This window comes from Rhinolophus ferrumequinum, chromosome 21 (assembly GCF_004115265.2).
Source record: "Rhinolophus ferrumequinum isolate MPI-CBG mRhiFer1 chromosome 21, mRhiFer1_v1.p, whole genome shotgun sequence".
NCBI classification, from domain to species: Eukaryota; Metazoa; Chordata; class Mammalia; order Chiroptera; family Rhinolophidae; genus Rhinolophus; species Rhinolophus ferrumequinum.
This window is the reverse complement of record NC_046304.1, coordinates 38,265,505-38,536,700: the sequence shown is the minus strand read 5'-3', so window position 1 is coordinate 38,536,700 and position 271,196 is coordinate 38,265,505. Positions and strand designations below refer to the sequence as shown.

Below are 271,196 nucleotides of genomic sequence, written 5' to 3'. Positions count from 1 at the left end.
AATGGGGCATAGTTCTGGCAGCCACTGTAACTACTGAGCCTGCTGACAAAGCTGGGAGAGCCAGCTCGGAGACTGGGGCTGCTGTATCAGCTTTTCCTGAATCAACTCTGATACCTGTCAGGATCCAAGGTCTCACCTAAGGCTCCTGAAGCAAAGGAACTTTTTGGAGGCTTTGGTACAGCATGTCTTCACTGCAGTCTGTAGGGAGAGATGATGCCATTGTCATTCCATTGCAGCCATTGTCTGGGGGGGAATGGGATTGCTCAGGAGAATATTTGCAGCCTAAACACGTGACCAAAATAAAGCAATTGATGTATGCCACCTGGGCTATCAAATCAATTAAGTCAAATTACAGCTCTCAAAAGGCTCACTTGCGTTCATCACTAGGGTGGGTCAAGTAGGGATCAGTGGCTTTTACTAATGGGCTGATGTTGAAGAAGGAGATTAGAATGACAGATGGAGATGGAAAGAAGAAATTGTGATGGCGTGCCTCAGCCGAGGAGTCTAAAACCATTCACCGAGGAGGAGAGGGAATTCGTTTTTTGTTCTTTTTGTCTCTGGATAAAAACTAATGAAGCTAATAAAGGATTGGATTGCCAATTCTGTGATAGAGCAGCCTTCCAACATTGCAGTTGAATTGAGCTCATCAAAAGGCAATGACTGTGGAATGTGAAGAGCAGAAGAAGAAAGAGAGAAGACAGCATAAAGCAAAGCATTGAAAATTTACTGGCTGGAAAAGTACTCTCATGCTAAAAAAAAACAAAAAAAACAAACAAAAAAAGAGAAAAAGAAAAACCCCATAAAAACATCAAGTTGTTTCCCTGGAAAGACTTACGAAAGCAAAAGAAGAGAGGAGTGTATAACATAATTAGGAACAGGCCACCTTGAACACAGTTATTCTAGCTGTGGTTTTAATTTGGTTAACAAAGCCTGGTTCTGGTTCACATAAGCGGGTTCTATGGTTTACTTATATCTTTTGCTTCTGTATCAGCAGCTTCCTGTTGACATGGCAGCCCAGGTAAATGCTGGAGACAGACAAAAGGGAGACAGCTCTCTGCTAAGAATCATGAGACCCAGGAACCAGTTACTTATGTCACTTAGAATAGCTGTTTCATCTCTCTAGGCCTTAATTTCTGAATCTGTGAAATGAAAAAAAATTTTTGAATAGAATTAACAGTGAGTAACTTTAAAAAAAAAAAAGAGCCAATTCAGGAAAAATAAAAATATTTACTGACTTTTTTTTTTTTATTAAGTAGAAATACTGTGGCAGCTTTTTATTCTTTCACTCTGAAATTAGACTTTGGGCTTCGGGTCGCCCATTACAGGACTAGACAATTGCTAGTTTCCCTTCCAGATTCATTAGGTTCTTGGTTCTTTAATGGAAGTGGCTTTTGACTACTTCATATATTTCTAGTCGATTCTTTCCTTAACAACTTCATCAGAAGGCTGTTTAATCAGAGTGTTTTCCATTCTCAGGAGGCTCTTGAAAAACTTGGATGCAAATGATGTTGTCCTATTTTATTTACACATACAGGTCTTAAAGGAATCTGTCCTAGTTCGGTAATTACTACAGACTGTACAAATCAATAAATGTTAATAATTCAGCAGCTAAAGTAATGGTTTTCAGAAAACAAGTCAGCAAATTTTGACAGGTTACAAACAACTAGTCAATTGATTAGGGCTGGAACTTTAAGTATCCAGACATGTCTTCAAATGAAAAGCTCTTGAAACACATATTGGAACAATAAAGCCATTGCCAACAAAAGTAGGAGGAGCCCACTGACATTTCATCATGTAAAATCTGATCACCTGATCAATCTTGCTTTAAAACTCTTAAGGCAAAGAATTAGACAAAGTTATAGTACAGGGTATGATCCTAGGAAATCAAGAGATGGCAAAACCAAAAACACTGTAAAACTTCCTTACTAAGCCTTTGGGAAAACAATCGGGCAGTTCCTTAAAAGGTTAAACAGAGTAACCAGATGACCCAGCAATTCAACCTCTAGGTACATACCCAAGAGAAATAAAATCATCGTTCCACACAGAAACTTGTACACAAATAGTCATAGCAGTATTACTCATAATAGCTGAAAACTGGAAACAACCTAAATATCCATCAACTAATGAATAGTTAAACAAAACTTAGTATATCCATACAATGGAATATTGTTTGGCCATAAAAAGAAATGAAATACTAATACATGTTACAATACTGACTATCCTTGAAAATATCATGCTAAATGAAAGAAGCCAGACACAAAAGGTCACATATTGTATGATTCCATTCATATAAAATGTTTAGAATAGGCAAATCTATGAGACAGAAAGTAGGTTAGTGGTTGTCTAGGGCTGGGTGGGTTGGGGTGAAATGGAGGTCACTTCTAATGGGTATGAGGTTTCTTTATGGAGTGAAAAAAATGTTCTAAAATTGATTTGTGGTGATGGTTGTACAATTCTCTGAATATTCTAAAAACCATTGAATTGCACAATTTAAATGGATGGATTGTATGGTGTGTGAATTATATCTCAATAAATTTGTTTAAAAAAATTTGTTATAAAAATTTTAAAGCTATATAAATTCGTTAAAGCACAAAAACAACAACAAAAAAAAACACCTTAAGCCTTTGGTCTATATGTGGTACAGCAGCATTGGCTTAGACAGAGGAAGTTACATTTTCTTAACGGGTTCCCCTAAGGTAATAATACAATTGTATAGTGTGTGTGTGTGTGTGTGTGTGTGTGTGTGTGTGTGTGTGTGATCCCCAAGCCTACCTCCTCAAAACTGATAGACTGCTAGCACAATCTGATTACGCTGTAACATGCCATGGACACTGGTTTAAAACAGTCATTGGTCACTCAAACTTACTTCCATCCTGAGGATTCACAAGTTGTTTCCAAAGCAAACCTACTTTTGTAACTTGGGGAGATCAATGATCAAAAATGCTAATACGTTGTCTATATTACAGATTGATCATGGGCTGACACTCTTTGTGCTCCGCTTTACCCATCACAAATTCTAAGCCTGTAGGGCTGTCCATTTCTAGACTTTGCCCGTTCCAAGAAAAGGTAGCAGTCCTGTATTTGTGGAGTCTGTGATCTAAACAATCTTCCACAGTGTCTCTTTATAGAACCTCTGTAGGTGGATCTATACCAAAAGTTCTTTGTGGTAATTCTATCTTCTCACTTTATCTCGATTGTAGAAACAGTAACTTACCTTAATGTCTGACCCAGATAGTCTGGCCTGACTCTTTTTTTTTTTTTAACTAACAGCTTTGTTTATTATTTAGTTGATTATTCCATTTTTTATAATTGTACAATAATTCTCTTTTAAACAATACTGCTATACCTGACGTTGGTCACATTATATTCTTCCTTCTATAGTAGTCAAGTGTTGTTGTTTTTTCACTCAGTTTTTTAATAGATCATGTGAATATCAAGAAGTGTGTTTAACTAAAAAAAATAAAGAGACCAAACTCCATGGAACATGATTGCACGTTCAGGGAAAGCTTTAATGCTATTACAGTGCTTCATATCCATTCAGGAGGGAACAGCTGTGGTCTCCTGGGAGCCCCAGCGCTGGGATGGTGGTGGTGGATGTAAGCAACTCCCTTAAGACCTGTTTGGCAGCTTGGAAACTTGAAGTTTAATACTGGCCCAGAACCATCACCCTTTCTAGTGAGGTGACAGTTTCTTCTTAGGGTACAAACCCTCCAGTTAAATCCTCAGGGAATCATAAGACTTCTCCTGCCCCATTCATATTGGCCTTACTTTTAACTTGAAAGTAGATGGGACCCTGATCATGACTCTTACTCTCTTTCTTGAAAGAAAGAAAACAAAGAGCAAAGTTGTTTTAGACACTGCTGTTAAACTAACATGGTTATGCTGTACTAATAGTTACTTTATGAAATTACCCTTGAAATAAGGTATCTTCATACTTAAAAATGAATACTAGCTCACTGGGAGGATTACTCTACATTTTATAATGTCCTTTGGCCACAAGAAATCAAATTTTCCATGGTCTGAATTAAGAGTCATATCTGGTAGCTGAAGGATGATTTGACATAGCTGCCAGTCTTGGTGGTATCCGTGGGGTATGGGAGTGAGGGGGTAGAGGGTGGAGCATGGAGTCTGGAGTCAGACTGCCTGGTTCTTGAAGTGGCTCCACCATTCTAGGCAAGATACTTAACTCTTCTGTTCCTATTCGTTTGTAATATGAGGGTAAGTTACAGCACCCACCTCACAGAGATGTTGGGAGAATTGAGTTAAGTGTATAAATAAATAAAATTCATAGAACAGAGCCTGGCATGTAGCACTCACTTTTATCTGTTATTATGAGTCCTTATCAACCTTACCAGCTACTATGGGCAGGGGCACTATTCACCAGAATCTCATTTCCAGGAACTTGGACTTGGTCCCTGAAAGCAACGAAATCATCAAGAATGGAGGCCACGCCTAAACAGTGGGGTTCAATTCAGAGAGAACAAGACCATTTCCCTTCTCTCTTGGTGAGACCATTAGAGGCTCTTAGGGGCCTCGTTCTCCTCTTGAAGAAACTAAATCCAATAGGGGCACTCAACTTTCCCTAAAAAAAAATACATTCCAAAGTTCTGAAGGGTGAGCAGATCTCACCCTCAGTAGTTCCAGGGTTATGCTAATAACTCAAGGCCTTTGGAGGTGGGACCCTACACCCAGAATGAAATAAATCATTTAGTAGAGAAACTTGCAATAACTCCCTTGAGCATTCATTGGTGCTATGACTTGTCCTATTCAGACTTTCTTTAACTATAACCCAAAACCTTGTTGACACTGGGTTATGGATTTGAGAGTGCCCAGTCTTGTTCTGCTGTTATGACTTATTATTCCCAGATTGCTTAGTTTGGTAATGACCCTGCCTGTCTGTCCTCAAGTTGTGGTTTGATCCCACAGAGCAACTCTCGCTCACCTGCGGTCTGGTAACTAATGTTCAATCTTGGCTAATGATATTGTGCCTATGTTGATGTGCTCAATTCTACCTGGGTCCCATGGACACTTTATGAGTCTCCCCAACTCTACTGGACTCCTGACCAACCCAAGATAAAGTGCCTTCCTTCTACAAAGGGAAAACATAGGTACACAGAAACTAAATGATTTGTTTAGGGAAATAGCGAAAGAGCTAGAAATTTAGTTGAACCAGAATTAGAACCTTCAGATCCCATTGCATCTAAAATACAGTAATCAACATGACTTCATTCTTAAATAAAATGTTTTAATAAAATACTGCACACATATATTTTTCTCTTCAAAGATGTTATGACCAGGATGGTTGGTGTGAATGATAATATATGGTGAACTGTATAATTAGTAGCAAAAACAAAGACTCTCAAATAAATAGGCTTCAGCATATTTTTTTAAGGACATATTCTGCAAATCCACTGAGACTAGAGAACAGGCAAGGAGGCTTTCCCTCCAAGAATGCGCTCCTGGTTGACTTGGGCTAGAGAGAGAAGTCATGGTTACTCTCCAGGCATCAAAAGTAACATTGGAGTGACCTTCTGGAGAGTGGTATCCTTGCTTCCTCTCCTTTCTTTCCCCTTGCCTTTTTGCCCAAGATTTCAGATCTTAACTAAAACATACAAAAGCACCACCACAGCATTGCCTTCAGGCATCTCAGTACCCAACAGGGTGGGCATGGAGCCAGTGGAAAATTCTGGGGAAAGCAGAGCTGGGCTAATAAGGAGGAAGATCTAGTGCGATAGAGGAGAAGCTGCCTATGCCTGAATATTCTGACTTTAGCACAAATCTAGGTCACTGCAGCCCTTCTGAAATCCTAGTAAATAAAATGACTACAGGTATATAGTAGAAAAATACAAGAAGCAGAATTATCCCCACTTATTACCTATCAATTATACTTTAAGTTGGTCCACCACTATTGAGAGTCCCTTACCTAAAGATTTTAATAAAAGCCATTTAGGTATTATTTAACATAATTTTCATGATATACAAGATACTGAAAAATCCTCCTTAATCCATCCTTCTTTCCCTATCAAATCCACTTTTCCTTTCTCCTTTGCTGGGTAAGTAAAAGCATAGGTAGAAAATTCTCAGGTCAATCCCCAGCCTGGGATTGTGCACTGACCCTACTTGGGAGTCTGGCTTTTGTATCTGACAGAAGAACAAATAAGTCTTCAGGGAAAAAAATCCAGAACTACCCAACTTCTAACAGGCAAGGCTTTTTCAAATAGCCTTATTAGCTTTTTGCAAAAACATCACGCAGTACAATTAGAATTGCAAAGGAGGAAGGAGGGTCACCTGAGCTGACTCTGGCACTTCTGGCCTCAAAGTGGGCTGGCAGACATCGCTAGTTGCCCTCGCTAGTTGCCCTCACTCGTCATCACAGTTATTGACTTTAAATACTGAAGACTCCACATGCCTTACAAAGACTTCTTGTCTGGCTGGCCCAGGACCCGGGCAAGGCAGTAGGGGATGAGACTGACAGATGCCAGGGGCACTGCTGCACTCTTGCAGAAGGACAGAACATAGAAGATCAGCTCGATTTGGGATGGGGGTTTCAAAGAGTCAAAGAGATGCAGGAAGATGAGGGAGGCCACGATGCAGCTGAGGCGGAAAGGGAACCACTTGCTAAGCTTGCCCTTGCAGCTCTCCTTGTACATGTTGGAGTTGAGAGCCAGTCCCAGGCCAAAGAGGGTCCCCAGGTTCTTCAGGAGGCTGGCAAAGGGCGTGGTGTCAATGTGGACCCATTCTGGCCGCTCACACCATCTCTTGGCTTTCTCTAGAGTCCACAGGAGGTCTACACCAAGCCCCTTCAGCAGCAGGTAAAATCCAATGGCAAAACTGAACAGGAAGAAGGTAATGAGAAAATATTTCTTGAGACTGGCATTGTAGATACTCTGGATGTGGCCGAAAGTTTCAGCAACAGCAATGCCTGAGTGGAAAAACAAATGACTGTGAGAAACAGGGAAGACTTTGGACCTTCAACTAGAAGCCAGTTTGGAGCCAGCGGGTCATCTATCTTGCCATTGTGGAATTAAATCACAAATGCTAGTTTAGAGGGTCACCTGGTTTATTCCCATCTGGGACTCCAGCCTGTCCTCAGCCACAGACTCTTTCAGATGGAAATCATGTCACATACATCCTCCTATTGCTTGCATGTTTCCTGTCAGGGGGTCCTCATGTCTCCACTTCAATACCCTTTGGGATGGAGAGCTCACTCCCACTTGGGCAGCCCATTTAATCTTTGAATGGATTTGAATACTTGAAAGTTCTTCATTGTGCTGAGCTGAAATCTGTCCTCCTCTAATGCCATCTGTTGATCTCAATTCTTTCTACAGGAGTCAAGTTGTAAATCTAGAGTCTCTTTAACACATTTGAAAATAGTTATTCTCCTCTCTAACCTACACAGTCCCAGGTCTTTCGTGTAACATGGGTTCCAGACTCTTTCTCAAACATGGAACCCAGTACCGAATGCTGTGTTACTTTCGTGGTTGCCATGAAAGTATTATCTCTCTTGTTCTCAGCACTGTGTTCTCTTCTGACAGATTTCCAGGGGGAAAATTCCACAATTTCCCTAAAGTTTTATACTCTGGTGCCTCCAACAAAGTAAAAAAATTCTTTCTTATACTTTACCTAAATCTTTTTAACCTAAACCTTATTAACTGGATCTAAGAAAACACAAATATTCAAAATTCTGAACCTATGAAAAGACCAACTGTGGGTATCTATTAGGTTTGCAAAAGAATTCATTTAAATTAAGAGTTTTCCTAGGACACTGTGTTAATTTGTTAAATTTGGTAGAGCCCCTTAAAACAAAACTAGGGGCCACTTCGATTGAAGAGCAGTAAGACATAAAGAATGTAAAAAGCTCAGAGATTTCAAGCTAATTCAATTGGGCAAGTTAATTTGATGTCTTGCCAACATTTCTGGAACATACTTAATTGTGTAGATCTGGGCACACCTGTAGAAAGTAATCATTTCAAATCGTCCACCCTTGACTTTCAACCCACTAAAATGCAACAGCATTGATAACCACAGAACGTGGTGGGAATGCTGGGATTTTGTCCCGATTAAGGAGAAATGGGATAGAAAGGGAAGAGGGGGAGAGAGCCAGAGCAGCTGATACCTGACAAGACTCCAGCAACAACCTGATGGGGAAAATGAGCAGCAAGGTAGATGCGTGACAGACAGACGTTCAGCTGCACGGCCCAGAATCCCAACCACAAAATGACGTTCAAGCACCTGCAATGGGAGAGGCAGCCATGACAGAACCCAGATACAGATCCTTCAGCAAAGAGAACAGTCCTGGCAAGAGTGTTGGAGCCTGAATTCCCGCCGTCAGTGAAAGTTTTGTAAATTGAAGCCCATACTCAAAAGCTCAGAGATGCCTGTGGCTCCTGATGAAGCCCTGCATATGTGAATTTTAACCTCCCTGTTTTATATGTTTGATACTTAAGGATTTGCACAGTGGCTGCATACCCAGAATTCCCTGTAGTAGGAATGTCCTATGTTTGTCTCTCTCTCTCTTTTTTAAAACCTGGATGGGACAACTCTATGGTCAATATAGAAATGGGTCTTTATTTACACCCTGCCACTACCTCACTACCAGATCTCAAGAAGCCCCTTTCCTGTGTTAGGGCTTGTTTCCTTATCTGTAAAATTAAGGGTTGCACTAGTGAGTCTCTTCCAGCCCTAACATTCTGTGTTCACCCTCAGCAGAAATGCCACAACTCTTATCAGTATCAACCAAAGTGTGGGATGGGCGAGGGGAATATGAGCAAGAGCAAGTGGTGTGTCAGCTACAGAGAGAGCCACCTCCTGCCCTCTACGACCCACACCCCATCTCTGAGTTCTTACCGATATCTGTAGGTCGGCTTTTTCTTTCCCCGAAGGATAGAGAGGATGGAAGTGACCATCACGTAGTATACACCTGCTGTACCCATGGCATGGCCGGAGGGACTCCCTAAAGGGCAGGAAAGAGATTAATAAATGGATTAAAGGTGAAAAGTCTCCATCTGGGAGACTGCTAGGGGGTGTCATCTTCCCATCCATCCATCCATCCATGCATTCATCCATACATCCATCCATTTGTTTATCCATTTAGTCTTCTATTTAACAAATATCTTCTGAGCTCCTATTACACGCCTGGCACTGGGCTCTGGGAGTAAGTGGTAAGCAAAACCAGAGAAGGCCCAGCTCTTGCCTAGAGATTACACAAAGAACCAGTGTACTGGATGCATAATTACAAACCAATCTGCCCCCCAACACTTCTCTTCCACTCTCTCCTTGCTCCCTGTGCTCCAGCCATGCTGGCTTCTTTGCTCTCCTTTAAACATGCTCCCACCTCAGCGTCTTGGCATTGTTAGTCTTTCTGGTCAGACAGCTCTTCCTCCAGAAATGTACTGGCTAATTCCCTTGCCTCCTTCAAGTTTTTGCTCAAATCTCACCTTCTCTCCCTGACCACCCGATTTGATTCTTCAACCAGTTCCCATTCCTGATCCCTCTACCCTGAGAGATAGAAGGTCTTGAGCTGCTCACCTAGATCCCTTTCTGGACTGAAGGACTTATTTTCCCAGCTCTTGAGAGTGTGGTCACAGAAACCCTCAACTCTCAGCATTCTCTGGGCATTGCCCTGGAATGAAGACAGCTATCTTGATCAGGTTACCTTCTCTCTGGGGGCAGCCCACAACCAATCACTGGTCTACATAGGGGTATAAGGACCTGGTCCTTTTGATCCAATTCAGGGCAACTCTGAAGGGCCATCTCCAGCTTCAGAGCTCCCTGTGGGGTTGGCCGAGACTGAATGGCAACTGGACTTCTCCGTCTGCCCAGTGGCTTCTGTTCCTTCCCTCATGAGTGTTGCTCCTACGAGTAACTAAACTCCTGCATGCTAATTTTCATCTGAGTCTGCTTTCCAGGGAGTCCCATAGGTAAAGCCTTGCCTTTTCTTTTTCTTCTTCCCTTTCCTCCTCCTCTCTCCTCCTCTTCCTCCCCCTCCATTTCCTCTTCCTCTTCCTTCTTTTTCTGAATTGTCATCTTCTAATATCCTACACGTTTTACTTGTCTGTTATGATTTGGTACATTGTACACACGTACACGTACACACACACACACACACACACACACACACACACACCATTCAAATTTCAGCTCCACGCGGGCAGGGATCTTGGTCCGTTTTATTCACTGAGGTATTCCTAGTTACTAGAACAGTGTCTGGCACATAGTAGACACTCTGTGATTCGATAAATCACATCTGAATTAATGAATATCGTCCTAAGTGAACAAAGGGTTTGTGAGAGCAAATAATTACGGGCTACGCCCTAGCTTGGGGGTCAGGGACAGGGTTCCTGACGAAGGGATGCCAGCACTGAGACCCAGGGGAGAGCGAAAGGGTTGGATATTCTGATTATTTACTGAAAAACAAAATCGGTCACTTGATTAAGCAATACCTGACTGGCTGTAACTAATAAAATACAGGTAGGATGTGGGCTTGGATGGTCTGCTCAGGAGGACACATCTGCTGGGCCAGGCCTCTGGGAAGGACAGTCAGGGGCTCAGGCCTCTAGCCCTTTCCCTTTCCTGGACCAAGAGCCACATAGCACAATCACTCTCATGAGCCCTAAGAGTATGCCCTTGCCTCTGTGGACTAGCAATTTAGGATCCAGAAACATTAGGCAGATTTCCAAAGTAACATGCTATTCAAGAAGGCCTTCCTGAAGTGAATTAGAATGGAATTGGACCAAATCGAAGACCAAAAAACTTGACAAAAAACTCAAAGGAGTAGCTCTCATGTAACCTCAAAGACAGCTTCATCTGTAACACATGTTAATAGGTGTCCATAGCGAGCAAAGTCCACCCAGCTTCTGTCTCTACAGGGGTTGGGACTCTCACCTGGTCCAGTCTCACAGGTGACAGGGAACTGCTTTATCAGCGGCACAGCAGTGGTGTTGTAGTAGTCAGTGTCCAGGACCCACCAGTAGGGGCGCTGTCCAAAGAGAATCCTGTGGAAAAGCAGAATCCATGTCTGGAGTTATTGAATGAACCCATGTGCCTGAAGTCCACACCTTTGAGAAGAGAGAATAGTGTGAAAAGAAGATCCATGTGACCCTAAACAGAAAACCGGTAGCACTGGCGCCTCCCAGAAGAGGGACTGGGTGGCTGGGGAAAGGCAGGGGAAGGAGACTTTTTCTGATACATCCTTTATATGAGTTTTGCATTTTTAACTTTTTGAATATATTATTTATGCAAATATAAATAAGTAAATCCCAAATCCTAAAATTCATATTCATGGCAGCTATGTGACCTTTTTTAAATTCCAAGAAAAATTTATCCTGGAAGGATGAATATGGGACTATAGTTTGCAACTGGGACTTGCATATTCTATCAGGTTCCTTTTCTCTTTCTTCAGGCCTCAGGGATCAGAGAATGAGCCCTGGCCCCAAGGACAAGCCCCCCTAGGAGACGTGGCCTCTGTTGCCATCAGAATCACTTTCTGTAAGGACATACATAGCTTCAGGTGCTTGCTCTGTAACCTCTCTGCTTTGTAACAAAATATCTAAGAGCAACCACTTCCCCTTTAAAAGGGCTAGATATGTTTTTATTGTGGAAACAGGTGTCAAAGGTCTGTCTGGATGCCTCCTTTTCCCTACAGTGGTAGAATCATGATTTCTCATCAGAATCAGGGACAGCTACTCACTCTGACCTCTACCAACTCAGAGAAAATCCATCATTCTTAAACTGAGGTCAGATGTTTGGAATAACCCTTTATCTTTTTATATTTTAGGGTCATGCTGTTGAATAGGAACGTTACAGACAAAACTTAGTCGATTTTTCAATAGAAGTTTCGGAATCCCATCAATATGCCTTGGGCTTCTGAGCCCAATATTTTTTTTCTTCTCTAAAGGATTTTTATTGTTTATGGCCAAAGAATATTAGAGTTGGAAGAGATCTTAAGAATCACCTGACAGTAGACATAGATAGCTTTAGGGATGGTAAAGGTCGTAGAGGGTAGCTGGTCCAATTCATTTTCTAGATGAGAAAATACAGGCCAAACCAGCAATGTGCTAGCATCAGCTGGTACTGGCTGACAATTGTAAAATATTCAGGATTTTTGCAAGCTAGACCCATTGGTTGCTTGAAAGTGGCCATAATGGGAATATATGAACAATAGAAATTGGCAAATGCTAAAATCGGGGTTTCCCCCCCAAGAGTCTGATTATCAGCGCTGAATATAACATAGTTCTTAAGGAGCCTTGCCTCCAAAGCCAGCCTGCGTGACCTTAAATCCTGCCTCTGACATTTACTGCCCACGCTGGCCTAATCACAGTATCTTCATCTGTAATACAGTAAGTCCCACAGAAAAGCACTTAGCACATACTAGATGTCCAATAAATACTAACTATAATTATCATTAAGGTCCCAGAGATAACCTAAGTTTACAGATTATAAACAGCAACTCAGAGAGTTGCTATGACTTGCTTAGGACATACAGCTGGTAGGTGGCTGAACAAGGGCTGGACCCCAGTTCTCTGGATTACTTCTCATTTACCCCACAGAAAAGGTTTTAAAATTATCTATGTGTTTCCTTTTTCATACATCATTTTTCTTCCTTCATACATCTATCTTTATGTTACCTATTCTGCTTTAAAGTAATAAAACTGTTTCTTTGCTTATATTCAGAGTTTTCATTAAGTCCACCTGGACTTCCATCCACATGAAATAGCCTTTCCTATATCTTCAACTCACTGACAGGGTTTTCTCTGTCTTCTCTTTATGTAGCTGACCCAAAGTCAGAAGGGGAGTAACCTGTTGCTTCCTGAATAGCATGAAGAAGGCAATTTCCGATGGACAGACATTCCAGAGAGAATGCCAGCCTCTTTCTTTTCTTGCCGATCTCCTCTCGGTCTGGCTCTTACTCACCACTTAAAGATGAGGTTAAGCCAGTCTCCAATCACAGCTACCCAAAGGAGTTTGATGCCCACAGCTTCTCGGAGATGGAACCAGATGGGGAAGAGGACATAGAAGGCATTCCTGAGGTCTGCAATCACGGACACCAAGATGAACCAATCCTGGGAGTCCTGGTAATTCACCTGGAGGTAGCGTGTTGACTGGATCCCAAAGTCATGGAGAATGTTCATTCCTTCCTCCATCCTCACTGCCTGGCCCCTCGGGAAGCCGTCAGCTGAGTTCTTGTAGTTATTTCAGACTTAGTGGTGATTGCTCTGCTATCAGCCTGCGCCTTGCCCATTTTATATACCCTGTAACCAATCTGCAGGTCAACCCAGCCCTGATCTTTGGACTAAAAAAACACTTTTGTCTAAAATCTATTGATCAAAGGTGCATCATCAGTAGGTTGATGTAAACATGTTCAGGGTGATTTACGTAAAATAGAAAAACAGGCACACAAAAACCGCCTGATCGGCCATGTACTCGGCAGGGCCAATTATTAACTTTGGCATGCTGTTTGACAGTGCCAGGGGCTGCCCTCCCGGCTCTGAAACCCAGCCAGACACACGGGACAGAGTCTAAATCGTTCACCATGAGTCTTGCACAGATGCCTGATATCTTAAGTCTGCAAGTGCACTTATTTGGGGACACAGAAAAGTCTTGGTGCTCTAGCTATTCAAGTTTTAAGTTATTAATTTAGAAGATAATAAGTTCTATTGGACTGGATACTGTCACCTTGCTGGGTCTTTCTTAACTGTGTTAGCTAGGAAATGCCTCTGGTTTGGGAGATCAAACCTTCCCAGATGGCTCCATAGCTCAGGTGAGGAAAATAATCACCTTCAAATGCACTAATTAATTCATTCATTTCTTGAAAGTTAGGACCTTTGGGATTTTAACACGTAAGTTTAAGCAATGGAATGAATGTGTGTTTATGCAAAAAACAGTATGAGGACTATGTGGGTCTAAATAAAAACACCAGCAAATTGGTGATTAGGGGACTCTGAAAAGGGCTTTTGTAGTTTGAGTTTTCGTTCATTTATACTGGGAGAATATATATATATGGAATATATATATGGAGAGAGAGAGAGAGCCAAAACATGTATACACATTTTAAGAAAGGAAAAAAACTGTATTAAAATTATAATACTCAATTGTGGGGACAGAGCCCCAAAAAGCAGTTTCCAGGCTCTCGGCCTCACATAGAAAGGTGCTGGCTCAGGTAGTAAATGGCCATCGACTGTGATCAAATGGCCAGCAGCTGTGGCTAGTTGGCCGTCAGCTGTAACCAGTGAGCCATTAGCCATGAATATAACTGCCGTGGCTAGGCTAGCAGAAAAAGGGGGGAGCTAGCAAGAAGATGGTGGCTGAGTCTGCAAGCGGCACAGTGAGGGTTGAGAATTGTGTTGCTCCTGGTTCCTGTGTCTCCAACCCAGCCGCCAGTGAGAGTACAGTGGTATGACTCCCCTACTTATGACTCCGTGGGTGTTCCTTTTTGGCCTAGCCATATCCTGCGTTCTTGTGTGGGGGGCAGGACCGGAGACCCCGCCAGACGCCCCGCACGACACTTGGCGAAGTTGGCAGGATCCCCTGCACTACACATGGCGCAGCGAGCAGGGTATGGTGCCGGCCAAAGCTCTCCGAAGGGCAGTGGAGCAGTTTGTGCGTGAGTCTGAGGAAGACCAGGAGGAGCAGCTGCCTGAGAGCTGGAACCCCGTGGAGGGGTGGGAAGACATCCACGGTTCCCCAACCAGCAGAGGCCGGAGAAAGCGAAGGTTGTTGCGGCCCTGTGAGCTGGGAAGTGCTTGCTGAGGCAGCCCGGATGCAGGACTTGTAGTCCCAGGAGAAAAGGCTTGCTGAGTCCTTTGGGAGTTGAGGGTGAGGTCAAGGTCGTCCCTCACCCCCAGGACAGCCTTGGTGAATGACTATGGACTATGGGGAATTGCCTTCCATCCCTAATTTAATGGACCGCTTGACTGTTTGGGAACATACCACCATGTAGTGGAACTGGGGGATGTTTGCTTTTGTGTCTTGACCGGCCACCATTGAGAATCACCTTGACTGTGAGTCGCTATTGTTCCAGCACGATACCCTGAGAGGCCCAGAGAGAGTGGCCAGAGAGCGTGGCGGTGCCCTGAGAGGCCCAGGCTGTGTCCAGGAAGCCGGGCTGTGCCCAGAGAGAATGGTGGTACCCTAAGAAGCCCAGGAAGTCTGGCTGTGCCCAGGAGTACTGGTGGTGCCCTGAGAAACCCTGGCTGTGCCCGGGGAGACTAGTGGTACCCTAAGAAGTCCAGGAAGTCTGGCTGTGCCCAGGAGTACTGGTGGTGCCCTGAGAAACCCTGGCTGTGCCCGGGGAGACTAGTGGTACCCTAAGAAGTCCAGGAAGTCTGGCTGTGCCCAGGAGTACTGGTGGTGCCCTGAGAAACCCTGGTTGTGACCAGAGAGCTTGGCTGTGTCCAGGAAATAGCATTCACCTCAAGGTTCCTCGCACAGGGCCCCTCGCGGAAGACGCTTGTCGCGTAGATTGTGAGGCGAGAGCCTGTAGGGGTGGAGTGTGGGGACAGAGCCCCAAAAAGCAGTTTCCAGGCTCTCGGCCTCACATAGAAAGGTGCTGGCTCAGGTAGTAAATGGCCATCGACTGTGATCAAATGGCCAGCAGCTGTGGCTAGTTGGCCGTCAGCTGTAACCAGTGAGCCATTAGCCATGAATATAACTGCCATGGCTAGGCTAGCAGAAAAAGGGGGGAGCTAGCAAGAAGATGGTGGCTGAGTCTGCAAGCGGCACAGTGAGGGTTGAGAATTGTGTTGCTCCTGGTTCCTGTGTCTCCAACCCAGCCTCCAGTGAGAGTACAGTGGTATGACTCCCCTACTTATGACTCCGTGGGTGTTCCTTTTTGGCCTCACCATGTCCTGCGTTCTTGTGTGGGGGGCGGGACCGGAGACCCCGCCGGACACCCCGCGTGACACATGGCGAAGTCGGCAGGATCCCCTGCACTACATCAATATATACCAATAACAACAGATGAATACAAGTCATGTTTGACTTCTGCAATTAAAAGAAGTACTCAAAGTGTAATTTTAATACACGGCATAATTTTAATACATTTTTTCCTTTCTTAAAAGGCATATACATTTTTTTTGGCACCCTATCTCTCTCTCTCTCCATATAAATATATATATTCATACTCACCAGAAAGTCAATACAATTTGATTATAGTCATGGATGTAGAAAAAGAATAAAAGTAACAAATGCTCAGTCATGAGAAGCAGTGCTCACTTGCACTAGACCAAACCCTCACACTTGGATCACGTAGGACTCTGAAGGAAGCAGGGGGCTGAATTGGGTAATACATTGATGCATTTTCAAGGATAAAAGCCAGTGGCAATAAAACTTTTTAAAACCCACTTGAATTTCCCATCAGTAAGTCCATATTGCCTTGTAAGGGGTAGGTTGGGGACAGGGAAAAGAAACTCAGAGCTAATGAGTCTGTAGCAAAGGTTGACAACATTCCATGCTGGAAACGATTAAAACATCATCTAGGAGGTATGATGTGGAGTCTTATCCCAAACCCCCCAAGCTCCCACCCACCTCAAGCAGATGCCAACTGCCTTTGACCACATAGTCTCTGCTGGTCCAAGCAATCCTGTCCTACTGTGACTAGCCTGGAGGCAGGTAATGGTGGTGTTGGCTGTGGGTGGTCTGTAAAGGAAGCATGTACCCGGCAGTGCCGTGGGGAAGCATGTTCTGTATTGTCAGGACTGCTAGGCCACAGGTAGTAGGCTCCACCAGAAGAGACAGTCCCTTCCCTCCATTCAGATGAGCCTTCCTTGAAAGTATTGAGTAACTATCGTGGTGATCCCTTGGGACTGGATTTTCTATGGTCTGAGGTGAGTCAAGGGCAAATAGGGCAAATCCTTTGACAAAATATTCAAAGGACACTGTCTGGTTTTCCACAGGGCTGCTAGGAGCCAGCCAGAGTCTCTGAGTCCGCTGGGGTTCCATCATGTTCTCAGCGTATGGGGGTGGGGGGTGCGAGTGGGGAGGTGGTGGCAATAGAGATCCCTGTCTTCTGGAGGAACCTCAGGGAGAATGCTTATATTGATAGAAAGGTGTGATGTAGCTGATATCTGCATACAGGGCAAAGGAAGAATCCCTCTCTGGAAGGCTGCCTCCCTGGCAGGGGGACCTCTCGGTTAGATCAATTGTGTATCATCATGAGACTGTTTGCTAGTTTTTACCTTCCTACCTTCCAGACCCTTCTGCTGCCTCCAGCAACTTTTTATCATGTGCAGGAAGAGGTGAGGCCCCGAAGGACCTGAGCCCGCTAGAAAGTTGACTGAAGAGAGGAATTGTGGGGTACTCAAAAGCTCAAAGGACTTGTGGCTATTTGAGGTGAATAATGTGAGCGAAATATTTGAGTTGCTAGAGGTTTTGATGAGAATTCACTCATTTAAAGAACTCTCCAGAGAGGGGATTCCATCATCCTCTAACTCCCATTGTCTTCCCTTTCAAGAAGTTCTTCAGTTGAATTCAATGAACATTTCCTGAGCAAAGCGCCACGCCTGGTTCTATGAAGAATTCAAAGTTAAATCTTGGTTGTCCTCTGGGACCTTGACATTCTAGTGGGGCAGGGAGGTTAGACATTTGCACGACTAACTTTGTCAACTGGGGGATCCTTAAATCAAAACTGAATCCATCTGTACAAATATCAGTGAGCTCCTTGCTATTTTGTCCCTCGTGAAGATGACTCAAGACTTAATGACGGCCTCTGGGTAAAGGATCAGCCGAGTCTGTGTAGCAATGAGGATGGAAAGTTAGATGGGCCGCTCTTCCAGCTAGGAACACTAGCTGGGCACTCCTGAGGCACTTTCTCCACAAACAAATTCAGAGGCTTGGGAAATCTTGGTTTGGGAAGAACATGAAGGAAAGAGGCCAGAAAGTACAGTCTGGTTTGCCGTTAATAAGTTCAGCTGGTTCCAGAGTACTGGCACCTTCTAATCCCAAAGTAAGATTGACTCAAACAAGTTTACATGCTGACAGGAAAGCAAAGAGGGGAAGGAGTCATGATTTATCCTACATCTCATCCCAAAATGACATTTATTACCAAAATGAAATGCTGACTTTTCCTGTAGCCAAATCCTTTATTCTGGCTGGGGCTCTGGGTTCCACTGAGAGAGGAGCTGTTTTTTGGCTCAGTTATGATCACTAGAATGGGTCTTGTCTGCACATTGTATCGGGGATGCAAAACCCAGCTTCAAGCCAAGGCTTGTCTGAACAGCAGGGGAGATTCTTTCTAAGGGTTAAAGCCCAAACTGCAAGATGTACAGTTTTTTTTTTCTTTATTTCTTTTTAGGTACCTTTTTTTTTTCCCCACCAAAAGTGATCAGTGGGGGAGGTGTTTCGGGGGTAGTCAGTAAAAACTGGCTAAATCAACTGCTGTCACCTTTAAGCGAGTGACCTCGTTTATTTTTTGCAAAAATATGTTGGGAAAAGCAAGTGAAGGGAGAGGTGGATTAATTATTGTTAGCCAGTGAAAATGGCTAACTAATCTCCAGTATGGTGAGAAAGTTCAGCTTTAGGACCTTGAACTGTGCACTTCTTGTCCAGGTGAGGGGAGCATGCTGCCTGTCTCAGAATGGGCTGGACACTTTGTTCACAGAAAAATACCAGAGTGCATTTGCTTGATTGTAAACAGTCAAAAACTCCCCGCTCACTCCCTTTTCCCTGCCACTCCAGGATCTGCCTTCTACCAAAATCAAATGAATCATCGGACCCTTTACAGGAAGCACAGACTGACCAACCTCTCGGCTTTCTCCATCTTCTTTAACTCCCCTCCCCCCAAAAGCTTTTGTTCCCTCCAGAGAATATCCTGTTTTCCACAAATGGTCAACCAGTTCCCTCACAACCAGATGGTGACACTTCTCCAACTTTTGGCAGTGCCAAACCACCCTAGCAGCTAGGAAACATTCTTGCTGTTAAGTTCGATCCTTCCTGCTAGGAGTTAAATTTTGTTGATGGTGCACAGCAGAGGCAGGGGCAAGGGAAGTAAGCCTACAAAATAGTGGCTGGGACTGTTTGGAAAAAGCTCATTGCCCCTTCTTCCTGGTCTGTACCCCAGGGGCAAAGAGGGGTTATCTGAGGAGAGACCGGAAGTGTGAGCTAAGGACCCAGCCCCAACATGCTTTCCCTTCTTGCTTCAACTCACGGATTCTTTGGAAGAATTGGGGCCAACTAAAGAAAAAGGGGAGGGAATATGTCATCAATCTCTCAGTCGTAGCTCAGCCTGGTTGGGTGTGGAATCGAGGTAGGGATTGTGGGTGGGGGAAGGTAGTAGCTTGGTGTGTTTTTCCTTAGAAGACCCTCAAAAAACATCCTCAAGCTTCCTGCAGGCAGCCCATGAGACTTCTCTTCCCCCGCTGCCATCACTAGAATTTATAAGGTAAAAAGAAAAAGAATAGGAAGATTAAAGAGCTGTGTGACCTTAGCCAAGTCCCTAGAGTTCTGTGGGTTTTACTTTTGTCAACTGTAAAATGAGACTTGGTGACTTTCACCCTCCTTTCAGTTCTAACATTGTCTAACTCTGGGGTACCCCTTTGAAAGTAGCTCCAACGAGGTGGTGCCTGAGTTTTAATGACGAAATAAAAATACTTCATTACTACCAGAAGGAAAATACGGTTTTTTTAACTAAAATATTTTCCAAAGGAATAAGAGTTCGAAAGAGTATTCATTGAAGTCAGTTTTTCCTACCTCTGGACACCTTCCAAACACTGGTGCTGCCAGAAACCAACTAAGATCTGAGGTGTATCCAGAGTCAGAGAAGCCCCCTACAATTCTCAATCAGAAGTCAGCTCCCTGGGTAGAATCTGGCATCCAGCTGAGATCTAGATTGGAGGTGGGGGTCATGCCTTCCACTCTCTTCTCTCCCTATCCATTTTTTCTCCCCCAGCTCTGCCCTCTAGTCCTTTAATCAACTCTTTCTTTAATAGCTGTGGAATTTTCATCCCAACCAAAATTCCCATGTTGTACAGTCAGTTATTGTCCTTCCCTCTTCTGGAGTCCAGTTGGGGGGACATAATTAGGAAATTAGTAGTCTTGGACCCTCTTAACCCACAACTTACTCCTTCTGAGAGTTCTCAAATGAGGACCATGATGCAGAGAAAGAGGAAGAGGTGAGGCCCTGAATTGTCCTGAAAACACACAGTGAGGTTTTCCCTACCCCCCAGGCCTGGAGAGGGCCAAAGAACTATTCTGAGCTATGAAAACACAGCAGAGTTCTGCCTGGAAGTAAACAGCCGTCTATCCGCCAACGCCTGTCTCCCTGGACACGAGTCTTCACAGTGCCTGATCTCCAGCCAGTGGGTGGGAGAGAAAGGGAGAAAGGCAAGGAGAGTCTAGTATGCCTTCGTCCTTTAGGATAGAAAGAAAAGCCAGTGTTTGTTTTCAGATTTTAAATATTTTCTTCACTTTAGTAGGTTTGGAGTGGAAGGAGGGCAGCCCTGGGATCATGTAAGTCCAGGGGATCTCTCCAACCTTGAATTCCAGAGATCAGGATGCCCATTGCTGTCTTCAACTCTGTGCAACTTCTGCCTCCTCTGCTCTTCTGGGAAGTTGTCATGACCTTCTCACTGTCAAATCTGCGGGTTGGCCTTTTCTCATCCTTCTTTTTCCTTAATTCTTTTGGCTACATCTGTAACTTTTGACAGATAACTGCTTTGAAATGCTTGCCCTCACTGTGCTCAGCAAGCTCTATTCTCCTTTCTTCTCTTCCTCCTCCCATAGTCACCGTGATGTTAGACCCCACTTGGGTACCACCTGAATGTCCCATGCATTCCCCAAATGTACAAGTTCCTTCCAGACCTGTTCTTTCTCCAGACTTCTGCTTTGTAAATACATCTCCTCCTCCACTGCCATCCCATAATCAATGAGCCTGGCAACCCTTGAATCATCCTTGATCAGGTTCTGACTTTTGCTTGATTTTCTACTCTTGCTGCCCTTTGTCAATCCCTCTGCCCTCCTACTACTCTTCTCATGCCCCAACCCAAGCCGTACTACGGACTGCTGGCAAAGGAGCCTCATAATACTGTTCTTTTCACTTAACACATAAAACATATCCAGTGGCTCCCCATTGCACACAGAGTGAAGTTCAAACTCACCTACAGTCGAACCCCAGGTTATCTTTTCAGCCTTATCTCTTCCAACTCCCCTTCGTGGACCCCTCACTCCAGATATACTAATGGATTTGGATTTCCCAAGCATGACCTTGGTTTGCCTAACTTGTTCTTCCTTCCACCTGGAATATCATTTTCTCCATCTCCACATGTCCAGGTTTTAAACATATGTCAAGGCCAAGCTAATGAAGCCTTCCCAACCCACTGATGCTTACCCAGCATCAGCTGTAAAGGATCACTCTGACCTGAACTCCCCTGGCACTTAACCGTTCTTAGGGCACTTAGCATGTTCAAAACAATTGTTTTACATGTGCCTTAACCCTTTTTCTGCTATCCTGAATCCTGAGGGCCAAGAAAGCATCCCTTCCAGCCTCCAGAACTGAGCTCTGCTTGCATACTTGGTGCCAGTGTGGTAAATTGTTTAGGTGGCTGTGATGGTTCCTCTCAGTGCTGCCACATGCCCCTTTGCTTTGTGATTTTGCCTCTCTTCCCATCAAGACAGGAAGTTTATGTCCCCATCCTTTGAATGTGGGCTTGATCTTGTGCCTTGGCCAATGAGACATTAGCAGATGTGATATAAGCAGAGGCTTGAAGAGCATTCACTCACTAAGGGCTTGCCCTCTTTGGGCTACCATTGGAACCCTGGAGCACAAAGGGGAGAAGTCCAGGCTGGCCTGCTGGAGACAGTTTGCTGTAACATGTGGCCTGTCTGACAGCCAGCCCCACCCGTCAGACATGCGAGTGTGGCCATCTTAGACCATTCAGCCCCAGTCTCTCTGCCAGATATCTGCCATGAGTGATCCCAGACAACTCCAGCAGAGGAACTGCCCAACTAAGCCGAGCTCAGAGAGCCAACCTACAGAATAATGAGCAAATAAAATGGTTTATTGCTTTAAGCCACTATTTTTTATGGCGGTTTGTTAGGCAGTAACACCCAGTAGATGTTGGTTAATAAAATACTAAATAATAGCTAGCATTCATTGACCATTTACTATATGCCAACAATTAGTCTTGGAAAATTACACAGATTAGCTCACTTAATCCTCATAAAAATCCTGGTATAGATTTTACTACTGTCCCCATTTTCAGGGGATGAAAGTGAGGCCCAGAAAAGTTAAATATGTTGCCAGGTCCGAACCTCAGCAATCTGGCTCCAGAAGCCACACTATAAATCATTATACCATGGTGCAGAATGAGGAAAACATTAACTCATTGATTTGCTACCTCAGATACATACAGGCCAAATTCTATAGCATTTGGGGGTCCAATGCCCAGCCGACGCTTCTAACCCTCCCACACGATGTCATCTTAGGTCTGCTCCAGATACTGGGCGCCTCCTGCCTGTTTCAGGGAAAGCCCAGCATGGGAAACTGATTTACAGACATGCCATCGGTCTGTCTGTCACATCTCCTTACAACCTTTGTTGGGTTGCTGGGTCCAGCGGTACAGGTTTCATCTGGAGAGGAAATGCTCGGGCTCAACATGTCAGTGTCGCCCTTTTGCCCTGTGTCCTAGCTTAACCTGTGCAACCAGGGATATTTTTCACTCGGAATCTTTGTACTTCCTTAGATCTCCTTTTTTAGAGGTAATCAAAGGAGAAACTGGATATGAAATGACTTTTTACAAGACAAAGAATTACTTGACTATAACAACTGTTATTGTTTGTTTAGATTTTAACAAGATGTATTTAAGCACCCATAATGGGCATGACACCATGGGCACCATGCCACCAAGGCCAACAGGATATGGTTCTTGCCCCAGGAAGCTCCGGTTCTATGATGAGGAATGAGGGGAGGACACATGTAGAGAATGAACTAGAATTCAGCGTGTGAACATCCATTGGAGAGTTTTGCTTAAAATACTACGGTAGCAAGGAGAACAAAGCAACGAGCAGGAAAAGATGGAGGGGGTGATATTTGAGTTGGGTTTTAGAGGATGAATAAGGTATCACTAGATGAAGACGGGAGGAAAGGGAAAGAGGAAGGAACCAGAAGAAGAGGGGAGGGGAGTGCATGGACGGAGGCATGAGTGGGTGGGGACAGCCTATGTGGGGAAGGGCATGGAGTTGGGACAGTCTGGAGTGCAGGGCATCAAGATGGTAGGAGGTGTGAACCCAGTTTATAGACAATCTAACGTGCCCAGGAGAGTGGGACGCTCTGAAGATTTATAAGGGGCAACTGGCCAAGCAAAAACTATAGGAGGGGGAGGGAAGGAAGGTGGGAATTCGCTTACAGTGAGTCTCTGCTCAGGTAGTTAGACATGAAGTCCACGGCGAGGCTGGTGTGGATTGTGTTAGGAGAGTCTGGCTGTCTCTAGGGCACCTCACGATGGTTTCTTGGTGAATTCACCACAGTCCAAGGGCAGTGGTGGTGGGTGGGGGGCGGGGGGGGGCTGCCTAAATCAGAAACCAGGTTTATCAGCTCACCAAGGGGGATTGTCTTTCCGGGAAGATCTAAATTTACCAAAGTAACACCTGAAGGTTAATCTTCATTTACAGTAACTGTCAAGAAAAACAATTACGATCAGAAAACCAATTAGTTGATTTACACAAGAGATTTAACTGATTTGCCCATTTCTTCCCATGAGCAAGGTGTGGTGGAAAGCTGGCCCATCAAGCTGTGAATCAGAATCAGCAGCTGGTCATGAGATAGGTTTGATAGGGCCTGGGGCCTCCATCTGTGTGGCTAATGTGCCTCCAGGGCTGAACTGGCCTTGGGCGGGTCCTCTGCTCCAGACACGGTTGGATTGTCACTGCCAGGGCAGCCTCTGTAATGCTCCTTTTCTGTGCCTTAAACCCCTGGCCAGCTTGGAACTGCACTGCTCTCCCAGGGTTTTCTCAACCTTGGCTACAAGTTAGAATCATCTGGGGGAAATTTACGTTGCTAATGCCTGAGCCACACCCCCAGAGATTCTGATTTCATTGGTATGAGGTGCAGCCTGGGAATGTGGAGTTTTTACAAGCTCCCCCGTGATTTCAGGTACAATACAGGTTGAGCTGTTGCTTTAAGGCAGTTGTGCATGTTTTTGCTCGGGTCCACTGAGTGTTGATTTTTCTCTTACAGGATCACTTACCATGGATCAGGTGCCAAGTGCTTCTCAAGCATTACCTTGTTTAATTCTTTAACCAGGCCTGCCAGTCAGTGATGAAGAGCAGTGGTACAGGGGACGGCAATCGGGTATAATTCCACAAAGACCTGGTTTCCATCCCAGCCCCACCACTTAATAGCCAGCTGACTTGGGGCAAGTTACTTAATCCCTCTGAAACGTAGTTTCTCTTCTGTAAAAAGGGAATAATAATATTCTCAAGGTTGTCGTGAGGAATAAATGAGGTAACAGAGGGAAACCCACTAGCTCATCATAGTCTCCCCCATACTGGCTCTATTTCAATGGGAGAAGTGGGAGAGACTGAGACATCACATCCTTTAAGGGTCCTCAAGAAAGGGAGAGCCGCTATGTTATTCTGGTCAAGGAGTTTGAGAAGCATGCAGTGGGAAGGTGTCTGAAACCAAGCCCCAGGGAGAATGCTATAATCTATTTCCCTTCACAGGATCCAGATGTGGGAAGGAGGAATGTTATAGAAGATACAGAACCCACCTGAGCCTGAGCAGAGCCCACGTGGCCAACCATTGGCCACAGGCCAAGTGTTGGAGTGGGGATAGGAGGGAGGCGCCCCTAAGAGGCCAGGCCAGGGAGCTCGCACTAATGCTGTGTGTGTGTGTGTGTGTGTGTTTGTGTGTTCGAGGCCCCTTCAGTGGGATCTGTAGGTCCTAGGGTCTCCGGAGGGCCTGCATTCCCCGGGGTTCCCTCTCACTTGTCAGGTTCCCGCTAGATCTTTGCTATTCTGACCCTTTGGATCTGTCTGGGTTGCATTCCTCAGGGTCTGCTTGCTTCTTTCTTGTGGCTGGAAGGATATGTTCCCAGGAGAGCCTTCCAGTGGGACTGCCTCGGGGTCTTCTCTTGGGAGTTGTCTGTGCACACACCCCTTTGGCGGGCCTCAAGCCTCAGTGGGGAGCCCCACTGCACACACATTGGTCAGCAAGAGAGCCACAGCAGCAGAGTCCCCCACGCAGCCACGGGCCACAGGTCCCCTCTCTCCATCCCTGCCCCTGGAGAAGCAGAGGTGAAACAGCCAAGAGAAGGCTTCTTGGCTCCCCCACAGCATTTGTTTTGAGGACAAGATGAGAGCATTTACACCCATCTTGGTCCAAATTTCTTTAAACAAGAAAACACAAGTCAAAACATGATATTTATTTGGGTTGAGAGAGTAAAGAGAAGTTAAATCACTGCTCTGAGAAGCAAAATAGAAAGAAGAGCAGCAACAGCAAAGCAGCTCTGCCTCTACCCTTTCCCATCCGAGCACTTGTCACCATATCCTGCTGGTATTCTTGAATCGAAAATGTGGCTTCCCTGGTATTTATTCTTTGTATGACGGGCCCTTTGCCAGAACTTAGTTCCTTTCCAGCTCGTTTGGTTGAGCCTGGGGTAGTTCTTGAGGGAACCAGAGGACCCCCGTGGTATCTGAGTTCCCAATTTGCCATTTCCCTCTGGTCACAAGCTGAGCTGGACCCGGATCTCTGTGCCCTGAACTGCCCTCTTGCCAGGGCCTATTCTGGTCAAGCAGTGTGAGAAACACGCAGTGGGAAGGGCCTATCCAGGCAGTGCCCTCCCCTGTGGCTGGGTCAGTGCCCTGGGCTTCCTGCTGAGGAAGAAGCCCCCTCTTTTCCTGACCTCATGCCCCACTTTCTAGAAAAGACACTGACAGAAGTGGGCAAGCTATTGGAGGAGAGGTGTGGACACTGCCTACCCCATGGATTTCTCTGGCCTGGAGGCACTTAAGAAAGCTTGCTCTTTGAGCCCTACCTCCTCCCCACTTTACTCCTGCCCCACTCTCCTTTCTGGAAAATATCCCAGTTCTTATTTATGCCCATCCAAAGTCCACACCCCAGGAGGAGCAGCAAGGCTGTGAGGCCCTGGGGCCTGTGGCCTGACCAGGCGGGACTGATCCCCTGGGATGCCCCTGGCTCATATGCATGCCAAGCCCTGATTGGGCAGCTCCTGGCCTGGTTGCCTGAGCTCCTGAGGGTTTTTGGTTCCTACCTTCAGTGACATTCTGGGCATCTATGCTGACTGCTGCCCCTTAATGCAAGCCACAGTCACCGATGGCCCGAGGAACAGATGACCCTTAACATTCACCCACAAAACTCCCTGAACTGCTGCTGTCACGTGACCATCCTACCCCCTTTCATCCTACCCCACATGGTCTATATAAATGGCAGGAACTTGGAAGAAGGTTATTTGGCAGCGTAGATAGATGACAAAGTGACAGGAGGAATCTTTTTGTTCAGATCATGAGAGGCAGAGAGATAAGATGAGGAAAGCTATCCAGGGACAAATGTCGCCCACAAGGAAACAACCAGGGATTGTCCTTCTCTCACATAGGACAGCCGCCTGCATGTCCAAGGCTTTTCCAATCCAGGGATGGAGGCGGACACTGGAATTGAGGGATGGGGGGAATTACAGGACCCGAGGCAGCAGAGACATTCCCCCCAGGACCTCAGAGGGAATATCAGGGAGTAGAAGCTGAAGTAGTAAGAGGAAGAGGAGTGAGAAGAAAGGGCAGAGAAAGAATGTGCTAAGACGACAGGGAATGAAGACAGAGAAGCATATTCCCAAGATCTGGGACACAGACCCGATGAGGACCCTGCCGTGGGCCTTGAGAGAACAGCTGGTCTCCAGAGGCCTCACCTCCATATTCAAGACCCAGGGCAAAAAAGGAGCTGGGCAGGCCCAAGAAAGCTTCTGAATGTACTTAATGCCACTGACCTGTACATTTAAAAATGATCCAATGGTAAATTGACCACAATAAAAAAGAAAGAAAGAAAGAAAGAATGGTGCAGTCACTTTACAAAACAGTCAGGCAGTTCCTCAAAAGGTTACACATAGAATTACCATATGACCCAGCAATTCCACTCCCAGGTATACACTCAAGAGAAATGGAAACACAAGTCCACATGAAAACTTGTACATGAATGTTCAAAGCAGCAGTATCTAGAATAACCCAAAAGTGGAAGCAACCCAAAGGTCCATCAACCGATGGATAAACAAAGGTCCATCGACCGATGGATAAACAAAATGTGCTGTATCCATACAACAGAATAGTATTCAGCTATAAAGGAATGAAGTACTGATTTATGACACAACATGGATGTACATCAAAAACATTATGCTGAGTGAAAGAAGCCAATCACAAAAGACCACATGTTGTGTAGATTTACTTTATACAAAATGTCCAGAATATAGGCAAATCTATAGTGACAGAAAGCTTAGCGGTTGCCCAGAGCTGGGAAGGGGCTGAAGGGAAGTAGGAAGTGACTGCCAATTGCTACGGGGTTTCCTGCTGGGGTGAGGAAAATGTTCTGGAATTAGACAGTGGCAATAGTAGCACAAAATTATGAATATACTAAACTCACTAAATTATACACACACGTTAAAAGGGTGAATTCTATGGTATATGAATTATATCTCATTATAAAAAATAAGATTAAAAAATTGTTAGAAAAACAGGAGTCTTCTGGGGAAAAGCTTGGCCATCACTCCAAGCTCCCAGCTAGCCATTCCTCTCCTCTCTGGGATGGGAACACAGCAGGTTTGGTGGCAACAAAGCTGAGTCCCTGTGTATCAGGCACCACAGGCTCAGGATGCTCTCAGTAGAGAGGGGGATGAAAAGGAGGGAGATGGGAGAGAGAGGAACTGGGGGTCAGGGAGGAGGGGACCTCAGGGTGTGAGAAAGGAGAAGAGGGCACCAGGCTTCCTGGCCCAGTGCCCACTGCTCCCCCTACCCAACACCTTGATCTTGGGGCCCCGGACACATTCCCCATCCCAGGCACTGCCTACTCGTGAGAGAAGCCCCCGTGAGAGAAGGCAGGGAGGTCAGGGACACAGGCAGCAGCCTGGGGGAGGCAAGCCAGGGGGTTGACCTCACAGGTCGTAGCATCCTGGTCCCCCCGGAAGTAGATGGAGTCAGCAGAATCAGAGGAGGGGTCCTGGTCAAAGAAGTTGTAGGGTCGGAGGAAGAAGCCCACACCATTCCCCACAGTCACCGTGTTGGGGATGTCCTCTGCATGTGGGATGTGCAGGAAACCGGCTGTCACCCAGGCCACCAAGTCCTAGCAGGGGAGAAGGGAGAGGATCATGAGGCCTGGCTTTGCTCAGGACACGCTGCCTCCCACAGTAGCCTTGTATGTAAGGATTCAGCTCCCTAACCCAGGAAAAATGTGAAATCATAAAGCTTCGTTTCTTAGTGGGTTCTGAAGACCCCCAAGGCACCTGGCTTGGGAGAGAGCGAAGTGGCTCATCTTTGCTCCCTAACTGACCTGCCCTGCAACAGTCTCATTATTGATGAAGTCAGTGAAGTCCACGGTCGGTGTCCAAGGGTCGTTCAAATTGTAGATGCTGGTGCTGCTGGGCTCCTCCTCCTTCCGCTGGGTCACAGCCAGCTGGTACCTATAGGACATTTGGAATAGACCCACAGGTCATCAACCGGTCCTACTGTCTGAAGCTGCACTGAAAACACACAGGAAAAATTGAGCACAAAGGTCTCAGGGTAGCAAGCCTCTTCATTATTCTCTGTTCAGTTCCCATTCTCTCTCTCTCTCTCTCTCTCTCTCTCTCTCTCTCTCTCTCTCATAGAGTTTTCACATTTGTTCAATATCCTGTATCTCAAATATCAACTGACCCATTGTTCAGACTTCAGGTCCAAATGTCACTTGTGCATCCATCCAGATCAGAGCCTGGGCCCTGGATGCTTGTGCACGGACGGGGCCTGATTCTCATTTTAGTCAATGTTAGTATCTCAAATGCCTGGATTTTAGGGAACACTCCCTCAGATCTGTGTTTCTCTCTTACTCTTTGTTTTTCCCTCCAACTTTTATTGTGAACATTTTATACCTACAGAAAAGTTGAAAGAATAGTATAGTGAACACCTATAACCCGGATTCTACCTCTAACACTTTATTGTATTTGATTCCTCATGTACCTCTCCATTCATCCATCCATCCAGTAGGCTTTATTTTAAATGGCTAAGGATTGTGACCACAGGACTGTGTGTGTATGAGTGTGTGTGCGTGTGCATGCTCACCCATAGGAGGTGGCGAAACCTGGTTTCCCAGCAACACGTGGCCCTTCTTACAGTCCATCTTCCCCAGCCTGACACCTCCCCTCCCCCCACTCACCTTCCCCAGCTGAAGGCTCTCTCCATGGAGCTGTTCTGGGGCAGAGGCTCCCCAGCAAAACTGAACATCTGGATGCGGTAGCCCCGCGGGTGACCCCACTTGTTGCTGTGGTTGCTGGCCAGGTATAGGTAGCGAGGGTGGGTGCTTCCCAGAGGGAAGGCGGCCTGCTCCTCTGTCTCTAGCCGCTTCCGGGTCACCTGCAGCCTCTGCAGCTGGTGCTCAGGGCTCCAGGGTACCACCGTGGGGACAAAGGCCATGTCCTCAGCCCAGACCCAGTTCTCCAGTCCTGTGGGTGGGAGGGAGAGAGAGGAGGGGGGGTGGAGGGAGGAAGAGTGGAGTGAGGGCTGGTCATGCAGCTGCCCTGCCCCCACCTGGCTTCAGAGGCGGAGTCAAAGAGAAGCCCTGAACTCAGTGTGCCCCTTACTTCCCTTGCCTCTCCCCAATATATTCCTGATGCAGAGATTTGGAGAAGGTCTCTCTCCCTGATGTCGTCTCTGGTACCAATCCTAGGTGCCTTGTGACTGGGCCTTCTCTGACCTCCCTCTGAGGGGCTCCAAGGGGAAGGGGCTTCACCTGAGTTTGGAGCAGTCTAGCAGCAACGTGCAGAGTCAGGATCTTTCTGACCTCAGGAAGGGGTCTGCAACTCATATCTGAAGCCCTTTGGCATCACCAGAATCACCTTATCATGAAAATAATAACAGCCATAGCTCACATTTGTTGTACCTGAAGGCGCTCTGCACAGGCAGCGTGCTTTACATGTATTGATGATTTACTTGTATAACAATCTTAAAGAGGGGCTACAGTTGTCCCCATTTTACAGATGGGACAACTGAGGCCTAGAGAATTTAAATAACATGCTGTGTAACCAAGGGTACATGGTTGGTATTGTGGCAGTGCTTGAGGACCCAGGTCTTAGTCTGGCTCTACACTGCCTGCATGTTAGCACATGGAGGAAACACTCAGTAGCCCCACCGCACATGGACAGTAGACACGTGGGCCAGAGGGAAGGTAAGTGAGACCCTGGGCCCAATGCTGCTGGAGCTTGGAGGTGTTTCCCATAGTTTGGAGTTTAGCAAGGAACTAAGAGTAGGGCCAAAGACAGTCTGTTCAACTGAAATTTTGGAGTTTTGAATGATTCGTTAGAGTCTAACTAGGTCCCATATTAGAAATTAAGTTAAATGATCTGTGATCAAAAAGCAGTAAACCAAAACATGCTGGATGCTCCCTCCATACCTTCCAAGACCAGAAGAAAATAGAGACTGTTTAACCAACCCCTCAGTTCCCTTTTGTGGATTCACTGCCCCCAGTTCACACCCCAGGGTTTCCACATGTAGGTGACAATGAAAGGCCAAGAGTTCTTTCTGGTACAGCCACACAAATGGACTTCTGTAGATAATACAACAATAGCTAGTACTTCTCACTATGTGTCAGACACTATTCCAGGAGCTTTAAGAGTCATCATGGCTTAGATGCAGAGTAAAAAGAGATGTGTGTGTCAGTCAGAATATACACATACAGATTTCAGCTAAGTCCAATGACAGGGCCAAAGAGCAACAAGATGCCAGACATAATCAGCACACCTGGGACCCACATCTTGGTTTCTAACCACTGTTCTCCAATGGAACGAACCAGAGCTCCTTGGAGAAGTGGTTGATTGACTCCAGGCCTGGAGCAGGAAAAAAACAAGATGGAATCGGAACATCTGGTGGGGTCAGAAAATAAAGAAGTGCTTCAAAAAGGGTGGAGTCATATCAAAAGCACACAGAAACTAAACCGAAAGATCTCCCAATGGCCAAAACTGAAACAATTTAAGAAACAAATAAATGATAGTTCTGGGAGGACTGGATTACAACACTTAGAACAAAATAAATATCTATGAATCCTTACAATTATGAATAAATCATTACATGTATAAATAAGTGAAAAGAGAGGGATAACTCTTTCTTATGGAGAATTCCAATTAATAAATGTATAGAGAATAGGGAAGAAAATTTAAATTACCAGTAGGGGAACACTACAGTAATAATTGTTGCAGGAAAAATCCACCAATTGAGGCTAAAATTAGTGGGCAAGAGTTTGAGAAGAAAAGAAATAGAGTATTTGCATAACATCAAAGTAATTTCCCCCAAGATATTTATTAATTGAAAATGGAAAAATATTAACTTTTACAATGGAGACTGTCAGAAGACATCACCGTAACCAAGGGATTGAGGTCAATATCACTGATAATAAGATATATCGACAGCATGTACCCCTTGATATGATGCAATGAGAATGACGTAATGACATAATATCATTTTTCTCCTCCATTAGAATGTAGGCCTCCCGAGAGCAGGAATGTCATTTCTTTTGTTAAATTGTGTTAGTGAAGTGCTTGGCACAAATATGCATTCAATATATATTTGTTGTTTGCATGAATGATATGTTATTATGTAAAAAACCAGAAGTGGCAAAACAATTGTACATCATGATCCAAATTTGGTAATAAAAAAAAAATCTTAATATGTGTATCAGTATATCATATTTATACATAGTATACAATATAGTAAATTCTATAATTGCAGATGCAATATTTTAAAATATGGAAGAATTTTTTTTTCCTACCCCGCCACTTGACTGGAAGCTTTGAAAGAATTTCTTTTAAGTGTGGAAGAATAACTGATCGGCTAAGGGTGAAAATCTCTTAGGAATCCAATGACTTTCACATTTATGTCATACACTTTTACCTTTTTATTGTTTCAGTGATCATTTTTAAAGCTTGGCATGGAGACTTCGGCCCCCTCTTCTGGAATCCTTGCCCACGGGCATATCTTACCTCCGATATCCAGGTCCACTTTGAAGTGAGCGCTGTGGGTGTGGGCGGTGCCCAGCGTGTGCTGCCCAACCTGGTTCCCGTACCTTCGGGCAGCACCAAAGAGGAACGCTGAGCTGATGTAGCCTGTGGCGTGGAATTTGACTTCTATGGCCCCAGTGGGGTAGAAGACCATATCCCACACATAGTCGTAATTGAGCATGGTAGACACAGATCTGACGACCAGCACTGTCTCTGTAAGACCCCCAAAATAGTGGGGATGAATATCTGAGTGGTGTCGCCTCAAGGGCAAGCCCTGGTTCTGTTCAAACACACAAAAGGCATCTCGTATGGTCTTGGGGGTTTGGGACTCCAACAGGAAGTGCCAGTCCACGTAGGTTGCGAGGTAGGGGCAGTCCACCCCACGGGTCAGGGGTGAAGAGAAGTGGCCCAAACCAAAGCCACCATCTGTGTACCGGCTTCTCAGAGCACAAGGAGAATTGCCACCATAGACCGTCAAGGCCTCCTGGACGCTGACTTCATAGGCCAGTCTCTCCCCTTGGAAGCGGATGTCAAAGACCCTTGGGCCACTGAAAGCGCCGAGGCCAAAGGAGAAAGTCCACAATGGCGAGGCCACTTGACTCCCCTGGACACTGAAGCGGGGGCCCTGAGGATAGAACTGCAGAGGGGGAGCCGGGCCTGGGGGCACCGGGGACTTCAGGGACCAGGACGCACCTGTGCCATTGTCTGGGATCCGCACCACATTCACCAGGCCGGCTTCAAACTGGTCCTCCAGCTGGGCCAGACTCTCATAGTAGCGGCCTTGGAAGAACACCTTTCGGATGGTCCAGCGGGCAGGGTCCAGAGCCTTGTGGTCTAGCAGCAGCTCCAACCCCACGGGGTGCAGGTAAAACCCAGCCCCTGAGATGTTGTAGTAGAGGCCAAACCACGTGGCCCGGTCCCCTGATTGCAGACCTCGGGGGGCTGTATTCATCGTCACGAGGTTCCTTCCTTGGCGTTCGTAGAAGCAGCAGTGGTGGAGAAGACCAGTAGCTTGGGGCAGCTCTCTGTCGAAGATCATCTGGTCTATGTCTAGGTACTCTCGCATCAGCACGGGGCGTCGGTGATAGGGCAGGGGGCCCCCGTGACGCTCCACGGTCACATCCCGAATGTAGGAGGGGTGCGGAAGTGGCCCCACCACCAGCTCACTCACGTTGGGCTGGGCCTGTCCTCCAAAGAAGACGATGGCCAGTGCCTCCCGGGGAGGCGGAGGGCGCCCCCGGTCCAGGTGGGCCAGGGCTGCAGCCTTGGGGGGCAGCTGTAGCTCCACCGAAAAGATGCAGTTGTCGGAGGGGCGGGCCTGGGCTGCATCCACCAAGCCTGGCCCCAGCTGCTGGGTCAGAAAGCTCATCACGGCCGTCAGCTCCTCTTGGCTCAGGTCTGCAAACAGCTGGCTCTGGCCAGGGTGTGTCCAGGGCTGGGCACTGGGAGTTACGGAGGGGCAGCGGGGAGGCTGGACAGGTGTACATTCCCTCTCAACTCCTTCGTCACTCCCAGTCCCACCTTCACCCACGCCTATCACCAGAACACTACACAAGGACAAAATAATGAAGATAGCCATAGCTAAAGCTTCTGGGCTGTCTTCAGGTTCTTGATTTGGAATGCAGAATGGGAGACCGAAAGATAAATAGACAGGACCTAGATGCGGGATGCCTCTTATAGTCTCTGGAGGTTCCTGGTCTCTGGGTGGTGCTGCTGGGCCAGAGGCATGTTGGGTACATTGAAGACAATCAGCCAAGGCCAGAGGGTTGGGTGGGGGTAGAGCTGAAGCTGGAGGGGGCCAGGGTCAGGCCAGGCTTGGGAGGTGGGGCCGAGGTAGAACCCTGGACTTTAAGTGGCCCACGTAATCCTCTGTCTGCCTGTTCCAAATCAAATACTCAGGGTCAGGGTTGGGGAACTAAGTGGGGGAGGGGTTGGCTTTGGAGATTACACAGTTGGAGGGAGGCAAGAGGGAGAAGTCACAGGGGCAGAAAGGGCCTACTCTTGGGCTCTTCCTCCACCCTTCATGTTGAACCTTTCTCCTGACTACAAGGCTGCAAGTGAAACTCACCTGCCCACAGCTCTCCATCAAGATTCCCTCCTTCCTTCCTCTAGTTTGTGGTACAATCCAGGCTCTGTTCCTCGGCAATCTCTCCCCTATCGACCAGAACTCTACCAGCAGCCCAGGGATGCTTGAGAGTAATGCTGAGAACACAAAACACCTGGGAGGAGCTGGGGGCCCGACGGGCTGAGCCAGGTCAAAAATGTGCAGGCCTTGAGCACCCTAAGTCACTGGAGTGTGCAGGGTGTGGGGCCGGTTAGAAGTTGGAGGAGTTGTAAGGGTTGCAGAGTGTAAGAGATACCCACCACCACTACCGCCACCACCACCTTGAGCTGGACTAATGGGCCAGGCCAGAGGACAGGGGGCCTGGGAAATTGGCTGGAATTATCCTAGCCGCCCACAACCCTCAGCTCCAGGAAACCCTCCTCCAAAATGTTGCAGAGGCAGAGAGCAAAGCAGCCTCCATTCTCTACCAGGTGATGTGCAGGAGACCACATGATTGGGCAGCCAGGTCCTGAAGGGGACTGAAAGAGACTAAAGGCGCCAGACAGGGGACATGCTTCTCTCGTGAGCCTGAGGGAGAATCCTTTCCAAGCTGGATATGTCCAGGAAGACTTTCCTACAAACAGAAATTATTCCAACCTTGCAGACAGAATGCATTCCCATTCTGGCAGAGAAGGGGATGACATTCCAGCTGAAGAGAACAGAAGGTACAGAAACTTGAGACAGCCTCAGCATGGGCAGAGAATGGCCAAAAGGTCAGAGTATTCAGTGTGATGTGGGGACAGGAAGGAGGGCAGGCAGAAGAGCTAAGGAAGCCTTGTGTGGTTTGTGTTTTAAGCAAGATAGGTAGTAGTAATTCAAGGAACACAGTGAGACATCGCAGAACCTGGACAAATGAAACCAGGTCAGCCAATCCCAGAAAGGTCTGATTAGCCAGAAATATTTATGCAATCAACTCTATTTGGATACGGAAACTCGACAGGTTTTCTTCTCTCGTGTTCTTTAAAGCTGTTGAAGGAGTAATGGGGCTTGTTCCAAGGTGGTGAGAAAGGCAGGGACCCTTTTTCCCAGGATGGAATTTAAACAAAATAACCCCTTCTCCAGGGAGGTCAGCCCTCCCTGTCCTTGGAGAAAACAGGAACTAGCTTTGCTTTTGCTGATCTGGTTAACATGTTCTGCAGATGCGCTTCATGGAGAACAGTATTTTAAATCTTTTTAATTAAAAAAACGTTTTTGAAACATTTGGTGAACAGATAGGAGAAAATGGGGCTTATGCACGGGGAGAAAGTGGGTGTGGATCAAACCCTCCTCCCATCCCTGCCTTGGCAAGTTTGGCCTCAGGGCAGCAGAAAGTGAGCCTAATAGCAGTGGCTGCTGTCAACTGAAGACTAGCCAAACATCCCCCCAAATCCCAGACTACAGAGTTTACCTAATCCTTAAGATGAGCGCCCTCCCCACACACAAGCATGCCCATAATTGAATTTACTGCCAACCAGGAGAGTGAGGGCACAGAGCTGGTTATCTCTTACCGAAAAATAAAGAAACATGACATTTAATATCTACTCCGAGTGATGGGCGTAAAATTCACACCCAATATTCCCACTGACTGAGCAGTAAGATGGAAATGAGGGACTGGGGAGCTTCTTGCAGTCAAGACGAACAATAGATTTGCTATAAGTAAGACGGAAGGGGTCATTGGGAATGGGTCATGTGACCCTGAGAATAAGGGGGAACTTATGTCAAGAATCTTAACGTCAAGGCCTACCCCACGCCTCAAGGCAACTATGAGTCTGGACCTTTGGGAAGTTACATTCTCACCTCCCAGCTAGGATCACACCATCAGGATGGCTAATGTTTTTTGTCTGAGCGGTGTTACCAAGCAGAAGTCAAGAATATTCACTCTGGTAGGGTATCACCAGGCTCTTATGTCGGGGAGGTGGGTGATGATCCAGGTAGGGGAGAACCCTTTGCCTTGACTCGTGGGGAAACTGGTAAATAAAAAGACGCCACCCTGACCACCTTCCCTCAGTGTCTTGCTGTCACATCATTTGCTCTGATATTGTTTCATCCTAGCCTTCACAATCATCCCATTAAATACCTTAAAATCTTGATAAAAAGTTGTCCCTTTCGGAGAATTACCCAGGAGACAGGACCACACATTCTGCTCCCCCACTAGGTCTTATTTCCTTTTGAGTAAACTTGGCCCCTGCCTCTGGGAATGTCTGAAGATGAGTTTATCCCTGGGAGCGAAGTCCATGCCTCCCCCTCAGCCTGAGGACTGGGCCCAGAACACACGCCTCAGTAGAGCTGCTGCCCTAGAGGTCCTGGGCAGTCAGCTCAACCGTCTCGCACACCGGGTCACATTTTGCTCTGGTCTGCATTCTAGGGAGATGGCTCTGGCTTGAGTGGGGGACAGACTAGAGGTGAGGAGACCAGGCAGGAGGCAAAGGGTCAGGATGAGGCCAGTGTCCTGGAAGACAGAGAGGAAGGCATGATTCTGAGAAGTGTTTAAGGGTAGACTTGACAGGACTGCGTGCCCAATTGGGTGTGGGTGGATAGAGAGGCCATCGTGTCTCACACGACACCAAATTTTCCTTTTGGGTGACTGGATGGGTGGCGGGTCCTTTCACCAGAAGAAGGACAGGCCTGAAGAGCAGGAAGTGTAAGGGGGAAACTAACAAGTTTGAGTTTGAGGTGCTCACGGGAAGCCCCCATACGGATGCCTAGGAAAAGGGCAGTTGGCTCTGTGGGTCCAGAGTGTCGGAGAGATGTTGGAGGCTAGAAATACAGATTTGGGTTCAACAACAAATATTAGCCATTTAAGTATGAGAGTATGAGGTCACGCAGAGGGGAACCTCAGGAGAGAGAAGAGAAGAGGGTCAAGGACAGAGTCCTGGAAAACGCCAAGGTTTGGGGCTAAGTGGGCTGGTGGGCGGAGCACAAGGAAAGGAGTCAGCACAGAGGACTGAGGAGCAGCAAATATGGATGAGGAGTGGTTCAAATACAGAGAAGTCGAGACAGGAGAGTTTCAAGAAGGGAGTCGCCCGTGTTGTTGAATGCCATTGAGGGGTCCAGAAAGTCAGGAAAGGTCCATTGATTTCGCATATAGAAGTCGCTGGTAACCTCTGTCAGGGCAGTGTCTGTGGCTCCAGGGTCAGCAGAGGGAGGGCACCAGGTTGAAGAGTGACTGAGGGAGGGCAGGAAGTGGACCCAGGACCTGTGGAACACTCCTTGGAGGAAGGCTGAGAGAAGACCACTGCTCAGGAGATACAGCGTCCCGGAACGGCTTCAAAAGATGAGAATTGAGAGGAAGAGCCAGTCAGGAAGGAGAGATTATAAATACAGGGAGAGGAGTGGATAACTGAAAGAGAATCTTCTGGGAAAAGCTGGAAAGGCTGAGGTTCCCCTTAAAAAGATAAAGAGGCTGTAGAATTAATGAGTCAATTCTCACCCCCAAACTCAGTCAAAGAAGCTGTCAGGAGGCCATCAGACACCCCCACCCCCTTTATTTTTTTAAAGGGATATAACTTTTTTCCAAACCCACTATGCACTGTACGACCATTACAAGAATAATCTAAGCAATTATCACGTAACCGCACTAACTACAAAGGTGACCGATTGTTGGGTAAGATTGACTTTAATTGGCAACTGACTTTCAAAGTGATCTCTTAAGTGTTCAGTGAATATAACGCTCTTCCGTTCATGAGGTCATGGGCTGCACTGAAGCCAAACAGACCTTCCTGGGCCAGATCTTCCACAGTCTTCCACAGTGAGGTCTTCCTCCTCAAGACCTCACTATGCATTCAGGCCACAATCGTTTCCTACCTCTGACCACCTCCCTGTGACGAGGCCTTCTGTAAACTCTATTCTTCATGTCTGGGCCACAATGTCCTAAAAGAATGTCTTAAAATCTGACTCTGTCACTTTCTTGTTTAAAATCCTTCTATGGCTCCCCATTTTTCTTAGGGTAACCAATCATGCTTGCAAGGACCTGTCTCCTCTGTCCTCTCCTTGGTCCACGAGGCTCTCCTCACAGCCCACCCTTCTGTCCACGAACTTGTGTTCTTGGATGGTGCCATCTTGTGAACTTCCTGGCCTTGGAACATGCTCTTCTCTTTGTCTGGAACATTCTTTCCACTCTTCTTTCTCCCTCAGCCTACTTCTACTCCTCTGCCAGGACCAGTTGCAACATCAGATCCCTCAGGCAGCCTTCCCCAACTCCTAAGTCTGAGGGAGGAAGCCCTGCTGTAGTCTTCTTCCCACCTCCCCTCTACAGCCCTTGTCTGTAATTGCCCCTTTACTTGCCTCTCTGGCCCCTGAGGGCAGAAATTGTATCTCTTATTCACTAATATATCCTAGTGCCTCGAATGCTGCCTGGCACTTAGGTAGTACTCCATAACTTTGTTGAATGCATGGAGGAATCCTTCTCTTGCACTCTGAGCTGGAACACTTCCCAGGGGCTGCAGGAGGACAGCAGAGGCAGGGGAGCACCTCTTGTGCTCCTCACGGGGGGTTCTGGAGTCTACATTCCTGGGGAAGTCCCAGTTATACCCTCTGACCTAAGCCCGGGGGATCCCTTGTCCAGCTCCTCTTAGGGCAATGGCCTCTGACCTGAGTGCCTTGTGGACACTAGTTCTTTCAGGAGCTGACATCCTCGGTCATTACTCCTCACTCTTATCACTTGACCACAAGTCTGAGGCCAACACTCTAGCCATCCTCAGTTTTTCTGGGCTCCGGAGTACTGCTGTGGAGACAAAAGCCATGTCCTCGGCCCACACCCAATTCTCCAGTTCTGCCAAGATGGAGGCTGGTGTGGGAGAGGGCGGGAGAGAGGACTGGTCATGTAGCCCTTCTGACCCAAGCTGGGCTGACACTCCCACGATCTAACATGTCCACTGAGGCCTGTGGCAGGTGTCATTCCTATGGTAAGATGCAGAGAGACACAACCACAGTTACATTTACACACACACGCACACACACATACAAACACTCATACTCTGGGTGGAGTATGAGTTTCAAGGTAACGGGCCTGATGTTAGTAAGATGGGGTATGAGGAGGGATAGACACCAGCGTTTCTTTATTCCTTTCCTCCATCACTGAACATCGAGTAACTGATCATAAGAAGGAACCACAGGAGGTAGAAACAAAAGGATGTGCATTTAAAGGAGAAGTTGAGTTACTCAGGTCAGAAGAAGAGGAAGCATGAAGTCAGTATCAGAGCCTCGTCTGGCCAGGACATCCCTTTTTCTCTCCCGTCACAGTTTTCAGTCTCCCTGTCCTCAGTCTCTTTCTGTCCTCTGTCACCCTGGCTTCCATCCCAGAGGGTGCCCAGGCTGTTCTAAATGAATCCAGCCATCACTGTCCCTCTGCTCTTTACTAACGTCTTCCTCTCTCCCTGTTCTTTGGAACCTAGTTTCTCTCCAGTTCACTGACTCAACTCCTCTCCATTCACTGTTCCATCGACCCGGAGGTGAACTTGAGCTTTGGACCTCACACCTGGATAGTAACAGAAGCTGATGTCTAAGCTCCCTGGAGAGATTTCCCTCTGGTCATAAGATAAGCAGCATCTAAAATCCATTTCCCGCACTTCATCTCCTGGCCTGGGCTGAGCTTCCAGCAGGCAGAAGTTATCCCTCCCCATTGCTTCTCATTGCTCCAACTTCAAAGAGAGACAGAGAGTGAAAGTGAGCGAGAGAATAAGAGAGATTGATTGAGGTTTAACCTTTTCTTCAAAGATAACCAAGTAAGAGAAGGCAAAGGAGTTACTGGAGGCCATGCCTATTTCTCTCTGTCTCAAAACTTGAGAAATTTGAGTCCCTGGGCCCACACCTTAAGTCACTTTACCCTTTTTACTCCTCATCCAGTCCTAAAAGATGTCAGTTAAAAAAAAAAGTTGGGGACAGCCGGATGGCTCAGTTGGTTAGAGTGCGAGCTCTGAACAACAGGGTTGCTGGATCGATTCCCACATGGGCCAGTGAGCTGCACCCTCCACAACTAGATTGAAGGACAATGATTGGAACTGATGGGCCCTGGAGAAACACGCTGTCCCCCAATATTCCCCGATAAAATTTATATATATGAAAAAAAAAGTCAAGTCCTGTTCGGGCCCATTTATTATTTAATTTGAATAAGTAACACAGTCACATTGTTCAAAATTCAACAAGTACAAAAGAGTATACAGTGCTAAGTCCCCTCCCTCCCCTGTCCCCAACTTCCTGGTTCCCTCCCCAGAGGCACCAGAGTTACCCGGTTCTCCTGAATATGCATATATAAGCAAACACAGAGGGTGCCAAAAAAATGGATACACATTTTAAGAAAGGAAAAAACTATTAAAATTGTAATCCTCAATATATACCGATAACAAAAGATGAATACAAGTCACATTTGACTTCTGCAATTACAAGAGGTGCTTAGAGTGGTTACCATCAGTGTCCAGACACTTCTGATTATGGCGAACTACTGCTTGAGCAAAGTTGACCAAAGTGTCTACTAGTATACATTTTTTGGGCACCCCGGTATGTGTTTATATTCTCCTCCCTTCTAAACCACAAATGGGAAGTGCACCATACACACTTCTGCACCTTGCGTTTTTCATTGGAAGATTATTCCCTATTAGTATAAAAAGAGATATATAATTATAGTTGCATAGAATTGCATTGTAAGGTGGTACCAGAATTTATTTAACCAGTACTCTAGGGAAGGACCATGCAGTCATTTCCAAACTTCTGCTGTTTGTATTAACATATCCACTCCCAATCCAAGACATGCAGAGGGATCACTTGGTGGGAGGCTCCTCCCCCAGAGGGCCAGGCTCATTTGCATGCCTGCATGTGATTGGACAGCCCCTGGCCCAGTCGTTTGCGTTTGGGGGAGTCCCTGGCTCTTCCTGCTTCTCACCCTTGGTGCTCACCCAGCCTCCTCTGTTGGCTGCTGCCTACAGAGGTCACTGGTCACACACAGCCCTAGCACAAAAGGACCATTCCTCATTACCACTGCATCCACAAAACCACCTAAAATGCTAACTTGAGCTGCTTCTCTCCCTATGACCATCCTCTGCTGAGAATGGAAGGCAGTGGTAAACAAATGGGGAGAGCGCACACACCTGACCCAGGACTAGAGTAGGGGCAACTCCTACTCCCCATATATGACAGACACACGGGGCAGACTCTAAAATTAGATGTCCCTTGCACTTTGAGTCTTCCACAGGCCTAGGCCTAGGAGAGGAGGCTAAAGCTGAGAAACGAGGGCTAGGGGAGCATTAGGGCAGAGGAACATCTGCTCAGGGCTGGGAGGGAAATCCCAGGATACAAGAATTGGTAGGAGCAGGAGGAGGCAGTAGGCAAGAGGGAGAGGAAAAGAAGGAGGAGGGCTTGGATAAGAGGGAATAAGGGTCAAAAAGCCCCTTCCAGCTCATCCATGGAACCATAACCTTGGCAGGAACACAGCCCTGGGGCCTCTAGGGCACTATCCCCATTGCAGACACCCAAGGCAGGGACTAAGAAGGTCAGGAGGGACCAGGAGAAGGCCTAAAAAGATTTGGGAAAGCCGGAAAGAAAAAAAGTAGCAGGGGGGGGAGTCTTCTGTGGAAAGCTTGGCCATCACTCCAAGCTCCTGGTTGGCCATTCCTCTCCTCTCTGGGAGAGGAACCCAGCAAGTCTGGTGGCGACAAAGCTGAGACACCCCTGTGCTCCCCCCCACCAGCATCCCAGTCTCAGGATGCTCTCAGTAGAGAGGGGGATGCAAGGGAGGGTCATGGGTGGAGGGGATCTTGGGGGAGGAGGTAGAGGAGACCTCAGGGTGTGAGAAAGGAGAAGAGGGCACCAGGCTTCCTTGATCTTGGGGCCCCGGACACATTCCCCATCCCAGGCACCGCCTACTCGTGAGAGAAGCCCCCGTGAGAGAAGGCAGGGAGGTCAGGGACACAGGCAGCAGCCTGGGGGAGGCAAGCCAGTGGGTTGACCTCACAGGTCGTAGCATCCTGGTCCCCCCGGAAGTAGATGGAGTCAGCAGAATCGGAGGAGGGGTCCTGGTCAAAGAAGTTGTAGGGTTGGAGGAAGAAGCCCACACCATTCCCCACAGTCACCGTGTTGGGGGTGTCCTCTGCATGTGGGATGTGCAGGAAACCGGCTGTCACCCAGGCCACCAAGTCCTAGCAGGGGAGAAGGGAGAGGATCATGAGGCCTGGCTTTGCTCAGGACACGCTGCCTCCCACAGTAGCCTTGTATGTAAGGATTTGTCATGCCAGCACACCTTCCCTCAGAAGGATCATAAGTCTTTAAATGTTTTTCCTACTGGTCCGGAAGTCAAAGCATAGTTAATTTCATATTCATATTGGGATCAACATGTGGCTCCTTGTACCAGCCTGTGCTTCCGTCTCTGACATTTCCCATCACATCTCTATCGGCCTCCCCACCCCAAGAGGAATGATAACGCCACAGGCTACTTCAGCTCCTCTGCTCCCCACTTCCCAAGAGCCCCAAACTATAACTGAGGGAAGGAGGATGGAGGAGGGAAGATCAAAGCGTGGGAGGCAGAAGAGGCCACCATTCAGAAGTTAATGCTGTAGTGGTCATGCCAGGAATGAGCTTTAGATACAATAGATGCCGTCTTCCCTGGTGACTTCCAGCCCTCCTTGAGTCCTAGGGCCTGAAAAGGACTCAGTCCACAAAGCTGAGATTTATAGGGCTGCAGGGTCTCGAGGATAGCCCCGGGGCCTCAGCCAGCATCTGCAAATGAACTCCCAGCTTGGGAAGATTCCCTCGAGAGGTAATGATCAGGTCCGTGAAATAACAGAAGGCAGGAGTCAGCTCCTGAGAAGACCAGGCATATTTTAGGGATCCCCAAGAGAAGGTGGGGCTCATCTTCGTGCCCCCACCCCCTCCCTCGGCCCTGGCATAGTCAGCTGACCTCTCCAGCAATGGTCTCATTATTGATGAAGTCACTGAAGTCCACAGTGGGGGCCCAAGGGTCGTTCTGATTGTAGATGCTGGTGCTGCTGGGCTCCTCTTCCTTCCGCTGAGTCACAGCCAGCTGGTACCTAGGGAGGCACTGGTCAGGCCTCTACGGTCACCAACCCCATTCTGCTGCCTGATTATGATGGAAGGGAGCTGAGCACATAGACCTCAGCTTTCCTATCTCATTCACACAGTGACTCTGATGCCACCCTGCTGAGTCCTCCATCACTCTTCCAGGTCCTCCTGTTCACCCCCGCCCCCCCCACTGCCATCTCACAGCACAGCCCCTCCCCCCATAGCAAAGAGGAGTTCTCAGCCTTGAGCTTCAGCCCTCTACCAGGACGACTTACCTGCCCACTGCGTGTATCTTTTGATAACCAGGAAATCCTCTGTACCTCTTCCCTCACTTCACAGAGTTTGAACTGAGTTTCCAATTGCCCCTCCCAGTGCTCCCTTCTCAACTCTCATCTCCCTGACACCCCGGATTCTCTCTGACACCCCGCCACTCACCTGCCCCAGCTGAAGGCTTTCTCCATGGAGCTGTTCTGGGGCAGAGGCTCCCCAGCAAAACTGAACATCTGGATGCGGTAGCCCCGCGGGTGACCCCACTTGTTGCTGTGGTTGCTGGCCAGGTATAGGTAGCGAGGGTGGGTGCTTCCCAGAGGGAAGGCGGCCTGCTCCTCTGTCTCTAGCCGCTTCCGGGTCACCTGCAGCCTCTGCAGCTGGTGCTCAGGGCTCCAGGGTACCACCGTGGGGACAAAGGCCATGTCCTCAGCCCAGACCCAGTTCTCCAGTCCTGTGGGTGGGAGGGAGGGAGAGGAGGGTGGGTGGAGGGAGGAAGAGTGGAGTGAGGGCTGGTCATGCAGCTGCCCTGTCCCCACCTGGTTTCAGAGGCAGAGTCAAAGAGAAGCCCTGAACTCAGTGTGCCCCTTACTTCCCTTCCCTGCCTCTAAAGATATCCCCAAATCTTTCAGCCAAAGTTGTTGAGCTATAAAATATTTCATCAAGGATTTCATTCATTTATTCACTCCCCATTCATTCATTCATTCATTCGTTCACTCATACTCATTACTGGCGAGAGAGGGCACATTTAAGATTCAAGGTTATAAGAAGAGAGGTGTAGGCCGGAAAAGGGGGCCTCCCTGGGCAACTTTTCTTCCTGGCCTTAGAGGATATTACCAGCAGAAATGACATAGTAGGGCATTCTGGGCAGGGCAAAATATGAGCCAAAGCAAAGAAGCCTGACTGTAACATGGTGTGTGTGTGTGTGTGTATGTGTGTGTGTGTGTTCAGGGACAGGGTGGGTTTTGGTGTGGCTAAAGCAGGACACAGAGAAGAATCTGAGAGGTCGGATGGAAAAAGCATTGTAGGCTCTTCTGCAGCTGGGATCCCATAGGTGACGGGGAAAGTGGGAGCCGTATGAGGGAGCAGGCTGGCATGGGCTAGTAGGTACCTCTGGGCACAGAGTGGATTCTGGACCTGAGAGGAAGAAGAGAGGGAATAGCAGAGAGAGATGGCACCTACAGGAGGAGGACAGAGGGGCCAAGTGAGATGTTTGAGACACTTCAGGGGGAGAACAGAAAAAAATCTGACCAGCTCAACGTGGGAAGGAAAGTAAAAAGACAGACTCCAAAACAGCTATGCCCCCGCCAATGAGCTGAATACATTCAGATTCCAACTCCCTCCCATCAAGCGAAAGAAGAAGCGTGAAACTCCAAAAACACATACTCAATTCTCAAATCCTCCTTTCCTGCATACCCACCATAGACCCAACCAAGACAAATAGACACAACTCTTCAGTCCCTCTTCTGGAATCCTTGCCCACGGGCATGTCTTACCTCCGATATCCAGGTCCACTTTGAAGTGAGCGCTGTGGGTGTGGGCGGTGCCCAGCGTGTGCTGCCCAACCTGGTTCCCGTACCTTCGGGCAGCACCAAAGAGGAACGCTGAGCTGATGTAGCCTGTGGCGTGGAATTTGACTTCTATGGCCCCAGTGGGGTAGAAGACCATATCCCATACATAGTCGTAATTGAGCAAGGTGGACACAGATCTGACGACCAGCACTGTCTCTGTAAGGCCCCCAAAATAGTGGGGATGAATATCTGAGTGGTGTCGCCTCAAGGGCAAGCCCTGGTTCTGTTCAAACACACAAAAGGCATCACGTACGGTCTTGGGGGTTTGGGACTCCAACAGGAAGTGCCAGTCCACGTAGGTTGCGAGGTAGGGGCAGTCCACCCCACGGGTCAAGGGCGTGGAATACTTGCCCATGCCAAAGCTGCTATCGATATAGCGGGTCAGCATTGCTGCAGGGGAGTTTCCACCATAGATGGCTATGGCCTCTTGGAGGCTGATCTCATAAGCTAGCCGTTCTCCCTGGAAGTGGATGTCAAATACCCTCGGGCCACTGAAAGCACCGAGGCCAAAGGAGAAAGTCCACAATGTCGAGGCCACTTGACTCCCCTGGACACTGAAGCGGAGGCCCTGAGGATAGAGCTGCAGAGGGGGAGCCGGGCCTGGGGGCACCGGGGACTTCAGGGACCAGGACGCACCTGTGCCATTGTCGGGGATCAGCACCACATTCACCAGGCCGGCTTCAAACTGGTCCTCCAGCTGGGCCAGACTCTCATAGTAGCGGCCTTGGAAGAACACCTTTCGGATGGTCCAGCGGGCAGGGTCCAGAGCCTTGTGGTCTAGGAGCAGCTCCAACCCCACGGGGTGCAGGTAAAACCCAGCCCCTGAGATGTTGTAGTAGAGGCCAAACCACGTGGCCCGGTCCCCTGATTGCAAACCTCGGGGCGCCGAAGTCATCGTCACGAGGTTCCTTCCTTGGCGTTCGTAGAAGCAGCAGTGGTGGAGAAGACCAGTAGCTTGGGGCAGCTCTCTGTCGAAGATCATCTGGTCTATGTCCAGGTACTCTCGCATCAGCACGGGGCGTCGGTGATAGGGCAGGGGGCCCCCGTGACGCTCCACGGTCACATCCCGAATGTAGGAGGGGTGCGGAAGTGGCCCCACCACCAGCTCACTCACGTTGGGCTGGGCCTGTCCACCAAAGAAGACGATGGCCAGTGCCTCCCGGGGAGGCGGAGGGCGCCCCCGGTCCAGGTGGGCCAGGGCTGCAGCCTTGGGGGGCAGCTGTAGCTCCACCGAGAAGATGCAGTTGTCGGAGGGGCGGGCCTGGGCTGCATCCACCAAGCCTGGCCCCAGCTGCTGGGTCAGAAAGCTCATCACGGCCGTCAGCTCCTCTAGACTCAGGTCTGCAAACAGCTGGCTCTGGCCAGGGTGTGTCCAGGGCTGGGCACTGGGAGATACGGAGGGGCAGTAGGGAGGCAAGCTGGGTTCACCCCCAGTTACTCCCCTTCCAGCTAGCAAGACACACACCAAGATAAATATAGTGATGACCGCCAGGGCGAGGAGCACCAGGGTGGTCTTCTGGTTCATTGTCCCTTGAGCAGAGGGACATAGGATTGAACCAGAGTGGAGGCGTGTATTCTCAGGCCAGCAAAAGAGGGTCTCTCTTGGCTCCTATGTGAGGGGCTCCTGGACTCTGGTTTATGTTCCTTGTATTCAGAGGCATAGGAAACTGAGCGTGGGAAGGACCGGGAAGGCTGGGGAGGAGGCGGGGCAGGCCAGGGCTTGGGGGTGGGCCTGAAGCCAGGGCAGCAGAGATTTCCACAGACCTTACATGGCTTTGTCTTCCAGGTTCCAAATCAGACTCTGCTGTCTGGGTCAGGGTTGGAAGTAGGGAGAGCTGGGGTAGGGGAAGGGGGAGAAATTTCAAAATAATGCATCTGACCAGCCTGAGCTTGGAAATGCACCACCATCAGGGAACCGGGTCTGCAGCTTCTCAGCCCCCTCAGCCTTGCTTCTTCCCCCCAGGCCCACCTTCCCAGGGCCAAATGTTCCCTTTCCTGTAACTTGGAACTGTTGTTCTCCTTCCAAGGAAACCCCCAGCCCAGCCCTTCAGCTTCCCAAGCAGCATTCCTTGGTCAGGTCTTTCCCTGTCCTCCTTTCCATTGCTAATTTCCTTGGCCAGAATCCCTAATATTCTCTGGGGTATTCTAAATGCTTCAAAAGTCACACAGAAGAAATTCAAGTAAAAATCTCATAATATTTATTATAAATTGCACATAACATCTATTTTTACAAAATTCGATTTATTCTTCCATTTCAATACACATCGATAAAGAAATGTCTGCTATAGCACTCACCAAATGTGAACACTAGCTATTTCTGAGTGGTAGGATTTGTGGTGTTTTTGCTTGAATATTTCAATAATAATACCATTTGTATAAATTCATCATTAATAAAATAGGAAACTGGAGATATGAATTAATTGAAAGAATATATGGGGGTTTAGTGTAGGAGGAAACATTAGGAGGATGGAAGCCAGGGGAGCAGGAAGTGGGAACAGAGAGGAAGAAGGCTCATATGTCTTATCACCCACCCATATCCACTCTGTGCCCCACCACACCCTTGGGGTTAAAAGTCTTGGTAAGAGAAAGGGGGCAGGTCCGGGATACAGGCCGCTAGGTGGGGGATACAGGCCACAGGGTTGACACTGCAGAGCCCAGCATCCTGGCCCTTCTCAAAGTAGACGCTGCCAGGGGAGAAGATGGAGGGGTCCTCATCAAAGAAGTTATAGGGTCGGAGCAAGAAGCCAACTCTGTTCCCCAAAGTAACTGTGTTGGGGATGTCCTCAGCATGGGGGATGTGCAGGAAGCTGGCTGTAACCCAAGCCACCAGGTCCTGCAGGAAGAGGGAGGAGCTGGAGGACTTTGGAGGAGGGACCCTGAGAACCACCCCTCAGCCACAATCCCCAACCTCCAGCCTCAGCCCCACTTCTACCTCCTCCCAGACCCAGGCCCACATAATAGGTATGGTGATCCACGTGAGAAGTTGTAGGGTGGTCAGTGTCCCAGGGCTAATCTCACCCCAAGAGGGTTTGACCCATGTTGGTCGTCAGAGAACTCCATGACCCCTGAATCTGAGAAGTGGAAATGTACAATTCCCTCCACCCTATGGCCAGGGGATGGGCAGCCAAGATACCAGACACAGAGGAGCCGCCCTCCTCTGCCCCTAGGGCTACCAACCTCTCCTAAGAGAGTCTCATTATTGATGAAGTCAGCAAAGGCAATAGTGGGTGTCCAGATGTCATTCTGGTAATAGATGCTGCTGCTCTGTGACTCCTCCTCCTTCCTCCGGGTCACCACGAGCTGGTATCTGACCAGGAATGTTGTAAGACAGTGGAGTCAGAAAATTCAAAGGCCTTTACTGCCCCAGAAGTCCTTTGGATCGGATCCTGTGTGAGACCATCTCCCATCCCATATCTACTTGGATCTGAGAGGAGGCACAGGGGTGAATGTAAGCCAAGGATAGTGAGTTGGGGTCTCCAAGAGCCGGAATGGGGAAGGGGACCAGTCATTCCCTACCACCCAGGGCCCAGGGCTCTCCTCACCTCCCCCAGCTGAGGGCCCTCTCCATGTCACTCTCCAAGGGCAGGTGTATGCCGAGGGGGCTGTGGACTTGGATTCGGTACCCACGCTGGTGACCCCACGCATTAGTCTGGTTACCGGCCAGGTAAAGGTAGCGAGGAAGGGGGCTCCCCAAGGAAAACGCAGTCAGGTCCTCCCTTCCCAGGACCTGGCGAGTCAGCTGGGGACGCTGCACTTGGTGCTCCGGACTCCAAGGCGCTGCCACAGGTTTGAACACCACGTCTTCAGCTACCACCCAGTTTTTCTGCCCTGCCAGGATGAGGGGAGGGAAAGGAGTTCCACACCAGGTGAGAAGTCTCCTCATCTCTCCCGATGTCTCTGCACTGGCCTGACAGAGCAGCAGAACTCATCAGAGAGCACTCCAAGCTGGGAGCGAGGAGGTCTGCATCTGAGTGCTAGCCCATCTTCTTCGCACCTGCCCTGTCCCATGAGGTTACCGCCAGTCACAGGTGGCTATTTGCATTGACATGAAAACTTCAGGTCCTCAGCCACACTAGCCACATTTCAAGTTCTCACGAGCCACATGGACTAGCATATTGGACAGTACAGATATAGAACATTTCCATTGCTGCAGAAAGTTCTACTAGCACTGGTCTACCCAAGAGACTTTGGACCAATTGTTTGCTTCTCTGATTCTCATTTTCCAAATCTCTACACTGGGCATCATAAAAGCTGTTCTATGGTTGAGCTTTGTAAACGGAAAAGCACATGCAGGTGGCTGGTAACATTCTTGCTACTATGAAAGGGATATTTGTCTTGGAGAAGCTGGCTGGAAAAACAATCCCCTTCCAAGGTGCCCTGCATACCCCTCCCAACTCTGAGAATTTGCTTTTTTTTTCCTTTAACAAAGCGAGGACCATTTTCAGTCTTTTTCAGAAGCGAGATTTACATCTTTAAATTGTCTGGAAACCCCCCAGAACTGTACTGCATTTGTAACCTGCACTCATCCCAGCACTCGGTACTTGATCATATACTTTCTTTCTGCAGGTCTGGACTATCAGTTCCTTTAATCGTGACCTATGTGAAGGCACCCGGCACACAGCAGCCAGTGCCTCTGCTGGTTGTCCTGTGCACAGCGGGCCTGACACAGACTCAGGCCCACAGCACCCGCCTGTGCTGCACACGCTAGGGATCCAATAAAAATTATTTGATTTAACTTGCCAAGACAAGGTTCTTTAATACCAAAAATGCTGAAGAGAAACTCCAAATCATAAAATAGTCATATTCGAAACATGTCAAAGAATATGCCATTTCAATCATGCTATTTTCTTAGTTCTTCTCCCATCTGCCCCCATACCACACACACACAGTGTCTTTGTACTCAAGAGAATAAGAAAATGTTTCACAAGAAATAGCCTCCGTTATACTTGGGCAGTCAGTCACTTCCTGTCTCATCTCTCCCCACCCTCCTTAATTTCCCTAACTATAAAATGTAGAGGTCCTGGTGGATCTCTAATTTTCTTTCTGGGTTATCGTCTGGGATTTGATAAGGTGGTTATTTTCTGTCCTCAACAAAAACGTTAGAAGCAGCAAGTTCTCTGTGCTCTGAGCCCTACTCGATCACTCCTTTTTACACTTGCAGCAAGCCTACTGCACGCCGCCATGTCACTGGAGAGCCCACTGTGATGACATGTGCTGGTAGGAATGGGATGGCCCTGCCCAGGAGGGTGGGGCCATTGTCCCTTATCACCAGTTGTCTGAAATTCTGCGGAGCAACTCCCAGCTAGAACCCACCCTTCTCATGCCCCTGGACCACCCCTACTCTGAAAAGCTCTTTAGACAGACTGCTGCCTGCCTCTGCTCAGGCCTCTGTTTCCCCACTTCCACTGACCCTCAGTATTAGTTAGGAAGAACTCGAGAAGTCCAACTCCAGTCCCATTCTCCCTCGGGGCAAATTCACCACCCAATGTCACTCAAGGCTAAGGCAGCCAGGCACAGCCATGACATTTAAACTAATTTCACAATCTCAGCAAGTCAGAGGGGCTGGGTGATCGGGGCTGAGCAGGGGAACCGTTCCTTTCTACGTTTTGCCAGATACCCAGTAAACCCAGTATTTCAGGCTTACTGACTACACGCAGATGAATACACTCAAATCAGTCCCCATTCTGTTGCCACAATGAATTGTGGTGCTGGAAGGCCACCCTCTTGCCCTGTCTGGTTTGATTTGGGGTCTCCCTTCCCTCTGACCCATCTCAACCCTCAGTTCTCATCCCGAGCACTCACCTGCCACATCCAGATCCAGCTTGAAGTGGAAGGCATGCGTGTGCACGGTCCCCAGCACTCGTTCCCCCACACGGTTCCCAAACAGGAGGCTTTCCTCTCCCCCACTCAGGAAAGCAGTGTTGACAAAGCCTGTGGCATGGACCCGCCCTTCAAGTGCCCCATTTGGGTGCAACACAAAGTCCCAAATGTAGTCATAGTTGCCTACAGACGACACAGACCTGACTACAAGGGCTGAGCCGGCCAAACCACCATAGAAATGACTCTGAAGGTGATTGTGGTGCCTTCGAAGGGGTAGTCCTTGGGCCTCCTCAAATACACACACAGCCCCTGGAAGCAGCTGAACTGTCCCTTTGCCCACTAATATGTGGATGTCCACCATTGTTGACTGATAGGGGCAGTCCACTCCCCGCACCAAACCCCGGCTGTGCCGGCCAAGTCCATAGCTGCTATCCAAGTATCGGGTCATCATGGTCTTGGGTGAGTCGGCACCATAGATAGACACACACTCTTGGACACTGACTTCATAGGCCACTCGCTCGCCCTTAAACCGAATATCAAAAATCCTCATACCACTGAACACCCCGTGGCCAAAGGTAAATGTCCAGAGGGAGGACACCACCAGGTTCCCCTGGACACTGTACTGGGAGCCCTGGGGTGAGAACTGAAGAGGGGGAAGAGGACCTGGAGAGCTCCGGGAGCGCAGGGATGAAGCCCCATTCGGCAGGGGCAGAGGCACTCTAACCACTTCCAGCCGGCCAGCCTTAAACTCCCATTCCAACTGGCCCAAGTCTGCATAGTAGCGCCCAAGGTAGAAGACCTGCTGGACAGCCCAGCGGGCAGGGTCCAGGGCCCTGTGGTCCAGCAGTAGCTCCAGCCCCACTGGGTGAAGGAAAATCCCAACACCTGAGATGTTATGGTGCAGGGCTATCCAGGTAGTACGGTCCCCCGAGCGTAAGCCACTAGGGGTGGCCTGCAGAGGTGCCAAGGTGGAACCATTGTAGTTGAAGACTGAAGCAAGGAAGACTGGTGCCTTAGGTAGCTCCACCTCTTTCAAATGCTTCCACATCTGGGCAAACTCAGTTCCCATCATGGGGCGTCGGTGATAGGGCAGGGGGCCCCCGTGACGCTCCACGGTCACATCCCGAATGTAGGAGGGGTGCGGAAGTGGCCCCACCACCAGCTCACTCACGTTGGGCTGGGCCTGTCCACCAAAGAAGACGATGGCCAGTGCCTCCCGGGGAGGCGGAGGGCGCCCCCGGTCCAGGTGGGCCAGGGCTGCAGCCTTGGGGGGCAGCTGCAGCTCCACCGAATAGATGCAGTTGTCGGAGGGGCGGGCCTGGGCTGCATCCACCAAGCCTGGCCCCAGCTGCTGGGTCAGAAAGCTCATCACGGCCGTCAGCTCCTCTTGGCTCAGGTCTGCAAACAGCTGGCTCTGGCCAGGGTGTGTCCAGGGCTGGGCACTGTGGGATACGGAGGGGCAGCGGGGAGGCTGGCTGGAGCCCCCTTGGCTGGTCAGCAAGACATAGGCCAGGGCAAAGATGGTGATGAGGGACAGTGCCAGGAGCACGAGGACTACCTTGAGATTCATGGTGAGAGCTGAGAGCTGAGTCCTACCAGATGCTCCTTCAAGTCCCAGACATCAAATCAGGGCTTATATTCAGTAGGATGGATAGGAATGGAGAAAACTCCACCCTGTGGGTTGAACAGGAAATTTCTGACCTTGATTTATATAATTCTGTTCCAATTTTCTGTTCTGTGGTTTGGCCTAAGGTACAACTTCCACGTGCACAGCATCTCCCCTGCCCCTGAGCTCCTACTGGCAGTACGGTCAGTACTCAATACTGGTTTCCATCATTTAGACCAGATTAGAAGGCACGTGGAGTGACATTAAACTACCTTCCACCCAAACTGGATCTGGGGAAGCATGCAAATCTCAGATGACCAACCAAGACCTGTGTGCTGCATGCAGGCACTACAACTGTCCATTTTCCTACCCCCTGGTAGACACTACCCCCCAGTATTTCCAGGATCCACTGCCCAGTTCAGCAGTAAGCACTGCGTTCTGCCAGTTGTCTAAGGCCAAGCGCTTGATCTATAGTCTCAGGCCTCTTCTATCTGGTCAGTGAGAGAGGAGTGGTGAGCCCCTGGGCTTAGCAGTCAGGTATGTACACCAATCTCAGGTCCCTAAGCTGTGTGACCTCAGAGAAGGTACTTATACGAGTCTGTGTCCTCATCTATGAAGAAGGGTTAAGACTACCCTATAGATTCATGAAGGTTAAATGAAACGTCGTCATGCATAGAAAGTGTTTAACAGAGCCTGACACAGGGCAGACATTCAAAAATTGTTAGCTACTGGTACTGATCTCTGAAACAGAACAGGGCCGATGTTCCTCCACTGTTCAAGGCCTTAAGTCTCTTTTGGCAGAGACGATGGGAGGATCGTTGGATAGCAGAAGGTGACTTTACAAGGTGGGAGTTGAGGAAACTTTATTTCAGAGGGAGCTGGGGTCCTACATATCTCTCCAAGTCATTTGAAAACCAAAACCAGGAGTCCCCGGGCATCTCAAGAAATTTAAGACATTATTCAGGGGGAGAATTAGTATAAGGTAAAGCAAACGACAGGGTAGAGTGCTCCTTGAACCCGGTGATTCCTCACACGGAACTAGAGCAGCCTCTACTGGCAGTTCATGGGTATCACTGGGAGGGAGGGAGGGAAAGAAGAAGGGATGGAAGGAAGGAGAAAAGGAAAGTAGGAAGGAAGGAAAGAAAGAAGGAAGGACCTGGGATCTTGGTGAGGGTAGGAGCAGAAGGCAGTTTAGGTTTGGGAAGAGCTAACGTTTACGTAATTCAGACTAAACACAAATGAAGGACCCACTCTTCCCTCTTGGCAGCAGCCTCAGTCTTTCCATTGCACCAGAGAAAAGAGGATGCCCAATTGGTACAGAGACCCAATAGTGTGGCTGGACGTGCATGTGGAGGTGGGTATCCCAATGTGCACACATTGAGTGTGGGTATGTCCCTAGCCACCAGAGCATTGCACCAGGGTCTGCGGCTTTAGAAAGAGATCCAAGTATCAGCGTCTTTAATAATTTCTTGACATGGTAAAAGAATTTTACATTACAACCATGGATGGTAGGCAGAGGAGGAGGCGCCATGGAAAGTAACAACTCAAAAAACAAAAAGGGAAATTGAGAAACGCCTGGTGGGAGAAGGGAATAAAGAATCTTTTATCCAGAAGTGAACTGAAAGGTAGGTACGGGCATTGCCCAACTAAAATGCAATTGGTTTGTTACTGAGGACTATTCATGGGAAGACAGCATCCTGACTCCTTCTCTATAGCACATGGGGAGTAAAAATGATGCATCCAGGTAGAAATATGACTGGGGTTGGAAGACCGAGACAGGGGAACAGTAAGTCAGAAACAGACATGAAGAGTCACTGGCAGTCTGACTGCAGATATCGACTCCCCAGTAGTGGTAGAATAAAAAAGTGGGGGATATCTCTGGCAGATTTGAGAGAAAGGAGGCAACTCTTCTATGCTTTTGACTTGCCCAGCAGATCTCCACATACACACGCTGTGTACGTGCATATACACATGTGTGTATCTGTACGTATACACACGTGTGTATGTGCACGTACACAGCGTGTGTATGTGGATCTGCTGGGGAAGTGACTGCTTTCCCTGGAAGCACAATACTATAAATAAGAGAAATAGTTTTCCCAAAGGGAAAGCCCAGCAAGAGCAGCAGCATCTGGCCCTCACGGCTGTAGACACCCCCACCCCAATCTACAATTGGCCTGAGAAGAGGCAACCAGGAGTCGACGACTGGCCTTTGCGATAACGCCGAAAAGGACCCGAGTCACAGAGAAAGGAGCCTTCCCCAATCCCTCTGCTTCTCACCTCTTGGTTCTCCTCCAACTCAGCAGCCTCTGGGCACCAAAAGGCTGTATTATCAGGAGACAATGGGCCCCGGTGGGTGACAACTAAGACAACTATCACCTTCTCAACGGTGCGTGTGTGGAAGGGTGGGAGGATGGTAGGTAACAGAGTAGGAAGGCAGATGTGTGCGTGGCTGTATGTGTGTGTCTATCACGCACATATGTGTACGTGAAAGTTCTAGTTATGAAACATGTGAAGGAACTAGGGCCTTAGCTGAGGTCTAAGGTGTTTCTTGTCATGATCAGGTTCAAGGTGGGAAACTCGAAGTCACCATCCCAGCAACTGTAGCAGGAAGGATCCAAAGTCCCACAGTGGCAAGAGATACTAATGTAAGGAAGAGAGGAGCTGGTTCCCCCGACCCTAAAAAAACATCTAGCACTTTCCCTCAGCTTCTAACCAACTAAAAATCAAAAAAAAAAGAAAACACAAAGCCTAAGACATGGCGGGGGCAGGGGGAAGGTGGGAGGAAACATTTAAGGATTCTTGTGCCAACATCCTGCGCACACAAACCTGGAGTGCTCCAGAAATTAGGTCAGGTGGGGCATGGGGTATTAGGGAAGGAAATAGAAGAGTTCCTGAGGCCTGAAAAAAGAGGTAAACACGTCACAGAACTACATGAGAGTTTCATTAGACTCGAACTAAAAACAGACAGGTGTGATTACTATTTCCAGCCAGTTTCCCCATCACGACAGTCATGTAACAAACCAAGGCAATGTCGGTCTTGAGCCAGACTCACAGAGTCCCCTGGCTCTGGCCCTGGCCTCAGTACAGTGTCTCTGCATTGCTGCTCCGGGGCCGTTTGATCTTCTCGATATTTTTCAGGATCATGTCATGTAGAGTGACCTGGAAGAAGGAAGATCAGAGAATCACACATCTGTTCTACACTTACCTTCAAAAAATAAAAGCAAGACCCCTCCCCACCAAATCCCCAAGCAATCCTTCACATAATTCCAATCTCACTCATTTGAACCTGAATTCAGGGTGATCGCCCTACCTCTCTTATACCCCAAAACTGGGTATACCTGGGCCTAATAATAACTAACATTTATTAAGCACTTAACATACCAAGAGTTGCACTGGGTCCTTTAATGTGTTATCTCACTCATTTTTATAAACCATGTTTGTGCAGTAGATACTCTAATGTAAGTTCCATTTCAGAGATGAAGAAACTGAAGTCTGAGGTTTAACAACTTGCCCAAGGTCACACATTACAGGTAGAGTTGATTCTAAACCTAAGTCTGTCTAACTCTAACAACCGCATTTTCATCCCTATACTATATTGCACTCCTTCCCATCCAAGTAGAAAGAAGGGCGATACCCAGCCTCATGACTTCACAGTTCTCAACACTCGACCGATGAACAGAATTTGTTCTACTTATTTTACCTCCGTCCCCAGACAGTGGCAAGAAATTTATCACCCAAACTAAGAGAGGCCAGGGCAACTGAGGCAGGGGCCAAAGTTACTTACATATTGATTCCTTAGTTCTGATATGATGAGGCGAAGGCTGATATATTCCTTCTCATCAATCTCTGTCACTGTGCGGCGATAGTCCTCCTGAAAGAAGGGGCAGAGAAAGGCCAGGTCCCAAGGCCTGACTGTCCACAGACAGCTCTTCCCCAGTAATGGTCACTCCTCCCTATCCTACCACTTCCACCCTCAGGCCACAAAACCCTTACTTACCACATGGGGATATTTAGCTATTTTAGAAACCAATTTGGCTCTTGTAATATAATATCTGGAAGGAGAGAGAAGAGGAAGCTGGAGACCCTGGACAGTGCTTACCACCTCACCAGCCCCAAATCCTGGGCCAACCCCAAGCAGCCCTACCTAGAAATCTGGTCCAGGTACGATGCAGCTTCACTCTCAACAGTCCTTAATTCTGCAACTGTCTCCTCCTGGAAGAAAACACACACAAAAAAACAAAACACAAAGTTAGTCAAAAGTCACTTCCACATCACTCCACAGCAGACTAAAGAGAATGGGAAAACAGATTAAGCAGGGGAGATGAAAGCATCTCCTAAAGCTTCCTCTCCAGTGCATAATACAAGCACATTACCTGAATGGACACCCCAAAGTTGTTCCCATCTTCTATCCTAGGAATCAGGAGCTGTACCCACATTTTGACCTGCAGGGTGAGGAGACCACAATACATGAGGACATGGCTTTTTCTACTAACGCCATTCAGTATACAATTCATGCTGCTGGGGTCAGATGCCAGGAGCTCAGGAGCCAAGATACTTAGTCTGCCAACACCCATATCACCAACATGCCTCCAAACCCACCATCCATCATTTTTCATAGTTCAAGCCAGGCTGTTTGAAGTCAGCCCATAGGTCACTAGCCTCTGCCTCACCGTGTTGCATTTCTCAATCAGCAGCCGGATCTCAGGTTTCACTTTCTCAATAATGTCGACCAGCTGCTGGTTGCTTTTTAGCATCCCATTGGGCATCACAAACACCTTGGTTCCTGGCAGGGACATGAAGAAGGCCAAATGATTGGGGTGGGGGGCAGGACATAGCACCCCCCGACCTTTCTTTCTCCCCAGGCCCATGAGATGCCATGACCTCTGCCTTTTATCTGTCACAACCCTATCTACAAACCATGACACCACCAACAGAATCAAAAAGAGAAAACGTATGGATTAACAAATGAATGTCTCAAGTATGCTCAAAGTCTGAAGAATAAGGAAATTAAAATATGCTCTAAAGACTTAATGTGCCAACTATTAAATTGAAAAGGAAAAAAATAACACAAACTGGGACTTCTGTGAAAAATCTGCAACGTGTAGCCACCCTCAACCTCTCTTCTTTGGCAGTTCAAGGTCAAACCCTCCGTTTACCGGAAAATTAGATTGAGAGTGCTAAATCATGACCATGTTTGGAAGACTCGGGAATGGGATCTCTGGGAAATAAAATCAGATCCTGCTTCCAGGCCAGGAGAACACCAGCTCCATCCTGCTTCTCAAAGCTGCAAGCCAGGGAGTGGGTGGGGTGAGGCAGGATGGCTCTTACCTTGCAAGGCCTCTTCACACTCATCCAACCTTCGCTTCTTGTAAGTGGGCTAAGGATGTAAAGAGACAGGAATTAGGCTGCTCGCAACACTTACATGCCTATCACAAGTTACTCTTCAAGCAAGTTTAATCCTTTCTGTGACGCCACAGTTATTAATTTAGGTACAACTTACTAAGCATATACAAGGCTTTAAGAAAAGGTTCTTGCCGCAAAGCAACTTACGTTCTCACTGGTAAAACCAACCTTTCAAGAAATATTACCATATTAAGAAATTAGAGGAGATGGGTGGATACTATAAACAATAGGAAAAAATAACTAGTCAATGTAGGGTAAATAAAATTAAGGGAATATGTACAAATCTGCTGGTTCCACAAGGAAACATAATAATCAACGAACACGTATTTAGCCCCTGCTATGTACTAGGAACAATGCTAAGTGCTGGGGATACAAAGATGATTAAGTCAGTTTCTGCTTTCCAGAATTGCAAGTCCTACCAGTGAGACAAAAATGCAGACAAAGAACAATACAGTGTCATCGGTGTTACAGAATGTGGACATATAACTAACTGATAAAGACTAGGCACTAAAGATGTACAGTAAAGATAGTGACTACAGTTATACACCAAAAAAAACTACTGATCCCATAACAAGACTCAAGACATTGAAACAGATACAAAGTCTTGCTTAGAGCCATGAGGACAGACCAGATAACCTGAGGGAACCGGTAGCTATCAGTCCTACTTGAAACTCACGCTAACACAGAGTAGCATTAGCAAATTCACCCCATGCTATAAATGAAAATCAGGGTCTAAAGGGGGTGTATTGGAGTCATCATGTCTGTGAAAGTCCTCATTCCCAGATCCAAATCCCACTGTCTCCTTTGTACATGTTCAAACTGACCAAGAAATAGAGGACAGAAAATCTATTGCTTCAGAACACAAAGATAAATATAGGACACTTACACCGTCCAGTCCATCATGGCTATTGGTGAGAAGAATGGGGTCAGGGACGGGGAGATTCATATCTGAGTGGATCTGAGTTAGGTCATGGATGTTTAGGATTTGTTCCTAAAAGAGAGAAGCCCACCCCCCAAAAAAAACATTAGTCTTTTCAAGATGAACAAAGAACGTGAAGGGCAAGAAATGAGAGAGCTTTACAGTACAAAGCAAACAGAATCAATACATGATTTGTCCCATTTGACAGAAGGACCAGGGCCAAAATAATTGGGGAATCTGCAGAAAAGAAAAAGGTCTCTCACCTTCAAAAAACTATCAAGTTCTAACAACTTCTTTGGGAAAAAATTTGCCACCAAGTCTTCTGCCTAAAGATGAGGGAAAATACATTAATAATTGTGGGATGGTCTCTCTCTAGTCATCTCTCCTTTGGGAAACTCCCAATTATTCTATTTATTTCACTCACCTCACTTGTGATCCGCTCCCTGAAAGAATCAACCTAAAATTAACAAAGAGCAATTCAGTAACAGAAAGTCGGTACCTGGCAAGAGGTATGGGCTGGGTAGGGAAACCCAAATCTAGCTGTCTTTCCCTCACCTTGTTATTGTAATGAGAAGCTGCGAGGCCCCCAGATTGCAAATACTTTATTTTTTTGAGGACCCATTTCTCCATCTCAGGAGAGGGAAGCAGGGCTTGAGGTCAACACCTGCCGGTCTTCCCTCCCTCCCTCCCTGTGTCTGAGGCTGTCTGAGTTTGAGAGCAGACAAAAGACAAGTAGATAGGGGAGGTGTGAACTCATAAACGTGCCAACCCCCATCCAGCCCCAGCCTATGACATGATGTAGGACTGACGCCAATGGCAGGGGCAGCGGCGGCCTCCGGAGGCGGGGATGTTGCGGGCTGGGAACATCCAGCTGTCACTAGCATAAAGCACTGAGTCGACCACGTGTCTGCGGAAGTCTCCCCGGGGCTCTCCATCACCAAACGAGGTACTGAGGGCCACCCTATATTATCCTCTCCCCCGAAGCCATCTCGGGAGTGGGGGGCTGGGCTGAGCCTAGCGGAAGCTCAGAGCTGGTGTCCCCAGAGAGACAAAGACGCCACGGGGTGTGGGGAGCCGGTCAGATTGCTCGGGGATCGAAGCAAGGGGTACGGAGGCCCAGACCGGTGCCGCTACCTTGAGCTTTACTTCCTGATCCACCTTCAGCAGCGAGGCCATGGCCGGGCCGGGCCGTGTCCGCTCCGCTGGAGACCGGAGGCGCTGTGGGCTCCGGGGAGGGGGTCAGAGAGACGGGAGGAATCTCGGCTGCTCTTGGGACGCGTCCGCCCTCGCTGGCTCACTCACTGTTCGCTCGCTCCCCCCCTCTGCCGTCTGCCCGCCTGCCTGGGGCCAGCTGCCTGCTGCCTGCTCCCTCTTGCTCGCCCTCCCGGCTTTCGCTGCTCACGACGGAAGTTACGTCACAGCCAATAGCCGGGACTCCGGGGAGGATGCGCACGTGCTCTGCGCAGCCGCGCTGAAGGTAGGTGCTGGACTCTCCCGCCCGGCTTACATCTCCCGGGATCTTGTGCCTGGTAAGGGGGCAGTAAGAGGAAGGGTGGTGGAGACTGATTTACTGAGAATTGAGTCTCAGAGAGACTCGGGAACTGTTTGACTCTCCGTTAGCCCGGCACTCGTCTTCATCGAAGAGACCTTAGCCGCTGCCTCTTCGAGGGCAGGACCGACGACGCCGTCGCGCCCCAGTGACGTCAGACCCAGGAAGCCGGCGGTCCCGGCGCTGGCTTCGCGGGGTCTCGCCTGTGATTCCTGCTGCCGCCTCTCGTTAGCCTTAGCTCTAGTGTTAGGCTAGGCTAGAGCCAAGCAGAAGACGAGCTGTGTTGTACCAGGCTTCCCCACCTTCCTCCGCCACTTATTCTCATACACTTTCAGACCTCTGAAATCAACTGCCTCGTGAGCAAATTGACACCCGGAGTCGTGTAGGCTACACAGTGATTCCAGTAAATCCTGGACCAGATACCCTGGTCTCCTGACTTCTAGGACAATCCTGTATCCATTTTCCTAGAGGAAGGCAGAAACTCTGTCTCTTCACTCACCCATTCATTCGGTCTGTCTCTTAACATTGATTACTCCGCTCAATAAAATGGGCCAGGACACTGCTAGGCTCTGGGACAATACTGCCTTAGAGTCTAGAAATTTAACGTGAGTCACTTATGTAAGTTAAAATTTTCTAGGAACCACACTAAAAAGTAAACAAGTGAAATTAATTGTAATCATGTTTAATCCAATTTATCCAAATATCATTTCAAGGTGTAATCAACATAAAACTATTAATGAGATAATGTACATTCTTTTTTGATACTGAGTCTTTTGAAATCTGGTATGAATTTTATACTTCATTGCGCATCTCAATTCAGAAGTGCCACATTTGCAGTACTGAATAGCCATATGTGACTAGTGCCTTGTGTATTGAACAGCACAGCTCTGGGAAATCAAAGGTAAACAAAACTCAAGTTCTCCGGTCTCATGGGGCTTAATCCTGGGGAAGGACACCAGAAAGTAAACTGACGACATAATTACAAAATTTGGTAAGCGTTAGGAAACAAATGACTGATGTAGAAAATATACCAGGGGTCTATTTTAGATAGAATGGCCAAGGAAGGCCTCTCAGATGAAGTGACAATGATGCTGAGGTCTAAAGGATATAAAGGGGTTAGCGTGGGAAGAGTGAGCGGATGAGCCTTCAAGGGTATATGTGCAGCACAGGCAAATACTTGAAAAGGGTCCTATTGAAGAAATGGAAAAACTAGTGAACTTGGGATAGTAGGGAGAAGGGGGTGGGGAGGGTTATTAGGAAACAATTGGGATTAAGTGCAAAGGCAGGTCAGGTCATCTGATTTACATTTTGGGGTCACCGTTGCTGCCGAACATTTATCCTGGGCAGGCCTCTGTGCTAAGTGCCAGGGAAATGGTGGGAATACATAGTTAAATGAAGTGCAACTGACTATGTCCTTTGGGATCCGAGAGACATGGCTTCAAATCCCACCTCAGCTCTTTACTAATTGTGATGGCTTGGTAAAATTACTGAAATGCTGAGTGTCAGTTCCCTCATCTGTCAAGTGGAATTTCAATCATTAATAAATAATGTGTAATTCTTTAAGGTTGTCGTGTTGGAAATCATACATATGTAAAAGAACTAGTGCAGTACCAGGACACAAGGCAGGTACTAGATACATAGTAGCCATTATCAGATAAGTTACCTGTTAATGCTTAGCATGAAGAGGTTACCCCTTAAACTATATAATTATCATCCCTGCTTTCAGACTCAAAAGTGCTTTTCCAGTTGTTCAAGGCTACATACAACATAGCCATTATTACCTATGTGGCTTATTAACATCTAACGTTTTCCCCTTTTTCCTCTTTTTTCTATAACACTTGTCCCTAGTAATTTTTAAATTCTGATCTGGAACCTCAGGAATGCTTTCCCAAATTAACTTCACCCTATTTTAAGTATGCCATTATCCTGCATTTCTTTCAGCATTAATAACTTCAACTTGAAAACTTACTGTTTGTGCTTGTTGAAATATGGCTTTGTTCTCAGATAATTGTGTTTTGTCTTCTTCAAGTAGGTTGTAATAAGACACACATTCCTTCTCTCTTTCCCTACCTCCTCCCTTATCCAAATGTTTTATATAATACTCTACTCGTTTGTTTATTTATTCAGTTGAATAAACAATTGCTGAAGGCACCGCTATATGTAACAAATTCTGTTCATTTCTGGGTACTTATGAATCAAACGTGATCACTGAGAACTGGTCTCACTTTAAATTCATGTCCACAAATCTCAAATGGGTGCACAACACTACCCGAGATCCTACTACATGCCTCTGACAAGTTTACTCTTCCGCACTCTGAATGTCTATCATAACTTCTCATCGCCCTAAACCTCCAATAGCCCTCCTCTCCCACCTCCAATTTATGGTCTTGACTTATTCTTCACTGAGAAAACAGAAGCAAATGAGCACTGCATTTCACCACCAAATCTGCCAGCCTGCAAATGCTTTCTGCCTTTCCTCCTCTCGTTGAAGGAAACATCCCATTCCCATCAAAAAAACCAACTCTTCATTTTGTGCGTTGGAACACATCCCCTTTCACTTTCTCAAGATCTGTGCTTCAGTGATTACCCATTTTTCCTGTATTACATTTATCTCTGTCAACTGGACCTCATCCAAACATGATAAATATCTCCCATCTTGAGAAAAACCCTCCCTTGAACACAGATTCCTCTCGCTATCACTCTGTTTCTGTGCTCTGCTTTATGGCAAGACTTCTTGAATGATACTATTGTCTCATGCTACTTCCTCATCTCCCATTTACTCCACTCCAATCAGGCGTTCCCATTCCATGTTATCACTGAGATAGTTCTGGTTAGGTTACCAATGACTTCCATATTGACAGCACCAGGGGTCACTTCTCCATCTTTCTTGAATCTTTCAGTACTCAACACCTGTAGGCTGGTGGTCCTAAATTTATTTCTCCATTCCTTACATCTAACAGCTCCAGTTGTCTACTTGACATCTCTACTTGGATAGCTAATGGGCATCTCAAACTTAATATGGCCAAAACAGAATTCTCAGTTCTCCCACATACCTCTTTCTTTCCTGCTCTTTCCCATCTCAGTAACTGACATGACTGTCCACCTAGTTACTCAGACATCTAATTATCAACCTTGATTCCTCTCTTTTCCTCATCTCCCCACATTCAACCATTAGCAGTTCCTGTGAGCTTTACCTGTATAATGAATCCTGTATGAGTATGCTTTTCTCCATCTCCTCACTTGTTATCCTACTCAAAGCCATTGTCATCCTTTGCTAACACTATTACAATGGACAATCGAGTCTCCATTTTCACTCTTGCCACCACCCCCACTGATACATTCTATTCTCTGCTCACACCCAAATTATCTTTTAATATGTCAACCATAGTTATGGTAGTATCTACTAAAACAATAAATATATAGATACATATTTCTATATATATATGTGACTCAGAAATCCGAACTCTAGAAACATACCCAACAGAAATGCATAAATATATTCACCAAGAACACAAACAAGAATGTTAATAACACCACTATTCACAATAGCCTCAACTGACAACTGTCGACGAGGGTTGTGGGGAGCGAGGAGGGTGGCGCAGGGTTAAGAAAAGACTAGCCATGAATAGAGTGTAAGTGTGGCCAAGGAACTCCAGCCTCAAGGACTGGGCCCCGAATGGGGCAAACGCCTAGTTTTTATTACTTAGGTGGGGAAGTAAAGGAGATAAAGCTTGTCAATCTCAAGATCTGTGAATCCCACACATCACAGCAGGAAACTGATTCAAGCCAATCACCCCTGCCTGCAGGCAGCTGAACTTTAAGTCTCAGGAAGTATGTACTTCCCCAAGGGACAAAATCTTTATGCATATGAATAGATGGAGAGCACACCATTGAATCTCTTCCCTTGCAGGTTGTGGGAAGGAATGCAGCCACAGAGGCAGAGGCTCTCCGTGGGGGGGGGGGGGGGGTAGGGGATGTGCCCTCCTCTATGAACCCCGTGGGTTCTCCTGTTGGTCCCCACTCGACTGCGCCTGGCTTCAGTTGTCCGCCCCCCGCACCCCCCCCATGGGGAATCTTACTCATCATTGGCTGACGAGCCATCTTTTTGGGGCCAAACAGGGAGACATAAGGTGCAAGCACAAAGGTGAAGCAAAGTCCCTGAAAGGATCTGGCTCACAGACTCTCCTTTCTTTAGGGGCAGGTACATGGGGACAGACGGGTAGGCTGCTGTGTGGCAACAGGCAACTACTCAAATGTCTCTCAAGAGTAGGATAGATAACTAAATTTTAATGTATTCACACAACGGAATACTGCATAGTATTGAGAATAGATGAACTAAAACTATACACAAGATGGAGGAATCACAATACTGAATAAAAGGAGGAGGTTGGGGAGCTGGGTGAAAAAGGTGAAGGGATTAAGAAGAACAAATTGGTAGTTACTAACTAGTCACGGGGATGTAAAGTACAACATAGGGAATACAGCCAATAATATTGTAGTAACTATGTATAGTGCCAGGTGGGTACTAGACTTAGCAAGGGGATCACTTCATAAATTATATAAAGGTTTAACCACTGTGCTGTACACCTGAAATGAATACAAAATATTGAATATCAACTGTGATTGAAAAATAAAATTTTAAAAATAAACCATAAAAGTACATACTCTATGGTTCCATTTACATGATGTTCAAAACATTCTATGGTGTTAGAATTGAGGAAATTATTTACCCTTGTGGTGAGCAGCAACTGGAAGGGGCCATAGGGCAGGACAGTTGAGCGCTGGTTATATGGGTGTGTTCATTTGTGAAAATTCACTGAGCTGTACACTTAGGATTTGTGTCTTTTTCTCTGTGTATTTTATACTTCAAAGTCAGCCAGATTATGTCTCTTCCCTGCTTATCACCTTTAATGGTTTCCCAGCTAACAGAGGCCCTCCTGAATCCCCCAGTTGAAGTAACTCCACCCACCCTAGCCCCCACTTACTCTCTATCACATTATCCTCTATTATTTTCCTCATCATACCTACTATATTGGTTTGTTGCTGTAACAAAGTACCACAAACCAGGTGGCTTAGAACAAGAGAAATATATTGTCTCACAGTTCTGGAGGCTGGAAGCCAAATCAAAGTAGCCAGTCCATGCTCCCTCTGAAGGAGCTAAAGAAGAACCTCTTCTAGACCTCTCTCCTAGCTCCTGATAGTCAGGTGCTCCTTGGCTCAAAGACAACTATCTTCTCTCCGCGTCTCTTCCCTCTGTTCATGTCTATCTTTGTGTCCAAATTGCCCCTTTTTATAAGAACAGCAATCATTGGGTTAGGGCCAACCCTAATGACCTTCATTAACTTGGTCATTGCAAAGACCCTATTTCCAAATAAGATCACATTCACAGGTACTGGGGTTAGCACTTCCACATCTTTTGGGAAATACACAATTCAACCCATAATACCTACCATTATCTGAAATTTTACTCGTTTATTGTCAAAATCTCTCCTCTAGAATACAAACTATTAGAGCAGTTCACCACTGTATTCTCCCAGACCTAGAAGAGTGGCACATAGTAGGTCCTCAATAAATACTTCTTGCATTGACTTGAGGTATGTTGTTGATTATTCTCAATCCCTCAAGCACTACACATGCTGACTGTCACATATTCTCCAAGCAGCAGGGCACACACAGAGTTGACTGCCACCATTGCTCTTTGTACCTCATATTATTAGATCATTCAATCATCACACTACCCTATGTGACAGCCACTATTATGCTCACTTTAGAAATAAGAAAACAATGTACAGAGTAGTTGAATAACTTGCTCAAGGTCAGTGTTGGTGAATGACAGATAGATTTTGAATCCAGGCCATCTTGACTTTCAAACCTCAGTTATAATATCTATACACCTACCTCTCTAGAAGCCTATTACATCTCTATGCCTTTCTGGTATTAGTGGCAGCCGACGAAGCAGGAAGAAATACAGGACCGTGAACCAGCCATTTGTATATAATCTATATACAAATACAACCGTGTTAAAAGAGGACAAATATTTTAATGGAAAATAAAAAATATAGTGTGGTGAGATTATGGGTAATTTCATGACACTATTCCCCTAACTTCCTGTATTGTTATCTTTCTGTAAAAGTTTAATTTTGTTGTAAATTCATTATAGGTTTATTGTAAAAATAACCTAACAATACAAACTGAAGTCTCTGTCCCACTGTCCCAGTGAAAGACACTGCTTGTTGCATATCACTTCATATAACATAACATCATATACACCATATACATATCATTTTTTGTACAAATGGAATCATATCACATATACTGCCTGTAACTTTTCTTAATTGACAATCATCACTTGCCTCAATTCATGCAAAAGCCTCCTCACTGGCTTCCTGCTTCTACCCTGGCCCTTCTTCAGACTATTCTAAGTAGCTAAATGAACCAAGTAAAAAACAAGTTTATTCATTCTTTTTAAAACGGTTGCATAGCATTCTGCTAAATGTATAATATCATAACTTACTTCAACAATCCTCTATTACTGAAGGACATTTAACAGTGAAAGTTCTTGTACATATAAATTCGATCACTTGCATATCTATTAGGAAATTTCTCCTAGAGAGATTTTTATGAGTGAAAGAATATGAACATTTAAAATTTTGATAGACATTTCTAAATTGACCTCCAAAACAATTATGCTAATTTATACTCCCAGCCAACAGTGTTTTAGAGTTCCCCAAATGCTCATCAACACTGGATATTATCAACTGGTTCAGCCTTTACCAGTCTCGTAAATGAGAAATGTTGCCTCACAGAAGTTTAATTTCCATTGGCTGAATTACAAGCGAAATGAAACGTCTTTTTATTTTTATCAACCATTTGTTTTTCTGTGAGCTGTTTTTTCATATTCTTTGACCATTTCGTTGCTAGCCTATTCGTATTTTTATTGATTGAATAGAGTTCAATCTATTTTTATTGATTGAATAGAGTTCTATAAGGAAATTTATCTTCTATCTTATGAGCTGCAACTATTTTCCACATTTCTTTTTACACTTTTTTATAGTGTCTTTTGATAGTTTCAGAAGTTTTCATTTCCAATGAGTGAAATTCAGTATTTCCCTTTTTGGCTTCTGACTTTCATGTGCTTAGACCAACCTTCTCCATTCCAAGATTATAAAAAAATATTCAGTCATACTTTCATCTAGTACTTTTAATCGTTGTATTCTGATGCTTAAATTTGTGACCAACTTGGAACTTCTTTTAATGTAAGCAGTGAAGTAGGAGAGTCAGCTCGCCACTGTCTACATGGCTCTTTGGCCCCACTCATCAATTATTAAGTAGTTCATTTGCCCACTGATTTGAAAGACTAGCTTTATTATATACTAAAACCTCCTGTATACTTGGTTTATTTTTTAACTCCATTCTGTTTCATTGATCTGTCTATTCCTGGACCGAGACAAAAACGTTTTAGCTTTATACTTTATAATACGTTTCAATATCTGAAGTGCTCGACTTTCCCTAATTAATAACTGAAAGTTTATAATATAAATAAAACAATGAAGTTCACCTCCTCGCCTTCCCCTCCAAGTGTGTCTACCATTCTTTCAAGGGCATTTGAAAGAAAGCCCAGCTCTTCCAAGGAGAAACTTTTAAAACGGATACTGCAGAAAGAATTAAAAGCAGCTCTGCTCAGAAGTGACAAATCTGAAGAAAATTCACTGAATTAGAGAACGGCGGAGACTACTCATTCTTTCCCACTTGATATCGCAACCTTCGCCCACACGCCGATGCCGGCCGCCTTTCCTAATTCAGCCTCTAGGGGTCGCGGCCGTGCCCGTAAAAGCGGGTGGACAGGGACGGACTTCCTGGCTCCTCCTGCTTGCAGCCGCCTCCGTGGCGTCACATCCGGTCAGGGCGGAAGTCCTCCGCTGGCTGACCGGGAAAGTAGCTGAAGACTGGGCGATGGCAGTTCTGGAGGCCTCGCTCCTTGGCAGACCGAGGCCCACGGTGCCCCGCGGTAGACCGGACCAGGGTGGCGGCTCCGGGCCCCGAGGTGAAGAGCGTTCGAGGGCTGAATCACGACCTTAGAAGGGAACCTGGGAACCCTGACGGCTCTTATTGCACCCCATCCCTGACTGGGCTGTGAACTGCCTGTGCTGGGGCTGTCCCGGCAGCAGGTCCAGTTGGTATCGTACCGCTCCTAGCGGGAACGGTGCAGGCAAGATTTTCTCGTTTAACCGCACTAGCAAGGCAGGTGGTAGCCCCGGACTGAGGTTCAAGGGCGCCGATTCTCCCTATATCGCCTCCTCTCACATCGCCGCAGGGATGGAGGGGTCTAAGACGTCCAGCAGCACCATGCAGGTGAGCTTCGTGTGCCAGCGCTGCAGCCAGCCCCTGAAACTTTACACGAGCTTCAAGATCCTGGACCTGTCACTATCCAGGGAGCTCACAGGTCAGCGAGACCCTTGGAAAAGGGTGTCAAGATCGTTGAAAGTGGGCAGCTTTGGAGATGTAGGCCTTAAGGTGTCTATCCGTGTAGTCTGCCACAGATGCGTCGTGTAAACCAAAGAAAGTCACTTAATCTCTCTGGCTCCGTTTTCTCATCCGGAGTTCTGACTCTTCGTGCTTCTGAGAGCTTTATATAGCAAGGAAATTTCTTAGTTTTCTACTCCTGCTGTTACAGAGTAAAGGAATATAATATGCATTTGTTGAGAATTTACCCTACACCAAGTGCATTACTTTGTTTAGTGCCTGCAACGAACCTTTTGGATCATTTTTTAGATGAGGAGTTGAAACTCAGAGAGCTTAAAGGACGTTCACGTACCCAGTGGTCAACAGCTGGTACATGGAGGAAGAGTCCCATAATCCCAAGAAGTGAGATGAAGTTAGAAAAAAAAGACTGAATAGGTAGTTTAAATAAGCTCATGAGTCTGGAGTCAGCCTCCTTGGATTTAAATCCTCGGCTGTCATTTACTGGCTGAATGACTTTTTTGCAAGTTACTTCACCTCTTTACGCCTGGTTTCTTAGTTTTTTTAATCTATAAAATGTAAAACGACCTTGAGGTAGTCGTAAGGATCAAATATGATAACATAAATACTTAGGAATATGCTGGGCAAATAATAGTCAATAAATGTTAGCTATATATTACTACCTGATTTTTCTTTTTGAGGGGAATTAACTCTTTAATATATTTTAACTCTTTATTATGAAAACTTTCAAACATACAGCCTAGGGAATAGCATAATGAACTCACTTGTATCAATCACCTGGTTTCAATAATTAGCTACACTTATCATTCTTGTGTTCTCTATACCTCCACTCACCTCCCATCCCCACTCAATTATTTGGTTTTGCTTTTATTAAGGAAAACTTCAAAGTACCTAATGAACCCCGTGTACCCATCACTAGCTTCACAATTATTAATGCATTTTAATCATGTTTCACCTACATGTCGCATCCATTTCCCTCCCACCCAAAATTATTTTGAGCAATTCCAAACATAAATATGTAAATATTTTGGTAACTATTTGAATGATAAGGTGTTGTGTTTTTTTTCTTCGCATGAATTTGCTTGTCGTCCTTGTACAGGGGCTATGCTAATCTCTGTATCAGTTCTTATCTTGGTATATGTGCTGTGGAAGTGAGCATGATAAGGTCTCTTTAAAAACATAACCAAGATACCATTATACTAGAAAAATTGTAACAACTCCTTAATCTGATTTAATGGGAGTGAGGGGGAGAAGGCAAGAGAGTCTTCTTTCTATAAGTGGTACTTTAAGAAAAAAGTGGAAATGGGGGTGGTGATGAGGATATTTCCATTCTTTTCCCATACTTTCATACCTGCTCCTCCTTTAATAAGATTCTTTCTGACTCAATATTTTTCTTGTCCTTAGCTCCATTACTTGCCACAGCCCAGGTAAAACCAGGAGAGACCCAGGAGGAAGAGGCTAACTCAGGAGAGGTGAGAAAACACGGGAATGCAAACTGGGTTTTTGCAGCATACTTGGTACTTCTAGAGCCACCATACTTTTGGGATTTCTGATTAACAAGAGACATTCCACATGATCAGGCCACTGTGTATCATTAGAGGTACAGAAGTACACCTGATGTCACATGGTTACTGAATGAGGCATCCATTTCATAATGTGGAGAGAGACTCTTTATTTGAGGCAGATTATAAGCCATTATAGGTGGGAGATGGGATGACCTATGTATCCAGATAATCCCAGGGCATTTCTAGTTTACATCTGTTGTCCTAGCTAATTATTAATATCCACTCCTCTCCATTCTCAAAAGTATCTTGGTTTGGGCAGTGAATTGTATGATTACCTTAGCCCGAAAGGATTGCCAGTGTTAGAAAACATGTCATTTTTAAACAGTGATCATTTTTATTGCCAAAGATAGATATCATAAGATTTTGATCACATAAATTATATCATAGAAGTATTGAAAATGTATAAATTATCTACTTTGTTTTATGCCATGGCAAACTTCATTGCAGTCTGATCTGGCTCTTTCCTTAGGCCATGATTTAGGGCATTTCACCCCTACCCCTGACTAGGAAGTGTTGAGAAAATGCAGATGTAACTATAGTAGAGTAAAACAGTTAGGGAATGCTGTTCCCCACAAAAAATTAAATGGGACTTGGGGTTTGTATGTACCAGAGGTCCTTTCTTAGTGCATGTATCCAAGGTTGGCTACATAATACCCATTTCTTAAGTCGCTGTGGTTTATCAAGTCTTATGGTTATAAATCAAGGGTAAAGCCAAATAGTTCTGAGGCTCTTTGTGAAATAGACTCCACCTTTAAGCTTCCAGATTATAATGCCCTCTTATTTCCTTCCCAGGAGCCATTTATTGAAACTCGCCAGGATGGTGTCTCTCGCAGATTCATCCCCCCAGCCAGGTGCCTACTACTCCTCAGCCCCCTGCTCCTTACCAAAGACCAGTAGAATTTTAACTGAACCCAGAATTGATACCTTGAGCCAGGTGATGGAGACGAATCATCACCTTGCCTTTGGCTCTTCCAGGGAATATGCATTCCCTTATACCTGGCCCATCATCTTCCATTACTGATTGAGTTTTCCGATAACCATTCACACCAGTGGGAAGGGCTCTTATGAAGAATGAGAAAAGTTGAGGGAGTGATTGACTAATAAAAGAGATGGGCTCTTGAAAAATTTTTAAATAGTAAATGTTAGATGTTCAGGTCCTTAGTTATTGATGCATGTGAAGGTGGCTGGCAAGGGATGTAATATTAAAAAAAATGGTCTTTCCTGATTCTCCTTCCTTTTCTACTATAGACACACACATAACAGTTTTTGATGCCCCCTCTCCCTCCTTAGTCCATGCAGGCCAACCTTCGTGCTGAGTGCCCCTCTGGAAGACCAGCATGGCCTTCCCTTGGGAGAGAGGTACCCTTGGGAGGTCAGTCGGGCTAGGAGTGGGTATGCACCTTGAGGCCCCTCAGCTGGTGCTTGAGAGTCTCTGCCACTGGCACCGCAGTAGGTGGAGGAGGCCTCTCTGCTCCCTCATGTGGCCCATGGCCGGGGGGGTGTCTGCAGGATGATGTCTACAGAAAGTGCCAACAGCTTCACTCTGATCGGGGAGGCATCCGATGGCGGCACAATGGAGAACCTCAGCCGAAGACTGAAGGCAAGTCGGCCTGATTCCAGTGGCAAACAGTGGGCTTGGCTGGTAGAGGGGGTGTCTGGGCATGTAGCGTGGGGAAGACTCTATCTAACTTTCCCACACTTCCAGGTCACTGGGGACCTTTTTGACATCATGTCTGGCCAGACAGATGTGGATCACCCACTGTGTGAGGAATGCACAGATACTCTGTTAGACCAGCTGGACACTCAGCTCAACGTCACTGAAAATGAGTGTCAAAACTACAAGTGAGTGCCTCCAGAGCCAGGGCCTGGCAACAGATCTGGGTCTTAGAGCTTTTGCTGCTATGAGACTGCTTAGCTCTTACCCAAGAGCTATGCTTCACTCAGGTGAACAGAGTAACAGTTTCCCTCTGGTAAGCATACTCTGCTTGTGTCCTTGGCAGACGCTGTTTGGAAATCTTAGAGCAAATGAATGAGGATGACAGTGAACAGCTACAGATGGAGCTAAAGGAGCTGGCGTTAGAGGAGGAGAGGCTGATCCAGGAGCTGGAAGATGTGGAAAAGAACCGCAAGATAGTGGCAGAAAATCTCGAGAAGGTCCAGGCTGAGGCTGAGAAACTGGACCAGGAGGAGGCTCAGTGAGTGATCACCGTGTTCTTCTATCTTCCTGTCCTCAAAGCTCCAGGAGGGGAAATGGCTTCCAGCTGAATGTGTCTGATTACTTTGTAAGCTGCAGTCAGCTGTCATTCCACAGCCTATCTGCTCTGGATCCTGCATATTATTTTCAGGCCCTGTTTCTAGAGGTTCGTTGGGAGGGTTAAGTCTGAAGGGTTAGCATGATTAAGTGAAAAAAGCATGTTGGTTAAATAGAAAGCAGAGAACCAGGGCTCTAGTCACAGCTCTGCTGTAGGAACGGGGCTCATTTGGGTAAGTCAGTTGCTGTATCCAGCATCCTCCTCTGAAAGATGAGCATATTGGCCTACATTCATTCTTTCCCAATTCAGAAATTTCATTGGTGCTCTTGACCTGAGAGAACCCTCTGTCTGTTGGAGGAGACACAGTGTCCACACTAACTGAAGTTGGGCACATGAAGGACAGAGAAAAAAGTTAATTTTTCACAGAGTAGTGTGACAAGTTCCATTGGAAATGGTGTTTACTATTTAAAGGACAATAGTATCCAGAGGTGAAGTTACAGAAGTTCACTTATGGCCAGTCTGTGAAAGAAGCCACTCTTGACCCACTCACCTCACTTGTAGAAAAGATCAGACATCCAAGTGGTGTGTGGTCCTGGTTCGGAAGAATCTGTTTTTCCTCCCAATTTTGCACATGGCAGTGGGAATTTGAGACATTTCTGTCCCTCCCGGGCAAAACGACTAGGGCATGTATGTTCCTTTGAGTGGGATCTGGGCCAAATCTAAAAGATGCTGTAACTGGATAGAACCATAATCACTAAGGATAAATCATTAAGAGGGGTGGTAACAGAGAAATTTTAGCCCCCAAACTAACGGCCACTTTGGCTGCTCACAGGTATCAGAGGGAGTACAGTGAATTTAAACGACAACAGTTGGAATTGGATGATGAGCTGAAGAGTGTAGAAAACCAGATGCGTTATGCCCAGATGCAGCTGGACAAGCTGAAGAAAACCAACGTCTTTAATGCAACCTTCCACATTTGGTAATGAGGGCTGGAGGGTGAGGAGCATCTGGGAAGCACTACATATCTGGACCTTAACTGCTCACCACTAAACCAGGGGGCCCACCTCCCACAAAATAGGACTGTGTGTCATTTTCACCCCATCTAGGTTTCTTTAACTCCTTGTGATTGGATAGGCACAATCAGGGATTGGAATTCTAGAGTTTGGTGACATCCACTCTTCCAAGGAAAGGGAAAGATCTGAGCCCTCCAGCCACATGAAATTCTGGTCCTCTGCCTGGAGCTGGTTTCTTACCTCCAGAGTCATTCATGTGTTCATTTATTTGACGTTTTATCTATTTAACTAGTATCTGTTGAACATCTACTGTATGCTAGGCACTGCTAGCACTAGGAGGGCAACAGCAAACTATGCGTTCTACCTTCTCCGTACTTATAACCTCGCGGAAGAGATGGATAAGTAACAGGCAATTGTAGTACCGCGTGATAATAGTTAACCTACGGTGCTGTGGGAACACAGGAGGACACGTTTCCCGATGCGGGGAGGCCGCATGGAAAGTTTCCCCCAGAGGAGGTTGACGTTTAAGCTGAGCTATGAAGTAGAAGTCTGCAGAGGAGGAGGGTTGTTCCTGGCAGAGAGAACATCATGTGCAAAGAAATAGGAAAGTGGGAGTGGTGAATTCGGAGAACTGAAAGGAGCTTATTGTGAGTGAAGATGGAGTGTAAAGGGGGAGAATGACAGGATATGAAACTGGAGCGTTATCATTTCCTAAAGGATCGTGTAGGCCTTTTGAAAGGATTTGGACTGTGTCCAAAAAGCAGTGGGAGCCACAGAAGCATTTTAGGCAGGGAAGCGACATAATTACGTTTGCATTTGTGATGGTAGCTTTACCTTCAATGTGAAAAATGACTTGGGGGAAAAGGGCAGTAGTTTTGATAGGGAGACTTGCCAGTGGCAATCTAAACAGGAAAAGAGAGTATGGCATTGAGTTTGGAGAGAAGTGGACAGATTTAAGAGATTCAGGAGGTGGAATCAACAGTTTATTGTTTTTTTGCGGGGAGGGAGATGAGAGAGAGCATTCAAGGATGATACCCAGGTTTCTGCTTTGACATCTGAGCAGCAGGTGGAAAGAAGATGACTCGTGTTTTAGACTAGTATTTAAACTACCAAGTTGAGCTTGGATATATGAATCTGGAGATAAGGAGAGAGGTTTATGTTAGGTTGTAGGTGAGAGCAGGAAGTCTCAGAAGTTGCTAAGTTCTCCCTGTATTTTTCCCTGCCCTTCTGCCTTCTATAGGCACAGTGGACAGTTTGGCACAATCAATAACTTCAGACTGGGTCGCCTACCCAGTGTTCCTGTGGAATGGAATGAGATTAATGCTGCTTGGGGCCAGACGGTATTGCTGCTCCATGCCTTGGCCAATAAGATGGGTCTGAAATTTCAGAGGTAAGAAATATAGCCCTTTGTTGGGGTGTGGTATGTCTTTGATATAATCTGTATCTCCATCCTGGTACTGCTCTCCACCATGGCAGGAACCCTTGCTCCTAACAGACTGGGAGTTTTCTGTCTGTGCAGACGCTCTGCTTCTGGTTTTCCCCTCACCAGCTTCTGGCTCTTTCTACTGATCAGGCAGTCCTTGAGCTGCATGACCATAACAGTGGTCCCCGACATACTGTCTCCAGAACCTGAGTGTTCCTCTCAAGTTATTTTCAGTTTTTGTTTTTAAATCTAAACCAAAAAATGCATTCGTCCACAAAGGCCCCCAGACAATTATATAATAAATGTCCTTTGTTTGGTAAACAAAACATTAAGCATGGGGAGGTGAGAGAGAGAGGTGGGAATAATAAAAGAGGTGCTTGGGTAGGATGAAGTTTGAAAATCAGTGGGTTCTAACATCCCAATAATCGCTTTAGGAATAGTCCTATATATCCATCTCTGTATGCATCTCCTTTTTAGGTATCGACTTGTTCCCTATGGAAACCATTCATACCTGGAGTCTCTGACAGACAAATCTAAGGTACTCTGAGAAACTCCATTTTCACTGGAATACAGAATTCTTGCATCTCCTAATGAAATGGTTTGCTTTTGATAGTGGCATTATTCAGTTTCTTTCTTAGACTGAGATATCTCATGAAGAGCCAATGTCTTATTCAATGTCTTGTCGAGTTCAGGATTAGCTCTGAGCTCTTCTTTAAGGGGAAAACTAGGTTTTTACAGTCTGATGAAAAGGTATATGGGCAGATCAGAGGAGCGTGTGTGCACTGGGCTGGGGAAGGCATCACTGAGGTAGGTGTTGAATGCATTTCCGGTGGAACGGTTCCAGTTGCATTGTTATTTGTCCAAGGTTACTATTTCCAGTGGACTACAGAGAGAACATGACTTGAGAGACTGATAGGATTGGGAACAATCTCTGATAACCTGTCTTGGTGCCACACCCATAGCCAGTTTTCTCTTTGGCAGGAGCTGCCGTTGTACTGTTCTGGGGGGCTGCGGTTTTTCTGGGACAACAAGTTTGACCATGCAATGGTGGCTTTCCTGGACTGTGTGCAGCAGTTCAAAGAAGAGGTTGAGAAAGGCGAGACACGTTTTTGTCTTCCTTACAGGTCAGTATCCCCCACTGCTGAATGAACCTAGAGTAGGACCAAATTGAACAGAATTGTAGGGACAGTTAGAATGGAGGCAAAACATAGTATGAATAGTGGGAAAGCAGAAAATGGTGCAAAAATCACATGACACTGATGGGCAAAAATGGATCCAACACTGCAAGCAGGACAGAATGTGACCACCTGGTCCCTGGAGAAAAAGAATGGTATCTTAGATGGTTTGGGGCATTTTCTTGGCACAGAGCTCAAACCGGCTGTCCAGTTTCAGGGAGGTTTTCCCTTAAGCCCTTGGAAATATACAGGAATGCTTCCTTTGGTCAAATTGTGTAGGAGCCCAGTGATGGATGGAGACCTTAGTTTCAAGAGAGTAAGGCTGAGCTGCTTCTGTCAGCCCAAAACAAAGCGTTTCTTTCTTCTGCCTCTTTTCTCTGCCCATGAGTTCAGGGATGCCGAGGAAAACAGTGAGGAGTACTGTAACCCTCACTTACCCTCTGCTCTGGGCTTGTCATCTGTTTGGGTGTGTGTCCTGTCCCTGTACTCCACAGTGACAATGAGGCTCTTGTGACAGCCTTCTTGATTTTTGGCTTTCAAGCAAATCCAAAATACACTACCGTTCCTCGCCAAGAGTTCTTTAATAGATAAAATGACGTGAATGGTCCCATGATCAAGTCCCTGCCCATTTGCCTGAACTGACTGAACTCGGATCTCAGTTACTAATGAGCTCTGCTGTGTCCGTCTGTAGGATGGATGTGGAGAAAGGCAAGATTGAAGACACAGGAGGCAGCGGCGGCTCCTATTCCATCAAAACCCAGTTTAACTCTGAGGAACAGTGGACAAAAGCTCTCAAGTTCATGCTGACGAATCTTAAGTGGGGTCTTGCTTGGGTGTCCTCACAGTTTTATAACAAATGACTTTCTTTTTTCCTTAGGGGAATGTTTGCCTTAAGGCTTTAAATTTGTTTTGTTTGGAAAAAAAAAAGTGTTTTAAATTAAATTCGGATACTATTAAACAGCACATGTTTACAATACCAAAAAAGAAAAAAAATCCACAAAAGCCACTTTATTTTAAAATATCATATGACAAATAGTTTTCAGAGCTATAACATGCCATGTATAGCTTACCAGCCTTTGTTATAGTTTTGACTCTTAACCCCATGCCTTCCTTTCCCTCTCTCCCCTTAAAACAACTAATTTAAGTTTGCTTCTGTTTTTTTTTTTTTAACTGAGTTGAATTGAGATCGATGTGTTTTCACTGGATTTTATCTCTCTCAACTTCCTGCACTTAACAATATGAAATAGAAACTTTTGTCTCCACTGAGACGATGAGATGTATGAGACGCACAGTTGGATAACGTGAGAAAATGACATATAAGTTTCGGTCACCATGTGATGTGATCAGAAGCTTGAAATTTAATACTTCTCCTCACTCGATTTTAGTACTGAATGCCTACTCTGCTCTGTGTTAGTGATATGAAATGGTGTTTGGTACTGTTTGAGACATTATGGAGAGATTTAATTATTTGTAATAAAAGATTTGCTGCAGTCTGATAACTGCCCAAGGTGCACTGTTGGGTTTTTCTTTAACTAAAATAGAGTACTTTGTATTCTGGGAGAATTGAGTTCAAGTGCAGGTATGTGGAAATTCTGTTGAAACAGGTTTAGAGATGGGTTAGTGTTACTTTTTAAAAAGACTGGTGGAAATAGACAGCTGTAGGGAATGCCCTGTGTGTGTAGACCTCAGTAACAGAACAGAGATGTTAAATTAACTTTAAGGGGAAATAAAGGCTTCCTCCTTGCTCGGTCAAGGTCACCCAGACGGCCTCGTTTTTTTTGAGCCCCTGGTTAATACTAATCTCCATGTCTGATGTTCTCTCTTAATGAAATGAACAATTAAAGAAAAGCCATAACTATCTTGTTAAACAAAATTGAACCAACTTCACTAACATTCTATTTCTCCCAGCTTTTTATATTTTTAGTCTGATACGACAAAAAAAAGACATGTTCATCCACCTTAATTTTTTCTCTGACGCAGAAAAATAAGCAGAAGTTGGAATACAAAACATGGTTCAAAAGATACTTGAAACTTTTGTACCCTGAGTATGAAAGTAAACAGGGAGGGTGAGAGCAATGACAGAAGGCTGTTTATATTTGGTGGATTCAGCCCGCCTCATGAGTTGGAGGCAGCAGCAGCCCTCAGAGCTCTGGCTGCCAGGTGGGGAGGAATAGGCTGCTGTGGCCCTGGAGTGTTGGCTCCCACGCTGTGAGTCAGGATTGCGTAAGAGAACGCGGTGATACTCTCCAACGTGATGCCGGTGATGCTCTGCAAATGCCCCACAACCTTCAGAAACAGACAGATTTCTTAGTACTGAATCATCTCAACATGTTTTAGTACACAAACAGACAAATTGCTTGTTCTCTTAAGCCAAATAGAAATTTTTTCCGTTTCTCTGAATTTACAGAGAAGATGAAATCCAGACCCCAGTGTCTGCCAGTGGGCAGATGACATTAGGATACCTTTGCCCTGATGGTGTTCGTGTGGAAAGTTTCTGCTAGGCATTTACTCTGTTGGAGATAAGTTTTGTGAATCGTGAGAGGGATATTTGGGCCTTGACATTTTCTCTCTTTGGGAGGAAATACTTATTGGACTTTAGCATGATAGCAGGTTATCATCAGAAAGGGAAACAAACAAGCTGAGTTGGGCCTCCATTTCCAATTTCAATGAGAGGAAAAGTGGAGAACACTTTTCAGTCCTAGTTTTTCCTCTTCCTGTTTAATAAATCCTGTTTATTCATCCTAATCATGGGTCTTGGCACTTACCTTTTATAGGTTGTCTTTTGTTTTCCTTTAACTAATGGGAGAATGCTTTCTATTAAATGAATTCTAACCATGCTGGTCCTGCTCAGTGGTGCGTACCTGGCTCCAACACTCATGGTTTTGGATGAAAGCACTTGCTGCAATGATTCCTACTGCCAACAGCATGAAATCTTCCTTCACTGAAACAAACTTTTCCCTGAGTGATTAAAACCATTATTAATTTTGGAGCAAGAATGAAACTTGATCTTCCAAACCCTAGGGTCATGGAACTTCACCTATTAGTTGTTGATGTTGATCATCTTGGAGTTTTTAGATATGGAAGGAAATAGTCAAGTAATAGCTAATTGACTCCTCTCCCAACCTCCCCCAAATCAACTGGAATTAAAACACGAGCCTCCTGTCTGAATGGTTTCTGGCCTTTTGTTGTTCCATCTGTCTCCATAACAAATGTAACTGTGAGGCTTTTTACTAGTCTGACTGTACAGTAATCAAACACTTTTGTCCAAGTTGCAACCCTGTGACTTGGCTTTTTTTCTAAGTGACTATAAAAGCAGTCCAGTAATCTCAAATTATAAACAGCTATAAAGGAAGCACTAGGAAAGGAAGTATGTTAATTACTTGAAGTCATTTAAGTTTAAAAGTAAAAGCATTTAGGTTTTGCTGATTGGGCTGTCACCCACATCCAGGCAACATATCGGATGTTAATTTGAACCAGGTAACCTATGCAGGTTATCTGTGGACTGGATGCCTTGCTAGGTAAATTCCATTCCCCAAGTTCTCACGCTATGATAGCATGAGAAGGAGCCTACCCTAAAGGAGTTGCCTTACCCTTGCAGTTGACTGGGTGTGGAGTTCTCAATCGAAGCCCTCAGCAAGCTCTCATATATGGGTTCACGCAAAAGATAGACTAGGTCGAGCAGGGTCAGGCAGGTTGCATGCAGCTGTGTAGTTGGGACCAAACAGCCATTGTATCCTAGATGGAGTGAGTATGGATGTGGTAAAGAGCATTATGCGGGTCTTTTCTGATTATAATCAGTCATGTAACATAAAGCTGATGAGCTGCTAATGTGCTTCCTGGTTGCTTCGTTTTACTATAAGAAACCTCTTTAGCTGGAGGTCAATTTTAAAGGATAAAGGGAGAGGTAGAGAAACCTCCCATCTACAGTATATATATACAGTTAGAGTATATTTGTTGGCTCCCCTCTTAACTCATGCCTCTATAAAATCAACACTTTGATCCTGCAGTAAGAGTACTAGTGAGTCCGAACAGAAGCCAGGTGCTGAGACCTGAGTTTCTTTCCCTGTGACAAGTACCAGAGGGAACACTTTTCTCCATCATCTCAGGCTTCCCGCTGTTCCTGGATTCTGGTGTATTCTGCCCACTGCTCCCAAACCCCTGGGCACATTCTTACTGCCTCCTCTGGGAGACTCCATCCCACAGTCCCTGGCACACTTAATAAAGTACCTAGAACCTCCAGGAGCATCTCCACATAAGCCAGGGGAGTAGGCAGATTGATTTGGAAGTTCAGGGACTTCAAAACATCAAGCTCTGACTCCAGCAGTTCTTCTTTAGTGTGTAGATACCCTAGAGCTTGGAGGAAATTCAGGACTGTGATGTTGCTGATTATCTGAGCAAAGAAAAACAAAACAGTGAGAGGGAGAGAAGGGTGTCAGAGTAAAAGGTCATACATCTTGGCATCGTATACAAAGCCCTTCACAATCCAGCCCATGCCTTCATCTCGTCTCCTCTCCTGGTAATTCCCCCTTACACTTGATGCTTGTCATCTAGAATGACTTGCAGTTCCCAAACTCCGAGCCACCACCCATGCTGTTTACTGTATCTGGATCTCCCTCTCCTCTCCCTTCTCCCTGCTTTCCTTAACTCCTCTCCGTCTTCCCTTAGGATCCACCCCTCTTCCACACCCCTTCCCCCTTAAGAAGTCATTTTCTTTACATACACTTCCTGTACTCTCCAAGGCTGATGAGGTACATTCATAGCCCTCTGTATTGACACTAGTTGGAACACTTCCCCACATTATTTGCCTGTGTGTCTCGTTAGATAATAAGTTCCTTGAGAGCACAGACAATATTTTTACTGTTGCAGCCATCGCACCTAGTGCAGCATCAGCCCACAGAAGACAATAAATATTTGCTGAATGATATTTTGTTAGATAGGCATTGGGTAGTGATGTGGGGAAAAAATTGATCCTTTATAAATGTAATAGTTTGCCTTTAACACTGATAGGTTTGTTGGCAATTCAGACACCTTATGTAAACTGTCCTTGAGTCCAAGGGGAGAAAAGGTGACCTGTATGAATGATGGCATCTGTCCAGCATTTATACTTTGGGAACAGAACTTCAGGCTATTTAATAGTTGCCTCTGTGTGACTGTGCGTGGGGGGGTGAGGGTGGGAAGATATGTTTAGGAAGCATAATTACACTCTGGAATTTCTACGTGAGTAGTATCACCTAGCCTAGGAGTAGGTTTCTCACAGTCACCTTTGGAAGAGCTGGTTTCTTTCTAACACTCAGGTGCCTATGAGCAACCCCAGCTCCTTACTTTGTAGTGGAAAGAAAGTTTGCTCGCCAGCTGAACACATGACATAAGACGCAGGATAAACTTGTTGAAAAGCTGCTCTTTCAGAGCCCTCCAATTCTGAGGCTCTGTCTTATCTCTCAGCTGGATTGTGGCTTGCCTGCAGATATTCTCTGCCTGCTTAACCATAAACCTATAAAGAAGGGAAGGGAAGAGTAAACAATCCACCCTCAAACTAAAGGGAGTTTCTGCTTCAAACTATGCTGTGTTTTATCCTCTCCAATAGCAATTGCATGCTAAGAAATTAACATTTGCAAGTAATAGAGGGTGCAAAACCAGGTCTCATGGTAAGGGGCAACTAATACTTTTTTTTTTTTTTTTTTTTTTAAGATTTAGGTACATTAGCCATTCTGAGAGGTACCACTTACAAAGGCCTTATGCTCAGTGCTTTACCTTTCTAGGATTTCTACAGCTTGGTAGCTCACGGATTTCTCCAGACACCATTGTTCAGACAGGAGAAAAACAAACTCTGCCAAAATAGGAAAGAAGAGCCTAATTCACAAGGTGCAACTAAAACCACTCTGTGAACTCTTGGCGTTGTGTAAAAGCCATGATGGGCTGAGGGAAGAGGGTCAGGAGGTGAGAAAGCTGAGACTGAAAAAACCCAAGCTGAGCTTAGTTCCCTTTGCTGCCAATAGGCAGATCAGAGGCATGAAAAGTGGGCTGACTGAGTGCCAAAGACAAGGGCTCACCAAGCCCCCTCAGTGACCCTTGAGACTTCCTGTGGGTCTCAGCTGATAAAAGGCTTAGCCAGCTACACACAAACACACCAGCTGGTCTAATTGGCCTCTACACCATGCTGGGAACCCCCAGCTTCAAGGGAGATTCTTGGGATGGATAAAAACCTTAACCCCTATATTCTGTTTGCGGTGGAATGTTGACAGGAACAGAAAGATCCCTCCTGGAGATTCAATATTCTTTATAATACTGTTTGTTTAGTAACCACCCTCTGGAGAACTCCCACTGCTTTACAAACACGATTCACCTTAACAGCTGGACACCATCTCTCCACCACCAGTTTGTTGGGTAAATCTGTGGTGGCTGAGCCTCTCCTCAGGAGCAAGTTTGTTACAGTGGAGTGGCTTGTTTTGAAGAAACATCCTCCAAATCAGGGAACATAGCCCAATTCTGGGGTGGGGCGGAGTCACTGTGAAGGTGGGAAGGGCAAGATACCTTGGCAAGATTTTAGGCTGCCTGTTTCTCTTTGAAAGAACCGCCCCAGATAGAATTCTATTTAGTTTGCAATATCATTAGAGGGTAGAAACAAGGGTAAATGTTACCTCTCAAAAAAGAAAGCTTCCGCAGAACTGGGAACTTTTAGCACTGATCAGCCAAAAATTACATACAATCAAACTACCATATCTTCAGAGAAAATTTGACTTTTTAGAAAAAAAAATTCTATAAAAGTCAAGCTAGAACAAGATAACAGTCTACTCGACACATGTTACACAGAGGTATATGTATTAAACCTTATTGCTACAGAGACTAAAGCTCTGCTAGCAGTGTCCAATGAAGAAGAGAATTAGTTGAAGCAATTAAGCAAAATACCCTCGAATACATAATTGTGTGTTATTAGCCAGTCCTTTTATTTGCTGGAGTTTAGGCTTTCTTTGTTTTGTTTTTGTTAGGTATGCATAGTTGTTTGGTTTGGTTTGGGTTTGGGTTTTGGCCTGAATTATCTATCCATGCAACTGTTTCTATTTTCCATTTTAATTTGCCAAGAAAACTGAGCTTGGGATAGGTGGAATGAATAAGGGTTATACCTCTCCCTTCTGCTGGTTCCCCCTCCTGTACTTACAAACATACTGAGATCTACATTTAACGAAAAGACCCTCCATTTCTTTCCTTTCAAGCTACGGCTTTATCTCTGTAGTTTCCATCACTTTAATTTCTTGAAAGCCTAGCTTACTACACCTGCTGCTTCCCCTTCATCATTCACTCCCTAATGTTCTGCAGTTTGGCTTCTACTTTTCTCAACTTGCTGAAATGATTGTCTCAAAAGCCAGCAAATATGTCCAGATTATTAAATATCATGGCCCTTTTGCAATACTCATTCCTGCTGGCCATCTTCATTCCTGTTCATATCCCAGAAGCATCTGATCCCTGCTGACCATCATCCTTCTTAAAACCCCGTCTTACCTTCCATTGTTCTTTTCGTTCTGTTCCTGTCTCCCAAACCACTCCTTTTATTTCCTTCATACTCTTCTTCCTACTCCAATTCCCCGAACACAAAATGTTTCCCAAGGAACTGCCCTTGACCTTCTCTTTTCTCCCTCTAGGAGCTCATCCTCTGCCACAGTTTCAACAGTATCATTATGGAGATAACTCGCAAACTTTTATCTCTAGTTCTGATCTCTCTTCTGACTTACTTTTTAAACAGCCTGCTGGAAACCTTCCTCTAAATGTTTTAAGGCACGTGAAACTCAGTAGATTCAAAACCAAAGTTACTCTCTTTCCCAAACAAAAGTCATGCTTCCTCCTGTTTTATGTTTTTTTAATGTATGTGTTTCTCTTAATGGCACCACTATATTCCCAGTCTCCTAGGCTCAACCCTTTGGCATAGTCATCTTTGCCTTCTTCACTTCTTAAGTTCATCCACTGCCGAACCCTAGATTTTACGTCTGGAATGTTTTTAATCCATCCTCTCTTGTCAGTCCCTCTGCCCTATCACCTAAACTACTAACACAGATCTACCTCCCATCTCTCTACTCTAGTTCATCCTTTACAGCACAGCCCAAACAATTTTTTTTCTAAGGCAAAGGTTACAGTTGTATCACACCCATTATTTAAAAAGGAAAACCTTCAATGCCTTCTTGTTTTCCTACTAAGCCAAGTATAAACTCTTCACCTTGGCGTTCAGAGTCCCACATGGAATGTCTCCAAACTACCTTTCTGATCTTGATTTCAACTACTTCTCCACATGCTTTGGCCAACGTGGACTACACTGTACTCACACTCACCCTAAGCATCCCGACTGCCATAGCCTTATTCATGTTAGAAACGCTCTTCCCCTTTATCATCTTCACCAACTCAAACGTCATCCTTCCTTCAAGGTCTACCTCAAATGCCATGATGTCTGGAGGACTCTTAATTCTTCCTACCCCCACCTCACCCCATGACTCTCTTTTCAAGCCCTATAAAAGCTTGTTTTATCTAGTATGCCACTTATCTAACCTTGCTTGTACCTAAGCATTTGTAAATTTGTCCTAATGTTCTCCAAGGATTATATACATGGTTTGAAAGCAGGGAGTCAATCTCTATTTCATCTTTCTGTCCCAGGCAGTGTGGATAATAAATACTCTATACTTATGGAAATCAAGGGTAAGGTGCTGGTGCGTCTTGTTCGTCACCGTATCCCCAGAACCTGGCACATAGTAGGTACTAACAAAACTTATTTATATGAATAAAGTAAACTGAATCTCAAGGCCGATGCCTCAAAGACAGATGCCGGGGTCTCCCCTAAACCCGGCTTCCTGGCCCTGCGTCCACACCTACGATCCGGGTCTCTCGGAAGCTGCCCGTGCGTCCCGCAGCCTCCTGCACTGCTTGCTCATTCTGCTGGGCCAAGTGGAGCAGAGCGTCTTCGATCGTCTCTGTGGGAACAGCTCCAAACCGAAAGTCACTGAGAGAGGCCAATCTTGGCCTCACAGGTCCGTCCATTTTCAGAAGACTTTTGGGACACTCAGACGGCTCACTGGATCCATAAACCTCCCCCCTTATCTTCTCTTCAGAGCCTTCTGCCACACTCTGGCTTCGTTATCCCCTTCTGAGAGCTTGTCCTCACCTCAAATCTGAGGAAAAACCAATTCCCTCCACAGCCTTTTCCCGCCCCAACGGCTGCGAACCTCTCAGCCAATCAGAAAGCACGGCCGCTTCCCGCCTACTCCGCCCTTCCCCTAAGGCCAAGAGCCTCACTCCGTTCGGATAAGGAAACGCGACTACAATTCCCAGTGTCCCCCGCGGCGGCGGCCAAGGTCTATTCCCAGCAAGCTCCGCGTTCCGGGACTGCGACGGGCGGAGCGGCAATATGGCGTCTCCGGGGTCTGGTGATTCTGTCGATGCTAAGTGTGGGAAGGCCCCTCTGGCCCAGCGCATCGACCCGACTCGGGAGAAGCTGACTCCCGCGCAGCTGCAATTCATGCGGCAGGTGCAGCTCTCCCAGTGGCAGAAGACGCTGCCACAGCGGCGGACCCGAAATATCGTGACCGGCCTGGGCATCGGGGCCCTGGTGTTAGCTATTTGTATCCATCTGGACTGTAGATTCGGGAGACCGCATATGGGGGCAAGGGAAGGGACCAGAGGCGGGTAGGAGGGCAATGTGGGGGTGGGAGAGAGCCCGAGCAGTGATAGTCTAACGCTGAGCCAAGCGTTTAATGTATCATACTTTGTCATTTAAGATGCTCTTTCAATATATCTCTTTAATAATGGAGTCGGGGTCAGGCTCGAAAGAGCAGAGAGTAGATCAAATCACTGATTTGGGAAAATGAGAGAGCGGCAACGGTGGTGGAAGCAAGTCTAGCAAAAGGGAATGTGCATATTCCAAGTGGTTTCCTGAACCCACCTCCCCAGATGGTTACACCTTCTACTCGGTGTCCCAGGAGCGTTTCCTAGATGAGCTGGAGGATGAAGTCAAAGCTGCTCGAGCCCGAGCTGTTGCAAGGGCATCAGGACCCTGATCCAGATGGGCATCGCACATCTACCTGCTGGAGCCCCTTCACGTGACGGATGATGACCCGTGACCCCGTAGAAACTGAAGCCTGCTCACAGCATCGCTGGCCATCGTACTAAACTGGGACGATGACTGAGCCCAAGCAGCCAGGGATTTATGCATTTGGCCATCATCAAGGGAACACTGCCCACCTCACACTCTCCGTGTGGTGGCTGAGCCCTTCTTGTAGTTTGTTTTCTTGTTTGAAAGGTATCCAACTTTGGCTTTTCCCAAGCTTTCTGGCTTTGTGGTTTATCCCCTTCACCTCCCAGGGTGTGGGAGGAAGGAGAAGAGGTGGGCTGTTAGGGGAGTGGTTGTGGCAGCTCTGTGCAGTATTGAAGCCCATGGGAAACACGGGGTCAGGTTGAGAATAAACTTGTGTCATCTCTCTTGGAGTCAGTTGGTGTGTTGGGGCTGACACTTCACGCTGGAAAGCTCCACAGGCAGTAACTGCAGCAATGGCATTGCCCCAGGGAGCTGTAAATGTTTAACTAGAATTACTTTTTCCATGCGATCTTTCCACCTGATTTAAGGGAGAGATCATGGTGGGTCACTGGGCTGTTTGAGACTGAACCACATCTTGGGGGAAGGTCACTCTTCTGTCCTCTACCCTCAACAACAACACACTACTCCAACTTGACTGCCTTTTCCCACCATTAGAGAGAGGTAGATGAAGGATGAGGGACAAGCAGCTTTCATTTTCTTAACTTTCACTGGGGCTGCCTGTGTAGGTGGAGTCGGGATGGGATCTTAGCTTGGTGAGGTGGATCACTGACCTTGCAGTTTCCTCATGAACTGCTGGTAGGAAACCAGGCTGGGCAGCGTCCACCTCTACCTCCCATTATGAGAGGAGAGTTCCTTTTAAATCCTCCCCTTATCCCACAAGCCTTTGCCGTTATTTTAAGGCCCGACATACAAATTCAGAGTCCTAGTTTCCAGCATTTTTATTTGCTGCTACTAATTCTAGTGTGAGAACACCCTCTCCACTTGCCCAGCTGGGAGTGTGCCTTCTGGAAGCATCTGCACTTTGGTGGGATTGCTTAGTGGTTGACTCTTGGCTGGGGAGGTGGCAGGTATGAAGATGGGAGGCTGCAGAACTTACACCCACACACAGCAAATAGTTGCAGCCAATATTTGGCTCTTCCCTATAATGGAACTCCACTCTCCATGTCCCTCTGGACTTTTACGCCCTCAGTGCTGAGGTCTTCCTTGCAGAGTTGTGTTGGTCAGCAGGTTCTGAGAGCACGAGCTCCCTGGTGTGGGATTGACACATGGCTCCGGTTCGGAATTCACTGGAGGGAAAAGAAAAAGCACTGAAGAAACCTCCAGGGTGGGAGGAGGGTGAAGCTGCAGCCAGTTCCCATTCCCTGGGCTCGCCCTCCCTTGGGCCCGCCCTCACCATCCTGCCAACATCCCCGGCGAATGTCACCCCCTTGCTTGCCCGCTGCTCCTGGGAGCCGGTGCTGCTGCCACTCAGGGAGTTCCTTCGAATGATGCCTGGGTGCAGGATGGGGAGGGAGAGCACTGAGTGAGGGAAGGGGCCACGGGAAGAGGGGGCTATTCCCCCACAAACCAAAGACAGACCCCCAGGGCCTGGAGAAAGCTGGATCACTAGGGAAGGGGACTCGGGAAAGATGGGAGCTGGGCAACGGCAGTCTCACCAGGGCCTGGGGGCTCAGAGCGCTGCAGGCTATTGCGTCTGGAGGTGGGGAAACTGCCCTTGGAGAGGCGGCGCTGGCGGCTGGACAGCATAGCAGCCGGGGCCACAATACCCGGTGGAGGCTGCTTCCCAAGCCTGCTGTACAAGTCCTCGATTTCCTTTTTCTGTAGTGTCTGTAATGCCTCTACCTCTGATAAGTGCCTGAGGATGCACCAGGAGCATGAGAGGGCTGGCCACACACTTTGCTCTCCCAAGTCCGCCTCTTGTCCTCCATCCTCCCCAGACTCACTTCTGCCGAAGACTCTGCAGCTCAGCCCAGAATTCCTCATCCTCCCCACTGCTCTCTGATTCCTCACTGCTCAGACACAGGCTGCTGTAGGAGTAGTTCATCCACACCGGGCTGGGATGGCTCAGGGGTGGGGGACTGTCCCCGACTCGGGGTTCCTTCCCACTGTCCCCTTCCTCTACTCCAGCCCCCAAGCCCTCGGCTGCACGGTCACTTTCGGCCAGAGCCTCCCTGGCCTCTGGCACACTTCCAGCACTATCCTCTGTGTCTGAGCTCTCTGAGGTCAGCCGAGGCGTGGGAGGCTTCAGGGGACCAGAAAGAGTTGGGGGTGTCGATGGCAGGGGAAGAGGCTCAGCTGGTTCCTTGGATGATGTCACTTGGAAACGCCCGACAAGCTGGGGCTTTCCCTCTGTAGAGACACAAGGATGGAGTCATGGAAGGAGGGAGAGAAATCAGTGGCAAGATATAAAGTAGCCTGAGGATGACGGGCAGGGCAAGGTGAGGGCTCAGAGGCCTCACCTTCAGAGATGGGCGCCAGTCTCGCTTCAGCCAGGAGTGGCCGAGCCGGATTTGGGGATGCCTACAAAGTGTGGATCCATGAGGAAATCATCAAGAATGGAGCTCCCGCCCCAATCATCCCTTTTGGTTTCCTACTCACCTCACTCTCCGTCTCAGCTGTCAGAGGTGAAGGCCTCTCCTGGCCACAAGGAGCAAGGAGGGCAGTGGGAGGGGGCAGGCTCGGGAAGAGACCAGGAGGGGCTGGAGGAGGCTGGGAAAGGAGCCCAGGTGAGGGGGACAGCAAGGACTGGGCCACAGTCATCACAGCCAGTGAGAAGGCACTAGCCAGGGAGAGGAGTGGGGCTGTAGTGCTGGAGGGGAGGGAAGCAGGAGAGGGGCGTGAAGGAAAGGGAGGAGGCGCAAGAATGACCTGGGAAGAACTAGGAGAGAAGGCGGGTGAACTAGGGAGGGGAGAACTCTGCGGAAACTGAGAGGATGGGAATGGAAACTGGGATGCACTGGGGGAGAATGGAAGTGGAGAGCTGGGGGGTTGTGAAGAGAGATTTGAGATCTGGGAAGAAATTGGGGAGAATGTGGAGGAGCTGGGATGCCCAGGGGGAGAAGTGATGGGGAAGATGGGACTTGGGGAAACAGGGGTTTCCGGAGAAAATGGGTTTCCAGGAGACAAGGGGTTTCCAGAAGATGGGGAGGTGGAGAAGGCCGCCCAGCTGCTCTGCTCCTGGGAGGTGCTGCTCTGGAGCTCTGCTGGGGAGGAGGGTGTGTTGAGATTCCAGTCCTCCCTTCCCTGCGCCCTTCCCAGGAGCAACCAAAGGTCGGGATGAATAGGGACAGAAATCAGTACATACCACTGGATGGGGTGGGGAAGGGGCCTGGGAGGGCAGGCAATGGTGTTGGCTCCTCCTGAGGGACAGAAGGGGGCCCACAGTGAGTGGGGAAGAGCCAAGTCTTAGATGGAAGGTTTCAGACTGGTGTCCTTAAGCTAGGACTCATGGACCTCTAGGAGTCCATAAATGAGTTTCAAGGAATTCAAAGGTGTATTTGCTGAAATTATTTAGAGATAAAGGGGCATGATGTCTGCAACTCACTCAAGTGGTTCAGAAAATAACAGGTGCACACACTATAATATAGAGAAGGGAAAGAGAGCAAGAGAAAGCTAACGTAGCAAAACACTATTGGCAAATCTAGGTAAAGAGTATTTAGGAGTTCTTTGCACAATTCTTGCAACTTCTTTCTGTAAGTCTGAAATTTCAAAATGATGAGTTAAAAGAAAAGTATGCACTGAACACATTTTTCTAGAACAAGGGTCCATGGCTTTCATCAGATTCTCAAATGGGCTAAGAGCCACTGTTTTTAGGTTCCCAGAGATGAAGAGAAGTTAGATCCCAGGCAGCTGATCAGGCAGAGAGTCGTGAAGCCTGGAGCAGAGTCCATTCTCCCTGGAGGTATCCAGAGGGGTCTGACCTGGGGGCTCAGGGGGTCTTCAGCAGCCTCCACAGGGCCAATATCTCTCTTCAACAGGGTCTCTACTCGCTGGATGATCTCCCGAATCCGGCTCAGGAATCCGGCTCGCTCCGAAGGCAGAATGAACTCATTATACACCTGGCAAAGGTCAGCAGGAAGGGGAGGGAGGGCTCAGTTATCCCACTCATCCCTCTCCCCCTGCTCAGATCTTTAAAACCCAGCCCCTCACACTACCTCTCCTGCCAACCACCAACCTAAAACAAGTATTTAGTAAATACCTACTGTGTGCCAGGCACTGTGTGGTGGAAGGAGAAATACAGCTTAGAGGAAAGGAGCTAACATTTATCGGCTGCATGTATATCCCAGCGGCTTTACATATATTATCACATTTAACACCAACAACAGCTGTCTGGGGTCTGTATTATAGAGTTAAGATAGCCAGTGCTCAAAGAGGTTAAGTTCAGCCTGCCCAAGATCACAGGATTTGCACCCAGATCTGTCTAAAGCCAAAGCCTAAGTTCTTTCCACCGTTGCCTCATGCTTTTGGACACAATTCCCGCTCTCATAGGCCTTATAACGTATACCACACAGCCCCCCCACACACACAAAGTTCAATCAAAATAAGGCAAAAAATGAACTGTAACATTCAATTCCACAAACACTTATTGAGCACGTACTATATGCCAGGCATTTTGCTACATATTGTGAGGATTACAGGGAAGCATAAGACAAGCTCCTGGCCCTGACGAAGCCCAAAATCTAGTGGAAGAGACATATATATATATATATACAAAACTCAATATATTGCAAGTCAGCCCATGGTACGTAAGGTATTTATGATTCAGGGATGGATAAAAATACTATTCTAGGAGTGGGAAACAGAGAGTTGTTGTGTAATGGGTACAGAATTTCAGATTTGCAAGATGAGAAAGTTCTGGAGATCTGTTTCACAACAATGTGAATATACTTAATGTTCATGAACTGTACACTTAAAAATGGGTAAGATGGCAAATTTTATGTTACGTGTTCTTTAACTAAAATTTTTTAAAATGCTGTTCCAAAGAGAGACAGCAGGTCATACCAGCCTGAGGGAGACGGGAAGCTGGGATGATGGTGTCACAGAGCTGAACCTTGAAGGATGAGTAATAAAAGCAACCCTTTATTGAGGACCTAACGTGTGTGGACACTTCTCATACATTATATTATATTATGTCATTTCCTTTCTCATATGTATTATATCATGTCTCCTAAATTATGTATCAGAATATCTTTGCAAATTAAGTATTATCACCTGCATTTTACTGATGAGCAACCAAGGGTCAGAGAGGTTAGGAAACTTGCCCAAGTTCACTGAATTAGTAAATAACAGTGAAATTTGAACTCAGGTCTTACGTGAAAGTCCACCCTTCCCTCTGTTCCATGCTGTTCATCAGGGAGAAAAGGGCAGTGCAGGCAGAGAGAACAGCATGAGTAATAAATAGCTCTGAGGCACGAAAAGGCATGACACATTCACAAAATAGTGCAGACTTACATATAACTGAGAGCGCTAGGACTTATACAGGCCATGTTCCAGAATTTGGACCTTACTCTGTAACTACAAATATCCAGGAAAGATTTGAGGGCAAAAGCAACAAGATCAAATTTAAGTGTCAGGAGAATTCTGCTGCAAAGGAGCGGAGGATGGTCTGGTAAGGAGGGAAAAGAGGGCAGTGGATCCTGGGTTCAGGGAGCAGGGGCACTGTGGGTGTCTGGGATCTATGTAGGCTTGAAAGCCCAGTAGAGAAGGCTCTAACGGCGAGTGACCTCTGAGCAGATGGAGGCAGAAGTGAAGTGGAAAGGTGCCCAGCCTCTTCAGAGGACCATTCAGAAACCAGTGTGGTTGGAGGAAAGATTCTGGAAGGGTCAAGTAGTTTGACAGAAGGTGATAGGCTTGTGTGCCAAGAGATACTTTGTCTTTGTCCTGGGTACAAGCTGAATGACACGATGGGAGAAGCTTTTCAGGAGAGAGTTCCTGAGGCCTGAAATTTCTCCCATTCCCTTTCCTCCTTCACCCCAGAGGCTGGCAGCCACCACCCTCACTCCACTGACAAAAGCCAGCCTGACCTTGCCTCCGACTTCACCCTATGTCACCTCCTTGAAACTCTCTTCTCACTCAGTTTTTACTAACATCTTTTGGGGCTTCTTCTGCCTCTCAGACTCCATCTCTGTGTCCTTCGATGACCTATCCCTCCTCCCATTCCAGAACTGTGGGTAGCCACCAAGACACACTCTCAGGCTCTCTATGCCTCTGGTTTTGCAGGCCCATCTCCCTTCACTCCCGATACTGTACTGACAACTCTCTAGCCCTGCCTGACCCATATCCTGCTCCTATGGAGCCTCTTCTCTTGCCTGTCCCTCTGTCATTGAAGCTCACTATGACCCCTTAAAAAGCCTACTTTCATTTCTAACTTCCTCTCTCCTTTGATGGTCTACTCCCATTAGTTCCTATAAGCTACAAGTCGCCCTTGATGTCCCCTCTCCCTAATGTCCTATCATATCAACACAGCAACCATTTATTGAGCATCTACTATGTGCACTTTACTATGTCAATAAATTACTGAATTGCAGAGTAATTTATTTTCCTGAAATGACCCTCAGATTCACCTTTTTTCTTCCTCCCTCTCACCATAAACCATTCTCTCCAGTCCACACCTGACTTCTTGTACCCACCTGCCAACTGGATTCCCTACCCCCTCCACCCCTCCCACATCCCATGGCAGATTGGTCTTAAAACCTATTCTCACCATGTTACACTTCACCTAACTCTTAAGACCATCTGTAATCCAGGCCCACTCTACATGCCCAACCTCACTTCCAGAAGGGCTCCTACTAAACCCTTAATTCTAGTGGTCTCCTCAGGAAGCCCTCCCAGCGCCATGTTCCAAGTCACGCCCTACTTCCATGCCTTTGCTTATTCAGTACCCCCACTAGACATGCCCTTTTCACCCTTCACTGTCATTCCCACCCATCTGTCAAGACCTACTTTCTCCCCTTCCTGCCCCCAGCCCTCCTTTACTTACAGCCACAGTATCACGTATGTAGCATGTACTTCACTGTACACTTGTGTATACCCTATGTTAGTTTCAAATTTCTCTAGCTGAGGCTCCGAACCTCACTGGATAAACAAATCTCCCCTAAAACAAGGACAGAGATGTCTTCAGTGTCACTGACTGCCCATCAGTGCTGTAAAAACCTTTGCTGTTGGATAAGGGGCGGGGGAGTTCAGCCCCGGGACCATCAGGAGGGAGACTCTTGTCCCAGACCCAAACACTCTGTCCTCGTCTCTCTCCCCCTCACCATGGCAGCTGCAATCTCTTCCGGGCTGTCCCCATCCAGATCAAATCGGAAGGTCACCATTTTGCTGTTGTGCGTCTGTAGCTGGCACTCAACCACTCTGTCATTCTGGTCTGAGACCTTCAGATTCAAATTCAGCAGAAGGGAGGAAGTCAAGCCCTCTGTCCTTATCATGTATTCCCACCCCACTCCAGTCATGTACTACTAGCTAGACTGGAACTGCCGAGAAGCAGATCCTGCTCCTAGAGTCTGGTATTGGAAATGGGGCTGCCTCTTGGGTACATCACACACTGCTACTCCCCTTTTCTAGCTGACCTCCCCCATCCACCTGACAGTTCCTGCCTGGCCCTGACGGTTATTCCCCATCTCCTGTGATCCTTCCTTACACTAGTGACCCGAAGCCGAGATCGGGGTCTGCGTCGGAGATTTCTCCCTGGGGGTCTCCTCATCCGTCCCATCCCTTCACCCGAGTCGCTAAGGCCTGATGCTGCATCTGAGACATAGCTGCAAAAGAGAAAGGAGACAGAAGGAGTGCGAGAGTGGACACTGGGACCTCAGAGCTCCGTATGTCTCATGCTAGCACCCCAACTCATACCAGAACTTACGTGTCTCCAGGGAAAAATTCACTGCCAGGGTCAGAACGTGGAATGGATAGGGCAAAAGCCTGAAACAGGATATGCGTTCATAAGATCAAGGGAAGATAATTGTTGGGATCCAGGGAGTTGGTTTCAAGGATGCTAAGGTACTAGGGGGATGGAATCAAGGAAGATGAGGACGAGTGGTGGATTTCCAGGGACACGGGGCCAGGTCATGGGGTTGGGTTTCACAAGAAGGGAGATACGTCATTGGCTTGGAATGGCTGGGAGCCCCCCATGTGACCCCCTCTCACCGAGGGCAGGCGGAGATGGGACTCATCGGGGCTGGATGGCACCCCTCTAGGGGGATGAAGGGCAGGGTCTGAGACATCCAGGAAGCCGGAGGAGCTGAGGTAGCCATCAGTCTCGCAATCCGCTGGTAGGGGAGGGAGGGGATCAAAAAAGGGGAAATAAAGGGGAGTGGTGGCAGAGTAGGGGGGCTACTTGAGCAAGGAAGGGCCTGGAGTTTTCCAGAAGGAGTTTCATGGCTTGATGTGGAAGGTAGGGTAAGTGACAGTGCTGCTGAGTTGAACTTCTGGGTGGGGGGGCAAAGGCCAAGGGTTCTGGGACCTAGGTCCCAAGGTCAAAGGTAACTTACAGGTGGTAGATGAATAGCTGGCATGGCGGAAGAGGAAGGGCTGGTGCTGGTCTGCCTCTGGTTCCTCGGGCTCAGGGGGGAAAGCACTGGGGAGACCAGGAGCCAGGGGGACAGTTGCTGGTGGGGGTTCTGGCGCAGGGGGGAGAGCCTCCAACTCCCTAGCTTTGCGCAGTTTCTCACGCTTTCGCTGGATAGCGGCCACCCGTTCACGCACTGCACGGGCCACTGGCTGGTAATCAGCTTCACAGACTAAACCCAGGGCCACCTAGAGTTGGGAGGGTGAAGAACACAGTTTGGGACCCCCCTCAAAGACCCATCTTTCTTGAGGCATCCAGGATATTGGAGGAAGGGAACCAAATTTATTGGTTACCTATTATAACCATAAACTAACTCCTCACATCATCGTCATTAAATCCTAGCAGTGCCCTTCTGACGCAGGTCTTATCAACCCCATTTTAGAAATAAGGAACCAGTTCATGGTTATACAGTGAAACCTGTTGCTCTCAACTGAGGAAAGGGGGGGGGGACATTTGGCAATATTTGCAGACTTTTTAGTTGTCATAACTGGGGTGCAGGTACTACTGGAGCTAATGAGTAGAAGTTAGGGATTCTTCTCAACATCCTAACTGCACAGGGCGGCCTCCCAAACAAGGTCGAGAATTCCTGTAAGTCATGGGTCCGGATTTGATCTCAGGTTAGTGCTGTGGAGACCTGCTGTTATTGCCACATTTCAAATACTCTCTCAGGTTCTGGACCCAGACCCACCATTGAAAACCTCCACCCTTTCAACTGCCATTTTTCTATTGAAAATTTCACACTCTCTCCCTGCCCCCTCAGGCCTGCCTAAACCAGCCCCCAAGCTTCTGCGCCCACATCTTCTACTTCCGGTGTATACCTCTCCTAGCCTACCAGCTTCCATTCATCATCTCCTTATTCATTTCAACGACAAGCTTTGCTGAACACCTAAAGGAGGTGAGGCAGGGTGATCGGACTTAAAAGGCTGAGTTTACATCCAGCTCTGCCTCTTCCTTGCTTGGCACCTTGGACAAGATATTCAACCTCTCTGAGCTTTCCCTTCCTCATCAATAAATCAGGACAAAATCATTCCATGCAGGGTTGGTAACAACAATCAAATGCGTGTGAAAGTGCTCTAAGCCTTGTACGTAAGGGCTATTAATGACCTCCTACCATGTGCCAAGCACTGTCAAAGACAGAAAAATCAATAAAACACAGTCTCTGCTCTCAAGGAGTTTACAGTCTAAGAGCAGAGAAGAACAGAAATATATCTTGGTGTAAAACAAGACTCATGGTGATAGGTCCTGTAACTGAGGACCTGTTGAAACGAAAAGCAGCATTTAATTTTGACTTTAGAGGAATAGGCTTCCTGAAATTGACGGTTCTGAGCATGGCGGAAAAAAAAAGAAAAAAGGCAAAGTGGGGTGGGAGACGAAAAAAAAATAAACAGGTTGATAAACTGGAGGAAAGGGTATTCCAGGAACATCGGGTCAGCAGGAAGTCAAGTGGGAGGTTGGCGGACCCAGGGTCTGTTCTGGAAAAGGAAATCTTCAACGTGTTGAACACAGGATGTGCGTGCCAGTGTTCAAGAGGCAGGGGCAGGGAGACACTGGCAATAGGTGCCAGAGAAGAGTGGATCGGGACCTTTGTCATCACCTTTGCGCCCCTCACACGCCCACCCGCCGAGCAGTCTGGGCTCCGCTCACCATCTCCTGCGCCACCTCCTCAGCTGCGTCCCGGCCCAGCTGAAACAGGAACTCGATGGCCTGATTGTCCCGTGGGCGTCCCCCACGCCGCGCGTTCTCCATGCGCAGCCAGAGCTTGAGGTCCGGCTTCTCACCGTCGTCCTCCTCCGCCAGCTCCACGTGCACGCCGCGCTCCTCGCGGAAGAAGGCATGGGCCAGAAGGTCCTGGATGGTGAACCTGAAGGCACGCATTGTTGAGCTGAAACCCGCCGCCACCTGCCCCCGCAACCCACGCCCCAGTCCCCCGTGGGCCCCTCTCTCACCTCTCATTCTTATCCGTGCGGATGCAGCCTTCAATGATCTCCTTCACCTCGGGCATCTTCACCTTGTAAAAGCTGTTCGGCTTTATGCCCTGGGGGAAGGGGTTACATGAGACTCCAGCACTCTGCGCCCCAGCTCTCGGCTTGACACGCCCCCCCCTCCATACACACACACACACACACACACACACTCTCGCCAGAGACAGCAACACGTGGTGCAGTCGCAAAAGCACCGCGACTGCTACTGGAAGATTTGATTTTGAATCCGAGATCCCCCACATATCCACCGTGTGACCTTGAACAAGTTTGCCTCTGAGCCAGTTTTCTCTTTTGTAAAACCCTGGGCAGAATGTTTGCCCTGCTCACCATGCGGGTGGGGGTGGGGGGTGGGTAGACAACTGGAAGGATTGGCTGAGGGGTTAGAAATGAAATCGTTTGTCAACTCTAGGGAGCGCCACACACATCATTATTCTAAATAGCTTGTACTGGAGGAGGTCGTGTGTGCATCCAACATCCTTCAGTGTAAACCAGTGCGTCTTTGTGCCTAGCCTGTTTTCATTAAGGGAAAGGGCATTGACCGCGGGCTGTTTGAGACAGGAAAATGGGAGGGGACCTGGAATTCCCTCCGCTCCCCGCCTCCTCTCACCGAGGTGACCTTGCGGTAGATTTGTGCGGCGTTCTGGCACTCGGAGTAAGGGTACTCGGAGGTAGCCATCTCCAGCATGCACATGCCAAACGCGTACACGTCCACAGCTTCATCATACTTTTCCTCGTACATCTCCGGGGCCATGAACTCCGGGGTCCCTGTAGGATTCACAACTGGTATCAGGCTGCAGAGCCTCCCTTCTGGCTTCGTGTTCCTCCCCCGCCCCCTTGGGCATACCATAGGCTCTAGGCAGCCCGCGATTTCTGGAATACAAGTGACCGATCCTTCCCCACCGCGGTATGGGGGAGAGAGGATGCCATAGGTCTCCCCATATTCCCCGTAGTCTTCTAACTCCGTGAGAGGAGGGGGGCCCCAGGCTCTCTTCTGACGTGGGGGAGGTAGGAATAGCAAGGACCTTTCTGAAGGGACGCACCAATGACGCTCTTGGCAAAGGATGCCCGCTTGAGCGTGGCCAGGCCCAGGTCCCCGATCTTGACAGAGCCGGTAGGGCCCGTGATAAAGACGTTGTCGCACTTGAGATCTCGGTGCAGGATGGGGGGTACCCGGGAGTGTAGGAAATGAAGCCCCCGCAGGATTTGGCGGCTCCAGCGCTGAAGAACTCGGGGCTTCATCTCGCGGAACCGCCTCAGGTATCTGGGGGAGGGCGCATAACCAGGGTCGCGGCAGGAAGGGAGCCCTCACTGGGAAGTTACCCCTAGCCCCCCCGCCCCCCACACACACACTGCTGCCTAAGCGTCTTATGCCAGCATTCCTCTAACCCCGGGTCCGGATCCAGGGAGAAACTAACTCGGGAGGTGTGGTAGGTAGAAGTGAGGTTATAGGCGGAGGCCAAGGTGCCATGGAAGCCGGAAAGGATGACTAACTGCCCGGGGGGCGTGGGGAAATAACACAGAGGAAATAACTTTTGTGTTGCGTCTGGAAGGATGAGTTCAAGGGTGAAAAGGGGAAGAGATGGAGATTTTCCAGGCAGAGGGGACACCATGCTCAAAGGCAAAGAGACAGCAAGCACAGGACAGGGTGGGAGGAGGTGCTGGGAATTTGGTTTGTCTGGAATTTAGGCTGAAGATTAGACTGGATCCTAAAAAAGACTGTGAGCAGTTTAGCGAGTGTGGACTTTATCCTGAGGGCCATGGGAAATCTTGAAGGGTTTTTAAGAAGGGGAGTGATAAGGTCAGTTTTGCGATGGAGAGAGATAACCCCCAAACTGCAGGAAGATAGTATAGCTTGGAAAGGAGGGCAGGTAGGCCCTTTGAGGGGGGCCGCTGCAGGGCTCCAGACCAGTGAGTTGGCAGCCAGGTGGGGGTATACATGGGGCAGTGAAAGCTGAGTGCGGAGATGTAAGGGGGGACTTAGAGAGAGACTCATAGGGGAAGGGGGATGCACAGAGTGGAGAGAGAAGGCATGGGGGAGACGCCCAAGTTTTGGCTGGAGTGCTAAGTGGACCCCGCCATTCACCTAGGCAGGGACACAGGAGAGGTGGGTGAGAGATAGTCAGCCTGGTGCTGGACCTGGCTATAGAATTTGAGGAGCCTGGAAGAAGTTCCAGAGGCAGTGGGGACCTCCCACCACCAGCCCTCCCACCACCCAGCACCACCAGGCGCAGAGCTCACGTCTTGAGCGTGCCCGAGGTCATGAGTTCGGTGACCAGCACGATGCAAACCTGGCCCCTCAGCACCGACTTCCACGAGTCATAAAAGCGGACGATGTTGGGGTGCTGCAGCCCCTTGAGCATCTCCACCTCCTCCGAGAATCGCTGCCGCTCGGCTCGAGACAGTTTCCGAGTCTGTGGGGTAGAGGATGGGGGTCAAGGTCTATCAGGCCCGGGACCCCCACGGAAAGGGGTATGGGGCACAGGAGGCGGGGTTGGGAGAGGTGAGGGTGGAAGCTGTCGGTTGGGGCTGGGTGGGTGGGATCACTCGCCCGAACCGCTGTAGTCCCTGAATTCCAGGTCCGCCCCCTCGGGCTGCTCCAAGGACACGCCCATCCTGAGCCTAGGGCCGTCCCCTGGACCCCCCTCTGGACACAAGCTTCTTTATGCAGCCCAGTCCAAGAGCCCTGAGCTCAATAGCGCCTTTGTGGCCGCCCTGGCCGGCCGTGAGGCGGGAGGGGGCGCCCGGGGACTGGCAGCGGGCAGGCAGCAGGCAGGCAGCGGGCGGGCAGACGGCGGGCAGAGAACTGGGGCCGGCAAGGGGGTTGGCCTCAGAAACTGAGAACTGCTAAAACCAGACAGGAGGCGGGAGGGCTGCAGAGGGAGGTACAGGGAATGAGAGGAAGGATCAAGGGGCAGAAGCCAGGAGCCCGCCCCCTACCCCATAGCCGTCCCGCCCCAGTCTCACCTTCCTCCCATATCCCCCTCCTCCCAGTTTGGCTGTCACTCCTTGCCTGGCCTAGAGCCTGGGCTCGGCACTGGCAGGAGCAAGGGGCAAGCCCAGTGCCAGGGCTCCAGGGAAGGACCCTTCCCCCAGGCTCTGTCCCCCAGTCTGAAGACGAAGCTGCTCGCCTAGACTTAACTGGCCTCTCCCCCATGGGAGGAAGGCCCTCGGAACTAATACCCCACTAAAGCCCAAGGGGCTCTGTGCCTTTGGGTCTGGGAAGAAAGAGCCCAGGTAGGCAGTGGGATGAGCAGCAGAACCGGACTCAGACCTGGGCTGGAGCTCCCCGTCTCCCCCTCCCCTAACTGTAGAGAAGTCCAGAAGTCTGACTGCTCCACAAGGGGCCTGGGAGGGCCTCATCTTTCCATAACAGCTCCAAATCTTCTACAAGTGGAGAGGAACCTGCCCCACCTCCTGGCTTCCATCATCCCAGCCTCCTGTAAAGATCCAGGTTGAGGGAGCAGGAGGACCGGGATAACGTTGAGGGTCTCGGGACTTAGGGAAAGTGGTGAGGCCAGCCATCCCTCAGACCTGAACTGGCTCCAGACCCAATTTCCCATCCTGCTTTCCACCTCTCAGGGTTGAGTATGGTGACTTTAAGGTGAGAATGTCCAAACCCATAGGGGAGCCACCACGCACCACCTGCCTTAGTTTCTCTCTCTGCAGCCCAGGATCAGCCAGATCCATGGACCATCAAAGCAAGTGGGGGCAGGAGTATCTGGACATTTGACTGGAAAAATACATCCCTCCCTTGTTGCTGTCCCCTGGGTCTTCCATCCCAAGACATCCAAAGGGACCCATCTCAAGATGCCACTGAGGGGGCGCCCAGCCCCACCTGCAGCTCACACCACGCCACCTCCACTGTGGTATCGGTGTCCAGCCCTCGATACACCGTCTTGAACGAGCCACGTCCAATCTCGATATCAAATTTGAGGTATCGACCGTCTGGGGACGTTGCCACAGCCTGGGTCTCCGTGTCCTCCTTTTCCTCCTGCTCACGCCGCCGCTCCTGGGCCGCGGCTTCGGGGACTCTCGGCGATTCCCGGGACCCCGATCCTCCAGCGGAACACACGAGCTCCGGACATGCAGAGTCTGAAGACTTCACCGGGGCTCCCCCAGTCCACGTGCCCTCGGGGGGCTCTTCAGAATTAGGAGGTGAGCTGCCGGCGAGGACGGAACCAGAGCAGTCCGGAGGATCAGGGGGCTCCGGAACGGGTGAGGCTGGCTGAGACCAAGAGTTCAGCAGCCCCAAGTCGACTGAGCTGCGGCGGCTGAGACGGGAAGAGCGCGGCCGGGGCTCAGCCTTCCCGGAGAAGCGGCGCGCCCGGCGAGGAAGGGGCCCGAGGCGGGGCGGCCCAGCGGCAGCGAGAGGGGGCGGAGGCCGCAGGGCCAGGTCGGCCTCCGCCTGGGACATGGGGACCGCGGTCTCTGGAACTGGGGGTGCCAGCATAAGGAAGGGCAGGGCGCCGCAGGGCAGTAAGCCGGGAGGCTGGAGAGGAGGCGGCCTGACAGGCGGACTGGCTGGCTGCGCAGCACTCTGGCTGAGCTACTGGGGCCCCAGCCCCCCACTCGCCCGCCCGGGAGCCCTACCCACGGCCCCGCCCCCGGCCGAGCTCCCGCCCCTACCCCCCAGGGCCGCCCCCTCGGAACCAAGAACGGTGTTGATCCCGGGGCGGTGCGCAGCCCCTCACCTCAGCCGTCGCCCCGCCCCCCGGCCGCTACCCCTCCCCGCCCCCGCCTCCCTGCGCACCCGCCTCCAGGCTCATTCCGACGAGTCGGGGGTGAGGCCGTGGTGTGTCCTGGCGCACTAAGAGTGCGAAAACCTGTTTGGGGGGGGGGGGCGATGCTGGACAGGGAGAGGAAACGTGACCTTGGCTCCACGGCCTTAGAAAGGAGGGTGGCTGGGGGAGGCTACCACCTGCCTGCACGCCCCAGATAAGGTAGCCCCACCCCTTCTAGTCGTCCAGTGTAGCCCCAAACAGACAATACAGAAGTCAATGGAAAGGTCTGGTGTTCTCCAACTCCACCATCCCTCCGGACTGCACAGGGATGGGTTTGTGCACCTCAGGACAAGCCCCACCCCCGAACCAAAGACCCGGTCACCCACCCCTTCCACCTCCCTACCTTGACCGCAGTCTGGCCCTGATGAGAGTGGCTGTTTTTGCTATGTGGGCTCTCCTTCCTCCCCCTTCTGTTTGCCCAAGTTTCCAATAAACCAAAGTCCGTATCCGGTTTACTCCCCCTCAACTCCCCCAGGCCTCAACTACCTCACCCAGACCAGATGGATGGAGGGAGGGGCTTCAGAGAAGTGCGGGACTTTCATGGGGGAGGTGAAGGAAGGAGAAGCCATTAAGTTACTCCAATTCAGACACAGAAAGCAGTCTGTCCCCAAGCTGTGTTCCATCAGCACTCCCCCACAGAGGCCACCCGGCAGATGTAAAACCACAGGCTCACTGGAGCCCGCCAGCACTGGAGGACCTTTTCATTTACAAAGGCCATAGGCCTTCTCTCCCCTCTCCTAAGCGAGGATTCACTCGGGGGTAACACTTCACAGCCCTCCCATGCCCATTCCAGTAGTAACGTCAGAGGCAGGCAGTGGGATTGAGTTTTTTAATATCATAAATCAGTGTCCGGCCCCGCCTCTCACTGCCAGGCCCTTTCCTGGGCCTCCTATCTTCATATTGCCTGGAAGGCTGCCTGCAGCCAGGGCTTCCACCATCCCCTAGGAAGGATCCAGCACCAGCCTGAGAGGGGAGGCAACAGCAGCTAAGTGGGTGGGAGAGGTAAGAGACAGAAGCTTGTGCAGGCGTGTGTGTGTGCGTGTGTGTGTATACTTACATATGTGAACACATGTGAACTGTCAGGTTTACAGACCCTAGCTCAGGGACAACCTAGGACCAGAGAGGAGGTAGGGCAAGGAGAAATACATCTTTTCTCCTTGGCACCTCAGCCTCCCCTATCCCAGGGACAGACACATGGGGTAAGTAGGAAACCCATCCCTGGGCTGGAGCCCTTTTGAGTCTGGTGGAGTCACAGACCCAGTCTATAGGGACACTGGGTCTGTCTCCTTCTGAAAGCCCTGGAAGGATAGGAGGTAAGAAGTACAGGGAGACAGATCTCTGCTAGAAGAACTTGACACCTCGGCCATCGCTGATAGTGATGATTTCCGCCTTGTGCTCCTGCTGTAGGGCCTGCAGAGCCCGCAGTAGGGTCGCCTCATCCAGCCCATGGAACTCTGGACAGGGAGACATGGGTAGTCAGGGACACTCAGCTACTTGGGGTTCAAGGACTCTGAGAGCAGTCCAGCTGGAAGCTGAGACCTTATGAAATCAGGATATCCGTGTGCCATCCATACCGCTGCAGCTGCCACCCACCCTTCCTGGGTACTCCTTAGGAGTAAGGGGTGGAAGAAAGACTTAGCATAAGTGTTCCCGCTTATTTCACCCTTCTTCGTTCTTCTGTCAGACTTAACCCCCACATGCCACCCTCCCATTAGTGTCTGATGCACAAGAGTGAAACCATTTGCTTGCTAGACACAAAGAGGGGGCCTTAACCATCAAGCCTAGGGAGGTCAAGGCCTTGTCACTGGAGGCTGCACATCTGGACCCATCAGGAGGACCTGTCCTAACACAGAAGTATAGCCATACCTCTGGCAGGAGAGGTCCAGCATAGATATCTGCCCTTTCCTAGTCAAAAGGAACAAAGCTGGGAGCCAAGGGCCAGCTGAGTATCTGGAGATATGGCACGATACAGCAGGGAGATGTTAAGAGGCAGGAGGCAAGTCCTAACAGGCTTGTATACCTCACCCCTTGCAGGGCCCAGCTCTTGAGTCAGGCAGCTTACTTTCTAAGGAAGCCTCCAGCTTTGCCCAGCCTGAGTGGTGGGCTGGGCAAGGCTGCAGCACTGAAGTCATAGGTGATGGTGGGAGTAGCAAGCAGAGGCCTGCAGGGCAGGGGGGAAGAGCCAAAAGCTATAAACTCTGTTGGGGGAACCAGGGTCTGGCAGAAAAGGGAGGCACCCCTTTTTCGCCAGCCAAGATTGGAACTTTTGGTGATCCCGGGGATCAGAATATCAAGTCAGAAATAAAACAGCTAAGAGAGTATTTACACTATGTAAAAACAAAAAAGTATACAAATCCTTGCCTGGCCATAAAACAAAGTATTTCAAACGGTTGGGAGTGCTGGCCCAATCCCTTCAGCTAACGCCCACAAATCTTGAGCCCTCTATAAGAATACAGGGTGAAAGAAAGCCTGAGTCAGCAAGGAATGAGATTTCAGGCTTAATCTCCTGCTCTGGTTCTTCATTCGGCATCTACACCAGTAATTAACTTTTCAGGGGTCACAGATGCCCTTGAAAATCTGAAAATATGTACTCTACCCCTAAAAAAACCACATACACACCCCCACAAATAAAAGTTGGGATTTTTTTTTTTTTGTATGTGAATTCAGGTGCTTTACGGAAATACTGGATATGGGTTAAGAAACCCTTGTTTTATGTTGTATTTGGAAATCAGAGGCAGAGAAATGGAAAGTCTGAATGCCAATTAAGCAAGGAAAGAGGATTCAGATGACAGATTCAGGGGGAAAGGGGCAGGCATTACCCTCATCCTCTGTGTCTTCACCATTGGTCAGTTCATACAGGGTGAACACGGAGTTGTTCTGGCCACTCCTGGAAACCTATGGACACAGAACACGGGGATTGAATAAGGACTAGGAATCTCCTGGGAGAAGGTAAACTCACCAGCTCCCCCTCTCTGACCCAGGAATGGTACCTATTCCCAAACCAGGGCTCAGTCACCTCTGCAGAGGAACAGCTAAAACCCACAAACCCTACAGGTACTATATTTATGTGTGTAAACACACATTCGGAACCACTAAACCACAGGCCTCCACATGTCTGAGGAGTGACCTCTCGTTCTGGTTGTTTTCCTATTCAAGAATGGGTGGTATGTGTTTGTTATATTTGGGTTGTTGATGCTTCTTCCCCTCCTCTCTCTTGGGAATGTTTAGAGCTGGTGGTAGCTGGGAATTTGGGGGACAGAGTTTGTCCCCACACCCTCACTGGTTTAGAAAGTCACATTCATATTGTGGACAGCCCCATAAGGGTGCAGTGGGGGGAGGGGCCCCGTGTTTTGTTTTTTTTCCCTTCCTTTCCCCATTTATCTTCTGTGGCCAGAGGCTCCAGCCAACAATAGTACTCGTGGTTCCCAGTAGTGCATTCTCCAAACATGGCCTCAAGTAGCCTCTGGCCTCCAACAGGCAAAGAAAGGGAAGTTCTGTGCAGCCAGGGAAATTGAGTCACTGAAAGAATCTTGCCTGGAAGACCTACACTACTTATTTTTGCTCCCTCCCACTTTGCTCAGTCTGGGTCTGGGAACACCAGGTATCTGCTGAGCAGATACATTTCTCCTTTGCCATGCATGGATCTTTGCAGCAGAATAGTCTCACCCACTGATAGATGAGTTTCCCCCATTCTTCTGGCCTCCGCCACATGATCAGGAAGCTAGACTTGTTCTTATCCAACCACTCGAGGTTCCCTGCAAAATAGATACTTATGAAAGCATCATGCTCTAAGAAGGGACAAAGAGGCAAAACCAAGTAGAACAGAGTGGAAGAGACTCAGCTTTCAGAAAGAGAAATTCAAAATTTGTTTTACTATCAGCAAGGCACCCATTCTCCTACATCTCTTCAGGTCTTAGAGCACAGATGGAGAGATTTCAACTTTGTATACCAATGAGGGAAAAGGACACAGGGAATTGGGCTCTCTCCTGTACAGAGCACTCTGGGCTCTAAGCCAGGGGAGAGAAAAAAAGTTGTTAAAAGAAAAGACTTGTGTTAATCTGCCCTCAGGAAAACCCAACTAGGCAGAAAAATAAGGAATCTGGGGAACTGAACCCACCTTTCTTCCTCAGTTCCTCTAATACAATCTGGATTGATTCCACAGGGAGCTTCCCTGGTTTAAGGTTAAGGGAATGGCATTAATGAAATGAATTGGGTGGGATAAAAATTTTCAGAGCCCGTCTCATGCTAAGAACCACTTGCCCCCTTCCTCTCCCTACCACACACACATATATGTGCAATGCCCCAACAGGGGAACTGGCATTTCCTGGTAACTGGGGGGAAGAAGTTAAAAAGAAACTATTCCAATGTTTAAAAAGTGGTTTACAAAATAAAAGCACTACCATTTTCACTCTCTATCCTCTCTCCTTCCTTTAGCCTTTCTGCACAGATATTTTAGGTATGAATCAGGCAGCAAAAACAAATGACCCTTACTTCCTGGGAGGAGGAGAGTAGGTGGAGAAAATTACTAAAGGTAGTACCGAGTTTGAGCCTCACAAAGACAAGGACAGGTGATTCAAAATATCTAATGGGTTCAGGTTGAAAACGTTGGGATTTGGTTTCAGGGCAGTTTTTAAGACCTGCATGACACCTGGGTACCCATCACTGCCCAGGACAAGAGGGTTTGGTGCAGCATGTGGGCTGGGGGCAGGGGAAGGGTGGTAAAATGGATGCTAACTACACATACTTGGTCTTTCTCAAGGCCAGTTCGGGTGGGAACCTGACTACTGTGGGTGAAAAGGGGTGGGGTGTGAAGTCTGGGCATGTGGAAAAGTGTGGAAGTGCATGTGTGTGGGCTGTGGAAGAGCCTGAGGGAGGATACGCTGTAGCTTCACGTTGTTGAAGAGCGGGCTCTCCTGAGCTTCCATCACCGTCATGCTGGACTGTTTATGCAGGCGACAGAAGGACAGGACCAGCGAGCACCAGGCGGCCAGCTGCTTCTGCCGAGTGTCCACGTTCGGCTGTAACCTGCCGAGTGAAGGGGGTGGGTTGCAGAATTAGAGGGAGTGGGTTGCAGAATTAGAGGGAGTGACAGGGTGAGAAGCAGCACTTGCCGGAGGCGCGTTTGGGGGAGCAAGTGAGGGGCGGCTGAGAGTGGTGGCGACCAGGTCCTTTCTCCCCCTCCCCATGTGAAGGATCAGGGCTGAGCCCGGGGTCCGAGGGTGGGGAGAAAGGCACAGCGGGGCTTCTCGGGGTCTGAGCCTCACGTAAAGAAGGGCGGGAAGCGATACTGCCACGGCCACTCGAAACTCGTCGCCATCGTAGTAGCCCAGGAAACCCGGAACCTCCAGGCAAAGGACTTCCGGTCTCCTTTTCGGCACGTCCGGGCAGAAAGCATAGCAGAAACGTTCCGGACCCTTCTCGGGAGAGGGGTGACCTAATGGGAGTGATCTGCCATCCTCTTCAGCTAGTCCCTTGCCATTACCCTAAAAATCTTCACCGTTTAGAGCACAAAGCGCCCTAAGAGGTCTTCTGATTCAATCCCAGAGAAGGGCCGTGACTTTCCCAAAGCGCCACAGTTTGTTAGTAGAACTACAGGTGGAATCCCAGGTCTGCAGACCCCAGCCTAGGCTTGTGTCCACTGTGCTAAGCTTTTAAAAATATAACATTTCTGTCAATTGCCGTTTAAATTAAAACGCCTCACAACTCCCCAGTTTCCTCAATTCCTATGCCCTTTGACTCCACCATTCCTCAGTTTCCTGCAGCACCTGTAGGAGCACATTTGTAGCTTTTGTTGCTGGAAACCTCTGCTTCCGTGATTCGGAGTTGCCATATTTGACCACAACCCTCTATCTCTCACCTCTCTCATTTCCTCACCTTTCTAGTCTCAAGTCCCAGACCCCTTTTGGTCTGTATGACTCCTTACCCAGCCTAGACTATTCAATTCTGTCCCCATTGCTGATCCACCATCTGGTTAGTTCCCAAACCAGGGTTGTTGCTCCCTGCCCACCCCCCTTCTTTTTCATTCCTTGGCAGGGGAGTATTACTGGGAGAGGAAAACAAATCACCAGAACATGCTGACTGAGCCCCAGATTCCCTGACTAACCTCACTGCTGGGCTCTCAGTGCAGCCCAGTGACCCTTTGCCTTTTATTGACTCCCTGTCACATCCCTCAAGGTAACTCTTCAATTGTAATAACTATGTATGGTGTCAGGTGGGTACTAGATCTATCGGAGTGATAGATGGGGGCGGGGGGGGGCAGAGTAAAAAAAGGTGAAAGGATTAAGAAATACAAATTGGTAGTTAAAAAATAGTCAGGATGTGAAGTACAGGGAATATAATCAATAATATGGTAATAACTATGTATAGTGTCAGGTGGGTACTAGTCAGGGGAATCACTTCCTAAATTATATAAATGTCTAACCACTATGCTGTACACCTGAAGCTAATATAAAATAATATTGAGTGTCAAATCTAACTGAAAAATTAAAAAGGGGGGGAGATAAAGAAGAATAAGAGCTTCAAATTTCCAAATATAAAACAAATAAGTTTTGGGGATGCAATATACAACATAGAAATATAGTCAATAATATTGGGATAGCGTGGTACAGTGTCAGATGGTTGCTGGACTTACCATGGTGATCACTTCTTTAGCAGAGAGAATATAATCAATAATGTGGTAGTAACTCTGTATAGTGCCAGGTGGGTACTGTGAAGTAACTATGATGTACATCTGAAACAAATATAATATTGTATGTTAGCTATATTTTAATTAAAAAGTCTCGAAACAATTTAAAAAGGTAACTCCAAACTTTTCTACACTCATTCCCCATCCCTCCCCCCCGCAGAATGCCCTTTCCTTCTATTTTATGCGGTTGAGGCGATGCACGTAAACCTCTTACTCTATGAACCCTCCATTTGTCACCACACTTGATTCATCCCTCAAAAATTCCTCTCCACTTTTACTCCTTCCCTTTGAACTCAAAGGAATAAGTGTAACTCTTCCTTTACAAGGCCAACCCTTTGGCATATCTTCTTGCCTCTCCTTTCCAACTTCTCCAGGACTTCTCTGTGTATCATCTTTCCTCTTTCCCTTTCCCCTGCCTTCTCTCCCCTAGTCTACAAACATGCTGAGGTCATTCCTATTTGAATATATGTAGTTTCCTTAACTTTGCCACTCTCTCAATTTCCTGCCTGATCTCTAACATCTCCCCCACCCAAGTCCATCCTTCACTGTGCACAGTTTCTGGTCCACAGAAGTGCCCAACAAATATTTGTTGAATGAATGAATGAGCCATTCAATTCATAATGTTCCCTCGGAGGGTGCCATCTCCTTTGCTCCCATGACACTGCTTTATCCTTGTTCTTCTACCGTCTCTCTGATCTTTCTCTTTGTCTCCTTTTTTCCTCATTCTTTAAATGTGGGTGTTTCCTAAGAACATAACCTCAGCCATCTTCTTTTCAATATATCTTCTCTCTTAGAACTCACATCCTTCTCATGGCTTCACAGGGCATGTCTGTGCACAATATTCCTAAACCTATATTTCTAGCTCCATCTCCTTTCCACCACCACCACCAGCATTCCTATTTCTAACTCTCTGTGGAAAATAGCAGCTTGTTCCGTTGTTACCTCATATTGTATATCCTTTTCTTCAGGCCAGCTCCTCCTGCTACTGGCCCTTTTCTATTATTACTTCCGTCATTGTCCTAGTAACTCAAGTTCAAAGCCTGAGTCATCTCTAACCTCTCCTCTCTGTCACCTCCTTCATATCCAAATCCTGCTGATTCCCTCCCTTTTTAAATCATGTCTCCTTTTTAATTATTTTTCATTTCTGTATTCACCACTCTTTTGGTCCATGTCCTCATTTTCTCAAGCCTGGATTATTGCAATAATTTCTTAATTTATCCCCCTTTCTACTCTCTCCCCTAGGCAAATGTACTCCATCTGAAGCCTATTCATATACCAACTCCACAACTACCCTCCTGTGTTCTTATTTTCTGTGATCATACTTCAGCTAGATGTGACCCCCTCCTTCCTTTGCACTCAGATGACTTTTGGTTTCTATCCCTTGCATGACTCTCATCACATACTTCATTGTTTTTGTTTATTTGTACATGTCAGCTCCCCTACTAGAAAGCCATTGAGAGCAGAAATCAAGTCTTATCCAATTTATCTTTCCAATACAATGTACCATGAACAGTGTCTTATAACAGCATGCCTTTGATGTATGTTAGTAAAATGCATGAAGAAAAATACGGACCAAGAAAAGAATAGATATATCCTTGGAGAAGACCTGGAAACAGCAAAGATTTATCTCAGGTGAAAACTCAAAATGTCCTAGGAAACAAGTGTGTCTCTAGAGAAACAGATATGTCCTAAGAAGAGGTGAAGTGTGTCTCAGAGAGTGGATACGTTCCAGGAAGCATACAGGTACATGTCTATGGAATAGACAGACATGTCTAGGAAATGGACATGCATCTACTCAGGGAAGCAGATATTTCAACAAAGAGGGAAGGAAAGTTCCTGAAGAGGCTTCAGGTGCCACAAGGAATAAACAGGTATCTTTATGGAGAACAAAATTATTCTCTAGATGCTTTTGATGACCTGGCAGGTTTGTCCCAGGGAGAACTGGAGGTGATTTCCTGGTGAGAACAGGGCCTCAGTGTCCAGGGGACATACAGGAGTGTCCCTATACCAAAATGGTGAGTCACAGAGACTAGGTAGGTCCCAAGAAAGTGGTGTGGACAAAAAAAAAAAAAAATCATAAAGTCCTAGCTAGGCAGGTTATGGTGGATAGTCACACCCCAGGCATGTAACTTTTTAGTAAGAGGTTTATCTTTGCCCTAAACAAGCCCTGTCAAATGTTTCTGTGCATCTAGGTTAATACACCTTTGAAATGCCTATTTTCAGACCCCACCTTCTAAGATGTAACCACCCTCAAGAGAGCAAATAATCTTAACTATCCTGTAATCCAACGCCCGCTTGCTTTCTTCCACCTTCATGTGATCTTTCTTACTTTCCCTCTTTAATTTCAAATGTATAAAAGAAACTACAAAACTGTTTTTCTCTGGAGCATGAGACCTTGCTCCCCGGCATATGTTATCAGTTTGGGCTCAAATAAACTCATAAAAGTTCTCTACAGGTTTGAACGTTTCTTACGTCGACAGTGGGAAAGTGTCTTAAGGGAGCATAAGTATGACTTGGGAATCTGATAGAAGGGTCCAGTTAAGAACTAGTGGTTGCTATGGAGATGACAGGTCTCTGACCTCAGGGTCCAATCTCCTGGGTTTTCAGCTTCTTCCACCACTCAGCAATCTTCTAGTTTTTGGCTTTAGTGGACACCAGGGGGCAGTATGCGGCCAGGCTGTAGACCACACCCCCAAGGTCCAGGACAATGTAGGATGAGGGCCAGGGACTTAGGGGGAGAGTCCTGTGGTGAACCTAGTAGAGAGAGGAGCCCCCACTGCCTTTGCCCCAATCCTGAGATGGACTCCAGCTGGTCAGATGAGGGTTCCTATTCCCAGTCCCTGGAAGTAAACAGGTATGGAGAAGGGGAAAATTCAGGGTACCCGGGTGTCCCCCTTCCTTGCAGGAGTCACAGCAGAAAGTCCTCCCTCACCCCTCCCCCCACACCTCCCCAGCTGCTCTCCTGACCGGAAGGGAGTCTCTTCCTGCATGTTTCCTGGAGCTGGATTTGGATAGGGGCAGGAAAGGCCCTGCCGTGGGAGGAAGGAGCAGAGGAGTGTGGTCTTCAGTTGGGGTGTGGGGGTCAGGTAAGTGAACAAAACAGTAGGGCTATCCAGATTCTCCAACTCTGCTGCCCAGAGCTGAGGGTCTGTGGGAATGGCAGAAACTGTGGAAAGACACAGGCCCCACTGGGATGGGGAGGAGGGCAGCGTAACAAAAAAAAAATCTTTTATTTTGAAGATTACAGAACTTGTGCCATGACCCCACCCAGTTTCCATTTCCACCAATGTAAGGATCTGCGGTGGGGGTGGGAGTGAGAGAAGGAGGTAGGGAGAGGAGGAGAGAGACCTAGTGGTGGCAGGGGAAAGAAGTAAGATGGCTGCTGAGAAACTCATGCCACCCTAGGTCTGGGCTTCACCGTCTTTACTCCTCCACACTACAAGGGTGACGAGGAACGGGATGAGGCAGATGGGGGCTATGATCAAGGCCAGAAGCACATCCTCTGGGGGATCTGAGAAGGTGGGCTGCACCAGGGAGCAGTTGGCAAAGTGGAGCTGGTGAGTCTCAATGATGATCCTTTCCGCCCAGGGGTTGGGGAAGCCCAGGCCATAGTCGTCTGCTTTCCTTTCCAAACAATATTGCAGGAAGCTATAATGCCTGGGGGCACAAGAAGACTAGAGTGAGGGAGGGGTTGGGCCCAGAGAAAGGAGTGCCCCACATTCACTCAAGGCCCACCCACAAGGAGCAGGCCCCACCCTTGTCCCAAGTCCTTACCTGCTAATTATGGCCCAGTCACACCAGTCTTTTTCGATAGAGTCCATATAACCCTTATATTCTTGCCAGCAAATTTGGACATGGTTTTTGTAGACCTCTTCCACCATTTGTCCTGTGGGCACAGATGCTACCCATTGACCACACCCTGCCAGTCCCTCCAAGCCCTCTGGTCCAGGTACTTCCATGAAAGAACTGCTGTCCCTTGTCTTCAAACATGGGAACTGCCTGGAGAGCTTCAGAAAGCTTCCCAATCAAGACACTTCTGGCTGAGGCACGAGTCCCGGTTCAGGAGAATTTTAATGTCTCCCACTTGCACAGCACTTCCCAGCCTGACAAGAGTTTCCACATACACTTTTTCTGGGGCCTTCTAACCCACCTGTGAGGTGGGCCAGCTCAGAGCTAGCTGGGGGCTTTGAGGGATGAGAGGGAGAAAGATGCAAAGAACCCCAAGAGAGAATAGAGGGGAGTTTAGTGAGGCGTCAGTTGGGGTTGAGGCCTGCCTTGTGGGAAAGGGACCCTCCCCCACTGACTTGCCTCTCCTCTTGCCGCAGGCCACCCTCCCACAGCTGCTGGATACTCACCATTTAACTTCATACTGTCTGGGGTGGTAAGAAGCTGAGCCAGGGACTCCTGGGGCTTCAGGACAGCTGTGGGCAGAAATGAGAGAAGAGGTGGGATGGCTGGGATCTGGGCAGGGGAGCCTGGAGGATGGGTGTGGGTTGGGACCTGAGCCCCTTGGAAGTCAGATCTACTCTTAGAAGAGAAGGAGGAATGATCCACCCACGGGGTGCCTCAGTGCCTGGAAGAGAGGGGCTGGTACCAGCTCTTTCTCACTCACACTAAGACCGCAACCCCCTCCCTCCTCGCCAACCCCGGCGTCCCAGCTTTCCCCAAGTGGGAAGCAGCTGCGCCCTCACGGAGGTGGGAGAGCGTCTGAAGGAGAGCGCTGTCCGCAGCCACAGTGTAGGGCCCGTTCCGGCCTTGGCGGTCCAGCCCCCCTCCCCTCCAGGGCCTCCGGGCGCTGCGCTCACCGCCCAGCAGGAGGAGGAGGCGAAGCGCTGTGGGTCGCCCAGTGCGGGTCGCCCCGATCCGCGGGCCGCCAACGGCGCTGTGTACCCGGAGCGAGGCCATCGCGCCGCGAGCAGGCGAGGAGGGGCGGCGGCGCTGCGCCGGGCCCGGGCGGGGGCGCCTATATCCCCGGCCCCAGCCGCAGGAAACCGCGCCGCTTCCTCGCAGGGGCTGGGACAGCGGCGGCCACGTGGGGGGCGGGGGCGACGCCCGGGGCCGGCGGGCTGGAGGGGGAGTAGCAGCCCCACCCGACCCTGGCGCCCGCCGCTCCCTCCGCCTTGCGGGCGATGGCCCACCCTTTCTTCCAGCTCACCCTGCGGGGCTGGACAGCTCCCCTCGTAACCCCAGAACCGGGATCCATTTCCTGGGCTCGGCAGCGTGGCGCCCAGGACTGGCCCGGGTCTCCGAGCATCTGCTCCCGGGATTCTAGTCGCCTCTTCTCTTTCGTCGGGAGGTGGGCAGGGTTGGAGTTAGGGTGGGGAGCGAGCTGCTGTTCAGGATTTGGAGAAGAGGGAGGGGTCTGGAAGCTCAGAGGGCCTCGGAATGAGAGTGTCTAAGGCAGGAGGTTAGGGCTGTCCTGGGCCGTGGGGGCCTGGAGCTGGGCTCAGAGTTCCCTTTCCCTGGGAACACTCACTGATGTCAGCCCGCCAGCCAAAACCAGGGAAGTAGAAGAGAGAGCAGCCCTCCAGAGTTGGTAGAAGGCCTGGGGGTAAGGGTAGAGAGAAAACCAGAGTCCCAATACTTTCCCTTGGAGGTACCTCCTGGGGCCTAAACCTACAAAACAGGATTGGGGGGAGGGGCAAAAGTAAGATGACTCCATTCCCAGATAGAAGGTGGCCACAACTCTTCAGGACCAAGGCTGTGAGAAGGGAGGTGTTTAGAACCTACAATGAGTTTAGAAGCTCTGTGTCGTAATTCCATTTTCCCACTGGAATGACCACCATTACCTTCACAAATTTTCAGTGTCCTCCCATGTAAAATAGGGACAACACCCTCCTGGGTAAACTGTGGTGAGGATGACATATGTAAAAGGGCATTGCAATCAGTAGATGCTAGTTTCCTTTCCTCTTTCCCTAAGGCCTTGCCTAAGGTCACACTGTTGGAAAGCAGCATGGCTGAGCCTGGGGCCCCAGGGGGCCCAGACTTCTGCCACACCACAGCTGTCTCTGTGTCCTGAGCCAGAGTTTCATTAGCCTGAAACAGTGGAGGAGCCCAGGAGCTGGCTTGGCCATGACATTCAACTCCAGACACAGCTGTCAGCACCAAACTTTCCTAAATTACTCCCAGACACTGACCCCTGGACTCAGCTGCTGCTGTTGTTGTCCAAGTTCACTGATCCCGGCCCACCACAAATTATCTTTCATGATCTCTCTTCAAAATCTTCATCTCAGGGTCTCAGGTTCTTAAATCGTGGCCACTGATAACCTGTTGTCCTCCTCCAAAGCTAGGGTCAAGAGGTTGCTTTAGCAAGGCATGCAGAGGAAGAAGGGAAGTGGCCCACTTGGCATGAACCCCAAAGCCCTCCTGGGGAGGGTCATCTTCTACAGTGTGCAGAAAAGAGCCAGGCAGCCTCAGAGCCACTTCAGGCCAGGGAAAAATCCTTTCCTTCCCTCCCACCTGTGATTGCTCTTTTCAAAAAGAAAACATGGTCCAGAAGGAGGTTTCTGGATAAGATGGGAGGAGGAAGCAAGGAGGGGCAGGAAGCAAAACCAGCCATTTCCATTGGGCTGGAACCAGAAGCACCTGAGCCCTCTGTGGGTTAAGACTGGGACAGGCGTCGAGATTAAAGATGACAAAAGCAAGTGTTGGATTTTAAATAGCGCAGTATAATATAATGGATACAAACAAGCAAACATTGGTTAGGATTCTGAAGTCAAGTTCTGCCTCTGTCTTGCCGTGTAAACTTGGGCAGGCCATTTCATGTCTTTGGAGCTCAACATTTTCATATACAAAATGACCTTAGAATCAAAAGGGAAAATATAAGTGACTTAGTAGAAAGTGTGATTTTTAGCCTAGAGTTGGGGTTAAGCTTGCATCAGGATGTGGAGACCTCCAAAGGAGGGCTCGTTATAGTCATTCCTGATGTGGAAGTCCTAACTCTCCCGTTGGAGAATCTGGGAATTTTATCTCCTCCTGATTTTCCTCTTCCCACTTTTTCTTACCATTTAGATGTTTTCATTGACCCTTGGGAACACCGTGGTAACTTGGGGATGGTTATGGGGGTCCTTTGGGGTTGAACGGGGACTGGAGACCCCATTTTCCTCTTCTAAGTTGCCATAGAAGATAGTCCCATGTTCTGCAGCAAAGGGACAGAGAAGAACTTCATTAGGGACAGGTTCTTTCATGGGAAGTCCCATTTTCCACCAGCAGGGCTTTTACCTTCCTTTTCTAAACCCACTTCTGCCTTACAATGTATTTTTTTTTTGCTATAAAACTATACTTTTTAATTGCAAGTAATACATAAGTATATATACTTGTTGCAAAATATTTAAACACAGAAAACTTTATAATCCCATTCCTTTCTCACTCACCTCCTCACATATTTTGGAATTAAAAATAAGCATAAATAGGATTTAATATCTGTGTTGTTCAGCAACGTTTTTAACTTGAATATCTTTCTATGATACCATATATAGATATGCCTCTTTCCTTTTTACCGTAGTATAGTATTGTTTTTAGTCTTTTATTCTTATATCCACTGGAGTTTGGTCTTTAAGTTCCCTACACACTCCCTTATTCCTCTGTTTCTGCCCCACTTCCACCTCTAATGTTTAGGAAGAGAGGGATGTGGTCCAGCTGAACACTGACCTGAGATTTCTGGCCCCAACCTAGACTTCTGGGTAGGGATCCTACTGCCATGTAAATTTTCCTTCTCATTACCTACTAAAGGCCATCCTGCCTGGAGCAGTGGGAGGGATGACTCAGTCCTTAGAAGTGCCATATCTAATCCTCAGCCTTCCCCCTACACACACACACACACACACACACACACACACACACACACACACACAAATGCAGGACAACTTAATGAGAAGTGAAAAGCACTGAGGGCCTTCTACACAATGAAATTACAAGCAGAGAATCCTAGACTTAGCATCTCTACAGTGTAGAGACATTCACACATGCTGGCCTATTCCCCAGCTGTCTGCAAAATAAAGAGCAGAGCACAGGAAAAGAAGTGGGAGAGTCAGGGTCAGGGAAGGCAGAAGTTCTAGCGGGGTGGGGCTGATCCTTTCAAGCTGGAGAGAGGAGACAGCCGTCTTCAGAGGGCAGGGAGGCAGTGAAGAGAACCAGGAGCGATGCAGCCAGGGAGCCAGCTGGCTAAGGAGGGGAAGAAAAGGGTAGGGACACAACTACTGCGTCTCTCCCCAGCCTCCTCATCTCCAGAATGATCTCTTACTTGGAATGAGGAGCATAACCACCTCTCAGAGGAAAAAATGGTTATTGGAGAAAACTTTGGCTCTCAGGTTGGTAAAAAGCATAGAAAATGGTTAAGTTATATTCCTCATCAACTACTGAGGACTTAATAGTAGCTACCATTTATTGAACAATTACTGCGTGCTGTACAGTGTGTTCTCTGACACATGTGCTGGGCATTTTGTACAAATTTCTTCAAAGCTTACCACCATAACATCAGAATTATCTTGTCCATATGTGAAATGGGAAAACAAGAGTGGTTTGCCCACGGCTCAGAGGTAGTAAGTGGCAGCACCAAGATTTGAACCCAGAGCTGCTTGATGCTAAACTTCATGTCTTAACTGTTATGTTTTGTCACCTCCCTCTCACTCCAAATCAGAATATTGATTCCTTATTGAGTCTTGAAAGGAAGGGAAGATAGAGTTTCTTCCAGAACCAGATTGACCCCTCTAGAAATAAGATCCTGCACACAACTTACTCCCCCTCTTTCCCTGACCCAGGCTGGACCATGACGTCACATGGTGGAGGCTGTTTTTGTGAAGAAAAAAAAAGAAAAAACCCAAGGCAGATTTACAAGAACAACTATCAGAAAGAGGACCTTGGCCAAGTGACCACAGCACACGCCCAGCAGTACTGAGAACACTGCTGGTCCCTCAGCACTTGAGGCTGACTCATGGTTGCTGTCAGGACCCAACGCCAGATGCCATGATTGCTTTCACCCTTCCTCCATTCCTGGACTGTCCTATGAAACCATCCCCAGGAACGCTTCTACCCCTTCCCAGCACTCTAGGAGGCTGGATGTTGTATAACATGGGGATGCCCTGAGGATGGCATGCAGTGTGCTCAATACTTCATACAAAATGTTTCATTTAAACTCCCAATTAAATTAGGTACCATAGCAACCCACTTTACAGATGAGGAAACTGAGGGTTCGAAAGGTTAAGTAAGGGGCAGCTGGGTGGCTCAGTTGGTTAGAGCGTAAGCTCTTAACAACAAGGTTGCTGGTTCGATTCCTGCATGGGATGGTGGGCTGTGCCCCCTGCTACTAAAGACTGAAAAACGGCAACTGGACTTGGAGCTGAGAGCTGTGTCCTCCACAACTAAATTGAAGGAGAATGACTTGGAGCTGATGGGCCCTGGAGAAACACATTGTTCCCCAATATTCCCCAATAAAAGAAAAGAAAAGAAAAGAAAAGAAAAGAAAAGAAAAGAAAAGAAAAGAAAAGAAAGAAAGGTTAAGTAACATATCCAAGGTCATGCAACTAATACTGATACCCAGGTCTTCTTGCTAAATCCTGGACACTTCACCTCTGCTCCACAATACCTGGCGGAAGTCCACCTGCTAGCTGACTTGCTAGACAGAGTCAAATAGGAAGGGATGAGGAAGCGTGTCCAGAGAGCAACCAGATAGGGCTCCTTATGGCACAGAGGGCCTTCCCCTCTCAGTACAACCCCTCTCCTGACTATGCCTGCTTCACCTACAGACAGTAGCTTTTCACATCCTTTCCCCCAAGACCTTAATGGGGGTTAATGCATTAAATGGACAATGAGAAAAACCCATGACACTATGAAATAAATCATTTTTCTAGATCATAACAAGGATCCAATATATGTTAAGCAAATATGACACTAATAATGTATGTGTTTTAACACGTGTAGTGTTTGTAATATGACCTTAAGTAGTACTATAAAAGGCCATGTTTTCCTCATCTGTAAAATGGGAACAATAATATCTATAAGTTATAAGAGTTAAAGCTCTTAGAGCAGTTCTTTACAGACTCAATGTAGATTGCTATTATTTCTATTGCCTTAGTTGTCAAGAGCATACACTTGGGAATCAAGCAGACTTGAGTTTGAATCCCAACACTATTACTTTTTTAGCTGTATGTAACCTGTGCAGTTACTTAACTCCTCTGAGCTTGTTTTCTTATCTGCAAAAATGGGGTTACTAGCATGTATCTCACTGAGCAGTAGAGATAATGCATGTAAAGCGTTTGTTTGATCCAATGACTGGCGCTAGCAAGCATGCGATCAATGGTAGTTACTATCATAATGTATAACACGTATAGTTACAACAATTATATTGCCAAGATATTCTAGGATCCTTCCAGTTTTAGAACTTTGTCCTTTACATTACTTAACACTGCTTTTATTGAAAAGAATACAGACTTCGTTATCAAACAGACCCAGCCTGGGTCTGAATTCCAGCTCTCCTATTTTCCAGCCATGTGGCCATGGCCAATGTCAATTTCCCTGAGTTTCAATGTCCTTCTCTGCAAAATGGGGATGACAATATCTATTTCTCAGACATCTTTCAAGGATTACATGAGATGATGTAGGTTCACATCCAGTCTAATGTCTAGTGATTATGTGAATGCTAAAGGCAACTTGTTAAATAAATAAATAAGTGTATTTATTTTTGTTCCTTTACATGCGGTGTCATGGATATAATCTGTAGCTGTATGTATTGTACTTTTCTTGCTCCAAAAGAGTCTCTGTAGCCTTGTACCCATCCTAGCCACAGTGGGGTTCAAAGGGCCATGGCATCAGAAGCATGGGACCCTGCTGATAAGCCAGGGAAGACAGAAGGGGAAGTCACAGAACCAAGAGGCACTCCCCTTTCCTGTCTGGCTAGGATTTGTTTGTCTTCCACACAGGCTGTTCCTGCTGATATGACGGTCTGTCGAGTGTCCAGCTTTGATTGGTATCTCCAGTACAGAGGAAGTAAGGAGCCCCCTGCCTTTCAGGAGCTATTTTCTTCTGGACTTGCGGAGTTGAGTCCCAAACACATTTATTTCTCTTTCTGGCACCACTGGTGAGAGCAGAAAGCCATGGAGAGGATCCAGAATCATGATGTCAGAGCTAGAAGACCTCAGAGAAAGGAAGAGGTCAAGTAGAGTGGTTCAGAGCGTGGGTTTGGGGGTCAGAATGACTGGGCTTAAATCCTGGCCACACCGTTTACCAGCTGGGTGATTTGGGGCCAGTTCTAGAATCCCTTTAAACCCTAGTTTCCTCAGCTGTAAAATGAGGATGAGAATATTATTGACTTCATATGACATGAGATGACCCATTTTAAAGCACTTACGCACACTGCCAGGCACATAATGAGTGGTCAGTATTTGAAGGCCATTATCATTTTTCTAGTTCTGCAGTTTTACAGTTGAGAAGCCTGATGGCCAGAAAGGAAGCACAGCTCATTAGCTGTCCAGCCAATCAGGGTTATTTCCCAGGCAGGGCCGTGCCAAAGGCGTGTCCCACTGTGGGATCAAGGCCCTACATTAACTGTGCCGAGAGAGCAAGAAATGGGCAGCACCGCCCTAGCTGTGGGGTTGGAGCTTTCAGAGTATGTACAAAGCAAGGCATAGCTCCCACCCCAGTGATCCCCAAAAAAGAAAGTCCCTTCCTACTGGAATTATTTATTTTGTAATTAACAAAGGCTAAGGAGGCCCTTTCTAATATTCTCGCTGGGAGGTTCGGAGTTTAAACTTATAACAGCCATGGACAAGGGTTTATTGTGGACCTGTTGTTACTTGCTGAATCGAATGCATTATTATGATCCCTGAGCCACTAGGGGTCAGGAGCTAAGTACCTGGGGGTGGAAAGCTGTGTTTTTGCGATCAGAGGACAAAATGTCCGGGAGTGGAGAGGCAAACATTGAGCCATGTATCCAGGCTCAGTAACGTCCAGGCCCCAACTTGCTTTGGAGCTGCCTTTACCTCTAAGTCTTCAGGGAGGGGTCTGGCACTTGAGCTGGCCCCACCAAGTCCTAAGCAGCAGCCCCAGTTTCTGGTGATCTTTATACAGGCTTTTAGGTTGTGCTTCGCTTTGTTTTGTTGTTTGTTTCCCCACAGCAGGGTGGCCTTCCTTGCTTCTGGGTGGGAACTGGGGGAGGGAGGATGGTTTGCTCCCATCTCCACAGCTGTGTTTACACTTCCCTGTCAGGGACTGTCTGGGGCCCCAACCTTTCCTCAGTCCTCTGCATCCCCTCAGAGAAATGCTATTTGATATCCCTGTGGGCTTTACATGGGAGGGGCAGAATGAGTCAAGGGGTCACCATCCAAAGGGGGCTGGAAGGAAGCGAGGAAGGTTGTCAGGGAGGAAGGAATAGTGCAGAAAGTTCTGTTTGAATTCTGGGAAGCATTATCTCCTTCCCTTTCTATCAGTGGCCTGAAGACCAGCGCGGGACAAAAGTACACTTAGAACTTGCCTGCCCCAGAAGGAACAGAACGCGTGACATGTCGTTTCTAATCACCGGGTAGAACAAAATCTTGCTTTGTGCTGGGAATGTGAACGCACAGAGCAGAACAGTCTTCCCTACGGGTTCATTAGCGCCAGTGGTCAGAGATACAACATGTTAAAGCCAATAAGATCATGCTAAAATACACACAAATTAAAAAGGATTTAAGAAAATGGTCAAATAAATAATACTTTTCTCCAGGGAGCAAGCTGAGCTGGTATTAATCAGTATACTAGTGTTGCCGGACTCTCTGCCAAGCCCAGGAGAATGGCTGCCAAGGCAAATCAGGCATCAGGTTTCAGAAATTAAACACATAATTTTATTTTTCCGCATTAGGGAACTTTCACAAAGAACCAGCTCTATTAGGCTACTCAGCACACTTTGTCCAGTTTCTTTCGGCCCCAAAGGCCTCCAATTTAAGAGCAAAATGACCAACTGGAAGCCAGGAGTGACAAAGTTATTCCTTTCTCCTATTAACTGCCTGGCGGGGTGGGGTGGGGCTGGAAGGAGTGGGGCAGAGGTAATGGTACTGTTTTTCAGAGGTCCAGTTGCTGACCACTTGCCAACAGTTTTTCTACGAATTTATAGGACAAAGACCTAAAGGGTTGGAAAAGAAAAAGTTGTAGAGGAACAGCTGGCCAAACAAAGATTGGCTGATAGTTTCGCATGGACCATGGTTAGCTAAGAAAGAGCCTGGTCTCAGAAAAACCATCTCATCACAATGAGGAAGAACCAGTTGACAGACAAAATTTCCCCAAGAACCCAATGCTTATTGGCAATGTGGAAGGTTGTTTTTATAATCTTCCAGTGAACAAGGATTAGTCCTATGCCAAGTTGTCGTGGTGGACATGAAAAAGATATACAGCATGGTAGTGAGTGCAAAGTGTCCTAGAGTTGAAGCACGGGAGACCCGGGAGGGCTGGAAGGCTTAATGAAGACGTGGAGCTTGAGCTGGGCTTCAGGGCTCTGATCTACAACTTTGACATAAGTTTCCTCACCTTCCTTCTTCTTTTCCACCTCAAAATATTTCTATAACCATATTTTCTTTTTTATTGCAACATTTCTTTGTATCTCTTCTCTTGTCACTTGGCATACTCTCCTAAAGCAATGTTGTCCACTGCCATGGTGTTAGTTACCATCACTATGTCAATGGTGCCCAGATTTCTCTCCAGTCTCAGTCCTGACATTCAGATCTTCTGAACATCTCTCCTTAGATATCGCGCGTTCTTTTTTTTCCCCAACAGTTATTTATGTGGTATAATGGTTCTCAAACTTGGTCACACAGTGGAATTATCTGAGATGCTCTTAGAACTGGTGAAGCCCAGGGCATTCTCCAGGCCAATTAATCAGGCCCTCTGGGAGTAGGAGGAAGGCATCAGTTATTAAAGCTCCTCAGGTTATTTTCAATGTGAGCCAATTTTGAGAAGCAGTGATCTAGAAGGCAGTTGGAGATAAATTTAAGGTAAAGCTTTGTATTTTAAGTTTTAATTTTTTAACTTTATAGTTTGAAATAATTTCAGATTTACAAAAGAGATGCAAATGGTAGAGAGTTCCTGTAGACAATTCATCCAACTTTCTTAAACGTTGAGGAAGTATAATTGCCAAAACCAGGAATTAAGATTGATAAAATATTATTAACTAATCTACGGACTGTATTCTAATTTCATTATCCCACCGGTATCCTTTTTCTGGACCAGGACTCAATCCAGGATCACACGTTACATTTAGTTGTCACGTCTCCCCCTACCTGGTACAGTTCCTCACCTTTTCTCTTTCACGATCATGCCATTTTTTGAAGATACTGGTCAGTTATTTTGTAGGTTGCCCCTTAGTTTGGATTTGTCTAATGTTTCCTCATGATTTAATTCAGCTTATGCGTTTTTTTCAAGAATACCACAAATGTGATTTTGTGCCCTCATTGCACCATCTTGAGAGGTACCCAATCTAATAAAAATATCTCATCACTAGCGATGTTAATGTTGATCACTTGATCAAGATGATGTCTGCCAAATTTCTCTCCTGTAAAGTTAGTTGCGTTTGTAACTTCTAGGTATCTTCTGAGGAGATCCTTTGATACAAGGCTAATTTGAATCTAGGTAACTAGAAAAACTATTGACAGAAATGGGGGAGTCAGGTGTAAATCAAGCAAGAAGGGTTACTTAGAGCCCATATGAGTCTTTAAGGGTATTGGTAGGTGTGAGGGATCGGTATGAAGGGGTTCCAAGTTGGCTTCAAATACTGAAGTGAGATGTGCCTTGTCACCGGCATGTGAGGATGGTACAACCCTGGATAAGGTCTTTAAGAAGATATTCGTGGCTTCTCGAAGTTTCGAAAGAGCTCTTCCTGTCCCCTGATAGCGCCGCCTTGGAAACCATCGGGCTCGGGCTGCACCACCTCGGACTTCTGAGTTCGGGGGAGGGGGGGGTGTTGGTGCCAAATGACAGACGTGTGAAAAAGGAATCTCAGGTGGCCCAACCTGCAGGGCGGGCGGCGCAGTGCGCACGCGCCGGTGGAGGCGCGGGGCGGGGCCGCGGCGCGGGGGCGGGGCCGCGGCGCGCAGGCGTCCTAGCGGCGGGTCCCTGCGGCTCGGGATGGAGGGTGAGTGAGTAAACAAGCCCGGGCCGGGCTTTGGGGCCGGGCCTCGGCACCTCGCCACCCGGGACCTGAAAGAAGGAGAGGCAAAGGGGTCAGGGAATTGGGAGGAAGCGGAGGGGCACACTGCCTGCCTGGCCGGGGTTAGCGGGGCGCCCACACCCGCTTCCGAGGACTTGGGGAAAGGGGGCGACCAGGGGAGAGAGCCCCTGGCGAGAACGCTTCTGAGGCCGGGAGGGCGGTGTGTCCAGGAGGAGGAGCGGCGGGGGCGGGCCCGGGGACGGGGAATCCCGTTAGAGGGCGGGGTGGGCCGGGTGGGCGGGAGCCCTGGCTTATGGAGGGCGCGGGTGGGCGGTGGCACCAGCGGGGGCCCTTAGCGAGGTGGACTCCCAGGGACCTCGGGCTGTGCACCCTGAGGGCCAGACACGGGTGCTCGGCTTGCGATGACTTTGGGGGGTGTGGAGGAAAGGGTGTCAGTAAAAACAGGGTCGGGACTAGGGTGAGGTGAGTGAGGTCCTGAGGTGCGAAGTGTAGGGGACGCTCACTCGGGACCGAGCCCAAGCGGAATCCTCCTGAGGTTTTGCGCCCTGGGCGCCCCGCGAGCCTCACCAGCCTCAGTCCTGAGTTACGAGGCTGCTGCTCTGCAAATTTGGTCTCGCGCCAACCCCTGCCCACTCCGGGATTCTCCTGGGGATCAAAGGGAAAGCGCCGTGAAGCAAAAGCAAGGTGTTGTATTTGGGACATGCCTGTTACCGTAGGAAAAGTGGGACAAAATTATTTAGGTAAAAAGTGACTACTGAGAAAGTGTTTCGGGGGCGGGTATGAGGAAGGGATTTGGAAGGACGTTAGTGCCGCGCGGGTGGAATATTGAGAGCCAGTTTTTACGGGTGAAATGTAAGATTGTAAACGGAGTAATCTAAGGCTAGAGGGGTGAGGATGAGGAAAGGAGCCGAGGTGAACGAACAAACTGCGTGCGTAGGAGGACGGCATTCACTGTGTGGTCTGTTCCTCCGGGTTCGCTGCCCTGACGTCTTTGAAGAGAAAAATCCCCCACCCGGTGCCTTTAAGTTTTGGAAACTGGCGTTGAATGAAGTTTCCAGCCTGAAAAGGTGCTGTCAGAGGTTTCTGTGAGAGCTTGTCCCTTTTAAGCCTTGGAATCCCCAGGGCTGGGTTGATGTGGCCTTGATAAGAGCTTACTTGCTTACATAGAAGAAAGTGTGTGTTAGAAGATATGTATACTTTTTAAAAATCACATTTATAGTAAAGGAAAGGACCATATATAAAAATGTAGTGATCGTATTATTGTCAAGGTTTATGGTAAGTGTGTGTGTATCACAGTGTGAATTAACTCTCCAGGGCAGGGATGTTTGTCTGTTTTATTCACTGATGTACCCTAAGCACCTAAAATAGTGCCAGGCACACAGTAGGTGCTCAATACAGATTTGTCGAATACATGAATAGTAGGCAGATCTCTGGGGCTGGATCCTAATTCTGTTACTAACTGGCAGAATGCTTGTAGTCCAGTCATGGAACTTGATGCCAAGAACTTGATGCCAAGGTACAAGTTTTGTTTTTTGTGGGTTTTTTTTTTAAGATTTTTTTTATTGGGGAAGGGGAACAGGACTTTATTGGGGAACAGTGTGTACTTCCAGGACTTTTTTCCAAGTCAAGTTGTTGTCCTTTCTGTCTTAGTTGTGGAGGGCGCAGCTCAGCCCCAGGTCTAGTTGCCATTTCTAGTTGCAGGGGGCACAGCCCACCATCCCTTGCGGGAGTCGAACCAGCAGCCTTCCGAGTTAGGAGCATGGAGCTCTAACCGCTTGAGCCACCGGGCCGCCCGCCAACGTACAAGTTTAAAACTCCCCGAGGTTGAAATGACCTCTTCATTATGGTATTACTTTAATTCTCTTTGAAACAGCACTAGAATAAGGAGCCTAGGATTAAAAAATGAAAATTTACTCCCCAAACGACTTTTGTGAGAAGGGAAAAGGTCAGAAAATGTAATCAGACTTGTTTCTCTTATCTTACTTGCCATTGAATTAGCACGCCTTTAAAAAACCATTTAAAATATTAATTTTGTCTGTTTAGTTTTTGATATCTGAAATCTGGCTTTCTTAGTCCTGTGGGTAACAGTTCCTGCCCTTGATTTGTGCTTTATCTGAAACATGTAACAATTCATTTAGTTACGTAGTATAACTTTTTTCTGTCTTGGCCTAAGTCTTAAAAGTTTCTGCTTTGTTAACTAGCGACTTCCCAAAAAAGGTTTGAGGCAGCAACACTAAAAGCACATTACATTTCTACATCGGGTAGTTAAACTAAAGAGAAAAACGAAAAGGCATGTGGAGAAAGGTGAGAATTATTCCGGTTAGATTAGGATTGCAGAGGAGGGTATATGGGGAAAAACTGCTTTTAGGGAATACCTCCATTCCAGAAAGTCCTCGGCTTTTTTTTTTGTTTCGTTTTTAATTTGTTCAAATTGTGTTTTGGGCTCCTCCTACCCCTTTGGTCCATCAGCCTGTCAGTGGGATTTCAGGGCTCCAAACTTTAAAATTAGGAATTTCTTAATGGGTAGTTGGAGTTTGTGGTGTGTTGTGTTCGCTGACACACTTGCCCTAATACTTTGATTCAAAAATGGAACAACTAAAAAGTCTTGATTTTGTTGAATTGGTAATGAGCAGTCTCTAAACATTAAGCTTTATGCTAGCTTAGTACAGAACCAAGGTAGGGCTCCAGCCTGTTCCGAGAGGGCCCTAACAGGGCCTTTATCTCTTCTAAATGAGCATTGGATATCCTAAGGGCCAGCATTTTCCTTTGTGTCTCCTAAAAACTAATCCTGCTTTGATTTTTATCACCATTGTCTCCAGTGCACGTGACTTGATTCTCTTCATAAAGCAACGCTAGACAGTATTAATGCTATAACTTTATATAAGAAGTCAGGGTCACAGCTTCCTATTAGTAAGGTTTTTTCCCTATGTGTATAGTGCCCAGAAGCGCAAACTAGTAACAAATATAAATACCTTGGAGAAGTGGAAGGATACAAATTAAAGATGTGCTTAATAGATCCTGATTGATCTATCATTGTGTGCACTCCACTACAGAGTTGATTTTAATGGGGATATTGAAATTCGTGATCACCAAAATGACTCAATTGTGTGTGACTAGAGTTCTTTGCAGAGGTAGGTTCACCCCTACTGTTTATGTTTCTACTCCACCGTGAACTGAAAAGGGAAGAATGGCATGGAAAAGTTAAAAGTCTACAGTGCCATCGCCTCAAAGCCTTACTTAGCCTGCTGGTTAATAAAATTATTTGTTATAAAAGAGAAAGTAGTCAAGACATTGAACTTGCCCCTAAGACAAGCTATTTCTGCAAAGGGGCAACTTTATGTGAATAAAGGAACTTCATAGTTTGGAACTTTTATATTCTGCTCTCAGTCTCTGTAAGTTTAAGAATATTGTTTCTTAAATGTTTTATCCCAAAACATTTCCATAATGTTTTCCCATTTCCAGCTAGCGACAGACTACATTCTAGTTTTAGCCTTGGAAGCAAACTGAGATCCAATTTTCTAGGGAAAGATTTCCAAGTTTTTATAGCTTTCTTTTCCTGTAGAGATTTAACATGTAAATAAGGTAGTTCTTATTTCCAATTATCAGTCTTTTTTAAAAATAAACTTTATTTTTTTTAGAACTGCTTTAGATTTACAAAAACACTGTTGAGATAGTACAGGGAGTTCCAGTTAAACTCCACATCCAGTTTCCCCTGTTAATAACATCTTATATTAATTAGTACACATATAACAGTTTTTACAGTTAATGAACCAATTTTGATCATTCTACTATTATTCATTCTGAAGTCATTCAAGAGTTTTTTTAGAAAGGTAAAATTGCCTACAGATTTTTAATAGTAAGTCTCTAGAAAATACTGGATTGCTTTATCGTCAAGAAAGACTTTTTTTTCTTGAATCAGTTTTATTGAGGTAAAAATTTATATACGATAAGTTAACCATTTTACGTAGATAGTTCAGTGAGTTTTCACAAAAGTACATAGTCAAAATAACCATCACCATAACCAGTGTATAGAACATTTCATCATCACAGAGTAGTTCTTTATGCTTCTTTCCTTTTAATCCTTTTTCCCAACTCCAGCCCCTGGCAACCACTGATCTGCTTTCTAGAAAAATGTCATGTAAATGTAATCATATAGTATGTAATTTTTGTCTCTAGTTTCTTTCACTTAGCATAATGCCTTTGAGATGTGTTGTGCATGTTTAGGAACTGTTCGTTCCTTTTTATTGCTGAGTATATTCCATTGTATGTATATACTGTACTTTGTATCCATTCACCAATCCTCAGATATTTGTCTTGTTTGCACTTTTTGGCTATTATGAATAAAGATGATATGAACATTTGTGTACATGTCTTTGTGGGGACATCCATTTTTATTTCTCTTGAATAATTAGAAATTGTGTGCCAGGTTATAAGGTAAGAATATATTTATTGGGGAAAAAAAACCCAAAACTGGCAAACTGTTTTGCAAAGTGGCTGTACCATTTTGCATTCCCACCAGCAATGTATGAGGATTGCTCTACATACTCACCAGCAGTTGGTATTATCAATCTTTTATTTTAGCCATTATGATGGGTGTGTAATAGTACATCACTGTGGTTTTAATTTGCATTTACCTAATGACTAATAATATTGAGCATCTTTTGTGTGCTTGTTTGCCACTCCTGTATCTTTTTTGGTGAAAGAGCTGTTCAAATTTTTTGCCATTGTTTATCTTATTAAGTTGTAGGAGTTATTTATATAAAGGCTTATTTTTTTAATTTCTTGACCAAAGCAGCATATGTTTTGGAGTTTATTTTCACTGTGTAGGTAAACATAATGAAAAGCTCTTAAGTAGTAGCTAATGCTTAATTGGAATATAAATGCTGTTTTGCATGTCTAAGTAAGTGAAGAATACATCTAGTAGAAATATAAAGTATTGTTTATGTGCCATTCCCTTTGCCCAAGACAAATGAACCCACTTCTCTAAATCTGTCCTATTATAGTTAATGCTGACTGTTTTGTTTGTTTGCTTTTTTTTTTTTAAACCTTTGAAGTGATAGTTGTTGGTTAGTGTCCAGATGCTCTCAGAACCCGTCTTATGACTGTGTTTCAGGTGTTTATTTTAATCATACCTATCTGTTCCAAATAGTACATCTCATCTTTCTCATACACTCAGTGGGGACTGACCAACTGCCAAACAGACTTTCAGAGATGTTGAAGACCCATTAAAAAGCTAAGCAAAATAAATATTGACTCAGGGTCATATGAGATTCAAATATCACTTTTTATTGTAAAAGAAGGAAGTGTGGCTTATTTTGTATTATGATTGGTTAAAACTCAATGGCATTTTTGTGTAGCTGTGTATACTCCTCTGGCCAAATAAACTACTTGAGTAAAATTAGCAATAGTGCCATTAGTTACTGGACTATTGTGTGTTTACTGTCATCTCTTTTGACAGACTGTAGGAGATCACATTTCAGTTATAACTCCTTTCTGTAATAAAAATATTGGTATTTTTCTGTGGCTATCTCCCCTAAGAAAGCCACACACACACACACACACACACACACACACACACACACACACAGCTGTGGATTGTGTCCTTTTCCAAATGGAGGGAGCAACCTGCCCTATGCTTACTATTTCAAAAAGAGAAATGACTTCCAAAAAGAATGGAAGAGGGATTGCAATTAAAACCCATTTTCTTAGGAGGTTACGATGTCTCAGTGGATTGTAATCTGTAACATTTGGGTCATCTGCATCTCAATTAAGGTAACCTAAGTTTTCTGAGGAAGGCAGTTTTGTCCTACATTTGAACCATTTTTCATTTTCTGGAGCAGAATATTATTAAGCTTGTTCAGGGCAGAAATTATATGAACAGCTACTTAATATTACATGTGAGTGTGGTGTATGTTCTTAAATAGTTTTATCATTTAAAAAAAAAAAAGAGTCCCTCTTTTGGCCCCATTCCATAGAGGAATGAGAAGTATTTAAAAGACGTAGGAGGAAGTGAGATGGTGCCGTTTGTAGGAAAGAAATTCAAGTTGTCTTAATTTTTTTATAACCCAGCACCTTAGTACTCTGGGATTCAAATTCTTAGATTATGTTGATGTTTCATTCCCTTCTTCCAGAGAGATAATATTTAATTCACAGGGAATTTTGTTTTTAAGAGCTTGAATCACTTGATTGAGTTTACAGTAAACACAGTGAGTCTTTGTCTGCTTCTTTGCTATTCCTTCCTTCATTTATCTTCTAAATTTCACATACCATTACTCTGATCCATTTGGTTTATCAAGTGAAATAAAGTCCATGTGCATGAGATAGCATAATCATGATCTGATTGTGGCATGTGTGTGACAGTGGGTTCAACTTTGTTGTTTCACCCCTGTGCTGTCAATTCTCATAGGAAAAAACAAAACAAAACAGGTAATTTAAAAATGCACCTTTAGAAGAAATATGATATTAAACTCCAAAAGAAAACTTTTTTCCCCCAGAAATTTAAAAACTCAAAGCCTGAAATTTTAATTTCTATTTCAAATTTTGGCTCTTCATAGCTGCTTGTAATGTTTTTAGAATTTTCAAATGTTACGTGAAATAAATAGAACTAGTTCTCCAGGAAACCTAAGTAGTGAGTATAGAGTAAAAACATAATCATGTAGATTTTATTGAATTTTTATACTTAATGTTGTTCTTTCTCTAAAATATTGTTAGGCCTGTGGGCTGAGCCTAGAAATTGGTTCAGAAAAGCAGGTTAGTCAACTTGGTAATTGTGAGAGTATATTTGTACACATGACTGGAAGGATAGAGTTTAAGAAAATAAAGGACCTCTCCCAAATGGCATCATGTATTATTGAAACCTGATTTACATGCAGAAATAATTGTGGCAGAGACCTCAAAGTCTTCGTAGTTGTGGGGGAGTGTCTTACTAACGGTATCGGTATCTAAATATGCTTCACTGACTTAAAACCACTATCTATTCTCTTTTGAAAAGCTGAACATTTGTTTTGCCTTTATGTCTTACCATTCCTCTAAAGAACAGAAGGCACATTATAAAACCCAACACTTCCCCTTGTATTCTGTGAGGTAGGTAGAGTGTATAATAATTAGTACTTCTTTAAAACTTTGAACCTAATTCAAACACACACACACACACACACACACACACACACACACACACAGTTTTTTGCAGTGTTATATATTTCCCTATGTCTCTCTGTTAACCTGGAGATGAAATTATGCTGTTGTCATATCTGACCTTTATTGCTAGGCATGTGGTAAATTTAGATAATTTGACAGGTACAGTTTTGTAGTATGGATCTTTCCATGAAGCTCTTTGATATTAACTTAATTCTTGCTGAATATTTCTCTTAATCAGGATAGTGAGTAGGCTTCCAAATTTCCAAGTAATCCAAGTTTCTAAATATCTGCAAGAGAACTTCTTGAGTGCTAAATTAAAAACGAAGTACCAGAGGAAGGCAGAGGCTAAGCTTTTTGGTAATCTGACCAGGAATTGCTGATGTAAAATCTTTTAATTGAACTTTATGTTGAACTCATAGATTTGGGTTCTTTAAGTATATGTTTTCATGAATAAATGTAATGGGAATGAAAGCATAACTGACCATGTTTGTTTGAGTTCGAGGAATGCTTCATTTTCAGGCAGTAAAATGCTCTTTCTCATCCCTGTCTTTCTTAGATTACAGCAAAATGGATATACCAAATCCTCCCACTTCCAAATGTATCACTTATTGGAAAAGGAAAGTTAAATCTGAATACATGCGACTTCGACAACTTAAACGGCTTCAGGCAAATATGGGTGCAAAGGTAAAAAATAATTCCCCAGTGAAAGGTTTTATATTTTAATATATTGATCCAATGTGAAAGGTTTGGATCTTTTTTTTTAAACTCTTCTCTTGAAATCCTAACAACTTTTTTCTTGGCTTTGCTAGGCTCTGTATGTAGCAAATTTTGCAAAGGTTCAAGAAAAAACTCAGATCCTCAATGAAGAATGGAAGAAGCTTCGTGTTCAACCTGTCCAGTTGATGAAGCCTGTGAGTGGGCATCCTTTTCTCAAAAAGGTACTTCTGGGTGTCTAAGCTCGGCCTTCCTCTCTTCCTTGGATTTGGATTTGTGATTAGAAAATGAGTAAGGATAATGGATACAGCTATTACAGTCAACATTGAATAACCAGGATGGTAAATCTGTAGCTGAAAGAACTTTTTCACCTATTGTTCTCCTCAGTTAATGCTCATAATCATGAGGAGTGTTTCGTAGAAAAATGAGACATTGACTGTCTACTTTCCTGGGCTCTGTGTCCAGGCTTCAAAGCAACCTTTTTTGTGTGCCTTTGGCAGCTCAGGTACTTTGATATTGAGAAAAGGAATGCCCTGGATAATGGACAGGTGTATATTGATCAAGGGACATCCCTTATTGTAAATTTACAAAGCATTCTAGTTTCTTAAAGAGATAATATTTTTAAAATATAAAAAGCTGGTAGTGTATTGAGAGCAATTTTGTTTCCCAAAGCAGAATATGACTGTAATTCCTTTGCTTCCCTTTTAGTGACCCCATCACCTGTGCAGCTAAGCTGACATCCACCCTCTTAAAGTTTAGGTCTTCAGGAAAACTTCCTCATCTTCCCCCTCATCTCTTAGGACTTTCAGAGGCCCTTTGCTGTTGTGTATAGCCCAAGGAGACCAACAGTTTTTAGATGGAAACAAATGCCAAGTGTAGGATTTGAAATAAACATCCTTGCGTGTGGGAGACACTATGCAGGACTTGGGAGGGGACAAAGGTGAATAAGAGATAGTTGCTGCTTTCCACCGGTTTACAGTGCAGTGGTTCCTTTTAGGAATCGACCATTACAAAATCCTCAGCTTATTAATTTGCAAGAATTAGAAGGCTACTGCGATCATGTTGGAAGGAAACTACAATTCTCTCTTGGGTTGTGTGCTTCCCTTTCCCTCTCCATGTTGTTGCTTATATTTCAGTGTACCATAGAGAGCATTTTCCCGGGATTTGCAAGCCAACATATGTTAATGAGGTCTCTGAACACAGTTGCATTGGTTCCCATCATGTATTCCTGGTCCCCTCTCCAACAGAACTTTATGGTATGTATTGAAAACACTGTGATTGTTTAAACTAGATGATTTTCTTATGTTGATATGCTGGCGCTCCTCTTAGGGTAAATATTGTCCCAGTACACTTAAAGCTTGGACATGCAGGGCAGAATGCTTTTGTAATTTATTTACTCTAAAAAGTATATTGCGAATTGTTGTGACTTGTTAGATTTTGTGTTCTCTGAAGTATACTTTCTGGGTCAACGCTTGTTCTTTTTTGAATGGATGAGACTGGGCAAGACTCCAGGTTTCCCATATTACCTTGGCCCAATTATGTAACATGTGCACTTAAGTGCAGTTTAAATCAGGCAGTTGAGGCTTAAGCATCTTGACAGCTCCCTGCTGATGGCGCAATCTTTCCTGAATCCCCTACAGACAAGATGCTATGAAAGAAACTGAGATAAAGGAGGCATACAGTGATCCACAAGGCTTTCATCTGGGCCGATGTGCTGACTTCTACTAGGATTATTTGTGGTCCTGATAATCAGCCCTCTCTAAATACTGCCGGTGCTTATCATCTGCCTGGTGACAGATAGCATTTCTGCTGACTGGAATAGGATATAGGTTTACAGAAGGGAATCCTCTCTTGGAATAAAACTTTAGAGTCATTTTACTGTGATACTTGAGTTTAAGAATGACTGTGTTCTCTGTTGAAGCCCCTCCCAAAAAATCCGTTAATATTGCTTATTGCCAGAAAATATTCATAGTTCACACTGTGATTGACTTTAGGTTCCCATGGTATATGATTGATATGAGTGGTAATCATAACTTTTTATTCTGATTATGGGAGATTAGTCTTACTGTATATAATACAATATCTAAAACGTTTATGGTTGCCCAGATTCTACTCTAAATATTCTAGTTTTATTTGAGTATATTCTTGGAAGCCTTTTTATTTATGTTTCTCTACTTATGAAAAGAATTAGAATTGAAGACTTTTTAGATTGTTTTTAGGAGATATTAATACCTATTTCACAATGATGTTTAGTGGATAAAATGAGATAATAAGTGTAATCATTGTGAAAAATAAATGTGATATCAAATTTTAGGTGTTGGTGGAATGCATATCATTTTTAGTATCATGACAAACGTTTGGTAGTTAATATCAAGTAGTTAAACTTTTTTTTTTCCCCAAAAAAAATTAGTATTACCCCCACTTCTACTTGAGGTTTCATTGGCAAAACAAAATGGCCAGTCTTTAAAATGCAGGAAACCCTGTGATCAAAGTCATTTGTGGGAAATTCAAGCAGCAAAAAAGGCTCAGCAAAAAATTTCATGAAACAGAAAAGAGGAGATGCATAGTGAATTCATGGAACGAATCATGTCTGGTTTGATTTCAGGTAGAAGATGAGACAGTTTTGTGTAATATTCCCTACATGGGAGATGAGGTGAAAGAAGAAGATGAGACTTTCATTGAAGAGCTGATCAATAACTATGATGGGAAAGTCCACGGTGAAGAAGGTAGTGGTGCTGAGCTCTTTGGGAAAAAACTTTGTTAGAATGGTGCCTCTTCTTTAGTCCATCATTATCTTCCTTTTATCTTCTGCCTCATGGAATACACACTGAAGAACATTTCAGTGTCATCACTTGGCTGGAAATAAAAATTTTATGTTAAAAATATTCCAGTTAAATTTTAAAAGGAGTTGGGACATGAAAGGATAATATAGTAATCAGTGGCTGGAAAGAAAGTACAGATAAGTTTGATCTTAGAAGTTTTCCATAAACCCATCCAAGGCCATTTGTTCTTCATTGTCCTTACTCTGAGAACGGCTGAGAGCATGACCTCTCTGTCCTACTTTGATCCAGATATGCCCTGGATCTCTCAGAAGTTGGTTATAATATCGTGACTTTCCTAAAAGCAAGTCATTTGGATTTAGTTGTAGTTCTGGAAAAAGCTGTCAATGTGTAAGAAGTGGGAAGATGGAAAGAAACTCCCCACTGATTTGCAAACCAATGGCCTCACCTGCTGTTTGGACAATTGAGGGTCCTGTTGTTGATATGCATTTATCCACAGCGCCCCCTAGTGTTCAAATACTTTCTCCTAAATTGTAGTATATGTAAGTATGATGTTAGAAAAAAATGTCTTGATTCACAGGAGTCATCAGCAGCAAAACCAAGTTCATTTTCATTTTATCATTCTTTTTCTATCCCATTTGTATTGTTTTCACATTGTTGTGAGATTTTGGACCATAAATACAGATTGACTTGTGACTGAGGAAGTGAAGTACCCCATTAAGAATAAAGCCTATAACTGGATTTCCCATTCTAGCCTGCTGAACTGTTGCAGTTGTAAGAGCCAATCAAATGATTGTAACTCCCTGGTTGTCCATATGAAAGTATGTACATGTTATCTATCTGGGCCTGAGAGTGAACATAACAAAACATTCCTAGGAGCACTAATGGAGTATGAAACAACCACTGTTCGTCCTTTAATCCTGACGTTGCAGACATGATCCCTGGATCTGTCCTGATTAGTGATGCTGTTTTCCTGGAGTTGGTAGATGCCCTGAATCAATACTCAGATGAAGAAGAAGAAGGGCACAATGACACCGCAGATGGAAAGCAAGATGACAGCAAGGAAGATCTGCCAGTAACAAGAAAGAGAAAACGACATGCTATTGAAGGTAAGTAGCACCACTTCCTTATTCCACTTAGAAAGTAACAGGGAGAGGGAAGAAGCAAAAAATAAAAGCTTATTGCTTATTAAAGGCTGTTGGTACCTGTCATTGGTCCACCTAAAAGGAAAAAAATGATCATTGACTAATAGCTTAAGCTTGTGACCTAGCTGAAGAAGAAGGTACAAGAACTTAGAGAATAATCATTGTTCACGTCTGATTATAAAAATGGTGTGTTTGGAAAACATGAAAAGTTATGAAGAAGAAAATAAAATTACCTTATAATCCTGCTACCTAGGAATAACCAGCATGTATATTTCCTTTTAGACCTAAAAAAGGTATACTCGTGTGTATATATAAAACTAATACAATGTTATATGTCAATTACATCTCAATTTTTAAAAACTACATATAAATCAACCTATTTGTATATGTTATGCGAAATTGGTATCATGCCGTGTGTATGTTTACACACATATATAATTGTATATCCCTTTTTATTTAATCTTATATCATGAGTACTTTTCCATGTTGTTAATGTTTAATTACTTAATGTTTAATTGTACTCTGTTATTTAATTGCACTATATGTTCAGGGACATAGTGTCTCTCTCATTATAACTAAGTTATAGTATCGGTCTTTTTCTTCACCACCAACATTATGATAGGATTCTTCTGTATTCATGTCTTTCCATGAAAACTCTGGTTTTCACCTCCAGATTCTATCTTGGAATGTGGATTTTGTTGTTCATATGTAGATGATTCTGATTTCCTTATTTACTGGTAGCCTGTTAGATAAGTCCAGATAGCCTTGACCTTCTTTCTATAATCCCAAACAGTCAATCAAAGCAGCTCTTATCAAAGTGCTGTGACAAAAGGAAAATGATCAAACAGCTTTGCTTGCATATTTTGATTATAGATAGCATGCAGAAGCTTTTTGTCTTTTCAAATTCAGGCAACAAAAAGAGTTCCAAGAAGCAGTTTCCAAATGACATGATCTTCAGCGCAATTGCCTCGATGTTCCCAGAGAACGGTGTCCCAGATGACATGAAGGAGAGGTAGGGAAAGTTGCGCCCCTCAGGCCATACAGAGTGCTCAGGCAAAATTTTTATTCAAGCCTATGTTTGGTTAATAAAAAGTCTTGTTTATGGTAAGTGCATTATGATTTGCCCTCACTTCTGAGTACTGCTTACTTGCTTACCTCTAAATGCCCATTTCCATATTAAGTGTCATTGTTGGCTGGCTTTTGAGTAAGTCTGCGCAGAGAACTTTTAAAATTCTGCCTTTTTTCTGGAGAGTTACTCCAGCACCATGCTTATCAAAGCTTTCCCTTCCCTTACGTTCAGACACATGCCCAGCCCAGGATAATTACAGTGTTATATATCATTCCGTCATCAACAAGTCCCATGACAACATTCATCTTCCCTTGGCAGACCGTACGTGGATGACTGTCAGTACTCAATCTGTATTTTCTCAGTGGAGACATTTCCTTGGAAGGAACTCTGTCTCTCTTTTCTTAAACAGGTATCGAGAACTAACAGAGATGTCAGACCCGAATGCGCTTCCCCCTCAGTGCACACCCAACATCGATGGCCCCAATGCCAAGTCTGTGCAGCGGGAGCAGTCTCTGCACTCCTTCCACACACTTTTTTGCCGGCGCTGCTTTAAATACGACTGCTTCCTTCACCGTGAGTGGGGCTACTCCGAAACTGCTCTCCTGTTTTCCATTCCCAGCCACCATTTCCTTCTCTTTATTTTAGTTTATCAGGTAGAGTTCCGGGCTTCTGATCAGATAATGGTTTTACAAAGGGCCAGTTCTGTTTTCACTTGTTCACTTATAGTGCAGCCTGCTTTGCGTGGTCAGGACAGAATAACCAGCAACATAATTGTTCCTGACTACCTCCCAGCTTTGAAAGGATTGTATTGATACCAGAAATGATTAAATTTCATGCACCTTGATGGTAGCTGTTTATATCTAAATTCTACACTAGCTCCCTAATTCAGTTTTGTTCCTCCCTATCCTATTAAGTGGATAAACCATTGGAAACAGGACAGTGTTGTGTTTTCCAGCTTTTCATGCTACCCCTAATGTATATAAACGCAAGAACAAAGAAATCAAGATTGAACCAGAACCATGTGGCACAGACTGCTTCCTTTTGCTGGTACGTTCTCAAGCTGTTCTGCCATTGTTAACTTTGTTGAAAATTGAGCAGGAAATGGTCCTTGGGCTCTCTGCCCCTGGAACCACAAACCAAGTGAGACAATACATAGCATTCTCGGGGTCATAAAGTGCAAATCAAACATGACTTCTGCTCTTAAAGAGCTTCCAGACAGTGGGGCAGTAGGACTGTGAAGTTAGTCTAAAGATGTGAGGTTTGAAGAGCATTGAAGTCTTTTCTGCTCTAAAGATCATTTATTCAGATTCCAGAGTCTTAAACTGTGTTGTTTGAATTGGAGCTCTCTCTCTGTAACTTACAGAAATGTATATGCACAGGTTTTTTTTTATTGCGTTTTAGAAATCAGTACATATTCAAATATAATGCTGGAGTATTCCCCCTCCAATGTTTTATTAAGAACACTTTCAGTCATGCAAAAAAATTGAAAGATACCTTGTTCCTTGATTTAATAACATTTTTTCCGTATTTGCTTTATTCCTATGTTTATGTGGATGTATCTTTTGCTAAGCTACTAGAAAATGTTGCAGATATTGTGATGCTTGTTTGTTATTTCAGCATGCATCTCCTAAAAATAACCACATTATTTCAGCTAAAAAAATTAACAAGAATTTCATAATATCTGTCCATTCCATATTCAAATATTTTCAGAGGTACCAAGAATAGCTAGTTTTTTTCCAAATCAAGATCATACAGTCATGCGTCATATTTTTTTTATTATGTCTTTTCAGTCTCTTTTCATCTCAAATAATCACTTCACTTTTTTTTCTTTTCCTTTTGAAGAGTTCAGGCTGGTTGTCTTGTAGGATGATCCCATATTCTGGATCTGTTATTTTCTCCTGGTGTCATTTAACTTGTTACTCTATCTCCTGTTTCCCATAAGCTAGAATTACATCTGGAGGCTTCATTATATTTATGTTAAACATTTTGAGTAAGAATACATTATAAGTGATGCTGTGTGTGTCACATTGTAGCATAGGCATATAATATCAGATTCAATTAATTTCAAAACTTCTTTTGGAATTTCCTGTAGGGCCTATAGTATATTGTTCTGAATAGCCTTAGTAATGATAAACCTTTATCCTTTACACATAGATTTAGTTTTCAGAAACATCTAAAAGTCTTTGGGAACCAAGTCTGGTAAGAAAGATGATCAAGCTGAATGACAGTTATTTGGTCTTTTAAAAAAAGCATAGTTATAAAGTAATGAAACAGTATTCTGCCAAGTTTAATATACTGATTGGAGGGAAGTTTCAAAATTAAGTAGTAATATTGTACGAATTGAGGGATTACACATTTTATTATGGAAACAGAGGCAGAGCAGTAGCATGTAAAGAGCAGTGTGGGCTGGGGACAAGGAGGCCTGATTCTTGTACCCGCTCTGGAACAGCTAGCTGTATCCTCGCAAGCGGGTCCCTTCTCTCTCAACTTCATCTCCTCATCCACAGGAGAATGTGTTCTCAAATTCCAAACAGCTAACATGCAAAGGAATTTTAGGTACATCTCACTGGAAAGTTGAAGATGGATGGATTATATCTTTTTTAAGATTACTGTATAGGGTAGTTCTTTTGTGAAGAGGTATAAGTTTGTAAGTTTTAGAATGTTTGTTAAATGGCTATTCTATGGTCACACTTATATGGAACAGAGCAAAAAAATTAAAAAGACAGTAACACTGCACGAAGTACAGATGTTAAAGAAGGTTTGCGATGGTGGGATCAATATGGTGACTCTGGGCCTGTTCCTGTTTTCTGCCTGTAACGTGTCCGTGGCAGGAAGGAGCCAAGGAATACGCCATGCTCCACAACCCTCGCTCCAAGTGCTCTGGTCGTCGCCGGCGAAGGCACCACATGGTCAGTGCTTCCTGCTCCAACACTTCAGCCTCTGCTGTGGCTGAAACTAAAGAAGGCGACAGTGACAGGGACACGGGCAATGACTGGGCCTCCAGTTCTTCAGGTACAGTGAGCAGAAAATGCTCTTTTCTTTCCACACGAGGACTCTGGTAGACCCAGGACCACTGCTAGCCCTTAACAGTACTACGTTTTATAAAATTGGTCATTCTTTCCACAGGTTTACCTATAAACAGTGGACATAAATATTTTTGTTCCTAACTTTGCCACCTTTTAAAGCAGAATGAAGTACTTCTGAGTTTGTGGCCAACTATTGATGAGATCTGCATTCCACCTTCTGTGTCTCTTATTTCTTCCTCTCTTAGAGGCTAACTCTCGCTGTCAGACCCCCACAAAACAGAAGGCTAGTCCGGCCCCACCTCAGCTCTGTGTAGTGGAAGCTCCCTCGGAGCCTGTGGAATGGACCGGGGCTGAAGAATCTCTTTTCCGAGTCTTTCATGGCACCTACTTCAACAACTTCTGTTCAATAGCGAGGCTTCTGGGGACTAAGACGTGCAAGCAGGTACTGTCTGAGGGTAGCAGGTACTGTCTGAGGGTAGCAGGAACAAGCAGTCCTTTCATGCACTGCTCTGTCAGCTGCCTGTTGGAGAGAAGCTGTCTCAGGCTCAGTCTCTCATGAGCCTGTGCTGCTGGGCCAGGAAGTGGGTTCCCCAAACATGGGGCTTCCCGCAAAGGCCAGCCTTACCAATGCTTGAGGACCTGTTCTTCTCCTTCCTGAATTCTTATTTGTCTCTAGCCACTATCTAACTCTTCTGGATGTTTCTACACCCTTTTAGCTTCTTTTTTGGGGGTTTCTGCCTTTTCTTCTAAATGCATATTCATTTCATAGAAGGGACTCCTGGGTCTTTCTGGGGATCTTCCTAGCGTACTCCTGCTCCTACCTCTAGCCGCAGCCACTGCTCCATCCATCAATGTCTTCATTGCTTTATTCTCCTAACGTTCTATCACTAGATTTTCTAATTACCACCTTTAGTAGCTAGGACTGGACCTCGCCCTTCTCATCATACCATCACTAGAATCACAGTTTGATAGTCGCCACCAGTGTTCTGGAGGTAGGAAAAGCCTGCAGTGAGAAGACTCAGGGGATGGACAGGTGGCCATCCCCTTCCCCACCTGAAGAACAGGTACGGGGAGGCAGGTGTCAGGGCCAATCTGTCCAGTGAAAAAGGAACACCAGAGCTTGAGCCTTGCTCACTTGACTCCCTAACTTCTGGAGGAGTCTCTGTGGCCTCTTCTTCATGTTCCTGTTGTTAGAACAAGCAGTAGAACCAGGAATTTAAGTGCCCTTTGCTTTCATTGTGGAGCTCAGCCTATATCCCCAAGGCACAGGTTCTTAACGTAAAGATCTATCAAATTGGGTACAAAACAATCTTTGTGTGTATAAGCAAAATTCTGAGTTTTGTGCCTATAACCAAAACAGGAAAGAAAGAGCCAAAAACGAATGCTTTAAGGGAAAAAACACCATGAAAGGGACCTGGTCTTCCTAAAATGCTGTCCTGCTGAAGTAGTTAAAGCTCTGACATCTGTCTACCAGCAGAGGGAGCCAGTGCTTAGCCGGGTGGTACTATTTATGTCAGGTCTTAACACTGTTACACAAGGTACACAAAGTTGCCATTCCTAAGAGGAGACAGATAACTAAGTGTTGGTGAGAATCAGCCTAAAAAAAAAAAAAAAAAAGAATCGGCCTATACAGGGCTTGGCAGGCAGAGCAGTAGATGAAAGCTACTGACCAGGAAAGCTCTAACTGTGCTCAGTATTTCTCCTTTCTCGAATCAGGCCAAATACTTAAGAATTAACTCAGAGCCAGTGTCAGTGTCTCTCCCTGACGGAAGAGATGCTCGGTCAGCTGCCTTCAAACTCTCCAGAACCCTCCCAAGCCCAGCACCTGGCTGGTCACTTATATATAAGACCTCCTAGCTCAAGAAGGAGTGACAGGTCTTTTCGGATTTCTCTTCTAGGTTTTTCAGTTTGCAGTCAAAGAATCACTTATCCTGAAGCTGCCAACAGATGAGCTCATGAACCCCTCGCAGAAGAAGAAAAGAAAGCACAGGCAAGGGTCAAACAAAACATTTTCTGTGGCCAGGCTGTTCCCTGTGCTCTGACCTCCCCGTGGACTTTCCATCTGTCTCCCTCTTTAGCTACTGCCCATCCATTTGGCATTGCACAACGGAGGGCCAGCCTTCCCAGTGCTCCCTGCGGGTCTGTGCCTTGGATCAGCCAGCCATTCCCCTGTCCCTAGATGCTGTGCATCACGAGATAACTATCTGGTTTTCTATTTAAGCTCCTGGCCTGTGGAACGTGGAGCTGGCCTTATGGCTCCACCCTGAGGCCATTTTCCTCCTTGGGTGATTAGTTACTTCTGTATACCCACTTCTCAACCCTGACCAGAGTTATTTTGTTTTGTTTAGTTTTTGGCACTTGTGTTGTTTTTCTAAGTTGCATAACAACATTGTTTTCTAGCTAGCTTTTGCTTAGGGTTGGAAGTTTTTTAAGAATAATTTGACACTCTGCCTGAGTTGGTTCCCTAATGACTATCACCTACTGAAGGAAGGAACTAACACCGGTTCTAGATATAGAAGGAAGTCCCTGTTCCTTTCAGTTCCCTTTCAGTTTCTTCACTCAGAGCATATTCCTGAAAAGCCTGCTCACCTCCCCGTATTGAAACTCCCCCATATCTCCACCTCCCAAAAGACTAGGAAGAGGCGAGAGGGAGAAACAGTAGATACAGAGGGTTGGGTTTTGTTTCATGTCTGTTTTTTGTTTTATGTATGTTTGTTAAGGGGGCTATTGTTTATGTTTAAATCTTGAGGAACAGGCCAGCTGAGTTTGGGATGGGCTCTAGCTTCTGTGTCCCAGAGTGAAGGCTTCCTGTGAGGGGATTTGGGGAGGATGCTCCCCAATTACCAAATGGCAGTCCCTTGAAGCAGGTCGCATTGTCCTGGACCCAAATCTGCAGAGTCCCCCAGGGCCGTGACCCAGACCCATCCTGGCTCTCTTTTCAGGTTGTGGGCTGCACACTGCAGGAAAATTCAGCTGAAGAAAGGTGAGTTCCACCAGGGCGTTCTTCGGCAGTTCAGCTCGAGGTCTCACCCCTGTGGCCATCCCTGCCCCACCTGCAGCTTCACTTGTTGACCCTGTACCTCTTCCGCAGGTTGCAGATATCTCTGCAGCAGCTGAGAACAGCTCAGCTTCTCACTGCAGCTGCGAAGACCTCTTAGGAGGTAGAGTTCTGGGCCTCGTGGTCTCTGGCTTTCATAGTGTGCCATTTGCCAGGTTCTCGACGTCACTTAATGTTTGGAATAGCTGCATTGTAGTCCCGGACCATTTCCACACTCTCCCCACAAAGCAAATCACCCCACTGTAGTTTAGGAACAACCATCATCTAGGATTGCCTCTCACTTCAGGTTCTAAATGTGTGTCCAAGGTTATAGTTAGAACAAGTCTCCTTTGAACCAAGGCCATTGGACACTTGGGAGGGAGGGCAGCGCGGGAGGGTAGGCACAGCAGTGTCCCGGCCTATTCTTTCTTCTCCTAGATAACTCTTCCACACAAGTGTACAACTATCAACCCTGCGACCACCCAGACCGCCCCTGTGACAGCACCTGCCCCTGCATCATGACTCAGAATTTCTGTGAGAAGTTCTGCCAGTGCAACCCAGACTGTAAGAGTTCTGTTTTCCCCTGTAGGCTACCGAAACAGTTGGCCTCATTGCAAACCAGGTTTCCCTCCCCTTCTGCACCTTTTGCTGCTTATGGGCGTTCTGATATTCTCTTTGCTTTGTTTTAAGCATTCTACAGAGGAAATAAGAGACTTAAGAGCTGGAAAAGTCATTTTTAAAAAACCCTTAGGTGTATGATTCTGAAAGTAACAATTAGACAGAACTCAGATGCTTTCCCAACTTTTACCTTCCAGTGCAGAATTAAGAAATATGGGGATCTTTTTCCTTATGGTACAGTCATAGCGTCCCTTTCCAGGGTATTGCTTTACAACTTATACAGGTTACAATTCTGTGTGTGTCTATTTTAGTTAAACATCTGGAGTTTTAACATCAGGTCAGTCTGGATGTTAGCAGAAGGTGGGATAGAGGCTAAAAGTGCTTCTCTTTCGGTTTTTATCCCACCATGTCCTTCCTCTCTCAAGGCAGTGATGGCAGCCCCCAAAACTGGCAGAACTCGGTGCCCAGGCAGCTGTGATACAAGTACCTCCTAACCCATAGCAGATAGCAGTCTTAACCACAACGGAGGGGTGCTTGTGCTGGGGAGGGCAGTGGGTAGAGGAGGGTAGCATAGATGAATGCATTCTCTTCTCAGAATGATTGTTGGTTTGATGTTGAGTATTTACCACTGAAAAGCACTGATTTCATTTTCTTTGGGGTACTGTCTACCTCCCTTCCAAATTCCACCAACAAAGGGAAAGGAGAGTTGTTGGGGAATATCTAGGACATACACCTTCATAGTCAAACCTGCTTTCTGGACTCTCAGGCATGAATGTTGGGAGACACTCCATTTTCGTTAGAAAAAAGTTTGAGTGTTGGTTGATTATTGGGAAGGGAACTGCTCCCCTATTTTGCCAAATATTCTTGAGCACATAACATTTACTTCCCTGCTGTCCCTTGAGTCAAACCTGAGCCCCAACCTTAGCCTGCTTTCTTCTTACCCTTACCTGTCACCCCTCCCAGGTCAGAATCGTTTCCCTGGCTGTCGCTGTAAGACCCAGTGCAATACCAAGCAGTGTCCTTGCTATCTAGCAGTGCGAGAGTGCGACCCCGACCTGTGTCTCACCTGTGGGGCCTCTGAACACTGGGACTGCAAAGTGGTTTCCTGTAAAAACTGCAGCATCCAGCGTGGCCTCAAGAAGGTGAGGGCTTTTCTCAGGATTCTGGGCCAGATAATGGGATGGGAAAGACTAAATCGCCTTGAGTAGCCTCTTCCTACGGGTTCTTTACAGGGTTAATGCATGAAAGTGCTTGGTAAATTCTGAAAGACACGTTTACTGAATTAATCAAGTTTTCTCTCCCAGTGAGGGATCAGAAAAGTGACCCCCTGAACTGGCCAGACTGAAAGGAGCAGAGAGGATGGACAAGTCATTGATGTTGTCTATTTTTACTTGACACATAGCAGTGGTTTCTCACAGACTCAGATCCAGGTTCCCCAGGTCTAGAGGAAGAGGTGTCATGTTTCCTTCCACCACCTCCCTTTTCTGTTTTCCCTCCTACCAGAACAGAGTGGCTTAGACCTTTTTCTGTTTTCAGATCCTCTTACCAGTTGCTAGTTCTTTCCACCCTGTTCCCCCACTGTCCACGTGCACCTTGGGCACACACAGCCCTCATTCACACACCCTGTGGTCTGAGGTTTGACTCCCTTTTCCCAGCACCTGCTGCTGGCCCCCTCAGATGTGGCTGGATGGGGCACCTTCATTAAGGAGTCTGTGCAGAAGAACGAGTTCATTTCTGAGTACTGTGGTGAGGTGAGTGCTGTTGGTTTGGCCCACGTTCTTATCTGGGGAGATGCTGATGAGAAACCCTGACTTTCTGTGGTCCAGGCTTCTGTGAGTTAATCTCTAAATAACTCAGCTGAGTTCTCACGTAACCTCTCAGGGGATCCCACTGAACTGTTTGTAATCCTGAAACAAACCACTCTTCTTCGGCTCTTTGGCAGCTTAGGCCACACAAGCAGGGCAGGTGGGGGACTTTCTTCAGCCTTAATACTGGCCAGCCTGGGTGGGGGTTGGAATGAAATAATCTGAGCTCTATCTCTTACGATTCTTACCATGATACTCAGTAAGCACCTATGTGTGACTGCCCCGTCCCCGTCCTTCTAGGGGCAGGGTACCATGCCCTGAGCAGGCAGCCTGATCTCCCTATTTGTTCCTTGTCTCTCCCTGCAGCTCATCTCTCAAGATGAGGCTGATCGACGAGGGAAGGTCTATGACAAGTATATGTCCAGTTTCCTCTTCAACCTGAACAACGGTACGGAGCCTCTCTCATCCCAAGGTGGTCTTGGGCAGGTCTTCCTACCAGATTTCACTTGCTGTGGTCCAGGTTCAGATCAGCTCTGAGTCTTCCAACAGATGCAGAGAACAAGGTGGTGAGATTGAATTCAGAGACACCATGAGCCACAGTTCACTTGCTTTGGGAAAACATCCATTTCCGGGTTGTGTTTGTAATCACAGCACTGAGCACTTACACCTCAGAAATCTCCCTACCCAGTAAATGGAAAGAGGAGATCCATGATTCCAACAAAAAGGGGGGGCACCTAAAAGGAGTGCTCCCACGTGAGTCGGCATTCTTATGCAGCCTGCTTTCCCAGCTCCTGTTAGTACACTGGGCTTCAATATTCCCACTGGATTGTCATGCTTCTGTTACCATTCGATTGATTTTAAATTCAGGCTCAAGAAGCGGTGGAGTTGCCTGCTGAGCTCATGGTCTTCCTTGGTTTACAGATTTTGTAGTGGATGCTACCCGGAAAGGAAACAAAATTCGATTTGCCAACCATTCCGTGAACCCCAACTGTTATGCCAAAGGTGAGTTCCCACTGACCTGGAATGGGGGTAGAGGATGGATACTTCATTTACTATGATCTCTATCCATTATTCAGCTTTTTTATAGTTGAGTTATTTTTTGTGTCCAAAGATAATCATGATTAATGTCTGGTATCATTTGAGTCCCTCCTCTCTCAGTTTTGTAATCTGCTTTTTTCACTGAATACATTATAAACATTTTTCCCACAAGCATGAGTCTTTTAAAGATAATTCTTTCCCTATGTCACTAACCAGAAAAGCAGATCTAAAAGCATAGCGGCAACTACCTTCGTTGACTACTTTCTAATTCTACTTCGTTTCTGTCTTCACTGGCAACGTTGAGGCAATCAGCCCAGCATCACTGCTGGTTGTTGCCTTGGGGTTGACTAGGAACCTAGCCCTGGGTTTATCCTATTTGCAGTGGTCATGGTGAACGGGGATCATCGGATTGGGATTTTTGCCAAGAGGGCAATTCAGGCTGGCGAAGAGCTCTTCTTTGATTACAGGTGAGGAGCCAGGAATGGTCCTGGGGAGGTGGCCCTAGAGGTGGAAAGGGTGGCTGTGGGAATTGATTTGGGGGCTTAAGGTGGGTGCTAGGGATGAAGGAGAGGGTGTCACAGTGGTCAGGGCGTTTTCTTTGTTCTGATCTCTGGTGCCTTGCCTCCGAACGGGGCACGTGGTAAACCGCCGCTAGGAAGTGAGAGAGGAAGTGAAACGGGAGGAGACTCCATCTTTTTAATCACAAAAGCCTGTATCGTAACCTGGTTCCTCCTCCTGCTCTGGGACAGGTACAGCCAAGCTGATGCCCTCAAGTACGTGGGGATCGAGAGGGAGACTGATGTCCTTTAGCCCTCCTGGGCCCCACGCCAGCGCTTATGGTAGCGGCACTGTCTTTGCTTTCGTGCACACACCACTGCTGCTCGAGTTTCCTGCACTCTGTGTCTCCCACACCAAGAAACCCCCACCCACTCCCTCTGTAGTGAGGCCTCAGCTGTGTCCGGGGGGACAAAACTGTCTCAGTAAGAGGGGAGACAGAGGCAGCTAGGGCTTGGGCTCCCAGGAGCGAGCGTTGCAGAAGTCGGAGACTGCATCTCAGGCCTCAGAGGAAGAGAGCACAGGCTGGAGGTGGGTGACATATACTTGATTTCTTGTCACCCAGGCTGTGGGCCTCCGGAATCAGCTTGGGCAGTTCCTAACGAGCATTAGCCTGTAATTCTAACTTCCAAATCCAGGGTCCTTAAGTAATTGCGTTGCCAGTGTATCTCTCTGTGGTCCTAAGACCTGGAGAGGACAGGCTAAGTGAAATCTAGTACCTGGAGCTTATAAGTGATCTAGGTTAAAGGTGAGCCTGGTGGGCAGCACAGACTGAATTCACTGGGAGAGATTACCTTACAACCTCTTCCCTTCGGGCAGGGTTCAAACTGAAAGAGTGGGTCCTAAGTATAGATACTCAATGGTGGGAGAAGGAAAGCTAAGTGCCGTCCTTCCAGACAGAGAGCAAGTACCAGACAACAGTAGTTAAACTACTAAGCTTGGAGCCCAGCAGGCTTTGAGAAACCTCTGTATATTCTGGAGATGGATACGTTTTCAGATGCCCGGGAGCAAGCGCCAGTGTCCTGTTAACTCCTTCCAAAGTTCTAGCTTAGCAACTGCAGGCAGGCATTATGCTGCTCCTGAAGAAGCATATGGGGGCGGAGAGGGGGGGTGCCGGGCTGGGTGTGAGTGCTCTGGTTCCCTGGACCTGTGCTTGTTTTCAGGCCTTTCATTCCCCTTAGCGGCCAGGCCCACAGGGCCACTGTTACTTATCTCTCCGGGTAGATGGACGTAGGCCTGGACTAGAGAGGGAGAAGGTTGTTGATGTGATATACTTTCCTGTCTGTAGCACCTGCTGTTGGAAAGGGTGAGTTGACAGGATGTGTTTGGAAGTGGGTGAGGGGCTCCCAAATTGCACGTGTTTAGGATGGCATCATGTGTGCACTGCAGACTGGCAGAGGATATTTGAAGTGTTGAGAAGACTACCTGTGCCAATCCATGGTGCCATTCTCTCTGGGATTCACGCAGAGCAAAGCACTTTATTTCTTTTAGAAGGTCTGTAGATTGAGGTGGAGTTTGAGCTAAGATCTCTGGGGTCCTTGCCCAAATCCCATTCCTGAGGGAGTGGGGAGTAGACGGGTGTTAAGATTCTCCTCCAGTTCTGTCTCGTCTCCTGGTAGAGGCCGGAGGAGCTGCCTTGACACAGAAGAATTGAATGAGAATGGGGCCAAAGAGTTTCCCTGTGTCTATGGCTGGTGTGCTGAGCTGGCAGGGAATAAGGAGCATTGTGCTGGGTAAAAAGGACGTGGGCAGGTACAGACTAGCCTAGGGAGTATCAGGGAGCGGGCTTCTCCCTTCTCTCTGGGGAATCAGAGCCTCTTTCCCAGCCTATGCTGACGACTCCCGTCCTCCAGCCCCACTGGCTGTCCCATGAAGCAAGGAGTGGGGTTCCCTCTGGCCAAGCAGCTGCCCAGGGATTTTTGTGGGACGTGCACACGCATACACGCACGCACACACACACTCACACACATACTCTCATTCGCCATACTTGTGGGCACATGCACTCAGCACAGAGCGCCTGACAGAAGCCTCTTCCCACCTGATTGGGCCAGCCCCCACCATGATTCTGAAATCTACATCTACTGTGGTTTGTATTCATTGTATACTGGGGACACTCTCTAGCTGGACTGTGGGCTCTGAATTACCCATAAATTATAGGGAAAACTAGAGACAGATGAAGGAGGAGGAGTTAGGTCTGTTTGAAATGCCTGGGGTTGGCCATGAGGCAATGGTGGAAGAAAATTACATCCAGCCTTTGAGAGGCTAGACTGACGCCACCCTTCCCTCAGTGTGCAGAATCACTGTGGTCGATCCACTCCTTCCCCAGTTGCAGACCACTAATACTCCTGTTCCTCCAGCATTCCCATCCTTTTTCCCTGCTGTCCCCCACCTTTAATGACGGGTCGCAATCCCTCCCACCAGACATGTCATGATGAATGGAGCAGGTGGTGGGGACTGGGGGGGTGGGGGAGGCGGGTATATGTGCAGCTTTATTGCCAGTGAATTTCACGCACTTTAAAGTCCTGTGGCTTGTGACCTCTTATCTGAATAAAGTGGCAGAATCCATTTTGGCAAGTTTTGTACCATGTGCTTTGGAGCTAGAAGGACCCAGGGATGGTGGTACAGGGGCAGGTTTGGCTGAAGCTTTAGCATTCTGATTCCCACTTGTCCACTGAGATCTGGGGCTGGGGGAGTAGAAGGGGTTGGCACGAACCAGTCAGGCTCCTGGTGGCTGATGCAAGGATCTGAGGCCTCCCTGTAGAAATCCCTGAGCCCTCCGCTTAGTTCCCTTAAAACCATCCTCTTTACCCCTAACCATGACACCAGCTACCACACACAGATTGGGCTCTGCCACTCTGCTTTATTAGAATGGCTCTGAGTCAGAGCACAGCTTCACGGTGGAGGCTGGATCAGGCTGGGTAAGTGACCAGCAGACCTCATTGGACGTCCAACACAGGAGAAGCAAACTACAGACCGTGGGCACAGCACAGGACAGGACAGTCGATTGATTTTTTTTCTTTTATATATAAACTGATAATTTAAAAATTAGAGTAATAGAGTTTCTCTAGAGAGACTTTGCAACAAAAAAACGTATATAAAGAATATGACCTCCTGGGCAAATGAAGCAGCATCTCTGAGCGGAGGGAAGAGGGCTCCTCATGCATTGGAGAGGGGGCCCAGCCTCTGGACAGGCACCAAGGCTGTTTGTTGCATATCTTGGAAGAGGGAGGAAGAGCAGAGGGCTGGCTAGTCAATGCGTCTGCATTATTCTCTATGTTGCAAGTGTTTTATGGCTTTGGCTAAAGCATGTGAAGCAGCGGAGGTACTAAAGTGCTAAACTGAGGCCTTCAGTCTCTATTAAAAAAACAACAACAAAAGAGGGTGGGGGACAGCAATGAAGTCCTCCCTAACTCCCAACTGAGTGGAAGCCCATGGAAGAAATTCTGCAGGGCAGGAGGGAGGCTGGGGGGGTATGGTTTAGCAGCCTCCTCCCCCCATACCCTGTGCAAACCTGCAATCCCGCACCTCTGCCCTGCTGAAATTGAATGTTTGAAGGGAGGCAGTTAATCTCCCCTGCACTCTGTTAAGCCCTGGCAGCAGCTGGGACAGGGATGGCAGGAAAGGCCTGTCTCCACCCCATGAGGCTTCTCCTTTGGGGGAGGCAACCAACCAGGATTCTGGGGAAATGGAAATGGGCAGGGCATTGGTTTAGGCAGTGAGGCTCGGCCACTCCCTTTGGTCCCATCTGTAGCTCTGCCCACCAAACTTGGCAGGAGGGGCATCCTCTGGATGAGCAGAACCAGCTAAGAGGAGCCAAATGTCCCTGACAGGGTGGGGTAGAGGCAGGTCCTGGGGGATTCAGAGGAAATGAACTTGATCCCTGAAGCCCTTCTAATTCATTCAGACCTGGACTCCTCCAGGATCTGGGGTAGGTTTTGGTCCCGGGGACCAGAGGCTGGGACTGGGGCTGGGGCTGGGGCTGGGGCTGGGGCTGGGGTTGGGGCTGGGGTTGGGGTTGGGGCTGCAACTTGGGTGGGAGCTGGTGTAGGGGCCGGGGCCTGGGCAGTGCCTGAAGTAGGTAGGGGAGGTTTGCTGCCAGGGTGGTAATCGTGGGTGGCCTTGGGCTCGTTGGTATGGTAGGAACCCTTGTAGCGATGATTCTGCAGATAGAAGAGCACCAACATTCCCACCAGCCCCAGCAGCAAGAAGGCCACCAAAACTGAAAGGGAAGAAAGGAACAATTCAGGGCAGATCTTTGGATTTCACTGCTACACACACACACGTATGCTGTTGGCCAAAAGCATTTGTGTACAGCATTGTATGCTCTGACCACGTCACTATCCCTAAGTGTCTGGTCGGTCTGAAGTTCTGCCTTATCCCTTGCTCTCTTCTATTTCTAATGTTCTCTCCATATCCCTTATAGTTACCCCAGTTTCTCATCTCTCTAGATGTTACTGTACCTCCATTTCCTCATTCCTTAGCCATAGCCCCATTTTAATATTTCAATGGAAAGTGTAGCATTTAAAAGTCTCCAGCCCCATTGTATACTACCTTCAGCATAGCCGAGCTCATCCTTCTTTGCACCACCATGCACCTAGAGCCTTCACCACCCCTCAGCCCTCAGGATACAGGCAGGGAGAGAAAGAATGTGAGTCAAAGGGTAGAATTAGGAGGTCCGGGTAGTGATCGCACTACTCACAGCCTAAAAGTATGGCAACCCATCTGTCGTCATGGTAGTATGGGAAATCTGAAGAGGAGAAAGCACCAGTTAAGAACCATGTTAAGAACCATTTCCTTCCCTTCTGTCCCTCCCCTTCCCTCTCTCTTCTGTGTCCCGTGGATGTACCTGGGGGCAGATACCAGGGATCCAGCTCAGGTGGCACCTCTGAGACGAGACGTGGCATGGCTCCACAGTTAGATTCAGATAGTTCTCCCTGAACTCGAAGGGCCTCAGCTAGCTCAGCGGTCATGGGTCGAGGGGTTCGGAAGTGGGTCTTGAGGGGAGCCACATTGTTGAACCGAACACCAGACAGGCAGCCCGAGAAACCTGGTGTGTTGTAGCGTTGGATCTCCGGGTCAATTACTCCTGTCTCTGAGGGAGAGGCAGGTGCAGAAAGAAAGGGGCTTGGCCCATTCTCACCATCCACAGGTTTCCTACTCATCCTTATCGCCGCCTTCACTACCATTCCCAGTTCCTCCACTCTCTAGGCTCCAGGGACTTCACCTACACTTCTTACCCAAAATGCATTCTCACCCACAGCTTACCCATAACACGCCCTAGGTACAAGGCCTTGGGTGAGTCTAGCTGGCTGTCCACCAACAGTGAGAACTTCTGTTCTGTCAGTGGGAAGTAGTCCACCTGAGGCAGAGAGAGGAAAGGAGCTGAGGGAGGTAGAACCAGAGGCAGACACCGCCAAGACCATGCAGGAACTCGCTGAGCTCTGTCCAAACTGGTGGTGAGTCCGAGCTCAGTCCTAGGTGGGTGGCCCCTGGACCCAGATGTAGGTTTTGGTATTAAAAACCCAACAACGTTGTTTTGCCCCCTGGTTTTGCAGCTTCCTAGTGGTTTGACTTTGGGAAAACCACTTTACTTTCAGAGCCCATTTACTCATTTGTAAAACAGAGATAATAAGACAGACCTGTTGTGAGATTCACACAAGGTAATACACGTGAAAATTCTCTATAAATTGGAATATGTGCTGTAAATGCTGAATATTGGACATTTTCCTGGGTGACACAATCTAGATCACGAGGATGTGATCTGAAGCGGCCCACCTCCCTCCGCGCACACCTGAATGAAGAGATTGCGGTAGACCCGGGTGACGTTGACACTGTGGGGCTGGCCGTCAGTCACTGGTCGGGTGGTTAGTTGGTACACATAAGGACTGGTGCCCAGCTGATAGCGCAGCTGCAGGGTCCCTGTGGGATGGGGAGGAGAAAGAGGGAGTCTCCTCTTAGTTCTCACAAGGCCCATCTTCTAAGAGCGCTTGGGTCCTTACATTAGTGAATCAAGAGTTACGAGAATGAAGGGTGCCCTGGAGGGAGCTGGAATGGAGGGAGGAGAGAGCCTGCTGAGAGCTCACCATCTTCCTTGATGAGCACGGCCATGTAGTCACGTACAAAGGAGCTCACATAGAGCAGGACGGCGGGGGCGGAGTGAGTGCTGAAGCTGAAGGACACCTCTTCTCCGGTAACATTGTAGACAGGCCCCCGGTAACCTGGCACGGGCCGGCCAGGCTGTGGGTAATCAGGCAGACGGTACCCAGGGCCATGGTAGCCAGGCACATAGCCAGGAGTGTCGTAGCCAGGGATGTAGCCCGGCTCATAGCCTGGCACTGGCCGGCTTAGCATGTGGGAGAACTCCCGGGCTGCAGAGCGCAGCGCTGACTGCAGGTTATAGCGCATCCAGGTGCCGGCCTCAAAGAAACCGCCAATATCTGAAGGCAGAGGAAGTGAGGTCAGAGCTCCCATTCCCATGTTCAGACATGGTACGTGTCGTCCACACACGTCCCCGGAACGTGCCCTCAGTTTCTGCCACCACCACAACACACCTCCCTTCACTTTTAAGGTCTCCTCGTGACCTTCAGTCACAGGATGGAATCTTAAGACCATGAGAAAGGTAAAAGATCATCTCAACCATCCCCTGAATTTTACCGGTGGGAAACAGGCTTAGAGATGGGGAGTGACTTGCTTAAGGATACACAGTAAGTGAAGGGCCAAGATTAGAATCAAGGCAGGATCCCACCAGTACCACTACTCACACTAACAAACCTAGACCAAAGTGCTTCGGTTGGTCCCTAAGTCCCTGTGTCTTCCCTACTGCACCAGACTTCCCGTCAGTAACCTACCTGCGCATGCATCCTCCGAGACCAGCCTCAGGGAGGATGCAGTCTGGGCATATGTGCAGAGATCTTGCTGGGGTGAATGACAAGGCTCTCCTTAACCAAGAACCAGGTGGTAGACATGTTTTAGGAGTGCAGCAATTGTCAAATAGGAAATGGCATAGGAGGGCATCATGCAGCCTGAGGTAGATATGCTTGCAAGAGGGGTGTTCTGTGTTACCTTGGTGATAGTGAGAAGATGGGGAAGTTATTTGCTTGTTGCTTCTTTTACTACTAGCTAGCTGAACCATCCCTTCCTTGCCCCACTTTAATGCCTTTGGAGTCACCCAGCATCGTCAGCGGCCTGACGGCCCCAGCTCAGAGCCCAGGACACCAAGGACAAGTCCAGTTTTCCCAGGTGCTGACTTTATAGCCTCCTTCGTTCCCTTCCCTCCCTACATCCCATTACACCCTCTGGTTCCCTGTTCTCCCATAACCCGCAGCACTGACCATGGTTGCAATATGGCCCATCAAAGGCCGTGAGGTCACAGTCACATGTATAGTAGCTGTAGCGCTCCACGCAGCGGCCTCCATGGAAACAGGGGAACCGGGGGTGGGCGCAGTGGCCTGTGCAGTTGGGCGAGGTACCCTCAGAGGCATTGGCACGGCCTTCCAGGTTCAGAGTCACTCCATTCAGACGCATAGCCCTCAAACAGCCCACGAAGGGGCGCCTCTTAAGCTCTGCAGATCCTGGCAATGGTGGGTAGGTCAAGAAACAGGTGTAGAAGAAGAGCCAGAGATAAGTATTGGGGTTGAGAGGAGCCAAGGGGGCTAGAAGGGACTGGAGAGGAAAGGGGGGCCTTTGGCTCACTCTGAAGCGGAGGGGATTGGGACCTCAGACATGGGGTTCCTGGAACCAAGGAGAATGGCCTCGGAAGGGTGGGAAGGTGAAGAAAGCTTCCGACTTTCCTCTGGGTTGCTGCTCACCAACATAGAGGGGTTGGTCGTACTCCAGCCAGATGTAGGTCTGCAGGGGCATAGGCCGCAGCACCCAGGGCCGGTGGTCCACGCGGAGCCGGGCCTGCTTCACGTTGATTTCAGCCCGGACCAGGTGCCACTCGTCGTCGTTGAACTCAAAGTCATCTGAGTGTACTGTCAGGTTCTCGTCGCCGTTCCCCACATCGAAGGCGAAGACCACGTCCCGGGATGCTGGACAGTGTGCGGTGAGGGGAGAGGACTCAGACCTCCAAGCTCCCTCCCAGGTTCCTCACAAAACACAGCCTCTCTCCTTCACTCTTTGGAACTCCTTGAATGTCCCTCCAATTTGTCTACAACCTGGGACAACACCCATAAACTACTTAAAATCTCAGATCCCCGGTCTCTCCCAAATTTGCAGATCCCTGGAGCCAGCTTCCCAGCCCCACTTCTCAGGTTAGAAGCATAGCTAGTCAGGTAGGAGACACTGCAGGAGTCCAGCTTCCTTATTCACAGGCAAGGGGCCTAAGGCCCAGAGAGGCGAACCAGGGGCCCCAGGTCACAAAGCCAGCTGTCAAGACAGGGCTGGGTCTAGAACCCAGGGTCATCAGAAGCTCTCTCCATGCTGCCTCTCCAAAGGGCACCTGCCCTTGCCTCTTGCCCCAGCCTCCACCTACCCCCTCCCTCCCCAGAGATGTCATCTACCCCCCCCCCCGTGTCCTCCCAGTTTGCCTGCTCACTGTTTAGTTCCACCCGTATGTAAGGTCGGCACCACTGGTAGTAAGAGCCCCCCATATTCTCTAGGAAGACTCCTGAGGGAGCTGAGGTCCTGAAGTAGAAGGAGACATCAAGGCTGTGGTTGGCACGGATTGGAGGAAAGCGTAGTGCAGTCCCAGTGTGGAAGGAGATGGTGTTCCAAGAATTTCCTACAAAACCAGATGGAGGAAGGCCTTGTCAGGGAGGCTGGAGGGTGGGGGAGGAAGGGAGCCTCAGATGGGGTGGGGGAAGGGATGGCAGAGGAGACAGCTTGGGGTAACCAAGGGGAAACCAAGGAGTGTAATGAAAGAGATTAAGGTGTAGAAGAGCAACATGGATGGGGGTCATATCACAGCAGGACCTGGGGTGTCTGGCAGTGTGTCCTAGAGGCACCCAGTGGGTCAGGTGGCCTAGATTTTGGAAGCTGGAGAGCCAACCCTGGAGGGCACACAAAAGGGGTCTGCCACTCACGATCGCCATAGCAGCGCAGAGGCCTCAGGAAGAACTGGGCCTCAGAAGTGGAGCGGTTCGTATCCCCCACCACCACCTGAGTGACGGGCAAATGGTCTACAAAGGTCAGTAGTCCCTTGTCGGTTCTCCTGTGGGAACAAGATGCTGTGACTCAGCCCCTGCCACTCACCTGCCCCGGAATCCTGAAAGCCCTGTCCCTTTGCCCCCTCACCACTGGGGCTGGTCGGCATCACAGTTGCAATGCAGAGCAGGGTCCACGCAGCTCCGGTCCAGACCACAGGCACAGCGCTGGATCCCCGGCTGTGAGCCTCCCCAGTAGAAGTGCTGCTCCTCATTTCGGCCAATCCAGAAGCTGTAGGGGTAACCTCCTGGGGAAGAGGTGCAGGCAGTTTCCGGGTCCTGTCCCTCCAATTAGCCTCTGGGCTCCCCCCTCACTCTTCTAAGTAGCCCAGATCCTTGCTTGAATCTTCTAGCCCAGGGCTCTAGTTGAACCATCTGGTTTCCTTCTCCCAAGGCCCCCACTGGTCTTTCCTCCAGCTCTCCCCCGCCCCCACCCCTATCCCAGCCCCCACCTGCAGTGTTGAGCAGTCGAGAATTGTAGCAGGAGAACTCGATCCACTGTTCACAGTGCTGTGAAGCGTTGGCCAGGGCACTGACTTCCTCCCAGGATGCATTCCAGTACTGGACAGCCCCCAGGAATGGCCGTTCCATGCTAGAACCTGTCACCCTAGTTGTCCACAGCCTGTCGTGCCGCACAACTGTCCATGCCCTGTTCTCTGAGGGAGGGGAGGGGATACAGCTTTGGCTGGAAATGGGCATTCTCATCTCCCTGCCCACCTCCACCACCACTGCTCAGACTGTAGTGGTGCACAAATCCACTGCACAACTCAGAGCCAGTAAATGTGGCCCGCAGTTCCATTCCAGCCCAGCTCTGGGCCCTCAACATTGTAGGCTGGAGATGAAACAGCTGGAATGGATCAGGAAGCTGGAATTCATCTGCAAGGCTAGATTACAAATTCCTGAGTGTCCCCTTTCCCCTCTGACCTCCTTTACCCCCAGCACAGTTTAATCTTACTGGCTCCTGTCCACTCTTCAATCTTTCCCTGTTTTCCCCACACCTTCACATAGCCTTGCTAGCTGCCCCTTCACCACCCATCAGAGCCACTTACCTCGAATATCACAGTACACTACAAATGGCTTCAGGGGGCCACTGCCATCGGGATCAATGGTGAAGTTCCCAGAAGTTTTCCCACTGAGTCGATAAGCCTCACAGGATTCCTTATATAAAGCTGGTGGGTGGTGGGGTGGGGAGAAGGCAGTTACGGGGTCAGAGGTCTAGGAGGGTCAGCCCCATCATCTCTAGCAGCCTCATGATCCCCAGAAACCTCCTGACCTCCCCTGTCTCTGGCTGTCCTCCCCATAGCCCAGCTTACGTTGGTGGCAGGTCTCTCCCTTGTAGCCTGTCAGTTCACAATAGCAGATGAAATCATCCCAAGACTGGTAGCAGCGACCGTCATGCTCACACATGTTAGGGTTGCACCTAGGGAAGGGGGTCAGCACCAAGGGAAGGAACCCTCCTGAGAGCTTGAGAGTGGGGTCTGATCCTACAGGCACCCTCCCAGTTCCTGAGAGCGCCAGAATCCAGTGAGACACACTTCTCCTAACTAGCTGGGGCATTGGGCAGGCCTCAGGACTCAAGTACTACTGTTTCCCTTCCCACAAAAGAACAAAGAATGTCTTATACCTCCCTCCAAAGAAAACCCTCTAGAACCAAAAAATAGATGTTTCATTTCCATTCTGAGCTTGTGTCACTTTAAGGGAAGAAAGAGGAGGTGAGATGTCAAGGAGGAATCATCTCCAAGTGGGAGACTGAAGAGCTGGAACCAGGAGAGGGGGGATCATTGTGAAAGGCCACTCCCATTGGGAGACCATGGAAGAGGGCTTTGGAAGGGTTCACCTCTTATAGGGAGAGGGGCTTCTGGATACCTATCAGTGATGCCACATGTGTCAAAAAGGACCTCAGCATAGTATCCAAGCCGCCGGCCCTCCACCAGAGTCAAGTTGACCAGTTGACCATCCACCTTGAGCAGCTCCATGCAGCCATGGAATGCCGTCTGGTTGGAGTGGCAGCCCCATCGACTGGCTGGCTTGGGACAACCTGGAGCAACCACCCCTGTGAGGCCCTCCCTAGGGGAGACCCAAAGACCCTCCCCCAGGGAGATGCCAAGGGAGAGCCAGACATGAAGGAAGGAAGAGGGCCAATAGACAATGGCAGTGACCTTCCAGTCCCCAAGGCCCCAGAGGGGAAAGAGGGATTTATCCCTACAAAGCTGTCCATAGCGCCCCATCTGGGTGGACTGAGGTGGGGCCTACCACCTAGAGACGGGTCTGGTCAGGTTGGCTCCCACTTACCCCCAAAGAAGTACGAGGTCCCTGTACGGATCAGCAGTGGGTATGAGACCCTGACCTCTGCCCCCTCCACATCATCAATGCTGATGACTGCGTGGTTTTCCTGTGCCGCAAAATTCACCTCGTGCCAAAAGCCATCATTCAGGCGGTACCCTGGACAGGAAAGGAGGGTGCTGTGGGTGGGGAAAGCACCACCCTCTGGGAGAAATGTGTCTTGTGTGGGGAAGCAGTAGCCCCCACTCTGTGTCCCAACAGCAGCCTATGCGCCCCCATTGTTACACTGATCACACTCAGTGGTAATGTCTCTGAACGTCTCGCTTCACTATCCATAACCCCAGCAGCTGATACAGCCTGCAAAGTCATAAATGAATAGCAAACAGCTCCAGAGTCCCCCTGGAACTGGATAATACTCTCAGCCTTCCTGCTTCTCCCAGCACCAGTAGTCCCTCAGATCTGCCCCCAGCCTCAGGGGGGCCTCCATCACTGCCACATGTCCCCAGGGCCCTGGGGCCTCCTGCTGTGCTCCTTTCATTCCCTCACCCTTCTCCAGTATGCAAAGGCCTCATTCCAGGCCTACCACCTCCCCAGCTCTCCCCTGCCCTTCTCTGATCTCCTAGTGCCTCCCTACCACCACCACCCCCCTCACCAGCGGCGAACTGAAGCTTCTTTCGGCCAGGCTGCGCCACGGACACGTTGACCTGCCCTTCACTGAGCATCAGCTCCACGTGGCCCAGCCCGTCGCCCAGGCTGGAGTAAAGTAACAGTCCGGTGAGGTCCCAGGTGCGGAAGCGAAAGGAGACTGCAAGGCGACCGCGGCGCGGGAAGCCAGGCACTTGCACGAAGTTGTGAGGACCTCCGAAGTTGACAGGGTGAGGAACCGGGTCCAAGCAGCGGAAGGCCACCTTACCCTGGGGGCGAAAGTGAGGGTCCATCAGTACTCGCGAGCCATCCCCATCCCGCCTCTGCTGGGAATCCCATTTTCATACTGGTCTAAGATCTTTATCAAGGCATTCCCTCGGTGTGGGGCCGTGGGGGCAAGACCTCCAACCCTGACCATTCCCACCCCCTAAAAACATGTCCAGCTGTGGAGGGGGTCTCTGCTGTCTCGCTATCACTAATTTACACGGTCTCCAGGGCGACCTCCTTCTTTTCCTTCCAGTGTCCAGAGGCGCTAGATGACGCGCTCCTGAGCTGGGGGAGGGAGGAGCACACCAAAACGGCCCTGGGTTCAAGTCCCTACTAAGCCACTGCGTACCCCCTGGCCAAGGCACTCCCGGCCTCTGCACCTTATTTTCCTCATCTATTAATTGAGGAGGTGGTTGGACCAGACCACAGCTTCTTAACTGGGAGTTAGAGAGGTGGCCTTGCACCTCCTGAGTCTGTGATGGCCCCTACTTGAGCAACTGGCTGGGGAAAGAGAGGTCCTCGACTTGTATCTGACTCCCAAGATTTCTTCCCGCTCCACCTCTTTGCTTTCCGAGCACCTTTGATTCCCGTCCTCCCAGATCCCCTGCCCACTGGCCTCGAAGGTGATCCGCGAATGGCGCCGCACCGCCAGGTCCGCGATGTTGACTCGGTTGAAGATTACGTTTTCCATGCATCCGCGGAAATTATGCCGATAGGCGAGGTTCTTCTGTGCGGCGCCGATCAGACCCCCGATGAACATCTGGGGGGGGGGGGGGGGAGTGTGGGGAGTGAGGTTCCCCGGGTGCGGGAGCGCGGGCACCTTCCTTGCGCTCCCCGCCATGCAGCTTTATGAAAGACTTGAAGCACACATTTCCCCAGTATCGGTATTAAAGCTGGAAGCTCGCTGGGCCTCCCGAGGCTTGGGTTCTAGTCCCGAATTCACTACAAGTTGGCAGCATGCCCTTGAGTAAAGTCGATGAACCTTTCTGGGATTCTTTATCTGCTGACCCGGGCCAGGGTCTTTACCAAACCCACGGCAATCCAAGGGGGCAATTTTCTCATCTTGCCCGACCCCCAAAATCCAGATTTCCAGACCCCATCTCAGTAGTTCTGGGGTGGCGTCCGGGAATCTGCATGCTAACAGCAACAACGACCCAATGACAAAATCCCAGGCCTTTCTGGGAGCCACAAATTTGCCAAGAGCAGCTAGGATATTCAGGACCCGGAAAGCAAGGTCTTACCGCTGCTGGAAAGAAGTGCTGTCGCATACTGACCCACCAGGCACCCCACTCAACAAAATGACGCTCCCCCATTCCGCTCACCTCGTTGTCCAGGTTCAGTCTCTCAAAGTCGCCATTGAGAATGAAACGCTGCACATAGCCGTCCAGGGTGAGATTTGCTTGGCGGCCAAATCGGTCCACACGCACGTAATGCCAGTGCTGATCGTTCAGGACACCGCCAGCGCTCACCGTGGTATGACCAGGCCTGGGCTGGATGGGGCTGCTGCCTGAGGGTGGGGTAGTGCAGGGTCAGACCTCCAACCTGGAGAACCCCAGGGCGTCCTAGACCCCAGGGGAAGCAGGGGCCGGCAGCAGCCAGGGAGGGTGGACATATAGAAATTGGACCACCCGGATCCTGGGATGGAGCCGAGGTCATTGGTGAGGATGTGACTTAGGGTAAGTCATTTAACCTCTCTGATAGGGCACAGATACCTCATCATGTGGATGTTATGAAAGCTAATGAGATACAAAATAATAATTCTCTGTGTGTGTGTGTGTGTGTGTGTGTGTGTGTGTGTGTGTGTGTGTGTGTAATGATTTTTCAATGAGGAAACGGACTGGGGAAGTGCCCTGTCCAAGGTCACACCGCTGGTAGGTGGTAGACCTGACACTGTAATCCAGTTCTCCTGACTCGGAGTGCGGTGTTTTGTTAGCACCAAATTCTACACGAAAAAGGCGGATTTGTCCAGTTATGAGGGGTAACGTCAGGAGTGGGCGCGGCTTCGCGGAAGAGGTGAAGAGAGGGGTGCGGCAGGAGCGCCTTAGGGGTCGCACCCCAAGTCGCTGAGCTCACCCAGGCTCATGTGTAGCAGCAAGTGCGCCCCCTGCAGCTCTAGTGTCACATAGTCGCCCTGGGAGCCCTCGGCATGCAGCAGGAGCCCATCCTTCTCTTCGGTCTTGAAGCTGAAGGCGAACACGTCCCACAGGCTCCGGCTGACCCCTCGCGGGAAGCGGTACGAAATGGCATCATCGCCGTCGAAATAGAGCACGTCGGACTCTGCGCGAACGACAGTAGGTGGGCCGGGGACCCGGGAGACTCTCTGTCTCCGGGGGCCCGACCACGATCTCCGCACCCTTACTGTAAGGGCAGCCGTAGATGCCGAGCCTCAGGCCAATCTTGCCGCGCGGGTTCCAAGCCAAGGGCACGATGCGGATGTAGCGCGCCGTGAAGTGATAGTGTAAGTCGTGGCGCACCACTGCCGACTCATTCATGTTACCGAAGAAGGTCTGAGAAGGAAGGGAGGAGGAGTGACCAGGTGCCCACCCTCGGTTTGTTTCCCTACAGCCTCCCAGTCCACAGTTGTCACAGCCAGCTAATCTCGACTTCCGGAAAGCAAAACACTCCTTGCTCTCCCCTGCCTTCATGGCTTTTTGCAAACAGTTACGTTTCCCTAGCCTAGAGTGTCCTCTCTCAATACCCTCTTATTTTCTTAAAGCTCAATTCTGGTGTTACCTCTTTCAAGAAGCTCTCCTAGATTTTCTCCTAAAGTATGTTAGACCCTGTCATCATCCGGGAGTGTCTTGCACACAAGGTGAGCTGACAGTCCCTGTAGACTGGGTCCCAGGAGTGGAAGTCACTGCTTGTCATCTGTGCCCACACCACCACCACCTCCCCTTCCCCACAAGCTAATGCCCAGCCCAGGTCCCAGAGCTGAGGAGGTTCTCCAAGTGTACGCAGGGGCCTACAGTACCGCGTTGTGCCCTTGCTGGTAGAAGGGCGTCCAGCTGTCCACTCGGTCACCATAGAGCAGCATGTAACGCGTGACCCAGTCCCACGAGTTAAAGGAGCCCTGCGTGGCCACGGCCCGGATCCGGTGCTTCTTCATTAAATCGATCTGGAGCCAGGGATTCGGGTCCCCAATCCGGGGAGACCATCCACTTATGCCTATAGAAGGGGCAAGGGCTTTCACCAACGGCTCCCCTTTTACCCCCAGCTCTCCAGAGTCGCCCCACCTCACCATGGGACGCCGCGCGCTCACCGTGCAGCCGGGCAAAGCGGGGCGCAGTGAAGAGCCCGTAGTAGGAAGAGGCGCCCAGGGAGCGTGCGTACAGGGGCCCGACCAGCTCCTCGTCGCAGCCGTCTGGTTGGGGGAACGGACATGTTGGTCAGGGCGGCCCCTCCCAGGTCTTCCCAAATGCCTGGCACACTGAGCAACTGGAGCTCCTCCTTGTCGGTCCCCCAGGGGCTCACCCTGCCTGAACGTAAGCCATCTTCTCAACCTGGGCTGCAGCAACATCTGCACACTCAAGGGAGGCTGACTTCTCCTTCTGGGGGAACCTCTAAACCAGACCCTCCCTAGCCCTGTTCCTGCCCTGGTACCAACGGGGCTCAGTACTCCCTCACACACAATCCCAAACCTCAGCATCTTTTGGAATTTGAATCAGCCCAAGACACCAATCCAGCCCCAGCCTGAGCATTAATCCCCCTCCTCAGCATCCCCAAACCTGCACCACCGCCGAATCCAGGCCTTGGTCCCAACCCCAGCCATTCTTGGCACCATCACCAGCAACATGTCCAATCTCAGCGTCAATCCGGGGCACCAACTCTTGCTTGGAACTCTGCCCCAAACCCTAGCCCCTGGGCCAGTTCCAAGCTCAGTCCCAGCCCCTAATAAAACCTTAACCCTAACCCGGTCACCAGTAACATTCTCATCCCCAACACTCAAACCCAGGCACCAGCTCCCGTTTGCATCCTAGTCCCGATTCCCGACCGGGGCCGACTCTGTCCTCGGCTCCGAGCCCAGCCAGCCCCAGCTCGGGACGCAAGCGCCAGCCTCGGAGCTGCATTGCGGAGCGCGGGGGAGAGGCAGGAAGGCTGAAAGCAAGCGAGCGCGCGCCGGCCGGGAAAGGACCCGCGACCACCCAGCCGCAATGCGGTGCGGGACCCGCCCTGCAGGCTTTGGGCTCCCGGGCCCAACCCTGCCGGCCTCCGAGCCCCGCACTCACAGTAGCCCCAGCCCTGGGCTCCTGAGACCGCGGCGAGAATGGTGCAGAAGAGCCTGAGACGCATCCTGCCGGGTCTCGGCGGCCGCCTCCCAGTGCCCGGCTCGGGCTAGAGCTCCAGTTCCAGCTCACGATACCAGCTCTCCTGGGGTTCAAAGCGGATCGCTGTCTCTCCTACTTACCCACCCCTCCCTCTTTCCTCTCTCCCCCAACCCTTCTCCCCCACCCCCTCTGTCGTTCCCGGTTCTCTGCTGTTGGATCTCTGCTCTCCTTTCCACCGTCTCTCCTCTCACCTCCCCCCTTCCCCAGCCTCTCTCCTGGCACGCGCCGCTTTCTCCGACCCCGCGCAAGCGCGCGCCTCAGCCTTACTGCGAAAGGGCGGGGGTAGAGAACCTCCAACCACCGGGAAATACCCTGAATAACCCGAGGTTGGCAGGGGCTGTGGTCCCAGGCTTGGGGGAAGGGAGGTCCTGAAAAATCTAAAAAGCCTGGAGATGGCGAGAAGAGTAAGTAAAAGATTCTGACATTTTCTGAAGGCAAACTATGCTCCAAGCACCGTTACTAGGCATCCTCATAATTCTGTGAATTCAGCTTTTTCACCTTACTCCTCTTTGCAGATGAAAAACCTGAGGCTCAGAGAGGTCAAACAAACTTACTCAAGATCACACAGGTAGCTAGCAAATGAGAATATTCCAAAAACCCGTTCTCTTTCTACTGTCAGGGTGAAGAGAAATTAGTTTTTAGGGGGTGGAATGGGAAAGTTAGGTGAAGAAGCCTACAGACCCTAATCCCCACCGCCCTCTTGGCCCCTCTCCCCGCCCCTTCCTTCCTGTCCCACTAGTTTAACTTCTCTCCCCAGTGGCTATACCTCAGAAACCTGTGTAGCCAGAGATGGGGACTGAGCCCGCAGAGCAGGTGGGAGTGGGGACTGGGGGGGAGGGGAAGGATTACAGAGAGGGAGGGTAAGGTGAAGGGATGGGATTCCACACCTGGCAACAGGCCTCTCCCATGCTATGACTCATTCATGATGCCTGGAGCCATTTGGGACCAGGGGCCCTCCTGATAAATGGGCTGGGGTTGAGGGACAGGACTGGGGCTGAGGGGAAGGTCAAGCTGAATGTGGAGGTCCAAGGTCCCAACCGAAAACCTCAGTCCCAACTCTTGAGACCTGCTTATCTTAAGTTGTTCACTGAACCTGTACTGGAGGTAGAGGTGAGGTGGTGAGGGGAAAAGGGAAAGGAGATAGCACGGAGTCTGGCCACCAGGTCTGAGCCAAAGCTTACATGTATGTGGGCGTTCGTCCAGGAGAGGGCGCTGCAAGTGGAATTGGAGCTTGAAGATTTATTATTAAGACAACCGCTTGGCCTATGAAGAGCACAGATGCTTCACATCCATTATCTTCTTATTTCAAACAATCCTTATTTCAAACAACCCTGCCTGTAAGCTGATCAAGATTTCTAATCTTGACATTACATATTAGGCAACTGAGATCCAGAAAAAGCAAGTGGCTTGTTCAAAGTCACCCAGGAAGCTGGATGCAGTCAGAAGGGGTGCAAGGGAAGGCCTGTTGAGGATGTGCTGAGGAGAGTTCGGAGTCGAATTTGTGTCTTCTCCCCATGTACTGTTGTACCTGGTCATACTGCAGCTTGGAAAGCATGTGTGGGAGGGCGCAGGGAGGGAAAATGTCTCATAAGGTCTCTCCTCTCATTTTGACCCCCCCCCAGTTCTCCTGGGGTCCCTACTCCTACTCCGGTGACGAAGAGGAGGCATACTCGGCTGAACCGTTGCCAGAGCTCTGCTACAAGGCGGACGTCCAGGCCTTCAGTCGAGCCTTCCAACCCAGTGTCTCCCTGACGGTGGCTACGCTGGGTCTGGCGGGCAATGGCTTGGTCCTGGCCACCCACCTGGCGGCCCGACGCGCTGCCCGCTCGCCCACCTCCACCCATCTATTCCAGCTGGCCCTGGCTGACCTTCTGCTAGCCCTGACCCTTCCCTTTGCTGCAGTCGGGGCTCTGCAGGGCTGGAGTCTGGGAAGTGTCACGTGCCGTGCCATCTCAGGCCTCTACTCGGCATCCTTCCACGCCGGCTTCCTCTTCTTGGCCTGTATCAGCGCAGACCGCTACATGGCCATTACGCAGGCCCTCCCAGCTGGACCCAGGCCCTCCAAGCCCGGCCGAGCACGCTTGGTCTCAGTAATCGTGTGGCTGCTGTCGCTGCTCCTGGCGCTGCCTGCTCTCCTTTTCAGCCAGGATGGGCAGCGGGAAGGCCAGCGGCGCTGCCGTCTTATCTTCCCCGAAGGCCTCACGCAGACGGTGAAGGGGGCGAGCGCGGTGGCGCAGGTAGTCCTGGGCTTCGCGCTGCCATTGGGCGTCATGGCGGCCTGCTATGCGCTCCTGGCCCGCACGCTGCTGGCCGCCAGGGGGCCGGAGCGCCGGCGCGCGCTGCGCGTCGTGGTGGCCTTAGTGGCGGCCTTCGTGGTGCTGCAGCTACCCTACAGTCTGGCCCTGCTATTGGATACGGCCGACCTACTGGCTGCCCGCGAGCGGAGCTGTCCTGCCAGCAAGCGCAAGGATCTGGCACTGCTGGTGACCGGGGGCTTGGCCCTTGCCCGTTGCGGCCTCAACCCAGTGCTCTACGCCTTTCTGGGCTTGCGCTTCCGCCAGGACCTACGGAGGCTGCTCCGGGGTGGGGGCTGCAGCCCAGGGCCTCACCCCCGCGGCCGCTACCCGCGCCGGCCCCGCCTTTCTTCCTGCCCGGCTCCCACTGAGACCCACAGTGTCTCCTCCTGGGACAACAAGGGCTGCGAATCTAGAGGAGGGGGCGGGCTGAGGAAATGAATCAGGAAGGGTAGTGGGAAAGGAGAGTAGATGGGGGGGACACTGAAAAAGAGATAGGGACCTAAAGGAATTGCTTCTGTACTTGGCCACATTAAACTGATAACATGGAAATGAGACGCAACCCAACAACTGTTACTATTTTTGAGTCACCGACTTGGAAGTGATTTGTAGCAGGGCAGAGCCATGCTTCCCCCTTCCCCCCCCCCCCCCCCCCCGCCATACCTCCACCTCCACAGCGCTGGGCTCTGAGTGGAAAGCGCTGAGAGCCTGGGTGGGGGTGGGGGGCTGCTGAGCCAGCTAAAGCTCCAGGCACTGACACCCCCTTCACCTTCACCTGGTCTCTGCCAAAAAAAGTGAGGTGGGAAAGCTGCCAGGCGAGGAGGGGCGAGGGTTTCTCTTGAAATAGCGTAAGGAAGAGCTTTCTAACAACCAGAGTGCTATCCAATAATGGCTGCCTTAGCAAGTACCTAGTTCCCGGCCTCTGGAATGTTCAGGCTGAGGCCGTCGGGGACTGTGTGTGCCGGTGCATAGTGTTGGGGTACGGATGGGGGCAGGGGATTCCAGTTTTGGGTGGGCTCTGGATTAGATTACCAGTTTATAGTCTCTTCTAAGGTTTTGTGGCAGAAAGAAAAAGAAAGTAAAAAGTTGAGTCTGAGTTTTTCACCTTGGAGAAAAACCAAGGAGAGAATTCCAATTTGCAAATTTCCAGAGTCGCTATCATGGGAGTGGTGGGGGTGGAGGTGACTGCAGTTCTCCGTCTACCCTGAAAACGGGATCAGAGGAAATGCACTGAGCCTGCCGGAGAGAGGTTAGACGTCGGAAAGAACTTCCCTGAAGGCAAGGACTTGAGATCCAGACAGGGAAGAGAGTACATGGTTGTGGTTTCTCCACCCCTAGGAACCTCAGTGCAGGCCACTCTCATCTGGGGCCAGGGCAAGGCCGGGGTGGCCTCTAGAGACGGTCGCATTGATTCCTGGTCTTTGTTTTACACAATCACGACAGGATGGCGTTCACGTGCGACAACTCTCGCAGCTTAACATCCGGTCAGCAAAGCTGCCCCGACCGCTCCAGCCAGCAGTCTGGGGACCCGGGGCAAGAAGGGCGGGGTGTCGCGGGGAGGTCTCAAGGGAGGCGCTGGCCTGATGTCCCCACCCTGTCCCGTCCCGCCCAGCTCGGGCTAGCCTTCCTTCCCAGAGCCTCCGGCGGCTGAGACCGAAGCACGGCCTCCAGGGACCGGTATCTTGGGAAAGCTCGGAGATGGCGCAGATCCTAAAAGGGTCCCATACGCCAGCCACTGGGGGCCAACCTGGAACCCTCCACCGGAGACCGCGGGAATCGCCGCTGAGTCAGCAACGCACGCGCGCGCCCGCGGTCGCCCCGGCCCCCGCCGGGTCCGCGGCCCCGCCCCGTCCACTTAGCGCCTTGGTTAACCCCTTCCTGCACAGAACCGCAGGATATTCATCCTGAGATACCTCCATTGTATCCGAAGACCACAGAATTCCCTAGAATCCCAAGTCATTCTCCTCACTGGAGCTCAGTGAACTGGGCGCTCTAAATTAGCTTTTACTTCCGGCCTAGGTCTGTACTTCACTTCAAAAAAGAGATGACTCAGGTGGAAGAACTGGACTCCTTCATCCAGGGGCGGAGGGCCACCTCTAGAGCTGTGCCTTGAGCAAGTAGCTAAGGCTCTTTCCTTTCTCAGGGACCCCAAGATGAGACAGGGGATCAAAGGACAGCAGTTGGGGCCTTCCTCGATGCCCTATGCCCTTGATTCTCCAAAGCTTCTCAGGAGGGCCAAGAGTTAAAACAAGAGCTTGAAGGAGGGCTTCCGTGACGTCACTAGCACTCCGCGTCCGACCTCAGAGACGGGGCGTGGCTAATATCGCACCGCCCTCTCCCTCCCTATTCTTCTGCCCCTCCCCGCTGTCACCAAGCCAGAGGCACATGATGCAACCCGCCGCGGTTTCAGTAGTTTGATTGGTGGCCGCGCCCGGCGCCAGGCACAGGGATTGGGCAGAGGAGGCTGTGACGAAAATTGGACCCTGCCCTGTAAAGAAGGGAGGAGAGAAAGAAGTGGGAAGGGGGAGCCAGAAGGGGAGGGGATTTGGGAGGCGGGGTCCCGGCGCTGTGCTCGCGCTCCTAGCGCGCCAGTCCGGGGCTGCAGGGAGCGCAGCGCGCGCGGCCCGGGCCCCGGCCACCGGACGCTCTACCGGACACGACCCTCCCTGGAGCTTGGACAGCTGCCCACCTTGGACACTGCACCGGACACTTCCCCCCACAGGGCTGGACACTACAACGGACAGTACTTCCCAGCTCCGGACATTGCTCCCTCCTCCCCCTTGGGCCCTGGACGCTCTTCCCCCTCCCCCTCCGGGGGCCCAGACATTGAACCCCCCGCAGGCTCTAGCTAGGGACCCCTTGCACCCCAGCGCCAGACACTGCCTTCTCCCTGTCCCCTTCTCCCTTCCCCTCCTCCTGCCTCTTCTTTCCCCCGCTTGTGTCGGAGCCCAGCCAGTTTCTCCGAACCCCTGCTGCTCGGCCCCGGCTGTCCGTGCCCCTATCCCCCGGCTGCTCGCCCGGATGCCTCTCCCCGGGGGATTGTGGTGGCTCCTCTGCTGCCGTCGAGGCTTTACTCTTCTTCATCGGGACTACGGGGACGGCGAGCTTAGCGGGGACGGGGACGAGGACGAGGACGAGGAGACCTTTGAGCTACGGACCCCGAGTCCAGCGGGCGGCGGGAGGGTAAGTCCCGGGGGGTTTGGAGCCTTGTCTCTATCCCTCTCACTACCACCAGCCATCACGCCTGCTCCTACTCCAGACTCCAACCAAATGCCGCGCTCTTGGCGGACTGGGGACGTAGGAGAGAGGTTTTTGCCTGGGGGCCAGAAGCCCCCGGGAGCTCAAGGAGCAGCCCTACTCGGATGTGCCTGTGGGCCTCGCGCCGCACGCTGGGCGCTGTCCACCTGCTGGGGGCCCTGAGGCAGGGGAAGCGTCACGCGTGGCCCGACCTGGCCCTGCCTCTCCCTTCCCCGCCGGGCCCGCGTCCCATCCCATCTCCTTCCGCCTCCGCCAGCGCCGAGGAATGTGGCGAGGCCGGCTGGGCGGCTCGGACGCCTGGGTCCGCTCCGCTCCCAGGTCGTGAGCGCTGAGCGCTGGGGCCAGACGCGGGAGCTCCCGCCGCGGGGACCTGGGCTAGGGGTAAACGTCATCCTCAGATTGGGGTCCGTGGCGGGGAGCCCACAGAGAGGGAGCTGGGGGCAACAACTCTTCGAGGACTCCTCGTCATTACCCTGCCACTCAGGACAGAACTCTTGGCCCTCCCTGGTGAGGCTCCTGGGGAATCCCTTAGGGAACGGTGAGGGACACTTGGCTCCCCGGTTTTGTCCAATTCCCTGTGGGGAAACTGAGGCTCCATTGGTATGGAAGACTTCCATGCTCTGACGTCCCCTCTCCGATTCCCCAGCACACCAGCAACCAGACTCCCGTATGCTGTGGCCTGGGTCAGGCTCCCATCCCCCGCTCAGGGGTCCCCAACAGGCCCAGTGGCTCGGTGCCCGGGTGGGGCGGGCTGCGCGCCGGGGCCGGCGCCAGCACCTGGCGGAGGCGGAGGGCGGATAAATATAGAGGGAGGGAGGGAGGGAAGCAGGGGACTGCGATTAGAAGAGTTGGTCTGAGAGTGGTCAGCACCTGCCCCCACCCCTCCGTGGTGTGACCGATAGCCTTTTTTCAGACCCTCCAGAAAATAGGTGGATTTTCGCTCTAGGAAGGCAAAGGACCCAGGCGTCCCCAAGCTTCCAGGCTGGGCAGGGTCAGCTCTGTGAATCAGGCCATTGCCTCCCTCATGCTCCACCTCCACCCCCCTCCCGGGAGCTTAGGGACAGGTGTCCCTGGCCCCCTCCCTCACCCCCCTCCTAGCTTTAGCAGTCTGGGCGCACTGGGACAATGGCACAGTTCCCGCCTGACCTGGCTCCTGGACAGGTTTGCGGCCTCTCTCAGACCCCAGTCTACAGTTGAAATTCTAGGGCATGGTGGGTGGTGGGGCAAAAAATCCTACCGCACCTCTCCCTGGATAACGTGTGCCATTCTTCAGCCAGGCCTGCCCTTCCTGAGCCCCAGCAAAGGGGCAGGGTCTCTGCATATATTGAGTCTCAGGGGTGCCTGTGGGAGGGCATAAGAAGCTCTTGGAGAAAGCCCTACACGGGCTCTCTTCCCTTCATTCCCTTCTGTGCCCGCCTTCTGCATGCCTGCCAGCCAACGAAGGGAAAATGAGAAGGAGGGGGTTACTTCCAATCTCCCAGAGCAAGAAGGGACTTCGTCCACCTCTCCCGTTTCAAAGATGGGGAAGCTAAGGCCCAAAGACTGGAGGGGACTTGACAAGGTTCCACAGCGAGTTAGTGCTAGAGCTGGTATTAGAACCCAGGTCTTCTGACTCCCTACCCAGTGCTCTTTCCACTCTATCAACGCCTGATTGCATCTTCGAAGAGAAACGCAGACAAGGCAGGAGCCTTGACTTCTTAGCGCGGGCTGTTCTGTAGAGACTGGTGGGAGGGGCGAGCCCAGCGGCTTCAGCTCGCTTCGTCATAGTCACCACCCCACTCCTTGATTCCTCAATCCCAGGAGCAGCGCTGTCCTGGGGGCAGAAACCACGGGCATCCCGCGAGGAGGGCTTTGATCCTGAGCTTGTTTCCCCAGGGTCCCCTGGACGTGACGCTGACTCAGCCTGTGAGAAGCGGACCTATCTCAGACAGGTGAGCTCCGCCCCTGCGTCTCACGGTCTGGAGACCCCAGCCCGTTCCCCGGACCCCCCACCCTCGCCGACTTCCCTCTCGCAATTGTGCAATAAGGGAGAGTCCATACGCCGGACGCTGTGGTTTGGCCAGGGTCCCGGCGGGGGGGCGGTCCGGCTGGGGGCGCTGGGAGGAAGGGGGGCTCCGGGCTATTTCTGGTGCGAGGTCAGACCCGCCCAGCGGTTCCCACAGCCTGGGGGAGGGGTGTCCAACTCGGGAGCAGGCACCCCTCGCGGTCTGGGGAACCCCTATTGAGGAGCCCCCTGGAGGTGAGGGTGCAGGACTGGCAGCCTCCCCTAACCCTCCCCCCATCCCTTTGGCCCAGGCTGCAGAGCTGGGAGGAGACGCGGAGCCTCATCCCGGAGAAGGGGCCGCTGGAGGACGACACGGACGTCGTGGTGAAAGGTGAAGACTCACCTCAGGCCCTCTGGAGGACCCCAATCCCAACCCTTCAGAGAATAATGTCTTCTCCTGCTGATCCCCGCCCCCCAGGTTGGCTATATCGCGAGCCTCGCGGAGGAGGGGCACGGCCCTGGTTGCCCCCGCGCCGGGCCTGGTTTGTGCTCACCCGGGACTCCCTGGACCAGTTCAGCAGCAGCGGGAAAGGGGCGCGGCGCCTCGGGAGCCTTGTGCTCACCAGCCTCTGCTCTGTGATCGGCCCGGAGCGCAGGCCCAAGGAGACAGGTGAGACCTCGTGGGGACTCTCCTACCTCCCTGGGCAGCGGCTCCAGCCGGCCCTGATTGCCCTACGCTGCTTCTCTTTCTCCCAGGTCTGTGGTCAGTGACCGTGTCTGGCCGGAAGCACAGCATCCGGCTGTGCTCTCCACGTCAGGCTGAGGCAGAGCGCTGGGGGGTGGCCCTGCGCGAAGTGATCGCCTCCAAGGCGCCCCTGGAGACCCCCACCCAGCTGCTGCTCAGGGACATTCAGGTGCCAGAGAGGGGACTCCATCGAGAAAGAGGAGGGTGGTGGACCCAGCAGCTTTCTGGATTCATGGGAGCCCCCTTTTCCATCACTGTAACCCGTTCCCTCGCCTCTAGGAGAGTTGTGGAGACCCAGAAGCGGTGGCACTCATTTACCATCGGAACCCCATTCTGAGGCACACCAGTGGGGCCTTGTATGCCCCACTCCTGCCCCTGCCCTATGGAGTCAGCGCCCCAGGTGAGTGGTGCAGTGTCCCAAGTCCCTTGGATAGGGGGTCTGAATGCCTCATCTGACAGGAACCTAGGAGTGCTCAGGGGACCTAGCCAGACCCTCAATTTCAAAGGATGAAGGTGAAACCTGAAACTGACCAGCCATACCCAGAGTGGCAGGGTGGGAAACCAGCAGAGAAAAAGACCCCTTTTGACCACCTTTTCTATGAGTATCGTTCTGACTACTGGTGTTCCTTCATGAGTTTCTACACTGTCTTCTATCCTTGCATTATACTCTTAAGATCATGCCATACTACCTTTATAAGTGGTGGAAAAGCCACCACTTTGGGAGAATGTGTTGGCCTCATCCGTCTATATTTCTCCCCCAAAGGGATTAGTGACTGGCACATGTCCTAAAGCTAGAGGATTAAGGGGAGCTGGGAGAAGAACACTGGTTTTCTGACTCCCAGTTCAGCCTGTTTTCTGGCCCGTGGTGATGGCTCTCTGTACCCAATTACAGAACCTGGGTTTGAACCTATGTCCTTTAGTCTAGCCCTCTATCTTAGTAACTCAAAGTAAAGCTTTAGCAGATCCTGACGGGGAGATTTCTGGGAGGCAGGGGTTGAGAGTTTGGCTCTGTGGGAACCATTGCTTTCCCTTCACTCTTCCTGTCGTTCGTGCCCTCCCCTCCTTGCCATCCTCTGTCCCCTTATACTCCCCCTGCCCTTCCCTGGTTCATGCTTTCCTCCCAGGGCCCAGCTCTGTGTCCCCTTTCCAAACCGTCCCTCCGCCCCCACCCTCCCGCAGGTCCGGGCTACGCACCCTTGCGGGAGGAGGCGGTGAGGCTGTTCCTGGCGCTGCAGGCCCTGGAGGGGGCGCGGCGCCCAGGGCCCCTGATGCAGGGTGTACTCCAGACCTGCCGGGACCTGCCCGCGCTCCGCGACGAACTCTTCCTGCAGCTGGCTAAGCAGACCTCGGGCCCCGCGGGCCCCCCCGGGCTCCCGGCTACCGAAGACCCCGCGGCCCTACGGTACTGGCAGCTCCTTACCTGCATGAGCTGCACCTTCCGGCCTGGGAGAGATGTACGGGGGCACCTCCTGGGACATCTGGAGAGGTGAGAGAGGTAGGGTGGGGTAAAGCAAAGGCAAGAAAGCTACAGGGCTGGGAGAAAATGGCAGGCCTTTCCAAAGGGTTTGGCAGATGGAGAACTTAGACCCAGAGAAGGGAAGAGACTTGCCCAAGGTCAAGGCCGCTGCTAATATGTACAATGTCTTTGTGGGAATTACAAGATCATACCTTACTTGCAGGCGAAGGAAATACAAAAAGGCGCCCTCTTTGGGCAGAGGAATTATCCAAAGGCTGCCTTCCCTTGGGGCTGATGCAGTCCAGAGCCAGAGCTTTTAGGTTGGAAAGCAGAATGCTGCTGGATTTTGGATTTCAACCCGAAGGAGGATCAGGGAGCCTTTGGAAGTGGGAGGGGGCAGTTAGGAGATAGCTGCGGGGGTGGTGGTGGTAGTGTCTCAGCTCCATACAGAGCGCCAGGGGTAAATTTAGAAGAGCCTGTCGCTGCCTTCAAGGAACTTAAGAGTTGAAGGGGAGGGATTCGACGAGATGAAATAAACTATAAAATAAGAAGACTAGAGGGAGGGGGAGAAGGAAAGTCCTGATCTTCGGTGGGTTCTCCCCAAACCAGGACTGAGCAGGCGCTCCCGGACTCAGAACTGGCAGAATACGCACGCTTCATTCGCAAAGCCCTGGGCCGGACGCGCGGCCGAGAGCTGGTGCCCTCGCTGGCGGAGATTTATGCGCTGAGCCGTCGGCAAGAGTTGTTGTGCACCGTGCACTGTCCAGGGGCTGGTGCCTGCCCTGTGGCCATAGATTCCCATACGACGGCGGCAGAGGTAAGGCCAGAGAAAGACCCCTGAAACCCCAATCCTTCCTCCCAGCTTCCCATGCCTGGCTCTCCTGGTGCGCGGGCCCCAGGTTCGCCCCGAGTCTGAGATTCATCATTTGGGTGAGGGGCGTGTGTAGCGGGACTGAGAGACCTGAAAGACCTCTCTAGTTGGATCAACCCCTCAGAAGTCCTGGCAAGACCACTGTGAGGTCTGACTTTCCCCTCAGTCTCTCTCCCCTCTCCCCCAGGTTGCTCGAGAGCTGGTGGGGCGACTGGGCTTGGCCCGGAGCCGCCACGCATTCGCGCTGTACGAGCAGCGAGGGACCCAGGAGCGAGCCCTGGCTGGGGGGACTCTCGTGGCCGACGTGCTCACCAGGTTTGAGAAGTAAATGTCCAGCCCCAGCCTTGCTCTCCGTCAGCCCATCTGCCTCTCAGCTTCAGTCAATCACTAAGCAAACGTTTATGAGCGCTTGCCACTTGCCCTGCACAGTGACGTTTGCTGGTTCCCAGAAGGACCCCTGCCCGCCAGCGGTTTGCTGTCGGGCTTGAAGGCTCACCTCCGCAGTCCACTCCTCCCTGCCCCAGCCCCCAACATCTAGCCCCGCCCCTAGCGGCCTGCACCTTCGGGGGCCCTGCTTCTGAGTTGAGTAACGCCCTCTCCTCTGCTGCAGTTTGGCAGCGGAAGAAGCCGAACCCGAGGACTCATCCGACTCCAGGTGGAGACTGTGTCTGCGTCTTCACGGACCTCTGCACCCTGAGGGGCTGTCCCCAGACGGTCACGAACTGCCTTTCCTCTTTGAGCAGGTGAGGATCTCCGGCGTTCACGTCCCTCAAAAGATCCCTCAACCTGCACTCCTTTGCTGGGACATCGCATTTCGTCGTTATGGCAACCCCGTGGGAGGCTTTACTAGAATCCAGACCTCAGATTCCTCGCCCCGAGGTGTTTTCGCGACTGTGTGCTGCTGCCTCGCTGACACCCAGTGCCTTCCCCTTAGGCTCACGCTCTGCTGCTGCGCGGCCGACCGCCCCCGCCCGACGACGCGCTGCGCGCCCTGGCAGCGCTGCGCCTGCAGAGCTTGCATTTGGACTTCTCCCCGCGGGTGCCGCTGCCTCGCCTGGACCACTTGCTGCCGCCCCGAGCCCCGCCTCGTGAAGACCCTACTCGCTCGATTCCCAGGCCTCCCCCCTCTGCCGCCCTGCTGGCCGGGGCAATCTGGAGCCCAGGCCTGGCTAAGAGGAGAGCGGAGCGGGCCCGGCGCGGCGGGGCGGGCCGCACAGCGGGAAGCTTGGCCCGAGAGGGAGGAGGTGGCACAGGCACTGCGGCTGCTGTGCTGGGAGGCTGGAAGCGGCTACGGGGCATGGGCCGAGCTGAGGCCATGGCTGCCTACCTGGCTCTGGCGGCGCAGTGTCCAGGGTTCGGCGCTGCTCGGTATGACGTTCTGGAGCTGAGCACGGTGAGGGGGAGAAGGGAAAAGGGGACTCTGGTGGCCCAAGCCCCACACCTGCCCCAGAGCCAGAGGCCCCCACTGTGGGTCACTTTACTCCTTACACCCAGCACAGATGCCCATCTCACACTCCAGGAGTCACTGGCTGACTCTTGGGCCCTCAGGTCTCTGGAGCCTTGGCTCCCTCCACACACGCTTTGTGGATCATAGTGGGGATAGGGAAACTTCCTGATCACAGCCGTCTCTTCTCACCAAAAATAATGCAGCAGGGTCCCCTTTTTGCACGCTGACTCTGCCTCTCTGTCCTTAGGAGCCTGGTGGGGGCGCTCCACAGAAGCTATGCCTGGGCCTGGGAGCCAAGGCCATGTCCCTCTCCCGACCGGGTGAGACAGAGCCCATCCACAGTGTCAGCTATGGCCATGTGGCCGCCTGCCAGCTAATGGGCCCCCACACCCTGGCATTGAGGGTGGGAGAGAGCCAGCTCCTCCTGCAGAGTCCCCAGGTGAGTGGGAAGAAGGGTGTGGAAGGAGGAAGGAAGGGGAAGGATGTCAAGAAACTTTTATTAAACACTGAGCATGGGCCAGGTACAGCTCTTGGCACTGGAGATTTGGCAGTGATCAATGACAAGTTCAAGGAGCAGGGGAGTTAGACTCTAAACAAGAAATCAAAGACTGTGTAAGATTGTGATAAATGCTACAAAGGAAAGGGTAATATGATAGGAAGTGACTGGAAGGGGCTATAACTTTAGGTAGGATGGTCAGGAAAGGATACTCAAAGAAAGAAGGTGACATATAAACTAGCCATATGAAGATGGGGGAACAGCATTCCAGGTAGAGGGAATTGCAAATGCAAAGACCCCGAGATGAGAAAAAAACTCAGCACATTAGAGGAGCAGAAAGAAGCAAGTGTGACTGGCACACAGTGAATGAGGGAGAGTGATGATGAGGAAGGAAAGGTTGCAGGGGGCAGCTCATGTAATGCCTTGGTAAGGAGCCTGGGTGGAGGATGAGACAGGAGAACCCAGTGGCCCCTGTTGCACTCTGACCTCTGCCCTCTCTTAGGTGGAAGAGATCATGCAGCTGGTGAATGCCTACTTGGCCAACCCCTCCCCTGAGAGGCCCTGCAGCAGCCCTTCTCCCTGCCAAGACCTGCCAGACACCTCCTCTCCCAGCCAGCACCCGGGCCTGGAGGAGCCCCAGGGACAGTCTGGCTGTTTGGGGCAGCTGCAGGAATGAGCCTGCCAAGAGGTCGTGACCTCCCTCCTGTCTCCAGCCTGGACCTGGACTGCGCTGATATTTGAGGGAACCATGGACCCTTTTGGCCCTGCAGGGACAGGGCACACCCCACACCCAAAGGCTGCGATGGGTGCAGACAATTTTCTAGTTTGTTTCTTAATTTATTTGTAGAAGAGAAGCAAAAAAAAAAAAAAAAAAAAAAAATCCTTATTTACACAAACCCTTCCTGTGGGAGTGTTGTCAGTGGGACAAGTTGGAGCCCCATAGCTCAGAGCTCCACCCCTGAGGACGCCCACACTCTGGGCTTTTACCAGCACTGAGGAGAATCTGTACACCACAGGGCTCCACCCTCCTTGACCTTCTGGATTTAACCTTTTCTTGGCCAGTATGCTGTCATAGGGTGGTGGGTGGGGCAGGCAAGAAGGCAGTTGTGGAAGCTGGCAATTACTCACCCTCCCTTCTCCATTGAGAGGCATAATGGTGGCCTCTTGGTGTCCTGAGGCCAGAGGATAGTGAGTCATCAGGACTGGCACTACCCACTTCCTACCCTGGTGTCCAGGGCCTGATTGGGTCCATCTTTATTGTGCCTACTGTTTGGGGCCTGGAATGGAGAGAAGCCTGGGGCAGAATCAGACCCAAGAACTCTGGCACAGATAAAGAACTTGTCAGGATGGGGTCAGCCCTACTCCTGAGTTCTGTTCCTGCTTTATCTGGTTGGGTTGAACGGGGTTGAATTCCTGAGGATCTGATAGCTTTGGGCCCTGGGAATCCAGAGTCCCAGCTTTCCTGACCTGCTCAGAATGCTGCAGTCCCTCCTTCAATAGCCCCCATGTACTCTTCCCTGAGTGGAGGAGCTGGGGCAATGCTGATCCACCCTAGGGCAGGAGCTTAGGCATGGAGGAGACAGCGGACCTCAGGAATCCTCTGTAGTCTTGAGAGTAAGGCTAACTCCAGGAAAACAGCCTGGTTCTAGGCAAGGGATGCCATTGGAAACGACACACTAAGACCTGGACTAAAGTGGTAAGAAGATAGAGCAGGTAAAGGCTACTCTACCAACAAATGCCTGGGCACTGGGAGGGAACATGGAGGTGCCTTCATCATCCCCATAGTCACAGAACAAGCCCTGATTATATTCACAACCAAGCTTTATTTATTAGAGCTAAATAAGCATATCAAGGGTCAGAGCATGGAAGGGAGAGAGTAGCGCCAGCTCCTGGGCTGGAGATAAACCTAGAAAGGTTGCCGGTGAGGGGAATTTGGGCCAGAGGGACAAGGCATGATGGGGGCAGTGCTTACTGTCCAGGGGTAGTAGTAGGGAGAAAGTCACTGCTCCTGGGTGCCCCAGGAGATGTAGTCTGGCCGCGTGGCTGCATGGTACTCATCAATGAGCTGCTGCACAACCTCCCTGGACGTGTCCAGCTCATCAAAGTTCTCCTTAAAGATGTCCTCCTTGCGGAACTGCTCCAGGAAGGCCTCCCGCTTCCGCAACTTGTCGTACTGCTGGCAGGAACTTTCAAAGAGCTGAAAGAGATAGAAATCTCCAGGATGGGAGCCAGTACAGGATGGGTTGGAATAGACTGGGGAGAATGATAAAGGTGCTAGTGGAACAGAGTGGCCAAAGACGACCAGGAGACTAGCCTCACCGAGGAGATGCTGGTGTGGTTGGCCATCATGAGCCCGCTGACCCGGTGGGCAGAGGGCAGGTAGGGAGACTTCCTTGACAGGGCCACCTGGATGCTGGCTGGGCCCCAGGGGATGAAGTTGGCCAACTTCCGTTCCCGGATCCTCTGCAGGCTCTTGTGGACCTGGGGTGGGCAGAGGAGTGGTGGTGGTCGCCTCTCCTACCCCTGCAGGTTCCAGGGGTGGAATGAAGGGGCCTCACCTACCTGAGTGGGGTCCACCTCCCCCTGGATAATGTTGAGGATGGCAATGTAGCAGTGGTTGGTCTGGCGATCCCGGCCGGTGGACACCATCACATTCTTGGGCTGCAGCAGCCGCCTCATGACATCCAGGACCGTGGTCTTCCTCACGCTGGCCACCTGAGGCGAGAGTGGGCCACAGGGAGCAGGCTAGCACTGAGGGCACAGTGCAGGGACGCACGGACAGACGAGTAGGCGGCACGTGCCCCCACCAGACTTGGGGCAGTATGGTCTCTTTGGGGAGTGTCTTTGGATTCAGTTCTATACCGAGCCCCTGCTGTGGGATCAGGAATCTGAGCCCTCCTCAGCTCAGCAAACTCATGCCCCTGTGCAGGAGCACACGCAGACCCTGTACAGCCCAGGCCCTGCAGGAAGCCAAAGGCAGAGGGAGAGAGGAGAGCGAGTCAGCAAGGAAGTCGTACAGTCTGTGCCAGTGCCTGAGCGCAGAGCCTCTGGGGGCTGCACAGGGCAGGTCCTGGGGCAGCAGGGAGAAGAGAAAGGCTAGCTCAGGGCCTGCGGGCCCAGGGCCAGCCTGGCCTGGGACACTGAGGGCCCTTCTTACCGACTGGTCCGTGGTGAGGGGGGTGTAACCAGTCATGAGGAAGTGGAGCCGCGGTGTGGGAATGAGGGAGGCGATGAGGCCGATGAGGTCATTGTTCATGTAGCCCGGGTAGCGCAGGGTGGTGGTGCTGGCCGACATGATGGTAGACACCTGGGGACCGAGGTGCCATGTCATGCGTCTTGCCTGGGGTGGCCTCCCTTCCCCAGATGGCACTCTGAGCCAAAGGAGTCCAGGAGTGGGGCCTCACCAGCTGATTGATCTGGGAGAAGGATGGGTTCTGGATGTGCAGGCGATCTGTGGCGATCCGGTTCAGGGCTGTGTTGTCCAGCACCACCTGGGGAGGGGACAGAAGAGGGTCATGGCACCTTTTTGAGGAGAAAGGGGGCAGAGAAATAACTTACTACCTTAGCCCTAAACTCCAAAACCAGGAAGTAGGTATGTTAATTTAAAAGGGAAGTACTGTGTGTGTGGCATCACGAGACACTTTTCTACCATCCAGTGCACTAAACAAATATTTGATTGTCCCCATGTGCCATGCACTGTGTCTGGCTCTGGAAATACCATGGAGAGTACACAGGCATGGTCTTTGCCCTCACCAGGTCTACAGTCTAATGGAGGGAGACTGACATTAAATATAAAACAAAAGAAAAGTATAATTACACCCTGAAATATGCACAAAAAAATTTGACCTTGACTGAGTGGTCAGGGAAGGTTTATGCTAAGAAAGTGACTCTTGGGCTGAAAATTGAAGCATGAGTAGTTATTAAACAGGCTAAGTGGGGATATGCGGGGGACTGTAAGTAACTTGGGGTCAGGTCCTTATTTCATAATTTGGGCCACCAGCTATGGCTTTGTGGGTCCTCTGTTCTCCATGCAGGGGCTTGGGAAGGGCAGGTGTATGGGTCTCACTGATTTGGGGAGATGGACCCAAGCCCCCCACTCCTTCCTTCTTCTATGCTCACCACACAGTCTGCATTCTGGGTCAGCCTCTTGAGTGTGAGCAACGAGTTGTAGGGCTGGACCACCACGTCGCTCATCTCGTCCTGGTTAGGGAACACTGAGTATGTCTGTACTAGCTTCTTGGGGTACCTGGGGTCAGGAAGAGAGAAAGGGAAGGTGGCATAGTGAACTGGAAGGACTCATCACTGCCCATCTGTCTTCTCTAGGGATAATAGGAGCCATTCCTTTTCAAGTGTCACCAAACTCTTGTACAAAACGGGTGAGGGCAGAACTGAGTCTTTTAGAGCCCAGGAGTCAAAAAGGATAAGCCTAAAGCATCAAACAATGTGGGTCCCCTCCTTTCCTTAGGTAAACCCCGCTCCCAGGAATTACTGCTTCCAAGTTGTTCCCTGGGTGACCAGGCTCTGTTCATACCTATGACTCAAAGGGCTAGTAGCAGGCCTCCCAAACCAAGGGAAAAAAAGTGACAAAAAGGAAAGACATTACCCAGGGAACCAGGGCTAATGCCCTCTCCCCAAACACAGGCTTACCTGTCATTTAGTCGCTCCAGGAGGTAGGAGCCCAAGCCAGAACCTGTCCCCCCAGCGATGGAGTGACACAGCACAAAGCCCTGCAGGGGGAGGGATGGGGAAAGGGACCTGGAAGAGGCTTTAGGCTTGTCTCATTCCCTACTCCCAACACACTCAGGTCTCAGGGCTTCCGGTGTCCATCCAGACTAAGCTTCCTTGGGAAGGATGGCTCATGCCTAAGAAGCTGATGCCATCCAGGTTAGGATCCCCTTGAGGTCAAGGACTGTACCTTATTTACCTGAATATCTCACATCTGATGCTCAATAAATTAGTTTTGAATTGAATTGCCCCTACCACACCACCTGTTCAGGCTACCTCTTGACCTTCCCCCAGCACTTTTTAGTCTTCTTGTTTTTTCTTCAGTGGTGCAGGACCTCACCTCGAGGCTGTCACTTCCATCTGCTTCTCTGTCTATGATGTCAAAAATGTCTTCATGGATTTTCTCACCCTATATAGAGACATGGGGAGGGAGGGTCAGGATGAAGGCTCTGGAAAGCATCTCTTTTCAGCACTAAGAACTCTACCCTGGGACACTGCTGCCACCCTCAAGCAGAGCCTCAGCTGTTGCCCTCAACCCAGAAAAGCTACTTTGCAAATGATTTGTATAGTTTGCATAAAACCGTTGTCTATCTGGCTGTCCCTCTTGTCCGGGTTCCCTTAGTGTCTTATTTATTGTTAATCTGGTCTGGTCAGATCCCCAGGCTGCTAGAGCCTGCCTTGTCCAGGGGAGGGGACATCAAGGGTCTCGGGGATGGCCACCTGAATACCTGGGAGAATCCGCTGGCCCAGTTGTTGCCAGCTCCTCCTCCATGCTCTGACAGGTAGATGTTCTCTGGGTTGTAGAGCTTGGCATAGGGAGAGTTGAGGATGGAGTGGATCACCCGGGGCTCCAGGTCCAGCAACACAGCCCTGGGGATGTAGTGCTCATCGTCCGCCTGTCAACGGGAGTCCAGGAGGGGGCCCACTCAGCTAAGGCCTGCCCAGTCCTCCGTCCTCCCCACTCTGGCTCTTGCCTGCCCTCCCTCCTCAAGCCAGCAGCCCTGGCTCCTTTGCCCAGCGGGGTTTCCCAAGGCCACTGCCCATCCCTTCAGGCCCCCTGGTCAAGTCGCTGGGAGCACCTGGTAGAAAAAGACGTCTTTGCGGTCAGTGCCCTCGGTGGCGAATTCCTCCACGATGCCTTCGGGGCTGATACCATGCTCGGCGCACAGTTGTTTCCAGAACTCAAACCCAACTGAGGGATGGGGAGACATGCCTGAGTGGGCTAGAGTCATAAGGCCTCAGGAGCCCAGGGTTAGGTTCAGAGGCTGTCACACTAAGATGCTGGACCCAAGACGTCTGGTCCGGGAGCAGTCACAGCCCAGGACTGGAGGCGCAGCTCTGGGTCTGGGGGCTCGTTCATCATGCGCAGTAGAGCAGGGGGTTTATAGAGGGGAAAGGGGGACTGGAGGATGCCAAGCACTTGGGTAGGACGGAAGGGACAGAACCGGAGACTGGAGGGGCCCGGCGCACGCTCGCTCACTCTGGTTACCGCACTGGCCCAGCTGCAGGGTGATGATCTCCCGGGGCATCGCTCTTCAGACTTGGGCGCGCCAGCCCGGACCAGCGAGCGTCACCGCACAGACAGCTTGGCAGCCGGACGCGCAGGACGTGGGGAGAGCGCGCTCTCTTCGTCTCTTGACGCGGGTGCTCGGTCTGCGCGTGTGCAGTACAGGCCTCCCCTCGGCCAGCGGGCCGGGATGCCCAACCTGGGCATCATTTCCCCCACAACACTTGCAGCGGGAATTCAGCACAGGCGCAGAGTGAGGCCACGCCCCCTCCTGCCACCCACCTCAGCTCCGCGCCTGCGCTGTGCGACCAGCCGGGCTGCAGACCCTGGTGTAGGGAGGTGAGGGGAGGGGCGGCCCAGGTGTGTGGCGTCAGCTGCTATGCTGTATAGATTGGTGAGCGGCTCCGCTAGATGGAGGGGCTGGATTCAAGCCAATTTTCTTCTTTTAAATTTCTATTTTTAAATTAAATATATTAAATACAATTTACCATTTTTAATCATTGTAAATGTATAATTCTGTGGCATAAAGTAGATTCACATTATTCTGCAACCACTACTACAATTCGTGTTCAGAACTTTGTCATCTTCCCAAACTGAAACTCTGTACCCATTAAACAATAACTCCCCCATCACCATTCTACTTTCAGTCTCTAGGATTTTGACTACTCTAGGTATCTCATGCAAGTGGAATCATACAGTATTTGTCCTTTTGTGTCTGGCTTATTTCACTTAGCATAATGTCTTCAGGGTTACTCCATGTTGTAGCATGTATCAGAATTTCATTCCTTTTTAAGGCTGTATAATATTCCAGTGTAGGTATATACGACGTTTTGTATTTATCCATTCATCTGTCCATGGACATGGGCTGCTTCCACATATTAGCTATTTTAAATAATCTGCTATGAACATGGGTGTGCGAATATCTGAGTCCCTGCTTTCAATTCTTCAGGGTACATACCCAGAAGTGAAAATGCTGAATAACACGGTAATTTCAAGTTTAATTTTTTTAGGAAATTCCATACCATTTTCCATAGGGCTGCACCATCATTTTACATTCCCACCAGCACTGCCGAAGGGTTCCAATTTCTCTGCGTCCTTGTCAGTGCTACTTATTTTCTGTTTTTATTTTTTAATAATAGCCATCTTAATGAGTGTGAAGTAGTATCTCAATTTGGTTTCTATTTTATTTTAAATTACAAAAAGTTTTAAGCATACAAGCATGATTTGTATTTTTACTATATACTTTCATTTTGAAATTGTATATAAATGGTATCAGCGTGCAATATCCTTGTGTAACCTGCTTTTTCACCCTATGTTAGATTTTTGTGATTTCGCAATGTTGGTGTATGTAAGCTTATTTAATTCCTTTTAACTGCTTTATTGTATTTATTGGATGAATAAAACCAGTTTCTTCTGTTTCCACACAGGGCAATTTGATTGTTTCCACTTATCCCCATTACATCGAAGGAGTACAGGACTTGTTCGCTTGTGAACATGAAGAAAAATATCTCTCTCTACCAGGGGCATGTGCAGCTTCACAAGGTTGCACCTATTTTCTCCTAGAGGGTTGTACCAGTTTACACTCTGACCAGCAATAGAGTTTTCATTTCCCTACACCTGCATTCACCCTTGGGTTATCAGATCTTAATTTTTGTCAATCCCATAGCTGCCCAGTGGGATCTCCTGGTTGTAATTTCCAGTTTTGATCATAAGTGAAATTGATTCGAGTTTCTTTTGTTACTGACCTTTCGGAATTGCCTGTTCATATCCTTTGCCCATTTTTCTATTTATGTAGACAAAGTGATCCATCTTTTCCTTCTGTTTTTGCACGTGTTATACCTTGTTAAATAAACCTTTTCCTCTCCCAGCATCATAAAACTGTCTTCTGTGTCTTCTTTCAAAAGCCCCGTGGTAGTTTCGCTTGTTCCTGTAGGTCTTTAGTTCATCTGGAACTTATTTGGAGGCCTGCTCTAAGATAGTGATCTACTTTATCTTTTCCATATGGACGGCCAATTGTCTCCCAACCAATTATTTAAGAGTCGTCTCCCCCACCCGCGGGACATTCCAAGCCCCCGCCCCGACGTGGGCCGGCTTCTGACTGCTCTTTCGCTCGGCTGGGCTGTCTCTCTGTCCCTGTCCCGCGGGCTTTCTCCGGGAGCCGCTGCAGAGGGACTGGCGAAAGCACCACCGCCAAGAGTCAAGCTCAGACGAAGTTTTTTGTTTTCTTTTCTCTCTCTCTCTTTTTTTTAAGGAGAACTCGGCCGCCTTCCAGCCTCGGCCGCCAGGAATCTCAGGGCTTCTTTAGAAGGCTCTGCCTGGCCCCACGCCTGCCCCCTCCCGGGCCTCGGCTCAGTTTCCCTCCTCTCATCCCACCCCAGGCCCCCCAGCCGGCTTCCTCCAGCTCAAGCTGGGCTGTCGGAAGATCTCGAGCGGCCTCCAGGAGCACCGGCTGCCTCGCCCTTTCAGGGAGGGTCTGGCTGCTCCCTTTGAAGTTTGAAGGTGGGGTGGGAGTTCCTCCGTTAGCTTTCTGGCTCCCCTCCCCCACTAGAACCACTCCTTCAGGGCTGGCTGTCTTCAGAGGCTGTGCCAGGCCCCTCTCTGAGTCTGCCCAGGTGAAGAGAAAGGCTTCAGAGATGAGAGTAAACTTGCCAGGCCTCCCTCCTGGTGAGCCTGGAACAGTCTGTTTGCTTCCTTGAAAATAATTAAGCTGTAAGCAGTTTATGAACACTTGTGAAACATGAGAGTTTAATTTCAAACTTTTCTTACGATTAGTAACAGTGACTTGCTCTTCCTCCTAGTCTTCCAGAAGTGGGAAAAATGTCCTTCAAATCCCAGTTTATAGGCAAACAAGTTAGAACGTGTGAATTCATCTGAGTTGGAGAAGTTGCAGTGTAAGTTTCCTCTAAGAAGCCATCTCTAACAAGCTGGAGGCTCCTCCTAGTCTGTAGACACGGGTTGGAAACAGATGCTCTTGGACATTAGCAGAGCTGAACGTAAATGTTCCTGGTCATTAACAGGCCATGTTTCCGTTTCTTTTGAGAAACGTCCAGTCCCTATTGTTAAATGAGATGAGCACTTAGCACCATGCCAGACTCATAGAAAACACTCAACACATGTTAGCCCATATGATTATCACTAGATGCAGTCAGAACTGAAGTACAGCTTGGCTGCTGCTGAAGAAAGATCTTATTCAGGGTAAAATAAAAATGAATGATTGTTTTAAATAAATTTTTAAAAAATTAAAACCTAATTATTTGTCTTGATCCTACAGATTCAGTTTCAGATCTAACTTCTATTGAGGTTGAGCAAAAGGCCCAGGTTCATGGTCTTTCTCATGGGTGTCAGATCCAGGGTCTCAAGTTCATTACCCATGGCTTGATTATTGATGTTGACTTTAATTTGCTTGGCTCCATGTTCTCTGATCCAGGCTATGATAACGTAGTGGGATGTGCCATTCCTCTGTCCGAGGCCTTGGTCTGCCTCTGATAATAAACGTAGCATTTGTAAACTAACAAGTTGGTTAAAATGTCCTAAGCCTTTATTTGACATTCCATGTTGAATAAAACATTATTTTGGCTGCACCGTCATTGCTGGTCTTTCTTGGAGACCTGGCCTGCAGTACATCAGGAGCACAGGTATGTCAGGGAGGTAAGGATGCAGAGGTGTGAGGTGGGGAAGTGAGGGTGTGTCTCAGGGACTAGGAGGAAGAGAGCTAGTTAGAGTAGCTTCAGATCTTGAGACTAGTATCCTATGACCCCAGGGAGTTTAATTTTCAAAAGAAAGCCGAGGAAAAGTTCAACGAAGGGGAAGAGCTGAAGCTCTTTATGTGAAGGGAACTATGCTAAATCCACATTTTGGTTATGAAACAGAACAAAAGGGGCTATTTTGTTCTGTATTGTTTTCTCGAGTAGGATAAAGGAAATAAGCCTAAAGGTAATCCTGTTTGCAATCATTTATTCATTCTTTTATTGTGTACCTCTTTACTCTTTGTGGCATGCTAATATGAGCTGGGGAAATAAAGCTAACAGACTCAAGTGCCCATGGCCTTGTGGAGAAGATAGACACACAGCAAGGTTAGCACAGAGGGCACAGTTGGGAGCTTAACTTGGTGGTGGTGGTGGTGGTGGTGATGGAGCAGGGAGAGGCCAGAGAATTGGGGAAGACTTTTTGGAGGAGATGGTGTCTGGTCTAGTCTTGAATGTCTGGTAGGAACTGACCAGGTGGGGAAAATGGAGGAGGATACAAATCAATAAGAAGAAAACGCACACTCAGAAAAAGATGCATAAAAGGAATAAACAGTTCATAATAAAGAAAAAATATATAAAAAGATACTCAATCTTACTAGTAATCAGAAAAATACAAATTTAAGGCAAAAAATTAGATAAGCAAAAATTTAAAGATTGATAATATCTAGTGTTGATGAGTCTGAGAAATGGGTGCTTTTATACACTAATTTTATACATTATTGGTGGTTGTATAAATGGATGTGTCCTGGAGGGTAAGCTGGTAGTTCTCTTGATATGTAAAATACACATACCTTTGACCCAACAATTCCGCTTCCAGGAATTACCTGGGTCCCTGATGACACAAATGCTAGGACATGTGCACAAAGATATATGTACGGGGATATGTGCTGCAGCGGTGTTTATAATAGTGAAAAACAACCTACATATCCATGTGTCCATCAATAGAGGCGTGGTTAAATAAATGACATATATCCCTATTAAGGAATACAAAGGAACCATTTGTAAGAAATATAAGGTGGGGCTCTCATTGGCATGGAAAGTTTGCCAACACATGGTAGGTGACAAAAATTAGTTCCAGAACAATATGCATGGTCTCATCCCTTGTGACAAAACAAAAGTATTTATGAGTGCACGTGGTGAGGGAAAGAAAGGTGTGTGTGTGTGTGTGTGTGTGTGTGTATGTGTGTGTGTGTGTGTGTGTCTGTTGAGGGAGCTAATGGTATGGAAGAAGCAGCATGTGTACAGGCCGGAGGCGGGAGATGACATGTTGAGTTTAAGGGTGAACAGGTAGTGAACTGGAGAAGTCAGCAGGGATCAGACTTGGATGTACCTTGCAGAATAGTAAGCTGCTGAAAGATCCTGGAGAGGGCGGGGACCGAATCAGATTTTAGAATGATCCTTTGGCCTCAGTGAGACAGGCACGGTTTGAATGGAGGAAGAGGCCAGGTTACCAGTCAGACCTGAAATGAAAAGGGCCCTGCCCAAGGATGGGGAGGACGGGACAGATTCTAGAGACACTGAGTGGAGAGAATCTGCAGGAGATCAAGATGACTGAACATGCAATGGGTATAAGTGACAAGGGAAGACTCAGAGCTGACAGATTTCAATCTTGGGATGTTGGGTGAAAGTAGGGCCACTTCCTGAGACACAGGGAATTCAGGAGGAGCATGTATGCACAGGTTGAGTTTGAGAGGCCTGAGTGATATCCAGATGGTGGTAGGGGTCCAGTAGGCAACAGATAGCACAGGCCTAGATCCAAGGAGCGAGGTCTAGGTGGAGAACCAGCCGTACCCAAGTGGTAGTTAAATCCACAGGCATGAATAGGGTCACGCAGGGAGAATGCATGATGTGGGATGGTCCTAGATTGGAAGAGGACTGGAATAGAACCTAATAGAATATAACACTTATAGGGTAGGAAGGAAGATTGTATTGCAAAGAAGAATGAAGGAGCAAGGAAAAAGGCAGAAGTAACGCTAGTGTGTATCAGTGAGGTTTGATTGCCTACCCTCTTTGTTTCTGGCAGAGCCTGGATTTTGTTCTGCATTCCACCCTTCTTCCAAGTGATTCCACAGTAAATCCTTTTTAATCCAAGCTGATTATGGTTATCACAGTTTCCTTGCCAGGCGCTGATTTAGGAGGGGACATATGATGCAATTGAAGTCAATAAAAAGTGAGGAAAGACTTCCAGGGGCTTCTGGGGAAGGTCTCCTCACTGGTTATAAATAGACATACAGGAAGAGACACACTCTTCTTCAGCTGCATGTTGTCACCTTTGGATATGGCACCTGAAACTGCTCCCGTCATCTTTTAACTGTGCAGAGAGCATCTTGGGGATGAGCCATCATGCTGAGGGTGGTAGAGCAGAAAGAGAGGGCATGTGGGTCCCTGATGATGCTGCTGAACCATCAAATTAATCAGCCCTGGAGCTGCCCCATATCTGGACCTCTTAAAACGTGGGATATATTTTTTCTTATGTTTTAAGCTATTTGATTTGGATTCCTTTTTTACTTGCAGCTGAAGGCATAACCATAGAGAAGAGTACTGCAGATGCCTAGGGAGGAGAAAGTTCCAAGCAGGAAATGAGTTGCCATCTGAGGATGCAGAGAGATGCAGTAAGATGGAGATGGAGAGGTGGCCTTTGAATTTGGGGGATCATTGATGACTTTGGTGAGGATAGTGACCCTGGGCCATAAGAGAAAAAAACAGCTTGCAAAGGTCACTTACTCTTACACATAGTTGGCACTAACGGATATTTATGGAATCATAAAAATGAGACATGAATGAATGGAAGATAAGGAGGAGGGCAAGGAGGATAGACTTTAAAATAGGGGTTTTAATCTGAGGACCACAGGTCCCCTCCAAGGGATCTATGGATAGCATTCAGGGGATCCATGAACTTAAATGGGAAAAAAAATTACATTTTAATTTTTCACTCATCTCTAACTAAAATTTAGCCTTTTCTTCAATTAGGACTGTAAGCATTACACTTCGGTAGTACTGGCATTACCTGTGACTCTGTCACCTATAAAAATCACAGCTGTTTTTATATCACATTATAGTTTGTTGCAGATATTGCAAACTATTGTTTATAATCATCACTACTTGAAAATACAGAATATTCACTTCAAGATCTTTTTATTTAATGCATTAATAAAGGACACGCAAAAATAAAAGAAAAAACCACGTGTATTACTATGTCACAAACTTTAAAAATATAACAGCTGTATTTCAGTATAATTGGTTCCCATGGTAATTCTATGTATATTGTTATATGCGTTCAAAAACATTATTCACCAGACTACTGAAGCTATCCGTGGTGTGAAAAAGGTGAACAACTCTGGCTCTAAAGGAAGAGAGAGAAGGGGAGACTTGTACAGGGGAGATGGGAATGTATTGTGTGGGGAACACTGCTTTTTAGAACAAAGGAGAGACTTCCATGTTGAAATACTGAAGGGATAGAGAAGAGATTTTGAGAGCCAAGGTCCCTGAGGAGGCTGGAGCTATTGGGATGCAGAGCTCAGGTGGAGGGATTAATACAGGAAGGAAATATTTCCCACAATAAAAGGGAGGAAAGGATGAGTGTAGATAAAAATAAGTGTTTTAGTAGGGTGGGAGTGGAGGCAGGAAGTTGAGGGGGATTCTGCCTGATGGCTTCTATTTTCACTGTCAAGTAGGAGTGAAGTTATCTGCTGAGAGTGAGAATGAGAGGGGAGGTGATAAAGGTAGGAAACAGAAGAGAGGGCTGACAGGGACAAGTAGAAGGACTACCAGCCCTGTGGGTGGAGAGGAGTGGGACAATTAGAGACCACCAGGTTGTCATGGCAACAGTCTGTGTGGGTGTGTAGGAATCAGAGGGCAGAAAGTCAGCTAGAGTCAGGGCTGGGGTTTTACCAGGAGGATGAGATGAAGATCGGGAATAAAAGAAGGATGGGTCAAATTGTCTAGGCTGTGTGGAAAAGAATGTGGAGGTAGGGGTGGCCAGATGGCTCAGCTGGTTAGAGCACGAGCTCTTAACAACAAGGTTGCTGGTTCAATTCCCACAGGGAATGGTGGGCTGCACCTTCTGCAACTAAAGATTGAAAACTGAGACTGGACTTGGACCTGAACTGTGCCCTCCCCCACTAGATTGAAGGACAACGACTTGGAGCTGATGGGCCCTGGAGAAACAATACTGTTGCCCAATATTCCCCAATTTAAAAAAAAATTTTTTTAAAAAGAATGTGGAGCTAGGAAGTGCTGATAAATTGGGAGAGTGAAATCAACGCTAGGAAAAGAATAGGACAAAGGGAATGACAAAGTGGAGGTGCAGGAAGTGGTGGTACAAGAATGACCCCTTCAGGTTTACGGGTGAGGAGTAGTTCGTGGGATGGCAGGCACTAAGGTCTGTCCTTATAGTGTGGGTGACAAGCAGAGAAGTAGTAAAGGGCACTGGAGGTGAGGAGGTCAAGGAACAGCCAGTCCAGTCAGGACCATCCTTCTGGATGTAAAAGTTACCTATGGTGAAGGTGAAGCGTGGAGTGGAGAGGAAAGTCTGGAGAATGTGGAAGAGTGACCAGAAGTAGATAAATCGTTGAAACAAGTCATAGTAGAATGTGGATGGTGTTGGATAACATGTGCCTCAAAGGAGCAGGAGGGCTTTTTCAATAAGGTAAAATAGTAATTGCTTAAAAATAGCAATAAGAAGAAAAAGAATACCTACCCACCATGAGGTGGAGACTGGGGATCCATGCTCCTGCTGTGTAGCCAGGGCTTCAAAAAAATAACTAGTCTTTATTAAAGAGGCCAGAGAGAATCATGCAATTTTGGACCAGACACCATCTAGTACAGTGGTTTCCCACCCCAGAAGACAGTCCCTTCCCATGCCCCACTTCAACCAGGGGGCGTCTACAAACCAGTAGAGGCTTATTTGATTTTATCACAATGGTGAGGGTGGGCAATACTGGCATTTGGTATCTAGAGAGCAGAGATGCTAACTGTCCTACATGCACAGGATAGTCCCACACAGTGGTAAACTGTCCTGCCCCCAAATGCCAGTAGTGCATCTCATGCAATTTATGGATGAGGAGACTGGGGTTCAGAGAGCGGAGATGTGTATTTATGTTTTGGGGCTTCTGTAGTCTTGCTATTAAGATCTGTGTCTATGTCTGGGTCACTGTGGTAGACAGTGTTGGTTGGTGAGTCCAACCTCATCTCCCTGTCACCTCCCAATGATAGGTCTACGGTTGCCTCAGTTTCAGCCAGTGGGATGTAAGTAGAAGTCATGGAGTCAAACTCCTGGGAAAAGTTTTTTAAAAGGGCAAGTGTGCAGCCAGATGACCCCGTGCTCCGCTCTCTTCCCTCGGCTTGGAACTTGGTTTAGCAGCCATCTTGTGTGCATGAACACAAAAGCTGCTCTTTAGAGATGGTGGAACACGGAGATAGAAAGCCCTTGTGTCCTTAAGTGTCCTCAACCCTGGATTGTCCATCTCTGGATTTACCAAGTGAGAAAAAACAAACTACTATTTGTTTAAGCTACTGTTAATTGGATGTTCTGTTCATTGCAGCTGAATGTTTTTCTACCTGATGGAGTCATAGGGCCAGTTAGTACGTAACAGAGCTGAGGCTAAACCCAGATTTTCTCTCTCACAATCTAATATTCTTTCCTTGATAGCAGTGGTTCTCAAAGCATCAGGATTGCCTGGGAACTTGTTGAAATGCAGAATTTCATACCCTGCCTCAACCTCTTAAATCAGAAACCCTGGAGGTGGAGCCCTCCAGGTATCATTGTACAGCTAAATTACCCAGCCACTGCTCTCTAGCCATGTTCTTCACGTATGGTCCCGGACCTACCCACGTTACCTGGAGGCACGTTTAAAAATATACCATGTCAGGTCCCCACTCCAGATCTACCGAATCAGAATCTTCATTTTCAGGAGTTCCCTAGGTTATTTGTATGCTTGTTAAAGTTTAAGGAACACTGCTCCACAATATGCTTAATTGAGTCTTTTTATTTCTCTTATTAAAGCAAGAGTGCTGAAAAGATACATGGCTGACCGGGCTGAAATTACACACTCAGGATTCAGCTATGCACGCCACATAACAAAACCTAAACATTATAAAATTAAAATGATATAATCCACAATTGAACTTTCAAACTTTTGATTTTAGACATTTCAAAACTCATAAAAAGTAGCAAGGATTGTATAATTGTACCCTATGTGCTTCAAGATTGATTTTAAATGAAAAACTTACCCCAAGTATAAATTTGAAAACACTCTTTTAGGAATCACTTGAACGCTACAGTAATTTGTGTATGCCACCAGTGCCTCTATAAAATAAATCATATATTTTAAAAATAAATGATTGTGTTTTAATATCTTTATACTTTTAGAGACAGAATAGGGACAAATTTAAATTTTTTCATTTTAAGTAATTTTTGCATCCTTTTTTATACTACTTATTGGAAACTATGTATTTCATGATGGCATTTTCAGGATTCTATGACTGTCCTTAGTTCATGTCCATGTTATTCCTGATTGTAACGTCCATTCTTAGAGTTGTTAACAGCTACAGTTTCATCCATAAGATATGTCTTTAGCCCTCATTCCAGTCTGCCTCAGAAACAAATTTTCCTAGAATGCCTGCCTTAAAGTGTATTTAACTTTTTAAAAATTTTGATATTCTTTAAATGTGCTTTCCAGAAAGTAGCTTTTAGAAAGATAAGAGTGTTTCCATCATTTCCATTAACTGCTGTATCTCTTTGTGCAGCATGGAGCTTCTGCCTTATTGTCACTGTGCATTGTGATGTTGATTTATTGGCAGCACAGTGACAGCATGCTGGAGCTGGAGGGGACACGAAGATCATTTATTAATTAGGTCTTCCCAGCCTTTCTCCCACAGGGTTCACATTGACGTACAAGGAAGGGAAGAGGCGGTTTGCTGAGTGAGGGGCTGCCTGGAGCAGTCCAGCACCCAGTTTAAGTACCCCAGTCTTTTTCAACTTTTCATTTTATAAATGAGGAAACTGAGGCTCGTTTCTTTTTCAAAAAAATGTATTTACATTCTCTGCACCTAATAGTATTATTGTGCATCGTCTGTGTTTTCTTTTATTGTGAAAGTTGTATTTTTTCCCCTCCTTCTTACAGTAAATATTATTTCTGTTTGACTCATGATATATTTGTGTTGGTGCTTTTGTGAGAGGTCCTTTTTATGATTCTGTTGTCCCAGCCATTTTTGCTTTTGTGCCTTCACAGGTTTTTTTTTTTTTCTGATGGGATTAAAAAATGTTTCCCACATGGTAAAATGATATATTTCCTACTACTGCTTTAATATGTTGTTATATTTAATAAATTGATCTCTTTAAGTCTCTGGGATTAAGTTATTATTCCTTTATTTCTAGAGCTTCTATTGTTTCTATATGAATATTGAAATTCTGGGTCCATTTTGATCTATTCATGTTTATTATGCTATCAGTACATCTCCAGCTGTTCCAGGCTAGTGAATTTGGCTAATTAAAGCTATTTAGGGAAGTATTAAAAAATAACTTTTGACATGGTTTTAGTTTCCTGTTCTCTATCATTTGGTTTGTTAAGTCAACACCACCAAGTTCTAAGAATAGTTATTTAGCAGTCTAACTGAAAATTGGAAGACCCAGCTCTATATTCATTCACCTTTTAGCACTATTGAATATGGTTTTGTTTGTTTGTTTGTTTGTTTGTTTGTTTGTTTGTTTGTTTGTTTCGGAGCTCTTGTTTTCTTAGTCCTGGCCTTCCTGCCCCTCTGGCTCCTTACCTCTCCAGCTTACAATTTTGGCTGTTGACCCTAGGGCTCTGCAGGTCTCAGACAATCCCTTGTGCAGGCTTTCCCTTGCTTGCTTCAACTCCATCTATAAATTAGTGATAGAAGCAAGTCAGCCAGTGTGTTTTCTGGATGAACCAAGACAAGATGAACAGGTTGAAGTAGTGCTCCCTGGTTGAATCACCCTATGATCAAATAAGCAAGGAGGAACCCTGGAAACAACTGATGTCCACTTCCCTCCGTGGCTCAGGAGAGACCCATGGCTTAAGGTTTTTTTCTGTTAATCACGTGTTGAAGCAGTGTCATTCTCAAATTGTTCTCAGATTTTGGAGTCAAAATATTTGTAATCTTATCTTTCCTAATCTGAGTTGACATCTGTGTGACATGGTTCCTCCTCCTTGGCATATCTTAGAAACATTTGAGGGTGCAGAAATAAAAACGATTTTACTCTGGTAGCTTTTGCTTTGTAAATGGAGATTTTTTTTTTTAAAGAAAGAAATAAAACTTTATTTACAGGAGACAGAAGACATGATTGCACATAGAAAAATCCTAAGGAATATTTTAAAAAGCTACTAGAACTAATAAGTGAGTTTAGAAAGGTTACAGGATACAAGGTCCATATGCACAAGTCAATTGTGATTTTTTAATTAAAATTTTTAAATTACTTATTTTTAAAATTGTGGTGAAATATACATAACACTTACCATTTGACCTGTTTTTAAGTGTACAGTTCCGTGGCATTAAGTACATTCACATTGTTGTATAATCATCAAGATGTCTTCTTACCACAAAAGATAGGAAAATAGCAACCTGCAAAAATTGATATTGACCTTTTAGAAATTCATGTCTATATTTCTTTCAGTATCTGAGGATTTAAATAGTATTAGCTGGTGTGTGAGTTAATTGTGAACCACAAGTTTAGTTCAATAGCATCTCAGGGTGAATACTGAGTTCCCGCAATAACACATCAGTAGGTTTTATTTGAAAGAAAACCTTATGATGGATTTATTTTATATGTATTTAGGTTTGTTTTTTTCCCCTTCTAAATGATATGTTTGTTTCATTAGCTTGTTAAGTGTATGTATGTATATATGACATAAGTATCTGTAATGTGTTTTCTGACCTTTGAATTGGAAGAGACTTGATTTTACCAAATGTCATCTACACTCTTAGGTGATCATTAGGATTGGATAATGCAAGTCTGATAATTAGAATCTGGCTTCTATTCAATTTGAAAGAGGTATGGTGCCAAATGGTAAAAGGCCAATTGTAAACTCTTGTCTCATTGGTAGAAGGCTGGTATTGCACACTTTTCCCTGAAATGGAATATCCAAATGGCTCCTGTGTCCTTTTGGAATGCATCACAATCTTAGAATCACAGACTCTATGATCTAGAAGCCCAACCCCTTATTTTTACAGACTCTTATGCCCCTAATCAGACACAGGTGCTCCCCTCCCAGTTTTCTTCTCATAAACAGTAGAGTGAGAAATTCTTCAGCGGGGAGATATCTTGTTCACCTTTGTTGTCTTCAGCACTTAGTGCAGTACCTGGAACTTACTGGCTTCTCAATAAATATTTGTTGAGTGAATACATGATGAAACTGCTGCCTAAGGACAGGAAGTGACCTGCCCAAGATCACAAATCTAGTTAGTAACAACATTCTGATAAGTAGGTTCTGATAACATTTTAATTACATTGCATTGCTTGAAAGCACATGGTGAGAGGCCAGAATTGGGCTGAATCTTGGAATAAAACTCTGGTGACAGGTTATTCATAGAATTAGAAATTCATACGATCATCCACAGCATTGAGTTGACTCTGAGGTCCATCTTGAGAGGTTTTTTTGCACACTAGAATTTTGTTTTTCTTGCTAACGTTCCACTGGTCAGAATATTGGGTACATGTTTGTGGGGCGGAGGAAGCCTCCTTGGTTGGCTTTCCCACAGTTGAGAAAGGCTACAATGAGAGACATCCCTAATCTATGGAAGGGCATGGAGATCTCTCTCCATTCCTGGGGTCCACAGACCATCGATTGTGTTCATGGTCAGTCTTTGTTAGAAATACATAGTCATTTTTGGGGTGGCTGGATAGCTCAGTTGGTTAGAGTGTGAGCTCTTAACAACAAAGTTGCATGTTCAATTCCCGCATAGGATGGTGGGCTGCGCTCCCTGCAACTAAGATTGAAAATGGCGACTGGACTTGAAACTGAACTGTGCCCTCCACAACTAGATTGAAAGACGACTTGGAGCTGATGGGCCCTGGAGAAATACACTGCTCCCCAATATTCCCCAATTAAAAAAAAAAGAAAGAAAGAAAAGAAATACATAGTCATGTTTGGCATAGGTTGGGAAAGGCTTGGTGGCAACAGGCGTGTGTGATGAGCCCTTAGAACTGTGTCAAGATCAAGGCCGTTTTGTTTTGTTTTGAGGGTTGAAGTAGGATAATAGCATGAGAATACCAGCTCAGGATGGCTGTGGCTTTTGAGGAGGTCAGAGTGACCCAGGAAATATAATCTGGCCTTTGGCTGGTGGCGGTGGCTGGTGGCCCGCTGGCAGTCATCACTGAGCTCAGGAGAGTTCGACCTGAAGATGTGTTCCAGGTGATGTGCTCCAGGGAGCCCTCAAGATGCCCACGCTGGCTATACTCCTGAGTGACAGCCGGAGTGAGTGAGTGTGTGTGTGTGTGTGTGTGTGTGTGTGTGTGTGAGAGAGAGAGAGAGAGAGAGAGAGAGAGAGAGAGAGAGAGAGAGAGAGAGAGAGAGAGAGAGATAGATATCTCGAGAGAGAAAGATGAAGGGAGAAGAAGCAAATGTAGAGAAGGTGTGGGCCAAAAAACTTGAAAGTCCTTTTCATCCACTATTTCAAGGTGACAAGGTGAGCACCAGAGTCACCTAGCTTGCCTAGATGGCCATAAGGAAAGGTGTGTAAGGTCTGGGCTAGACCCAAAGGTCTATTGGTGTGGGCAAAGGGAGGGGCCTGTGTCCTGCCTCCGTTGGTCATTATGAGCCTGCTACCTGAGCCAGGTGGACAGGTGAGGACAGCATGTGGCTGGACCTCAGGGATGAGGTAGTCCAGCTTTTGTTCCAAATCCTCTGTTGGCTTTTATGCATATGGACAACAAGTAGGAAGAATTAAACTTAAGCTCTCACTCCTCTGACTGCCTGTCTCTTAGAAGTGCCATCATGCTTGCCATCAGGAATTGTTAGCATTGGGTTGGGGTCTGAAGGATGGGCTTTATGAGTCAATAACTCATTGAAATTGTTTTCAAATCTGTGTTTATGTTTTTCTGGGAAGGTTCATAGCAGATTCTCAAAGAGATCCATGAATCAGCAAAGGTTAAGAACTAGCGGCATAAGGCAAGCGGAAGGAACACATGCGTTTATAGAGGCCTTGTTCACATGGCGGGGATATAAATGAATGGAGTGTGGCAAGGCAGTAACGAGCAGTGTGGTGGCTCTGGGCCTGTGAATTAGAGGCTGCTGTGCCACCTGACAATAGTAGTTACCCAAGAGCGCACACAAAATGGGTTAGAGGTAGTGGTCAGAAACTTGCTGAATGAGCAGGGGATAATGGCAGTGCATGCAGAGAAATAAATACCGTGCATCCGAAGGAACAAAGCTGGTTGGGATGGAACAGTCACTGAACACAACTGAACACCAGAGCAGAGAGAGTATTATAGTGTTCCCAGGACTGACATGTTTATAATCCATGAGAGGGCCAGGTCACAAGTTTCCCAGGGACTACACTAGGCTTCAGTTAAGGTTGTTCCCTGGCTCTGGGGAGAGGATGCTCTTACAGCTGTATCGCCTATGGTTATGTTCTAGAAGCAGAGGTAGTAGTCTGGCCTTCCTTAGCCCCTTGACCTAAACCCTGTTATGTTCCTCTCTATTTCATCCTTTTCATGAACTTCAGGGTATTTTTTCATACTATCCCTGTGGCCAGTGCTCTTTGTGATTCATTTCCAGCCTTGGGGGCCAGGCTGATGGGATACTCAGAATAACATCATTTCTAGAACTGGAATCTAAGTGGGCAAGAGCAAAGTTTTGGGGAGCAGATTTTTCTAGGTTCAGGAATCCTAAGCAAGGATGGAACATATAGGGAGTGGGAATTCTCAGAGAGGACTATGGATTAGGGAAAGGAAGATAAATTATTCTCAAGACTTGGGGTAAGGTGTGGGGCTGTTTGGCTCCTCATTGGCTCAGCTGTAGTTTGGTGATACCGGACACTCTCTTGCTCCTCACTACCTCCTTCCAGCCTTTTCTTGACCATGGCTGTGCTCCTTAAGCAAAGTTGTTTTAGAGGAACACAGCCACTTGGCAACTTAGTTTTACCCTGTGGGAGACCATCCAGCTGAGCCAGTTCTGACCGCCCCCTTTTCCCAACTTTCTTTACGGGTCTGGCCTTGGAACTGCTCTACCTTCCATTGATATCTCTCGTTTTGGTGCAGCTGTCTACAGATCCAGTTCATGATTCATGACTATTGTTTGATCTGGTAGGAAGTAAAATACTTGTAGTCACTAGTTTGTTTCCATCCAGGAGCTAATGGCACCTCGTATAATGTATCCATTGGGAAAATTTCCAAAGGATCAAATATCAGAAATTCAGCTACATCAAGCCATTTGGTTCCTGATACCATAAGCTATTCAGTGTAAGAATCCTAGAATATCTTTTCTTATGTCATGCATAAAAGGAATAAAAAAAATTCATTTCTAAAGTTGCATCTCTTCCCCCTTTTCCCTCCTCTTTGAAAATGGTCTAGAATTAAAGTCACATTATTTCCAATCTGTAGGCCAATGGTGAACACATGAATTTATCCTGGGGTAACTATTATCTGATTGTGTGGCAAGTCTTTTGTCTTGTTAAAAGAAAGGCAGGGAGTAGAAGCTATGGCCTTGAAATCACTCTTTCATTTTGTTCAGCCAATGTCTGTTGAACAGCTACAATGTTCTAGGACCTGTGCTAGATATCAGGAATGCAGAGATAAATGACACTGTCCCAGCCCATAGAAATGCATAGGCCAGCGGGCAAGACAGGGAAATGAATCATTAATTGAAATATAATGGGGTAATTGCCAGGAGAGCAGGAACGGAGTACAGATCAGCCTGAGGAAGATTGCTGCTCCTTTTGGTGGAAAAGCAGTAGCCCCTCATTTATTTATTATTGTTTTTACTGTTGTTACACTTTCATCAGAAAAAAAAAATCCGTGTAGGTAAGTGAATTTTCCAGATAATCAGGCTTATCTTTCTAAGTCCCGTAACTTAAAACATCTAAAAACTATTTTGGAAGGGAATATTTATCAAATGCACGCTTTACTTCTCTCTTGAGTGAAATACACTGGATGAAATGCAGTCTTCTCCTGTTTTCTCCTGTTGACTTGAGGCACGTGCATGAACACCAGCCTTTGTATCTGGGCCCACAGACACCCTCAGAGGTAGCATGTTCACCCCCGAGCCAACACGCCCCTTCCTTACTGCTTTTTGTAATTTTTCTGTCTCTTCTCTCCTTCCCAGGATGACAGCACCCACAGTGTGAGGGATATAAATGATACATGTCTAACTATTACATTGTTTTACGCATCTGAAACTAATAATAATAAAAAAAAACACTCACTGCTTTTACTTTAAAGTCACTAGTAGCCCTCTCCTTTCTCCTTTCAAATTTCTGTTGGTCTAGAAATTCACACATCTAAATAGATTAGACTTTTGTGTGAAATAAGAGTAAAGTAGACTATGAATCAAGACTGGATGGGCTCACCTGAGGGTAAAATGCTTCATCTTGAGTACATGAACTTCAGTTTTCTTTAGTTTTCCTTCTACCTGGTATTTACATTCATTCGAGGGATGTTTCTGAGTGTCCCCCTGACCCGCCCTCTCCCCCCCCCCAGGTCAGACACTAGAGATATGGCAATGAACAGGTCAGTCGTTGCCCTCAGGGAGAAAAAACAAAACCAAAACATAAAATACTCAAGTGTGGTGACATTAATTGCAGGGAAAGTACAGGGTGCTGGTGGAATATATATGGGGAAGCTGGATGTCTTCTTTTGGAAGTGACACTTGTGATCTGGAGGATGAGGAAGGAGCCAGCCAGGCAAAGGAAATGGGTAGGGAGGAGATATCCCAGAGGAGGAGACACGGGGTCACGTGAAGGCTGGGAAGCTAGAGTGAGACTGGTGGAGGGACCTGAAGGAAGCCCCACCTGGTTGGAGTAGCTGGAGTGAGGAGAGCCACGGAGGGAGAGATGTGGTGTAGAAAGGGGCTGGGCCAGTTCTTTCGGAAGGAGTATCTTCCAAGTGAGGGAGCAAGTGTCACGGCAGATGTCTGAAGAACTGTAGTAGTCTCGGGATCAGCTGAAACATTTGACCCCTTGAATTTCCAGTGGATCTTAAGTCTTATTTGTCTAAGTGCTATCTGCTTTGGGGAGCCATTGGATTAGTCAGGCTTTGGGGGGGACCACAGATTAAAGAAATCATTTGTATAACATGTATTGATTCTGCTTTGTAGTGAAAGAAGCATATCCATTACAAAATTTTTAAAGCATACGATTTTTATATTTCCTGTATTTGCAGAAATTAGTTCTGAGGCAAAAGTTAGTTTAGCGTATAACTTTTAGGGATTAGACCTCTCACAAATACTTGTTTTTAAACACTAAATCTTTTTTTTTTTTTAAAGAATTTTATTGGGGAAGGGCAACAGGACTTTATTGGGGAACAGTGTGCACTTCCAGGCCTGTTTTCCAAGTCAAGTTGTTGTCCTTTCAATCTTAGTTGTGGAGGGTGCCATTCAGCTTCAAGTTGTTGTCCTTTCAGTCTTAGTTGTGGAGGGCGCAGCTCAAGCTCAGCTCCAGGTCCAGTTGCCGTTGCTAGTTGCAGGGGGCGCAGCCCACCATCCCTCGCCGGACTCCAGGAATTGAACTTGGCAACCTTGTGGTTGAGAGCCTACTGGCCCATGTGGGAATCGAACCGGCAGCCTTCGGAGTTAGGAGCATGGAGCTCTAACCGCCTGAGCCACCGGGCCGGCCCCAACACTAAATCTTTTTTAAAATAAAGACCTAAATTATGTTTAGGGAAGGTTAAGAAAAGAGAACTTCTTATCTATGTATTTTCTACATGTGGAAATAGATTTACGAAGTTTAGGCCATGATATGAAAATGACTGGAACATCTAATTGATTATATAACTATAGTACTCAATTCATATTATAGGCACTAGTTCTTAAGTTAGTTATAGGGAAATTGGCCATTTCTATTATTTTGATTGAATCATAGTTATATGCAGATTAGAAATTGCTTCATAATTGCGTGACTTAACTGTACCACTGGGCCCAAAGCAATATTTTATTTTATCGATATTTAAATTCTTATAAAGGGGCGAGACTTCATGTCTGTGGTAGATTGTTCCATTGACGACTCCTCATGAATCCTGCCTCCCAATATTCATGCCCTTGTGTAGCGCCTCCCTTGTTGGCTCTGGACTTGGCCATGAGACGCGCCTTGGGCAGTGTGCATGACACAAGCACAGGAGGGTAGATATTTGCGCACTGGGGCTTGCCCTCTTGGAACACCATCCTGCAGTCCTATGTAAGGAAGTGGGTCTGGTGTCCTGGAGTTTGAGAGACCATGAAGAGGAGAACTGAGGCTCCTATCCAGCCCCAATTGCCAGACATGTGAATGAGGCCAATTTGGACCTCCCAGCTGTTCCAGCCATCTGTAATAGCCTAAGTGAGCCAGAGGAGACCGGCCGAACTGCTCAATCAACTCACAAACTGAAGGGAAACATTAAATCAGTATGCCTCTATGTTTTTCGATGAATTTTTATGCAGCAATAAATAACTGGAACAATATCCTCTTATTTTGTTCAGTTTAACCTTAAAGGCAGACTAAGATAGAATTATGAACAATGCTGGGATGTTTTACTTTGTAAGTTGCTCTGTGGATGATGGAAAAAAGTTTACACATGGAATGGAAATTATTTTGATCTGTTGATAAACTTTAAGTTAATGAGATAAAATCTACCAGATCTTTCCAACTTGAAAATTGTTGGAGCATACTATTTATAAATATTATGTTGTATGTTATACATTTCTTCAAGATATTTTCCTCATAAAAGTAATGTATTCTTACTGAACAAAAAATGGAAAAGACTGAACATTTTCAAAATAAAAAATAAATCAAGCATTATCCCATAATCCAGCTATCTATTGATAATCATTTTGGTGTATTTTCTCTCAGCAACTTTTCTGTGATCCATTTCATATTTTTTTATATTTAAATCAGGCTGGGGATGGTGCATGTAGATATAAAAGGGTGGCACAAGACAGCCATGTGTGATTGGTACAATTAAGTACCTTGATTGTGGTGGTGGTTACACAAAGGAACACATGTGATAAAATTGCATAAAGCTATGCACGCACAAATGAGTGCATTATATATAAAAGGTGAAGTCTGCATATGCTCTGTAGATTGTGCCAATGTCATTTTCCTGGTTTTGATGTTGTACTATAGTTATGTAAGATGTTAACATCGGGAGAGGCTGGGGGAAGAGGGCTGGAGACCTCCCATACATTTCTTTGTACTTGCAAATCTATCATTATTTAAAAAAAAAAAAAAAAAAGCTAGAGTTTTGTGCACTGCTTTTCCCCTTTATATTTTCATTTTTAACAAAAAGAGAATGTCCAAGTTTCGTATCCACCTGTCTTGAATACTTTCAAAAACAAACTAAAAAAGTCTTAATATATTTTAGAATTAACTGCAAGAATGCCTAAGCCTTCTATAGAATATATGGGGTTGTATTTGTGAGTATTAGAAAGGGAAATTGTGTGACAAAAATATATTGATAACACTAAAATAATGTGAAATTATGCACCTGGTGGACTGGAGACAGAAAGAGGAGTGTTTTGGCTGAGCATTGGGAGGAGCCCTTGTCTGCCTGTGCTGGTCAGGAATGATCTGAGAGCTTTGAGGGAGAGGAGGAAGTGGGGTAGTCTGCTAAGCAGACCTGGTCTGGGGCAGTTCAGGGCAGGGCAGCACAGGCTGTGGTTCCTGGGGGCAAGATAAAAAAGAACAGGCCACGAGCATGCTAGTAACAGCACCTAAATGAGTGGAAACTTCTTCAGAAAAGAGTGGCAGGACATAGACAAGTTGTGCTATCAGATTCTACCAAATATTGATTGTAGAAAGAGTTAGGGAACAGGAGGGAATAGAAAAAGCAGAGAGTGGAGATGGGGAAGTAGTGTCATTTTGGGGGAAAAGTTCAGAAAGGGCAGGCTGGTGGCTGGAGTTTCTCAGCCAGCTTTCAGGGGTTCCCCTTTGCTTAGAGAATGAAGTCCTAACTCTACACGGCATTAATAGGCCCTGCATGACCTGTCTCGTATTGGAATATCTCCCTGAGCTCATCTCTCGGTGCTCCCCCAAATACACCTTCTGAGTCTTTGCAGTTTCCAGAACCCACTGTCTTGTTTTTAGGCCTCCCTCCTCTCTCAGGTGCCTCCCTTTGCCTTCCATGATTTTCCCTGTAGATGTCAGCGCATTAACCGCTCCCCTGCATACAGGGCCCTGCTGGCTTCTCTCTGTGAAGCCTTTTGTCATACCTGGGTTGGGCCACAACCCCCTTTCTCTACCTTTGGCCTTCCTCAGTTCCAGATGAGCCACAGTGGCCCCATTTGCCCAGCGTGAGCTTCCCCTCCCCAGCTTCGGGGAAGGGGGTGGTTGAGCTGCTGAAGAGACCTCCACCTCCCGTTTCCCTGCTCAGCCTGGGCCTTTGCACATGCTAGTCCCTCTCTCTTCTCTTACATCTCCATTTGGGAGGCTTTCCATCAGAATTCTAGGCCCTGTCAAACAATCATTTCTGTGTGTGACTCTCACACTGGCCTCCCACAGCCTTTTGTTCTTGCAAACATTCAAGAAATATGTATTAAGAACACACTGTTGTGATTGATAATGTGGAAGTTCTTCCACTGGAGGGAATGTCACAGAACGAGTCCCTTCCCTTTTGCAGTGGCCAGCCCATCATCATGTATGGGGCGGTCATTGCGTCTCTTCCTAAGTTTTCTCTTTCCAGGTTGGGGAAAACCACTTACTAGCTGTGTAACTCTGAGCTACTTTCCTCCAAGCTTCAGTTTCCTCATTTGTAAAAACTGAGATAAAACAGTACCTATATTGTTGTTGTTGAAATTAAATGAGCTCGTATATGTAAAGTGCTTAGAACAATGCTTGGCGTATATTAAATGCACAACAATAATTTCAGTATTATTTTGTATTATATTTTACGTAGTGCAATTAAAATTGGATAACCTATATTTTGAGACATTTTCTTTAATTAAAAAACTCCAGATGTTGAACAACTATGACGTGCACCTGAAACTGATACAATGTTGTATGTTAGCTATATTTTTAATAAAAATCTTTTTAAAAAACCAGAAAAACAAAATATATGATTACATGCAAAAATTATATTTGTTTTCAACAGTCTATCCCTAGCTTTTGAGTATTTAAGAGTTTTATTAAAATACTTCATAGCCATTTATATTGTATATTAATATACACAAATTGTGTATTGATTTTAAATATTGTAAACATTGTAAATATGTATATTTTACATACTTATTGTATGTAATACAATTAACATATTGTAGAGTTAATTGAAAGTGATAACTTTTTTGTTGTTTATGACATGAAAAATCAGTGAGCTTGTTTCCTTGCTCACGACTCTTACTAGTTCTAAACTTGAATTGAATGTATCCACTAATTTTTAAAATAACTCTAAGCTCTCATGTCTCCCATAGTTTCCAGATACAGAGTAAAAATCTGTGAGAAATAAGAATGAATCAGTATCTTCCTTTCAGAAACAAGATACAGAGTAAAAATCTGTGAGAAATAAGAATGTATCAGTATCTTCCTTCCAGAAACAAGGTTTATTCCTCTGTTCTGTTACAGGCATCTCTCGTTTTTGTTATTATCAACCTGGGCATTTTACCTTGGATTTTTCTCCCTGTTTATTCTTCTACTCCTCAACAAGTAAGTGTAATTTTTTACATTTAAAGTGTAAAATTTATTTTTTCTGATTATAAATAACACATATGGACCATTAGGAAATTATAGAAAACACAAAGAAAATCACATATACAATACCACTACCCAGATGTAACTCCTATTAATATTTTATATTTGTTTTCAGTCTTCTTTCCATCTGTCTGTCTATCTCTGTGTCTATTTATCTGTATTTTTAAAACAAAAATGAAATACAACTGAATGCTTTTTTCACTTAACACTGACTGGTGCCAATTTATTTTTCAAGCCAGTTCCAGACTAACTACCCTAAAACACAGATTTCATCGTGTCCCTTCCCAATTCAAGAACTTACCATTACAATCCAGGCAGCAGCACACCTCTGACCCATCTCTTAAACGAAAAGAGTGTATTGATTTGAAGCCAGAGGATCTGAGGTCGAGTGTGTCCTTCACTTACTAGCTGCGTGATATTGGACAAGTTACTTAATCTCTCTGAGCCATTTCCCTACCATGATGCATCATGAAGGGTAAAATGCTATATAGATAGTAACGATGCTCCATTCCTCACCCTCCCCCCCCCAATAAAATTGGGAGCTCCCTTAGGTAGGGTCCATTGTAAAGCTTAATGCTTGGCAACTTTGTCTCCATTTTTAATAAATGCTTGCTTAATTCATGAACAAAGGAACAAATGTCTAGTAGGCCTAATTCAGCCCTGATCATTAACATGTATGACTTTGAGATTTTCTGATCATTCTCTGTGGTGTTCTTTAATTTAGGGTAACCAATAATCCTGGTTTTCCCTGGACTGAGGGAATGTGGGGCTGTGAATTTTAAAGCTGAATCCAAGGGAGTCCTTGGGAGTCAGAACTATCAGTATTAAAACCAGGATGAGTTAGTCACCCTATTAAAAATTCAGTGATGGATTTCAGGGTTGAAGGGAAGAATTGCACACTTCTGGGTTCCATGGCCAGAGTTACTGCCAGAGAGGTGAGAGGGATGTTTCCATCTGGGTCTCATGGGGTGTTAGACCCTGACTGACAGGGCTTGCCGCTTTGCAGGAAACTCAATTTTACAAATTCACACTGTGGTGATCAAGCTCTTGGGAGTTTAATTAAAACTTATAAACAATGGATTAGTAAATCAGAATGTCAATTTAAAATGTTCCTGTTAGTTTGCTAGGACAGCCCCTTCCCTGCTTAAATACCCAAGAGGGAATGAAAAGTGAGTCAGTGGTGGTAGGCATTACTGGAGGGGGTATCATATGTTGGATTTTAATTGACTGTCCACTAGAAATGGGCAGAGTGCCCATTTCTAGGGAGATCTAGAATGCTTGTGGCTGGTGGAGACCATGGATGGATAAGGCTTCCTGGACTGATACCGTGTTTCCCCAAAAATAAGACTGAGCCGGACAATCAGCTCTAATGCATCTTTTGGAGCAAACATTAATATAAGACCCGGTCTTATATATAGTAAAATATATAAATCTTATAGTAAAATAAGACCGGGTCTTATATTAATGTTTGCTCCAAAAGATGCATTAGAGTTGATTTTCCATCTAGGTCTTATTTTCGGGGAAACACGGTACCAACTCTGTCCAGCATCTGTGCTTACCATGCACTCCCTACTTGCTGTTTGTCCTCATCACCTCTTCGCTTCATCTCAATCCACTTTTCAAAGTTACAATCCCTGTTTCAGATTAGTTCACACCACTCTATTTTTGGTTATGTGCTTCCTGCTATTAGATCGATCTCTGTCTCATGTATGTTCAAGGGTCCCTGCGGTCACATCACTGGTGTTCTGTGGACATCACCTTTAAGTGGCTCATTTTCTCTTTTTTGTTTAGTCAAAAAGAGGTTCCTGTTCCAGGCTTGAGCATTCTGCTTTCTCTCCAGCTTTTCTGCAGCAGCCCTTGTCTCTCACTGGGGACGGTAACTTCTGTGGCTTGCAGTCTCTCAGACCACAGGGATTTCTCACCACCAGCACCACCTGCTGCCCTGATTTCCAGAGGCCTCCCTCCCTTTCCACCTGGCCTCTAGTTGACACACTTTGGGGTTTGCCACTGGCCAAGAACAGGGAGAGGCTGTGCTGGTGTGAAGTGATGGGTGATCTGGAAATAGCCTTGGGGGAAGGGCCTGGCCCTGAAGCTGGCATTGAGTTGTTCGCCTGCACCTATAATGCCTGGCATTCAGCAGTCAGAAAACAGGCATCTTTGCAGATCCAGTTGGTTCTCTCTCCCAGGTAGTCCCACGTGTGCAGGGTGTTCAGCCCTCAGTTGGGGACTGTAGTACTTACTATCCACACAAAACTTTTACTCTGGGGGTCGGCCCAGTGGCTCAGGTGGTTAGAGCTCCATGCTCCTAACTCTGAAGGCTGCCGGTTCAATCCCCACATGGGCCAGTGGGCTCTCAACCACAAGATTGCCAGTTCAATTCCTCGACTAAGATTGAACACAGCACCTTGAGCTGAGCTGGTGCTGAGCTCCCGAATGGCTCAGTTGGTTGGAGTGCGTCCTCTCAACCACAAGGTTGCCGGTTCGACTCCCACAAGAGATGGTGGGCTGTGCCCCCTGCAACTAGCAACGGCAACTGGACCTGGAGCTAAGCTGTGCCCTCCACAACTAAGACTGAAAGGACAACTACTTGACTTGGGAAAAAAGTCCTGGAAGTACACACTGTTCCCCAATAAAGTCCTGTTCCCCTTCCCCAATAAAATCTAAAAACAAAAACAAAAACCTTTTACTTTGCACTGGCTGGGTGTTTCTTCGGCCTGGGGCTCCACACTCTTTAAGTGGGTCCTGCTAAGGAGGGCCATGGGATCGCTTGTGGCCTGGAGGTGGGCCAGCCGGCCACTCACATATAGCAGTCTTGCCACATCTGCCAGCTCATAACCCCTCACTCATGCAGATGCCCCAAGTGATGAAAGGCTTGTCATCAGGGCACAGTTGGTAAAGAGGGAGGAGCAAGGCAAGGTACCTAGTGGTGCAGGAGGCGGAGCCAAGGGACCAGGTACACACTAGTAAGTCATCTTACTCCTTACTGGGAGAACAGGCAGTTGGTTGATACTGACCAGACTGGATATCCTGAGTCAGCCTCCTGCAGACTCTGGAAACAGATAGTGACAGGCTTGTGGCCTCCCTGCCACCTTTCAGCCAGCCTAGGGCCTGGCTTCTGACTGCCTGTTCCCTCCCCAGCAATCCTGCAAGGGTCCCCATTGTTCATAAGGTTCTGGCCTATATGTTGCTCACTCTGTTCACATCTAGAGCTTTATTAAAGATAAATAGGTTCATGGAAGGAAAAGTGTGTCCGATAGGCCAGTAGTAAGCAAGAGGTGAAAGAATCTTCATTTGTCCCAAGTTCCTGGGTAAACTTTAGCCTCTACAGGGAGCTGCAGACACCTTCTAGGGCTGTACTTCACCTGTGTGCTGAGCTCTGCCAGCCTCAATCGCTATCTACTGGGTCTAACCCTCTGGCTTTGGTCCCTGACAGCCTGGGTAAGAAGGTAGGCACAGATCCCCAGCTATCCTGATCTGGGTTATGGGAACACTTTACAGGTGTACCTGATGCCAGTAGAGGCTGGCAGCCCCCCCGGCCCCCCATTGCAGCTGCTCCAGCGGCACAGGTGTTCAAGGTCATCCTCTGACAACCATGGGTCCATCCAGTGTCTCCAAAAGACCTCAGAAGTGGGATAATTCTACATCAGCCCTGGAAGTTATCACAAAAGGTAGGATGTACAATGGTTAGGAACACTGATACCAGTTGGGCAAACCAAGGTTTCACTCCAACTCTGCCACTTACTAGCTGGGTGACTTGGTAAATTAACCACTCTTGGCCTCAGTTTCCTCATTTATAAAACGGGATGAAGAATAATAGTATCTACCACTTCAGAGAGTTGTCGTGAGGAATAAAATAATGCGAAGTACTTAGCGCAGTGCCCACAAGCATGTTAGCTACTGCTACTACAATCCTCACCTTTAGGGTGTATGAGGGACTAAGAGGGACCCTGACAATCTAACACAATCTAGGGATAACCTGCTTTGCCCTTTTGATCCTGAAGATTTAAGCCCTACCTATTAACTGCTTCCCTGCAATCTTCCACCAGAAGTGGAAGGCACTGGCCCTTTAAATAACTGGAGACCACCTGAGAATAGAATCATGGAGCCTTAGCTATGGGCACATTTTTGGCCCTGCTTACTGTCTAGGCTTTAGGTTTGGTCTTCTGACTCCTACTGCCTGATCAGGAGCTCTCCTGGACTAACTCTCAGGCACTGTTCTATTTGCAAGATTAAAGGCATGTGAGCTGATTCTATTGCTTGTCCAGAGTCTGGGGAATCGGGCGGCTGAGGGGGTGTGTGTGGGGGATGGCTGCAGGCCTACTGCCCTGATGATTGACAAGACACTCTGATGTGGGAATGTAAAACTGGTGGAATGGGTACCTGATACAGGCAGGAGTAGGAGGGAACTGGGACCCAGAGTGTTAGACAGAGAGCAAAGTAGTATCTGTGGGCCTTTTTACCCTGGAAATAAATTTCTAAGATGCGTCAACCCTGCCCATGTTTTCCATACGTAGGCAGAAGGAAAAGTTAGTGGAAGTTGCTCATAGTTGAAGATGATGGAAGTGGCGGAAGACCCTGTCAGTGATGGAGAGAGGACAGGCATTCCCCTTCTCTACTTCTCTAAACCTTCAAAGAGACCCGTGACTTGACTTATATCCAGTGCTTTATTGAACATAAATAGTCTCATAAGAGGAGAAATAAACGTGTCCCCAGGCCAACAGAGAGTACCTGTATGTGTTTATGAGAAAGTGATGCGCGAGGTCCCTGATCTGTACTCTGAGGGGGTGGTCAGTCAGGCGGGGCCTGGGCCAACCAGTAAGGCAGATGAGGGTCCGTGTCTTGGGGGACTCACTGCTCCTGCGTGCCCCAGGAGATGTAGTCTGGCCGCGTGGCTGCATGGTACTCATCAATGAGCTGCTGCACAATCTCCCTGGACGTGTCCAGCTCGTCAAAGTTCTCCTTAAAGATGTCCTCCTTGCGGAACTGCTCCAGGAAGGCCTCCCGCTTCCGCAACTTGTCGTACTGGCGACAGGTCCGCTCAAAGAGCTTGGGGTGTGCAGAAAGCAGGGGTCACAAACAACCGAGGAACAACATGGCCCAGAGAGCCAGAGAACCATGGCTGGGCTATCTCCACAGTAAAAAAGCCAGAAGCAGAGCAGCGGGAATGCAGAGAGGTGAGGCACAACCAGGAAAATGATTATGGGAAAATAGGTGCACACCGTGAGACTCACCGAGGAGATGCTGGTGTGGTTGGCCATCATGAGCCCGCTGACCCGGTGGGCAGAGGGCAGGTAGGGAGACTTCCTTGACAGGGCCACCTGGATGCTGGCTGGGCCCCAGGGGATGAAGTTGGCCAACTTCCGTTCCCGGATCCTCTGCAGGCTCTTGTGGACCTGGGGTGGGCAGAGGAGTGGTGGTGGTCGCCTCTCCTCTACCCCTGCAGGTTCCAGGGGTGGAATGAAGGGGCCTCACCTACCTGAGTGGGGTCCACCTCCCCCTGGATAATGTTGAGGATGGCAATGTAGCAGTGGTTGGTCTGGCGATCCCGGCCGGTGGACACCATCACATTCTTGGGCTGCAGCAGCCGCCTCATGACATCCAGGACCGTGGTCTTCCTCACGCTGGCCACCTGAGGCGAGAGTGGGCCACAGGGAGCAGGCTAGCACTGAGGGCACAGTGCAGGGACGCACGGACAGACGAGTAGGCGGCACGTGCCCCCACCAGACTTGGGGCAGTATGGTCTCTTTGGGGAGTGTCTTTGGATTCAGTTCTATACCGAGCCCCTGCTGTGGGATCAGGAATCTGAGCCCTCCTCAGCTCAGCAAACTCATGCCCCTGTGCAGGAGCACACGCAGACCCTGTACAGCCCAGGCCCTGCAGGAAGCCAAAGGCAGAGGGAGAGAGGAGAGCGAGTCAGCAAGGAAGTCGTACAGTCTGTGCCAGTGCCTGAGCGCAGAGCCTCTGGGGGCTGCACAGGGCAGGTCCTGGGGCAGCAGGGAGAAGAGAAAGGCTAGCTCAGGGCCTGCGGGCCCAGGGCCAGCCTGGCCTGGGACACTGAGGGCCCTTCTTACCGACTGGTCCGTGGTGAGGGGGGTGTAACCAGTCATGAGGAAGTGGAGCCGCGGTGTGGGAATGAGGGAGGCGATGAGGCCGATGAGGTCATTGTTCATGTAGCCCGGGTAGCGCAGGGTGGTGGTGCTGGCCGACATGATGGTAGACACCTGGGGACCGAGGTGCCATGTCATGCGTCTTGCCTGGGGTGGCCTCCCTTCCCCAGATGGCACTCTGAGCCAAAGGAGTCCAGGAGTGGGGCCTCACCAGCTGATTGATCTGGGAGAAGGATGGGTTCTGGATGTGCAGGCGATCTGTGGCGATCCGGTTCAGGGCTGTGTTGTCCAGCACCACCTGGGGGGACAGGAAGAGGTGGCAGATTTTTGGGAACATAAAGAACATGAGCTCTGCCTGAGCCAGGGCTCTGAAGCTCAATTTCCTCTGAGCCTCATAGCCAGAAAGACCGATCCAAAAGGGATTTGAATAGCACTGGGGCCTAGAAGATCTCAAAATGAAAGTTTTAAGTGTATGAAAATGGTGAAACAGACAAGGGTATGGTAGTAGGAAAAGGTAGAATCTAGGACTCACCACACAGTCTGCGTTCTGGGTCAGCCTTTTGAGTGTGAGCAACGAGTTGTAGGGCTGGACCACCACGTCGCTCATCTCGTCCTGGTTGGGAAACACTGAGTATGTCTGCACCAGCTTCTTAGGGTACCTGGTGGGGATTGGGAGAAGAGAGTCAGGGTGACAGACTGGATGCTTGATACACATAGGGCTTCCAATAACTGCCTGGAAGCAGCTGAATCTGGACGGGGAAATTGGTGCTGGGCCATGGGATCAGTAGAAAAGGGAGAGGTGACTTTTGGAAGTCTGTAAGTTTCCCAAAGGGCAGAGAGACATCTTAGGATCTAGGGTTCTAAATCCAAACTGTCCATCCTCGCTGACCCTTCATCTCTCCACCTAGGACCCAGATTGTAAGGTCTGGGTTCAAGCCGCGGGGGTGGCTAGGAAGGCCCTTTCCTGCTCCAGTGAATAACAAGGTATATCTGAAGGGACTCTCAGTTACTTGGGAAACCAAGTCCTCCCAGGCCCGTCAAAACTCAGACGTACCTGTCGTTCAGCCGTTCTAAGAGGTAGGAGCCCAGGCCAGAACCTGTTCCCCCAGCAATAGAGTGACACAGCACGAAGCCCTACATGGGAAAGGGGCAATCAGTGTCTAGGTTAATCTAGTGAAAGGATTTCAAACTGGACCCATCCCACAATTTCTCAGACCCCTATCTTCCACTTTCCTGCCCCCACACATAGAGCTTAGGAGCCTGCCTTATTTCCAGCAAGGTCCGGTGGCTTCTGTCCAGTGCAAAGGGTACATGGGTGGTCTTATACCTAACAGATGGCTTCTAAAGGGTAATGCTGAGCCTTCCCTATGTCGGTTCCCACAAGTAGTGCTGAGACACTCACCTCTAGACTGTCACTGCCATCTGCCTCCCGGTCTATGATGTCAAAAATGTCCTCATGGATCTTCTCTCCCTGTACAGATATGGGGAGGGTCAGAGTGGGACAGGACCATGGGACAAGGACTCTGAGCTCACAATAGCGACCCTCGATTCTCCTTATAGCAGCGAAAAGGGTTTTTTGGAGCACAGGGGCCCTGCTTTTTATTCTCATTGAGAGACAGTATGGTACAGTGGTTAGGAGCAGGCACTCTACATCCAGACCGCCTAGGTTCATACATCAGCTCTAGTTCTATTTAGCCGAGTGACTCTGGGCAGGTTACCTATTCTCTCTATACTTCAGTTTCCTCATCTCTATAATGAAGGTATTAATACAGGTCCGTATACCCTTATCCAAAATCCTTGGGGCTTATGGTTTGGAATTCAAATATTTCATATTCTAGAAAGGTAATATGATACATATAATGTATTTTAAGCAAAATGCCAGCAGGGTCTGAGGTGCCCTAACCGAATACATCAATATTTCTGCAAAGAAAGGTATGAGTAATGACAATAAATTGGATAGAAATTATAAAATAGCCTGTCTCAATAGATTTGGTTTTGCTGTTAAATCGTCTTTTGCTTTCAGTTTTTTGGATTTTGGAAAGGTAGATAAAAGTCTGTGAACCTGTAGTACTTCTAGGGTTGTTGGGAGGTTTAAGTAAGTTAATACATATTAAGTACTTAGTATGGCCTGTCACACAGCACTAGCTAGTGTAATGTCTTAAGAATATTACATAGTTGACTTAGAGAAAAGCACTTCCCTCAGTCATGTCTCTCTCCCTCTCCCACTCATACATCCTCTATCTAATTTCATCTCTCTCTAGGAAGTCACTGGGCCTGTTCCCACACAGGAAGGGCATTGCGGGTCTTGCCAGGGAATAGCAAACGACCTGGGAGAATCCGCTGGCCCAGTTGTTGCCAGCTCCTCCTCCATGCTCCGACAGGTAGATGTTCTCTGGGTTGTAGAGCTTGGCATAGGGAGAGTTGAGGATGGAGTGGATCACCCGGGGCTCCAGGTCCAGCAACACAGCCCTGGGGATGTAGTGCTCATCGTCCGCCTGTCAACGGGAGTCCAGGAGGGGGCCCACTCAGCTGAGGCCTGCCCAGTCCTCGGTCCTCCCCACTCTGGCTCCTGCCTGCCCTCCCGCCTCAAGCCAGCAGCCCTGGCTCCTTTGCCCAGCGGGGTTTCCCAAGGCCACTGCCCATCCTTTCAGGCCCCCTGGCCAAGTCGCTGGGAGCACCTGGTAGAAAAAGACGTCCTTGCGGTCAGTGCCCTCGGTGGCGAATTCCTCCACGATGCCCTCGGGGCTGATACCATGCTCAGCGCACAGTTGTTTCCAGAACTCGAACCCAACTGGAGGGGGGAGGCGGGCGGAGGAGAAAGAGGATATCTAGGTCTGGGCAGGTTCCAACTAGGAGCTGGGGGACTGAGCGCCCGGGTCCAGGGATAGGAAGTCAAGGCTCAGCAGACTCCCATGACAGAGGAAATAGCTGTATGCCAGCGATTGGGCAGGGAAGGGCTTTCGGGGTTGGACAACTGAACACTGGGTCAGGCATGTCCCGCGTTTTGGAGAACTACGATTCTGGAAAGGGCAAATGGGAGTCCAGTATCCCACAGCAAGACCCCATTGAATCTAAGGAACCTGACTAGCGGAGGGGCCGGAGGTTCGCTCACTCTGATTGCCGCACTGGCCCAACTGTAGGGTGATGATTTCCCTCGGCATCGCTCTTCAGGCACCGGCGTTGCAGTCACTCCTGCTAGCAAAGCCTCCGTGCGCCAGCCCGCCTGCCGCACGACGCAGGCGCCAAACAACCCGCTCCGCCCACGAACTTTCTCCGCTCCAATGAGAAGTGAGTTCTGGCGATGGCACTTTCTTATTCATTTGGCTTCACTAGTACCGACTGCGCGTGCGCGGCACCGGATCGGGCTCGGAGCTGGTGAGAGGGGAGCATGGTTTGACGTAGCGTTCTGTCTGGGTGGAAGCCAACTAGAACCCAAGCGCAGGCGCAGTGTGGAGGGAAGCGGCCTTCCCCGGCCAAATCGCGCATCTGCGCAGTCGGTGTTATTGTGACTGTCGGGCCGCGGCCCCGGATGTGGTGGCTGAAGGTGGGAGATGGCGGAGGCAGAGGGGGTGGCTGGAGCGCCAGGCCCAGTTTCGGGGCCGACTTTCAGGGGCCGCGGCGCTATGTCGGGCTCCTTGGAGCGGGACCAGCAGGTTGAGGCGGCGCAGCGGGCCCTGGTGGAGGTGCTGGGGCCTTACGAGCCTCTGTTGAGCCGGGTGCAGGCAGCCCTGGTGTGGGAGCGGCCAGCCAGGAGCGCCCTGTGGTGCCTGGGGCTGAACGCGGCTTTCTGGTGAGAAACTGGACCCTCAGAACCCCTCCGCGGAGCGAATTCGTCAGGTTTCTTTAGGGCACTACCTCTCGCCTCACCTGTTTTCTTCGCTGCACTGGCTCCTTCCTATCTAATTTTGCCTCACTTCCACTTCATCCCGCCTGCAGGCTTTGGCATCGCAGTTCTCCGTAGGGCCTTCCAATTGTCTTCCCTCCTTTACCTGCTCCCGCACCCTCGCCCCGCACATCTGGATCTGGCAGGAGCATCTAGTAACGCCTTGAGCCGTCCGCGGTGAACGAGGGCGCCTCATTTTATCCAGGGAAAGCTGGGTCCCTTTAGGGCCATCACCTCCCTTCTCTTGTCTGCTCAAATGTGGTTTGAAGACTGTCTCTAGAGAGTTTAGTAGTTGTTACTGGGGTAGATGCGTGAGGCGTGAGGTCTTGGAATGGTATCCATGGGTGTGATAAGAAAACAAGGTCGATTGGTCTGAATTAGAATTAGCCCATTCACGGAAGTTTGTGAAGTCTGAACGTCAATGAGAGGCTCCAAAACTGCAACTTGAAAGTGGTAAGCTTTTAAAGAACAGTTGTGAAATAGTGATTGTGAGATTTCACCCGGTTGAAAACCCCTTAGAATTGCAACTCTCCTTGTTCCAAGGAATTGGTGAGAGGAGGCATCCTTAGCCGTGGCAGTTGAGGATGTCTCACAGTGCGTGTGAGTTTTCCTGAGCTGGGAGTGGGACTGTAAATATATTTTGAGACTCTGTATGTTTCATGCTCTGTGAAATGGAACTGTGGCTTCTCTCAGTTGTCATTACCTAAAGTGGACTTCGGTCTTCACAGGATCTGCCAAGCAGATCGAGGGAAAGATTATTGATCAAATTCCCAGGGAACTGACGTGTAGGGGTGGGGGTGCCTCTCCAGCTGAATGAAATAAGACTATTCTGGATAAAGCTGAAACAGAACAGTGTGTATCCAGCAATTTTTGGTTCTGCTAAAAATACTTTCCTCTTAAAATTCTTGGTTTTAAAATCAAAACGTAAACAAACAAACAAACAAACAAACAAACAAACAAAAAAACGTTTAGTATCCTTTCTCTGAAAGAAGGTTTGTCAGTCAGCTGGAGCAAAACAAATAATTCCACGTTCGTGATCAGACAGTGTTCAGCTATTAGGTTAATCCTCTCACAGTTTGAAGGAGACTCAAGTTAAAGTTGTCACAGTAGCCTCTGCCATTTGTTGCTTCCAGAGTCTTTAGCAAGCTTGATAATAAACTTTTTTTTTTTTTAACAGCATTCTTCTTCTTCTTTTGTTTTTTGTTGGTAGTGCTTCCTTGATCCCCAGTTCCTTAACTTCTCTCCTGTTGCTCCCTGTCAGGAACTCTGAAGTGTAGCACCTCATCCAGGAATGTTGACCAGAATGACCTTTTCTTCTCCTACCGCCTCCCCATCCTAACCCCTAACCCCAGACCATCCTGTCAAAACTTCATTCCCTACATTGGGATTGTACTCCGAGGAAAAAAAATTGGTCCTCAATAAACCAGTTTGTATCAAAGTGTGACTGGCTGATACATGAAAACTTTATCCGGATTGAAATAAACACCAAGGGTTTATTAATGCCGATGGATCAGTTGCATGTATGTTGTTATTTCTGGGACGGGGACTTTGCACATATCCCTTGCCTGAGAGAGATGTTTGAAGTGGAATGCAGGTGAAGGTCTACACGTAAGGAGCTGTTGTTCTGACGGAGCTACACCTTTCAGTGTTACAGTGTTAGCTTTAATGTTCAGGCCCGCAACAGTGTTTACGTAAGTTTATTAATAGGCCGTATTTGGAAGCTCCCTCAGATCCCCTTTTCCTACTCCTGGTCTCTTATTAAAGCATTGTGATGGGTCTTTATCTCTGGCGTTTCCTGGTAGCTTGCCTGCTGTGTCTCCAGAACAGTGCCTCTCGTGATTCCCATCATACGCTAAGTAGGTGGGGGAGAGAGAGAGCGAAATGAGGGTGTGACTCCTGAGATTGAAAGGGCAAAGGAGTGTGCCATTTATGGAGAAGACTCATACCTGTGAAGGGTACAGAATGACTGACAGTCCGGAGGCTGAGGGAGTTTGGCGCTGGAGTTCACAGGATTGTTTGTTTTCGGGAATGTGCTTTCTGGGAAGGTAGTTTGAGGCGCAGAATGAAAGACTTCACATTGCAGTAGCGTTATATTGAAGATGGGTGTCTGTTTACGTTTCAATTCGGAATGTCAAAGAGTGACAGTTTAATTCTTGGACATTTGAAGTGTTTAGGAAATGAAAGAGAAGAATTGGCTCAGGTCAGAGGAATCAATTCTGAAATATTTTTCTTTTATTATTGTTTTGAATAATAATATATCACTAACTGAGGTGTTTTATTCATTTTGAGGTATTATAAGATTGGGTAGGAGTAGAGAAAATCAGAATTCAGGTAGTCACTTTCACTGTTCTGTATTATCAGTGAAGGTTTTTCTGTACCTGTGAATGTGCCCTCTTAATAGAAACAACAACATCATAAAGGTAGAGATAGATGTAGATACCTCGCTACTATAGTATTTCAAGGCCTTCACTCTTGTTTTTTTTTTTCCCCCAAGTTCCAGAGAAATGGTGATCATATCAGAGATCTGCCAGCTTATATTGCTCCTGGTCACTGATATGTTATTATCTCTAGCATAATAACAGACATGTCAGGCCCCCCTCTCCAATTGCTTGTTTTTTCATTAACCTCAACACCCCCTATAAATGAGTGATTTGGGGGAAGAATATCTGAGTCAGCAAGCGTGTATCGTGACAGGGTCAGAAAAGAAGAACATGTTCGAGTAACATTTTAGTTTAACTCAGACCTTGGAGATAAGGGGAGAACAACAGCGCCCTGGAAATGGGTGTGAAATCCAAGCACCGCTTCTGTGAAGAGCACATAGTTCCAGGAGGGCTCGATGACTGCTGAGCTCCTTTCCAGTTCTCTCTCTCTCTCTCTCTCTCTCTCTCTCTCTCTCTCTTTCTGTTTTGTTTTTTTTTTAATTAAATTCATTGCCTTTTCTGTTTTGAACATTCTATGATTCTAGGTGGTCTTTAAATTCAGATATTGATTTAGAGCAATCCACAGGCCGATTTTTTTATTGGGATCTGCTTTTATAGACACTGGTCTGAGTTAACCATACTGTATTCTCAGGGGCATTATGAAACCTATTGTTTTCACAATTGAAAAAAACCAGAGTGTTTCCTCTCCCCCCGTCAACTCCCCAAATAAAACAATGACCCAAGAAGTGATTAAAGATATATAGAAATTCTGATTTAAGAGGTTAGAATTTGAGTGAAAAACAATAGTGGGGAACAGGAGATGGAAGGGAGAGCCCATTTAAGTAGAGACATTTGTTCTGTGAAAAAAATTTACACAAAATTTCAGATGAAATTTATTGAGCAAATGTCTCTGATGATAGTCTTTGGAGGATTCTTGTTGCTTTTAGTAGCCAAGAAGACTCCCAAGGATGCTTTGGCTTTCTTTTGCCTCTCTTGCCATCAGTTTTTATCTGTCCTAATTATAAGGTTGGGTGCTTTCTACCCATTAACATAAGGTAGGTCATAGCAGCTAGCTGGTTTCACTTCTGGTTTTGTGCAAGCAGTAACTATCACTACATGACATAGATTGACTTAATTTTTTTCATTCTCATTTACCAGTGACTGGCTCATTAACCAGACAGCCACAAGTACTGAACAATAATGGGCTTTCTGTCCCAATAGGATGGGATGCTTTGTTCTGAAGGGCCACTGAGACAAGCTTACTCTGTAATAACAAAAGAACCCAGAAATAGTATCTTCTTTGGTTGAAAATAGACACGTGATCTTTATTTTGTTTATGATTATAATAGAAACTTTATGATTATAGCAAACTCTAATTTATATGTACTAATCATGAGGATCCATGGTATAGATAACCTCAAAAAAATTGTTTAGTTTTGGAATTTCTTACGATTTTTCTGGATACCAGATTGTTTTTCCAAGGAATATTTTATTTAGATTGATAATTAATTGGATTTAAGTCCCTGATAAAGGGGATGGACAGTTTACAAAAGGGCAAAAAATAATAAATCGATGGATATATAAAATTTCACTCCCAGTAATAAAAAATTCTAATGTAAATGGCAATGAGTTACTAATTTCTGCTTATTAAGTTTTTAAAAATACTACTATTCAGGGGAATCATGGAAAAACTGGCGTATAGTTGATAGGAACATACATTTGACAGGCTTTCTGGAAAGTAATTTGGCAACATGTATTAAGATACTTAAAAAGTTAATACCTTTTTAGGTGCTAGGGAAAATGGGGAGTGATTGCTAATGGGTATGGGTTTTTTTGGGGGGGTGATGAAAATGTTCTAAATTAGATAGTGGTGATAGTTGCACAACTCTGAATATACTAAAAACCATTGAATTAGATAATTTAAAAAGATAAAATTTTATGGTATACCAACTGTATCTCAATAACACTGTTAAAAAAAAGTTAATGCTAGTAATTCCACTTAAAGTAGTTAATCATAAGTAAGGACAAAGATTTATGCTCAGTGATACATAGTTCAGCTTTACTTTATTACATTAAAAATTGGAAACATCTTAGTTCAATTAGGGAGAAGTTTAAGAGACTGTGTGTGTGTGTGTGTGTGTGTGTGTGTGTGTGTATGATGCAATCATTTTTAAAGTTTTTGATGCTTTTCTGGTGATATAGGAAAACATACCTATGTATTGTTGAGTGAAGAAGAAGGTTTTTAAACCAGATACGCCATATACTCCCATGGAGTTTTTATATATGAATTTTTTTAAAATGAAGAGAATAACCTCTGTTCACTTTTTGGAGTGTATGTGTAGATAATGGGTCATTTAAAAAACTTTTTAATGGAAAATTTGAAACATATACGTAAGTAGACAGAATAATATTATGTACCACCACATACCCAGCTTTAAACATTTTCACTTCATGGCCAATTTTGTGTCTTCTGTACCCCAATTCTTTCCCATCTCCTCCATTATTATTTTGAGGCAAATACATATCATTTAATCTGTTTCAGTATGTGTCGCTGAAAAATAAAGACTTAAAAAATACTATTATACTATCACATGTAAAAAATTAATGATTCTAGTCAATGGTCAAATTTCCAATTTTCTCGTGTCATTTTGTGGTTTTTTTTAAACTGTTTGGGTTAGGATCCAAATGAAGTCCACATATTGTGACTCATAGCTGTTCTTGACATCTCATTTATTCTGTTGGTTCCTTTTCGATCTTTTTTTCTCTTTGTAGTTCATTTACTGAAAAAACTAGTTTATCTTGTAAAGTATCATACAGCGTGGATTTTGCTGATTGCATCCCCATCCGTGGCTTAACACGTTCCCCCTGTGTTCTGTATTTCCTATAAATTCGTAGTTGGATCTGGAGGCTTGATCAGATTTAGGTTCAAAAAAAATTTTTTTTTTTTACAAGACTGTTTCATAGATGGTGTACTAATTTCATTTTTGTTTTCTTCTTCAATTATTACTTATATTTTCTACATGTTTGCCTTTAGAAATAAGAAAAATAAATATTATTAAGGAAAAATTGATTATGAGTCCACAATGGGTAGAAGAAGTAATGGCTTAGGGGCAATCCCCAAATTGAATAATTCACATGTGAATATCCAGAGTTGACTGTATTTGCAGTTGTTTTTGCTAAGTTGAGAAGTTCTCATGCCAATTATAGTTGCTGAAAAATGTTTTGCATGTTGTTTTATCAAACTCATACACTGACTGTTACATGTTATAGCTGCATGTGAATTTTTTGGCCTGAGCAAATAGACATTGCAGGACTAAACTAATCCAGAGGAATTCTCTTATTTTCCTTCCATCCCTTACCTATTCCAGTCTTTCAAGAACTTTATCTTCAGTTATGTCTTGTCTTTGTACATAGTTGCAGAGTGTTTTTTTCAGGTGGGCTTTTAGTTTACCTCCATAAAATGACACGCATAATGTGACCCTCAGTATATCCAAAACACGCCTATCTGATTGATATTCCCATTTTGTTTAGAAATTTAGTATCAGGGCTGGTAGGAAAGGGGTATGCTCTTTTCCGTATTATTTTATATTTGATTATTTTATACCAGACAAAAACTCTTCTTTCTGTGAAGTTCCTGCATTGGCTTGTTCAAGAAAAGGGTACATCTGGTCCTAAAATTGACTTGTGGACCAGGATTAATCTTGTTCAAGAAGATGTTAGCCTTCATGGCCCAGAAAATATACCCTTTGTGAAACTTGACTGATTCACCTTCATCTGCAGGCCAAAAGCCAGTAAGTACCCTTTGTCATGAAATGCGCTTCACGATCTGACTCCTGCCTTTCTCCCCGTACTCATCCCCTCCCTCTGTTCTTTACGTTTCAGTTCTGTCAGACTACTTGTCTTAAATATGTCATGCCAGCTGGCTGTTCTCCCTATCTGAATGTCTTCTCCTTCTCCTACCACCTTTTGTTGTGTTTTCTCACCATTTGTCTTTCAAATCCCAGCTTAGATTCCTCTTGTTTGTTATTATTACCATGTCATATTATATTGCAAACACACAGACACATAAATACACTTAAGAGTAAGGCCCATGTCTTACTCTTCCTGTAACTGGACTTGGCATATCATAGACACTCAGATGTTTGTGGAATTGAGTTGAAGCAAAGGGAGCCTGTAATAGGCTACTAAAATAGTCCAGGTCTTAGAGAAACGGTATTTTTATTGCCATCCTCTTTGGAAAACTGACCTTTCTTAGGAGAGCTTGATATCCTTCCCTATCCCAGTTTATATTTGTGGTAGTAATCATGATCTGGAGATTGCAGACAGTATGGATGGCCTCCCCAGAGAGCCCTTTCAAATCCTCCGGAGAAAACAGCAGCTGTACCACATCTTGCTTCTGCGACATGGAAGCAATAGCACTGGGGTGCAAGAAGCTCTAGGGCCCTTTTCCTTGGCCTTGTTAAATTTGCTTGTTTGTTGGGGTGATGAACTGGCTTTGGAGGAGAGATTAATGGCCTGGGGCAGCTTTAGAGGCTTATTTCTGTTAAGCTGCTCTCATTCTTTAATCTCATATATAATTACAATATCCTTTAAGTAGTGGGTGGAAAAATTGGAAAAATTGGTGACTGGATTTCTAAGTTCTTGTTTCCTTCCATCCCTCATTCTTTGTATAGTTTAAAAATTGATAGAACAGGGATTCATGTTTATTGAAAAGTACAAAAATGTCTAGAGATAAAAATTAAAGTTCCTCTGCCAGTTCCTGCATGTGTATGTGTATTCATATATACACACGGATAAACTTTTTAAAAAATGTGATAGGGATTATACTCTTGGTATTGTTCTATGATTGTGTCAAGTCATTAGGTCATGTTGAGTTGAGAAGAGAAGAGGTCATGTATAACCAGCTCCTGCTCATCCTTACCCTTGTTTGATTAGTTACTGTGATACTGGCTAATAACACTTCTACATTGTAAAACTGAATAGAGCTACGTGTTAGGCGTGTCTTAGGTGTCTTGTATTTTCTTGTCTTTTTAGCAGAATCAAGTATGGTATTTTTCTGGGTGATTATGTTGTTTCTAATACCTACAAACAATTCTGCAAGATTTATTATTGTTAATATCACATAATAGATGAGGCTTAAAGAGGTTAAGCTAATTTATTCAAGGTTGCATGACTAAAAGTGGCTGTTCAGAGAATCAAGCTCAAGCCAACCTATTAATAACTTTAAAAGCCATGCCTAACTGCCCTGCTGAACCACCTCTCTGGTGATGCTTTTGGGTTCCCTCGAGATCTTACCACAGTCTCTGGTGATGACTAGTGTTGTTTTCCCCAGTCTGTTGCAAATCAATACTTCTTTAAAATGCAAAATAATGTGTTACTAGAAAAATTAAGTTTAAAAAGGCATAGACAACACAATCCCAAATACAGTCTTAGATTCAAAATTACTTGGTCAAATTGCTGTACAAATTTCTAAATGCTCACTTTCAATTTCTATCCTTACTTCTGCATAGCTTGGTGACGTCAGCTTGTGGCCCCTCCCGGACTACATACACTCTGCAAGGCACAGCCTTTGAGGTTTTAGAGTGGTGTAATAGAAAGACTCATAAGAACTAGCTTTTGTTTGAAATATTTTATTGTGAAAGATTTTAAATACATACAGAGGTAATGAAAAAGCAGAAATAAAGAATCCTATGTACTGTCACCCAGCTTCAGCAATTATCAACTCATGGTCAGTCTTATTTCATCTTCTATCATACCCTGTCCCTTGCCAAACTATTATTTTGATTCAAATCCCACACATCATGTCATTTCATTCGTAAATATTTTAGTATGTGTCATTAAAAGATAGGGACGCTAAAAACAACTTCCGGGGTGGCCGGTTAGCTCATTTGGTTGGAGCGTGGTGCTAATGTCACCAAGGTTGCTGGTTCGATCCCTGTGTGGGCCACTGTGAGCTGCACCCTCCTTAAAAAAACAAAAAACAAACAAAAAACATAACTTCCATAATATTATCACACTTTAAAAAATTAACAGTAATTCCTTAGTATCTTCAGATGTGCTATCAGTGTTCAGATTTCCCAGATTGTAAATACCTATGGTTGAGTCCTTCAAATAAGAACTAGCTTTTCCTTCATTCTGTTAATATGATACATTACATTTATTGATTTTTATATGTTGAACCACCCTGGCATTCCTGGAATAAATCCCAGAAATTGATCATGATATGTAATCCTTTTAACATCTGCTGAATTCAGTTTGCTGATGTATTATTTTGCATCTTATTTACAAGGGATATTGGTCTGTACTTTCCTTGTAGAGTCTTTGTCTGGCTTTGGTATTGGAGTCATGCTGGCCTCATAAAATGAATCAAGAAGTGTTCCTTCTTCAGTTTTTGGGAAGAGTTTAAGAAGGATTGTGTCTAATTCAGAAGAACTGGCTTTTAGCTATAACTTCAGTGCTTACTTTCTGTGTGACCTTGAGAAATCATTTTACTTTTTTGGGTCTCAGTTCCTTCATCTGTAAAAGGATATCTACTTGAATTAAATGCTCTTTAATGCATCTCTGTGAGTTTGTTGCCCTATGCTCGGGTCTAATTTGGTAGAAAGGTGTTTGCTTTCATCATAACAACTTGTTATCAAGGATGAATTTCTCCCTGAAGTGAATAGAATCATTTAACTTGAAAGAGGCTTTGAGAGGTTATTTGGTTTAGTCCTCTGCCTTTATAGAAGCAAATTAATTATCTCTGCCCCATAGGTAAGATAGCAGAAGTTTAAGTGGTTTATCTCAAGGTATGTAACTAGGATTAAGTCCATTTACTACAGAGGCTGTAGTGCACACATGGTCTTTTCTGAAATTAGCTTGCTTGGATAATGATCTTCTGTTTTTGCTTCTCCCTAGGTTCTTTGCACTGACATCCCTTCGTCTCGTGTTTTTACTTGCCTTCAGCTCCATGGTCATAGTGTGTATAGATCAGTGGAAAAACAAAATCTGGCCTGAAATAAGAGGTGAGTTTGATAGCATTCAGAACACTCTGAACTGGAAATGGTCTTTCCTATAATTTTTAACCTTTAGTTTTGGGGGTGTATGAGAGAGTATGTGGAATTAGGAATATCTTTTGGTGTCCGAATTATTGGTTTTAGGAGATGCTTGAAGGGCTAGTGCTCCATTTTTATGGGGTTCCTTAGAACTGAGTTCTGCCCTTTCCATTGTTAAGCTCAGGAAATCTTTTTCCACCACCTGAGATATTCTTGCCCTCATAATTGGCCTGAGGAATAAGTAGTCCTTAAGTAGTCCTCAAATTTTTTAAAAAGAATTCACCTCGTTGGATACTGCATCTTTACTGAGGCAGTATCCATTTGCCTCTTAGGAATTTCTTTTAAAGATTGTTTATTTGCAAAGCACTAAGCTAGGCATTATGACTTATATGAAGTACTCTAAGATACGGTTCCTTTTCTCAAAGATTATACATAAATAAACATAAGAAAAGTTAAATGACAGTTACAGAGCAGTACCAGAGATGTCACAGTGCAATTTGTGATTAGGATGTTTGTCATGTATTTTTGCCTTAAGCCTTGAATGAAGCAAAAGATTTGGACAGGTAGAGAGAAAGTATGTCTCCAGAGGGGCCAGTAGCCTGATTAGTCTGAGGAACCAGAAGCTGCAAAGCATCACCTAAGAACAGGGAATTGGTCAGTTTCATGGGAGTGAAGAGGAAATAAAAGGAGTGCTAGGGAGTAAAACTGAAAGCATGTCGGAGTTAGATTTTATAAAGCTTTAAAGTTAGGGTTAGAAGTTTAGACTTTATCCTGTTGGTAGTGGGTAGTCATTGAAAAATATTAAAATTAGAGCTATGTGCTGAGATAGTAAAGATTAATTAGATAGCATTTTACAGGACCACCTGGAAGGAGCAAAGGGGGAAGGAGGGAGAACTGATAGGGGACTAGGGCAGTGAGAAGTAGTCAGAGAGGTGTCTGTGTAAACAAATGGTGGAGAGCTGTGAAAGGGGGAGCGACGTCAAGACTGATAAATAGGGGTTAGGAGAGTAAGGGATAAAAGCCGACTTTGGGATTTTAAAGCTAGAAGAGTAGGAGAATGGCATTACAATTGGCAGATATAGGCAATGTCAGGCGGGGAAGTCAGTTTGAGTGGGGAGCAAGAGCGAGGAAAATTGGTGTAGGTTTTGGACATGTTAATTTTGAAGTGTTGGCAGGATATTCAAACCAGAGTGCACAGCTTTTAAAAACATTCCCATCCTGTTCTGCAGAGACTTCAAGAAATCAATGTAGTTCATCCACCTGTCTTATAGCTGGTGAATGTCAAAAGACTTTACATCACTCATTGTAGTTAATGAGTCTCTTCTTAAAGAGAATAGGCAGATTTCTAGTTTTGGACTAGTTGTAACATGCCTTGGTAACCTGGTGCACACTGATGTGTATGAGCAACCCAGACACACTTGAGGGGGTGGGTGGACCATTTTCCACCTGCACATTGGCTCTCAGCTGTAGTAATTAGAAGGGGCCCTAATGCTGCATTTGGATCCTCCCCACCCCTCACCCTGCTGGAGAAACAAGCAGGCATCAGCTATCATTCCCTTGTCTGCAGCTCCCTAACTCTGGCAGTATAACATAGTGTCTCCTTTTTATTCCTTTTCCCCAGACCTATTAAAACTTGAGCTGTCAGACCAACAGCCTAACATTTTCATGTTTAGTTTTCCCTACCAACTAATGCTGGTGTTTGTTTTAATATTGTAGTGCCAAGACCCGACGCATTAGACAATGAGAGGTATGGAACACTGATTAAATCCCTTTTTGTTGCTCTGATTGATTCTCTTGTAATATTCTGGTTACATGTTGTTAACCCCATGTTCTGGACAAAGTGTGAGCTTAGAACCTAGTCTGTTCCAAATAATCATTTTAACAAATCCTAAAATTCAGGCAGCAATATGTTGAGATGGTTAGTGTCCTCTGATGTTCACGAGATAAGTTTCTGGAAAAAAACAAAAAGCGTTACCGAGCCCCATAACTTGACATGCCAGGCAATTAGTTGCATTATCCAGCCCTAGTGCGAAAACCTAGAGGCAACTTACTTCGTTTGTCTCCTGGCTTTTATACCAGGTCATTTAGTGTTTTCTGTGACCTCTGGCTGTTTAAAGTTCTCTGGTCAGAAAACACATAGGTTCCTGGCGTCAGCAAGCCAAAGATTCCTCTTGTGTCTTACAGCTCCTGCTTTCATTTCTCAGTTCACTCATCTCATATGTGTGATCCAAGGAATTTTCTCTGCTGTGGTTTATTTTGGTTTTGTTTTATTTTCTCTCTGAGGGGCACACCCACCATGGCCTCCCCCTCAGCAGCAGTGGTGTCAGACTGTGCTTTACTTCCATCCCTGGATTGCAATCACAGTAAATTGCAATGGTCTGAGTGCGGGGATGATGTTTCTAAGCACAAAGGGCCTCGGTGGCAGGCTTACACACGTGGATTGGGCTGCTTGCTCATAGGGTGGAGTTGTCAGAACAAGTTTGCCCTCCTAGTCCCTAAATTCAAGTTTCAACCTGGTGAGCCAAGAAGAAAGTCATGCTTCACCTCCAAAGCACCTAGGACTAGCCACTCCCCAGCCCCTATTTCAACCCGGAAGCGTTGGCTGCCTACAGAGCAAGATGGGGGGAGTCCTCAGCACCCTCCTTTCACAGCTCCCCCTTCTCTCTCCCATAGCTGGGGCTTTGTGCACCCTCGGTTGCTCAGCGTGCCCGAGCTCTGTCATCATGTAGCTGAAGTCTGGGTTAGTGGGACCATTTTCATAAGGAACCTTTTGCTTTTCAAAAAGCAAAACCCAGGCAAGGTAAGACTCTTCCCCTTTTCATGTTCATTTCTGGCTTTTCAGTTCGGTTCATGCTAAACTGAAACAGCCCTTTTACTTCATACCCTCATTCAAGAAATAAAAGACCATGACATTTGTAGAGACAAAGGGAAATGGTAGGGAAGAGCTTCTGACTAGCCACTGGGACTAAGGCAAGAGCTTGATGACTCTTCCTTTGGGTGCTTGCCACTTAGATTCGGCCATCTTCCTGCCCCAGAATGAGAAAGAACGCTTGCTTGTGTGCATTCTGTGTCATATTAAACATGTGGTAGGTTGTTGGGTTTTTAAATTTATTTACTTATTTGTTTTTCACTTTGACTTAAAAACCCACCACCAATACTTGCTTTCAGAGAGAATTTTTGGCTAAGTCCTATTCAAACCACTTGCGCAACATGAGAGGTACAACCCCATGGCGTGAGCCACATAAAAGAAGTTTGAACAGAAGTGGACATCCTCCTTTTCCTCCCAGACAGAATTACCACTGGATGTAACAGTGGCTCGGTACATCTTTCATTCTGACATGTCCATGCTTTACTCATAGGTCAGAAAGAATTATTTCAGTCACGTTTCCACTTACCTCCCGTCCCCACCCCAGTCCCCTGCCATGTAGCAGAAACTTAATACTGTTTCCTGACTCCCCCAGTTCTGTTTGCTGAGCTGTGGGATACTGACCTTTTTGGCCGTCTTGGGCCGCTACGTCCCTGGGCTCCTGCTGTCCTACTTAATGCGTAAGTATGGCGTATACTTCCCCCTGGGAGCTTACCCCACTCATAGCTTTTCCAGCCACAGCTAACTCTGGGTTTAGGGAGAGGAGTTTTATATTTTGGTTCTCTAGGAAATTACCTTTTCGTATTTTCATGACCTGTTTAGTGTCATGAAAATATCTTTCTTCTTACCTGTAGCAGGCTCCCCACATATAAAGTCTTTTTCTTACCAAGTCAGCTTCAGAAATTGACAAGGGTCCACTAACATACTGTGTTTCCCCGAAAATAAGACCTAGCCGCATCATCAGCTCTAATGTGTCCTTTGGAGCAAAAATTAATATAAGACCTGGTATTATATTGAATTATATTATATTTTATTATATTATACCCTGTATTGTATTAATATAAGACCGGGTCTTATATTAATTTTTGTTCCAAAAGACGCATTAGAGCTGATGGTATGACTAGGTCTTATTTTTGGGGAAACAAAGTATGTTAGTGGACGCTTGTCAACTCTTAGGGGATCCTCTAGTAGGTTTTGTTTACCCTAGAGCACTGTTTCCCCCCACCTGGAGCACAGTTTTATAAATTAGTTACTTCCTATTGGCGTGAACTCTGCTACTTGAGGCTGGAAGACCTGAGTGGTTATGGCTGTGGCCATTGTATGTTAAGCTCACATGACTTGTTGCATAGTTTCTGAGCCATTGTTAACTATTTGGCTTTGTTTATGGCCCAGTGATACCTACATGCAGGTGAACACACTGCCTGGGTCTGCCCTCGATATATCAACAGCACATTCGGCCGTGCACGGACCTGTAGGTGGCTGCAGAAGTCTCTGTCCTCCCAAACCCGCTCATGTAGTAGGGGAGACTAGAGAGGATGACCAGCAGAATTAAGCAGAACTGTTCCACACTGAGGGTCCAGTCCCTCAGGACACAATAGCAGAGGGACAGGTAGGACTGTTTTGTGCAGCCCCTCTCTATCTTGCCACTGTTTCCTCCTCTCAGTTGTCACTGTCATGATGTGGCCCCTTGCTGTGTATCACCGACTGTGGGATCGAGCCTACGTACGGCTGAAGCCAGCTCTGCAGCGGCTGGACTTCAGTGTCCGTGGCTACATGATGTCCAAGCAGAGAGAGAGACAATGTAAGTGTCAGGGGATGGCCTCTTTCTATTTGGGCAATTTGGGGAAAGGTAGGAAAAGCCTACAGGTCTTGTATAATAGGTAAGTCGAAAGTGGGAGAAGTGGGATGTGGTTGGTATATAATGGGTGGTAGGTAAAAGTGATACTCTATTCCAGGGAAGTCTATGCAGGCTGACCAATTTTTCCCAATTGGAATTCTAGACACTCCCATTTTAAACAAATCTGAGGAAAGCTCTCCCAGGTTGAATAAAAGACAGTGAAGATATCCGTAATGTTTGCTTTTTCTGAAGCACTTTGTGTCCAAGCACTGTGCTGACTGCTCTCCATACATCATTTTATTTAACCTTTACAACAGCTTTGAGAAGCGGGTGGTATTACCTTCCTTTTTAAGTTGAGGAAATTGAAGTTCACAGTTAGTAAATGGCAGAGCAGGTCTTTTAGACCCCTAGGCTGGGCCTCTCTTCACTACTGAGAGCTGCTTTCCAAAGGTGATTTCAGAACTGCTGCCTCCTAAGCCATAAGTGTAAGAGCCTGAGACCCTCCAACATGGGAATAACAGTCCTGAGAACTATTTCCTCTCTTCTGTGGTCTGGTCAGTTAGGCTGTTTCATTAAGCCCTGGCCTTCAGAGAGCCCTGCAGGTGGTCACCAATGCCCAGCTCCCCTTGGGGCAGCCAGTTGAATAGTATCAGTCCTCAAAAGCCTGACTTAACTAAGGTGGGGTAACTCCCTTTGCCCCCTCTATAATAGTGTTATTTCCACCTGGACATCTGGTCTGGCCCTCGCCGATCCCGAGCTGTTGACAAGCTTCGAAGTTGATCATCTGACTAGAACAAAAAGGGAGTGGGGGTCGGCAGGGGGGCTGGTGGAGGGAGACCTGTAGGAAGAGAGATCTTTCTCTGCTGTGTCGTCAGCTTACCTTGCCACTTAGCCTCAGCAGCCCACCCTCAGGCCTGGTTACGCAGGTGTAGGGCCATATTCCGAAGGCTTAGTTCTCTTATGTTCTCATTTTATGCCTTTAAGTCCAAAGCGGGTGGGGGTCCTCCCTCAAGGGGAGGTGTCAAGGCCTTCTTCCCTCTCCACATAGTACGCCGCAGAGCTCTGCACCCAGAATATTCCATGGACAACCACAGTGACAGTGAAGAGGAGCTTGCTGCCTTCTGTCCTCAGGTATCTTGGGTGTGGGAGCTACACTACTAGCCAGTTTTCTTCAGCTCCCTTTTACCATCTGGCACCTCACACTTAGGCAGTAAACTCATGGGTTCGAGGTCTTACCCCACCCCTCTCGCTCCCAAGAGCTACGAGGAGAGAAGCTGGTGTTACGTTAGCACTTCGTATTGTACTGTACGTAGATCTCAGTTTGAGCCTGATGAGTAGCACATCCTCTTCTGTGTCTCCTTTGAACCCCTACCGTCATGGCAGAACTTCAGGAGCTGCTGTGATCATCTTTTAAACAGCCCAGCCCACCTTTGGTCAGTCAGTGGGTGTATCCTCCAGGCTCCTATGAAAGGATTCTCTGGGTCAGATACTTGCTTAAGAGTAGCTGGCTGGTTGATTCCCAAGACTGCTTTCGTTCCTGTGCTCAAGATGAATGAAGATGGGTGTTTTCCTGGGGGGGAACAGCCTAAAAGGGGTTGAAATTTTGACTAAAGTCCCCATCCTCACCTAGTTACACTGTTGGTGTTAGGGTAGCTTTTAGGGCCAACTAATTAATCAAGCTGTAACTGGGGAGCTGCACCTGCTCTTAATGGCACCATGTCTTCAGGCTTGTTGGTCTTTTCTTTTCCTAAGCTGGATGATTCTACTGTTGCCAGGGAATTGGCCATCACAGACTCTGAGCACTCGGATGCTGAGGTCTCCTGTACAGATAACGGCACATTCAATCTTTCACGGGGCCAAACACCTCTAACAGAAGGCTCTGAAGGTGAGGGAACCTTGGACCTGAGTGGATAATGGCTCTGTTGCCTTTCAGCTTCCCCAGACCGAGGGGATACTGCCCCCTCCTCTCCTGTTTTCTGAGGAGTGCATCAGGTGGCAAAGCAGCTTAGGTGTATGGCTACAGCCAGGATGGCACAGCTGCTCTCCTTAGAATCCTCCTTTCTTAGTCACCTCAGGTTGTAGGTTCATGGTGGGCATAGTGGAAGAAGAGGGGGGAGTTCTTTGGCCAGTAGAGATGCCAGTAATCTCTAACTGGAGGGGGAAAGCTGACCAGTGCCACGGGTTTGCTTCACTCTTAGATGTCCAGGGTGGAAAAGTCTGGTTGCATGGGACTGACTGTGTGGGGATGAGGCACAGGAGGGCCAGGCAGTTGCCATGTCTGACAGCCTTCTGTTCTCCCAGACCTCGATGGTCACAGTGATCCAGAGGAATCCTTTGCCAGAGACCTTCCCGACTTCCCTTCCATTAATGTGGATCTTGCCGGCCTGGAGGATGAGGACGATACCAGCATTGGGATGCCCAGCTTGATGTACCGTTCCCCACCAGGGGCTGAGGGGCCCCAGGCCCCCGCTGCCAGCCGGGACGAGGCTGCACTGCCGGAGCTCCTGCTTGGTGCCCTGCCTGCAGGATCCAACCTCACCAGCAACCTTGCCAGCCTGGTCTCCCAGGGCATGATTCAGCTGGCCCTGTCAGGGGCCTCCCAGCCAGGCCCTTCGGGCCCACCCCCCCAGAGAGCAACAAGAGGCTTCCTTCGGGCCCCCAGTTCAGACCTGGACACTGATGCTGAGGGGGATGACTTTGAACTTCTGGACCAGTCAGAGTTGAATCAGCTGGATCCTACCAGTTCCAGGAGCCACTGAGGCAGAGACTCCTTTTGGGGGTCACGGTGGTTTTTTTTCCCCTCTTCATCCCACTTAAGGTGAAGGGACAAGGGAAGAACCCAAGTCCCATCCCCTGAATTATGTTTGTATGCCTGGCTGATGCGCAGAGGACTGCTGAGAGAGGATCCTCACTCCCCTGCTACCAGCTAGACACCCATTTCTGAGCTCAGTCACTGCAGTGAGTGTGCTTCCCCAGGGAGGGTTCTCTCTATCAGGATGGTACTTTGGGGGAACAAAGTAGTCAGGGGATCCCCTTTGAGGGAGTGCTGCTGTTTGCTTCTAGATATGGGTGCTCGAGGGCCCTCGGTGATAAAAGAGCCCTTCCTTTCCTTCCTCCTCCATCACCTCCCTAAAGCTCCAAGTCAGGCAGCAGCTGGAAGAGTTACACTGTCATTTTCCTCTTTTGCTAAGCCATGATTTGATTTGTCTGTTTCTAAGCAATCGTGTCCTTTGATTCTGCAGAGCAGGTGTGTTCCCTCTAACCCAGCCCATCCTCATTTCTTGAGGCCTAACCCCCAGTGCTCTAAAGTATTGCTTGTGAAATTTAAGAACTGTGAACATGATGTGGGCGTGGGCCTTTTCTACAATACCTTGGGCTGTTGGGTCAGCTGGCAGGGAGGGTGAGTGCCTCTGTATTTCATGGTTTCACTGAATCTTCTGGAGCTGTCTGGTTATCTTTGGTGCTTCCAACCCCTGGGTCCATTTGACCATCAGTCTGAGCAACAAGCAAAGCAATACCATACCATACCCATTTCCATGTTCCTGATCCTTCCCTGCTCCTCCTTTGGAGAAGCAATAATTCCATAGGGGATGTCAGAGTAGCACTTTACAAATGACTCAGTGGCATTCATCCCAGGAGCCACCAGCTCTTCTTACACCAGCTATTACTCCCTGTTTAGCTCCTCTTTAATCTTGAACTGCTTGCCAACTTGGTAGGGCCTCTTTTAAGGATGAGCCCAGTTAGCAAGAGTGTGTCTGTACAGCAGAGACCCCTCTAAAGGGTTCTCTGTTAGACTGTCCCTAGTAAAATCATGTGAGACGAAAGCTAAAAATGGTAATCAGTTCTAAACCTGTGCCAGCCTGCAGCCTCTCTTTGCCTCCCCAGTCAGAGCTCATGCCAAACTTCTGTTCTCTTTCCCTCTGCATTAACCCTTTGCTGATCCTCAGGGACCACTCCTCCAACACCCCACACCTGGGTGAGGGATGCTAGACAGCCCATTTTCATGTGCTGCAGGTGGGAGTGTGCTAACATGTTCGTTCTTGGTTGATGGACAAGGTAGAGGCCAGGGAGTGAAAATAGTTAACAGTGAGAAGGGAGAGAGCTAGGTGCCTGTTTCATAGTCACTTTTGTGTGAAAGTTAGGGATAATGGCATCTCCCCACTTCAGGGTTCTCAAACAGATTGGACTCCTTATCTCCTCTCGGAGCCCAGATGTCTCACAGGTGAGCTCTGATGTGGAAAAAAACAGGTGTGGGAAAGGAGTGGGGTTTTGTGTGTTTGCATGAGTGTGTGTAGCTTCAGGCCTTGGGAGTTAGCAAAAGGGAGGGAAAGGAGAGCAAAGTCTTTGGAAGGTGTTTCTTATACCTGGGGGATCCTGCTCTGAATCTCCTTAGTCCTCCACTGTGAATTGGGGTGGGGTGGGGGTGGGAGGGGTGCTGGGGAATAAATCTTGTATGAGAACAATCTTTAAGACTGATGTCAAATGGTGTCCTACCCTTGATAGGTCTTGTTAATCTGAGATGTGATTAATTCCAGGAGGTGACAGCGTCAGAAGAGGCAGCCCAGGTGTGAAGGACCCACTTGCCCATACCTATTTTTCCAAAACAGTCACCATGGTCTGAGGACACTAGCCCCTCCCGTAGAGAGCCCAGACGTGAGCGTCACTGGCACTCTTGGCCTGCAGTTCCATCGTTTCTAATTCTTAATATTGCCCCCCGAATGCGTGAAGTACATTTCAAGGCTAATGAGATTTTAGGTAACAGAAGGCTTTAAACAGGAGCACCATGCTCTGGATTGTTTGAGCTGCAGGCACAGCTGCTCTTTGGCCTTCAGCTGACCTCAGAAACTAGAAATACTTATTTTAGACTTTGTCCCATTGGCCACTGTGGGCAGGAGTGGAAAACACCTGCCAGGTGTTGCCATAGATTGACCCGGCCTACAGGAAACTTAACAAGTTTTGTGGGTTAAGAGAGCCCCGTCCCAGCCCTACCTTTCCTTGGCGTTAAATCGACAGCATGAGTTGAGCGCCCCCTGTGTGCGGAGCTGGGTATCGGACAAACGGGTGGCGTTCAGCCCTTTCCTGGACGTTTACACATTCTATTGAGTGTTCACGACCACCCTCCTACTAGTACCTCTTGTTCCTCTTTTACAAATGATAAGACTAACTGACGAAGAGCACTGGTCCGTGACCTAGGACATGTCCCTGTGGGTAACTGCCCTGTGACCTTGAGCAAGTTGCTTGCACAGCGGGAACTGACCCTGAGGTTTCTTTCCCGTTCGCACACGCGGCCCTGGTCAGGATCACCAGTGTGCAGCCGCCGTTGGGACGGAGTCTCGAAACTTCCAGGCGTGATTTACTACCGCCTTCGTTCCGAGGGGGAGGAAGGGAGCGGTTTGGAGCGCGCTACGCAACCCGACTCCTCCACAGAAAACCGGGGGGCCGGCTGTCAGGCCCCCCGCCTAATCTCCAGGATGAAGTCAACTACGGTGCCCCGGGAGGGTCTTTTCATTCCTCGCGAAGGTTTCCCTTTCCGCCAGTCCCCCTCCCGTCACCGGAAGGAGCCGTTGCCCCGAGCAACCGTAACGTCTGCCTTTCCGAGTTTGGCGGCGGGAAAAGCCATGAGTAAAGGCCGGGCAGAAGCTGCGGCCGGAGGTAATCAAGCCGTGGGCTCTGGGGAGACCAAAAGGAGAGCGGCTGGGGGAGGGGGTGTCGGCTGAGTGAACCCCCTCCCCTGCCTCGTCTCTCCCGGTAGCCCCCGAGATCCTCCTGAGGTACCTGCAGGAACAGAACCGGCCCTACAGCGCCCAGGATGTGTTCGGGAACCTGCAGCGGGAACACGGATTGGGCAAGGCGGTGAGGACCCTCGCCCGGATTCCTCTCCTTGGGACCCCTCCAAGCAGCCTGGGTTTCTGCCCTCTCGAGGCTTCCATTTTAGCCTAGGGCTTCCTAAGGCTTGGAGCGCGCTGCCCCCCCATCACTGCCCGGCCGGAAGTCCCTCTTCCGATTGCTCCGTCCCCTCCTTTCTGCCAGGCGGTGGTGAAGGCGCTGGAGCAGCTGGCCCAACAAGGCAAGATCAAAGAGAAGATGTATGGCAAACAGAAGATTTATTTTGCGAACCAGGTGAGGGAAACCTGCGCAGATTATCACCCCTGTGAAAGCCCAACATTAGGTGAATCAGTCCCTAGTATGAATTCTCTTTGGGAGACGTGAGACATCCCATGAAACTCAACTGTCTTACATCATTAAAAAGGGCCCCAGCCATTGTATTTATCTTTTTTATTAAATGTATTGGGGTGACATTGGTTAATAAAATTATATAGGTTTCAAGTGTACAATTCTATAATACATCATCTATATATTGCATTGTGTTCACCACTCAGAGTCATCTCCTTCCCTCACCGAATATCCCTTTAGCCTTTTTTGCCTCCTCCCTGCCCCTTTTCCCCTTGGTAACCACTATACTGTTGTCTATGAGTTTTTGTTTGTCGCTTTCAGTTTTATATCCCATTTTTGAGTGAAATCTTACAGTTTTCAGCTTTTTCTGTCTGATTTATTTTGCTTAGCTTGATAATCTAAAGTTGCTAATGGCAGTATTTCATCTTTTCTCTTTTTTTCTTTTTATTATTATTGGGGAATACTGGGGAACAGTGCATTTTTCCAAGATGTCAAGTCCTTTTTTTTTTCAGTCTAGTTGTGGAGGGTGCAGTTCATTGGCCCATGTGGGAATCAAACTGGCAACCTTGTTGTTAAGACCTCACACTCTAACCAACTGAGCCATCTGGCCGCCCAGTATTTCATCTTTTTCTTATAGCTGAGTAATATTCCATTGTATATATGTACCACATCTTTATCCAGTCATCTATCGAAGGAAACTTCAGTTTCCATGTCTTGGCCACTGTTAATAATACTGCAGTGAACATAGGATAGGAGTACACATATCTTTATGAATAAATGTTTTCAGGGCGGCCGGTTAGCTCATTTGGTTAGAGTGCGTGGCTACGAACACCAACGTTGCCAGTTCGATCCCAGCATGGGCCACTTTGAGCTGCGCCCTCTTAAAAAAAAAAAAAAAAAGAAAACAGGAAGGAAAAGTTCATATTTTTTCAGTAGATACCCAGAAGAGGGATTACTGGGTCATACAGTAATTCTATTCTTAATTTTTTTGAGGAACCTCCATACTCCATGTTTTCCATAGTGGCTGTACCAATTTACATTCTCACCAGCAGTGTATGTGAGGGTTCCTTTTCCCCCACAACCTCTCCAACACTTGTTTTTACTTGTTTTGTTGATAATAACCATTCTAACAGGTGTGAAGTGGTATCTCATTGTAGTCTTGACTTGCATTTCCCTAATAATTAGTGAAGTTGAGCATCTTTTCATATATCTGTTGACCGTTTGTATGTCTTGGGAAGAAGTGTCTGTTCAGGTCCTCTGTTCACTTTTTAATTGAATTTTTTGTTGTTGATTTGTATGAGTTCTTTATATATTTTGGATATTAGCCCCTTATTGGAGGTATTGTTTGCAAATATCTTCTTCCATTCAGTTGGTTGCCTCTTTGTTTTGTTGATGGTTTCTTTTCCTGTGCAGAAGCTTTAGTTTGATATAGTCCCATTCATTTATTTTTGCTTTCACTTCCCTTGTCTTTGAGGTCAAATTCATAAAATTCTCTCCCAAGACCAATGTCCATAAGTTTAGTACGCATGTTTTCTTCTATGCATTTTATTGTTTCAGGTCTTATATTTAAGTCTTTGATCCATTTTGAGTTAATTTTGGTGTATGATGACAGAAAGCAGTCCAGTTTCATTCTTCTGCATGTGGCTTTCCAATTTTCCCAGCCCCATTTATTGAAGAGGGTTTCTTTTCTCCATTGTATGTTTTTGGCTCCTTTGTCAAAAATTATTTGCCCAGGCCGGCTCGGTGGCTCAGGCGGTTGGAGCTCCGTGCTCCTAACGCCAAAGTCTGCTGGTTCAATTCCCACATGGGCCAGTGGGCTTTCAACCACAAGGTTGCCGGTTCAACTCCTTGACTCCCGCAAGGGATGGTGGGTTGTACCCCCTGCAACTAACAACGGCTGAATGGTGACCTCCACAACTAAGATTGAAAGGACAACAACTTGACTTGCAAAAAGTCCTGGAAGTGCACACTGTTCCCCAATAAAGTCCTGTTCCCCTTCCCCAATAAAATCTTAAAAAAAAAAAATTATTTGCCATATATGGGTTTATTTCTGGGTTCTCAATTCTGTTCCGTTGGTCTGTGTGTCTGTTTTTCTGCCAATACCATGTTGTTTTGATTATTGTTGCTTTGTAGCATAATTTGAAGATAGAGAGTGTGATATCTTCCGCTTGGTTCTTTTTCTCAGGATTGTTTTGGCAAGTCAGGGTCTTTTGTGATACCATACAAATCTGATGATTTGTTTGTTCTATTTCTTTAAAAAACGCCATTGGGGTTTTGATGGAGATTACATTAAATCTGTATATTGTTTTGGGTAATACGACCATTTTAACTATGTTGATTCTTCCAATCCATGAACATGGAATATCTTTCCATTTCTTTGTGTCTTCTTCAGTTTCTCTTGTAGTTTTCAGTGCATAGGTCTTTCACATCCTTTGTTAAGCTTATTCCTAGGTGTTTTATTTTTTTGTTGCCATTGCAAAAGGAATTGTTTGTTTGTTTTTTCCATCTTTTCTGAAATTTCATTGTTGGTATATAAGAATGCAATGGATTTTTGTACATTGATTTTGTATACTGCAACTTTATTGTATTTGTTTATTGTTTCTACTAGTTTTTTTGTTGGAGTCTTTAGGGTTTTCTATTAAAGAATCATGTACTCTGGAAAAAGTGACAATCTGACTTCTTCATTCCCTGTTTGGATGCCTTTTCTTTCTTTCTCTTACCTGATTGCTCTGGCTGGGACTTCCAATGCTATGTTGCATAATAGTGATGAAAGAGGGCATCCTTGACTTGATCCTGGTCTTAGAGGAAAGCTTTCAGTTTTTCACCATTAAGTATGATATTAGCTAAAGGTGTGTCATATATGGCCTTTATTATGTTGAAGTACTTTACTTCTATACACATTTTTTTTAATGTTTTAATCATAAATGGACGCTATAGCTTGTTAAATGCTTTTTCCTGTATCTATTGATATGATCATATGATTTTATCCTTTATTTTGTTTATGTGGTGTATCACATTGATCGATTTGCATGTTGAACCATCCTTGCACCCTTGGAATAAACCTCACTTCATCATGATGTATAACCTTTTTAATGTATTGTTGTATTCGATTTGCTAGTGTTTTATTTAAGATTTTTGCATTTATATTAATCAGAGATATTGATCTATAATTTTCTTTTTCTGTGTTATCCTCCCCAGGTTTTGGTAGCAGGATAGTGTTGGCCTCATAAAATGAGTTAGGAAGTATTGCCTCTTCAATTTTTTGGAAGAGTTTGAGAAGGACAGGTATTAAATCATCTTTGAATGTTTGGTAGAATTCACTAGTGAAGCCATCTGGTTCTGGATTTTTACTTTTTGGGAGGTTTTTGATGATTGTTTCAATTTCCTTACTGTTGATCAGTCTATTTAGATTTTTCCAGTTCTTCATGATTTAGTCTAGGAAGGTTATATATTCCTAAGAACTTGTCCATTTCTTCTAGGTTGTTGAATTTGGTGGCATATCCTTTGTATTTTTATGGCATCCACTGTAATTTCTCCTCTTTCATTTCTGATTTTGTTTGTGTCTTTTCTCTTTTTTCCTTAGTGAGTTTAGCCAGGGAGTTGCCAATTTTATTAATCTTTTCAAAGAACCAGCTTTTTGTTGCATTACTTTTTTTAATTGTCTTTTTGTTCTCTGTTTCATTTAATTCTGCTTTAATTTTTATTATTTCTTCTGCTGACTTTGGGCATCATTTATTCTTATTTTTCTAGTTTAAGATGTAATGTTAGGTTATTTGTTTAGGATTTTTCTTGTTTCTTGAGATAGGAATGTAATGATATAAATCTCCCTTTTATTACTGCTTTTGCTCTATTTGATATGTTGTACTTCCATTCTCATTTGTTTCTGTGTATTTTTGATCTTTCCTTTTATTTCTTCTTTGACCCAGTTATTCTTTGGTAGAATGTAGTTTAATCTCCATATATTTGTGGCTTTTCTTGCTTTTTTGCAGTTGACCTCTAATTTCAAAGCATTGTGGTCAGAGAATATGCTTAGTATGATTTCAGTCTTTTAAAATCTGTTGAGGCTAGTTTTGTGTCACAACATATGGTCTATCCTTGAGAATATTCCATGTGTACTAGAGAAGAATGTATAATCTGGTGTTCTGGGATCTTTCATCCCAGAACACCAGATTATACATGTAAATGTCAATTTACATGTATACTGTAAATGTCGATTATGTCCATTTGGTCTAATGTCATTTAAGGTCATTATTTCCTTATTGATTTTCTGTTTGGATGATCTATCCATAGCTGTCAATGGGGTATTTAGGTCCCCTAGTATAATTGTGTTTTGGTCAATTTCTCCCTTTAGTTCTGTTAGTATTGCTTGGTATATTTTGGTGCTCCCTGATTGGGGGCATATATATTGGTAAGTGTAAGTGTTATGTCTTGTCCATCTTTGTCTCCTTACCTTTTTTATCTTGAAGTCTATTTCGTCAGATACACGTATGACTCCACCCGCTTTTCTCTGGATGCCATTGCTTGGAGCATCGTTTTCCATCCTTTCACTTTGAGTCTATATTTGTCCTTTCAGTTGAGTTGTGTCTCTTGAAGGCAGCATATGGTTGGGTTTTGTTTTTTGATCCAGTCCGCTACTCTGTGCCTTTTAATTGGTGAATTCAGTCCATTTACATTTAGGGTGACTATTGATATATGAGGATTTACTATAAGTCATTTTATATTTTGTTTTCAAGTAGCTCAGTGTTTCCATTGTTTCTTTGCCCTTGTGTTTCTGTCTGTTATTTTAGTTTGGTTGTAGTCTATTTTTTTTTTTTCCTGTTTCCTCCTTTTTTATGTTATTTACCTAAGTTCTGGATTTTTGTGTGTGTGCTTACTATTTATGTAAAAAAAAGTTTCATACATACAGTAGTTCTTTTTCTTCTGCATGCATCTTATCTCCATTCCCCTTTGCAAATTCAGACCTTTACCTCCTCCCCTATTATGTTTTTGTTGTCACAAATTATCCCTATGTATGCTGTGAGTTCATTTCCGATTTGCAGTAGCTATTGTCTTCTTGTCTCTCTCTAACCTCCTTTATGTCATATTTAAGTGTATAGGGCCCTATTCTAAATAAGGGTTGCAATTTCCTGCTTCTGTCTGTCGTTTAGTCGTCTTACTCATAGTTTTGTATCTTTTTGTCTTTTTGTTTCAGATATAATAACCTCCTTCCATATTTCCTGTAATGCAGTCCTTGTGGTGGAAAATTCCCTCAGCTTCTCTATGTCTGGAAAGGTCTTTATTCTCCTTCAGATCAAAGGATAATTTTGCTGGACATATTATTTTTGGCTGGTAATTTCTCTTTCAGTAGTTTGAATATTTGATTCCACTCTCTCTTAGCTTGTAGAGTTTCTGCTGAAAACTCTGATGATAATCTAGTGGGATTTTCTTTATAGGTTACCATCTTCTTTTCCCTTCTGCCTTGAGAATTCTTTTTGTCAGTAATTTTTGAGTTTTAATATAATGTGCCTTGGAGAAGGTATTTTTGGATTGACATAATTAGGTATTTTGTTTGCTTCTTGGATTCAAGGATCCAGTTCTTCCCATAGGCTTGGGAAGTTCTTGTCGACTATTTGTTTGAATAGGCTCTTTTCTCCCTTTCTTTTCCTTCTGGTATACCCATTATTCTTATATTGTTCTTTCTGATAGAGTCAGTCCTGATGGAGTTCTTTCATTTTTTTCAGCTTTGAAGTCTCTCTCTTCTTCCATCTGCGTCATTTCCAGATTTCTATCTTCGATATCACTAATTCTTTCCTCCATCTGGTCATTTCTATTTCCTAAGCTCACTATTTCATTCTTCATCTCCATAGAATTTCTATTTGGTTCTTTTTTTTTTTACAGTTTCAATCTCTGATAAAGTATTCCTTTTGTTAATTTGATTTGAGTTCATTAAATTTCCTGAGTTTTTTTCACCTCGTTGAGTTTTTTGAGAACCAGAGTCTTGAATTCTGTCATTTAAATAACCCATTTCCATGCCTTTAAGTTTATTTTCTGGAGTTTTTAAATTTTCTTTCTGAGCTGCCCCATTACCTTGGTTGTTCATGGTATTTGATGGATTATTTCTCTGCCTAACCATTTATGGAAATGAACTCTGCCCCCACCCCCTTTTTTTTAAAGAGTGGTACCTCGTTAGCCGGTTGATCAGGTTTTTCTTTTGTTTTCCAGCAGGTGGTACTGAAGCACAAGTGTTTTACTTTCTCTTGCACTGCCCTAGCTTCTTGGATTTCTGCTGGGCGGTGGAAAATGCATTGTATTCCCTGGGGATGTGGGCCTCTCCTCTGTGACTAGGTTGCCTCAGTCTCAGGACACCACCCTTGGGAGAATATGGGGGCAAAGGGATTCTAAGGCCCTGAAATCCTGGTGCTGCCTCAGCAGCCAGATGCAGTGTTGCACTGCCTGAGGTGTCTGTCCTAGGTGCTCCCTCTGGGATCAGCCTTGACGGGAGGGGGCAGAGTGGGCTGGGAGAGGCTGCTGGTATGTGTGTGGCTTGTGTTCTCCTCCCAGTAATGGCAACTGCCAGACCTGCGCTGCCTCACCTCTGTATCTTCATCCTTGTATCTGGAATTAGCCACAGTGTGCGTCTGCCACTTAGGAGCTGTCTCTCCAGTTCTCAGAGCTGTAGATATTATGCTTTTTAACCCAACACTCACTGCTACAGTTTCTTCTGTGGCTTGCTGCTAGCTCTGGGAGGGTGCAGGGACCTAGCCTTCCTTTAAATCAAAGTGTGTACTCCTCTTGCTAGGACCCACACTTCATGAGATTTCCAGATTTAAAATACGATAGATGACGGAAAATCTTGAATTATTGCTACTAAGATCCAGTTCCGCTTGGAAGTTCTTATTCCCAGTCATCTAGATGAGAAGCACCGTCTGCCAAATGATTTTCCTTCCGTCTCCACTCCCCTCCCTAAACACGCACATTTTGTATCTGCAGCCCAGACCTCCACCTGGGTGTCTTTCAGAGTCATTATTGCTAAAATAGAATGCCTCATCTCTCCCCAAAACTGGCTCCTCTTATACTCTTCTGAATGAAATCACTCTTTACTCAAGCCAGAGACTAGGGAGTCATTCTGTTTTATTTCTTCCTTTCACCTCTTTTTAGGGAGTCATTCTTAACTCGCCTTACCTCATATGTGTCCTCAGTCATCAAGTCCAACTGATTCTCCCTTCTTGAATCCATCCTCTGCTTTGTACCTGTCATCACTGCTCGGGTGCAGGCACTGCCCATCTATTGCAATATCATCCTAATACGTCCCCTGGCCTCCTCAAATATAAAACATTGCAGCCAGACTGATCTGTGTTAATGCAAATCTAGTCATGCCATTTCCCTACTTAAAACTCTAGTGCTCTCTGGAACAGGTAAAAGGCATTTGGAGACTTGGCCCCAGCCTGCCTCTAGCCTCACCTGTCCATTGTTTCTCCATCCATTAATACTAGACCATTGATGTGTTTTATTCCTGTATCCTTTGCTCATTGTCCTTCTTCTGCCTGGAGTTTTTTAAGTCCCTTCTTCCTCTTCTTCCTCTGCACAGCTAACTCTTACTCATCCTTTAGGATTTCACTCAGGCATCACCTCCAGAAAGCTTCCCAGAATGCTCTAATTCCCACTGCAGGTGCCTACTTTGAGGCATACTGGAATGTAATTGTATTTTTACTTGTCTCCCTCACTACACTGTCCTAGGGCAGACCCCATTTCTCATTCATCTTTCTTTACTTAGCACCTCCACAGTATCTAACGTCCAGTAGACATTAAATACTCATTTAACTGAACGAAACCACCATCAAGGCTAATTTTCCGAAAATAGGTTTCATTGTGTTACTATTCTATTGAAGATCCCCTAAAGGAGAAGGTGGCAGACTTTTTTCTGTAAAGGACCAGCCAGTTAATATTTTTATGCTTTCCAGATGGTCTCTTGTCACAGATACACAACTGTCACGATAACTCAAGCCACCACTGTAGAGCAAAAGCAGCCGTAGACAGTAGGTAATGAATGAGTGTGGCTGCATTTCGGTGTATCTTTGTTTTCAAAAACATGCATCTGGCAGGATTTGTCTTGCAGGCTGTCATTTACTGTCTCCTGCTCTAAAGATTTACCTTGCCTTAACGTAGAGCCCAGACTGCCAGACTGGCATTCACGTCCTTTCTAACCTGCTCCCGTTTACCAACTGACAAGACCCCCACTGAGCACAGTCCTTTTCTAGCAGGTGGTCTGTCACTGGAGAGGCTCCTCAGAATTTTACTGGAGTCCCTTAACTGAGTACCGCCCACCATGACTGCCTGTCTGGAGTCTTCACTTCCTCTTATGGAAACCCCTAATTTAGGTATCACTATTTGGGAGGAATGTTTCTTTACTCTTTCAACCCAGTGAGATGTTTGACCACTAAACGGAAGTATTGCTGTCCTAATCAGTGTCCTCCCAACCTAGAAGCCTCTTGAGGACAGCGTCAGGTTTCAACTTGGATACCTTTTTGCTGGACCCAGCACTAAGCTGAATGATTTCTCAAACGTACCCTCCCACTGTTTTCCCAGACCCTTCCGAGGGTTGGGGAGTCCCCAGGTTCTTGAGTGTATGTGAATGTTGCCTTTCCAGATGTGGGTTCCCATCCCATGCCACACATCAGCCCACTTCTCTTTTTCCTTTTGTCTCTGGCAGGACCAGTTTGACATGGTGAGTGATGCCGACCTCCAAGGCCTGGACGCCAAAATCGTGGCCCTCACTGCCAAGGTGCAGAGCTTGCAGCAGAGCTGCCGTCACATGGAGGCTGGTAGGACTGGGCAGGCCCCAGAGGTGCCTCTAGTGTCAGGGTCAGTCTGGAGGTCAGGAATTATAAGTGAATTGTTCGCTGACTGCGGTGTTGTTGCGTTGCAGTGAAAAGCCCTTTGCTGGGCTGCCATAGGCCTTACATTAAAAGAAATGTATGACAACTCACGGCTTTTGAAATACAAATGGCCAAGACATGCGTTTGCTTTCCCTACCTTGATTTATTAGTACCGTATTTCCCCAAAAATAAGACCAGGTCTCATATTATTTTTTGTTCCAAAAGACACATTAGGGCTTATTTTCAGGGGATGTCTTATTTTTTCATGTACAACAATCTACATTCATTCAAATACAGTCATGTCATCTTCTTCTGGAACATCGTTATAATGTACTAAATGTGTCTGTCTGGCTGACGATCTTAACTGAGGTTTATTTTCGGGAAAACACGGTATACTGTTCCCACACTTTCCTTTATTTCCTGATTCTTTAACTGGCTACAGCTAACTGTCTGTTCAGCCTTGTACCCTACCACTATGGGGGAGGAAAGGAAACTAGAATAAACGGGTAATTCTGTATGCCTTAATCTCTCCTGAGCATTTCCGGGATAAGGGGCCCATTCTGGACCCTGTGTGTAGAACCCAGAGCAAGTGGAGGCGTGGTCTCCTCCCCCAGGGAGCGCCCACTGGGAAAAAGAGAACCCCTTCCTTGGGGGTAGTGAGTAATTTCAGGGAGATGTGGTTTCAGAGCTGAAGGAGTTAACTAGTGCCCTGACCACACCGGAGATGCAGAAGGAGATCCAGGAGTTAAAGAAGGAATGTGCTGGCTACACAGAAAGACTGAGGAACATCAAAGCAGCCACCAACCATGTGACCCCAGAAGAGAAAGAGCAGGTAGGTTGGGAGGGAGGGCAGCCTGTGCAGAGGAAGGAGGACAAGGGTTGACCCCAGCTTGTGCTGTGGGACTGGGGGGTCAGAGGAACCTGTTTCCGGTCTAGGTGTACAGAGAGAAGCAGAAGTACTGCAAGGAGTGGAGGAAGCGCAAGAGGATGGTAAGTGCAGGGGCTCTAAGGCAGGCCCTAGAAAATGGCACCCTCCCCACCCCCACCCCCTGGAGAAACGGCTGCCCAATCTCCTGGATCTGTCAGGCAGGACCAAGGACTGCCCTCTGCAAAGGCATCTTGTTTCTTATCAGGCAACAGAGCTGTGTGATGCAATCCTTGAAGGATACGCCAAGAGCAAGAAGCAGTTCTTTGTAAGTGGTTCTCTCTCCCTTCCTTGTTCCCCTGGAGTTTCATCTGGGGAGACCTCATTCACTTGTCTTGCTGCTCCGCAGGAGGAAGTTGGGATAGAGACCGATGAAGATTACAGTGTCACTCTCCCAGACCCCTGAGAGCCCTTCTGGCAGGACTAGGGGATGAGGACGGAGATGTTCGGGCCGGCTTTTTGTTATTTCTGCTGCTTTCCACCTTTGAGCAGAGCAGCTGGGAGCGGGCCATAAACCAGAGTATTAGGCGAAGGGAGGGAGCACTGGTTGCCTGGAGTGGATGGTCACACTCACTGCATTGTCCACATTTCAATTGCTTGAGCTTAACACTTACACTTGGAACAACGCTAAACGCAAGCATTTGCCAATATTTATTGTAACATAATTTGATATAAAAATATTTAATTTCCTCTGGATAATCAAACCTTCCACATATCAAACCTGAGGAAGGCAAAAGGGAGCCTGGGGGACAGGGGTAGAGAGGCTACTATACACAGCATTCGAGGTGCCCAGGGCCATATCCCGGACTCTCCTGGGGTCTAGATCCCAGGCGGCCTTCACCCTTTCACTCTCCCCCAAGTCCTGGGAGAAATGTAGGCAGCACTCAGGTGGTGGCAACAGATACATTTGACAGAAAGACTGGGAGTGGTTTTGAGGCCCTGTTAATTTTCTAAAATTGTAACTTTAGCAAAACTGCATTGTTGGTATTTAGAAAAATAAAAGCTTTAGTATGTGGTGCTGTGCCATTCTTGATTGTTGTGCAATGCTCCTGCCTGTGGGGACAGAGAGGGCAAGAGTAGGCGGACAGGCTGTTTCAGTGTACTGCCCAGAGTGGGGGAGGAGCGAGAGGTGATAGAGTAGGAGGCGAGGGCAGGAACCTGGCAGCCCTGCCCTGAGCTGCCCAGAAAGCCCTGGCTTCACCTTGGGCTGACAGGCAGCTCTAGCCTAGGCACGAGGAGCCCTTCCACCCTTCATGGCGCTCGGAGTGTTTCTTTTTACTCCTTACACCCATCCCAAGGACTTCTGTGGGGCAGGGGGGAAGACTGGGTAGGTTCGAGCTCTATGGTCAATATAATAAATTAATCAGAAGCTTTCACAAAACAAATTCCCCAGCCCCACTGAGGATGAGGGGGCCAAACACCAAGGAAAAACCACCTGACTGCTGTACGACCGGCTCTGGCCGAGCAGGAGACTCAAGGCCTCTCGTTGGCTGTTCTACAGGTTCCAAGAGCCAGTCAGTAAAGCTGGTTCTTCAGCTGGTGCAGGACACTGATCACGATCTCCCGTAGGGTCTGGTGGGGACAGCAGAGAAAGAGATGGTGCTCAGGTGAGGGCACCGAGCTACCTTAGTGACACCTGCCTGACCAGGTATGCTCTTTAGTGCACAGTAACAAAAGCCCCGGGAATCAGACGTCTGCGGTTTACTTTGCAATGCCCCCAAAACAGGATGGAAGAGTGGACAGCTAGTGATAAACATAGAAAATGTTAATGGTAGGATTTAGGTGGTAGGTATGTGAAGGTTCATTGTAAAAATCCTCTCGATGTTGCAGTATGTTTAAAGTGTCTCACAATAAAAACGATGGAAAACAAAAAAGGAAAGAATCTCAGATACAAGTTCAAGCCTCAGAAAAAGCAACCAGGTCTCAAAAGCAGAAGACTCAGTATAATACTGCACCATTACGAATGATACTGAAAAGCCCTAGGAAATGCTTTAGTAGGTCTGCGGGTGGGGGCCAGGAATTTTTTCAAAAACCACAGGTAATTCTGCTGCAAGTAATGGGGCCTTCCATACTGGGCAGCCGAGGAGTGACCAAGACGGCCGCCACATGAGCTAAAACCAAGGCCAAGCTCAGCCTCGCAGGAGTAAGTGCTCAATCATACTTGCCAAATGAAACCATTAACAGGAAAATTTGGGCCTTAGAAAGTAAAGAAGGGGGAAACGAGAGTTTTGAAAGTTGTAGTGACACCCTGACGAGACCTAAAAGCTGCTACCTGCTTCTCTGGAAATGGCCTGGGCCCCTGGGCCTGAGCAGTGACCACCGCCGCCCCGTACCTGAGGCTTACAGTGCTCCTCAATCCAGCTGAACACACAGGCCGACAGCTCTTGAAAGCTGGCCATGGAGATGGAGGCATTGAAGGACTGGAACAGGGAGTCCATGATGCCTTGAAACACGTTGAATTTCACCTGGTCGGAGACTTGGTCCTCCCCTTCGTGGGGGTTGTCCTGGTGGGCCTTCACAATCTGCTCATAGTTCCTGAAAGGAAGCAGGCCGGGGCTCAGGTACTGAGGCAGCTCTCCCAGCCCAGGACAATGATAGGGTTACCCTATGTCCCCCCAGGCAGGGGATTCCCAGAGACATTTGAGATATAGTCAACATCAGCTAGCTACTGCTTCTAGGTCAAGAATGGAGACACGTCTTCTCTAAGCTTTCTTTCATTAATCCAATAGGCTTTTCCAGAGTGTCTCCTGTGTTAGGGACTGTTGGGGTACAGAGTCCTGTCTCTAAGTAGCCACCTGAGTGAATCTTCTGATGTGGCCTTTGAAAAAAGGGGTGGGTGTGAACTGACACTGGCCTGAGCCCCCAGAAGCCTGGCTCTCCCCGTTCAACGCCCCTCTTACACTTTCATGATCTTTAGGGCCATGACGTCCTTGCGTAGAGTGGACACCTCCTCCTCCTGCTTCTTCTTCTCCTTGTGCAAAAACTGGATGTAGTCAATGGCTAGGGTGGGGGCGGGAAGAGGAGGTGAGCACAGAGGAAGTCTGAACCAGAAGGCCAAGGCTGATTCTGTTTCCCCTTTCCCCATACCCCAACGCCCCCACTACAACCCCCCCCAGGGCCAGGCTGAAAGTGGAGATGCGGCTAGCCATCTCACCGCCCCGCTGGCTCCCACCCCTCCAGTGCTCTCCCTGCCCATACTTTTCTGTAGAACGATGGCTTTGCTGAGCTTTTGGGAGCCAATGGAGAAGTCCTGCTGCTGGCAGGTGGGGACGATGGTCTGAAGGTCGTCATAGCCTCTCTGTGGAGACGCAACAGAAAAGGGTCCCTTAGCTCGGAGGGGTTAAGGCAAATTGACACGAAACTTTTCTTCCATGACACCGTTTCATGCTCACAAACTAAAAGGGGTGAGGGGCTGGAAGGAGGGAGGTATTCATGTCCAGGGACTAGACGAGCTGCCCCCAAGGCGGCTCGGGACTGATGGGGTCAGGGCCCAGTGCCTCTGGAATATGCAGGGCCCTCCAGTCACCTTGATGGCGTCCCTCCTCTTCTGTTCAGCCTGAGTGTGTGCTCGCCGCCGCCGGTCCTTGTAGGACTCCTTGTAGGACTCCTGGTGGTAATCACTGTCCTCATCATCTACGCTCAGAGTTGGGGACAGGAGAGGTCATTCTGGGGCCCAGTGAGGCCCAGCTAGTCCACCTTTCCCTAACTGGGAAGAAGAACCTGGTGCCCAGATGGCAGATGGACTTGGGAACCTAATATGATAGATGAGGTGAAAGATGGTGAGACCCTGCATCTAGCGCTAGGGCTCTAGCACCCCCATGTGGATGGCTGGAGCTTCCTGTCTCGGAAAGACACTAGAACCATGGCGTACCTGAGCCCAGCCGAGTGGGGGGAATGTTACTGCCTACCTGTGTTGGGGACAGAAGAGGCACTGGTGGAACCGATGCTATTAGCTCTGGACACTACACTCCCCTTGCGGGTGCTTTCTACAAAAAGCCCTGGAAAAGAGAGGCCCCGATCACTAAGGGGTCGCGAGGGGGGGCACTGCTGGGCCCTCAGAAACCTGTGGGCATAATGGCTCCCTGATCCTTAAATGCTGATCCCTCTCTTTCAACCCCAAAGCCAGCCATCCTGGGCCCCAGTCCTGGTAGTGCCATGTTGCAATGCTCCTGTCCCTACCGTCTGTACTGCTCCACGGGCCTACAATGATACCCGCTGGCTCACGAAGGAGCATCTGGACATGATGAGGGTGAGACAGTGACCAGCTCCAGAGCAGAGGGAACTAGGGGTCACCGCGGATGCTTCCTGCCCCTTCCCTCACTGTTTCAGGCTCAGGGACAGTGGGCTGTGGTCAGGTGTGGCTGGCAAGGCCACGCGAATCTATAAGGCTGAAGTGGGAGTGTCACTCCCGAGCTGAAGCCGATGTGGGCGGCACTTACCCGGGTCCAGGCTGTTGTCGCTGTAGGCATACTCCACCTGCGGCGCCGAAAAGGGAGAGACTCATCAGACCTCGGCCCCTGGGGGAAGCCGCTTCCATTCACTCTGCGCGTACACACACACCGCGGTGCACAGGCAATGGAGGATCCCCCTGCCCCCAGTCAAGACTGGCTAGGCCGTGGGGGTGCCACCTCTCGGCATGATCCTGCCCGCCGCAGTCCTCCCCCTCCCCCTCCCCCTCCCCAGCCCTTAACCCTGTCCCCCCACACTCGCGCACACAAGCCTCAGTCGTCTCCCCACTTTGGCACACGTGGGGGGTGAGCTGTCTTCCCTGCAGCCCCAGAGGGGGGCTTCGGGGACCGGAGGGACTCCCTCATCTTCCGGACCCCCTACGTGCACGCTCCAGACTCGCTCTCCCCCCACCGGCGTGCGCGCCCACAAGGCTTGCCTTGACCCAGGGGTCCTCCGGAGAGGCGCCGCGTTCCGTCATCTCAGACCCACAGCTCCGGAAACTAGCCACCCCGCGGGTCCCCAGCCGTGAGGAAAAGGCGAAGCGCACCCACGTGACCCAAACCCACCAACCCGTGACTGAGGGACAGGGGCGGGGCGTGTGGTGTGCGTGCGCAACCCGGAGACACTGAACCCGCTGTGGGCCGATCCTGGTGTTCCAGCCGACGCAGGTGGCCTTGGGGACGTTCTCCCTGTCGGTCCCTCCCTCCCTTGGGGTAGGCACTCAGGGGTGGCAGCGACATGAAACACATTCTATGAAATGGTGTCCCCTCAAAAGGCTTGTCCTAATAATGTCACAGATAGTTGTGCGCACGCCCACTGCCAGGCCACGACGGCTCCCGGGTACACATTTCCCCCAGGCCAGCCTGCTCGCTCACCACTTGTAGTCCTGGCCACCTCGTCCTACCTCACCGAGCTGCAGGCTCTGTGATGGCAGAAGGCCGCCTGGCTTGTTGAAGGATGGTCCTCCAACACCCAGCCTACCGTCTGGCAGTATACTTGTGGAATTAATGCTTTCAAAGAGATCACTGGCCAAGTTATGCTACTTTAGAAATAAAGAAACTGAGGAACCTAGAAAGCCTGTAACTTGTCCAAAAGCACACAGCTAGTCAGTGACAGAGCCAAAGCTGGCCTCAGGCTGGCTAGCTCCAAAGGCCATGCTCTTAGCCACTGCACTCCTCCTGGCTTCCAACTCAGGCCTGGGCCCTGCACTCGTGGTTCAAGTGTCCAGATACCCAGAGACATCGGAGCAGGAAGCAGACACCATACAGACATCACCTGGAAACATTCACCTTTAATTCTGTTACACGTTCCCGCATTTGCCCCAGCCCCAATCAGCTGTAGGTATCAGACACCTGTAGGCAAGAATGGGGTTGGAATGCCAAAGGAGCCTGCTCCCCCGTGAGCCACATCCTGTGCTGGCCCAACACCAGCAGCTAGGTAGGCTTCCTGTGTCCACCAGGCCCAGCCCTGCCCTGCCCAGCTTAGCTCAGAGCCCTCAGGCCCACGCCAGGGTGAGCATCGAGGCCCCCATTCCTCTTCACCACTGGATCTCTTGGGAGCTCCAGGGGCCAATCTGGCCCCAGAGGAAACTCCTTGTCAGTCATGGTCCTGAGGGTGTCTTGGGGATGCGCTTCTGCAGGAGGTCCCAGGCTTTCTCCACCTTTAGGCAGGCCAGAATGTTGGGAGGAAGAGAGGACCAGGTCAGGCAGGCACCCAGCGGAAACTCACTCCCCACAACCCAGCCTTTCCCTGGGCACCAACCTGGCGCTGGGTGACATGTGGCTCCCACAAGGTGCTCAGCACCACGTGGCTCTGGTCCACAAGCTGCTGCCCACTCATCTGGCTCTGCAGCCGGCTTTGAGCCGCAGCCTCACTCAGGCCATCCCTCTCCACAATTCGTCGTACAGCCTGAGTGCAGACATGACATCTGTCAGCCCACTGGCTGAGAGCAGGATGCAGTGTGCAGTGGGGATGGGGTGGCAGTGGGGTCCAAATACCTCAGTCACAGGGATGACAACGGTCCACACCTCATGCACCATGTTCTGCCAGCCGGCTTCAAGGAGCATGGCAGCATCGATCACGCACACATGCTTTCCTGTGGAGAGACCCCCACTCACTGCCAGCAGCATCCTGCCACTTGCTACCAGAGATCCAATGAAACTGTCCCTGGGAATGTGGATGGTCTGGCTTGGGATGGGGAAACTCCCAGGGGGAGCATCTGCTTAACTGTGCCCCTTGGCTGCTCCCATCATCCCTTGCACTCACCCTCAGCCACAGCCTGATCCATTTCCTCTCGGGCCAGCTTTGCGATAACTGGCCACATAATGTCCGTGAGCATCTTCAGCTGCTTCTGAGGAGGACGGAGGGAGTGGGCAGTGATTACCTCCCCTTGGTGACAGAGCCAGCTCGAGGGAGGAGGTAGTTGAGAACAGATGAATGGGAACTGGCATTCTGAGCTAGACCAGAAGTCCACTGGGTCCCAACCCCCGGGTCTAGAGCAGCTGAGAACCCTTGCAGCATTGTGTTTACCTTGTTGCCAAAAACCCGGCTGCCCAGAATCTTCCTGTTGATAATGCCATCTTTATGCAGAATATCTGGATGACAGAGATAGAGGACTGGGCAAGACCAGGCCATCTCCTCCCTTTAGCCCTCCTCTAGCCCTCTCTAGTTATTACCTGTTCCAAAGGCTTCCACCACAGGCTGGTAGGCAGGACCACCTGGGGCATAGGCCCGATGGCCCAGTTGGTCACTGTCGATGACAAAGGCCCCCAGGCCCTTCAGTCGCTGAGCTATTGAGCTCTTCCCAGAGCCACTGATGCCTGTCAGCCCAATCACGTAGAGACACAAGGGGAGCTCTGGCCTCTCCTGGGGTAGATGAGAGAGAACCCCCCAGTTACTAGGATCCTCAGGCTCATGCTTGGGGTGAACACTTCGGTCTCTACCCTCCACTATTTCCAGCCCACCCAAGCAGGGGGGGAGGGCCGGAGGACGTGCTTACATATGGCGGCCGAAGCAGGTTTCCCAGCATTCGCTGGCGGAAGTTGGAGGAGCTGACTTTGTCCTCTTCATTTTCCTTGTGGCTTAGGTCCTTCAGTTGCTGGATCTGGTACAAGACAAGCTCTTCCAGGTCCTGACGTAAAGAAAGAGGAGTGAAGAGAGGGAAGCGGTGAGATGAAGAAGGGCAAACACTTGCTCCTATCCTCCCCTACTCACTCTAGAGGTAGAGCTTGCCTCAGAGGGCAACCTGGGAACCAGTTCCTCCTTGACTCTTTCCGCCACCTTGAGCCCTCTCTTCCCTCCTCTGGGCTCATGGGACTTTCAACAGCCCCCCACAATGGCCTTCCCCGTCCCCATCCACTCCCTCTGCCGGTCTCCCTCAGGGGTTACATTCTCAAGGCGGAAGCGGTTGACGGCCATCCCCCCACGATAGGTCTCCTCGCTGACCACCAGGAACTCCAGGGAGGGGTCAGAGCCAGCAGGCCCATAGGGGTCCAGCAGGGGGATGATATCAAAAGTCAAGGAGGGCTTGATGTCCACCAGGAACTCACTCAGATGTTCCACGCGTTCTGCGTAGGGTTGGAGCAGCTCAGGGAGCAACTTGCCTGAGGAAGGAGCCCAGAACAGTGAGATCTTTTTATTGGGGAGGAAGAGTGTGGAACAGTTTGGGGAAGTGTCCCTAAGCATCCTATCTCCAGAAGGGGATGGCAGGAAGGAAGGGCTAAACTGGGAAGTGGTCTGTGATGGGAAAGCTATGAGGGGCAGGCAGCAGGCAAGGACAGTAGTCGTTGCAAGGACTGGCATGCGTGCGGAGAACTAGCAGTGCCAGCGAGCATCAGAGCCAGACAGAGACTTCCAAGAACCATGTCATCCTCCAGTCCCTTCTTACGGTCTCTGCCACTACTACCCACAGCTCACTCACCCATTTATTCCCAGGGTGTCAAACTTTAGGGTTTAAAAGTACAGATTCTTTGGCTCCACATTTGGGGGAATTCTGATTGAGTGGTGACTAGACCACACACTGAGAAGGCTGACTTTATTCACTTAACAAAACTTCCTTAGCACCAACTGAGCGTCAGGCACTGTGACATTTGGGAGAGGGTGGAAAGCAATGGATGACCCCACCCTTCCTCAATCTTGGCATTGGTGGGTGTAAGAAGTTTTGGGGGTCCTCCACCACCCTAATCCAGGGTCTCTCTCACTCACTCTTCAACAGGTCTTTGTCTGCTACTCCCACCACAAGCTGCTCCTGGGCCAGGATACACGCGACACTGAGCAATACCTTGTGGGCATTGTGCAGGCGGTCAAACGTGCCACCCACAGCCCCACGGTGGTAGCCACGCACCGGCTTCTTTGGAGATATGGGCACGGGGGAGGATGGCCTGATTGTGCAGGGTAAGGGGACAGCCAGGGGCTCCACAGACAGCTCTCCAGGTCCATAATCGGGATAGAGTAGCACTGAAGCCAGTTGCGGACAACAACTGTAACAGCTTGTGGCATAACGCTCCAGTTGTTGCTTGACCGGGTTGTACTGGCTTCCATCCAGGGTCTGAAAGTCAGTCAGCACCACCTCCGGCGGGTGGGCCAGGTTCTGGACTGAGCTGGGCACCGGAGGGGGAAAGGCGCTCTTGGTTCGGATATTGGTCAGCAGGATTCTGACGTCCAGGTGCGTGTGGACGTTGGCGCCGGCGTAGAAGTGCGTGATGAGATCGAGAACCTCAAACGTGGCCTGCACGGGGCTGGACTGGGGCTGAGCCGGGCCCTCCAGGCTCATGCCTGGCTGCAGGTGTACATAGAGCGTGTGATTCACCAGCCGGGCCGCCGAGGTCAGGATAGAGGCCAGGCGAGGGGCCAGGGAGGCCAGCGGCGTCGTCAGTACCAGGAGGCCCGACCGGAATACGGCCATGCTGCCTAGGCCTGCAGACAGTCAGGGAGACCAGGCGAGGGTGACTGAAGGGCGACGTGCCTGAGGCCGATCTCCGTACGGGGCCTTGGACCCAAGATAGGGGGCATGGAGCCAAGACTGGCACGGGGTCTCAGTGCCAATCGAGAGGAACCCGGGGGAGGGGCCGGGCTTGGTAAAAGGCGCCTCGGGGGTGTGCTCTAAGACTCGATTTCCTCATTTCTCAGACAGAGCAGTGAACTCGCTGAATCGAAATCCTGGGAGAGGAAAATGGACAGGAGCTCCTAAGTCATAGGTATGGGGGTCCAGAAACCCTGGGCTGTCTTACTAAGCTGCAACAGGGTCTTCAAGGAATCAAAGGGGGGGACTAGAGGAGGACGCTCGTGCTCGGCTCGGTCCCCTACTTACTGAGACCTCCAGGATTTTGTTCCGCTGGCACCACCGCCGAGGCTTTCCCCGGACGCGACCCGGAAACACTAGTTCAGGAACTGCGACTCCGAGCTACGGAATCCAAGGAAGGCCAAAAGTCTCAACTTCTGTTTGGAGAGGAATTGTCGCGAGATTTCTCTTAGGGTTGGGCACGTCCTATCAAGGGGCGGGGCCGAGCGCAGAAGCTTTGGAAATGGGTGAAGCTGTTTTCCTAGGTGGTACTAGTCACACAGGGGAGGACAGGCGAACTTGAAAGCCCATTTCACGATGCCCTTCAGACGCTGAGAGAAAGATTGGCTTCAGCCAGGTTTTCCAGGAGACAGCAGCAAAGGCAGCACACCTGGCTTTCTTTTTTTTTTTTTTTGACAAAGTATTTTTTTTTTAAACAGGACTTTTTTTTTTTTTTTTCCAAGTCAAGTTGTTGTCCTTTCAGTCTTAGTTGTGGAGGGCGCAGCTCAGCTCCAGGTCCGGTTGCCATTGCTAGTTGCAGGGGGCACAGCCCCACCATCCCTTGTGGGACTGCAGGAATTGAACTTGCAACCTTGTGGTTGAGAGCCCACTGGCCCATGTGGGCATCAAACCGGCAGCCTTGGGAGTTAGGAGCATGGAGCTCTAACTGCCTGAGCCACTGGGCCGGGCCTTTTTTTTTTTTTTTTTTTTAATTGGGGAATATTGGGGAACAGTGTGTTTCTCCAGAGCCCATCAACTCCTAGGTGTTGTCCTTCAGTCTAGTTGTGGAGGGCACAGCTCACTGGTCCATGTGGGAATCGAATTGGCGACCCTGTTGTTCAGAGTTCGCACTCTAACCAACTGAGCCATCCGGCAGCCCCTGACATTCTTTTTTAATAAAGTGCTGGGACGGAGGTGTTGCAGGGTAGTGCTTAAATTAGGGCTCAGCGTCCTGAAGCTCCCTCACCCCCCACCCCACCCCCTGTCTGAGGATCCTCACATAGCAGGCCACAGGACAACTCTGTCCAAGCCCTTATTTCACAAATGGGAAAATTGAGGCCCTGTATATTTCAGGAACATATAAGGGAGGTAATGACAGACACCATGTTTCATGACTCCCGTGAGATGCTGTACAAACCCCCCCTCCCCCGCCAACAAAACAAAACCAAAAAAGCAGTGATGCGCCAGTTCGCAGGAGAGAGGAAGAGGAGGAGAGCTCTACATGTGAGTTCTGTTGAGCTGCTAGAGGATGGGCTCTGTAAACAGGAAGAAAGGGGGCAAGAGTGGGAGGCGAAGGTTTACCGGGAAGCTAATGAGTGCTGGAAAAGCTGGAAAAGCTGGACTTGGTAGTCTCCGTGGGGAGGGGAAGCCAAGTTGCCATCGGGAAACATTTCAGGTAAATTGTCTATGGAGCTCTCAAAAAAGGAGGGAAATCAATATCCAAGACTCTAGTAATGTGCTGTGTTTTATTTTCCCAAACAAAATAGATGCTAACTTTCACAATTATGTGTGCTTTTTTTTTGTATTCTTAAAGAGGTCCCCCCAGAGTGTATAAGCCTCGCCCCACAGAACCTGGATCTGCCCCTGGAGTCAAGGATGGAAAGTAATATAGCCACAAAGGCCCTGAGGCCAGGCTTCTTCCAGGAGACATTTTAAGTTGGATTTTAAAGAGAGGACCGGTTTGAAGAAGCAAGCTGCAAAGACTGTCAGGAAACACCCTGAAACATCAGGACACACAGTCTCACATGCCTACACTGAGTCACAATTGGAGTAGAGCATTGAGAGGATAACTGCTAGTTGACCCTTAAGCTGGACATAGGCATTAGGAAGCTCCTCAACCCCCAACACCCATCCTTGGAATGTATGCTCTGTACACCAATCTCACAGTGTGAGCCGTCTTCAAGGACAAAGCTGTGAGAGAGCAATGTGTTGTCGAGGCCCTCTGGAAAGCATATGAAGTCACGAACTCATCCTAGAAAAAGTGCTACATCCCTCATTAGCCAGTAAACAAATAATTGTATTGGAACACGCTCCCTACTCACCTGATCTGGCCCCCAATGACTTCTTTCTTTACCCAGAGATAAAGGAAATATTGAAAGGAAAACATTTTGATGACATTCAGGACATCAAGGGTAATACGATGACAGCTCTGATGGCCATTCCAAAACTAAGAATGGCCATAGCTGAGTATCACTATGGTCACCTTAGAAGTGACCATATACTCCCCTTGAGAAGCTATGCACGCACGCCAGTGCCTAATCCACACTTCAGAGCAATTTTGGAACTCTTAGTTTTGGAATGGCCATCAGAGCTGTCATCGTATTACCCTTGATGTCCTGAATGTCATCAAAATGTTTTCCTTTCAATATTTCCTTTATCTTTGGGTAAAGAAAGAAGTCATTGGGGGCCAGATCAGGTGAGTAGGGAGCGTGTTCCAATACAATTATTTGTTTACTGGCTAAAAACTCCCTCACAGACAGTGCCGTGTAAGCTGGTGCATTGTCGTGATGCAAGAGCCATGAATTGTTGGCGAAAAGTTCAGGTCATTTTTGTCTTAACTTTTTCATGCAGCCTTTTCAGCACCTCCAAATAGCAAACTTGGTTAACTGTCCAGTTGGTACAAATTCATAATGAATAATCCCTCTGATATCAAAAAAGGTTAGCAACATCGTTTTGACTCTTGATTTGGACTGATGGAACTGTTTTGGGGGTGGAGAATTGGCTGACCTCCATTGTGCACTGTCATGAAGGGATTCAACTCCTGCTCCCCATGGCACCAGAACGCAGGACATGGTGAGGCCTAAAAGGAACACCCACAGAGCCATAGGTAGGGGAGTCATACCACTATATTCTCGATGGTGGCTGGGTTGGAGACACAGGAAGCAGGAGCCACATGACCCGCAACCTGCCGGCCACTTCTCTGCCAACCAACCTCATTTGCTAGCTGCAATCTGCGCTTGCTAGCTTAGCCACGGCAGTTATGTCAGTGGCTAATGACTAACCGGTAACAGCTGATGGCCAACTAGTCACAGCTGACGGCCTTCTACTACCCAAGCCAGCACCTTTCTACGTGAGGCCGAGAGCCTGGAAACTGCTCTCTGGGACTCTGTTCCCCCCCTACATGCACTTTGATGCTTTGTTTCAGGGTCGTATTGGTACACCCATGTTTTATCACCAGTGATAACGCAGCCCAAAACATCATCTTGCCTCTCCGAAAGGTCTTGCCTGGCAAACTGGGACTCTCCTTTGCTTTTGTTCATCGGTGAGCTCCTTCAGGACCATTTTTGAACACACCTTTCTCATGCCAAGATTTTCTTAAGATTTTCCTAACTGTGTCTCTATCGATGTTTACTTGGTCTGCTATGCTTCTCACAGTCAGCTGATGATTTTGACTCACAATTTAACGAATTTTTGCAATGTTTTCTTCAGTTCTGCTCGTTACTGGACGCCCTGACCTCTCGTCATCAGTGATGCGTTCTCTCCCCTCAGAAAAACATTTAATCCATTTGTACACAGCCGTTTTCTTCATGGCATTGTCCCCATAAACTTGGACAAACATGTCCCTGATTTCACTTTCACTGTTGCTAAGTTTAACAAGAAATTTAATGTTTGTTCATTGCTCTAATTCAAGCTCAGACATTCTAGCAACAGCACACAAAAACACACAACAATAATGAACGCCACTCAGCAAGACACCACCACATATCAACAGGAACACAGATGTGAGACACTAATATACCAAAGTTATGAAACCTTACCAAGATGTTTGTACAGTGCTGCCAATGGAAGCGCACGGTGGCAAGTTCTCGAACTTAATTGTCAGACCTCCTACGTTAAGGCCTTCATATAAACTCTTCAGAGTCTGGTGGGCTGATGGTGGAGATCAACTTGTGGCACCCAGGACAAGCCTTGTAAGTAAGTTTTCTTGCTTATTAAACCTGCCACCTACCAATCTGGAGTGGTCTGCTTCTTTCTTCCATCTCTCCTCACCCTCCATGTACGGGGGCCAGTTTCAAATTCCACCCAGGGAACTCCCCAAGTTGCAAACCAACAGTCACTTTTATTCAGTAAATGTGTATTTGGAAAGGTTCAAATCAGGAAAGTTTCTAGGCACAAGTTATTAACCAGTAAACAAAACAAAGTGCCTGCCCTCCTGGAGCTTAGATTCCTGTGTGTCTTGTGATGTGGCGCAAAGGCTATAAATAAACTTATAACAATGAAGTCAATAAGTCAATAAATAAATCTATGACACATCTAGTGGTGATAAATGCTATGGAGAAAAATAAAACAGGGTAAGGATACCGTAGCGGAGGGGAGGGAATGCTATTTTAGATTAGGGTCATTTGTGAAAACAGCGAAGACCTGAAGGCAGAGATGGAATTGGAGATGAGGGCAAGTGAACCACACAGAGGGAACAGCCAGTTCAAAGGCCCTGGGCCAGTAGGTTGGTAGAGCTGAATCAGGTGTAGGAGAATAGTGAGAGAGAAAGTCACAAAGGAGGCTTTTAGTTTATGAGGTCTGTGAAGATGGTAAGCAGGCAGTTGGAAATGTATAAGCCTGGAGTTTGTGGGAGACAAAGGAGTTGCAGATATGGGGCATTTTTTGGTGGGGGTGGTCATTGGTGTGTAACTGGTATTTGAAGTCATGGGACTGTTACCAAATCACCTCCCAAAATTCAGGTTCACGGACTCGATGCATAAGTGGGCCAAAACACTGAGACACTGGTGCTTGGAGATACAGAAAGGTTTATTCGATTTGGCCATAGCGAGAAGACAGGAGAGCAAGATCTCTCAAATCCGTCTCTCCCAAAAAGCAAAAGTAAGGAGTTTTTATGTGGCTGGGGAGTAAAGGAGGGAGAGTTTCAGGAAACTGAGAGAAATCTGTGTTTCTTGAATCCTAGATAACACTTTTTCACATCAGACTACTGGCCATCAGCCAGCAGCTGGTCTCAGCTACCTCGGAGACATTCCCTCTTGCAAAACAAACTCAAGTTCTCCTACAGACCTTGGCGTTATCTCCTTCTGCTTGACAAAGAAACACCACATCAGCGACTTATGACTACACTCCTGAGAGAAGAAAAGTTGAACAGAAAGAGCGGTTAACATGTGAACAAAGGCCTAATTAAGAATTAAATTATTTAATTCTAGCTGCCAGAAATACTAGGGGCATTAAAATCACAGGGGGCTCAGCTACAGGACTGCTGTACAGGACTCATACATTAATAAGAGAATGTATGGAAGAGAGAGTGTTCACACTGTGCCTTTCTCATCACCACATCCCCCAGGAGTGACCTTGTGAGTGTGCACACACACAAGTGCAAAGAGAGTAGGTCTCGCCCTCAGAGATGCGTGCCACCTTGGCCCTGTCCCTTTCCTGTAGCCTTCCTGGATGTCGCAAGGACTGCAGACCCATCTGGGCCAGCAGGGCAGGGACATAGGCAGGGATAGATTGGCTGAGGCGCCTTCCTGAAACTTCCCCCAGGAGCAGAAGCAGCAGGCATTCCAAAGGCCCAGAGCAGGGATGGGGACAGGTCAGGTCTGGAGATGAGGACAGGTCAGGAGGCAGCATCTCCTTCCCCCAAGGTCTCACAGAAAGCTCCAAGAGCCCCAGTAGGTTCCTTTCTATTCCCGCGTCCAGGCTCTCTGCAGCCATGCCCCTGGCCTTCTCCCTCCCCCTCTCCTTGTCCCTCCCTCAATACCATCCCCTCTGGGGCACCCCTGCCCTTTCCCTAGGCCTGCAACCTCCTCGCCTAGTTTCTATTGGTTCTCCACACCTCCTCCAGCACACAACCTGGGAGGAAGTTAGGAGATTGGCTCCACTACCCTGCAGGCCCTTTCAATGGCTCCTGCCACTCCTTCTGCCAGCTTCAGGAAGGAAAAGACAGACCACTGGGCAGACCAGCTGTGCCTGGAGCCTCAGCTAAACCTCCTGGTGAGAGGCGGCTTCTGGGTTGGTGGAGATGTCTCCGAGTTTTGTCTAGGGCTAGGGGAAAGGAGGAGGGTGAATGAGGTTGTTGTCTCTTTTTAATTCATTTGGCCTGTTTCTTCTTGACACCTCTGGCTTCAGCCTGGGAATACAATTACAATACTAAGAATACCATTAGTGGTAATAACAATAGCTGTGTCTGCTATTAAGACCTCTATCCCAGCACTTTCAGGCATTATCTCAATTAATCCTTACAATTCATGACATAGCGATTATAACCATTTTACAGATAAGAAAACAGACTCAGAGAGGGTAAGGACCTTGCATGAGGTCTCGACCAATGTGGGCCAAGTCACAAACTGACTCTATCCCCATCCAAATGCCTGACTTCTACTGGGGCAGGAAAGAGCGGTGGGCTTCAGGCTAGACCCTGGCTAGCTCTTCCCTCTTTCTGGGAGGTTTCACGGAGGTGTAACCGGGATAACAAGGTCTTTCCTGATCGCCCACCTGCTGCAACCGTCCAGGGCAGTGCAGTCAGGAGCCCCGCCCTCGATCCCCCAGAACCGCACACCCCCGGGACGCGCAAAGGAGAGAGAGGGAGACTGTGAGGAACCAAGTCTTTATTGCGGGGCAGAGGGAGGAGCACCCAGCTCTGGGCCCCCCAGTGCTCCGGCTCCCGCCTCTGTCTGGGCGCCCTCCGGACCCTCGGCTGCCTCGTCGCCGAACACTGCGCGGTGCATGGCGGCGACGTAGCTGCAGCCGCTGGGGTCGGCCAGGCGCAGCCGTGCCAGGGGCAGGAAGCGCTCGCAGCTGAAGTAGCGCAGGGCCGGCGGCGAGGCACGGAGAGCGGTGAGGAAGACCTGCGGTAGAGGTTGGAGACACGCTGGCGGGGGCTGGGCGCAAGGACTCCAGGGCCGCCCCGGCTCACCGAGCCCTGCCTGGCGCCCACCTCTGTCACCTCCTCCGGGTCCTGCGCCGCCTTGCGGAAGACCTGCTCGAAGTGGCGCTGGTAGCGGGAGAAGAGGTCACGGGTCTGAGCGTCCACGCCGTCCAGCGCTGCGCCGGGGCCGTTCTGCACCTTCTCCTGGAAGGCAGTGTGCACCGGGCCGCACTCGATGAGGCTCACGCTGCAATCCCGAGAGTGGCGAGTGGGTGGAGGCCGTTAAGAGTAGGCTCACCTCACTCCCTGTGCGGTCCCTAGCCTGGCCCCCACCGGAGAGGGAGGGCGTAACGGGCGGCAGGTGCTTAGGTTAACCAGAAAGCTTGAAAAGCAGTGTACTGCCAGAAAAGCGCTCCCACATCATTTGATGGTGAGAGACTCTGGCAACAGGTACAGCTGTGTGACCTTGGGCCAGTTACCTAACCTCTCTGAGCCTGAGCTTCCCAATAACAATACCGACAACTCACCGCTCGTCGCACTTGTGCCATGGGCCCTGTACAGTGCCTGGCACACAACAAATGTGAGCTGCAGTAGAGAGGGGCCAGGGAGAACGCCTGGGGACAACTCCAACAAGACAGGTATGGGTGTTCCCAAAGTCAGGGTTCAGAGGGTTCCAGGGACTGGGCGGTGACTCACTGGACCCCGAAGGGCGGCAGCAGAACTGCCAGACTCTCGCATAAACCTTCGATCGCGAACTTGCTGGCGCAGTAAACAGCGTTGAAAGGCATCCCTTTGAGGGGAGATGAAGCTGCTGAGGCGCGGATCTGCTGGGAGCCCGCCGTGCCGCAGCAGCCCCGTGCCAGTCTCACCAGGCCCCGCCTTTTCCACTCACCCATCAAGCCTCCCATGCTCCCGGTCACCAATATGTGTCCAGAGCCGCGGCGCTTCATGTCTGGCAGGAAGGCCTGAAGCATGCGCACGGTCCCTACCACGTTCACATCCAGCACCGAGTGCATGGCGTCTGCCGAAAGCGCCTCCAGCGGCCCGAGCAGACCCCGGCCCGCGTTGCACACTGAGGGGAGAGGCCCAACCCCACCTGCCTCAGGTACCACCCTCTCCCATGCTGGACCCCTCTTGTTCCCTGGGACTCGGGACACCTTGGTTTGGACACAGGGTGGGGAAGGGTCCTGCATATGTGTTTCAGGGAGGCTCACCCAGCACATCCACGCGTCCCTCAGTCACACGTGCCCGCGCTGCAGCCACAGAATCTGCATCCTGCACGTCTAGCTGCAATGTCTCCAGGGAGCCAGGAGGGCACCCTCGGGACCGCGCAGCCTCCCACAATGGGCCCTGCGTGCTCAGGTCCCGGAGTGTGGCATACACTGGAGGTTGGGGGAGAGGATGAGGGTCTGCTTACCTTACCTAGGTCCACTTGGACCAGCGGCTGCTCCCTTCTCCCCATCCCAGTCCCCTCCTGTACCTTTGAAGCTCCTGGATGGATCAGATGCCAGACGCAGGGCCAGGTGCAGGCCGATACCCGAGGAGCAGCCGGTGATGAGCACCACTGTGCGGTCCATGGAGACGTGTGTGGAAGAGGCTCTGGGAGTTCTAGGCTCTAGTCTCTGAACTAGATATCACCTACTTTGCCCCGCCCCTCCCTGCCCGCGAGGGTCCCCACCCCTTATTGTGTCTTCAGCACCACATCAAGGCTGAACACTCCAGAGGTCCCTGGTCTGCTCTCCCCACCCTGCTCTAGGTAAAGGCAGAGGTAAGGCCACTGCTTGGAATACCTTTCTTTAGTTGCTGGTCAGAGGGAGGGCGAAGCTTTGAAAGCAGGTGTGGGCTTCCATGTGGGCACTGAATGGCCTGGGCAGATTTTCTCATGGTCATGCCTGTGTCCCACAGGGACGATTATAGTTTCCAAAGTTTGCTGCTGAGGGTATGAAATGCATTCTCAGTTCAAAGATCAGAGGTCAGTATTAAAAATGGGAGACTAAGGCAAGAGGGCAGGGAGAACTGGTCCCACACCAGTGTCCATGCTATAGCCCTGAGTCCTTCCGGGCATCGTGCCAGTGACATTTTGACAGACAGGCCCAGGTGATTCGTTAGTTTATTAAGTTGTATTAAAACAGTACTTTGATCCCAAATTTGGCGTGATGAAGGAGGGCAGCTCACTTCCCTCCAAATTTCCTAGCCCTGATTCTACCGGCAGGTCTTGAATTCCTTCGTCCAGATCTGGAGCCCTCCAGTGGTGCTGGCCCAGCTCCAGGCCCCGGGACCTGCCCAGGCCTGGAGTTTGGGGAGAACATGGCCCAGGGGTGGGTAATTTGTCACAAAGAGCCAGCCACCCACCGGGGGTAATATTTGAGGAAGAGTTTCTTGGCTAAGTCCACGGTGTCACCTCGGGGCTGGTTAGGATACCTCCGTGTGCTGAGGACAAAGGTCTGCTCCAGTTGGAAGGCATTCTTGTCAAACTGGTGCTGTTGGAAGGGGATGCCTTGGACCAGACTCTCAACCAGCATCTCCAAGAAGAGCTGCCAGCGGGGGGTGTAGTAGTTGGCTACTAGTCCTGCCAGCTGCTTGTTGGCATAGTCGAGAATGTTGCCCTCTGGCCCCCAAAGGGTCAGCTGGTAGAGGCTGTTCTGTTCATAGAAATGGGCCTCGGCCTCACTGACCGCTGCTGCCCGGGCCTCCTCCAGCCAGCTGCCCAGCAGGAAGCGGCTATCACTAGCCAGTATGTTGTCCAGTGAGGGCAGCAGCTCGTAGGCCAGGATGCCTGCTGCCCTCAACAAGGGAACCAACTCCTTGTTCAGGTAGGCAGTCCTCACCTCCTCATAGTACAAGCTGACCAGCTCCTGGACTGCCTGGCGAGTGATGTCCACCAGGTCATAGCGGAAGGCTGGGCTGGTGGCCAGGGTGGGGGTGGTTGTTAGCAGCAACCGCCAGGCCTCAAATACATCTGATCGGTTGTACCAGACAGTGGTAACCATCTGTAGGGACGGCCGCCTGACCAGTGGGCTGTGATTGTGGCCACGGCAGTCCTCACCGGAGCAGTTGTAGACACTCCTGAGAAGTAGCCTCCATGCTGCCTCTGCATCCCCGTGGGAGACCCCATACCGCCGGGCTGCAAAGCTGCTCACCCAGGCTCCCAAATCTGTCACTGGGTCCTTCCGCCAGCCCAACTCGGCCATGAGGGCGTAGACCACTTCGTTCTGGCCAATGCCTTCAGGTGCCATGCCTGTGCCTACCATGGTGGAGTTGGGGAAGAGACGGGCAGCCAAGGGGCCTTGGTTCACGGCCTCCAGGGCCCCGAAAAGGCCATGGTTTCCCCCGAAGTTATGCAGCATGCACCAGATGAAGGGCTGGCCCTGGAAGGAGGCTGTGCGGATGTACACGGGCTGGCTCTCTGCAAACAGGTCCAGGACCAAGAGGCGGCCGCGGGGTACTGCTCCAAGCACAGCCTTTACCTGGGCAGGCCCCCAGAACTGGGGCTGGTGCTGGAACAGCCAGCCTTGGAGCAGCCACGTGGCATCAGGGTCCACTGTGGTCGGGGGACAGAAAAGAGGGATGATGAGAGGGGATGGCGCCAGGAGAACATTCACCCCACTCTACAGATGAGGAAACAGAGGTCCAGAGAAGTTAAATGACTCTATCCCAGGATACCTCTTTCCCCTGTACATCTCAACCACCAGGGCATTTCATTACACATACCCTTCCCATCTCCTCCTGCCCCTAACTGGGAGCTCCATGAAAGTTATTTTCCCTGAAAATAAGACTGGGTCTTATACCATATTTCCCCCAAAATTAGACAGGGTCTTATATTAATTTTTGCTCCAAAAGATGCATTAGGGCATATTTCAGGGGATGTCTTATCTTTTCATGTACAATAATTTACATTTATTCAAATACAGTCATGTCATCTTCTGGAACATCGTCATAACGTACTAAATATGTCCATCTGGCTGACAATCTTAACTGCGGCTTATTTTGGGGTAGGTCTTATTTTCGGGCAAACAAGGTACCAAGCTTTATGGAGCATCAGAATCACCCAGAGGGCTGGTTAAAACATACATTACTGGGCCCTGCACTGGTCATTCTGATTCAGAAGGTGGGGGAGGGAAGGAGAGGAGGCTGCATTTGCAAATCTGACAGGCTCTGGGCTGATGCTGCAGGTCCAGGATCAGACCCGGAGCAGCTGCTCAAGGAAGCTGGAGCCAATCTATTCCCTTCTTGACTGACACAGAAGCCTCCGACCGAGCCACTCCTCATCTGGCTCCTCCGTGTAAGTGGCAAGAAGGAGCAGTGGGTTCACATTTGTGTACCAGGAAGAGCACCTACCAGATTTGGGCACATCCCCTAGTCTCTGGCATGTGCTATGTACCTCAGCACGGAGGTTGAGACCAAATGAGATATTTTTTATAGCTGGCCCTTAATGACACTTGACTCTGGGCCGGGCATCATTCTACTTATAAGCCCCATTTTACAGATGAAGCAACTCAGGAACTGGGAGGGAGGTAACTTGTAAATCATACAGGCAGGAAGTGGCAGTGCCAGGGTTTGAGCAGGTTGTCTGGTTCCAGAGCTCACCTCTCAATCAGTGATTAAATGAGATTATGTGTGTGTACAAGTGCTTGGTAAACCATAAGGAGCTATGTGTCACGGTGAGTATTACTACTCCCAGTCCGTTCTCCTAGCCCCATCGCCCTGAGGGTCCAGGGGATTCCTTTCCCTACCTCCCCCTGGCACCGAACCTGTGATCATGGCCTGGTAGACAGCAGCAGTGGCTGCGGCGAGGTAGGAGGGCTCCGAGGATGGGGGCTGCATCTCGTTGAAAGTGTCAGCCCCGTATATGTGATCTGTGCCGAACTCTTTGGTGAGCTCCCGCAGGAAGAGGCTCCCCACGATAGGGAATAGGGGGTCTTCCGGAGCCAGGAGGAAGGAGCAGGAGTAGGAGCAGTTGAAGTGCCCCCAGCTGCCCAGCTGGGTAATGTTGGCCTGAGGGAACACCCTAGTTGGGGGAGGACAGTCCAGGCATTTACTGGAGGCTGACACAGTATGCATCGCTAGCCTCATTAACTGATCTGCAATTCCTGGAACTCATCCTGGTCTCTCATGCCGCCATGCCTTTGCACATACTGTGCCCTGGGCCTAGAGTCCTTTCCTCCTCACTCCCCGCTTATCCAGCCGCTTACTCCTTGATGTCTTTTAAGTTTCACCTAGTCTGCAAAGCTTTTGCCGTCTCTCCCCTCCCACTGGCTGAAATAAGCAACACACATTTTTCAAGGTCTGGCCTAGTACTGCCTCTGCTCTGAACCTTTGCTGCCCCTCTCCTCCAGGCAGAAATGACCTTGACAGAGAAGTAGGCTGGGCCCAAACATATTCCCGCCCTGTCACTGTATTATAGCTCCCTGCCAACCTCCCTCTCACAGAGCCTGATCTGGCAGCCCCAGACAGCCCGACAAACATTCACTGAATGTATGCATGAGGCTCCCGCCACCCAGTCAGAGAGATGAAGGGGTGGCCAGTGAGGCCAGCAGCACTGTGCTAAGCACTGTGAGAATGGTGGGAGCCAGGTGCTCAGGGGCATGAAGGTAATAACAAATGTTGGGGGGGCCCAGCAAGGCTTCCTGAAGAAGGGGAGATCTCAGCTGGTCCTTGAAGAATTTTCCCAGTCACAAGAGAGGATAAGTGGAACAGATGAGCAGGAATGTCAGAGGAGACCAGTGTACACCTACTACCACTCATAAGAGCTGCCAGTTGCTAAGACTCTGTGAGTGACAAGCCACGTATATTTTACAAGTGAGGAAATGGAGACACAGGGCAGTCACATAATCTGTCCAAGGTCACATGGTTAATGGGTAGCAGAGCCAGGAATCAAGCCAGGGCCTACATCTAGAGCTTATCATGTCTTGCGGGGGAAAATAAATTCCCTCTCTGGGTTGAATGGGAGCTGAGGGGGAGGAACCTCACCTGGTGATAGCCTTGGGGACATGCCCTGCGAATGCAGGCAACACGGGGACCATGCCAAAGGAGCGCATCCGGTCCAGGATCCGATGCTGGGAGAAATGGGAGGGAAACCTGGTGAGCATGGCCCGTGGTGGGAGGCCCTCACTCCCCCAGAGCACACAGAGTCCCCAGGGTCCAGTTTAGAGCCCTGAGACTGGCCAAATACCACCCTCCTGAGCCCATGACTGTCCAGCACCAATTCTGCCCCTTCCCTTCCCCAGCCTTTTACCTGCAGGTAAAGCTGCTTGAGGTGCCAGGAGCGTGACAGGGGACCACCCCAGGTGTGCAGGTTGCCCATGCGTTCCCAGGCCAGGAAGGCAGGACCAGTGAAGTACTCATCGATCTCTGACTGGGTCAGGCCCAAGGCCAGGTATACCTGAGGAGGAAGGTGATCCCCGTACATGTAAATACGTTCATCTCGTCATTGATTCATTCAACGTTCGCTCATCTCTGTGGTATGCCCTACACTTGCTAAGACAAAATGCGACCCCTGCTTGCAAGGGGCTCACAGTCCAGGAGAAACAGATCTGTGAATAGGTAAGGTAACTAATACGTCACCCTTGTCATCCAGGTGAGGTGAGGAATAAAGGGGCTCTGCCCAAAATGGGGAAGGAGACTTGGCTTCATAGAGCAAGGCTGGCTAGAGCGATGGGTGAAGACAGCTCTGGGGAGAGCTTAAGCAGCCCCAGGTGCAGCCAGAGCCCTCAGGGCCCAGGGATGGAAACTCCCAGGCCTGGCAAAGACTGAAGGCAATGGGACACTCCAGAGTGTGTTACTAGAAAGTCTGCATTTCAAAAAGGACAATCTGGTGGAACTTGGAAAGCCAGGAGTCCTGTTCAGAGGCTTTTGTGGGGGTCCAGGAAGAGGAGGCAAGAGCCTGAACTAGGGCCATAACTCAGGATGGAAATGATGAGGCAGATGGCGAGCTCCTAAGATAGAATCTGTAGAAGCAGCAGAGTGACCGGAGGAAGGGTGGGGAGAAAGGGGAGTCCCAGATACAAAGTGTTTACAGTGGGGTCCTGGGGTCCAGCCCTCCGTAAGTGCTCCTACATGTTTGTCTCAGCAGTGGAAACCTGTTTCCAAAGGGCTGGAGCCCTTATTCTCTGTGTGCCAGACACTGTGCTGATGCAGGGCTTGGGGAACACCTGAGGTGGCCCAGGTGGTGGGTGGACACGCACCCTCTGCCAGATGGTCTCCTGTCCACTCCAGGCCAGCGCCAGGTTGATGCCATTCAGTGCCATCCAGTCGATCTCCTGCTCCCAGCGGGCCCAGTCCCACCACACGAAGGAGTAGCTTTGCGTGCACACGTTCTGGTAATATCGGTACCTGTGGGTAGGGGCATAAGCTAGGGTGTGTGCCTTGGGGCAAAGAAGATGTCCCCCACCCTAAGAGGCCATCATTCTGGGAGAGCTCAGAGGGCAGCCTGACCCCAGATCTAGCCCAGAGGGGAGGGATTCCAAACGTGGCCACCCCCGCAGCTTCACTGGGGAATCCACCCCAGAGGGACATAAGACTCAGGTCTTGAGCTTCCGAGGTACCCACCCACCTGCCCCCAGCACCCCTCCAGGGTGGCAGACATTTGAGACCATATTCCATTCAACTCTTCTACAGCCCCTAGGCTGTGCAGTGTTTAAGTGCTATATGGCAAAGTTGGTCCTATCTTGGAAGGGGGAACACGTCACCTCCATGCAGTGGGACAAGTGCTAGAACAGAAGCCTGAGAGGGAGGGGTGTCATTCCTCCGTAAGCATGTTTAAAGAGAGGGTGGGGAAGGAAAGAAACAGCCATCACTAATTATGCATCACAAATTCTCCTCCCATCACCGTGTAAATCCTCACAACCAACACTGCATGGTAGATGTCATTATTTCCATTTTTCACAAGAGCCAACTGAGGCTCTGAGAGGCTAAGTGACTTGCTCAAGGACACACAGCTTTTAGAAGCTCAGGAACAGAGTGCAGAAATGAAATGTAGCCACTATAGTCAAGCTGCAAAATGACTAAAATCAAGTAGGTTAAGGCACAAGGAAAAGATTCTATTCTTAATTATGCTGGGAACTTCAAGTTTTGAAATTTCCCGTCCTGCCAATGTCTGCCTATAGATCAAACATCCAGATAACCTTCTGATTACCCCCGAAGGACTGAGGAAAGAATGGTCACCATCAAGACCACAGATTACCATCTCAGACCAATCCAGAGGCTAAGAATGCAGGACTGATTCTTCTCAGGAATGTACCTTTGATTGTAAGAACTTTTCTTTCTTCTGCAGAATACTCTGGGTATTGCCCAGTTGTGTCTCCGGTTTATAATCCCTAAGACCCTTGAATAAATCTTTATCATTTATTTCTAGCCAAAGCCTCCGGAGTTTTTGAGTTAGCTGGACAAGAACCAGAATCTGAAGCCAGAATTGTGCGACCCTATGGCCGGCGCTTCCTACCAAACAAGCGCTGGGGTGGGTAGGGCGGGGACTTCAGCGAGGTGTGGGCGCCCGGGTTGGGGGGGCGGTGTGGGGGGGCTTGTGGCGGGAGGCAGCTGCAGGGGAGCCGACAGGCGGTCCCGCCGGTACCTGTTAGGCGTTGCCTCGGTCAGCTCCTCGGGCAAGGCGGGCAGCGGCTGCGGCAAGCGCAGCTGAGAGCCTGACCAGGCCACGTGGCAGCCGCAGAAGTCGCGCAGGTAGCGGTGCAGCCCCGCGGCAGCGGCCACGCCCGTGGAGCCGAGCACCTGCACCCGCGCCCCCGCACCCCCGCCACTCAAGCGGTAGGTGTCCAGACCGGACTCGGCCGCCAGGGAGCGCTCTACCGATACCGAGAAGGCAGCCGCTGGCCCGGGCCCCAGAAGCCGGGTCAGCAGCGCCCGCACGGCCTCCGCCTCGTGGGCCTCGTCCCCGGCCGAGCTCCCCGCCAAGGCCAGAAGCAGGAACCCCAAAGCAGCAGGCACCGCTACCACCTCCATGGTCCAGCGGTCCCAGCCCCGCAGCGGCCCTGCAGGAAACAAACTCGGGTCTCGGGACTAGGGGGCGGGACAGCCCGGGTCCAATCACCTGCGGGCTTCAGATCACGTGGACATGAAGATTAAAGCACCCGCGGGGGCCGGTGAGCCTAGCTTCCGGGTCCCAGATCGAGGCCCTAAGGTTGTCTTCTGACAGCACGTGGTGCGGGAGCGCATGACCCCAGTAACATCAGAAGTCTAGGGCCGCATGTGACCCGTTATACCTTCACAAGTGCTTGCTGGTACAACGCGCTTTCAGACACAAATCACTTTCCTTCCATCCAACCACCCCAAAAATATTTATTTGGAGTTTATTTTGTACCAGGCACTGCCACCACTCTCTGGAGGAGACCTCGAACCAAATACTTAGGTAGGTTTACGTTATAGCTGAGATGCTGTGAAGAAATACAAGGGCACCCAGCCTGAAGCCTCCAAAAGGAAGTGACATTTAATCTGAATTAAATTGATTGACTAGGAGAAGAGGCAGGGGAGGCATTCAAGGTTGAGAAAATGTCTATATGAAGACCCGGGAGGGGTAAGGAAAGAGCTGGGCAGATTTGAGAAACTAAAGGATCACACACAAAGTTGGAGGGGCATGGGGCATGTGAACCTGGATTGGCCCTGGGGTAGGGCTAGTGGACATGTTAAGGTCTTGCCATTGGATCCTTAAGGGGCAGCAGCAGTAACAGTCGCAGCACAGGACTTATTTTCATTTTACATAATGGGAAACTGAGGGCCAGAGAAAGGAAGTGTCTTGGACAACTTCAATACCAGTAGGAGAGCAGGTTTGGGACTAGAATCTAGGCAACCAGCTTCAAGACCACTGTTCTTGCCACTATTCCCTGAGTGCTGCAAGCTGTCAGGGTGCCTCTCCTGGCACGGAGGGGTTGAGTGGGGCTTTGTGGTGGGCCCTTTAGAAAGGCTATTTTCTAAAAGGATTCTGAGTTCTTTTGGAAGCAGGTGTAGATTTTTCCAGATTGTTAGGCCTGAGAGAAACTGCTTAGAGACAGGGAAGGGGTCAGAGGTCAGAGAAGGGTTGCCAATCCAGAGAATTCAGACCCTGGATTGAAAGAGAACATGGGAGTCCACTGAACTTGCCCAGCTCCCC

The 271,196-nt window shown here is 48.0% G+C and overlaps 22 protein-coding genes, 1 long non-coding RNA gene and 1 other non-coding gene across 51 annotated transcripts; 8 read left to right on the top strand and 16 right to left on the bottom strand.

Annotated features, from left to right (window-relative positions):
• Window positions 1–3,488: 3,488 nt before the first annotated feature.
• On the bottom strand, window positions 3,489–13,232 carry G6PC1 (glucose-6-phosphatase catalytic subunit 1). 2 transcript variants are annotated; one of them, XM_033091247.1, is made up of 5 exons: window positions 12,913–13,232; window positions 10,885–10,994; window positions 8,848–8,953; window positions 8,117–8,232; window positions 3,489–6,922 (listed from the first exon to the last, which is right to left on the bottom strand). In XM_033091247.1, the coding sequence occupies exons 1-5, from the start codon at window positions 13,140–13,142 to the stop codon at window positions 6,411–6,413; spliced, it is 1,074 nt and encodes a 357-aa protein (XP_032947138.1). In that variant the 5' UTR covers window positions 13,143–13,232; the 3' UTR covers window positions 3,489–6,410. The 2 variants fall into 2 exon arrangements, with proteins under 2 accessions (XP_032947138.1, XP_032947140.1); XM_033091249.1 differs by having other exon boundaries at window positions 13,083–13,209.
• Window positions 13,233–27,278: 14,046 nt separating this feature from the next.
• Window positions 27,279–33,902, bottom strand: LOC117012842 (membrane primary amine oxidase-like). Of its 3 annotated transcripts, XM_033089306.1 has the most exons (5): window positions 32,151–33,901; window positions 29,336–29,621; window positions 28,478–28,607; window positions 27,951–28,270; window positions 27,279–27,915 (listed from the first exon to the last, which is right to left on the bottom strand). In XM_033089306.1, the coding sequence occupies exons 1-4, from the start codon at window positions 33,745–33,747 to the stop codon at window positions 27,995–27,997; spliced, it is 2,289 nt and encodes a 762-aa protein (XP_032945197.1). In that variant the 5' UTR covers window positions 33,748–33,901; the 3' UTR covers window positions 27,279–27,915; window positions 27,951–27,994. The 3 variants fall into 3 exon arrangements, with proteins under 3 accessions (XP_032945197.1, XP_032945196.1, XP_032945198.1); XM_033089305.1 differs by having other exon boundaries at window positions 27,279–28,270; window positions 32,151–33,902; XM_033089307.1 differs by having other exon boundaries at window positions 27,279–28,270; window positions 32,862–33,204.
• A 6,424-nt stretch (window positions 33,903–40,326) lies between these two features.
• On the bottom strand, window positions 40,327–54,483 carry LOC117012841 (retina-specific copper amine oxidase). Of its 3 annotated transcripts, XM_033089302.1 has the most exons (5): window positions 52,057–54,483; window positions 45,024–46,179; window positions 43,696–43,981; window positions 43,139–43,268; window positions 40,327–42,380 (listed from the first exon to the last, which is right to left on the bottom strand). In XM_033089302.1, the coding sequence occupies exons 1-5, from the start codon at window positions 52,486–52,488 to the stop codon at window positions 42,105–42,107; spliced, it is 2,280 nt and encodes a 759-aa protein (XP_032945193.1). In that variant the 5' UTR covers window positions 52,489–54,483; the 3' UTR covers window positions 40,327–42,104. The 3 variants fall into 3 exon arrangements, with proteins under 3 accessions (XP_032945193.1, XP_032945192.1, XP_032945195.1); XM_033089301.1 differs by lacking the exon at window positions 52,057–54,483 and having other exon boundaries at window positions 45,024–46,754; XM_033089304.1 differs by lacking the exons at window positions 40,327–42,380; window positions 43,139–43,268; window positions 43,696–43,981; window positions 45,024–46,179 and adding exons at window positions 47,274–47,931; window positions 48,276–48,405; window positions 48,641–48,926 and having other exon boundaries at window positions 50,901–54,483.
• A 962-nt stretch (window positions 54,484–55,445) lies between these two features.
• Window positions 55,446–60,250, bottom strand: PSME3 (proteasome activator subunit 3). Its single transcript, XM_033089308.1, has 11 exons — window positions 59,981–60,250; window positions 59,271–59,303; window positions 59,110–59,172; window positions 58,814–58,918; window positions 57,853–57,901; window positions 57,195–57,307; window positions 56,898–56,966; window positions 56,669–56,736; window positions 56,522–56,576; window positions 56,309–56,395; window positions 55,446–55,683 (listed from the first exon to the last, which is right to left on the bottom strand). Exons 1-11 carry the CDS (start codon window positions 60,020–60,022, stop codon window positions 55,603–55,605), a joined length of 765 nt encoding a protein of 254 aa, XP_032945199.1. The 5' UTR covers window positions 60,023–60,250; the 3' UTR covers window positions 55,446–55,602.
• An 8,047-nt stretch (window positions 60,251–68,297) lies between these two features.
• Window positions 68,298–77,817, top strand: BECN1 (beclin 1). Of its 2 annotated transcripts, XM_033091347.1 has the most exons (13): window positions 68,298–68,439; window positions 68,710–68,838; window positions 70,281–70,348; window positions 71,234–71,292; window positions 71,732–71,800; window positions 71,951–72,041; window positions 72,147–72,283; window positions 72,442–72,636; window positions 73,526–73,672; window positions 74,947–75,096; window positions 75,607–75,667; window positions 76,111–76,253; window positions 76,996–77,817. In XM_033091347.1, exons 1-13 carry the CDS (start codon window positions 68,349–68,351, stop codon window positions 77,162–77,164), a joined length of 1,509 nt encoding a protein of 502 aa, XP_032947238.1. In that variant the 5' UTR covers window positions 68,298–68,348; the 3' UTR covers window positions 77,165–77,817. The 2 variants fall into 2 exon arrangements, with proteins under 2 accessions (XP_032947238.1, XP_032947239.1); XM_033091348.1 differs by lacking the exon at window positions 71,732–71,800.
• On the bottom strand, window positions 69,931–70,035 carry LOC117014188 (U6 spliceosomal RNA). Its single transcript, XR_004421478.1, has one exon. It is a non-coding gene; the product is annotated as a U6 spliceosomal RNA (small nuclear RNA).
• CNTD1 (cyclin N-terminal domain containing 1) lies at window positions 76,323–85,566 on the bottom strand. The gene is made up of 7 exons (XM_033091349.1): window positions 85,154–85,566; window positions 82,056–82,131; window positions 81,627–81,795; window positions 80,532–80,694; window positions 79,895–80,039; window positions 79,166–79,262; window positions 76,323–78,590 (listed from the first exon to the last, which is right to left on the bottom strand). Exons 1-7 carry the CDS (start codon window positions 85,320–85,322, stop codon window positions 78,420–78,422), a joined length of 990 nt encoding a protein of 329 aa, XP_032947240.1. The 5' UTR covers window positions 85,323–85,566; the 3' UTR covers window positions 76,323–78,419.
• A 75-nt stretch (window positions 85,567–85,641) lies between these two features.
• LOC117013732 (cytochrome c oxidase assembly factor 3 homolog, mitochondrial) lies at window positions 85,642–86,765 on the top strand. The gene is made up of 2 exons (XM_033091127.1): window positions 85,642–85,903; window positions 86,232–86,765. The coding sequence occupies exons 1-2, from the start codon at window positions 85,690–85,692 to the stop codon at window positions 86,336–86,338; spliced, it is 321 nt and encodes a 106-aa protein (XP_032947018.1). The 5' UTR covers window positions 85,642–85,689; the 3' UTR covers window positions 86,339–86,765.
• Window positions 86,766–86,905: 140 nt separating this feature from the next.
• On the bottom strand, window positions 86,906–101,574 carry WNK4 (WNK lysine deficient protein kinase 4). Of its 3 annotated transcripts, none has more exons than XM_033091124.1 (19): window positions 100,757–101,574; window positions 99,160–99,332; window positions 97,962–98,182; window positions 97,529–97,686; window positions 96,886–96,974; window positions 96,584–96,800; window positions 94,863–95,127; window positions 94,519–94,640; window positions 94,235–94,293; window positions 94,016–94,133; window positions 93,633–93,749; window positions 90,297–90,434; window positions 89,681–89,735; window positions 88,975–89,579; window positions 88,836–88,896; window positions 88,320–88,725; window positions 88,032–88,231; window positions 87,770–87,867; window positions 86,906–87,662 (listed from the first exon to the last, which is right to left on the bottom strand). In XM_033091124.1, exons 1-19 carry the CDS (start codon window positions 101,369–101,371, stop codon window positions 87,660–87,662), a joined length of 3,720 nt encoding a protein of 1,239 aa, XP_032947015.1. In that variant the 5' UTR covers window positions 101,372–101,574; the 3' UTR covers window positions 86,906–87,659. The 3 variants fall into 3 exon arrangements, with proteins under 3 accessions (XP_032947015.1, XP_032947016.1, XP_032947017.1); XM_033091125.1 differs by having other exon boundaries at window positions 88,975–89,576; window positions 100,757–101,573; XM_033091126.1 differs by lacking the exon at window positions 100,757–101,574 and adding an exon at window positions 99,470–99,791.
• A 943-nt stretch (window positions 101,575–102,517) lies between these two features.
• VPS25 (vacuolar protein sorting 25 homolog) lies at window positions 102,518–107,114 on the bottom strand. The gene is made up of 6 exons (XM_033091841.1): window positions 106,967–107,114; window positions 106,582–106,727; window positions 105,820–105,873; window positions 105,369–105,457; window positions 104,522–104,597; window positions 102,518–103,156 (listed from the first exon to the last, which is right to left on the bottom strand). Exons 1-6 carry the CDS (start codon window positions 107,095–107,097, stop codon window positions 103,044–103,046), a joined length of 609 nt encoding a protein of 202 aa, XP_032947732.1. The 5' UTR covers window positions 107,098–107,114; the 3' UTR covers window positions 102,518–103,043.
• Window positions 107,115–111,593: 4,479 nt separating this feature from the next.
• On the bottom strand, window positions 111,594–113,692 carry RAMP2 (receptor activity modifying protein 2). Of its 3 annotated transcripts, none has more exons than XM_033089078.1 (4): window positions 113,543–113,692; window positions 112,743–112,808; window positions 112,162–112,273; window positions 111,594–112,044 (listed from the first exon to the last, which is right to left on the bottom strand). In XM_033089078.1, the coding sequence occupies exons 2-4, from the start codon at window positions 112,753–112,755 to the stop codon at window positions 111,789–111,791; spliced, it is 381 nt and encodes a 126-aa protein (XP_032944969.1). In that variant the 5' UTR covers window positions 112,756–112,808; window positions 113,543–113,692; the 3' UTR covers window positions 111,594–111,788. The 3 variants fall into 3 exon arrangements, with proteins under 3 accessions (XP_032944969.1, XP_032944968.1, XP_032944970.1); XM_033089077.1 differs by lacking the exon at window positions 113,543–113,692 and adding an exon at window positions 113,193–113,414; XM_033089079.1 differs by lacking the exon at window positions 113,543–113,692 and adding an exon at window positions 113,079–113,191.
• Window positions 113,562–117,197, top strand: LOC117012697 (uncharacterized). The gene is made up of 3 exons (XR_004421221.1): window positions 113,562–113,683; window positions 116,602–116,696; window positions 117,147–117,197. It is a non-coding gene; the product is annotated as an uncharacterized LOC117012697 (long non-coding RNA).
• Window positions 117,198–123,424: 6,227 nt separating this feature from the next.
• EZH1 (enhancer of zeste 1 polycomb repressive complex 2 subunit) lies at window positions 123,425–149,016 on the top strand. 5 transcript variants are annotated; one of them, XM_033089489.1, is made up of 20 exons: window positions 123,425–123,481; window positions 131,211–131,338; window positions 131,464–131,592; window positions 132,505–132,624; window positions 133,974–134,094; window positions 135,081–135,257; window positions 136,203–136,305; window positions 136,772–136,935; window positions 137,318–137,409; window positions 139,194–139,374; window positions 139,634–139,830; window positions 141,287–141,378; window positions 142,331–142,371; window positions 142,864–142,989; window positions 144,007–144,185; window positions 144,699–144,794; window positions 145,215–145,296; window positions 145,770–145,850; window positions 146,269–146,353; window positions 146,636–149,014. In XM_033089489.1, exons 1-20 carry the CDS (start codon window positions 123,475–123,477, stop codon window positions 146,694–146,696), a joined length of 2,262 nt encoding a protein of 753 aa, XP_032945380.1. In that variant the 5' UTR covers window positions 123,425–123,474; the 3' UTR covers window positions 146,697–149,014. The 5 variants fall into 5 exon arrangements, with proteins under 5 accessions (XP_032945380.1, XP_032945381.1, XP_032945382.1 ...); XM_033089490.1 differs by lacking the exon at window positions 123,425–123,481 and adding an exon at window positions 123,898–124,201; XM_033089491.1 differs by lacking the exon at window positions 123,425–123,481 and adding an exon at window positions 124,321–124,584.
• Window positions 149,017–150,182: 1,166 nt separating this feature from the next.
• CNTNAP1 (contactin associated protein 1) lies at window positions 150,183–163,270 on the bottom strand. Its single transcript, XM_033089487.1, has 24 exons — window positions 163,006–163,270; window positions 162,039–162,140; window positions 161,751–161,944; window positions 161,139–161,286; window positions 160,853–161,056; window positions 160,102–160,286; window positions 159,396–159,539; window positions 158,520–158,781; window positions 157,877–158,026; window positions 157,451–157,622; window positions 156,898–157,004; window positions 156,634–156,753; window positions 156,037–156,240; window positions 155,676–155,832; window positions 155,465–155,592; window positions 154,978–155,163; window positions 154,250–154,471; window positions 153,773–154,012; window positions 152,525–152,878; window positions 152,233–152,360; window positions 151,707–151,800; window positions 151,288–151,533; window positions 151,141–151,188; window positions 150,183–150,660 (listed from the first exon to the last, which is right to left on the bottom strand). Exons 1-24 carry the CDS (start codon window positions 163,067–163,069, stop codon window positions 150,338–150,340), a joined length of 4,182 nt encoding a protein of 1,393 aa, XP_032945378.1. The 5' UTR covers window positions 163,070–163,270; the 3' UTR covers window positions 150,183–150,337.
• Window positions 163,271–163,893: 623 nt separating this feature from the next.
• On the top strand, window positions 163,894–165,953 carry CCR10 (C-C motif chemokine receptor 10). The gene is made up of 2 exons (XM_033090825.1): window positions 163,894–163,917; window positions 164,727–165,953. The coding sequence occupies exons 1-2, from the start codon at window positions 163,894–163,896 to the stop codon at window positions 165,837–165,839; spliced, it is 1,137 nt and encodes a 378-aa protein (XP_032946716.1). The 3' UTR covers window positions 165,840–165,953.
• A 1,986-nt stretch (window positions 165,954–167,939) lies between these two features.
• PLEKHH3 (pleckstrin homology, MyTH4 and FERM domain containing H3) lies at window positions 167,940–176,551 on the top strand. Of its 5 annotated transcripts, none has more exons than XM_033091649.1 (13): window positions 167,940–168,581; window positions 170,457–170,587; window positions 170,952–171,031; window positions 171,119–171,310; window positions 171,397–171,554; window positions 171,665–171,785; window positions 172,565–172,871; window positions 173,451–173,658; window positions 173,900–174,036; window positions 174,323–174,455; window positions 174,647–175,105; window positions 175,407–175,598; window positions 176,158–176,551. In XM_033091649.1, exons 1-13 carry the CDS (start codon window positions 168,420–168,422, stop codon window positions 176,329–176,331), a joined length of 2,454 nt encoding a protein of 817 aa, XP_032947540.1. In that variant the 5' UTR covers window positions 167,940–168,419; the 3' UTR covers window positions 176,332–176,551. The 5 variants fall into 5 exon arrangements, 3 of the variants coding, with proteins under 3 accessions (XP_032947540.1, XP_032947541.1, XP_032947542.1); XR_004421395.1 differs by having other exon boundaries at window positions 167,941–168,581; window positions 174,647–175,080; window positions 176,158–176,294; XM_033091650.1 differs by having other exon boundaries at window positions 167,941–168,581; window positions 173,900–174,027.
• A 907-nt stretch (window positions 176,552–177,458) lies between these two features.
• On the bottom strand, window positions 177,459–182,128 carry LOC117013619 (tubulin gamma-2 chain). 3 transcript variants are annotated; one of them, XM_033090933.1, is made up of 11 exons: window positions 181,861–182,128; window positions 181,460–181,572; window positions 181,109–181,276; window positions 180,721–180,789; window positions 180,303–180,382; window positions 179,775–179,901; window positions 179,060–179,146; window positions 178,813–178,962; window positions 178,218–178,370; window positions 177,975–178,136; window positions 177,459–177,852 (listed from the first exon to the last, which is right to left on the bottom strand). In XM_033090933.1, the coding sequence occupies exons 1-11, from the start codon at window positions 181,907–181,909 to the stop codon at window positions 177,655–177,657; spliced, it is 1,356 nt and encodes a 451-aa protein (XP_032946824.1). In that variant the 5' UTR covers window positions 181,910–182,128; the 3' UTR covers window positions 177,459–177,654. The 3 variants fall into 3 exon arrangements, with proteins under 3 accessions (XP_032946824.1, XP_032946825.1, XP_032946826.1); XM_033090934.1 differs by having other exon boundaries at window positions 181,870–182,128; XM_033090935.1 differs by lacking the exon at window positions 180,303–180,382 and having other exon boundaries at window positions 179,775–179,855.
• Window positions 182,129–209,114: 26,986 nt separating this feature from the next.
• Window positions 209,115–213,831, bottom strand: TUBG1 (tubulin gamma 1). Its single transcript, XM_033090932.1, has 11 exons — window positions 213,684–213,831; window positions 213,250–213,362; window positions 212,899–213,066; window positions 211,974–212,042; window positions 211,626–211,705; window positions 211,104–211,230; window positions 210,783–210,869; window positions 210,536–210,685; window positions 209,941–210,093; window positions 209,696–209,857; window positions 209,115–209,510 (listed from the first exon to the last, which is right to left on the bottom strand). The coding sequence occupies exons 1-11, from the start codon at window positions 213,730–213,732 to the stop codon at window positions 209,313–209,315; spliced, it is 1,356 nt and encodes a 451-aa protein (XP_032946823.1). The 5' UTR covers window positions 213,733–213,831; the 3' UTR covers window positions 209,115–209,312.
• A 234-nt stretch (window positions 213,832–214,065) lies between these two features.
• Window positions 214,066–233,046, top strand: RETREG3 (reticulophagy regulator family member 3). Its single transcript, XM_033090927.1, has 9 exons — window positions 214,066–214,361; window positions 223,772–223,878; window positions 225,625–225,655; window positions 226,582–226,708; window positions 227,370–227,454; window positions 228,438–228,575; window positions 229,660–229,742; window positions 230,364–230,496; window positions 230,913–233,046. Exons 1-9 carry the CDS (start codon window positions 214,123–214,125, stop codon window positions 231,368–231,370), a joined length of 1,401 nt encoding a protein of 466 aa, XP_032946818.1. The 5' UTR covers window positions 214,066–214,122; the 3' UTR covers window positions 231,371–233,046.
• Window positions 233,047–233,092: 46 nt separating this feature from the next.
• On the top strand, window positions 233,093–245,056 carry PSMC3IP (PSMC3 interacting protein). Of its 2 annotated transcripts, none has more exons than XM_033090929.1 (8): window positions 233,093–234,263; window positions 234,364–234,464; window positions 234,642–234,731; window positions 243,475–243,586; window positions 244,327–244,472; window positions 244,572–244,630; window positions 244,774–244,833; window positions 244,915–245,056. In XM_033090929.1, exons 1-8 carry the CDS (start codon window positions 234,083–234,085, stop codon window positions 244,928–244,930), a joined length of 765 nt encoding a protein of 254 aa, XP_032946820.1. In that variant the 5' UTR covers window positions 233,093–234,082; the 3' UTR covers window positions 244,931–245,056. The 2 variants fall into 2 exon arrangements, with proteins under 2 accessions (XP_032946820.1, XP_032946819.1); XM_033090928.1 differs by having other exon boundaries at window positions 233,831–234,263; window positions 244,577–244,630.
• A 137-nt stretch (window positions 245,057–245,193) lies between these two features.
• MLX (MAX dimerization protein MLX) lies at window positions 245,194–249,594 on the bottom strand. Of its 2 annotated transcripts, XM_033090930.1 has the most exons (8): window positions 249,451–249,594; window positions 249,005–249,041; window positions 248,474–248,563; window positions 248,092–248,198; window positions 247,764–247,863; window positions 247,466–247,565; window positions 246,899–247,100; window positions 245,194–246,137 (listed from the first exon to the last, which is right to left on the bottom strand). In XM_033090930.1, exons 1-8 carry the CDS (start codon window positions 249,490–249,492, stop codon window positions 246,081–246,083), a joined length of 735 nt encoding a protein of 244 aa, XP_032946821.1. In that variant the 5' UTR covers window positions 249,493–249,594; the 3' UTR covers window positions 245,194–246,080. The 2 variants fall into 2 exon arrangements, with proteins under 2 accessions (XP_032946821.1, XP_032946822.1); XM_033090931.1 differs by lacking the exon at window positions 248,474–248,563 and having other exon boundaries at window positions 249,451–249,592.
• A 691-nt stretch (window positions 249,595–250,285) lies between these two features.
• Window positions 250,286–254,441, bottom strand: COASY (Coenzyme A synthase). Of its 5 annotated transcripts, none has more exons than XM_033091323.1 (10): window positions 254,323–254,441; window positions 253,218–253,928; window positions 252,402–252,616; window positions 252,013–252,144; window positions 251,690–251,879; window positions 251,544–251,629; window positions 251,280–251,364; window positions 251,012–251,109; window positions 250,776–250,922; window positions 250,286–250,674 (listed from the first exon to the last, which is right to left on the bottom strand). In XM_033091323.1, the coding sequence occupies exons 2-10, from the start codon at window positions 253,915–253,917 to the stop codon at window positions 250,615–250,617; spliced, it is 1,713 nt and encodes a 570-aa protein (XP_032947214.1). In that variant the 5' UTR covers window positions 253,918–253,928; window positions 254,323–254,441; the 3' UTR covers window positions 250,286–250,614. The 5 variants fall into 5 exon arrangements, with proteins under 5 accessions (XP_032947214.1, XP_032947216.1, XP_032947213.1 ...); XM_033091325.1 differs by having other exon boundaries at window positions 251,544–251,608; XM_033091322.1 differs by having other exon boundaries at window positions 253,218–254,171; window positions 254,323–254,440.
• Window positions 254,442–260,806: 6,365 nt separating this feature from the next.
• HSD17B1 (hydroxysteroid 17-beta dehydrogenase 1) lies at window positions 260,807–263,008 on the bottom strand. 2 transcript variants are annotated; one of them, XM_033089782.1, is made up of 6 exons: window positions 262,888–263,008; window positions 262,578–262,661; window positions 262,312–262,479; window positions 261,794–262,169; window positions 261,167–261,344; window positions 260,807–261,077 (listed from the first exon to the last, which is right to left on the bottom strand). In XM_033089782.1, exons 1-6 carry the CDS (start codon window positions 262,985–262,987, stop codon window positions 260,838–260,840), a joined length of 1,146 nt encoding a protein of 381 aa, XP_032945673.1. In that variant the 5' UTR covers window positions 262,988–263,008; the 3' UTR covers window positions 260,807–260,837. The 2 variants fall into 2 exon arrangements, with proteins under 2 accessions (XP_032945673.1, XP_032945674.1); XM_033089783.1 differs by lacking the exon at window positions 262,888–263,008 and having other exon boundaries at window positions 261,794–261,887; window positions 261,990–262,169; window positions 262,578–262,876.
• Window positions 263,009–263,058: 50 nt separating this feature from the next.
• On the bottom strand, window positions 263,059–270,130 carry NAGLU (N-acetyl-alpha-glucosaminidase). The gene is made up of 6 exons (XM_033089781.1): window positions 269,667–270,130; window positions 268,282–268,429; window positions 267,333–267,479; window positions 267,068–267,153; window positions 265,849–266,105; window positions 263,059–264,638 (listed from the first exon to the last, which is right to left on the bottom strand). The coding sequence occupies exons 1-6, from the start codon at window positions 270,050–270,052 to the stop codon at window positions 263,428–263,430; spliced, it is 2,235 nt and encodes a 744-aa protein (XP_032945672.1). The 5' UTR covers window positions 270,053–270,130; the 3' UTR covers window positions 263,059–263,427.
• Between the last annotated feature and the right edge of the window lie 1,066 nt (window positions 270,131–271,196).

Bases quoted from the DNA above. Each gene is read 5' to 3' on its own strand.
- G6PC1 (XM_033091247.1), bottom strand. From the start codon at position 13,142: ATGGAGGAAGGAATGAACATTCTCCATGACTTTGGGATCCAGTCAACA. The intron at 8,233-8,847 runs GTAAGAACTCAG...CTCCCATTGCAG, and splicing joins AAGCCGACCTACAGATATCG to GTGCTTGAACGTCATTTTGT. The intron at 6,923-8,116 runs GTATCAGCTGCT...TTTTCCACTCAG, and splicing joins TGTTGCTGGAGTCTTGTCAG to GCATTGCTGTTGCTGAAACT.
- LOC117012842 (XM_033089305.1), bottom strand. From the start codon at position 33,747: ATGGCTATCTTCATTATTTTGTCCTTGTGTAGTGTTCTGGTGATAGGC. The intron at 28,608-29,335 runs GTGAGTGGGGGG...AATGTCCTATAG, and splicing joins AGAGCCTTCAGCTGGGGAAG to GTACCAGCTGGCTGTGACCC. The intron at 28,271-28,477 runs GTCAGTTAGGGA...CTCCCCTGCTAG, and splicing joins ATGAGACTGTTGCAGGGCAG to GACTTGGTGGCCTGGGTGAC.
- LOC117012841 (XM_033089301.1), bottom strand. From the start codon at position 46,623: ATGAACCAGAAGACCACCCTGGTGCTCCTCGCCCTGGCGGTCATCACT. The intron at 43,982-45,023 runs GTAAGACATGCC...TCCCACCCACAG, and splicing joins AGTGGACCTGGATATCGGAG to GACTGGAGAACTGGGTCTGG. The intron at 43,269-43,695 runs GTGAGTGGCGGG...GTGCCTCCCTAG, and splicing joins AAAGCCTTCAGCTGGGGCAG to GTACCAGCTGGCTGTGACTC.
- PSME3 (XM_033089308.1), bottom strand. From the start codon at position 60,022: ATGGCCTCGCTGCTGAAGGTGGATCAGGAAGTAAAGCTCAAG. The intron at 59,173-59,270 runs GTGAGTGAAATA...CCTCATCTTTAG, and splicing joins GGGAGCGGATCACAAGTGAG to GCAGAAGACTTGGTGGCAAA. The intron at 56,577-56,668 runs GTAGGGCTGCTT...CTCTCCTTCCAG, and splicing joins TACCTGGACCAGATTTCTAG to ATATTATATTACAAGAGCCA.
- BECN1 (XM_033091347.1), top strand. From the start codon at position 68,349: ATGGCAGTTCTGGAGGCCTCGCTCCTTGGCAGACCGAGGCCCACGGTG. The intron at 70,349-71,233 runs GTGAGAAAACAC...TTTCCTTCCCAG, and splicing joins AAGAGGCTAACTCAGGAGAG to GAGCCATTTATTGAAACTCG. The intron at 72,284-72,441 runs GTGAGTGCCTCC...TGTCCTTGGCAG, and splicing joins AATGAGTGTCAAAACTACAA to ACGCTGTTTGGAAATCTTAG.
- CNTD1 (XM_033091349.1), bottom strand. From the start codon at position 85,322: ATGGACGGACCTGTGAGGCCAAGATTGGCCTCTCTCAGTGACTTTCGG. The intron at 80,695-81,626 runs GTAAGGAGCTGG...TTCTTTGCTCAG, and splicing joins AACTTTCTTTCCACTACAAA to ATAATCAGCAACATCACAGT. The intron at 78,591-79,165 runs GTACGCACCACT...CTGTTTCTGAAG, and splicing joins ACCATGAGTGTTGGAGCCAG to GTTGTGGGGCATTTGCAGAG.
- LOC117013732 (XM_033091127.1), top strand. From the start codon at position 85,690: ATGGCGTCTCCGGGGTCTGGTGATTCTGTCGATGCTAAGTGTGGGAAG. The intron at 85,904-86,231 runs GTATCCATCTGG...CCACCTCCCCAG, and splicing joins GGCCCTGGTGTTAGCTATTT to ATGGTTACACCTTCTACTCG.
- WNK4 (XM_033091124.1), bottom strand. From the start codon at position 101,371: ATGCTGGCACCCCCAGTTCCAGAGACCGCGGTCCCCATGTCCCAGGCG. The intron at 95,128-96,583 runs GTGAGCGGAGCC...TCCCAACTCTAG, and splicing joins AGGAGGTGGCGCAGGAGATG to GTGGCCCTGGGTTTAGTCTG. The intron at 89,580-89,680 runs GTATGTACTGAT...CCTCCTCCCCAG, and splicing joins CTTCCCCACCCCATCCAGTG to CAGAGCTCCAGAGCAGCACC.
- VPS25 (XM_033091841.1), bottom strand. From the start codon at position 107,097: ATGCTTTCTGCCCGGACGTGCCGAAAAGGAGACCGGAAGTCCTTTGCC. The intron at 105,874-106,581 runs GTATCCTCCCTC...ACCTTAAACCAG, and splicing joins CAACAACGTGAAGCTACAGC to GGAAGCTCCCTGTGGAATCA. The intron at 103,157-104,521 runs GTAATGCCTGCC...CTCCCTGTCCAG, and splicing joins TGAAGACACAGAGGATGAGG to AGTTCCATGGGCTGGATGAG.
- RAMP2 (XM_033089077.1), bottom strand. From the start codon at position 113,292: ATGGCCTCGCTCCGGGTACACAGCGCCGTTGGCGGCCCGCGGATCGGG. The intron at 112,809-113,192 runs GTGAGCGCAGCG...TTCTGCCCACAG, and splicing joins CCTCCTCCTCCTGCTGGGCG to CTGTCCTGAAGCCCCAGGAG. The intron at 112,045-112,161 runs GTAAGGACTTGG...TTGTGCCCCCAG, and splicing joins GACTGGGCCATAATTAGCAG to GCATTATAGCTTCCTGCAAT.
- EZH1 (XM_033089489.1), top strand. The intron at 144,186-144,698 runs GTGAGGGCTTTT...CCCTTTTCCCAG, and splicing joins TCCAGCGTGGCCTCAAGAAG to CACCTGCTGCTGGCCCCCTC. The intron at 145,297-145,769 runs GTACGGAGCCTC...CTTGGTTTACAG, and splicing joins CCTCTTCAACCTGAACAACG to ATTTTGTAGTGGATGCTACC.
- CNTNAP1 (XM_033089487.1), bottom strand. From the start codon at position 163,069: ATGCGTCTCAGGCTCTTCTGCACCATTCTCGCCGCGGTCTCAGGAGCC. The intron at 157,005-157,450 runs GTATCCAGAAGC...CCCCTTCCCTAG, and splicing joins ACATGTGGCATCACTGATAG to GTGCAACCCTAACATGTGTG. The intron at 155,593-155,675 runs GTGAGGGGGCAA...TTGTTCCCACAG, and splicing joins GATGCCGACCAGCCCCAGTG to GAGAACCGACAAGGGACTAC.
- CCR10 (XM_033090825.1), top strand. From the start codon at position 163,894: ATGGGGACTGAGCCCGCAGAGCAG. The intron at 163,918-164,726 runs GTGGGAGTGGGG...ACCCCCCCCCAG, and splicing joins GGACTGAGCCCGCAGAGCAG to TTCTCCTGGGGTCCCTACTC.
- PLEKHH3 (XM_033091649.1), top strand. From the start codon at position 168,420: ATGCCTCTCCCCGGGGGATTGTGGTGGCTCCTCTGCTGCCGTCGAGGC. The intron at 171,032-171,118 runs GTGAAGACTCAC...CCCGCCCCCCAG, and splicing joins CACGGACGTCGTGGTGAAAG to GTTGGCTATATCGCGAGCCT. The intron at 171,311-171,396 runs GTGAGACCTCGT...TCTTTCTCCCAG, and splicing joins GCGCAGGCCCAAGGAGACAG to GTCTGTGGTCAGTGACCGTG.
- LOC117013619 (XM_033090933.1), bottom strand. From the start codon at position 181,909: ATGCCCCGGGAGATCATCACCCTGCAGCTGGGCCAGTGCGGTAACCAG. The intron at 181,277-181,459 runs GTGCTCCCAGCG...TCCCGTTGACAG, and splicing joins AAGACGTCTTTTTCTACCAG to GCGGACGATGAGCACTACAT. The intron at 178,963-179,059 runs GTGAGGCCCCAC...CTCGGTCCCCAG, and splicing joins TCTCCCAGATCAATCAGCTG to GTGTCTACCATCATGTCGGC.
- TUBG1 (XM_033090932.1), bottom strand. From the start codon at position 213,732: ATGCCGAGGGAAATCATCACCCTACAGTTGGGCCAGTGCGGCAATCAG. The intron at 211,706-211,973 runs GTGAGTGTCTCA...TTTCCCATGTAG, and splicing joins ATGGCAGTGACAGTCTAGAG to GGCTTCGTGCTGTGTCACTC. The intron at 209,511-209,695 runs GTGAGTCTCACG...GCACACCCCAAG, and splicing joins ACCACACCAGCATCTCCTCG to CTCTTTGAGCGGACCTGTCG.
- RETREG3 (XM_033090927.1), top strand. From the start codon at position 214,123: ATGGCGGAGGCAGAGGGGGTGGCTGGAGCGCCAGGCCCAGTTTCGGGG. The intron at 223,879-225,624 runs GTGAGTTTGATA...TTAATATTGTAG, and splicing joins AATCTGGCCTGAAATAAGAG to TGCCAAGACCCGACGCATTA. The intron at 230,497-230,912 runs GTGAGGGAACCT...CTGTTCTCCCAG, and splicing joins TCTAACAGAAGGCTCTGAAG to ACCTCGATGGTCACAGTGAT.
- PSMC3IP (XM_033090928.1), top strand. From the start codon at position 234,083: ATGAAGTCAACTACGGTGCCCCGGGAGGGTCTTTTCATTCCTCGCGAA. The intron at 234,465-234,641 runs GTGAGGACCCTC...CCTTTCTGCCAG, and splicing joins AACACGGATTGGGCAAGGCG to GCGGTGGTGAAGGCGCTGGA. The intron at 234,732-243,474 runs GTGAGGGAAACC...TGTCTCTGGCAG, and splicing joins AGATTTATTTTGCGAACCAG to GACCAGTTTGACATGGTGAG.
- MLX (XM_033090930.1), bottom strand. From the start codon at position 249,492: ATGACGGAACGCGGCGCCTCTCCGGAGGACCCCTGGGTCAAG. The intron at 248,564-249,004 runs GTAAGTGCCGCC...TCTCTTTTCCAG, and splicing joins CGACAACAGCCTGGACCCGG to GGCTTTTTGTAGAAAGCACC. The intron at 246,138-246,898 runs GTACGGGGCGGC...TGTCCCCACCAG, and splicing joins AGGAGCACTGTAAGCCTCAG to ACCCTACGGGAGATCGTGAT.
- COASY (XM_033091326.1), bottom strand. From the start codon at position 254,134: ATGAGGAAATCGAGTCTTAGAGCACACCCCCGAGGCGCCTTTTACCAA. The intron at 250,923-251,011 runs GTATTTGGACCC...GTCTGCACTCAG, and splicing joins TTGTCATCCCTGTGACTGAG to GCTGTACGACGAATTGTGGA. The intron at 250,675-250,775 runs GTTGGTGCCCAG...GCCTGCCTAAAG, and splicing joins CACATGTCACCCAGCGCCAG to GTGGAGAAAGCCTGGGACCT.
- HSD17B1 (XM_033089782.1), bottom strand. From the start codon at position 262,987: ATGACCATGAGAAAATCTGCCCAGGCCATTCAGTGCCCACATGGAAGC. The intron at 262,480-262,577 runs GTACAGGAGGGG...CCCAACCTCCAG, and splicing joins TCCATCCAGGAGCTTCAAAG to TGTATGCCACACTCCGGGAC. The intron at 261,345-261,793 runs GTGAGTCACCGC...TCGGGATTGCAG, and splicing joins CTGCCGCCCTTCGGGGTCCA to CGTGAGCCTCATCGAGTGCG.
- NAGLU (XM_033089781.1), bottom strand. From the start codon at position 270,052: ATGGAGGTGGTAGCGGTGCCTGCTGCTTTGGGGTTCCTGCTTCTGGCC. The intron at 266,106-267,067 runs GTGAGGTTCCTC...TCCCCCAACTAG, and splicing joins GTCCCCAAGGCTATCACCAG to GGTGTTCCCTCAGGCCAACA. The intron at 264,639-265,848 runs GTTCGGTGCCAG...CCCCGACCACAG, and splicing joins CTACCAGGCCATGATCACAG to TGGACCCTGATGCCACGTGG.